Below are 243793 nucleotides of genomic sequence, written 5' to 3'. Positions count from 1 at the left end.
TGGCATGTGAGTTACATAAAGCTGTTAAGAAAAAGAGAAAGTCATGTGACTAATTATTTCAATTACCAAGAGATGAAAGGCCCAAATGTTATTCGGAACCCCTGTGGCCAGCAAATTGGCAGAGATTACGGGCCGGCTTCCGTCTTCAAGCGTAAAGTAGCGAAAAGGAGCTGCGGGGTGGCTGGTGAAGCGGCGGACGTTTGGGGCCTAAGGAGCGACCCTAGGCCGGCCTCTGGGTCCCGGGCACCCGGCGGCTGAGCTCGGGGCGCCTCGGGTGACTGCGCGCCCCTCCTCCGGCCTGAGTCACGGCGCCCCGAGTCCCCACGCCGAGAGGATGCGGCGGTGAGCGCTGCCGGACGCCGGGCGCAGCGTGGGCTCCGGGCCGCCAGCGCCGCCGCTCGGGACGCCAGGCCGCAGGCGCGCTCTCCCGGCCGGGCCTCGCAGGCCTGCTGCCGGGCCCGCCTCCGCGGCTCCCCGACCTCCTCGGCTGGCGGCGCAGCGGAGCGGCGGAGGAGTCCGAGCCGGAGCCGGAGCCGGAGCCGCGCGCCCCGCCCGCCCGCGCCGCCCTTCCTCCCTCCCTCCATGGCGTTTATCCGGAAGAAGCCGCGCGAGCAGCAGCTGCAGCTCTACTCCAAGGAGAGGTGAGCGCCCGGCCCCGGTGAAGGGCCGAGCCGCGGGCAGAGGCCAGGTCCGCTGGGGGCCCGAGGCCGCGGGGGCAGGAGCGGGAGCCGGACCGGGGCCCACTCCGCGGCGGAGCCGAGCGCAGGCGGAGCCCGGCCGGCCACGCGGGTCCCGCCGTCGCGGTGCGGCTCACCCGGAAGGGGCCGCGCGCGGGTTGGGGGGGGCGTGGGGTGTAAGTGGGCTCGGCGGACCCCCGACGCCCACCCCCAGACCCCCGGCGCCGGGTCCCAGCGCTCGGCCCCATGCCGCCGGCTTGTACTCTCGGGCGGCACCGCGCGGCTCGGGGACGCCCCGCCTGCGGGGTAGACGCAGGTGCCCCCCATCACCGCGCCTTGTTACCGCCGACTTCAGCCCTCAAGCAAATGCCTGGGCAGATCCCTGCCCTCCTAGGCTGGGAGAGAGCCTCTGCGGGAGGCCTGATTCTGAGAAAAGCCCAGGTCCAACCCGCCAGAGGTTGTCGCCGAGCAGTGGACCTTATTGTAAGTGCATGTGAAGGCTCTGAGCTCCTGAGCGCTGAGGCACGACAGTCATGATCACCGGCATCCCGGTGAGGATTTGGGTCCCACGAGCAAAGGCTGAAATGGCCTCGAAGCAGTTATGGTTCAAGAGTTTCTGATCCTCAGCCTCCAAGGGAAGTCCCTTATGAGAAAGCTCACTTTTCCAAGTAGACGTCCAGTGCATTTCTAGTGAAACAGCTTGCTGGTCCTTGGGTCTGTGGTCCCAGGTGCCAAAAGGAGCTGGGAATGAGTCATTTTACAGAGAATTTTGGATGTGGGAGCCAGTTTCTCGGAATGCTGCTAGCCCGTCCTGATGTTGTGTGATCAGTGGGGACCAACGAAGCAGATTATACATGAGATACAAGGGCAGACTTTAAAGCTTGTGCGATCTTGCAGCGCCCACACTTCTTTGTATGGGGATTGACTGGACCCCGGTGCAAACATTCATACCTTTTTCTCATCACTAATGTTGGCCTCTGCCAGGATATCCATAGCCTGAAAATTTTCATTTTCCACTGTAGAGAAGAAGATATACCAAAAAAACGTATCTTGGATAGGGCTTCCAAGAACGATTTTGGTAGCGTGATTAGGCTTTATCCACAGACAGGCTTGTTTATTGAGTAATGATAACTGGATCCTGAATAAAGTAACTCACTCTTGTAAGAGGCTGTTGGGACTTCATTTGTAACGCTTGTTTCATGTGGAAAGAGCATGAATAGTTTCTTTGTTCAGTACCAACAACATTAAGACTTGGTGTTCTGTATTAAATAGATGAATGTTCAAATTTACATTGTAAGAACTTTGAAACACTTGAATTGCCATCATGTTCTATGATCTAAGAGTCATTTGTAACAATTCTATGGCTTTTTGATATACAGGGAATCCTGCTTTCTTTAGACCTGCCAGTTATTTCTACGACAGTAATTTGTGTTTAATTTGGTTAGCTTGTATAGCTCTGCAGCGTCACACAGATCTTAAAGTCTGCACTGGCATTTCTGTGTATAAGCTGCTTTGTTGGTATCCATTGATCGGGCAGTGTGACAGGCTAGCAGCACTCAGGGATGACTGTAGCTCTCACAACAGAATAATTATTCATCAGTCAGGAGGCAGCAACTGTTCTTAAGCATCGGTAATCTGAAAAAGTCAGTGCCACATATTTTTATTTGAATCCTACTTCCTGACTAACCAAATTCTCTAATGCCTTGCCCCGTGGCTTTGCAACCTTGGGTTGATGGTTACACTAACCAGGATGGTGTCCCTAGAATAGCAGTTTAAATGACAGGAATATGTCTCACAATCAAGCAGTCTCTTTCTAAATCTTAGAATTCTTTCTGAAAGACAAGAGTATTTTATTTTTTTTAATATTTATTTGGTTTTTTTTTTTTGGCTGCATTGGGTCTTAGTTGCAGCACATGGGATCTTTCGTTGCAGTGGGCTATTTGTTGCAGCACGCGGGCTTCTCTCTAGTTGTGGCGCGTGGGCTCCGGAGCGCGTGAGCTCTGTAGTTAAGGCGCATGGGCTCTCTTGTGGTGCAAGGGCTCAGTAGCGCCGCAGCATGTGGGATCTTAGTTTCCTGACCAGGGATCGAACCCGCGTCCCCTGCATTGCAAGACGGATTCTTAACCGCTGGACCACCAGGGAAGTCCCAAGATAAGAGTATTTTAAACCAACTTTATTGAGCCCCAAGTTTACCATGGCTGCACAGGTTTTTTTCCCCTAGCTTATCTCTTTGTGGCAATAAACACCATTTAGCAAAATGATGGACAGAGGTCATTGACTCCGGCATACCCAAGAGAACTGTTACTTTCCTTGGAACTGTTTCAGAGGTCACCATGAGAGCCTCACTTCTTCGGAGTTGCAGTTTCATTGGTCCCTCTCAACGCTGCTTTAGAGATTTGAGATTTCTACTGCTACCCAATAATGACCCAGAAAGGAGAAACTTGAAGTTAGCACCAACTTCATACTAAGAGAAATAAATGCTGATATATTTAGAATAAGTGATATTTCTACAAAAGTAGAAGCAGAGAGGCTGTTGGGAGATTCTTAGATTGGTGGCTTAGACCAAGGTGGTGGCAGAAGAAATGGAGAAAAATGGATGGATTTTATTTTTTATTTGTTTATTTATTTATTTTTGGCTGTGTTGGGTCTTCGTTGCTGCACGCGGGCTTTCTCTAGTTGCAGCGAGCGGGGGCTACTCTTCGTTGTGGTGTGCGGGCTTCTCACCGTGGTGGCTTCTCTTGTTGCGGAGCACAGGCTGTAGGCGCGCAGGCTTCAGTAGTTGTGGCATGCAGGCTCAGTAGTTGTGGCTTGCGGGCTCTAGAGCGCAGGCTCAGTAGTTGTGGCACACGGGCTTAGTTGCTCCGTGGCACGTGGGATCTTCCTGGACCAGGGCTCGAACCCGTGTCCCCTGCATTGGCAGGCGGATTCTTAACTACTGCGCCACCAGGGAAGCCCATGTGGATGGATTTTAGATGTTTTTAGGAAGTAGCATTGATAGGTCTTGGCCGAGTGGGCTGCATGTAGAAGGTAATAGAGGAAGAATCCCAGCTTGGAGTTCTCAGATAAAATACAGGATGCCCAGTTAAACTTGAATTTCAGATGAACAGTGAGTAACCTCTTATATAAGTATGTCCCGTGTGATATTTGGTACGTACTTATACTAAAAAAATGTTTGTAATTTATCTGAAATTCCAATTTAACTAGGTGTCCTGTATTTTTACTTGCTAAACATAGCAGTTCCACTCTCAGGTTTCTGATTTAAACAACTATACAGTGGTATCATTTATTGGTGATGCTATAAAGAAATGCTTTGGGTAGTTTTCAGTATTAGAAAACAAGAGGTACTTGGCTATTCAGATTAAGTACACTGTTATCCTGCTTAAGACTTAGATGGAAGGAACCATATTGATCTTACTGGTGTTCTAAAATGTCCATTGCAGGTGTAAAGATAAATCCAAAAAAATCTAAAAAGACAATTCATACAGCTTCCCTTGGAATTGTTGGGAATGGCAGATGTGTACAGTGGGCTAGCATATGAGGATATTCTACAAACAGCTGCTATTTAAGATATTTCTATTTCAAGATTTAGGAGTAAGCTAATTGTTGTATATTTTTTTACCTTCACATCTAGGAGTGGTGTGGTGGAACCACAGCTGTTTTCTTTTTGGATGATCTAGAAATTGAGATAGTTGAGGCATGTCCCCACTGGAAGAGAGTCAGTTTTCTCTCTACAGTGTCACAGAACAAATTACTTAGCTGTGGCTTGTAAGCTGTCATTCCAGGATAAAACATGATGATTATGAGTTCTGTGTTGGGCTCACATATTACATTAATCGTTTTACAGGCATTCCTTAGACTTCAACTTTGCTTCAAACATTCCATGTGTGGATAATTCTCTTGCTTATGCTGATATTAAATTTCTTGGCTGATATTAAATCTTTTACTTAATAGGTTTATTTTGTCAATTGATTCTGTATTTGTTACACTGAAAATACTTGCTGAGATGGCAAAGTGATTTGTTAGACTCTGGTTTAATCTTTCGTTTCTAAGACTGGTCATCCTATTCCTTTAATACCTCTCTGGGATTTGCCAGGTGTCGAAAATGGAGATAAACTGCAGAATCAGCGCTCAGTTAGTCAGGACTGCTGATGGGCTGAGAGAAATCAACATAAATCCTACTTCTTTACATCATAGTTATTTTTCTTACATAACAGAAAAACAGTGAAAGTGGAAATAAATGTTGCTAATTTTTTGATTGACTTAGCATTTATACTGGCTTTACCCAAAATCCGTTACTAGCCTATCACCTTATTCCCTTATTACTGTCTCAAATTAGCGTCTTCCAAAATGGCTACCATTTAAGAAGACACCGGAATCTCCCATAAATGGATTTTGAGTGTGTTTGCTGTATGGTTTTTCAAATGTGATATAAAATGGGAATGGGCATTTAAGGAATTCATCGCTTGGTTTTTTCCTAAATGCCACTGTGATTTCATCTTTTACTCATCAGATATTTAACATTTCCAACTCATAGATTTTTGAAAATTATCTTTTTGTTTTTTTTAAATTTTTTAACGTGTGTTCAGTGAATGGGGTCTGTATAATACTAATACTTTGAAATTTTGTATTATGACTTAGTATGTAGTCTTCACAAATGTTTGATGTGAGGTGGAAAATAGATATATAGTAATATTGGTACAGGATTCTGTATATATATCTATTATGTTAAGCTTGTTGGTTGTTTAGATCTTGAATGAAATTTTTCTGATTGAGAGAGGGTTCATGGTGCTAACTTCACCTTGTATTTCTAGCAATTTCTGCTGTAACTATTTTCAGGGGATGTTATTAAGTCTATTTAAGCTTAGAATTGATGTCTTCTTAGCAGATTGAATCTTTCACCCATGGATAATGACCTCCTTATTCCTAGTAATGATTTTTTTTCCATTTTGTCTGATATTAATATAACTATATTAGTTTTATTTTGGTCATTTGCATTATATATAATTTTTCATTCTTTTACTTCCACCTTTTCTTGTCCTTAGATTTTAGGCTTATTTCTTATAAATAGTTTGTAGTTGGACTTTTTATTAATTTGTTCTGATATTTCTTGTCTTGACAGATTAGTCCATTTACATTTGTTAATATTACCAATTTATTTGGAATCATTTTTACTTTTTTATTTTGTCCTTTAATTTTGTCTTATTTTTCCTTTGTTTGGATTAACTAAGATCCCCTTGTTCCCTTTCATTTTTCCTGAAGAGTGTGGAAGTTATATATTGTTTCTGTTTTTCTAGTGCTTACCCTCGAAATTTTAACATTTATATTTAACTTAAGGTCTGAGGCTACTCATTCTCCTTACTGTCCTTCCTAACAATATTGGGACCTTGGAACACTTAATTCCTGTAGGCCCATCTTAAATTATAGTCTGTTATTGTCCAGTATTTTCAATATATTTTAAGCCTACAAATTAGACATTATTTAGTTAACGCTTGTATAGTTTACATGCATATTTACCATTGTCTTGGCAATCCTTCTTGCATATACTATCTTCCCTACAGAATTTTCTCTTTCCTGAAGAATGTCCTTTAGAAGTTCCCCTGATGAGGGTCTGATAATAGTAAACTATGTTTGTTTTTGTCTGTCTGAACATGTCCCTATATTGCCCTTGTTTTGAAAATCGGTTTTGCTGCATGTATACTTCTCTCAGCCTTTTGAAGATTCTGCAAACGAAGGCAAATGGCCAGGAATATGCATCAGGCTTTTGCTGGAGCAACAGTGGTGGGGGAGACTCAACACAGGAGAGAGAGAGGTCAGTAACAGATGTGCTGTGCCCTCCTGGTGTGGCTCTTAGCTCCCTGGCAGGGTCAGGCTGCAGACTCCAGGAGAAGCCTGGACCCCATGGGGTGACCCAGGACTGGGACACAGCGGAGTTATGCTGTGATGGAACCTTGCTCACCAGGCCCAGTGCAACATTTGTGGCTGTGGGTTGACCTGCTCCCTTCCCTGGCTTGATTGGGGGCTGTCTAAGCGTTGCACTTGAGTCTGCATAATATGGCCGGGTAGGTTCACGTGTCTGTGTTCATGGTTAGGGAGCTGCCAACACTTCCTCTGGCATGATTAAGGTACTGGGGTCCAACCTTGTTTTTTTGTTTTGTTTTTTAATATTTATGTATTTATTTATTTATTTGGTTGCGCTGGGTCTTAGCTGCAGCAGGCGGGCTCCTTAGTTGCGGCAAGTGGGCTCCTTAGTTGTGGCATGTGAACTCTTAGTTGTGGCATGCATGTGGGATCTAGTTCCCTGACCAAGGATCGAACCCGGGCCCCCTGCACTGGGAGCACGGAGTCTTATCCACTGCGCCACCAGGGAAGTCCCAGGGGTTCAATCTTGTTGACCCAGACTGTTACCTTTAACACAGGTCAGGGCAGGTCTCTGGAGCTTTGTGGACGGCCACCTTCCGTTCTGAGAGACCAGCCTGCAACAAACCCCCGTCATTCATCTCATTGCTATTTGTAAGGAATCTGCCTTTTCTCTGGCTGCTTTTTAAGATCTCTTCTTTGTAGTGTTTTGCTGTTTGTCTACATAGACATTTCCTTCTATTCATCTCTCCTGGATGGGGTTCCTAAAGCTGGAATAGTTTTGGAAAATTTGTAGCCAAGCCTTTAGCTCTTGGAATATTGCTTCTCCCCATTCTTTTAATATCTCAAAATGACTGTTTAATACTTATCTTGATTTTTTCTGTGCTGCATTGTGGCTTATTTAAATCCATCTTACAGTTTACTAATTTTTTTCTTCTAGTTGCCTTTAAACTTATCCTTGTAATGATCAGATACAGAAAATAATTATCTGTAGCCTTTATAGGTTTCATTGAGTAGTTTGCTACTTGTACTGACCTCCATTCAGTAATCTTACTTCCTCACTTGATTTATTATTTTGGATTGTGGCCTTTTGTTCCTTGGGTTATTTTCGGGAATTCTTGGAGATCTGGGTTTGAAGTGTATTTTTCCAGAAAGTGTTTGCATGTATATCTGCCTGGGGTTGGGGGAGAGACCACAGTGGTTTGTTTTGAGTTTTATTGGGCTAAAAAGGTAGTGTGAATTCTAGCCCCAAATGTGTGTCAAGGCAGGCTTGTGGTTTCAGACTCTAAAGGAAACTTCTTTTGTCCCCAGCCCAGAGCCAAGGTCCTACCATATCCCTCTGGGGAAGGTAGGGTGGGTGGTTTTTTATTTCTACCCTCAAAGGGTGTTACTTTAGGGATCCTAGCTTTTTCTACTCCCTCCCCCTCCCCCCATGACTGTCCCCTCCTGAATTCAGGCTCTGTTACTCAGAGCTGGGAAAAGACTGCTCCAGTGCCTGCTGACTTTTGTTTCTCTTTTCTAAGACTTTCCCTTACTTTTCCATCACCTCAGCCAAGCATTTGAAATCTTTAGCAATTTATCCAGCAGTTTTAGAGGATCTGTATCGAGATTGTTTCTTTGGACATCTAGTCTGCCATGATGCCTGAAATGGAATTCCTGCTGATTTCTTTAAGCCCAAGTTTATTTAATTTATAAACCCATTGGTTAAGAAAGGACTTTTGAGGTAATCTAATCTATAGCTCCCTCCCCTCGCTTTATAGCTGGAGGCCTGAGTAAGCAAAGTGGTTTGACTAAAAGTCCAAAAGCCAAGATATGGCTGCACTAAGCCTAGAGCAAATGTCCTCTGATCCAGTCCAGCCCCTTTTCTGCCACAGCATGCTGCTTCTGTTTTAAATCCTAGGCCAGTGCTTATTTTTATGGTATCTCTGAAACTTAGAATGATTCAGGAATGCTCCACGCCTGGTTTATGGCGACATTAGTACCTTGTTACTAAGTGTGGTCCATGGGCCATCCCATCAGCTCTACCTGGGAACTTGTTAGAAAATACAGAATTTCAGGCTCCACTCAGATATTCTGCATCAGAATCTGCTTTTTTTTTGTCTTCTTTTTTAATTTGATTTTTTTCTTTTATTTTGGCTGCACCACACAGCACGTGGGATCTTAGTTCACCGACCAGGGATCGAATCCACGCCCCCTGCATTGGGAGCACAGAGTCTTACCCACTGGGCCACCAGGGAAGTCCCTCAGAATCTGCATTTTAACAAGATCCCCAGATGCTTAAAGCTCGAGAAGCACTGTTGTAGATTACAGTAATTAAGCATTCATCTAGATTTCTTGTTGTCTGTTCCTTCAAACTGTCTTCCACCTTTATCTTCTTGATAGTGTAGAGAAGGCTCATGGAAGCATCCTTCCTGGGGCTGTGACCCTTGGTGAAGAAATTGAAAGACTTTGAGAGCATAGGTGATACTTTGGCCATTTGTTCTCACAGGTTGTTGAGACTTGAAAATAGAAACGACTGGCTTTATGGATGGTGTCAGTGAAAGGGATTTCGATATCTGAACCATCTTGGCCCGGAAGTAACTGCATCTCACATAGTCAAAGGAGAATGTAATTTCCTAGGGTCTGATAGAATTTTAAACTTACTCCCAAGGGAAGGGATCAGAAGGCCAGATGAAATAGTGAAATTGGTTACACTGGGGGACAGCGGGCACGAAATGCTACTCCGGGGGGGAAGGGCCAGTAATTTACATGAGGAAACAATTGGTTCAGGGACTAGAAATAATATTTTATCACTCAGATGTCTCTTTGCAAAAATGCATAGAACATGGATAATAACATGAGTCAAGTTTTATTACAAAAGGGGATTAATATGTGTTTAGGTGTCACTGAAGCTTGATGGGATGGGACTCAAGATCAGAATCGAGCGCTAAAAAGCTGTAGACCTATTCAGAAAGGGGAGACCCATTAGGAGGTGAGGCAGTGGGCTCTGAAGGCCAAGAAGATCTGCGTCTGCAGGGGGAGTCCATGAACCACACGGAAAAACCCAGAGGACTTACTGGAAAGAGGAACAGAGATAACATAGTTGTGTTCATTTGTTACAGGCCACCTAAGTGGGTGGAAAAAAATGGTGGATGTGTACCTGATGGAGATTGAAAACAGGAAGTGGCAACACAGAAAATGAGAGCCCTTACCTAGCCACAGCTTGATGAGATCTAATTCCCGTTCCTTGCCTTCCCTTGTTGAAGTTTTAAATTATTTTAAGGCAGAGAACTTGAGAACTTTTCAAAATTCTGAATATTAAAGAGTAATTAACCACGTAGCAATGACAGAAACCGTCAGAAAAGGCAGTCGTATCAAGTTATTTATTGTTGAAGCCCAGGGGGATTAAGAAGGATTCTGACATGCATAGAAACTAAATTTTTCAGAAGGTAGATATTGTAAGTTTCAAGGAAGGGGAAAAAAACAGGATCATTACTGGACAGTTCTGAAAAGGATATTGACCTAGGAAGTTTGTCAAACTGTCAGAAATATAATTCAGAACGTCCAATCCAAATGGTCTTTGGTGAAGAGTTACAAAAAATCAGACAAGCAAATAAACATAGAATGGTGGTACACGTAGTGTTCCTCCGAGCTTACAATTTTTTTAAAAAAATATATAAAGCAAGAAGGGCAACAACCAAGGACAGATTAAGAGGATGTCACAGTCCTATAAATTAGCATCAAGAAAGTTAAAGCCCCAGAGGAGTGCTGGCTTTAAACGATGCTACAGATTAAAATATATATATATATATTTTTTAAGTCTCCTGAAGTTGTGTGTAAAACTAGGCTCCTGCCTAGGCCCAGCCCAGCAGTGTAAAATATTACTCATGACAGAGGAAGTGGCTCTTATTTTGTATTCTATTAATAATACCATCAGGCTGAAAGTGACAGGCTAGACTTTCAGAAGATGGGTAAAGATGCAGAGGGCACCCATGTGCCTAGGTCTCCTGGTGTAAACCCCTGGGAGAGTTTGAGTTTGGAACCACAGCATGTTTCCATGATGTAGGAACTTGGAAAGGTGCAGAAAGAGCATATGTGCATAAGTAGGTTTAGTGCTAATTCTAGATCAGACAGATTTTTATAAACGGCTAGAAGAGGAAGTTGTCATCCGTCTCCAGCATGAATTCAGTATGAAGGCATCTCATGCTAATCTGATCTTTTTTGACAGAGTTCTGACTGGTAGGTCAGGAAAATGCAGTAGATTTAGTTCAGCTGAACTCTGGCAGAGAATAAGGTTTGGTTTTGTGATGTCTTACTAGCAGAATTGAGAAAGGAGAAATTGATGTTCGTATAGTTAGGTAAGGTTTGTTTGACTATTCAGAGGTTGCTGTCAAATGTATTCTTGGGGGCACATTTCTAACAGTGGGTCACAGGACAGTGTTCTTGTCTCTTAAACGTTTTCTTAATTCATTCCTTGTTTCAGAGGCCATTTTAAGAAGCTTACCAAAAATGCCCAGTTTAGTTCAACCAGCTCTCTAGGTAGTGGGGACCCTACAGTCTAGCTTAATCCAAGGATAGTGGGGTGTTCAGAGGAGAGATGCAGATACAGGCCACTCGGGCCCTTTCTGCCGCCGTGCACATGTCACTAAGGTGTCCTGGCACTTCCTGTGGTCTCACAATCCTCCTCAGCACAGTGAAGCTACATCTGTGCTTTTACATCTCCAACTGGAGAAATGATTGACTAGCAAAATCTTCTGGCTCCATTATAAATACTGTTTATCAACAGGCTGTTGAGTAATTGTTGGGTAGCCGTGAATGCAGGGTTAACTCTGAGGGCTGCCTGGAGTGAACTCGTTTTACGTTGTTGGTTAAGTGTTGAACAGTATGCTTTGCAATTTAGGTGACGTGAGGATGGGACAGCATCTTTTTCAGGAAAGTTAAATTGCGGAATGAGTCAGTTTATCTAAAGAAAAGGTCACTACACCTCTGTAAAGATGGAGTAAACTAAGAAATACCCAGGAGCAGGGCCCCGAATCTCCTAAAGAGATAATTTACAGTCTGATACACCACTAATGAGGGAGATCATAAAATTATAAAAGTGTTTTTATTTTTATTTGTTTTTAAAGCTTGGAACCTTTTTACTCCATGGAATGCACTTTGAAAATCATTGTTCAGAACACCATGACACTTTACTGTAATGCCTTTTACATACAAAAATTTTCAAGCAGGTATAACTGAATACTTAAGTAAAAAGAAAAAAATAAACTCAGAAAAGTTTCTTAATCCTTTGGCTTTGAATAATATGATTTGGTTATATCCCTTTATCATGTGTTTTACATTACTTACAAAATAGGCATATTGGTAAATTACGGGGGATATAATTCATTTACCAAAATAATGACTTTGGTCGTACAATAGCTGATGTGATTATATTTTTATTGGCATAAAAAACACATAAGATACTTAAATAAAATTTTTAAAAATCCAAAAAGAAACTTAAAAACACACACACCTAAGATTTACTATTTTAGCCATTTTTAAGTCACAGTACAGTAGTGTTACGTATGTTCACATTGTTGTGCGACAGACAGATCTCTAGAACCTTTTCATCTTGCAAAACTGAACCTCTGTCCCCACTGAACAACTCGCCTTTCTGCCTCCCCCCAGCTCCTGGCAACCACCATTCTCTTTTCTCTTAGTAAGAGTTTAACTACTTTAGATACTTCATGTAAGTGGAATGATGTGGTGTTTGTCTTTTTGTGACTGACCTACTTCACCTAGAGTAATGCCTTCAAGGTTCATGTGTGTTGTAGCATGTGACAGGTTTTCCTTCTTTTTTTAAGGCTCATATTCCATTCTGTGTATATGCCACATTTTCTTTATCCATCTATCCATCAGCGCACATTGAAGTTGCTTCTACCTCTTGGCTACTGTGAATGATGCTGCCGTGAACATGGATATGCAAACATCTCTTTGATAGTATGTTTTCAGTTCTTTTGGATATATATTTGTAAGTGGGACTTTTGGGTCACATGGTAGTTCTACTTTTATTTATTTATTTATTTCTAAAAATATTTATTTATTTGGCTGCACTGGGTCTTCGTTGTGGCATGCAGGATCTTTAGTTGTGGCATGCGGGATCTAGTTCCCTGACAAGGGATCGAACCCGGCCCCCCTGCATTTGGAAAGCGGAGTTTTAACTACCGGATCACCAGGGAAGTGCCTTCTATTTTTATTTTATTTTCAAAATTTTGTTGGAGTATAGTTGATTTACAATGTTGTATTAGTTTCAGGTGTACAGCTAAGTGATTCAGTTATACATAAAGATATATTCATTCCTTTTCAGATTCTTTTCCCATATAGGTTATTACGGAATATTGAGTAGAGTTCCCTGTGCTGTATAGTAGTTGCTTGTTGGTTATCTATTTTCTGTATAGTAGTGTGTATATGTTAATCCCAAGCTCCTGATTTATCCCTCCCCCACAACCTTTTCCCCTTTGGTAAGGTTGTTTTCAAAATCTGTGAGTCTGTTTATGTTTTGTAAATAAATTCATTTATATCATTTTTTAAAATTAGATTCCACATATGAGTGATATATGATATGTCTTTCTCTGACTTACTTCACTGAGTATGATAATCTCTGGGTCCATCCATGTTGCTGCAAATGACATTATTTCATTCTTTTTTATGGCCGAGTAACATTCCATTGTACATATGTACCTCATCATATTTATCCATTCCTCTGTCGATGGACATTTAGATTGCTTCCATGTCTTGGCTATTGTAAATAGTGCTGCAGTGAACATTGGGGTTGTATGTATCTTTTCAAATTATGGTTTTTGGGACTTCCCTGGTGGTGCAGCAGTTAAGAATCCACCTGCCAATGCAGGGGACACAGGTTTGATGCCTGGTCCGGGAAGATCCCACATGCCGCGGAGCAACTAAGCCCGTGTGCCACAACTACTGAGCCCGTGCTCTAGAGCCCACGAGCCACAACTACTGAGCCCACGTGCCACAACTACTGAAGCCCGTGAGCCTAGAGCCCTTGCTCTGCAACAAGAGAAGCCACCGCAGTAAGCCTGCGTGCCGCAATGAAGAGTAGCCCCCGCTCGCCGCAACTAGAGAAAGCCCGTGCACAACAACAAAGACCCAGTGCAGCCAAAAATAAATAAATAAATAAATAAATTTATTTATTTAAAAAAAAAGAAAAACAACAAATTATGGTTTTATCCGGATATATGCCCAGGAGTGGGATTGCTGGATCATATGGTAGTTCTATTTTTAGTTTTTTTAGGGAACCTCCATACTGTTTTCCATAGTGGCTATACCAGTTTACATTCTCACCAACAGTGTAGGAGGGTTCCCTTTTCTCTACACCCTCTTCCAGTATTTATTGTTTGTGGACTTCATGATGATGGCCACTCTGACTGGTGTGAGGTGATACCTCATTGTAGTTTTGATTCTGGCTCTAGGCATGGAGCATTGGAAGCCAAGCCTTTTAATGAACAAGAGTCAATAAAAATGTCCTGGTTGCTGGAGCAATTAGGTGACTTGAAAGGGCTAAAAAGAATAGCTAAAGAAGCAGGTAATGAGAGATATGTGAATCCATGAGGCTATGATGGAGGATAGAGGTCATAGGCCTACCGGAGGGAACCTGAATATGGTAGTTCTATTCTTAATTTTTTGAGGCACCTCTGTACTGTTTTCCATAGCAGCTGCATCATTTTACAGTTCCACCTGCAATTTCTTCACATCCTCGCCAATGTTTGTTATTTTTTTAATAGTGTATGAGGTTTTGATTTGCATTTTCCTGATGATTAGTGATGTTCAGTGTCTTTTTCATACACTTTCTGGCCATGTGCATGTCTTCTTCTCTGGAGAAGTGCCTATTCAAGTCATTTGCCCATTTTTTAATTGGGTTAATTTTTGTTGTTTTTGAGTAGTTGTAGGAGTCCTTTATATATTCTAGATATTAAATCCTTATCAGATATGGTTTGCAAATATTTTCTTCAGTTTTATAGGTTGCCTTCTCAGTTTGTTGACTGTTTTCTTTGCTGCATAGAAGTTTTTAAATCTGATGTAGTCACATTTATCTATTTTTGCTTTTGTTGCCTGTGCTTTTGGTGTCGTATCCAAGAAATCATTGCCAAATCCAGTGACATGAAGCTTTCACCTTATGTTTTCTTCTGGGAGTTTTATAGTTTCTGGTCTTAAAATTAGGTCTTTAGTCCATTGTGAGTTAATTTTTATATATAGTATGAAGGGTTCAGCATCATTCTTTTGCATGTGAATATCCAGATTTCCTAACATCATTTGTTGAAGAGACTGTCCTTTCCCCATTGTGTGGCTTTGAATCTCTTGTCAAAAAGATCCAGAGTTATGAGAGTTTAGTTCTGAGCTCTCCATTCTGTTCCTTTGGTCTATATGTCTGTCTTTATGCCAGTACCACACTGTTTTAATACTGTAGCTTTGTAATATCTTTTGATATAGGAACTGTGAGGCTTCCAGCTTTGTTTTTCATTCTTGATTGTTTTGACTTTCTGATTCTGTATGAATTTTAGGATTTTTTTTTTTTCTATTTCTGCAGTAAATGCCGTTGAGATTTTGGTAGGGATTACATTGGATCTGTAGATGGCTTTGGCTGGTATGGACATTTTAACAGTATTAAAAATAGGATTATATCTTAAAAATTATATGGAAGAGCTGGTTGTCTATGAAGGCTATTTTTATAGCAACAAAATTATGCCATTGTCTTATTGACGAATACTTATTTTACCCTCTCTCTAAGAGGAGGAGTGGGGAGAGGAAGAAGGAGGAGAGAGGGTTGCATAGCTCCAGCCCAAGCAAAAGGTTTCAACTTATTAATATACAAGCTAAAAGTAAGGGCCAAGGTACTTAGTATCTCTCTGATTTATACCTTCTTGGAAATTATCTCGGGCATCAAAGGACGCTCCTACCAATCTGAACTTTTGTGGTTGCACTGAAATTCAGAATAAGTATTAATAGTGAGCATTTTACACTGAGCTCTGGCAGTTTAGCCTATGATTAATTCTTGTTCATGGATTTTAAAATGTAGAACAGGCCAATAAAAATTGCCTGTTTTGATGGTAAAGCTAGTTCCCGCTGTCATCATTTTTAATTTATGAGTTATTTTTCTGTTGGTTCAGTTTGTTTTAAAGCAAGCAGTATCTTGTTTCATGGATATAATTTCTTCTTTGTAAGGATATTAATTATAGTCTTTTGACCTTTTCTTCTGTTCATTGTCTCTAGTCTTTCAAGCTGTGTTCTTCTGCTTGTTTGGTCTAGTTCTTTCACATTAGAGGCTGGTGATCTTGGGGTGTCCATTCATATTTAAGGGTGAAGCATGTAATTCTGTGTCACTGTGGGTAGGCCTTTTCTGTTGGGCTTCAGTGTGGGATGATGTTGTAGAAGGTTCTTTGAAATGTTAGTATCCATAGGTCTTTTCTCTAGGGCTATTTAGTTTTTTCCAAAAATAACCCACAGTCTGCTGCTTGGAGTGTTATATGTCTTCCTGCTTTCTGTTTAATCACTATCTTTTCATGCAGTAGTGCTGCTCTCCACTGTGCTTGATGCCTAGTTTGGAGTCTCTTGTTTAATTTTGGTATTGAAAAACCATGTGTAGGGAGAACCATCAGGGGAGGAATCTTGGCTGCTGGCCTCATTTGGACTTTCAGCCATCCCCCTAGGCTTCATCCCTACCTTCTTGGTACCTGATACCTGCAGTTGTAGAACTTTTGGTTTTCTCCTGGTTGGTACCTTTTCTGGAGGCATCTGCTCTTCTGGCTTCTGATCACTGCTGATTCCTCCCATCTGCTTTCTGTGTCTCACAAATTTATTGGTATCTCTCATCTGCTTTTATGTCTCTCCAATTTCCTTTAGTCTGTGGGTTTTACTATTTTTTTGGGGGGGGGTTACTATTTAAAAAATATTTTTGTTCATATTGTAATGTTTTTCCAGAGGGAGCAGAAATAAACATTTATGTTTATTCTGCTGTATTTAATCTAGATGTCTTCCTCTAAGACACCGGAACTTGAAGACGCATCTCAAGTACCACATTTTTCATGAAAACTTCTCCCCGTAACTCTGGATGCCTTTGATGTTTCCTGGTCCTTACCACAAAACAAACAAAACAGTTGTTTTCAGTTCTTTGCCATATATTTGTTTCTGTGGCCATGCAACTAAATTAATACTTTTTCTGTTACTTTATTTTGTTTTTAAAAGTTTAAAGTACTTAAAGCTTTAAAAAGAACTGATTTTCATTCCCATTTGGTTCAGCTTACTTGTTTTATCTATTAAATACCTGTTGTGTACAAAGCCTTAGATTGGTTATAACAGGAATATCTAAAGATCTGCCTCTCAGAGGCACTGGTTTTGTGGGAGTAGCAAGAGAAACTCACCCACCCACGAGCCATGACAGTGGAGAATGGTGTGTGGTGGGGAAGAGGGGGTGGGGAAGCCTCGTGTGTAGTCATGGGGAACAAAGGATGAACACTCTGTAGGTGGGAAAGCTCCGAGCTCTGTTCGGGCAACAGTAAGTTTTGTTGTTGTTGTTGTTTTATTGGAGTATAATTGCTTTACAATGGTGTGTTAGTTTCTGCTGTACAGTGAAGTGAATCAGCTGTGTGTATACATACATCCCCTCCCTCTTGGACCTCCCTCCCACCCACCCCCATCCCACCCATCTAGGTCATCACAGAGCAGGTTCCCACCAGCTATCTGTTTTACACATGGTTTTATTTCATGAAATTTGGAGTTTCTGTAAAGGAATAATAAATCCACCTGGTAAACAATTTTATTTATTTTATTTTTGGCATAGCTGGGCAGGTCTGTCTTGATAGAGAAGAGGGCCTGGCATATAATATACACTTAATAAGTGTTTGTTGATGTAATGGATGGAAAAGCACTTTGGGAACACATGCTTGAAATATTCTGCTTTCTTATACTTAAAGAAAAAAATAAAATAAACATGCGGGTTTTTTTTCTTTTTCCCAAATTTAGATTTTCCTTGCTCCTGCTTAACTTGGAGGAGTACTACTTTGAACAGCATACAGCTAATCATATTCAGCACAAGGGCAGTCAGAATGAAAGGTAAGGAAGATTTTTGGATCTCTGAAAAGGCCTAGTTAGAACACAGTAGCAGTGAGCTACTCTGAATGCTACTGTCCACTAAAAGGAACGAGGGCTCTTTGGAGAAGTGTCTGAGTCTAAATCAGGGGAGGAAATGTGGGAGGTGAGCCTGGACCATCTTGTCAGACTGGAAAGTAAGGAAGGTATCAAAAATGACTGCATGTGAATTAAAAGGGCACAAGGCCACCCTGAAGAGCTGGGCAAAAAATGGGACAGATTGAACACCAAAAAAGAATACTGAGGGCAGTGGATTGAAATGTATCAGAAGGGCTCAAATCCATGAGTTCATAATGACGTATATGTAATATAAATATATTATTTCATATATGTGTGTGTGTATATATATGTATATCAGTTACCTCTGAAGAATACTAGGACACCAACTCATTTTTCTAAAACTTGATACAGGTAAAGAATCAAGCATTTTTCCTGCTTTCCTTGTACAAATTGTACTTTAGGGTAACCAAATCACAGATAATTAAAGCTGTTCTTTGTTGATGAATTCTAGATAATAACACAGAGGGAATGTTAAAAATTTCAACCCCTAGTGAATAATGGATCTATATCAGGGGTCGACAGACTGTGGTCAGATCTGGCCTGCTACTTGTTTTTGTAAATAAAGTTTTATTGGAACACCCACTTGTTTACATATTGTGTGTGGTTGCTTTCCTGCAACACGGAAGTAGAACTGAATGGTGACAGAGACCAAATGGCCTGCAAAGTCGAAAATATTTACTATCTGGCTCTTTATAGAAGAAGTTTGCCAACCCCCCGATGTAGACAGAATCTTCAGTGGCTGCTAAACCAGCAGATGAAAAGCTGCTGAGAAACTTTTTAATGCACGTATCAAGATAGGCATTACCTGAACCCACTGCGGCCTCCTAATATGAGGGAAGTACATGTGCACTGCCTCTGACGAACCCTTACCAGAAAATCAAACCCCAGCTGGTCAAGTCTTTTAATCTTACCAATTATATAAAGGAAATGGGATAGAGGAAAACCACAGAGATGCGTTTAGCAAAGTTCGTAATGCGGGAAAATGAAAGTTGCCTTAGATTAAGAGATATTAAGAGACATGTCAACTAAATGTAATATGGACTTTGTGTTCCAATTTGAACAAACTAACTATAAGAACACACTTATGAAATAGAAAAATTTGAATCCTGGCTGTATCCTTGATGACATTAAGGAAGTATTAATTTTTTTAGGTGCGACAATGATAGGTCATGTATTGAAAGAGCTTATCGTCAGAGATTCATGTTAAAGTATATATAAATGAAGTATAGGATGTCTGGGAATTTATCTAAAATCCAGCAGGGTTCTGGGGTGTTGTACACAAAACAAGAATGACTGCATGTTAACAAGTACAGAAACTAGGTGATTGATACTTGGGAATTTTCTATTCTATTTGTATTTGTTTAGCAATTACCATAAAAGTACTTTTCTTAAGTTATTATTAGGGAATTTAGGGTGTTAGGAAAGTAAATGCAGATAACAGCATGGAAAGAAATGATACAAAATCAAAATTTAAAAGAGCTTTTGAGGAAGAAGAATTGCAGGCTAAATCATGACCTTCAGCATGAAGAGCCTTCTTGTTCACTGGGTACATATTATCTACGTACACAGAGGTAGGCCTTTCTCAGATTGTGATGGGACTTTATCCTGTGGGTTAGAACGCCATTGGCGTATTTGTAAGCCAGGAAGGATGGGAGATTTCTTTGATAGAAGAAGAATTGACTTGGCCGAGGGGGGCGTGGGGGTGGGGGGTGGGTACAGAAGCAGGAAGAGCAGGTTGGTCTTTCTAGAGTATAAGTAAAATAATTGCTTCAGTTAAGAGACCCTGGAATGGCCAGAGTAAGAAGCGTTCACTAGGACACTGAGGAATGACCGGAGAAAAAGTCCAGATGTCATACAAGTGATTTTAAAAAACATAAGATCCTTAGAGCTTCACTTGTAGATGAAATGCACTCTTGGAAACTAATCTTAAGGTGATTTTTTTTATAAGATGATGTTCCAGCATTTCTTAACCTGTGTTTTGATTACATAATAAGTTATTGCCTTGGTTTGATCAATTGATAAAAGTCATCTAGTCAATAAAAGACAATCAAGTGTGTAGATTTTTATTGGCTTCAGGCAAGTGAGGCACATTGGCCTCTAACATGCTCAGGCAGGCTTTTTCCCAAAATTCATTGTCCCAAGAAATAAATGTCCCAAGAAAGGAAGAAAATGGTGAAGCCAATAACTGATTTATTTGATATTATAGTAGTAGGCAGATAGTCTTTAAAATTGCTTATTATCATAGAACCAGTTTTTCGCAGAATTCCTATGTACCCCAGAATCACCAGTAAAAGCATTTTGTGTTCTAAATTCAAACTCTTGTTATTCTTGCATGATTATAAATAAGAAAAAAAAAAATCCCCTACCTAATCAACGTTAGATACTTAGTATTGCTTTCTGAATAGTTCTTTAAGATATAGGAAATTTAAAAGTCAAAAGAATTTACCACAGACAGGATGGAATCAGCGTTTCTTAAGGATCAGAATACTGTTTCCCTTTCACAGTAGCTGTGAGGACCAGATGAAGTAATGTGAATAAAATACATGCGACAGCGCTCAGCCAGTGAGACCGTGTTACAACACATGCAGATTCTTTAACTTCTAGGGAGTGGGAGATGAAGAAAATATTTTTCCTATATTTTCCACCCTTTCATACTCTTCTCTTTGTTGATCTTTTATTAGTTGGTACTTTAGTCATCTACATTCTAGTTAAAATGTATTATGATTCTTTTGTGACTTTTGTTACGTTCATTAATAATAACCTTTTGTACTTTCATCTCTAGGAAAATCAGAGGCTCCTTAAAAATATGTTCAAAATCAGTTATTTTTGAACCGGATGCAATATCCCAGCCCATCATTAAGGTAAATGCATTTTAAATGTGAACAGAAACAGTCCTATTTTTGGTATATATTTTACCTTGGCTTCTTTTTATAATATTTCTCTCAATTTTATCCAGATTCCTTTGAGAGATTGTATAAAAATAGGAAAACATGGAGAAAATGGAGCCAATAGACACTTCGCAAAGTACGTCATTGTCACAACTGTGTAATTTTACTTCTACCAAAAAATTACATATATTTAATAACTTTTATCTGCATTTTAGGGCAATATCCAGGGGGATCTCACTCATTTTCAGTCAGGTAAGAAGCACCTAGTAAACATTTTTTCCTAACCTGAATGAACATTTAAATGAATAAATACATGTGTGTGTGTGTATATATATACATATATATATACACTTTTTTTTTTTTTAAGCACAACGAAATTATTTGTAGAAATCTCAAATGAAGACCACAGGAAATGATGTTTAAATTCTTTTAAATTTAGTCATTGAGAACTATATGTTTTAAAAGATGTGATCCCTGATGAGCTCCTTAATGTTCATTAAGCGTGTGGTGCTTGCAGGCTGTGTGGGTTGAGATAAAGGACTGCAGCTGGAAGGTGGGAGGCCGGCGCCCCCCGCTTCAGTGAGCTCAGAGGGACTCATGGTGACAACCAAGGCCACAGCTCAGGACGTATAGCCTTGTCTAATTATAGTATAATGCTTGGGGTCATGACCTTTTCTTCATTTCACATTTACTCAGTATAGATTTGTGCACCCAGTACTGTGTGAACACTGGCAATACGGAGATAAGTTACACGTTTTTTCTCCTGTCATACACAACTGACCCTTGAACAAAGTGGGAGTTTGGGGCACTGACCCCCGCGCCCACACACACACAGGTGGAAATATATATATAACTTTTGACTCCCCCCAAACTTACTACGAATAGCCTACTGTTGCCTTACTGATGACATAGACAGTTGATAACACATATTTTGTATATGTATTATATACTGTATTCTTACAATACAATAAGTTAGAGAGAAGAAAATGTTATTAAGAAAATCATAAGGAAGAGAAAATGCATTTGCAGTTTGTACTGTAGTTATCCATACTGTAAGTTTGTCATCTGTTTATAAGATGAATCATGTCTGTCAGTACCTACATCAATATTGTCTTAATGTGATACAAAACACTGTAGATGTTAGATGCGTTACTAACATTAGACATCAAAAATGAAAAGATAATGTGAAAAAGAAATGTGTTATTCACAAGTATGATTCATGCACTGATAATGAAGAAGCAGCAAGATGATTGCTTTATCGTAGCCTGTGTCATCAATACGATTGCTTCCCAGTAGCCCAGCCTGTACACTATTGAGTGAATCATTATAAAAGTGTTATGGCATACAGTGTTGTATCAGATTCATAATTCAGTATGGGAAACGTGGTTACATTTTATTTTTCAAATTTTTTAAAAAAATTTATTTTATTTATTTATTTTTGGCTGTGTTGGGTCTTTGTTGCTGCGCGCGGGCTTTCTCTAGTTGCGGTGAGCGGGGGCTACTCTTCATTGAGGTGTGTGGGCTTCTCGTTGCGGTGGCTTCTCTTGTTGCAGAGCATGGGCTCTAGGCGCGCGGGCTTCAGTAATTGTGGCTCACGGGCTCAGTAGTTGTGGCTCGCGGGCTTTAGAACACAGGCTCAGTAGTTGTGGCGCACGGGCTTAGTTGCTCTGCGGCACGTGGGATCTTCCCAGACCAGGGCTCGAACCCGTGTCCCCTGCATTGGCAGGCGGATTCTTAACCACTGCGCCACCAGGGAAGCGCCAAACATGGTTACATTTTTTTTTTTAAAAACCCGTGATGATAGAGATGATAGAGAAAGAGACATCTGAACAGTAATGTAATTCTTTGAAAGCAAAGTTATGAAACCAGAAAACTAACACATGATTAATCTTATATTAAAATCACTCCCCTTATGCCTATGCAAGGATAGGCTGTCCACTTCAGTACAAGTCTCGCACACGATGTTCTACACTGTGAATACTTAGGTGGTGATGACAGTGATGAACACAGAAATGTATCCTATGCTTCTTCCATGTGGTTATTAGATGCTCACATGAAGACACACACACACACACAACAGGTGAGTTTATTAACTGCACAGCAGGATGACTGTTTACTAGTCATTAGTGGAAGTGGAGCCTCACAGAGGTCTTCATTCCTGTCGTCTGTCTTCACGTTGAGCAGGACGAGGAGGGGGGGGTTGGTCTTGCTGTCTCAGGTGGCAGAGAGGGAGGGGGGACGGGGGCGGGGCAGGAGAGGCAGACACATTCAGTTTAACTTTATGGAAATACATCATGATTTCCGGTTGACTTTTCTGCTTTTTTATTTCTCTAAAAATGTTGCTATATGGTACCGATCCTTCTTCCACCGTTTGCTTTAGTTTCAGTGCCTGTGTCATAGAAGGGTCCATGTCATAAAAGAAGTCAAAAAGCAGTCTCAAAAATCAGAGACTTCTGCTAGGTGGTCTCGTGTCAGTTTGTTTCCTGGCACTGCTTCTTCTACATCTTCTTCCTCATCATCTGGAGCTGGTTTGGAAGCTCTCATCTCCATCTGGTCGTCTTCTGTTAATTCCTCGGGTGTGGGGTCCATTAGTTCTTGAATTTCTCCAAGATCCATATCTTGAAACGTTTCAACCCCCTACCTTTTTTTGCCATATCCATAATCTGATTCATGATTTCCTTGATAGGCTCTCTTGTAAATCCTGTAAAGTCATGCACAGCACCTGGACACAGTTCTCTCCAGCAGGAATGTATTGTTTTTGGCTTGATGGCTTTCATGGCTTTTTCTATAACAACCATGGCATCTTCAATGGTGTAATCCTTCCAGACTCTCATGATGTTCTCTTCCACAGCGTTGACAGTCCTTTGCACAGAGTACCATACGTAATAAGCCTTAAAGGTTCTTAGGACCCCGATCTAGAGGCTGAGTTAGAGATGCTGGGTTTGGGGGCAAGTAGACCACTTTGACACCTTTGGTGTTGAACTCATGGGGCTCTAGGTGGCCAGGGGTATTGTCCAGTTAAAAGAACGTTAAAGGGCAGTCCCGTACTGGCAGAATACTTCCTGACTTCAGGGACAAAGCATCGATGGGACCAATCCAGAAAAAGGGTTCTTGTTGTCCAGACCTTCTTGTTGTCCAACCAGAAGACTGGCAGCCGGGGTTCCCTCTTCCCTTGAAGGCTGGGGGTCAGCAGCTTTACAGATCAGGGCGGTCCTAGTCACCGACCCCATTGCATTTGCACAAAACAGCAGAATTAGCCTATCCCTTCCTGCCTTAGATCCTGGTCCTCTCGTCTCTTCCTTAGTAATGAACGTCCTTTGTGGATTTTTTTTCTTTTTTTCCCAGAAGAGGGCACTTTCGTCTGCGTTCAGACCTGATCAGGCAGATATCCTTTCTCCTCAGTGATTTTCTTAATGGTGTCTGGGAGCTCGTCTGCTGCCTCCTGGTTGGCAGAAGCTGCTTCTCCTGTTATCTTGACATTTTCAAAGCGAAATCTCTTTCCAAAATTACCAAACCATCCTTTGCTGACATTAAGTTTTCCAGCTTTAGATCCTTCACCTTCCTTTTGCTTTAAGTTGTCATATGATGACTTCATGTTAGTCATCACGCAGCCACCCTGCACCCACATAAAAGCTGCATTTTCAATACGTGATAAAAAGGCAGTTCACGAAAAGTGCCAGGTTCTCCCGCCTGCTGGGTAGCTGCCTGATGGCTTCATGAATTTCCTTTTCCTTTTTACAATGGTGTTTACACTGGATTCATTTATCTTGAAATGTTGGCAACCGCAGCTGCTGACCTCACCTCAATCAGTGGTACACATGTCAAGTAATTCAACTTTTTCTCGTAACGTCATGACTTTGCTTCTCGGGAGCACTGCCAGCATCACTAGTGGCACTTCGTGTGGGTCGCATGGTGTTATTCCAGGTTGACGATCTTATACTAAACATGATGAAAAATGCACAGGAACCAGGAGGGATCACTTTTTACTGCGATGCCCAATTCACCGCTGCTTACGTGGAGATGAATAGCATCCCGCAGCCTTCTGAGGTTACTCTCAACACTTGACCTCAGCGCAGTATCACGGGAGGCGGCAATGAAGTTATGACCGTGGTACAGTGTGAACTACGGTGAACGTATGCAGCTGTGATTTCATACTGCATCTTTACAGTTATTTACATTTCTCTCGACTAAGATTGGTGCCATCCATGTACGGTCTGTTAGCGTGTGCATAAGTTTTGATAAGTTTTAACTTTTTATAATAGATTTCTGTGTGTTTTATGGTTGTAAATGATATGATAGACTAGTATCTACATATATCTTATGCACTCATGACATAACAATTTCTTAATTTTTCTGATATTTCTAGGCTACACAGTTCATCTTCTTTCAAATCGTCCCAAATCTCCACAAACTTTTCCAATATATTTACTGAAAACAATCCACATGTAAGTGGACCCATGCAGTTCAAACCCATGTTGTTCAAGGGTTAGCTGTACTTAATTCATCTGTAGATCTTTAGAAACTTACAGATGAGAGAGGAGTAGAGCTCATTACCACTGCCTCTTTGCTGTGAATCTCACCTTCCTCACCTTGAAAATGAAAGGGTAGAGGAGGTCAGCGCTGGCTCCACTCTCTGCGGAGCCCCAGCTCCTTGAAGTGTTCAAAGAAAAGGATCATTCTGTGATCGAGCAAGCATGGGAGAAGCTGTGGGAAACAAAGATGCAGAGATTTCTTTACGCTAGGACTGGACGCGAAGCGTTGAGATTCTCAAGGGGTGAATGGTCGGGAGCAGAGAGCCTCTGGTGGTTTTTGGGTCACTCAGCCCTCTTGTTCATGGCTCTTTTTAATGCATATTGAAAATTATTTTATGAAGCCTGGGAGATGTCAGATTAGGTGATTTTCTAAGTCTGCCTTCCATGATTCTAATAATTTTAGGGAAGAAAACAATTCAGAGGCTGTCTTTGACCTCATGTTGTTGTGACTGGCAGATATGAAAGCAGTTATGGCCATCTGTCTGGGGAAGGAACCCCACTATTGACGATTCTGGTCCACGCCTGTGTTCTCATTATTTCTAGAGTATCGTTCTACACTGTCGCTTTATTCTAGAAAGTCCATATCTTGAAAGGAGTAGGTACTTTTTCAGTTGAAAGTATGGTTTCCATTATAAAAACATACATTTTAGTATAATTTTAATAAACTTAGGAATAAAGCCCCCAAATCCTTCCACCTCCTTTCAATAGTTTGTATAAGAGGTCTCGTATCAAATAAACTCAAAATCAGCTTTACATCAAGGCGTGACTAGATATAAGCTACTCTTTCAAGTATTAAGCTTCCTGGGTTAAGCACACAACCAAATAAACACAAGTTTTGTGTTTTTTGATTACTTACCAGGTCACAGTGTTTCAGAAATATGTTATGGTTCTTTAGGCTTTTAGAGTTTTGCTTCCAAATATTCTTTTGCTGATAGAATAAAGAGGAGTGAGTGTGTGTGTGTGTGTGTGTGTGTGTGTGTGTGTGTGTGTCTGTCTGTCTAGAGAAGAGAGTTTTCTTTATGTTGATGAATGGATTTCATACCACAGTGACTTTGTTTTACTCATTTCTTAGAAAATCAGCCTTAGATTAGCTTCCTTCACTTGTCTGGTTACTGGGTACAAGTGATGACATTCATAAGACATCTTAGACATTGTATTTATCCAGCAGTGGTTGCTACCTTGTTGCCTTGATGAATCTGTTTTTAATTTAATGTTTGTTATTTTAACATCAGAACTTTAAAGCCATACTAATATTAATGCAAGTGCTTTTGGAAACAGATTATGTAACAATGATTTAAATTTGATTCATAACATCCTAATTAACAGTAACTCATTACTATGATAGTGTTTAATTATTTTACAAGTATTGATTTGTCTTTCTCAGGTATATTTCATTAAAGAACACAACATTGTTGCACCATATAAAATAGAAAGGGTAAGTAAAGCTTTTCATTTATCCCCAGCAATTTACATAGTGATTTTGAGCAATAAGATTCTGTGTCTCTGTTAACTTCTTTTTTTTTTTTTTAATTTTATTTTTATTTATTTATTTATTTACTTATGGCTGTGTTGGGTCTTCGTTTCTGTGCGAGGGCTTCCTCCAGTTGCGGCAAGCGGGGGCCATTCCTCATCGCGGTGCGCGGGCCTGTCACTATCGCAGCCTCTCTTGTTGCGGAGCACAGGCTCCAGACGCGCAGGCTCAGTAATTGTGGCTCACGGGCCCAGCTGCTCCGTGGCATGTGGGATCTTCCCGGACCAGGGCTCGAACCCGTGTCCCCTGCATTGGCAGGCAGACTCTCAACCGCTGCGTCACCAGGGAAGCCCTCTGTTAACTTCTTTAACGCAATATAATGGGTATTTGAAAGCTTGTTACCTAGCGGTTATAACAGAATTACCCAAGGGAATGACAGACTTTAGTCCAAGAGATTTCTTAACTTTTTAACTTCAAAATAGGTGTGTCTATTAGGGGAAAAACTTAAATTATTAGGTTAAAAGTTGAAATCAGAATATGCATCATTTAAAAGATTATTTACTGGATATCACTGAGAACTTCTTTTAAATGGTTGAGAAATACTTATAGGCTATAAAATTACCCTTATTTAAGAGCTCAGTAATAATTTATAAATGCTGCTGATTGGGTAGAAGCTCTGAGGGGCCGTGAACACAGGACTTGTAACTAGACGTTACATCCAACCACTCTGTGCTTTAATTAATGCTTTATGCTGCAGCTTAGTGTGCAGTAAAGCGATAACTCCTAGCAGGAGAGTTTTTACGAGACCTAGAGATGGGACTAGTGCTCTAAACGACACCTCTGAATTAGGAAGAGCCACCCTCTCTGAGCAGACGTCCGACAGGCTGCATGGCGGTTCCGGCCACAGGCCAGCCTGCGGGTTCTCAGCAGCAGCTTGGGGGGGACGCGCCAGCCACGTGCAGCCCCCTCTGAGTTTTATGTACAAGAAACATCTGCATGCGCCAGTCACTCAGAAACGGAGAATACGGAGATCTCGTCACTCACAGGCGGTGCTATTGGCACCTTGGGAAGGACGGTTCTTCATTGTGAGGGGCTGTCCCTTATATGACAGGCTGTTCCCACCCACAGAGTGCCCCCTCTGCACTGCCCCCCTTTGTTGTGTGGCACCACACACTGCCAAGTGCCCCGCAGGGGTGGTGGAACGCCCCCCGCCCCCCGAGTTGAGAACCGCTGCCTGGTGTGCTCTCCCTGCAGAGGCTCTCCGGACACCCGCCTGAAGTGCAAAGCTGCTGAAAAGTTACACAAAAGGAAATGAGTAAGGTTTTCTGAAGCAAAGAAAAGCTCTTGTGAATTAGGACACCAAAGGATTCTCAGGTTTAAAGGGGCGGGGTTGTGACTTCGACAATGATGATGAGACTTGGTAGACTAGGAAGCCCCAGACCCTTGTTCCTCTTACAGAGAGACTGACTCAGTTCCCTTTGTGAGAAATCCAGAAACCAGTTAAGGGTGCCCTGCGCCCCAGGTGAGCATGAAATGAGCCACACTGAAGCTGTGGGAACATTGTAGCATCCTTTCACCATAGTCCCTCCCCCGGCACTGTGCCACGTGATTGGAGGGGACTCCCAGCTCCCATCTTCTCCCTGGGGAGGGAAAGACAAGACGGGACCGTAGGTCCAATGTTCTGGCTTTTGGGGGCAGCTGCCTGAGGGTCTGGCTTCTGTCTCACCTGTCCTGGACCTCTGACAGGACCCCTAATGCTCTAGGTGCCTGGGGACCCCTGAAAACAGGAAAGAGCTGGGCATTGTGCAGCTGCTCCGGGGGACCCTGCACCAGCGACACAGGCAGATACAGCCCAGCAGACTCACCCTCGGGAGAGAGAAGAGTGCAGCTTGTGACACATAAAATTAACCGTCACAGCACTTGCACACCCAGCCTCAGAGCACCTGAGTGTGTGAAGCCAGCACTGACAGGACTGAAAGGAGAGACTGACGGCAGCACAGGACAGAGGAAACTTCCATCCGTGCCCCACCTTCAGTAACGGGTAGATGATGCAGACAGAAGGTCACTCAGGAAACGGAGGACTCGACCAGCCCTCTAACCAGATGGCCCTCACAGACACATACACAACATCCTGCCCAACAGTGGCAGGACACACACTCTTCTCACGTGCACACGGGACCTTCTCCAGGACAGGTCGCGTGTCAGGTCACGAAACAAGTCAGCAAATCTAAGATTACAACCACCGAGGAGTGAAACCAGAAATCCATAGCAGCAGGAAAACGCACATGGATGTGGAAATTAACACTCTTGAACAGCCAATGGCTCAAAGAAATAAAAAGGAGAAATTAGACTCAAGAGGGAGGGGATAGAGGTATACATGTAGCTGATTCACCTTGTTGTACAGTCGAAACTAACACAACATTGTAAAGCAATTATAATCCAATAAAGAAGTAAAAGAACAAAACCCAAAAAACCTCAAGATGATCAAAACGAAAACAGAACATACCAAAACTGAAAAGATGCAGCAAAAGCGGTCCTAGGAGGGAAGTTTAGTGTTAAACGCTTACCTTAAAGATCTCAAATTAAAAAACCTAACTATACACCTCAAGGAACCAGAAAAAGACGAGCAAACTGAGCCCAAGATTAGCAGAAGGAAGGAAATAGTAAATATAGCAGTAAACCTAACAGACTGCTCCCCCGGGGCCCTCATTCCGTGCGGGCTGCGGGAGGACACGCCAGGCAGGTCCCTGCACAGGTCAGCAGGGGGCTGCAAATGTCTTAAAGTGATGGGTCCTGACGTGCTTGGTCTCCCTCTTTTCCAGGGCACAATGGAATATGTCTTCGAGTTGGATGTTTCAGGGAAGGTGGAAGATGTCGTGGAGACATTGCTTCAGGTAAGCCAGGGCTTTTCTCAGACATTCACTGGCAAACTGAGGCATAAATTTTATTTTACAGAATTTCATACTCATGTGTCTTACCAAAACCATAACCTTTTTTTATAAATCTGAAACAGATTTACTTGAATATGTTGAACTTGAAAACTATACATTAGGAAGAAGCCATAGATATATCAGAGTCATTCTTACCCGTTACTAAGTAACAGAATGGTGGTTGTGTTTGTTTCTAAGGAAGTATCTTCAAAGCATCTGAGAGAAAAAATAAATTCATGTATATTTATATAATCGTAGCTTCACAGAGCATCCTGTCTGGACAAACTTGGGGACCAAACCGCTATGGTAAGAGTTTCTAAAGATCTGTGTCTTTATCGTGAATGAACGTGTATTGATATGTCACTTATAAATCCTTATATCCGTACTTTTTAAATGATTCTGTTTTAAAGATTACAGCCATTTTGCAGTCCCGTTTGGCTAGGACATCATTTGACAAAAACAGGTAAGTTTTCAATGATTTTGTTTCCTGATGACGAAGGCAGTGGCATCGTCACCTCGTGCCTCATTCAGTGTGTCCAGAACCGATAGTGGGTGTTACCACCTGCCTCACCCCAAGCCTGCTTGTTCGGGGGAATGGCCCCGGCATCAGTGCCAGAGCAGCGCCAGGGGCCTCCTTGCCGCTTCTCCCAGCTGACACCTGTCCGTCAGAAAGGCCTGGTGCCAGACGCTCTCCACCATCTTCCCGGTCTACGAGCTTCTGTCTTTTCACATGTTAGTGCCTCCGTTCAGGCCGCCAGCCCCTGCCACTAAGATCACAGTGACAGCGTTTAGCTTGTCCCTAACTCCAGCCTTCCCTGCTCCAATCCCGTTTTCCTCACTGTGTCGAATGTACTTTTAAAATACATTCTTTCTAAAGAACTTATTTCTTTACATCACTTGTCTGTTTGAAACTCTTCCAGACTTCCATTGCCTTCAGGGTAAAGTCTTAACCTCACCTGCACACGGGGCGCTCTGGTTTAGCCTTTGTTAACTGGTCCGGCCGCCGGTGGCTCTTGAGTGCTCTGCTCTGGATCTCTGCGTTCTGTGCGATTCCCGAGGTGCCTTACGGCCTCCTGCCTCTGAGCCTCTGCTCAGAACACTCAGCCTCCTGCCTCTTCTGCACCTGCCCAACTCTTCCTTACCCTTCTCATTTCAGCTGAGCTGGCAGTTGTTCTGGAAAGTCTTTCCCGTCCCGTCAGGCTGTGTTAGGTACCTTCCTAAGGTGTCCTGCAGGGACCTAGAGACCGCATTCTGACTGATCTAATGGAGTTTTGTTTCGGTTTTTGGTTTTGGTGTGTGTTGGGTTTTTTGTTTGTTTGTTTTGGGGCTTTTTTGGCTTTTCTAAGTATCCAATATATTTTCTGCAAGTAAGTATACTTTTATATTAACCTGTTCTCTTATTTGTTTCTTGCCTTATTTTAAGTAGATTTCCTTCTATTAAGTAGATTTGGGCTATTTGTCTGTATCTCCATCTGCAGTACCACTGTATGAATTACTGTAGCTTTAGAACAACTCTTAATATCAGGCAGTGCAGGGTCCTGCACCATATTTCCCTTCTTAACTTATGTCTTCACTGTTCTTGGTCTTACGCACTTCTGTATAAATTTAGAATCAGCTTGTCAAGTTTCATAAAGGAAAAGCCTGCTGGGATTTTGACTGTGATTGCAGTGAATCTTTCCATTTATTTAAGTCTTCTTTATGATGTCTCTTTATAAACTTCTTTCTTCTCTTGTGCTAGATTTATTCCAAGTACTTCGTATTTTTGATGGTGTTGTAAATGATATCCTAAAATGTTTCATTTTATTGTTGATACTTAGAATGTAGTAGATTTTTGTGTATTCGTTTTGTCTTCAGCAACCCTGCTAAACATTGTGATCCATTCCATTAACTTTACATATAGATTCTCTAATATGTACAAAATCTTATGTAGCGATTGTTTCAGTCTCTAGTCACTAGATATCATTTTTATTTTAATATTTATTTTTAGATTTTTGTATTTGGAATCCTCAGGCCTAGGACAAAGTAGAAAGTATTGGTTGAATAGATTCATTTATGGATTATTATGTGCTAGGCTTTTGCTAGAAGTTTGTGTATAAATGAGATTCGTTTGTAATATTCTGTTTTATTGCTACATTTGTGAGATTTGTGACCCTTACACTACATTTTAAAATGTTAAAGAATTTGCCAGAAAAGCCATCTGGCCAATAACGTGTTTTCTGTGTTTATGTTTGTTTACTTCTTTTTCTGTTTCACCTATATAGCATTAATTTTCTTTTCATTTTTGTACTTGTAGGATATATTAGTTAAATGTTGGGAGGAAAGAATAGCTTCCATCTTAGGAAGGAAAAGGAGTAATAACAATTAGTTTCTTTTGACCTACTTAGAATGCGTAATTTTTCTAAGTAGCAATTTAGACTTTAATCCTGGGCTTCAGCATGACATTAATTTTAAAAATGGTTCACTGTGAAACTTTTGATTTATCCAGTCTCCAAAGCGTTAGGCTGAAGAATTTGAGGAAGACTTTTTTGCAGCGTGAAGTGAGATATTTCAGGATTGTATACTTCCTCTAAAAGAAAGAAGGTAAATTTTTGCTGAGATAAATTTTCATCATACTTCCAAGGAAATGCTTTTTTATTGAAACTATATTTATTCTTCCCTATTGTTCATTCTGAAAAAGTTCAAGTCCTCACAAGTTGAAAGATAATATAGTGAACACAGATACCCTATGAGTCACCAAGCGTTAATTTGTCAACATTTTGCTGAATTTGCTTCGGTTCTTACATGCTCATGGTCCTGCTTGCTGTGTGTGTGTGTGTGTGTGTGTGTTTGTGTGTGTGTGTGTGTGTACATGTTTAAATAATGCATATATGTCTATATATATGTTATATGTATGTATACATGTATAGCTGATGTGCATATGTATGTACGTTTGTGTGATACATATAAAATATATGCATACAACTTTTCCCTGAACCATTTGAAATGACACTGCAAGACTTCCTGACACTTCCCCCGTAACTACTTCAACATGTATCTCTCACAAGAAAGTTCTCTGACTTTCCTCCATACTGTTATAACACTCAAGTAGCAATATTCTGTATGCCGGGTAATTTATAGCTCCATATTCAGGTTTCCCCATTTGTACCCCAAAATGTCCTCGTTAAAATACTTTGGACTAATTTAGATTTAAAGAAAAGATGTAAAGACAGTGCAAAGAGTTCTTTTCCCCTCATCCAGTTCCCCCGTTATTATATGTTTAGTGGGTGTGGATGCTGTAATCCTAGATTTGTTGGCTGTAATCCTAGATTTTTTATTTTTTTGATGCTATTGAAATTTTATTTTCCAATTATTTGTTACTGGTATATAGAAGTAGTTTTTTGTTGTTGTTTTTTATTTTTTTGTTTTTTTAGAAACAATGACCTTGTATCCTGTGACTTTTCCAAATTCAGAATTTACTCATTAGTCCTAGCAGATTGTTTTGTAGATTTCCATAGAGTTTTCTATATCCGTAATTATTTAATCTGTGAATAATGACAGTTTCACAGAAATACTTGTGGCTTTTATTTCTACTTCTTGCCTCACTGCACAGTTTGATTAATAGACGCAGTGGGAGCAGACATTCTTGCCTTGTTCTTGATCTTACAGGAAAAGGGTTTAATGTTTCACCATTAAAGAATGATGCCAGCTTGTAGGTTTTTCATAGATGCCCTTTATCAGAGTGAGGAAGTTTCTTTTTATTGCTGGTTTGCTGAGAGTATTTTCAAAAATAGGTTTAGAATTTTGTTAAGTACTTTTTGTGCATTTATTGAGATGATCTTTTTTTTCTTTAATTCTGTTAATATTGTGAATTATGTTGTTTTTTCAGTGTTAAAACAACCTTGTATTCATGGGATAAATCCAACTTGCTTATGATGTATTGTTCTTTTTACATATTGCTGGATTTGCTTTGCTAGTATTTTGTAAAGGATTTTTGCATCTCTGTTTATGGATATTGCTCTGTAAATCCTAGTGTATTTGTGAGGTTTTGCCGTCAGGGTTATGCTAGCCACATAACATGAGTTTAGAAACGTCCCTTTATCTTCTGTTTCCCGAAAGAGTTTGTGTAGGATTGTATTTCTTGCTTAAATTTTTAAACACATTTACTGGTGAAGCCATGTAGGCCTGAAGTGTTCTTACTTGGTCAATCTATTTGCTTGACACATAGGACTAGTTAGGTTGTCTGTTTCTTCTTGTGTCTATTTTGGCAAGCTGCATTTTTCAAAACCTTTGTCCAGTTCATCCAAGTTGTCAGATGCTGGCATCAAGTTGTTAATGTCCTCTGAACGTCAGTAGGATCTGCAGTTATGGTCCCTCTTTTGTTCCTTACGTTGATGCTTTATGTTTTTTCTTTATCAGTATTGCCAGAGGTTTGCCAATTTTATTAACCTTTTTAAAGATCCAACTTTTGACTTTATTGATTTTTCTCTATTTTTATATAAAAATCATTTTATATAAAATTGAGTTCCACGCTTATGATTTCCTTCCTTCAGCTTACTTTGGGTTTAACTTGTTCTCTTTCCAGCTTCCTACAAAGTTTAGATCACTGATTTTAGACCTTCTTTTATAAGTAGGACTAGAACATAAATTTACCTCTAAGCACTGCTCAGCTGCATCCCTCAGATTTTGATATGTTTTTATTATCATTCTTATGAAATAATTTCATAATTTCCTTTGTCATTTCTTCTTTGACCCATTGGGTTTTTTCTTTGGGTTATTTAGAAGTATGTTGTTTATCTTCTGTGTATTTGGGGATCTTGTTACTGTTGTATTGTTACTGATTTCTAATCTAATACTCTCTTGGTTCAGAGAGTATATGGCTCAGTCTTTTTTTTTATTTTATTTATTTATTTTTGGCTGCGTTGGGTGTTCGTTGCTGCACACAGGCTTTCTCTAGTTGCGGCGAGCGGGGTCTACTCTTTGTTGCGGTGCGCGGGCTTCTCATTGTGGTGGCTTCTCTTGTCACAGAGCACGGGCTCTAGGTGCACGGGCTTCAGTAGTTGTGGCTCGCGGGCTCTAGAGCACAGGCTCAGTAGTTGTGGCTCACAGGCTCTAGAGCACAGGCTCAGTAGTTGTGGCGCACGGGCAGAGTTGCTCTGTGGCATGTGGGATCTTCCCGGACCAGGGCTCGAACCCGTGTCCCCTGCATTGGCAGGCGGATTCTTAACCACTGCGCCACTAGGGAAGTCCTGGTTCAGTCTTCGGAAGTTTGTTGAGATCTGTTGTATGGCTTTGCGTACAGTCTGTCCTGACAGAGGTTTCCCAGGCCTGTGAAAGGAACGTGTGCTCTGAAGTTGTGGAGTATAGTGCTCTGTACACGTCATTTAGGGCCAGTTGGCTGATGGTTGTTCAGATCATCTGTACTTTACTGACTTTTTGTTGACTTGCTCTGTCAGTTACTGAGAGAAGGGTGTTAAAATTACCAGTGATGATTGTGGAATTGTTTATTTTCCCCTGTATTTCTGTCAATTTATGCCTTGTGTACTGGCAGACTCTGTTATTAGGTTTGCATACATTTATAAGACACCAGTTTTCTTACATGTTGTGATTGCATGCTGTATCTTTTTCTATCCTTTTTACTTTTAACTTGTCTGTGTCTTATTCCGTTTCCGAAAAACACACTTTATATAGTTGAGTCTTTTTATACAGTCCAAAAGTCTCTGCTTGTTAATTGGATTGTTTAATTCACTTATAATTATGTAATTCTGGATAAAGTTGGTTTTTAAACCCACTGTCTTAGTATTTGTTTCCTAGCATTTCATTTGTTCTTTGTTTCTCTGATCCTCCTTTCTTGCCTTCTTTTCAGTAAATCTGGTATTTTTAAGTATTCTACTTTTTAGCTGTAGTGCTTGGTGTCATTCTTAGTGGTCACTCCGGAGCTCACGATATGCACCTTGTACATAGTGTACCTTCAGGTAAGAGTATATTACACTCCTTTACGGGTCGTTCAAGAGCCTTAGAGCAGTGTGTTTCCACATAACCCCTCCTGCCCTTTGTGATCTGTGGTTTTATATTAAATTTCTACATATACTATAAAACCCATGATATGGTGTTCTTATTTTAGGTTTTTAAAGAATTTTTTTTTACTTTTATTTTTTTTTACAGTAGGTTCTTGTTGGTTATCTCTTTTAAATGTAGCAGTGTGTACATGTCAGTCCCAAACTCCCAATCCCGAGAATTGAGATACATGCACTTATAGGTACATAAATTAAAATACTGAGAAATAATTCTTTTCTATTTACTTGGATATTTGAATACTTATGTTTCCTGATGTTTGTCTTTCCTTCCTGCAGAACCGGTGTTGCATCTGGTGTCATTTCTCTTAAGCCCAAAGAACTTCCTATAGCATTTCTTACGGTGCATATCTGGTCAGGACGGATTCTCCCAGCTTTGTCTGAAAATACCTCTATCTTACCCTCATTTTTGAAGGGTGTTTTTGTTGGAGATAAAATACTAGGTTCACAGGGTTTTCTTTCACTACTTGAAAGGTTTTCGTTCCGTTGTATGTTGCTGTCCATTGTTTCCTGTGAAAAGTCACATCATTTGTCCTGTTGTTACTGTGCATTAAGGTGTAGTCTCTCTGCGCCTGTCCTGCTGGGGGTTTCTGGGTAACGGAGTCTGTGAACTGGTGTCTTATATGAGACATTTTCCACCACTCTCCATTCAGTGTTTCTTCAGCCCCGTCTCCTGTCTCTTCTCCTGTGACTTGAGTTACACTCATGTTAGTATGTTTTATAGTTTCGCTTAGATCTCAGACACTCTGTTCTGTGTTTTTTAAAATTATTATTATTATTCTCCTTTTGCCTTGTTTCAGTTAGGACTTTTTTTAGCGGCCTTGTTTTCAGCCGCGTTGGACTTTTCCTCTGCCGTGCCCAGTCTGTTAAATTAGTTTAAGTCATTCTTCTTTTCCTCTCGCCCAGATTTTCATTTCTAGCATTTCCTTTCAGTTCTTTTTCGTAGTTTCTACTTCTCGGATGAAGTTTTCCTTCGCTTCACATGTGTTTTCCGTCTTTTCTTCTAGATCTTTTAGCACATTTATTACAATTATCTTAAGGTCTCCCTCTGATGGATCCGACGGCTGGGTCCTCTTCCACGGAATCTTCTCTCTCATGAGTGTGGGTCATATTTACTCACTTCTTTGTGTTTCTTGGAATTTTTTGTGTGCTGGGAAGTTTGTTTTAAAGGAACTGTAGAGACTGACCTAAGGAATATTTGCCTCCGGAGGTGGTCATGCCCACCCCGATCCTGCCCGCTGCTTGCCCTGGGGGCTCTGCCAGTGTAATGAGTGGAGCTGGGTTAAATCCAGGTCCCCATGCCCAGGTCCACGGCGGGAGTGAGCAGGACGGTGCTCAGCGGGGCTTGGGGTCGGGGCCCTGGAAGGGTTTCAAGATACCCCTGTGCTTTACAGCTGAGCCTCCAGCTCTCCACCACGGAGCATCTCTGCCCTCCAGGCCTGACTCCCGCTCTCTGGCGTCTCCCTTCGTCCTGCAGCCCTTACCCCCTATGAAAGATTGCTCCTCCTCCTGCCACTCAACTTCCCTTCATTTGGGTTTCTCTGCATCTGAGCTCTCTGATGGGTCTCTAAACATAGCAAGGATTGTGTAGCTCATCTGGCAGGTTTTGTGGTTGGGATGAGAGCTGTGAGGTCTCCTTCACGTCCAAACTGGAAGAGGAAGCCTGCTCCTGTGTGATTTTGTGTTTGTTTTTTTAAATAAGTTTATTTATTTTATTTATTTATTTTCGGCTGCGTTGGGTCTTCGCTGCTGTGCACAGGCTTTCTCTGGTTGCGGCGAGCGGGGGCTACTCTTCGTTTTGGTGGTGGGCTTCTCACTGCGGTGGCTTCTCTTGTTGCGGAGCACAGGCTCTAGGCGCACGGGCTTCAGTAGTTGTGGCTCACGGGCTCTAGAGTGCAGCCTCAGTAGTTGTGGCGCACGGGCTTAGTTGCTCCACGGCATGTGGGATCTTCCCGGACCAGGGCTCGAACCCGTGTCCCCTGCATTGGCAGGCGGATTCTTAACCACTGTGCCACCAGGGAAGCCCTGCTTTTGTTCTACTACTTATAGAGGAGACTTTTTTTTTTTTTTTTTTTGGCCGCGTTGGGTCTTCGTTGCTACGCGCGGGCTTTCTCTAGTTGCGGCAAGCGGGGGCTACTCTTCGTTGCGGTGCGCGGGCTTCTCATTGCGGTGGCTTCTCTTGTTGTGGAGCACGAGCTCTAGGCATGTGGGCTTCAGTAGTTGTGGTGCACAGGCTCAGTAGTTGTGGCTCACGGGCTCTAGAGCACAGGCTCAGTAGTCGTGGCACATGGGCTTAGTTGCTCCACGGCATGTGGGATCTTCCTGGACCAGGGATCGAACCCGTGTCCCCTGCATTGGCAGGCGGTTTCCCAACCACTGCGCCACCAGGGAAGTCCCAGAGGAGACTTATTTTTAGCTCAGTTATTTAACTAAGTAATTGCCTTAAACTCTTGATGATTTGGTTGTTTCCCTTCTATTTTTTTTTTTTTTAAATTAGTAAAGCAGAACGAAAATGGACTTTTTTGATGAGTTAGCATAATTTAGGAGGGAGTGGTGATCACCTTTGACTGGTTTTACTGCAGTAGATCCACAAAAGACTATACGTTGGAACGGACGTGCAAGTAATTGTAATTATGTACTCATAGCCTTATAGAATGTGGTGTGAAGTAAGTGCTACCCATGCCAAAACAGTTTCTATGACAATAAAATAGGTCCTAATGACACAAAAATAGAAAATTATGTTAATGTAGGAATAGTTTCAAGGCCGACTTATTTGGGGAGGAGTGAAGAGTACCAATAACAGGGTTGTTTGGTATTGTTTACTTGTCTGTCTTCTCTTCTTTGATACATAACCTCATCTGCTTTTAAAAAAAATCAAGTATTCATTATACCATTGAAAAGAAAGTCAGTTTTATTTAGGCGACTGATTTATATCACCAGTTTTCTTGTATCAGATGCAGTGTTTAGACACCTGTTCTGCAGAGTCACTTTGTAGCTCCCTCAGATAAAGTTAAATCTAGGAAGTAGATCGATTTCTGATCATTCTTGCTTTTGCTGGAAAAAACATATTCTCAGATTCCAAAGCGTTTCTGAAAAGCTGCACATGGAATGCAAAGCGGAAATGGTGACACCTCTGGTGACGAATCCCGGCCACGCGTGCATCACTGACACCACCCTGTATTTCCAGCCTCTCAATGGGTACCCGGTAAGTAGTCTGCAGGCCAGCGGAGGGCTCCTTGGGTATTCCCGTTTGCGTCTGCAAGCTCTCTTTCCTGTGAACTTGACTTGACAGTTAGAGTGTTCTCACATTTTGGGGAGGGTCAGAATTACCCCCCGTCCCCACCCAGCATCTGGTATTTAACAGGCTCCCCGTGTAATCCTGATGCACCCTCACCCGTGTTTGAGCTCTTCTGACTTACTTTCTGTTACTTCGGGGGAAAAGAAACCCCGCCCCTTCCGATTTTAGTAAAGGGTCTTGAGAGGTTTATACTTTTCTACTCGGAAGCACTTCTGCAAGAGAGCAATGAAATATACTAAGGTTAAGAAGAGATGGATGTTTTCTGTGTACTTGCTTATATGTACACCTAAGTTGTATTTCTCGTTTTCCCTTAATTACAAACCAAATCAGTAGGTCTGCATCTGTCCCAGAGGAGCAGTAAGAAGTGGCCTCTCCAGCCAGTGCAGAGCTGCATGTGGCACTGCTGTCAGTGGGCAGCTGCAGTCCTGCTGCTGTGGCGCTGGAAACATCTCCTCTTGCACGATGGCTTTAGACTCACGAGGCCAGACAGTAAAGATGAATTCAGATTTCTGCACTAAAACTTGTAAACACTGGCGGCTTTATCTAGATACGGACCCTTTTCAGAGTGGTTCATTGAAGGAACAGAAACCCTAGTGCCGTGCTGGTGCAGTTGGACCGTTTGGCAGGTAGCTTCAAGAACAGGAGTGTTTTCTGCCATGGAAGAAATTCTCCAGGCTGGTCCGTCATTACGTGTCACTGAAACGTGAACACTTTCCTTAGTGAAAGGTGATGCTATAACAATTCTGTCCACCAGGTGGTGGGGCACACGCGCCGGGGCCTCCAGTGGACACAGTACACGTTGCTGATGGCATTCTTTGTGGTGTCATCAATTGGCTGGACCAACGCTGTTGCTGTGGCTTGGGTCAATACTTGAGCAACAATATCTGAGTATAAGCCACAGCTTCAGGGTCCCGGGTCTGGGCTGGGGGCCTTGGCCAGTCTTCAGGCAGCTTCCACGGCTACACACCCTGCGTCTGCAGGCTCTCCCTCCCTCTTACTTGGGGGGAGGAGGGTGGACCTGTCGCCTTTTAGCCAGTCTCAGTACTTTTTACAACCTTGTTCCTCTCTCACTAGCATTTTAAGGCTCCAGAGAAGCGAGAAAATGTTCCTCCTTATAAAGTTTAGAGGCCCTGCTTTATACTACAGCTGTTTATGAGCCTTATTACACTGTAGTTTAAGGAGCTAAAAGACAGGATTGTAAAAAAAAAAAAAAAAGCTGTATGTCAATTCTGAGCAAACCGTAGGTCTATAAAAATATGAAAATTCCTGAGAGGAGGTCTACACCAACCCTTTAATATTTCTTACCACTCAGCAACCCTGCAGAAACCTGAAAGCCAGACGCCTGCATTATCATCCTGGGGGGTACCGGCGGGGGGGGCGGTCCACGGTCACAAAGCTAGTGAAAAGGGCAGACCGGCGTGTAAAGTGAGGCATGCCCTGTTCTCAGAGCTCACTTTCCAGGTGTTCAGGTGTGACCTGTCAGGAAGTTAAGGTGGGGCGGCTGAAGGGCAGCTTCTAATTGTGTCAGAATCTTGACGTTTGAGATTGTCTTTCTATTTTTAAAGAAACCCATGGTCCAGATAACACTCCACGACGTCCGCCGCATTTACAAGAGGAGACACGGTCTCATGCCTCTGGTGAGTTCGAGGGGAGCACCCCCTCTAGAGGATGACTGTCTTATCTTCGGTTTGGCCAGTGGTTTACTGGCCTGCACCCACCTCGGGCTCGTCTGAAAGGTGCAGGTGTTTGTGTGTGAGCAGAGGGGCCCTGAGGCCCGCCGCCCCTTCTTTTGGCTGCGCTGGAAGTTTATGAAGGAGTGACTCTTTCTGTAGGGGGAGGGCTGTTGGGAAAAAGGCTTTGGCTCCAAGAGCAGGCGGGCTCAAGTGCCCTTGAGTTTCTCCCTCCCGAGTTCTCGGGGTCCTCCTGGGTTTGTGTGGGGATAATGGACGCAGAACTGGTCCAGTGATCCTTGCTGTCACCCAGTTACAGCAGCAAGGTCTCCGAGCAAAGTCTGGAAGCTGCGACAACAGCTCTCAGTGGAACTGTAGTATCCTCACGGTTAACTTGCATGAATTCAGCCTTCAGGCTTGCTGAGAGGGAGAAATGGATAAAATAACCATTTCAGTCACCTGGGCGGTCCTCCCGCCATTCTCCTGAATAAGCCTGTGTCCACACTTCTGCGAGTCTCACACGCTTACTGTAGAAACCAGTCGCCACGGAAGGTGTGACTCCAAGGGATTTTAGCTTGATATCGATATAAATCTATTTGTCCTCCTTCAAAGATTAACCAGTAAGTTGGTGGCAGTACAAGAGCATTGTGGATATTTAAGCATCTCATTTTGGTGTTTTGTATTTATGAAGTTTAACTGTTTTCCTGCCTATTTTATGTAAAAGGCGATTCTCCATTTCCAGTGCCAACAGAGGATTAGAGAAACAGATTCTATTAAAAATCTCCTCCTCCTTTGGGGTATAGAGATGCAGTCAGAAAAAGAAGAAATTGGCATTGATTAAGTACCTTCTGCCTACTGGGCAATTTATGTACAATATTCGTTTGTCAGCGCAATCCCTGTGAGGTAGCTGATACCCCGTTTTACACAGGAATTGAGACTCCAGGAGTTCACTCCCTCGGTTCCCTCACTAGCAACGCTGGAAGCCTGTATCGGAACCTAGGACAGCGCTGCGCTTTCACCCTTTCTCTGTCTATTCCTGTCCCGTCTCGGCTTCACCCTCACAACATTCACGCAGCTCATAGTTCTCTTAAAATAACTGCATCCTACTAATTAAATGAGTTATTCAATTATCAGTTTGTTAAGTTGACATAATTATGATTTAATTTGTAAAAGAAAGCTAAACCTTTGTCTCTGAAGAAGATAGGTGAAGACACGTATCAGCCAATTTTGAATTTCGACATAATAAACTCACAAATGCTGTGATCAGAAAAGATCCTCAAGGCCAAAAGGGATTTTGTAAAGTTTAGCTGAGACACACGTCTTGTCCTTATAAATCACATTTATTGCTGGGGAATATGCATACAAGACCTACAAATAAAAAATGCCAAGTGTTTAGTTGAAAGGCTTTTGTACCTGCGTCACTCACATTGAGATGCCATTTGTTTTATTCTTCTCCTTCTGGATTTGTAGGGCTTGGAAGTGTTTTGCACAGAAGATGATCTGTGTTCCGACGTCTACCTGAAGTTCTATGAACGTCAAGACCGAGATGACCTCTATTTTTACATTGCTACTTACCTAGGTTTGGTGCTCACTCTTCATTATATGTGTTCATGTGAAGGTAGTTCAACTCCCGCGTAACTGGGATGGGAAGTAAGAGGAGAACAGTGCTGTATCTAGAATCGCCTCTCTGTGGTTCTGCTTATTTCTTCTCACCAGTAACTAGAGTTAGCAGAATGGCATATTGAAAATCAAGGGAAATATAAATGAAATTTGCTAATAGTTCACTCCAATCCTGTGTTTTAAAAACTTTTGATAAATATATTTAAATGTTTTTTTGTATCTTAACAACCCCCAAGTTGAATGGATTATATAAGAATCCACCTAATTATTTTTATGTCCAGTCCTGTCTTATGTTAGTTCATGAAAACCAGGACTCAGTTTCTTCATGTGAGACAGTGAGTTACCCAGTCATGTGTCTGTGATCATTAATCGTGGTCTTAATCACAAAGCTGGAAAACGGTACAAAAGGAACACGTGAACCTTCTATGCTCAGTATGGTACCGTGGGACTCAGTTTGCTTATAACTAATATTTCCTCAGTCTTCCATGGGAAATGTGAATTTTCCCACTTTTATCAGAGAGAACACCTGTATTTTTCTTTTCAAGCATAAACATATTAAGTTGTATGGTTGAATTAAATTATTCTTGTTTTCAAAATGGCCAGATGACTAGAATGGAATGATTTTTAAAAATCAATGTTGGGATTTTATTAATACCATCTTAGTTTGCTGTTCCCGTGTGCAGTGAAACCATTTATGAGACATATAGTGAGTTACTCCCTTAGAAAAGAAGTTTTCTCTCCAGGAGGAATAGTTTATTTTCAATAAAGAACATATTTTACAGTAGGTTTAGAGTTCATTTTTTTTTTCTTCTCTCACTAAGTTATTCAGTTTAACTTAATGCTTAAGTGTAGCTTTGGTATAAGTTTACTGTTATCTCCTGCCTCCTGCTTTAATTTTTTTCATTTAATTTTTCTAACTATAACAAGATGACAACAAAAAACTCAGCTTTCATGGTGAGTCCTAAAATCTCAAGTCAAAAAACTTGCCATGGCCTAAAAGGTCTGATTCTGTGAAGCGTCTGTTCTCTCTGAGTTTATTCCTGAGATTGTTCAGACTTTTCTCTGAGACGTTCTGAGAGTGGAAAATCAGAGGATAATTGTTTTGAGTTTTTAAGCCCCTTCCTGGTAGCTGATTAGAGAAGAAACTTGGCAAAGTATATAAGAATAAATATTGAATCCACAAATGAGTTAGATAAGCTTGATGCAGCCAGTACAAAGCTGAAAGCAGGATTTTCTAAACAAAATAGAGCAGTTGACTCATTTGACAGGAACGTTATCATTGGTGCCACACCATCTGTGGTTCCTTCTTTCCTGAGGTTATTTCTGGGGGGTCCTTCTGGTCCTTCTAGTTTGAGAAATCTGACAGATACCTGTTTTCTCCTTCAGCAGTTTCTATTCTTTTCCTTATTCCTCACTTGCATAAATAATACGTAGTCAGTGACAAATTAGCCATAGTACCCCGCTTCCAGATCTGAAAGAAAAGTAAAAGATTGTTTCGTTTTACTTTTCATAAGACATGGAGGAAGTGAGCTTTTACAAATGGTCATGGCTTCTTAAAGGCATTAAAACTCGAGCACGTTTGGAAGGATTCTTTGTTAGTACATATCGTAGACTATATATAAATATAGTACATGTTACATATATTACCATGTCATATTTATGTATTTGCTCCATACTTTCATATTTGTTTTATATCATACATTTCATAGATGTGATATGTTTTATATCATATATTTAGTAGATATGAGATGTTTTATATCATACGTTTAATAATTTCCCTCCTGGATCTTGGAGATGCTCATTCATACTTGACAGAACAACTCTTTGGTGAAAACAAACTGTAGCCTACTTTTCTTTTTTTAAAATGTACTTTCCAAAGATGGGTTGAAGGGTCTACGCTGAAAGCCTCTGTAGCGCCTTCACATGCTGAGTGACCGTTGCCCGCACACGTGGAGCTCAGTGTGACCCGGGCCTGTCCTCACCTGTCCCCCCAGAGCACCACGTGGCGGAGCGCACGGCCGAGGGCTACACGCTGCAGTGGCAGCGCGGGCTCCTGTCCAACTACCAGTACCTGCTGCACCTCAACACGCTGGCCGACCGCAGCTGCAACGACCTCTCCCAGTACCCCGTGTTCCCCTGGATCGTCTCCGACTACAGCAGCTCCGAGCTGGGTGCGTGCCACAGAGCCGGGCTTTCCGATCAAAGAACACGTTCCCTCCTAGAACCACGCTGTGATTCGTGAGCAGAGGAGAACCCGTTTGACTTCATTACTCAGGATGGCCCGTCTCCATGCCACGATACGGGATGGGTGGCCTGGGAATTACGTGTGTTCTATATGTTTTCTCTACTGTCTCTGAATTTTTTTTAATTCTAAAAAAAAACTACTCACATACTTCTTGAAAGCCACTCCCAGAAGACATGCATGGAATCTTCAGCCAGTGTTACCACTGCTACCAATAAGCACTATGTTTTCAAATACTTAAGTTTTCACTTTGAAAATTGTGCCTCAGGTTACCATATTATTTTTCAATTCACGTTAAAAAATGTGATTACCAAACGTAACAGCTGTTCATTAAAGAACACTTAGAAAGTACTGAAATACTCAAAGAAGGAAATAAGACTCATCAATAATTACATTACCGAGAGAGAACCATTTTAACTTTGTGGTATGTATACTTCTTTCTCTCTCTCAAATTATTTTACCAAAAATGTGATTGTACTGTAATTTCATTTTATTTTTTTTAAATTTTTATTTATTATGTTTATTTTTGGCTGTGTTGGGTCTTCGTTTCTGTGTGAGGGCTTTCTCCAGTTGCGGCGAGTGGGGGCCACTCTTCATCGCGGTGCGCGGGCCTGTCACTATCGCGGCCTCTCTTGCTGCGGAGCAGAGGCTCCAGACGCTCAGGCTCAGTAGTTGTGGCTCACGGGCCCAGTTGCTCCGCGGCATGTGGGATCTTCCCAGACCAGGGCTCGAACCCGTGTCCCCTGCATTGGCAGGCAGATTCTCAACCACTGCGCCACCAGGGAAGCCCTGTAATTTTATTTTGTAATATCTTAAAATTAGATATTGTGAACACTAAATTACTTTTGACAGTTCACTTATTGCACCCTTGTAGTTGAAAGAGGTAACAGATTTTCTAGGAATATAATTTATTTATCTGATGATATTCAGGTCCCCAGTTCTCAAATTATGCTATTATCACAGAATAATAATACTCACTATAATTCAAACTTAAAAAGTAAATTTTGGTAGAATAATGGCTTTTGAAATTTGTTTACTTTTCGTTGTTGTTTTACTTGGAATATAGTTTTTTTTGTCATTAGGTCTTCAGATTCTAACCTTTACAGCTATATTAATAATCATCGGAAATATTAATTCTAATGGATCTGTCTCAATTTTTAAAAAGCTATTTATTGTTTGGAAATAAATGTGCATGTGAATTCGTTCAGGGAGATAATGTTATTAAGTGTAAGCTTGTTTGCTTTATTTATTTTAAGTAATTTTTAAAAATTTCTTTTATAGATCTGTCAAATCCAGGAACCTTCCGGGATCTCAGTAAGCCAGTAGGAGCCCTCAACAAGGAACGTCTGGAGAGGCTGCTGGTACGTGGACTCAGATTCCTGGTGTCTAAGCAACCCGGGAGCCTTGGCATATGTTTTGTTTGTTTGATTGTTTTTGTTGCTTTTTAAAAATTTATTTATTTACTTTGTGGCCACATCACACAGCATGTGGGATCTTAGTTCCCTGACCAGGGATTGAACCCCCTTCCCCTGTGTTTTTATAGTGCCTGAAACTCGTTTCTTCAAGACTTAGGGGAAGTATACCTGGAGAGACCGAAGTTTCTGAGCGTATTCTCTCTCCCTCTGCTCTCTGCCCGCTGCCCGCTGCCTTCCTTCCCCTGTGAATTTAGCTGCTCACCATCTGCATTTTTGCTTACAATTCAGGAGGTAGGAAGCTGAGCCGATCACAGGTTTACCCATTTATTTTCACAAAGGTGCTCTCTGGTGAACTGCACAGGAGATGTATAAAATTTCTTCTTTTCAGTCCTGCCCCGGCAGACATTGTTACCATGAGGCCAAGAAAACCAAGATACTTGTCGCAAGAATGCTGTGTTTACTCAGATTTTCCCCCCTCTTTTTTATCTTCTCCTTTTCCTCTTTAGGAGAGAAATTAGGGGCTAGAATGTGTCCAGGCCATGATTTCCTTAGGCTTTTACTACTGGAGTCGGTTATTGTCTTCACAGCCAGCACTCAGCAGGACTTTTTCTCCCTGTGTTGTAGACACGCTACCAGGAGATGCCGGAGCCCAAGTTCATGTACGGCAGCCACTACTCCTCCCCGGGCTACGTGCTGTTTTATCTGGTCAGGATTGGTAAGACTCCTCACCGTCACTCCCAGGGAAATGTTACTTCACGTGGACTCTTTAGTGGTTCTGTGATCTTGCTTAACTCTGATTTTTTTCCCCTCTAGCACCAGAGTATATGCTGTGTCTGCAGAACGGAAGGTTCGACAACGCAGACAGAATGTTCAACAGGTTTGGCATAAATGCCTCACTTACCACTTTTTAAACTTTCTCATTATGCATGTACAATGCATTTATTTTAAAAAAAACCAGATATAAACAAAAATGGAAGGAAATGAAAAAAAAACACTACAGTAATTGTTGTATCTATTCCTCTCAGGCTTTGTGTAGTCGTGTGTGTGTGTAAATGTGAGAACATATTTTATTTTATTTTTTAACATCTTTTTTTTCTTTTTGATATTCAATTGTGAATTATATATATATATTTTTAACATCTTTATTGGAGTATAATTGCTTTACAATGGTGTGTTAGTTGCTGCTGTATAACAAAGTGAATCAGCTATACATATACATATATCCCCATATCTCCTCCCTCTTGCGTCTCCCTCCCACCCTCCCTATCCCACCCCTCTAGGTGGTCACAAAGCACGGAGCTGATCTCCCTGTGCTATGCGGCTGCTTCCCACTAGCTATCTATTTGACATTTGGTAGTGTATATATGTCCATGCTACTCTCTCACTTCGTCCCAGCGCACCCTTCCCCCTGCCCATGTCCTCAAGTGCGTTCTCTACGTCTGCGTCTTTATTCCTGTCTTGCCCCTAGGTTCTTCAGAGTGATTTTTTTTTTTTTTAGATTCCATATATATGTGTTAGCATTCGGTATTTGTTTTTCTCATTCTGACTGACTTCACTCTGTATGACAGACTCTAGGTCCATCTACCTCAATACAAATAACTCAATTTCATTTCTTTTTATGGCTGAGTAATATTCCATTGTACATATGTGCCACATCTTTATTCATCTGTCGATGGACACTTAGGTTGCTTCCATGTCCTGGCTATTGTAAATAGAGCTGCAATGAACATTGTGGTACATGACTCTTTTTGAATTATGGTTTTCTCAGGGTATATGCCCAGTAGTGGGATTGCTGGGTTGTTTGGTAGTTCTCTTTTTAGTTTTTTAAGGAACCTCCATACTGTCCTCCATAGTGGCTGTATCAATTTACATTCCCACCAACAGTGCAAGAGCGTTCCCTTTTCTCCTACCCTCTCCAGCATTTATTGTTTATAGATATTTTGATGATGGCCATTCTGACTGGTGTGAGGTGATACCTCATTGTAGTTTTGATTTGCATTTCTCTAATGATTAGTGATGGAGAGCATATTTTAAATACAGTTTTTTTGTCCTGCCTTTTGTATTTTATAGCCTTTTGTTAGATCTTGAAGTTTTCCCCATATTATTGGATGTTCTTCAAAACGGTGATTTTTTTTTTTAAATTAATGTATCACATCCTAACATATGCCATAATTTATTTTAACTATTTTAACTGTTTCTCTATGGTTGGACACCTAGGCTGTTTCCAACATTTCATTATTCTAAATAATCTTGCTATGAATTGAATACAATCCCTTTGAGTGTTTAAATATTTTTTTTTTATTATAAAGGTAATCTTTTCTTACCCCCAAAAATCAGAATATGAAGAAGAAAATAAATTTCATGTGGCACCTGACCACACTGAGATAACACTCATTGTTCATCTTTTGGTCTGTGTCTTTCCAATCTTTTTCTAAGCTCTACACATGTCTGTTTATAATCCCTTTTCGAAATGAGCCCTTAAAATAACTGCTGATTTTTCATGTTTAAGCACCTGCCCCGAGTGGCCCTTCGATGAGGCCATGTACGGGGGAGGTCCCCGGCCTGGACTTGGGGCCATCCCCCCGGGTCCATATCCCGACTCCTTGCTCACTCCCTATGTAGGCCCAGAGTTTCCTCTTCTGTGAATCCACAATATTCACATGAGGTTCTCTGGTGGGGTAGCTCATGTGAATATTGGAGATTATGAATTAATGAGAGAGATGATGTAATTTAGGTAAAGTGTAGAATAGCACCCAGGAGCCTAGAAAGTGCTGCTGTTGCTGTTTCCATACCCTAGATTTAAAATCAGTTGAATTTTTTTTTCATATTTAGTATTGCAGAAACTTGGAAAAACTGTTTGGATGGTGCAACTGATTTTAAAGAGGTAAGCAGTTACCAAGCCGATGATTCACTGGGCTTGTGGTTTGTAACTGCTTTAAAATATGTTTGTTACTGTTCTTTTTTTTTTTCTTCCCCTGAAACTTTTAGCTGATTCCGGAATTCTATGGTGATGATGTCAGCTTTTTAGTCAATAGTCTAAAGCTGGATTTGGGAAAGAGACAAGGAGGGCAGATGGTTGATGACGTAGAACTCCCCCCTTGGGCACGGAGTGAGTACCACCTTGGAAGTATTGAATTATAGAAATTCTCTACTTAGTCGTGCAATTGCAGTATTATTATTTAGTTGCTTAGATTTTTCAAAATAACAGTATATTCCTCTATCTAAATGAGATGGTAAAGTCTTATTCCAAATTGTAAGTATTCTATGAGTCTGTGATGTAAAACCATTATTATGCATTCGAGAGAGCTAAGTGTCGTAAAAATGGTTTTTGCCTCTCCGCCCACCCTCAAAATTTATATTTTATATGATTGGGGGGAGACTCATTAAGAAATATGTCCCTCCTGCCTGTCCCAGAAGCTCTGTCTGCATATGGATAGATGAAAGGAATGGGAGAAAGTAAAGTGGCGACTTGGGGTGTGTTTTGATCGAGTCTAACCTGCTAGGTCCCGAGGACTTTCTCCAGAAGAGCAGAGACGCCCTGGAAAGCGATTACGTGTCAGAGCACCTTCATGAGTGGATCGACCTCGTGTTTGGCTACAAGCAGAAGGGGAGGGATGCTGTTGGAGCCCACAATGGTGTGTAACAGTCACTGAAACTCCATTTAGCGTTTGATGGAAACAAAAGCAACCCCCAAACTGAGCTCAGAGCAGCTTATTTCCTTAGCAGAAGCATCTTGTCTCAGCAGACGGCCTCCTGGCTCAGCGACCCCAGATTAGATACTGAATAAAAGGCGGGGGAGAAAGTGCTTTTGTCTAAAAACACCCGCTTCGCCATGGTCCCAAGAGGTCTTTTGCTAGAGCCTTCTAATTTTAGCATGTATTCTCCATCCCATTCCATCACTTTTACTAAAGTAGTAAAGTCGGAGTAGGATGGAACAGTGGCCTTGGTTCCCACGAAGGCCCCAGAGTGTCTCTGTGGCTGAGGGGAGAGAAGCCCGCGGTAGCCCTCTCCTCTCCGGGGCCTGTTCTTCCTCCGCCGGGCTTGTCGGCGCTGGCGACGGGATTGCGTGTGGGCCTGACCGCTCACACGCCGCACAGGGTGCTCTGTGCTCCCCGGGCAGAGGCACGCTGACCGGGAGGTACTGAGGTGGCAGACCGTCTCACCGCCGGTCACATCGCTGCTCAGAACAGATGATAGTTCAGCTTGATGTTGACCCAAGCTGGATATTATTAGACTGTTTCGCAAAGTGAAAATCAGTTTCTTTGAATAAACGTTTAAAGTTGTTGAGTTTTTTAAATAAACAGAGTGTATATTATAACAAAACAGTACATCTTTCAATAGTGTTTTACATTTCTTTTTTTCAGTGTTTCATCCCCTGACCTACGAAGGAGGCGTCGACTTGAACAGGTATTTATATGTCAGTAAGGAGTTTCTACTTGAGTACAAATGACCTCTTTGTCTAAATGATTAGTGCAGTTATTTGATGATATTAAGGTATGGAAATGTTACGGTGAATTACAGCTTGCTTTCACCACTATGTAAATTACTGAGCCTCAGAAATAAAAGATGTGTGTTATGGTCTAGACAGTCCCAGCCGTAGTGTCTGTTGCTGTTTGAGGGTTAATCTCTCTCCCGTTGAATGCACAAATTTCAAGTGATACAGATCAAGGAGCTTGCGCCTGGAGGTCACCACATGGTTTGTACTCTGTCCTAAAGCATTGAGGATCCTGACGAGAAGGTAGCCATGCTCACTCAGATCCTGGAGTTCGGGCAGACACCAAAGCAGCTCTTTGTGACACCGCATCCTCGAAGGATCACCCCAAAGTTTAAACGCTTGTTCCAGCCCTCCAGTTATAATGCTTCCACGGCAGATTCTCCAGGTAAATTTTGAAAAGAGAATAAACCGTGTGAGCACCTTCTGTTTCTCTTTTCTGATTAAGACGTTTCTGAGGATTCTGGAGAGAAGACCAATCATGAACCCTGGGCAGCTTAGAGAGGATCTGTTTTACTGTCTCACTGCATTTCTCCTGCAAACAAGCTAAATCTTTTCTGGTTTTTGGTTTGTTGTTTTGTTGTTTTTTTGTTGTTTTGTTTAACTTTTGACCTTAACGGAAATCAAATCACTTTTACCTTCTGGCAATTTAATGAGACTTGGCAGTGTTTCTCATTGTTGTTGTTATGTTCTTTCTTTTCTGAGGTTTGCCCAGCTGGTGTTTGGTTCTTAGCCATTCTTGTGTTCTTGTTGATCCGCCCTGGCCGTGACTGCTGTAGCCCTGCTCGTTCCTGCTCTTTCCCAGGAATGACTTCCAGCGTCCTGGCTCTCCTCTTCCACCCCGACACACACATCTTGAATTCGGGGTGCTCTGTTTTCTTCGTCAGTCATTTGACAGACATTTACAGAGTGTCTATGCCAGGTGCTAAAAATGAACTTGACTCTGTTCTCACGTCTGGTACTTGGAAAGGGAGGAGAAGATGCTGCCTTCATCCAGTTGCCCACGTTTTACACGTCACGTAAGACAGCCTCAGACCCCCAGGCTCCCAGGAGTCTGACACAGTACGGAACCTCGGGAGCAGAGTCGCTTGGTTTCGCATGTTCTCCCGTCCTGCGCTCTGTCCCAGGAGCGTCCAGGCTTCTCGGGCCACACAGCGGGGCTCCTCACAGTCAGGCGGCCCAGGGCTGGCGGCGGCGCTTCTCTGGAGATAAAGCCCCGCAGGTTAAGTCATGAAGACTGTAGATTACCTCGTGATGCCCTTAAACCCGTGCTCTGCTTAGTCACCCGGCCCATCCACGAGGATTATCTTAAAAGGGAGATCGTTCCAGCCTTTCTTAAAACAGAAGTGGAGGGACTGCTTAGCTAGTCCTGTCCAGGAGCGCGATAGTAACTGGTTTCGTCTCTTCTTTCTTTGTCTGGAAACCAGAAGCAAACGGCAGTGCTCTTAGGGAGCTGTCAGGTTTTTACAAAGATTGCTGACAAGGAAATGGTTACTCAGTGTCATATTTCCTGAAGTTCCCAATTTAGGGGCGGAGTGAAAACTCTGCAAACGTTGATAAAAGTATACAAAGACCTGCAGTATTCAAAGATACTTTTTAATCTTTCTCCAAATGATTGTTATTTTATTTCGATCGTGCACCTCATTCTTCCCCTTGACTGACATGGAGCTATCTAACAAGTACCTTTCAAAGCAGTTCTGTTTCAGTGGGCGTTTTGCTTTCTTGGTTATTTGCTTTTAATAGAAAATCTTGTGCCTCTGACGCTTGTCGTCTCCGACACTGGTTAGAAATTTAGCTGACTGACTGAGCCGCAATTTAACGTAGTCTCTCCAGGTGAAGAGTCTTTTGAAGACCTGACGGAAGAAAGCAGAACGCTGGCCTGGAGTAACATCACGCGACTGCAGCTCCACGAGCAGCACAAAATCCACAAAGAGTAAGAGCGTCTCGGCCGCGGCTGCGCACATGCCGGGGTCTTGGCCTGGGGGTCTTGATTGGTTTTTATCCCCCTAAACCGTCCATAGTAGTGATCAGCCACCAGGGGTCAGTGTGGCACGGGAAAGCTTGGCACAAAATGGATGTGTGTCATTTCTGCTGTCGGTCACTCTAGAGCACGGGATGGGGTCTGCAGACAGCAGGCAGCTGTGTGCCTCTCAGAGAAGTACACGGCCGGCCCCTCCAGTCCTTGATGGTGGGAACGTTCGGGAGGAACAGGATATGTCTTACCCACGTGTTGCATTTACTGATATTGTCAGGGAAAATGTATCTTTTTTAAAACATGGTAACAAATGTGTGTGTATACACACACAGAGAGAACATTGCAAAGTTCATCGCAGCACTGTTTACAATAGCCGGGACATGGAAGCAACCTAAGTGTCCATCGACAGATGAATGGATAAAGAAGATGTGGCACATGTATACAATGGAATATTACTCAGCCATAAAAAGAAATGAAATGGAGGTATTTGTAGTGAGGTGGATGGACCTAGACTCTGTCATACAGAGTGAAGTAAGTCAGAAAGAGAAAAACAAATACCGTATGCTAACACATATATATGGAATCTAAAAAAAAGGTCCTGATGAACCTAGTTGCAGGGCAGGAATAAAGACACAGACGTAGAGAATGGACTTGAGGACATGGGGGTGGGAGGGCGAAGCTGGGGTGAAGTGAGAGTAGCATCTATGTATATACACTACCGAATGTAAAATAGTTGGCTGGTGGGAAGCAGCCGCATAGCACAGGGAGATCAGCTCAGTGCTTTGTGATGACCTAGAGGGGTGGGATAGGGAGGGTGGGAGGGAGACGTAAGAGGGAGGGGATGTGGGGATATATGTATATATATGGCTGATTCGCTTTGTTGTGCAACAGAAACTAACACAGTATTGTGAAGCAATTATACTCTAATAAAGATCTATGAAAAAAACAAACTAACAAACCTTTTCTTCCCCAAAATCAGGCTTGCTGTTGGCCCTAGGGGGGTCATGAGTGTCCCTGGTCCCCTGTCTGCAGGGATGGTGATGGACTTTGGTGGGAAGGCTGGGGAAGCACTGACCTTGCTGACCCATCCTGTTCCAGAAAAGAAAACTCAGGGCCAGGGACGAGGCCCACTGTTCTGCTGCAGGGCCACCGACGTCCTGTCTGACGTTTGATATTACGTACACTTGACCATGGGTGGAACGGAACGGGCCGGTCCCCTTCCGATCGATGGCTCCAAATCAGAGCACAGCCTCCTGCAAAGCAACCCACAGTCCCACCTTATTCGTTATAACAACAGCTTTCCTTTGTCACCTTCTCTAAACGGCACGTAGAAAGGGGCCTTGTCACCCGAGGCAGTGAAGACATGAGTGAACCTTTAAGAGGACATGCCGGGACTGATACCAGTCAGGGTCCTTGGCCTCCTTAATCATTAGAAATTGATAAGAGGCCAGACAGGAGATTCAGGCAAGGCTTCACTGGGGCTCCTGCTGCCGCGGCGGGGAGGGGAGTGAGAACAAACAGCAGGTTCCCTTGCTGGGCCCACGAGGCAGTGGCGAGCTGGGTCCCTCTTTGGGGTGAGGGTGGGGTGTGTCCAGGGGTCGGCCGGAGGTGGGGCTTAGGTGGCGTGCCCACCCCTTGGGTGGTGCTGAGTGCAGGGGGCACGGGCAGTGCTCTTCAGAAGTGGCAGTTGGGTGTTTTGGTCTTTTTGTATCTTGCTGCCCATAATTTGCCCCAGCTCCACATGCACGCAGTTATTTTCAGTCCCTTATAGTTTCACGGTTTCTCTGTATCTGTTGCTGGAGGAGACGTTTGTCCAGGTGCAGGCACTGTGGCAAAGGGTCCCCGGTCTCAGCCTGTCTCAGGACCAGACGGTGACATCGTCATTGGCCAGATGCTAAGTCATGAAGCGAGTGCAGTGACTGCTCGGGGGCGTCAGTGGTTTGGGGGGTGGTCACCTAGCGTTACTGGTTATCCAGGGGGCAGACGTGGGGCGGCCTTCGCGCAGGGCGGCCTGGGAGCTAAGGGTCGGGGTGTTTTCTGGCCGCAGGCGTTGCCAGGACAGAATTAGGAGTTGCCGAGCCATGACTTGCTAACGCCTGGTGGAAGGTGGGACAGGTCCAGCAGAACGAGCTGTGACAAAAACGATGACAGAAACTTGGGCTGAATTAAATTAAATCAAGGCCTTGAAGGAGACCGGTGTCCTAGCACGTGGTAATTTATGAAACCTTGTTTTCCAACAGGGCAGTCACTGGAATAGCAGTCTCTCGCAGTGGGTCGTCTGTCTTCACAACCTCACAAGGTAGGTTTTCCTACCTGAAAGGGGGGTTACCTGGAATCATAAATGTCCAAGTTTCCTGACTCGGTGCAGGACTGTACCTTCATGTGCCGCCTCCACGTGAAATAAATTTTGAGCAGTTAGTTCGTGGTGTATTGCGTAACATTCCACTGTGATTCGCCAAAAACAATAATGAAAAATGCCTCTCTGTTGCTGATAAGGTTTCCCAGAATTTGGGGCGGCAAGAGCGTGTGCTGGGACCTTTCCCGCCCCGAGGGCCGAGCCACCCACGGGGCGTCGCCGGCACAGGGCACACGTGCTGTCAGCTTTTCACGTTCGTCACTCGGTGTGTGCTTCTGGGTGTTGACTGGAGGATTTAGCTCGAAATCTAATTCACACATTGTTAATGTCTTATACGTTTTATACGTTATCAAAATCACGCAGAAGCCCTGCAGTGGCTGGTTGATAGGACTTGTAACTATAGCTTGATGACACGCTGGAACTTCACTGTTTTGATCCTACGAAAGGGCTAAGCGTCAAGCCTCTGCTGGCAGCCACAGCGCTGCCTTTCCTGGCCGTCTACACCGTAAGTCATTGTTTATCTCGTCCCCGTCCTGTTTGAAGCGTGCTGACAGGCGCGCTGGGGGCAGCGGAGATGAGAAGTGAGTAGCTTAGCTGCCCTGCTTGGGCTTTACGACACCTGGTTTGGACAGAGTTCGTACCTGGCTGTGAGCGGCTGGCTACTGGCGCTTTGGTCGTCATCATAGGAAATTCTCTTTCATCCATTAAGTTAAGGAAAGGTGCTGTCCAACTACACAGCTCCGGGTAAATCAGAGTTACTGCTCTCAGATTCTGGGATCGTGGCTTCACATCCATAGCGTCCTTCCTTTCTCTTTCAAATATGATCTCAGATTTCGTAGAACAAGAGTTTTCCACAAAGCACAGAAAATGATCCCACTGTGGACCAAAGTAGGTTCGCGTGCAGCGTACACACGGGGCCACTCCAGGGTCCCCAAGACGATGATGCTGTGACGTGAGGGAGCGGTCGCGCTTTGCCAGGGTTCCCACCAGCGTTACCGCCCGAGACGAGACCCTGACCTTTTAGCAAAGCCGGCATTCTTGGCTGGATTTGTCTGTCACGGTTTGTTAAATCCCTCAGTTCCCTGTACTGGTCTGACCTTGTAAACCGTGAGTTTTACGAGCATCAGGGCTTTAACTAACCCTCTGAGGCTTATTAAGCGTAGCACTTCTTTGTGAACTTGCCAAATAAGGGGGCATGGGGGGGGTTCTTTTCAGTCAAAAGCTTTTGGGTTTTTTTTCTGTTTGTTTCTTCACTGTTAGTAACTCATGTTACTGATCTATATGCATTTTTATCTACACCTGCATCACTGACTTACGTACACCCTGCTGATCACCCCATAGTACAGTTCTTTCTCAGAGGTGCAGTGTGTGTCCAGGCTTATGGGCGACCCCACGGGTGACCCCATCACCTGGGGGACCAGCTCTCAGCAGCCTCTGACGTGATTACCTCTAGTACGAGAGGGAACCTCTGATTTTGAGAAAAGCAGCTTTACACACCAGGCTGGCTGACCGTTTTCTGTAGGACGCCCCAGTGCACGTCTGCGTGTTGGTGTTGGCAAAAATTAGGTGGAAATATTAGATTTTACTATACAGAAGACATTATTTAAAGCTCATCTGACCTTTTATTTATCATGCTGTATGTTTTCAAATTAGGAAATGTAATGTTACATAATGCAAATATGGGATGTTTGGAGCACACTGTAATTTGCAGTCTTGTCGTTTAAGAGGTTTACCTTGATGCACTTCTAAAAGCTTCTGTTAGGCAAGGAAATTAAGAGCTTGGACACTGTAATCCCTAGTTTATTATTATTGAGAAAGTTAATGCTTCTCTTCCGTAAATGGTCATGCATCACAAGGATATCACACCATAATTGGGCTATGTGAAAAAGAAAAACTTACATTGCCCAAATCTTTTTTTCTTTAATATTAAAATTGCTCTTTTCTTCCTCTTTAGCTTGTGTCAGTAATTAGGCTTAATTCTGCCTTCAGCCATGGCTCTAAGTTGACCGCCTTGTTGTGGAGCCGCAGATCATAGAATTCCACAGACCGTAGCGTCCTCGTTGGGGACATGGCCCTCGGTCACCTCGCCTGTTACCTCTGCGTGTGCTGGTCATCTGTAAGGGTCAGGAAATCCTTCTTATATGTTTGCTTTGTCATTATTAAATTAGATTCCACCTTGAAAATGTTTTCCAAAGAATCCAAGATGCTACAAAGAAGTATATCATTTTCAAATATGGTGAGTTCATTTTAATTTTACATCAGTGTTATGGTGGCATTTCATGTAGCAGTTTGTCTTATATACACGCATATATGACAGTTTGTTTCTTCCCAAACAATCCGGTTTATTTCTGTTCAGAATGCCTTAGATAGATTCCTTCTAAATTAAATTAGAAATTTTTTCAGGTTGCCTCTTTCTCACGTTATTGTGGTTTTATTTGTAACCGAAAAAGTAGAATTCTCCTTAGTAAATCTTGCCTTTTTTGGAACTGTCAGACTAAATGTCTATGTGCTGCTTACATAACTTAATGCATTTCTGAGTTGATAGGATACCTAATACTAGAAAATCAGTTCTTCTGAAAAAATAATACATTTTGTTGTTAATGTAAAGCATCTGAAAGATTTTGGAATTCCCTAAAGACTTTTGGAAGCTTTCCTTCCCCACCTGAGTCTGTAACCCAGAGCCAGTGTTTGGATTCTTGAGGACAGTCCCCACCTGCACCCCTCACGACTCATTCTGATGTAAGTAGGGGTCCCTCAGCCCAGGGCAGTGAGGACCGTCAGGCTAGGTCCTCATGCACTCGACACCCTTTGCCTTTCCTACATTTGGGAAGAAACCAGGCATCTGGAATTAGCCAGATGAAAAGAAACTTCATGAATATGAGGAAGGCCAACATAAATGGAATTTGAGCATTAATTTTGGGGGGAACTTGTAAGACAGTTTTACCCCATTAAGGATTCACTAATTTTTGTAAATTATTAACGTCAGATCATTTGTATTTCAGGCTTTATCATCGTGTTTACTTTTACCAGGAGATGCCACCGTCGTAAGCTCTTCGTGGGATAACAACGTGTATGTATCTGTGCGGGCCCCTTCGTGGTTCCACACGCAGTGCAGCTCCCTGTGTGCACGTGAAGCAGGAGAGGGCGGATCTCCCGTTGTTTTCAAAAGGGACAGATGAGGACAGCTGGATTTGGATGTGATCATCTGAATCTACTAATTTCTCCAGTCGGACTCTGTTTTTCTCTAAAGTTTTTAAATTGAGGTGAAAACACAGATGAGCCAGACCTGGAAATTTCTAGTTTTAAATTCACATTTTGAGTATTTGGTAACAAGTAATTTGTAATTCCAGTGAGCCTTAATAAGTATAGAATTAAATGATCTAAAGTTTCTTGAAAATGTATTTCAGAGTCTTAACATTAAGCTGGAATGCTGTCTTAATAGTTCTCATTATCTTTTATGTTAGCTATTTTTATTCCATTGCATTTGGAAGACGCCAGGACACATTAATGGGACACGATGATGCCGTTAGTAAGATCTGTTGGCATGACAACAGGCTGTATTCTGCGTCGTGGGATTCTACTGTAAAGGTTTATATACAATTTCTAAATTAAAATGTTTGGATAATACAAATATTATAAGCCATTCAGCTCCCTGCTGTTGGTGTGTTCGGTCACTTTTTCACAAAGTGTGAGTGACATAAAAGGATGTGGAAGGTTATTGCCTCTGTTTGTTTAGTGTGTACACGTCTTAATATAAGAGGACGTCTTCCTGAGTTTGTCCTGTGTGTCCCACTGGGGGTTGGGTGGTGCATTAGACAGCGGACTTGGAGGGAAACGCACAGCAGCCCCCCTCTCACCTCACGCAGCTGCGGAACTAGCAGTTGATCAGTAAATATCAAGTTAAAGTGGAGAATCACTGAAAGGCAAGACACTGTATTTAAAGTCAGACACAGAAACACACATTCCTTCGCCGTTATTGACGTAGGACCATACTTGGCCTTTTCTTCGGAATGCTGCACAACTTTATTGCATAAACCACAGCAGTATTCATCATCTCTGGTTTCCAATTTGCATTTATATAAACAGAAAGCAAGAACCTAAAACCATTAGAATTCCTTCAAGAGGTTTTCATCATTTCTGTGCCCCCGCCCCTGAGGGGGGCATCCTTGTAGGTTAAGTTTTCTTGCCTACGCGTGATTTCAGTAAATTTTTTTGGTGCCTTGCCTTTTTGAGTCTTCTCACAACCTTAATAGACACAACACTTCCGCACTCTGATTTCTTTAGTTCACACAATACTTAAGTCACAGCAGCAAGTGCCAAGAGATGGAAGCAGACACGGGTACAGCGGACTCTCGGGAAGCACGTGGTGGCGGGAATAAAAGCTCAGGCATGTGGCAGAGGGACCGGGCCTCACGACACTTCATTTTGTTGGCAGCTGGGGAGTTGGTCAGTCAGGAGAGTTTTTCCTGCACGTGTTAGAAATGCTTTTATAGTTAAGTGTTTGCAACTACCTTCTGCAATGTGTCCCGTCCTAGGTGTGGTCCGGGGTTCCTGCAGAGATGCCAGGCTCCAGGAGACACCAGTTTGACCTGCTGGCCGAGCTGGAGCACGACGTCAGCGTGAGTACCGGCAACAGAGCTGCACGGGAGCCCAGCTGAACCGTCCAGGGTGGTGGATGTTCTTGGCTTCACCTGTGTGTTCATGATCTTTTGCTTTGCTTATTTTGCTCATCGGAGGAGAGCACAGGCAAACTCAGCTCTTTTCTTGGAGCTGACTCTTTGGGCTTCCCAGTCTTCTTTTTTCCTCCAGTTTGCTGTTTCTTTGAGAATTAGCTACCGTCCAGCTAGACTTCCAAAAGACCAGTGTCTGAGCACGACGTTGAATACCTGGGTATCCTCACACTATCTGGGCAACTAGAGATGTTTTCTGACACCAGGGGTGGAAAGGGGGCCCTCTGTCTAGGGTGAGGACACCGACCTGTCTGCATGGTGTGTGCAGCGGGCGCAGGCCAAGGCTGGCACCGCGTCCTCTTCCCTCGCTCCGTCTCCACGAGGTCACGGCTGCATCTCCTGCCCTGGCCTGCGGTACTGCCTTTCCTCTGAGGGTGTGAACTGGTGCCTAATCCGCACGGTCAGCAGACTGACTGGGGTTGAGACCTGTTATTTACTATGTGGTTCAAGAAGGGCACGCGAGCATAACCCTGAGAGATGCCCACCTCCCCCAGATGGTCGTGGAGCCGCTGTGCTTCGGGCAGTCTGGCACCCTGCTACCGCTTATTACTCATGGAGTTATCATTCTGAGACTGTCAATTTTAGGCTCTTTTTAAAGCAGTGTTACATTTACCCCAGCAATACTTCATTGTATTCGCTGGCATGTGAAGAATTTCACTTTTAAATGAAGTATCACTCAGTAGGTGGTGTTGGAAGAATGGGCTGGGGAAACACAGCTGAACGACCATGATTCTAAATGGAGTACCGTCTGTTTTCTTCTCTAGGTCGATACAATCAGTTTAAGCGCTGCAAGCACACTGCTGGTTTCAGGCACCAAAGAAGGCACAGTGACTATCTGGGACCTCACTGCAGCTACCATATTGCACCAGATTCCATGTCACTCAGGGACTGTATGTGACACTGCTTTCAGCCCAGGTACTATTAGCCTTTTCAATACGGATAACACCAGGGGAACTGGAATTATTATTTTGAAATATATAATAAGCATATAAAAAGAAAACCACTGTTTGCTGATAAAAGAGGTTTTGCCTATGGGTGGTAAGGCTGCTTCGTGGTAAAATACGGTGTATGTGGTACTTGTATCTATTAGAAAAGCAGTATCAGGTACTGTTCTTAATTCCTCACCTCACTGGAGAAATTAATTTATAAGGTGTAAATGAATTCACACCAAAGGGTCATCAGCCCAGTGTCTTAAAAACAGAAGCATCTCAGGGAGAGGCTAGTCATCATTGGTTCAATACAACAAGTAGCTGTAGCTCAAGCGAACATTTGGCCCCTGGATTCAGAAGTAAAATCTCAGATTAATCTAAACCACACTTCTGCAGCTGTAACCCGTATCCACGTTCTGTATTGTGTTACAGACAGTCGCCACGTCCTCAGCGCAGGAGAAGACGGCTGTTTGAATGTCGTCGATGTGCAGACGGGAACGCTCATCTCTTCTCTGACTTCGGACGAGCCCCAGAGGTGCACTTTCTCGAGTTACTCGTGGTGAAGTCATTTATGGACAGGCTCACGATCACGGCGCAGGGCCTGCTTTGGCCCTTCCTTCATGACCAACGATGAAAGGATGATTTCTGAATCCTTCTTGCAGGTGCTTTCTCTGGGACGGAAATTCTGTTTTATCCGGGAGTCAGTCCGGTGAGCTGCTTGTCTGGGACCTCCTCGGGGGGAAGATCAGGGAGAGAATCCAGGGCCACACAGGTAAGCTGTCTGCCGCTGACCTGCCTCCACCAAACCTGCTTTTCCCACCAGCGGACGTGCCCTTCTCAAGCAGAAAACTCCCCGTGTGTGCCCTGTGCCGGGGACGTTCCCCTCCAGATCCTGGCTGGCCAGGCCATCTGCATCTCTTGGGTTGAGAGACATTCGACTCCAGAATGGAAGTTTTTAACTTCCACATGGAGAATTAAAAGCCAAGTAAAAGCTGTATGTGCTTTTAATACATGCACACGGTAGAAAGAAACAATACAAAAGTAATGGAAACAGTACAAAAGTAATGAATTACAGTGGACACGAAGCCTTCCTCCCCCAGACCCCCCTCCCGGCCTCCTCCTGGGAGGGCTCTGCAGCTGGGTTTCTGGAGGTGTCTCATGTTACTGAAGGGTGCGCTGCTGCATGCGTCCTCGCTGTGCCCGTTGGTTTCTCACTCTGCTCACATTTGCACGTCTTCCTCTCCTCTCGAGCACTTGGAGGATTGTGGTTAATTCTTGTAATGGCTATGGTTCTAAGTATCTACTGACTGCCCACCTTCACTCTCTTCCCTCTGTCACTGTTGTGTGTGGTTATTTCTTCGTAACATTATACATTAAAGTGACTTGTCTGTGCCTTTCTTCCCCAGCTCACGAGCTTTAAATAACACTTTGACTCCTGATAGAAATGGAAGTAAACTGGCAAACTCACGCCAATTCCCTGCTTCCTCATCTGCTGCCTGACTTTTGTCACAGGTGTATATAATATTTGTATTCTGTTCTGCAATTTCCAGTTGCTTTAGCTTTACCTTCAAATAGTTTCTTATTCCTCCCTAGTTCCCTGTACTGAGTAGTTATTCTGAGTTCCTGCAAAGATTGTGTTACAGGACGAGACCACGTGGTACCTCCTGGTCCGCTCACCCCCTAAGCACACCTCTCTTCCCGCAGGTGCTGTGACGTGTATGTGGATGAACGAACAGTGCAGCCGTGTCATCACGGGAGGGGAAGACAGACAGATTATGTTCTGGAAATTGCAGTGTTAAGTGCCTTTCCCTCGAATATTATTGAACTCTGTGTAATGCATTTTTAAACCAAACTTTTAAATGAACTGGTGAATGTGCAATTATAGTAATTAGAAGTCTTACCACATGAGAAATTTGGGTTTTAAACTTTCTAAATCATGGTGACTTCACTGAAAGCCATTAGTTGTCATCCTCTAAGGCAGATGAAGATGTGGCAGTACTTGGGGAGAAGAACGTTAACATTTGTAAGGCAGGCGGTCATCCCAGGATGACGATGGTCAGAAGACAAGTTTGGGTGGCAAAGAGCGCAGCTAAGAGATACTAAACCAGCTGGGGAAACTTCCCAAAAGCACCGAACAATTTAAGGACTTTCCAAGAAAATGTGAGTATTCTCTGCTGCCGAGTCACTCTATCATGTCTTCCTCATCGACACCACTGCTGCCCACTGGGTTTTGGGATGTGTGTCTCCATGGAGTGGTTGCTTTCTATAACCGACTGGCCCCAGATTCTAAGAACCTGGGCAAGGATTAGCAGTTCTTGTAACAACAGTTTACTGTGTATGGGAACGGTTCATTTTGTTATAGCTATTAAATGCTCATCTTTTCTAAGACATTAAAAATATTTTTCTGTAATGAAAGCAGTTTCCATTTTCTCATTTAAATGATTTATTAACAAAGTACTGGGTCCTTGGAGTACTGATCCTTCATAGAAAACCATACCGAGCATCGTGACCATCATCCTGTGCTTCTGGAACTGTCTTCAGACCGAAGTCCAGAGAATGAGGGAGAGTCAAACTGAGAAACGTGCCTTGCGTGGCTTTTCTGAATTTCACAGGAGGTAAGTTAAGCTGTGAAGCAGCAGCACTGACGACCTCTGAACCACAGAAAGGATGCGATGTAAGATCTTCTACACTGTTGAAAAACCCTGGTGTATCGTGAATGTTAATGTGACTCGGCCTGGGTGCCTCCGGGGAATCAATAGGCTTGGTGAGGTCTTGCGGCTCAGCCTTAGTGTCTGGGCTTCCCAGCTGGAAGCGCTTCTCCCGACACTCAGGCCCCCCGGGTGTCGGCTGCTCTGGGAGATGACTCTCTCCCACAGGCCTCATGTTTCCAATGATGCAATAACAGACAGACAGACTAAAATCTAACTTTATTTATACGTTTTTAATTAAAATAGAATAGGCATAAACCAAAGAGAAGGAAAAACAAATCAGGATGACGTGTCACTGTCATTCTGTTTGCAGGGAGGGGTCAGGAAATGGAACAAATTAACAGGATAGCATTCTAAGACGTCCCAAAGCAGCTAGGTTACGTGTAAGTGCCAAAACCAGGTATTATCCCACTTAATCTACACATGAAAGAGAAGTCAAAGTTTATCCTATTTAGTACAAGAATTTTTACATTAAATATATAATGATTCATTTCTCAGAAAGTGATACCAGTAACTTTTAGAGGAAAAGTTTCCATTACACAAGGACTAGATAGAAAATCTCAAATGCAACTAAGCAGCTGTATGTACCGTTACACTGCTCTGGCTAGTGTCCGTTTCAATTTAACAGAGAACTGCATTTGGGGTTTTAGAAAGGCAGCAATAGGTTGGCTTTTATTCTAGATGCTTAACATTGTTTGTTAAGGCGACAGTCCAAGCATATTAAGTAAAGGTAGTTAAAATGTAATGATAGTCAATACAGTCAGTCCCTTGCAGCCTACATACACTGTATAATAATGCTTACATGGAATGAAACCAGTGTTACTTAATCGGTGTTTTATACAAACAGAACTGAAAGAAAAAAGTAATCATTCTAAATGTACTATGGTAACAGTAAAAATGCACATATACCATAGAACTAAAGTGATATGAACAGCACTACCTGATACCCAGGACTGAAGGTGACTGGCTCCAACAAAGCGGAGCCTCTATCAGTCATCCTAATGACACGGGCTGTAAAAGCATCTGGTTTCCAGTAAAGACATTAGTCTATGAAAGTAAGTCTTTCAACTGTAAAATCAGGATAAGGCTACAACTATCTTGAAGTCTGAACAAGATATCAGATCAAACAGTAAGATTCCCAGCCCTACTGTAAGACAGGAAGGTCCTCATGCAGCATATGCTTGCTGGCTCCTAGAAAGCTTCATGTGCATAATATAAAGGTAAGTTGCCGGAGACGTAAACGGGAGAACTTCCGTGAAGTTTCCACTGTGCCGTGACTTCTAAACCTCAGGAATGGTGTGATCCATCAAGCTTTTCATAATGCTTGGTGCCATCCTACAAGAGAGTCACTTTTATTAAATACTGAGGTTTGGGTTCCCAGAAAACTCCAATCCAAACTCGGCACCGTTAGCATCAAGTGGGGAATGCGGGGGAAGGTATTTTTTTTTTTTTTTTTTAATGAGTTCAGATCTAAGGGTCTCAGGTAATCTAGTTGTTTGTTTGCAAAATACCCAGTGTGAAAAGCTATCTGCATCCTGGCTAGTAAAGTTAGATAAGATACAGAAAAGTCCTTGTACCTTTGTATATTAAAGCTGGATGGTTAAAAAGAAAGACAGAAAACGACAATGCCACTATTGTGGGCGGGAGCTATTACTGATTTAAGAAAAGTGAGCTCTTGCAGGGTCAGTCCTGACAACTCTCCCCGCCAAGACCCCAAGAGCGGCTAGCTGCATTCTACCCAGAAGCTGAAACCAACTTCGTTACAGGTGGTATGTTTTTAGTATTTTAAATTCTATTTCCACATGCAAGGTAGATTCTGAAAGAAGAATTCTACGCTGGCTTAGCCAAGCCAGGGTGTAAAAGCTGCTGGGCAGACAGCCCTGGCCGCCCCCTCTGTTCTCCCTCCTCAGCTGTCCAGTCCCCGTTCCTGAGGACGGACAGCACACCCCACACGCTCTGCCGCCTCCTGAGATGCTCCCGGGAATCAAGACTGTTCCCCCAGGGCTGCCCTGGTGGTGCAGGGACATGGGTTTGAGCCCTGGTCCGGGAAGATCCCACATGCTGCCGAGCAACTAAGGCCGTGTGCCACAACTACTGAGCCCGTGAGCCACAACTACTGAAGCCCATGCTCCGCGACAAGAGAAGCCACCGCAATGAGAAGCCCACGCACCACAATGAAGCATAGCCCCCGCTCGCCGCAACTAGAGAAAGCCCGCATGCAGCAACAAAGACCCAACACAGCCAAAAAAAAAACAACACCCCACATGCAAGAATTCTTCGTGAACCGCAAGTAGGTGTCTACTGAGCAGAGGAGCTGCAGGCAGACCACAACTACGATTTCACTGAAAACTGAGATGAGAGCCTGCCCACCTCTGCTGTGTACCTTTTTCTACTAGGAAACATCAAAATTTAGGAAGTGGATTTTATTCCATACTTGGGAATTTGTGAGGGGTCATCCTTACCAACCAACTCCTCTGATTTAAATAATTTACTTCAAATTTCTAGATAATGCCAATGTCATGTTAGGTAAAAAAAAAAAAAACCAAAGGTTTGAGAATTACAAGAAGCATAGTGCTTCTATGAAGTCACATGAACATAGCATCAGGTTGAAGAATTTGTCTACTTACCGTTTAATAATATGTTCAAATATAAAAGCAGGCATGATTGTAATAGTAACTACATTCCCAGCTGTTGACAGTATGTCTGCGATTTGAGAGTCCTGTTGAAAACACACAATGAAAATTAATTCTACTGAGGCTTTATTAAATACATATAAAACTAAGTTATTCTTGATAAAAAAAATATATATATATGTCCTTTCAGGTTTTGCTAATTAATGTCTCTAAAATCCTGACCCTTGGTATTTATAGTTTTTATAGTTTCTTTACCAAGTTTTAATTCAACAGAATCACAATTTCATCAGTGGTAACAAAACTGTTAAGTAAACTGAGTTGAAAATATTAGCCAACAAATCATTCTTTTCATTACTTACGATTAAATCATTGTCCCCATACACAATATTACCACAGCCCCTCGGCTAACTGTGTATTCTTAACCCAGGTTAATGAAACGAGCAGGTCTTAATGAAAACCTTTAGACCTCAAAATAGTTCTATTTAGGAATATGTGGAGGGAATAAACCATAAGAATGAAGTACTAATCTGAACATCAGCTATCACTCATTTCCTACAACTCCTGGATTGAAAAAAGCAATCATTCATCCAGAGTGTCCTCAAAATCTTCAATGCTCAGGTCTCCACAGTTCTAGTCGAGGGACTTCAGAGATCTAGCCTAGCCTCCCTGCTACAGAAGCCACAATTCCAGGTGGGAGCCCCAGCCTGAGAGCACGGCCAGCACAGAGCACAGCCAGAGCCCAGGACCCCACTGAATTTCTACATTTTGGTCAATAACAGCACCAGTGAAATAGACAAATGAAAAAGATGCTGTTTGCTAAAATAAAACTGCAGCAGAGTGAGTCCGAAGTTCTGCTCCTGACCTTCAGTCCAATGACATTCTGTCCGTTGACCTCACAGATGCTGTGTTCCGTGAGAAGACCGTTTCTAGCTGCAGAACTGTCTTTCACTATGGATGTGATTTTCCCATTTTTAAAGACAAAGCCAACGTGTCCAGTACTGTCCTTATGCATGGTAATTGTCCGTTCAAAGGGCCTGTAAACATAATGGCTTCAATTAAAATTTTAATTCCAAAGTAAGCATTTTCATGGATTTCCATTCTGACATGCTGGATACTTTGTTACAATAAACTCACTGTTTCCGATAAGAGCTACTTAGTATGTATGGCACGGATTTTGTACATCTTAGTGCAAAAGATGACTTTTTAAGAAATTCTCTCCATCATGGTTTGCCTAACTTACCATTTCCTTCTTATAAGCATCAAAGACTTAACGCTTCATGCAGTTTATCAATATGCTCTTTCCTTGAAATTACAGTCCTCACTGTAATTTAACATGAAGATAGGTTTGAACAAAAATCTTAAAAATGAATTTTTATCTTTTTTAACTTCTTAGTATTTCCTGGAGCTTAATTTTTCTTAGGAAATACTTATTTTATTTAGAACCTTTAAAATATTTCTCACATCTTGATTTTGAAAACTTTATAGAAGATACTTTTGCTCTGTTTTAGAGGAACCACAGAAGCAGTGAGACGGAAGCTCCCCAGCCCCCTAGAAGAAAAGGAGCTTCAGAAAGGCAGCCGTCGGCTTGCGTGCGCCGCCCGCCAGCTGCACCTGCCCACTCTGCGACTCTGCTGCCACGTGACTGCACAGGTTTCATGACAAAATACGAACTGCATGTTATAAACTTCACAACAGTCATGTCTTCGTGTTAGTCCAAGTTACTTTTTGAAATTTTCCTTAGATGTAAAACAAAAGTGGCATTCGTCTACAACGCGTTTACTCAACACCTACCATGTGTGAGAAATGGAAACACACAGGTAGATAAAACAAGTTTAAGTAAGACGAATAAAAACCCCAAAGCTAACAATGGGATACAGGTCCGCCCTCAACACCCATGTGGCCCGGAAGGAGGCCCGCAGTACATGTGCTGAATGTTTCCATTATCAATAAACAAGCTAAAGAGAGCGTTCCATCCTCCCACCTGACAACTACAGCCTCACCCACCCAGAAGGCCAGGCTGGGTTTTCTGAAGCCGCAGGCCCCGCGGAGCGCTGCAGGGCCCGCGCCACGCGTCGACCCTGAGCAGGAGACCGGAAAGCAAGGCTGAGACGCCTGCTGCTTAGTTTCCTTTCCAGCCTTCTCTATTTTCCAGAGAAACAGATTAAGAAAGGAAAGTAACTTCTTAGAGGACCAATTTCTATAAGCTCTGAAATAAGGTGTATGCTAAACCAGAATGCCATTTTTAAAAAGTCAAACTATGTAAGAAAAATCTGCACCGCACAACTGCAAGAGTATAAGGCTAATCAGTAACACTTGATCATTTTCTGCAACAAAATATTACATTCACAGAATCTTAAAAGCCCAAGAAAAGGAAAACTCGTCTTGAGTTTCCCCGTGAACCGTTTGGTCAGCTCACCTGTCACGAATGGTCATAGTAATCTTCTCTCCAAAAGCCTGTTTGAGCACCTTATGTGCTCGGTCGGAGCTCCAGCCGGCACAGTTCTCCCCGTTGATCTGGAGCACCTGGTCCCCGAATCGCAGGCCGACCAACGAGGATGGAGAATTTGCCTGGACCAGCTGAACAAATACACCCTAGAGAACAAGAAAATCACCGTCATTCACCGCCGTCACATGTTCAAAAATGCTGGAAAATTGGGAACCAACTGGTTAGGAATCTACCCTATTAAAAAAAACCAAAAGTTACATGAGAATGTGTCACCATCCCCAAGAAAGAAATCGAAAATTTTGTCACGGCAGTACCCTAAGAAATAGGTAAGAAAGTGAGATCTCAGTGGTAATTTCTACCTCAAATAATGACCCCCGACCAACCTCCATCACCCCCCCCCTCCATCTTGGAATAAAAAGACTAAGGAAAAGAAAGTCAGATTACTATAATAAATGTAAGCATCTATGAGTTTGATAGAATACCAAACAGGTATTAGCACCTGATCATTATTTAGGGGGAAAGCGAGTAAAGTGTTAGAAGTTGTGTGATTTCTCTTACAGTTTAAAAAATGATAGTCTAAGGTCAGAACTCTACCTTTTGAGCTGAAGAACTCCTTTACCCACTTGCTAAATTATGCATAATCACTACGATTAGATTTAACAGCCTAAAAAGGTGGGCACATTCAATACCATTCCAGTTCTTAAAAGAATCTACTATGAAGTAAATACAGAAAACTCAAGTACGATTAACTGAGAACTAAACCCACAGGGATATTTTTACTTATGTAAACGCTCAATCTCAGATGTTGAGCACAACATAAATAAGTAAGCATAAAGGAAAAGGAAGCATGGTAAAATATCAATACGAAAGCATTTATAAGGCTAGATCCTTTCTCCCATCTTAAGCTGGGTCAGACATGATGTCGCATGTCTTAGACTTTAGGGCAGTGCCTGAAAACTAGGCGGCACCCAGCAAAGTGGCTGGACCAGCGAGCTTCAGCCAAGTGGACAAGCCCACTGCAAGAGTAAGTGCTGTGCGGGACGGGCTGTGACGAGTGTGGGCTCCTCCTCAGGACAGAGGAAGGGCCAGCACTGTACTCGATTCACCGCACAGGAAGGGAGAGCAGAGAAGTCCGAGCTTCCCAGAGCAGCACGCTCATGTGTCTTGCACAAGCCACGAGTGTGCAAAGACAAGACACAATGCCCTCAGCCACCTTCCACCATGGGCCACACCATCCTTTTCTATGTGCAAAGGTGGTCACACTGAGCTAACAAGACCGAAGACTGAAAAGGAATCCAATAAATAATGCATAAACCCACAAATCGGGGTAAAGACTCAGCACACATCCTCAACATTCCTAAATGCTTCCTCAGAGTAACCGGGTTTAATTTCTTCAATCTGGTAAGGTGAGAGGCAAAAGTAGCTCTAAAGTACTTTTGAAAGTCACTGTTGCCTAGAAAATGCCTCATTAAACCCAAACTGAAGGATGGAAATAACAAACCTGTAAAACCACATTACAACAAGTTATATGATCTTCATTTAGTTTAAAAACACACATCATAAGACCACTGATTCTCACTGGTCAGTCTTCCCTTAACTTCCACATGTGTTGCCCTATTTCAATGCCAGAATTCTACTTGTATAAACTATGTTATGTTTACACACAGACTAGTAAACTTTATCTAAGAAAAGGACTCAAAAAAGAAAAAAAAATTTCATTCAAGGTAATGGCTGGAAGTCCCAACTCCGCCTCTTCAGAGCAGGGCGGCATCTCCAAGTGGAAAGTCAGATTTCAAATATTCTCGATCACAGAGCACCATTAAAATTAATTAAAGCATCTACATTTTAAATTATTCTAACGTTGATCACTTAATAGCTATTTAGACAAATTCAAATAAATAGTAAAAAAATACTTACATTATCTATGGATTTAAGCCTGAGCCCAATTTTTCCATCTTGATCCTTACACAAAATGACTTCGCGAATCCCTTGCTTAATTTCTGCTCTGCGGATTCCAGTATCATTACCAGTTACAGGAGCCACCATATAGTTCATACTGGAAGCTCTTGCTACCAACTGCTGGCAGAAACATACACAACCTGTCAATATTTAGAAACAGTCTCCCTGAAAAAATCTAAAATGATAATTTACTTGAATATATTCAGTTGTGGTTTCCCAAAATATAATCTGAAAATTACTTCCTTCAGATAAAATTTGATTTTTTGCAAAAATGACATTTTTTTTTTTTAAACTAATTCTTCAAGTAACTTATTCCCGCATATATGTCTCCAAGAGACTCTGTCTGCTGCCTCATGCATTCACTGGCATTTATTTCATGTGTACTCTGGCTTGTCTTCAACTCAAACATATTATCCTTGAACGTTATAAAGGCCATATCATACTTTTGAAATTCACTCAGCATTTTCCAGAGGGTTCTTTTATATGGCCTGATCTTCAACAATCTACTTATGCTGTCAGAGTTTCTATAAAAGGGGAGAACTTACAGCTCCACTGGGAGGATTAAAAGTGCATGTTATACAAGTGCTGACACACACAAGACAGTCAAATGGTATTTCTCGTCCCCAGTGATAAACATCTATGGATTAACCAACTGTACAGACACACCAAACTGCCCTAGAATAGCTATAACTAGGGACTCTGTCAGGTACCATTGTTTCAAGTTCCTCATTTTTTTCAAGTTTTCTTGACCAAAATCGGTTTATTGTTTTAAGTGGACCCTTTCCTCTACCAGAGACAGTGAGGGAAGAGCTTATTTATTCCCAAGGCTTCTTAACTGGAATCTGTCATAAAAAGCTCTGATCTACCTAATAATTGAGATGCTCAGAGCAGCAACGACAGGGAAAGAGGAACCTCAGTTACACACATACCACAGACTGCAAATTCTTTCGTTCAGAATTCACGGTAATTACGATCCCATATTCTAAAGTTGATGGTCTATCGGAGTAACACACACACAGAGCTATACTACAAATTAGAACACAATACCAGAAAACATAACTTTTGAAGAATTACAAAAAGTCAATGATTACAGCTATAAGAGCACAGGAAACTTAGGTAACAGGATAGAAAAAGAAAAACTTAAGCAAATGAATTATTTAGTTTAGCTGGAATATAGGACAAAAAAAGGAGCAGCTTTACTTTTGGAAAAGAAACCTTCATTCTTTCCAGCAAGTTTTGTTAAGCACTTGCTTAGTGTTCTTACTAAGACCGCATGATCAACAAACACGTGACCTCTGCCCCCTCCTGCCGAGGGCAGCTACAAGAACCTTCCAGATAGTCTCCCTGCTTCCATCTTGCCCTCTATTCATTCGCCACACAGCAAGCACAGAAACCTTTTTTAAATAAATCAGATTATGTCACTCCCACAATCCCTTACCATGGTCTACGAGGCTGCAGACCACCTGGCCCTGACTACCCCTCCAATGCCATCTGCTACCATGTTCTGCCTTGTCTGCCCATCACCTAGGCCTTGTCTCTCAGGTCTGCCAAGTTCACTTCTACCTGAAGGCCTTCGAGTTCTCTGTCTGTACTGACATATGTGGCTAGCAAAGCCTAAAACACTTACCATGGTTCCCTTAATAGAAAATATTTGCTGAACCTCAATCTTAGGAAGAACTGCATCTTTTAAGGGGAAACTATAAGGAAGTGTGTGGATATAGTGAATGGTCAGAGGAGCGGGCAGCACCAGGTATAAGCTACTGTCAGCTCCACACCCACCCGAGCTGGTGAGGCTGGGGCCTGACCGCGCAAATGATACTCCTCTGTCAGGGGTTTCTGGTTAGCACCCAGCACACGTGCAAGAAGGCAAATGTCTCATCCCTCCTGCCTGCCCCTGCTCCTGGCAGCACTGCCTGGGTCTAGCCGCCCTTAACGCTGCTGACAGCAGTTGATTCCATTCTCCAGATTTTACTGACACTCACTCCCAGGACCAGCCTCCCTGGTACAACCCCTCAGAGGCACCAGTACCCACAGCCAGGGTCCGAGGCCCAGGTCACAGGGCTCTTCCACCATGCTTGTCAGCTCTGATAAGTCCAACCTCCACCCTGTGTAGCCCCAGGCCTAGGAGAAGCAGCTACTTTCTGCAATTACATCTGTGTTCCACTTTTGCTTTTTTAAATTCTTCAACCTGTCTGATTTCTTAAGTTATCTCTGTTGAAAAATCTAGTGTGGTTTCTATTGTCTCAACTGTCCTGACTGATGTAAGTAAGTTTTTAATAAATATTTGGTGAATAAATAAAAGCCAGGTACTGTGTTAAGCACTGGGGTCATGGCAACAACACAGACATGGACCCCATCTTCACGAAGTTAAGCATTTACCTATAATTATGACAAGTGCTATAAAGTACTATGGTCTTATCGCAATAATCTTACCAAAGACTGAGATACACTGTATTTAAGCTGAGAATTTGGTGTCTAATTACAAGGAGCTTTAGACTTAATGTTAGAAGATTATGAGCAAAAAGAAGGTATGACAGACCTATACTTCAGAATGATGAGTCTAGCAGCAGCCTAGTACTGTTTGATATAAGAAGTTACTAGAGGAAAAGTCAGAGACTACTATAATAATCTAGGTTACAAGTATAGAAACCCTGAATAGGGTTATACCAGGACTGGAATGGATTACATGAATAGAAGAAACACAGTAGAAACAGAATCACTAGGTCTTTAACTGACCAAATGCAGAAGATGAAGGAGAATGGACCAGTCAGAGGCACCTGAGTCTTTAACTCCTAATAAATTAGAAAAGCGGTCACAGCACATAAGTAGACTACATAAAAAGTGATACCCAGAAGGCAATCTAAAATTCCTGAGAAGACGTCAATGCTAAAGTTATAAATCTGTGAGTTAGCCACAAAGACGAGTTAGCTTATATCTATGTGTAAAGTATGATTTTATATAATTCAAAATCACACTATACATACCCCCTGACTTGGTGCTCCAGGGACCATGGCCATATTTGCACGTATTTCTTCTTCATTTAAACTCAGGCCCATGTACTGAGAGAGCTCCGGATACAGTTTAGGATAGAGATCTAATATAAACGAATAAATGAATAAAGAAAAAACATTGGTAGAATATTCAAAAACTGTTATTATGGACTTTTACTTGTGTTAAAAAATTACATTTAACTTATAAAATCTAAGATGGATTTAAATTAGCAATTTGGAAAATCACACTCTCTCTGTAATGACAATTAGAAATGGAAAGTACAGAAAAAGTTAAAGATGAAAGTAAAATAAGACATTTGAACTGAAACCTCAGATTTCACAATACTCAAGAGTAGAAATAATTTTTCCAAATTGCCTTGCCTTTCCTTTTTCTTAAACCTATTTGATTAGGAATTTTGTAAACATACCACTGATTCTCCACTTACGAACAACTGACCAAAATGTACACTGTCCAGTCAGCTACTTTTTAAATTCATTCAGTAAACACAGCTATGAAATGATTCTTCTGAACTACAAAAAAACAAACTGAAAGCTTGTAAATTTATTTAGTGTCATATTTTAAGAATGTTAACCACATACCAATGAAATCTTGGAAACAGTACATTTAAATACTAACAGTATTTAACTGAGTAGTAAAGTCAGGTACTATTTCCAAAAGCTCTTTTTGACATGCTTTGTGACTTAAAATGAATTTTCTAAAAGAAACAATGTTATAAGATGACAGGCCATAAAAACCCATTTAACACTCCTTTTGTATCTTAAGTCATGTTATTTAAGGGTTCTGTCGTAAATCACTATAAACTTAGAAGGAAAAGGGACCAGGAAGAAGGATATGGAACCTGGGGAGAGATTCCAGGATTTGGGAAGTTCCCTCAAAAGGAGGTGGCTGGAAATTTCAACTCTACCAACCCCCGAGCCCCGCAAAGACAGGAGAGTTCAGCCAGCGAGTTCCATTTAACTTAATTTTCAATTAAGTCATAAAACACACCTTCATATTCACAGTTCAGTTTCTTGATTAAAGGGTTATTTTTTGAAATGAACATTTTTTTTCTTCTTACTATTAGAGCTTTAACCACCATTTCATGCTGTATATGTTAAAAAAAAAAAAAAAAAATCTTGGATTCCCTATTTCAGCAAAAGAAGGCTTAACAAGTATCTCTGTTCAAGGAGAATGACCCCAAAGTATAAACCTACTTCCATCTTGAGAGATGGGAGCAGAAGCTTCAGATAGAATTGCTGGGTTGGCAGGGTTTGCAGAAAAGGCAGTTTGAGCCTGAAAAAGAAAAGAAAATTCTAACAACAATGCTATACAGATACTTAAACTTCTTATATAATTTATAAGTTAAATCCAGTAATTCCAAAAAGAAACTAAAACACTTTAGTTTTATTCAAGAAATTTTAATTTCAAACACTTTCAGCAATATATTTTTCAAAGAAAATCCACAAATCAAAAGTGTATTTCATATTATAAATATTTAACACTATCATATAAAACTTGACTTAGCACCATTCTACATATAATATAATCAATATTTCAGTGCTACTGCAAATTAATATTTTCTAAATGCATTATAAAATGAAGGTTACACATGTTACATTTTCATTATTCTTTTGCTAATTAGTCTAAGTATCTTATTTACATATGAAAAAAGCTTAACCGTATTTATATAAAACATCATATATCAGAAAAACACCTAAAATTTAAATATTTATTAAGTTACTTATATTTATTTTGCCATTTTAGCATATCCCACTAAAACAATCTTTATCTACATTCTAGCAAGTATGAGAGGGGATTATGTTATACTAAATACATAAATATGACAAAGTATGCAAAACACATACTGTATTTATCACTGACATAAAAATGACGGTAAAGTAATGTAATTTATAACTGTCAAACTTGCGGAAACTTTGACAGTGCGTACACTTATCAGTACGACTCATGTGCAAGCACGCCAGGAACTCCTCCCAGGGCTGCCTTTGCAGCCTGTGTCGTTTTAAGTATTCCACTGAAGGAACTCCTTTTTCCTTTACAGATACATGTGACTTTCTAAAATAGACACATGTCATTGGTTGGCAGTAAGCTGTAAGATCCATCTCTAATATCATTTTTTACTTAGTCAGAGATATGTCGATTAAGTAATGAAGTTTATACCTACATATCAACCTAGCCCTGAAATCAATGCTAAGAGTAGTCCCAAAGATGCTTGGAGAGATGGAAGCTTAATTAAATAAGGAAAGTCTACAAAACCACTGAAGGTACTTCACTCTCTGGATTGTAAATGTTCTGATATGCTTGTTATTGAGTCATTCTTTAATATTTATTGTTTCATAATTTGTCACAATCTAAACTGAAATAAAATACAGCATGAAAGTTTTTATAATTTTAAATATATCCACAGACTCAAAGTATGCTGAATTATGAAAATTCTTTCACCAACTATCAGCTAAAAGGAGCTAGTGGCCAGTGGATTGCTTCTGGGCTAATCTCTAAGAAAAAAAATACTGTTCAGCACTAAAAAGAAATGAGCTTGCCGTGAAAAGACATGGAGGAATCTTAAATGCACATACGTCACTAAGCAAAAGACACCACTCTGAAAAGACTCCATACTGTATGATTCCAACTACAGGACATTCTGGAAAAGGAGGGGGGAATGGACAGAGCACAGAGGACTAAGGGCAGTGAAAATATTCTACATGACACTACAATAGTGGCCATATGTCACCACACATCTGTCCAAACCAACAGAGTGAACAACCTCAAGAGTGAACGTCAAGTGTAACTCTGGACTTGGGGTGGCAATACTGTGTCAGGGCAGGTTAATCAACTGTAACAAATACACCGTTGTGGTGAGGATGCTGGCAGTGGGGAAGGCGGGCACTGTATGTGCTGTGTAGGTGGAGTCGGGGGGAGGTGCATAGGGAGGGGTCACTGGCATGGAAACTACCTTCCATTCAATTTTGCTGTGAACCTAAAACTGCTCTGAAAAAATAGAATTTACTAATTTTAAAAAGTTGATCCTTGTTTACACTGATCTATTATTTTCTATTCTTTCATTCACTGCTATTGTTCTCATCCAAGGAATACTGAAGTAAGAACATATATAAAAAGCTCTCTGCAAGCAAAGTTATATATTTACTGACTATATATTCTGTAGTAAAAACAAAAGAAAGATGGTACAATAAGGGCTTAAGGACTGTAAGCCATTAAATGTAGCACATCATTTCACACATTCTTGAAATCTCAAACTATTTTTAAAAAAAAGGGTGGGAGGGGGATGGTGTCTGGAGGCAGGGGGTGTCCCACGGAGCGCACAGTCACGCCAGGGCGTGTTGTTTCTGCCGTTACAGAAAGCATGTGGGGCCACCACGCTCGTGGAGCCACCCGTGTCAATCTCTGCTCACTGTGACAGGAAACGGATGAAATCACGGTTTCTGACCAGCTTGTTTTGCACAGGTGTGGCAACCACAGGCTCCCGTTAAAGACTCAGAGCAGACAGGGAGGTTCAGGGACACTGAACACAATGACACTGACACGTATGACACTGAAAGCCACAAGCCCGATGGTTACTGTAAAACAGTTTACAAAATACGAACCGCCAGTTCCCTGCTGCAATTTAGTTTTGCTGTGGTATAAAAGGCCAGAAGATGAGAAAATGAACACTACCTTCACAGAGGCATCTCAAAAACAAAAACCCAAGTATCACCTACCATAGAAAATGAAGAAAAAAATAAGACAAAAACAGCCCCCAGACTGTAGTGGCTGGGTTAGGAATCTTTTTAAATCCAGTGAGAATTTAAAAACCGTGTGTCCCCCTCCTTACTTGCTGTTACATCTCCAGGCAGCTAGCTTTCTGCTCAGGACATAAAAAGTCTTCTAATGGAAATACCCATATAATTTGCTTCTCCTTAAAGAGGTCAGCCTGATGTAGATTGTAGCCCTCTTTATTTTCCAATCCAACATTTGCCAGTATCAACTGTTTCCTTCTCTTTCTGCTGCTTTCAAAATAAGAAACCTCTGCTCAAAGTCTACTATGGTTAATTTAAAGTTCAATTCCATAAAAACTAACAAAAAAGGACGTAAAGGAAATTAGTCATTTTCTCAGACCCATCTGCAAATCCTATCACTTAGTGCTCTGATATCATATTAATGGCTTAACTGTTATTCTTGAAGGGTAAATATTTCAAATAAAAGCTTTTTAAAAAGAAAGTGCCTGTTCAGATGAACTTTGTGGAAATAAAAACCATGAGAAAAACAATGACAAAATACCAAAGAAAAAAACAGAGATTTCAGATGACTGAACAGTCCACTTAAAACAGTCCGGCATCAAAGCCTTTGCAGCTGAACAGATGTCAGAGATTTTACAAACCACCCATCCATAGGGGAGCTATGATGGAAAACATGTGCTCATGATCTCCACCCCCCCCCCCATTTTTATCCAATCACTGCTACACGGCTAACAATTTCAGCTACACATTTGTTACTATTTTTGCTGGGGTTTTTTTCACCCTAAAAGGGCCAACATTTTGCCTAAAAAACACTTGTATTCTTGTATTCGTCTCACAAGTTTCTAATAAACGTTTTATGCTCATTAAATAATTGTTAAGAAGTAAATCTCATTTAGAGTAAACTGAGGTCAAGACCTCAAGTAAAATGATCTTTAGGGGAAGAAGCTCTGAAGTACTAAACAACTCAAAATGAAAGAATTTCATCACATTTATCATATCAAAAAGATTTTAGGAATAAAGAAGTATAACAGGGAGTTCAATTTATCTTGTCAAATTAGAAGAACAAATAACAGCTGAAAAAATTCTGACTTTGAGAGAACAAGTTGAAAGTAAACTGGAAACACGATGGGTTCATTAAATACCATTATCTCTAGTTAAAAAGAAAAATAAAAATTTACAAAACAGCAAGAATTGATCCCAATCACAAACTTTCTTCTTAAGCAGAAGCATCTATCTTCAAAGCTAATACTTACATAAAGGAATACAAAAATTTCTGACTTAATGAAATTAGAAAAACTGTACTAATACAGTCACTTAGAGCAGGAACAAGTAAACTGCTGCTTACACTTAAAAAGAAACAAATCACTACACTTTCATTGTGCATTTACACTACTACTCTTCCTAAAGCAGCATGTACCTCCTTATTTCTATGATTTTTAACTTCAGAGAAGACAATTATGTTAAAGACTGGTCATACCTGAAAACCCAAAAGAACAACGTATGAATTTTAAACAAGACAATGAACGTCTAAGAAGTTGGAGTATATTTTACCAACTTAAAAATGTATTTAATTTAAACCTTAGTTATAAAACCAAGCTATCTTTGAAGAGTTTAAGTCCCGTTTCAAAGAAATAATAACCTGTATGCATTAATCCACAGTGAAATGAAGAATCTCTAGCTTTTCTAACTTTTTAGTTAGAAAAACTTTAGAAAAAATTGAAAAGTTTATAAAGTGTAAAAACGGACAAATACATCTACTATTTAAGTTTCTTGCTTCCCTTCACCTATAACCAGAACGTATGGCAGAGTACATGGAAAAAAAAAAGTACTTAAATTAAAGGACTTAAACATACCTGAATCACCTTGTCTACCTTCAGGTCTTCAAGAGATGGGTACAGAGACATTTTTGCAGGATTTTCCTTAAAAAAAAAAAAAAATTTCCATGATTCAGATCTTATTGAAATTTAAACAGTACATGCAGCCAGCAACATACACATAAACGTGTATAAATGTTTAACACAAGAGACATTTAATTTGCAAAACACATGGAAAAATATGAGCGTGTAGCTATACTAAAAACTGCTGGCTGATGAACGGCTGCCAAACTACCTCTCCCTCCCTTCTGTGATCAAATTATATCCATTACGGATCCTAAACTTCCCTTAGTCAAAGTCCCTTCATTTCTGAAGTTTAGAAAGTCAAAGAGAACGATTATGTGACTCACCTAGCTTGCACAAGGGCTTGGCAACTGAGCAAGTATTATTACATCCTTCTAACAAAAATCTACAGCAGCTCATACGTGTCATCTATGTAAAAAACCTCTATTATTAGGAAAATATATATATACACATATTACATAAATATGTATATGTAAAAAACAATATACACCAACTGTTAACAATAGTTCTATCTTTAAGAGAAATGAATGAAATAGATGGTAAAGGACTGAGGGATAAGAGGGACATTTTTATATTTTAAACATTCTTATATTGTTCAATGATTTTTAGTGACCATGAATTGCTTTTTGTAGTAATTTAAAACAAAATTCTCTAAAAGAATTACAGGGATATACACTCCAAAATTTTGTTTAGCTGTTTTGAGATGAACACTTCCTTTAAACCCAACAAAACAGAATGTATTCTAAATTGGTACAGGGTTTGACATATCAATTTATTACCTCCCAATCAAAATCCACCCATAATTGGCTGCTCTGTGAAAATGGAGGTGGGCCCTCTAATTATCTGCTCTTCTGCCAAGTGGTAAGATGCTGAGCTCTGTCAGCAGAGGAAGCTGGAGGTACACTGCAGGAGAAAGGGTTTTTTCTTCTAAGTTCCAGTGTACGGCTCCAGCCGGGCGCCAGCTCCGAGCAGCCTAAGCAGCACCCAGCTCCCGCAGTGCACGGCAGCCAACCGTCCCCAATACTCTGTCGAGCACGTTCCCAGCATGGTGTCACCAGCAAGGCATCCCTCACGAGTAGCTTTCCCTAGCACCCCTTCCTGTGGCTTGCAGCGAGTTCCAAGGTGCAGCACCCAAAAGGGAGACTTATCCAGTAAGTTTGGTATCTCAGCAACTTCACCGTCCTTTGAGTGACGGCTGCACTCTCTCCAACAAAGCCCGGATCCCGACACAGGAAGAGGACAGCTGATCCTGGGGCACTCTATCTGAGCCCTGGGGTCAGCAGACACTTATTAAATGTGCTCTTCCTGTATTCTTTAAAGTTCTCTTTACTTCTGACTGGCCAATCCCTGTTTCTTCAATCATGGTATTGTTAAAAATTCTGTACACTAAACTTTCACTGTTCAAATTACTATATGGTTTCTGTTTCCTAGTTGGATGCTAAATGACAGTTTTTTTAAATTGATACACTTCACATGCCACAAAATTCACTCTTCTAAAGTATACAATTCGACAGTTTTTAGTACATTCTGAGTTGTGCAACCGTCCCTATCATCTAATATTATAACATTTCCATCACCCCAGAGAGAAACCCCATGCCCACCCATTCTCCCGTCCCTCCAGCTCCCAGTAAGTATGAATCTACTTTCTGCCTCTCGATTTGCCTGTTCTGGACATTTAACTTGGAATCACAGGACATGTGGCCTTTTGTGTCTAGTTTCTTTCACTTAGTATATAATGCTTCCAAAGTTCATTCATGCTGTAGCAGGTACCAGTACTTCACTCCTTTTTAATGGCTGAATAATGTTCCACTGTATGGATATGGCACTTCTGGGTATCAGTTGATGACATTTTGGGTGGCTTTACACTTTCTGACTTATGAACAATGCTGCTAATAATGCTAATGAGCGTTTATGTCCAAATCTGTGTGTAAACATATAATGCTTCATTGTCTTGGTATACAGCTAAGAGGAAAACCGCCAGGTTATATGGGCATACTCTTTAACTTTCTGAGGAACTGAACTGGTTTCTGAAGTGACTGCACCGCTTTACATTCCCACCAGCGCATGAGAGGGTTCCAGTTTCTCTCTATCTTGGCCAGTGCGGTTGTCCCTCGGCCTCTGCAGGGCACTGGTTCTAAGAGCTCCGCTCCCCCGCCCCGCAGACACTAAAATCTGTGAAGGCTCAAGGCCCTTACATAAAACGGCATAGGTACATACTCGCTATCGTCTGTTTTTTTTTATTACAGCAACCCTAGTGCATGTGAAGCAGTGTCTCATTGTAGTTTTGAGCTGTATTTCCCTAATGACTAATAATGTTGAGCGTCTTTCATGTGCCTATTGGCTACTTGGATATCTTCTTTGGAGAAATGTCTATTTAAATCCTCTGCCCATGTTGTTTCTTTTTCTTGCCTAATTGCCCTGGGGTAGAACCTCCAATAAAATGCTGAATAGCAGTAGCCTGATAAAGTTTTGAAGAGGAAAACAGAGCCTAGGTTTGTGAATAAAATGCAAATTCTTGAGAAAGCACAATCAAACACGGCTTAACTCTATTAATCCAGGGAAACAAAATGAAGTACCTTTTGTGTCTCAAAAGATCACTTCCCTAGAAGCTTTCTCCTTAAACACATTTTATGTAAACTTTCAACCATTTTATCGACATCATAAACACAATCATTTTAAATTCACTGTAACTAATGTTGACCAGTAATCCAGGTGCTATTTCTATTTTTGGTTCTGCCACTGGTCACCTACAAGATCCCATTTTTCCTCATGAAAAATGAACTGGAGGAGTGGCTCATTTCAAAACTCACTGAGTAGTTTTCTCAATTTTTTTCCCCATAGAAGCTTTTCTTCAAACTAATATTAACTGAAGTTGTCTCAACAACTCTGAGGTCACTCATACCCACACACTCAGGCCAAGAAAAGAAATGGGCTTTCCAAAATTTAAAAAAACATAATATCACCCCAGCTTATACTTTTTTAAAAATGTAGTTTGTTCATTTTAAGTATGTTGACCTTAATTAAATCTCACCATTCTTCTAAAATACAAAGGATTCCTCAATGTTTTTACTTCAAACTATTTCTTGCTCTCATTTCATCCAGTTTCTTCCCAAACATTACAACGTTCCAGCCACAAATGATTTGCCATTTCCTACCCAGGTCAAGTGTCTTGGTGTCTCCACATCTTTATAAAAGCTTTGTCTTCCTCCTGGAATATTCTCCCAGGACCTTTCTATCAAAATCTTAGTCAAGGTGACTTCTGTGAGGTCACCTTTGATGACTTCAGTCTGACATTATTTGCTTCTCTCAGTTTAGCAGTTTCACTCTGCCTTTCATTACAGCTAGTTTATGTTTTAACTCTGCTACCTGAGATCAAGGCCCACATTTAATTTTTTATTTATCTAACACAATACCTTATCCTGATAGGAAACAAATGTTTATTAAATATTTTAGCCAACAGTATCAAAATTACAGTAAACAAGACATGGTTAAAACTTTTATTGTAAAGTTCTGATTGTCTCACCTTGCAAGTCTACTACTTTGTTGGGTTTGTGTTTTTTGTTTGTTTTTTGGGGTTTTTTGTTTTGTTTTGTTTTTGCCATGTCGAGCAGCTTATGGGATCTCAGTTCCCAGAAAAGGGATTAAATCCAGGCCAGGGCCATGAAAGCCTGGAATCCTAACCACTAAGCCACCAGGGAACTCCCAACAAATCTACTACTTTGAACAACACTGTTAAAAAGCGTTCCAGGAAAACAATAAATTTTTGTATTATTTTCCTTGAAGGACTCCATTAACTCACTTGTATAGTATATTTAAACCTTTGACCTAAAGCTAAGTGTCAAAAATACTTAGCCCTGGGGACTTCCCTGGTGGCGCAGTGGATAAGACTCCGTGCTCCCAGTGCAGGGGGCCCGGGTTCAATCCCTGGTCGGGGAACTAGATCCCACATGCATGCCGCAACTAAGAGTTCACATGCCACAACTGGGAAGACCGCATGCCGCAGCTAAGGAGCCCATGAGCCGCAACTGGGGAGCCTGCCTGCCACAACTAAGACCCAGTGCAACCAAATAAATAAATAAATATTAAAAAAAAAATACTTAGCCCTTTTTGAAGAACCACAAAGCTACTCTCAAAATCCTTTCAATTATGTTTGGAATTTCAGAATGATCAATAATGAGATTTAAGAGAACTCTGAAAATAATTCCATCACATCAGTGTGAGAATTCCCATTTTACTCTCACTTAAAACTCTATCAAACACTATGACTGTACCAGCTAAAGACAAAATTCTCTTTGCAGGCCTTCCCTTCACCTGATGAGCAATCAGTGAGAAGGGAGAGCTTACAGCTCTCGCTGGTCCTGAGATCAGTAGACACAACACCTTTGCCATCTACTCTAACGGTCTGCTCACAACATTCCTGACAAAGTAACAACTTTGTTTCCTTGGTCTAATTCCTGGAAAGAACTGGCGCTCTTCACTGACCCCTAAACCCAGGCTTGGCCCACTCTATGCTTCCGGCAACCTCCTTGCATCTCATGCCTCACTAAACGCCTCTGCACGCCGTGGTGCAGGCCTTTAGAAAATAACCCCCCAAATCAATTACTACTAAGAGAGTTCTCAGTGCTTAGAACAGTTTCAGGGTTCTTCCAGAACTAAAGACAAAAAAAATTTGACTATTCTGCCTCAGTATTAAGTTTTCTATCTGACCCTCTACCTCCTCAGGGCAATGTTAAGGTAACTTCCTCAGTCTTTAAATATGTGCACAGACCAAAAAACTCTGAAATTCAAATATTGTATGTGATATTTTGGAACACCTAGTTAATCTGCTTTCTAGCAGCAATGCTCTGATTAACAAAGTAGAAAACATGCTAGTAAAGTTATCCAGTTAATATCACCTAAAATGGCAGTACTCATCATTTTCTGAGTGACTGACTCATTCCTTCTCTCAAACCACCCACTACAACTGGTCTCACTTTTTAAAAATGGTGTGATCGTTCAAGTTAAAATAATGTTTGTCAGCTTGTTTAGTCTTGAGTTGTTTTTAAAAAATCTTGAGATGATGAAAAGTCAGGACTGCAGAACCACTGACCTTAAAAAAAAAGAAAATAAGAGTGCAACACATCTGGTGCTCCGGTTTTTGTAGCTGCCGCCCAGGGGACAACCCCTTGATCGTCTGGCTCTGGCTGCCAGCAGGGCGTACGTTCACAGGCCCCACAGGGCTACAGCGCTCCTGCTGACGAGGAGAGGGAGGAGGTCAAGACGGCTGCGTGGAAGGGGCTGGACCTGTATGATACGCTCACCCCAAAGGTAGCTTCAGGTATGAGGAAGACCCTACCTGAGTCCCCTCCACCACCAACAAGCCAACAGTGCACTGCATCTGTGCAGAGGACAACGGCACCATCATCTGGCTCTGTCTGCACAAAGGTGCGGCCCAGTGATGGTCTAACTGTGGAGCCCATACAAGTTGGTGCCCCACCAGCTAGCCTACGGAGATAACAGTTCTTAACAGGTTCTCCTCCAGGGCACAGTGTAAAGACAGCAGACTGAAATGCACCCCACCCCAGACTCCCTATAAAAGAGGTCGATTACCTTATCTTCAAAGCTGGGGCCTGAAGAGCAAGCAGGCTTGTAATTAAACACACACCCAGGGGCTATAATTCTCTCCAGAAACTGGGAGGGCCAGCAGGTACCATCTGTGCACTCTCCATCTGTCCCATCCGAGGCAGCCAGCGTCTCTGAGGAAGGACCTAGTGCCAGTGTACACGTCTGCGGCCCACAGGGGACATCCCTGGCTAGCCTGGCCCTGGTGGCCAGCGGGGCTTGTACTCACCAGTTCAACAGGACTGTAGCAAACAAAGCCACAGTTAACTGGCAGTCTTACCAGGGCTCAGTGCAGAGGCAGCAGACAGAAATGCCTATTTCCCAATCTTCCCCTGAAACAGGTAAATTCGCGTACTTTTAAAACTGCTGCCTGAGAGTGTGGCTTCCCAACGGCCTGAATCTAGGTGCTGATCGCGATCCTCCCCTTCGGGCCAGTGACAGACCTTGACAACCCTCAGCTATTGGGAGCCAAAAGCAACAAAGGAGGCTGCTTGGAAAGCTGAAAGGTTATGAGATACAACCAAGAGCTAGTGCAGGGTCGAACGAGAAGGCTCATCTGTATGAGGCCAGTCCTTTAAGGTTGGGAGAGGTGGCTGTTTTATCTAAACAGAGAGAGCCAAGGAAAATGAAGAACCAGAAGAATATGATCCAAACGAAAGCCCAAGATAAAAGCTCAGTAAAAAAGACCTTAATATAAGTGATTTACCTGATAAAGAGTTTTAAATAACAGTCATAAAGATGCTCACCAGGCTCAGAAGAACAAGGGATAGACAAAGTAAGAATTTCAGAAGATAACGAAAATATAAGGAGGCACCAAGTAGAAATCATAAGGCTAAAAAATCCAACAACTTAACTAAAAAACACAATAGAGGAGTTCAACAGCAAACCAGACGAAGCAGAATAAAGGAAGAAACGAACCTGAAGAAAGGAAGAAACAAACCAGAAGACAGGGCAGTGTAACTCATCTGATCAGAGCAGCAAAAAGAAAAAAGAATGAAGGTAGCTTAAGAGACTTATGAGACAACATGCTAACCAACATTTGCATCAGAAGGTTCTCTGAAGGAAAGGAGAGAAAGAGGCAGAAAACTTACATGAAGAAAGTTTCCTTCACATAAAAAAGAAGAAACAATGACTGAAAATTTCCCTAATTTTGGGAAGGAAACAGACATCCAGATCCAGGAAGTTCAGGGAGTTCCAAAAAAGAGATGAAGATATCCACACCAATATGTATTATAATTAAAATATCACGACGAAGAGAGAATCTTAAAAAGTGACAGGAGAAAAACAACTTGTTATGTACAAGAGAACTCCCAAGAGACTATGAGCAGATTTTTCAGCAGAAACCGCAGGCCAGAAGGGAGTGGCATGATATAACTCAAAGCGCTGAAAGAAAAAAACTGCCGCCAAGAATGCTCCACTCAGGGGACTTCCCTGGTGGCGCGGTGGTTAAGAATCCGCTTGCCAATGCAGGGAACATGGGTTTGAGCCCCGGTCCGGGAAGGTTCCACATCCCGCGGAGCAACTAAGCCCGTGCACCACAACTAGTGAGCCTGCGCTCTAGAGCTTGCAAGCCACAACTACTGAGCCCACGTGCCACAACTACTGAAGCCCACGCGCCTAGAGCCCATGTTCCACAACAAGAGAAGCCACTGCAAGGAGAAGCCCGCGTACCGCAACAAAGACCCAACGCAGCCAAAAATAAAATCTTTAAAAAAAAAAAAATACTCCACTCAGAAAAGTTGTCCTTCAGATTTGAAGGCAAGGTAAAGAGTTTCTCAGACAAGCAAAAGCTAACAGAGTTCACCACTAGACCAGCCTTATAAGAAATTTTATAGAGATTTAAGTTGAAACAAAAAGGTGCTATAATTAGTAACAGGAAAACATAAAGTATAAATCCCAATGGTAAAAGTAAATATATAAAAAAAATTCAGAATAACCTAAAGCTGTAAACGTGGTGGATTAATCACAAAGCTAGAATAAAGGTTAAAAAACAAAAGTTAAAAAACAAACAAACAAACAAACAACTAACTACAACCATTTCATTTGTTAAGGGAAACACAGATAAAAGGATGTAAGCTGTGACATCAAAAGTATAAACAGGGGTGGGGGATGTAAAAATGTAGTGACAAGGATGCCCACCTTGTCACTTTTATTCAACATACTCTTGGAAGTCCCAGCCAGAGCAACTAGGCAGAAAAAGAAAGAAAGGCACCCAAATTGGAAAAGAATAAGTAAAATTGTCAGTATTTGCAGATAAAATGTTACTAATATGTAGAAAAGCTGAAAGAATCACCAAAAAACTGTTAGAACTAATAAATTCAGTAAACCTGGAAGATAGAAAACCAATACACAAAAATCTGCTGCCTTTCTATACACTAACAATTAACTACCAGAAACAGAAATCAAGAAAACAATTCCATTTACAATTGCATCAGAGAAAAATTTAAATAAGGAGGTGAAAGACCTGTACACTGAAACTATAGCACACTGATGAAAGAAATGAAAGACAACACAAATAAATGGAAAGATATTCCATGCTCCTGGACTGGAGGAATTAATATTGTTAAAATGTCCATACTATCCAAAGTAATCTAAAGATTTAATGCAATCTCTGTCAAAGTTCCAATGGCATTTTTAAAAGAAAGAAAATAAACGACCCTAAAATTTGTATGCAATCATAGAAAACCCCAAATAGTCAAAGCAAACTTGAGGGAAAAAACAAAGCTAGAAGCATCACACTTTCACTTTGAACTATATTACAGAGCTATAGTAATCGAAACAGTATGATACTGCATAAAAACACACACATAGACCAACAGAAGAGAATAGAGCCCCAAAACAAACCCATGCATGTATGGTCAATTAATTTGTGACAAAGGTGCCAAAAATATACAATGGGAAAAGTACATTCTCTTCAATAAATGGGAAAACTGGACAACCACATGGAAAAGAATGAAATCGGACCCCTATCTCACACCATACACAAATATCAACTCAAAATGTATTAAAACTTGAACATAAGACCTGAAACCATAAAATTTCTAGAAGGAAACGTTGGCAATAAGCCACTTGACATTAGTCTTGGTGATGACTATCTGGATTTAACACCAAAAGCAAAGGCAACAGAAGAAAAATAAACAAGTGGTACTACATCAAACTAAAAAGGTTCTGTACAGCAAAGGAAACAATAAATTGAAAAGGCAACCTATGAAATGGTAGAAAATATTTGTAAATCACGTATCTGATAAGGGTTAACAGCCAAGCTAAAAAAAGAACTCATATAACTCCACAATGAAAAAGTGAAATAAAAAATCCAATTTAAAAAAGGGCAGAGGAGCTGAACAGACATCTTCCCAAAGAAGACATACAGATGGTCAACAGATACATGAAATGGTGTTCAATATCATCAGCGAAATGCAAATTAAAACCACAGTGAGATATCACCTCACAGCACAGGAAACAATTGAAATGCTCTATCAGAGAAGTAACCTAAAGTACTTCCATATGGTAGTAAAGTAAAAACCTTCTTAAGGTCCTAAAACATTGTGTCTTCAAGTCCATAAGGATAACCTGAAAATCTTGCTAATAACACAGATTCTTGAGTCCTAGCCCCAGAAACTAAAAGAGTAAGTCTGGAGTAGAGTCCAGAAATCTGCCCTTTAACCCTTTGTATACCATCAGCGTCCAATGGACACAATTTAAAATTTTGACTTTCTTTTTTCAGAAGTTCTATTTCATGACTTTTATTCTTTCTTAGATAAAAGAAAGGGAGAGAGGGATGAACTGGAAAAAAAAAATCTTTAAATAGAGTAAAATCACTCTACCCTACAAATATTACAAGGGTTCAACTGGACTCCTTTATAAATCTAAGATCTGTTATGGAATCTTAGTGAACTTATTTTTCCCATATCTTGAAAGTTTTGCTACTTTATCTAGGAATTACTTAATCATTATTCATCCATTATTCCCAAGTACGTTGAAGAAAAAACTAAAATGACAATAGGAACAAAAAGTAGAATCATTCTTATTCATTCTAGGAATACATTATGTCATCCTTCAGTATGTGTTGCCCAAAGTACTGCATCCTCTTCCAAAAATGTATAAAGTCTGGAGCCTTTGTATAAAGTCTTTGTAGCCTTTTTTCTAAACTGTATTCTTTGAACACAGTAGAAAATGTGGGATTTTTCATTTTTCACCCATGATGGCACAGAGAATAAACTGGAAGAAAACATTTATTAAACAAATCAGAGATGAATACAAAGAAACATATAGCTGTACTCTAGACTTTTATGATAATGAGGGAATTGATCATAAGCAAACCTCAGACTATGACTTTTCAGATGAAGATATCCTAATTGAAATTCCTCAAACTTAAAGATCAATGAGTAAACAATATGCCTGTACTTACTAAAAAAAATATGATTTTTCAGTTAGTCATTCCGAAGGAAGCACTTTATCATGCAATATTTTGAAACAAGTCCCTAGATCCTGTTTAAAAGGATATTTACCATCTTCTTTCCTCTTTTATATCTATACAGCAAAACTTACTTGATTTGGTTTGTAAGTAGCCAAATGAAGGCAGGTATTTAAACAAAGGTGACTAGATGAAAACAGCAATGTAGAGAAATTTTTAAAAATCTGTTGCACTGACTATTCTAATTGGTATTTATAAAAGTATAAATGAAAATTCTTTGCAAATGTAAGTTAGATGGTCATCCCTGCAAAATCATGAACCATGAAAGTTTGCAAAAATACTGCATTTTGACAACGCAAGTACAAAAATTACCAAACAGTAAAGTTAGAAAATATTAGAGATGGATATGAAATTTTAAAATTGTGTTTTGACAACCAAGTGCATGAAGAAAAACACAGTAATTATAAGCTAACATATATATTAGAGATGTAATTGAAATCTGGAACAATATTTATAAAAAGGATATCTCCCAACTGTATGGATGACAGTTGATGAGCAATTAGTTATACTCAAAGATGTTGCCCGTTTCAGCTATATGTACCTTCAAAACCAGGAAAACTTAGAATAAAATTTTTGGTTTCTTATGTTCAAGTTGTTATTAAAATTCTGTTTCTAGTAAAACCGTGTTTCCCTATGCCTTTATTTTCACTTCTGTAAGTCATTCATAAAATGACCTAAATTATAAAAAATAAAAATAAAAAATATCCACTGGACCCAGAAGATAAATAGTAATGATCATGTTTTCTAGTACACTGTGGATTCATAAGCATTCCAGACGATTCATATATGGTGTCAAGCAACACACTCTGATAAAGTCCTAACAGTCTTCATGGCAGTGTTTCTCAAACTTGGCTCACCACCAGATCAGAATTATTTGGGCACTAGTTAAAAATACTTTACCAAGCTGACACAGATTTCATGGAAGGACGTAGGAATTATTCTTTTAATAAATATCCCAGGAGACTATGATGATAAGCAATTGAGAAATATGGTCATATGAACTCTACTCTAAGTATAACTTCGTTTTACCCATAAGATTCCATTTCCCACCTATTGAACTGGCAAAAATCCAAAGCTGGACAACACTCTCTGATAATGAGGCTTTGAGAAACACTCATACGTTACTGGTAAAACTGTAAAGTAGTATAATTTCCACAAAGAGTGAGTTTGCAATATCTACCAAAATTGTAAATGCAGATACCCTCCAACCCAGCAATACCACTTCAGGTTTTAGTCTATAAATATACCTACATACAAAAAGCAACAAATGTAAAATTTTATTCACTGAAGCACCAACTGTAATAGGAAAATTCTTTAAACAAAGGAGGAAGTACTAGATACACAAAATAGTGAATGAGGTCCAAAATATTATCATTAACTGGAAAAAACAAAGCATTATTTCGTGCAGTATATGAAGTATGCTCAAATTTGTGTTAAAAGGAAGGGGGAACTTAAGGAACCAGAAAAAGAAACACAAACTAAACCCAAAGCTAGCAGAAGTAAGGAAGTAACAGAGATTAGAACAGAGATAAATAAAATAGAGAATAGAAAAAATAAAGAAAAATCAATGAAAACTAAATTTGGTTCTTTAAAAAGATCAACAAAATTGACAAACCTTTAGCTAAATGGACTAAGAAATAAAAAGAGAAAACTCAACATGTTAAATGAAAGTGGGAATACTATCAGTTTCTACAAAAATAAAACATTAAGCCTCTCTACAAGAGAGCACTATAATCAACTGTACACTAAAAAATTGGATAAACTAGATGAAATGGACACATTCCTAGAAACACAAAACCTATCAAGACTAACTCAGAAAGAAATCGAAAATCTAAATAGACCCATAACTAGTAAAGAGACTGAATCAGAATCAAAAATCTCTCAACAAGGAAAAGCCCTGAACCTGATAGCTTCACTGGTGAACTCTACTAAACATTTAAAGAATACCAATCCTTCTCAAAATTTTGCAAAAAAATTGAAAAGGGGACTCTTTCATTCTATGAGGACAGCATTACCCTGATACCAAAGCCAGACAAAGACACAAGAAAGAAAACTATAGACCAACACCCCCTTATGAACATTGATGTAATCCTCAACAAAATACTAACAAACAGAATTCAACAGCATGTTAAAAGGATTAGACACCTTTTAACAAATGGGATTTATTTCTGGAATACAAAGATGGTTCAACATATGAAAATTGTTCAAAGTAATACATATCAACAAAATGAAGTGAAAAAAACACAAGATCATCTGAATTGATGTAGGAAAAGCATTTGACAAAATTCAACACCGCTTTATGATAAAAACACACAACAGAATAGGAGTAGAAGAAAACAACTTCCACATAATAAAAGCCATATATGCAAAACCCACAGCAAACATCATACTCAATGGTGAAAGACTGAATATTTTTCCACTAAGGTCAGGAACAAGACAAGCATGCCCACTTTCAACACTATTCTTCAACACAGTACTGGAAGTTCTAGCCAGAGCAAGAAAAAGAAAAGGCATACAAACTGGAAAAGAAGTAAAATTATCTCTGTTTTCAGATATGACCTTTTATGTTTAGGGTTTAGAAAACCTTAAAGACTCCACAAAAAAGCATTAAAACTAAAAAACAAATTCAGCAATGTAACAGGATACAGTTAATGCACAAAAATCAGTTGCATTTTTATACGTAAATAACAAGCAATCTAAAAAGGAAAACACAAAACCAAATCCATTTACAATAGCATCAAAAAGAATATACTACTTAACGAATCTAATCAAGAAGGTAAAAAACTTGTACAATGAAAACCACAAAACACTGCTGAAAGAAATTGAAAACAATCTTAGAAACAAAACTGGAGAACTCACACTTCCTGATTCCAAAATTTACTATAAAGCTAGAGTATTCAAAATGGTAACTACTGAATGAAGCCCGCATGCCTAGAGCCCGTGCTCCGCAACGAGAAGTCACCGCAATGAGAAGCCCGCGCACCGCAACGAAGAGTAGCCCCCGCTCGCTGCAACTAGAGAAAGCCCACGTGCAGCAACAAAGACCCAGCGCAGCCAAAAATTTAAAAAACCAATCAAAATGATATAGTATTAGCATAAAGACAAACATAGACCAATGGAATAGAACAGACAGCCTAAAATAAACCCTCGTATACATGGTCAAATGATTTTTGACAAGGGTGCCAAGACCATTCAATGGAAAAGACAGTCTTTTCAACAAATGGCGCTGGGAAAACTGGATATCCACATGCAAAAGAATGAAGGTGGACCCTTACCTAACACAATATATACAAAAGTTAACTCAAAATAGATCCAGGATCTAAAGGTAAGACCTAAAACTATAAAACTCTTAGAAGAAAACATAGGACAAAACATTCCTGACATTGGATTTGGCAACGGTTTCTTCGATATGACACCAAAGGCCCAGGTCACAAAAGAAAAAATACATATTGGACTTAATGAAAATTTTTAAAAATTTGTGCATCAAAGGACACTATCAATAGCGTAAAAAGGCAACCCACTGCGAGAAAATATTTGCAAATCATATCTGATAAGGAATTAATATCCAGAATATTTAGAGAACTCCTAAAACAAAAAAACCAAAATTGGCAAAGAACATGAATAGACATTTCTCCAAAGAATATAGAGGAACAGCCAATAAGCACATGAAAGGATGCTCAACATCACTAACCATTACGGAAACGCAAGTCAAAACTATGAGATACCACCTCACACCCACTAGAGTGACAACTATCAAAAAAAGGAAAACAAGTGTTGGCGAGGATGTGGAGAAATTAGAACCCTTATTCACTGTTGGCGGGAATGGAAAACGGTACAGGTGCTATAACACACAGTATGGCAGTTACCCCCATAATTAAAAATAGAATTCTGTATGATCCAGCAATTCCATTACTGAGTATACACCCAAAAGAATCGAAATCTGGATCTGAAGAGGTATTTGTATACCTACATTCACAGCAGCATTATTCGCAACACCTCAAACGCGGAAGCAACCCAAGTGTCTATCGACAGATGAATGGATAAACAAAATGTCAACACATATATATGCGCACACGCACGCGCACACACAATGGAACTTTATCCTGCCTTAAACATGGAAGGAAACTCTGCAATGTACTATTGATACAACATGGATGAACCTTGAGGACATCATGCAAAGCGAAATAAGCCAAACACAAGCAAGACAAATACTGTGATCCCACTGGCATGAGGTACTTGCAGTATCAAAATCATAAAGACACAAAGTACAGCGATGGTTGCCAGAGGCTGGTGGGAGGAGAGAATGGGGCGTTACTGTTTAACGCGCAGAGATTTCAGTCTTACAAGATGAAAAGACTCAAAGGGATGGACGGTGGTGATGGCTGCACACCAATGTCAGTGTATTTAACATCTCTGAACTGTACACTTAACAATGGTTAAGACAGTAAAATTTACGTGTACTTTACCACAATTAAAAAAAAGAGAAAAACAACAGAAGGGGGGAAAATATATTTATATGTTTGTACAGGTATAAAATATCCCCGGAACGATACCTAAGAAATGCCGAACAGCTGGCTCCTACAGGAAGAGAATATGGTTGGCTAGAGGACCTTGGAGGAAGGAAGCTTTACACTGTATACCCTTTTTTGGCTTAAATGTTGAGACCTGTAACTGCTTACCTCCTCAAAAACTAAATAAATGTGCAAAAAATCTTGGCAGCACTTGGAAAAAAAATGAATAAATGTGAATATAACTACGACTAGATGTAACAGTTGTTATTTTGGGGGGGGGGGGGAATCTTTCTTTTTAGAAACTTAATGGCATTTACTACCTAAAGAAGTACCTAAATCCCACAAAAACAGTAAAGAAAAAATAGTTGAGTCATGCTCAATTTAAGGAACTGTTTACTGAATAGTACACTCAACCGCCAACTGTTAGTAAATGCTTCCTCTTTTAGTCACGATTTTCATATCCTTTCTTATAATGACCAAACGTAACTAAAATTTAATGGTGTCAAAATTAAATGTGGATTATAATAGAATGACTCTTTCCTGAACCTATTAAAAGACATTCTATTTCCTTATTTTTATTCTGCAGCACAAACTATCTGATCTATAATATTTACACACCGTTTAAAGAACAGAAGTTTTGTAGAACGAAGTTGGTAACAGAGAAAATGGAAAAAACCCACATTTTCACCGTTTGCCCTCAACCTCAAAGAGAAAAAGTTAAAAGAATGGACACATTTTATTTAATCATTTGTATATACTGGCGATAAAGCTAACCAGGCTGCGGCTGGGTTCCCCTGTAACTTTCCTTTTTAATCAACTGTTTCTTCTTCTTTGAAACAACTGGATGTTGTGAGTTTCGTAAACCAAACGTACTTCCTAAGAGAGGTACGTTAACATTAAAAATAACCGTGAACGGCTGTGCAGATAATATACACACACCAGATAAACCTAGAAATCTCCCGATAAAAACTGGCACCTTAGGAGTCTCCCTGCTTAAATGAATCCATTTTGGTAAAAAGGGAAAACTTCATCCATATCCACATGCCTCCGCCTGCCCCTCGTTACAAGCGAATCCTGAAACGAAAGCTCAGAATCGCGACCCTCGAGGAAGCGTTCCTGCTGAGCGCACCCTGCCCGGGGCGTTTCTCCCTTTCCTCCAACTTCTCCAGAAGCCAGCGCCCCGCGAACACCTCTCCCCCTCCCCCTCCCGAAAGGCAAGGCTTCGCCCGCCCAACGAACACCTCCTTCCTCCGTCCACGTCCCGACGTTCCGAAGCGGCCACCGAGGAAGGCGACTCAGCCCAGCCCGGGGACGCGGCACCGGGACGGCCCGCAGCCGGCGACTCTCCCCTCACCGGCCCCGGGGAGCTCACCCGACACGAACAAAAAGGGTCGAGGCGGACGGGGACTGGGGACGGCGGGCGTCGCCCCCGGCCGGGCCCCAGGCTCGCCCTCCACCCCCGGACGGGACCCCGAAACCCGCAGGGTCGTGGGCGCTCGGAGGGCGCCGCTCGCTCAAACTTTCGCCCCGGGGTGGGCCGGGCGCCGGGAAGGGCGCGGAGCAGAGCCCACGGAGGGGAAGACGGCATCAAGACGCCCTCCGCCCAGCGGCCCGGGGCCCCACGCCCGCGCCCGAGACGCCGCGTGAGCGTCCCCCGTTCCCCCCAGGGCTGCTCACCGAGGCCGCAGGGACCCACGCGCTGCAGCCGCCACCGGTCACGGTCACTGGCTCAGACTTCCGAGACCCAGAGAGAAGAGGACGGGGCGCGCCTGAGAACCCCCCGCGCCGCGCGTCCCCGCCTTCCGCCCGCGCCTTCCGCCCACGCCTTCCGTCTCCGCGCTCGGTCAGGTGACCCGCTCCCCATGGTAACAGGGCGGGGGCGGGGCGAGGCGTGCGCCTGCTCCGCCGCTCCCGCCGCTCCCGCCCACCTGCTCCGCTCTCCAGACAGTTCCCTGCCTAACGGCCGGGTGCCTCCAGCTCAGTGCTGTTCACCCGCACTCACGGTCACTTAGTCCCCATCACCTCCGACACATCGAGAGTCCTGAGAACCTACCGTTCGCCCATTTCCCAGCCAGCCCTAAACTTCCACCACACCCACGGGCTCTGCAACATTCCTCCCACTAACCCTTCTCGACTCCTGCCTTCTTTGCGTTACAACTTTTTTCTTTGGCATTTATTACTCTTTGTTCGTCTGAGCTGAAGTTTGCTGGTTGTTGAAGGTTATGTGTGGTAGTGCACAAAAGTAATAGCTTTATCCTAATACAAAAACTGAAAAACTATTTCTTAAGGGCTACGTTCCAAGCACTGTCCTAAGAACTTGATGTATAGAGCAGTCTTATTTGGTCCTTACATCAAAGACATACAACATCTTCTTTAACATGCAAAGACACTGAGGCACAGTTTGCCTAAGTTTTCTGTACTTACCATGGAGTAACAGAGTACTTGACAAAACAGCATTAACTTAGAAGCATCTTATTTCTAGCTAAGTTATTTAGTGCCATAATAATTTAATCTATGGTAAAATAAAAATCTGAGCATAAAAGAGATGACGATAAGATGAAAACTTTGCCCTCAGAGAGTCTGTGGTCTGATAGACATTTAAAAATAATTGCAATGGAAAAAAAAATAATTGCAATGGGAAGGAAGAAACAAAACTGGTTTTCTGGTTTTGTTCACAGGTGACATGGTTATGTAGAAAGTCCCAAAGAATTGACCAAAAAAAAAAAAAAACCCTAAAACTAATAAGCAATTATAGCAAGGTTGCAGGATTCAAGGTTAACATACAAAAGCCAACCACTTTCCTATATAACAGCAATAAACAATTGGAATTTGAGATTAAGGACACAATATCACTGATACTAGCACAAAAAAATGAAACAATGCTTAGGTATAACTCTAACAAAATATGTACAAAATTTATATGAGAAAAACTATAAGATTCTGATGAAAGAAATCAAAGAAGATACAAATAAATGCAAAGATAGTCCATGTTCGTGAATAGGAAGACTTGTTATTGTCAAGATGTCAGTTTTTCCCAACCTGACAGATTTGACACAATCTCAGTCAAAATCCCAGCAAGTTATATTTTGGATATCAACAAACTGATTTGAAAGTTTGTATGGAAAGACAAAAGTCCCAGAAGAGCCAACCCAAATTGGAAGAAGAACAAAGTCACGGGCCTGTGTGTGCCCAACATCCAAACTTACTATAAGGCTGCAGTAGGGACTTCCCTGGTGGCGCAGTAGTTAAGAATCCGCCTGCCAATGCAGGGGACATGGGTTTGAGCCCTGGTCTGGGAAGATCCCACATGCTGCAGAGCCCGTGTGCCACAACTACTGTGCCTGCGCCCTAGAGCCACAACTACTGAGCCCGTGAGCCACAACTACTGAAGCCCACGCACCTAGAGCCCATGCTCTGCAACAAGAGAAGCCACCGCAATGAGAAGCCCGCGCACCGCAACGAAGAGTAGACCCCGCTCACCACAACTAGAGAAAGCCCGCGCACCGTAACAAAGACCCAACGCAGCCAAAAATAAAGAAAAAAAAAAAAAAGGCTGCAGTAATCAAGACTGTGGGGTATCAGCAAAAGACGAGAAAAATTGATCAATGGAACAGAATACAGAGCCCAGAAATAGACTCTCACAAATACAGTCAATGGATCTTTGACAAAGGAGCAAACGTATTCAATAGACAAAGGGTAGTCTTTTCAACAAATGGTACTCCCCATGCAAAAGAAAAAAAATTTAAAAAAAAAGAATCTAGACACAGAACTTACCACTTTCACAAAAATTAACTTGAAATAGATCATAGGCCTAAATTTATAACTCAAAACAATAAAATTTCTGGAAGGTAACATAGGAGGAAATCTAGGTGACCTCTGGTTTGATGATAACTTTTTAGATACAACATCAAAAGCACAATCCATGACAGAAAAAATTGACAAGTTAGACTTCATTAAAATTTAAAAATTCTTCTTTATGAAAGACACTGTTTAGAGAACGAAAAGACTAGCCACAAAACTGGGAGAAAATATTTGCAAAATACATATCTGCTCAAAGACTTGCATCCAAAATATTCAAAGAACATCTAAACCTCAACAATAAGAACCCAATTTAAAACTGGGCAAAAGAGCTGAACAGACATCTCACCAAAGAAGATATATAGCTGGCAAATGAGTGCATGAAAAGAGGCTCAACAGCATGACATTAGGGAACTGCAAAGTAAAACAACAATTTGAAATATACCACTACACACCTTTTAGAAGACCTAAAATCCAAACACTGACAATGCCAAATGCCAAATGCCAACGAGGATATGGAGCGAAAGGAACTCTCATTCATTGCTGATGGGAACACAAAATGGTACAACCACTTTGGAAGGCAATTTGGAAATTACAAAGCTCAACATAGTCTTGACATATGAACCAATTATCATGCTCATGGATATTTGCTCAAATGAGCTTAAAACTTATGTCCACATAAAACCCTGCACAGGAATATTCATAGCAGCTTTATTCATAATTGCCCAAAATTAGAAGCAAGCATGATATCCCTTCAATAGGTAAATGGATAAATAAACCATGGTATATCCATAAATGGAATATTATTCAGCAATAAAATGAAATGAACTACCAAGCCATGGAGGACATGGAGGAACCTTAAATGCATATTGTGTGTGAAAGAAACCAGTTGAAAAGACTACCTCCTATATGATTCCAACCATGTGATGTTCTGGAAAAAAGCAAAATGATAGCAGCAGCAAAAAAGATCAGTGGTTGCCAGGGGTTTGGAAAATACGGGGAAGGATAAGGTCGGTGAAGCCCAGGGGATTTTTTTTTGGAGGGTGAAGCTATTCTGTATGATACTATAATGGTAGATACATGACATTACGGACAATACGTGGTATAATTATATATGTATATATATATTTAGTCTTTCAGAAACCCTTGGAGTTTCATGAGTGCCAGTGTGTCCTTGTTATGCTAAGGAGGTGGCTCATGGCTGAAATGTGGGTGGGGGAATAGGGGCCCTAGAAAGCTTCATGATGGAGGCTGGTCACCAGAAAGACCAAGCACAAGATTACAGGGTTGGTACTTTCAGCCCCACTCCCCAACCTTCAGGAAGGGGAGGGTGCTGAAGAGTGAGTTCATCTTTGGGCCAGTAATTTACTCAATCACGCCTATGTCATGAAACCCCAAATAAAAAGTCTGAACACCAGTGCTCGAGGGAGCTTCCTGATTAGTGAACATATCAACGTACCAGGAGAGAGATGCACCTCCAACTCAAGAGACCAAGGCTCCTGCGCTTGGGACTCTTCCAGACCTTGCCCTGTGTATCTCTTCCTCTGGCCATTGTGTGCTTTATAATAAAACCGTAATCCAAAGCATAGTGCTTCCAGTGGGTCACTCTAAGCACCAAATTTGAAGGTGCATTGTGGGAATCACCGAATATATAGCCAAGTTGGACAGAAGTGCTGACATCATGAGGACGCCATCTGTGGCTCCTGTGTGATGTGGGTGCAGTCTTGTTAGAGACCTTGTCCTTAACCTGTGGGAACTGACACTCACTCTGGGTAGCTAGGGCCAGATTGAATGAAATTGTAGGACACCCAGGCGGTGTCAAAGAATTGTTGACGGAATGGAACACACTGTACAATGCCAAGGGTGAACCCTGATGTGCAACAATGTATCAACATGGGTTCATCATTTGTAACAGATGTACAACACTAATACAAGAGATTAAGGGTGAACTGTGGCGAGATGGGAGTACTTGAGAACTCTGTACTATTTGTTCAATTTTTCTGAGAACCTAAAACTGTTCTAAGAAAGTCTATTAATTTAAAATATAATAATTACACAAATAGAGTTGTGATGGGTGTTTAAGAAAAAGCTCAAGGGCATATAGAGAATGGATAAACAACAAGGTCCTACTGTATAGCACAGGGAATTATATTCAATATCCTGTGATAAAGGAAAAGAATATGAAAAATAATAGATATATGTATAACTGAATCACTTTGCTGGACAGTAGAAATGAACATTATAAATCAACTGTACTTCAGTAAAATAAATTAAAAAACAAAAAAGGTCAAGGGACTATGGAAAGATACAAGGGAACAAAAATTAAGAGTTCAAGGAAGGCAAATTTGAAGATGTGACATTTTAAACATTAAAGAGAAGATCCTAAAAGTTCCCAGGTAGAAGAAACAGGCCATATACCCATGACTGCAAATCAGAATAGATTGGACTTCTCAGCAGAAATGCCTGAAGCTAGAAAGCAAGGGAGCAATGCCTTCAAAATTATGAGGGAAAGTGATGTCTAACCTGGAAGTCTATACTGGGCTAAACTATGTCATTCCAGTTTGATAGAGTGAAGACACTTTGATATCAACAAGGAATCAACAAGCTTCTCTCTCATGTTCCCTCTGTCAAGAAGTAAATGACAAAGGAAATGTACACTTTGCTGCACTTAGTAAGAACACTACAAGAAAGGAAAGTGGGATGAGAAGGTTGCCAGAGCACTGGAGAGAGGCCTAAAGAGTTAAAGGACGATGTTGAAGGGAGATTCTAGGATGATGGCTGTGCAGTCCCACATGAGACTGGGTGATAGAAGGCTCTAGGAGGAATGTCTCCAGAAAAACTAATAACTTGTTTTCGTTTTGTTTTTTTTGGCCATGCCACACAGCTTGCAGGATTTTAGTTCCCTGACCAGGGATGGAACCCGCGCCCTCAGCAGTGAAAGCACGAAGTCTTAACCACTGAACCACCAGGGAATTCCCCAAAGAGTAATAATTTGAACATGGAGAGGGATTCTTGCTTCTGGGAGTGGGGAGGTGAATTAATGATAAGAAATTAGAGTACAAAGCAGTGAAAAAAAGTGAGGAAAATTGACCAAGAAATGTAATCATATCACTCTACATGACTCATCTTTGAATAATATTTATGTAGACATAGTAAGATCAAAATATTATTGGTTTAGAGTCAAACCGTGATCATAAATATATTAGCTACAGCTCAAATGTAGTTATTTCCCAGAACGTTACTTTCTTTAGGACTTTCAGTGGTCTGATACAAAAATAGACCCACAAATATGAATATACGCTAACAATTACCATGGTAGGGTATGACTACCCAAAGATATTACTGCACATTAAAAATCTCTTTAATATTCCATGTACAGTGGAAACCTAAAGTACAGTGCTTTTACTTAAAAGGATGCCTCTTAGATATCTTTCTGGTTGATAATGCTGCTTATGGGAAGGAGTAAAGAGGCGAATGCACTTGTATTCAATTTTCAGAACTGAGGATTTTGTCTTTTTAAGGTTCCTGAAATATGAACACTATCTTAATTAGTAGTGTTGTTATCTCTGAAGATTTAACTTCACCATCAAGACCAAAAATAGTCAAACCCTTGCAGACCACTTGATCTACTGAATTATGTAACTTCCTCTTCCTTTTAAAAATCTCAGCCACATGACAAACCAGACTGCCCTAAACTCCTCATGACGTTAGCCTTTGTTCCGGAATACATTTCCCTCCTCAGGGTTTTATATCAACAAGGTTATGAACAATGCTTTGTTCAGAAGTAAAACTGCCACTCAAAACACTCCTCAGCTGACTTTCCTGGAACAAATTTGTTTATGTACCTTCTAGAGAATCTCACTTAAAAGGGAATATGTTCCTGAAAAAAAAACGTAAATGATATTTTGTCAACTCGATCACTTTTTAAATGCACAAGGGCTGCTCGCTGTTTAAAAAGAACATTGAAGCAAATCATTTTGTACAGCCTAGACATTTGTGAAAGGCAAGTAATTATTCCTTAGTAAATATTACTTTTTAAGTTTGGATTGAGTGTAGCTGGTTATTTGATAATAGAAACATTCCTCTGTAAACGATAATAGTCTCTCGTCCTAAATTACCATTTCCCCAGGTATTTACCATTTTTACAAAGCTATTTGTAAAGTTCTTTCATCAGAGATTATTTTGCCCCTAGTGAAGTGATCATCTGTACTAAAGATTCCATGACAGTCATGAGCCATGTCTCTGACATTTGATACAAATATGGTTGGTTGACATACCATTAAGTTCAAACATAACTTGCAAATATAAGTTAAATTAACTTACCGTATGGCATTTGTCTCCCCTTTCAAAGGTGTATGTTGAATTCTGCTTTCTTAAAAAATTAAAACAAATTTTATGATATTTAGAAGTTTCTTTCCACCACAAAATATTTCGTGGGGCTACTGAAAAACTTTAAAGCAAAGGTAAAATAACATGTGACTTTAAAAACAAGGAGCTTTGGGCTTCCCTGGTGGCGCAGTGGTTGAGAATCTGCCTGCCAATGCAGGGGACATGGGTTCGAGCACTGGACTGGGAAGATCCCACATGCCGCGGAGCAACTAAGCCCGTGCGCCACAACTACTGAGCCTGTGCGTCTGGAGCCTGTGCTCCGCAACGAGAGGCCGCGATAGTGAGAGGCCCGCGCACCGTGATGAAGAGTGGCCCCCACTTGTCACAACTAGAGAAAGCCCTCGCACAGGAACGAAGACCCAACACAGCCATAAATAAATAAATAAATAAAAATTTTAAAAAAACAAAAAAAAAACAAAAAAGAAAACCAAGGAGCTTCAATTGTCAATTGGGTCATTTTCAAGGTTCTATTTTCTACCTTCTTGCATTGGCCATGATGGATAATTATTAGAAGGCAAGAAATTGAAATATATCTTACCTCCCTTGGTACAGGATTTCTATAACAAGAAATATTAAAAAGGAATTAATAATACATAAAATTTTACTAGTGTAGGTCTGAAACAGCCATGTTGGTAAAAGGAGGCAGCTCTTTGTACATCAGTGTTCAAAACAATTATTATAGCAACACTACAGAATTCTGTGGCCACTTCTTATTCCGTTTAATTTTTAATAGTATCTGGAATACTTAAGAGCATCTGGGTTCCATTAAGAATTTAAAATCACTGAAGTCTCTGAATACATCCACATTCCACAGGACATGTGCCACATGGACATTTGTGTTGCCCTGGGTTCCATCTTTTATTGGCTGGTGTTTCTCTATCACACAGGATAGTAACTCTTTCAGTATGTTAAAAACTGTATTTGCTTTTAACTGTGGAATTCTAGTTGAGATTCCTTCCCAAGTTGTGAATACACACACCCTTAGAAAGGATGCCAAATGTTCTGTTCCAAGTTACACGTGGCCAAAAGTGTTCCAGATGTTCAGAATCAACCATATTAGCTGTGTTTACACAGCCAGGAAAATGCATAACTCCTGAACCCTATTCATGTGGAAAATTACAGTAGTTTCTTTCATTCATTTAGTTCCGTGTGTGTGGATAAGAGGGCAATTGTATTAATTTGACCTTTGGACCTCACCCTTGTCCTTCAGCTCTTGTTATAGCCCTTACCATATTTTACATGTGATCAGCAGTGGTCTTTGCTTTTCTCCCCTGTGGTTTCTTCTGTATTAATCATTACTTCATCTTACAGAAACTTCCTGAGGGCTGGGGCTATGCTTTAAAAGGTCTTTGACGCCTGGCACAATTCCCAAGAAACAAAAAAGTTTTCTAGAATTCTGGAATTACCGTATTTTCCTGGTTCTATGAGCCACATTTTTAACAACTCAGAACTTAAGATTTCTGTAATAATCAATGTCAGTAGAATATTTCAGCTGCCGGGAAAAGAGAAGTTGAGACAGTTTTCTTTGCCAGCTCAGTGTTCCCTTCAGCTCCACGGCAACCCTGAGAACAGTCACCTAGTTGCATTATTAGCAACTCCAACTGTTACATTTTTAACTTAAATTTGGATTCCTTGCTGTCACTGAAAATGCCTTCAAAAAGATTACCAATGAAGAAACTCAAAACCACTAGGGACGAAGCAGATGGCTTGTGCAATTAAAGGCAACAAAGCAAGGCCAGAAAGAATGTAAAGGCCAGAATTCCCTTCCATCACCCTGGGCAGTTTTTAGGGGGTCTCATTTCCTCCAATTAGCCTCTTCTCCAGAGACTGACCCTAAGAAGGCCCACCCTCTGCAAGGGGGCATATGTGACCGTAAACCTAATATCTGTAAAAGAGGCGGATCAAATGAGCAGGGGACACTTTGAGGTGGCAGATCTAGGCTGGACTTGGGAAATTGGGCGACAGAGGTGCACCGCTGTTATCTGAAGCCAAAGGTCTGGATAAGGATACTCAGGAAGAGCACAGGAACGATCAGAATTTTACGCCCGTGGGAAGGCGCAGAGATGGGGCCCTCCAACCAGGATCCTGGGAGGCGGAGCCGCACTCTGTGCCTGGCCACTAGCACAGCAGCAGGAAGTATTCCACGTGCGCAGTACAAGTAAATCTCCTATTTGAAGAACAGGGTTGTTACTGGAACTCTTGAGCAGTAACAAGATGACATGGCTTTTTTCGTTCTTAAATCCTAAGAGCCGACGCAGGATGGGTGACCCGCTCTACACAGTGGGAGGCGCAAGTACCGTCCTATCTCTTGTTTCTAAATCAAGTTAGAACTGGCTCCGAGTGGTCTTCCAGCTAACTCTTCCTGGTTTCCCCAATCGAGCTGCAACAGACCTTACAGCGTTACTTTTCCATCTGCACAGCCTCTCCATTTCCCCTGGGACCTCCCTTCCCAAGCTCCATCTGAGTAATTTACTCCTCTGTCAGCCTCAGAGCTGTTTTCTGGGGCCTCTCCATCACCAACATCCTGGTCCTTACACCCCTGGTCTCCTGCATCCCGGACTCCTGCACCCCCCCCCCACCCCGCCACTTCCTTCACACACCCTCCTGGCTTTGGAAGAGCTACATCCTCTAGTAGCTTCCTGAGAAAAGGAGCGTGAAAGGTAAAGTGTTTAAGGCTTTGCATTTTTCAAGATTTTATTCTCGATGACAAAAGAAAAGAAAATCATGGAAAGTGGCAGTTTGGAAAGCCAACCTTGACTGAAGAATTAGCGTTAAGATGTGAAAGAGGAGTCTTTTTTTGGTTATACTTTGCTCTGATGATACTCCTACTGTTTCTTTTGAACAGCCAGTTCTTTATAAAGTCATACGTGCATTCATTTAAAGCTTTGCATTCTCCAAAAGCATACACTAAAAATAACAGGGCATATGGGATAAACAGGGTTGGGGCAGACCGCACCGCCCAACTTTATAACAGGAGCACCAACAAAAACAACAAACAATTATTAAAAAAAAAAAAAAAAGCTCAGTCAATCTCCACTAGAGCCTGCCCTATGCAGCCTTTGAACTTGGGGGCTTGCATTTTCCTCTTTGAGATATAGGGGCATTTGTTTCTAAGAGACCAGATTTCTCAAAATTAGAAATCTGATTTAGGAGCCTTCATCTTTTTTTTTTTTTTTTTTTAACACCAAGAAAAATACTTCTGCAACTTCCTTCTTTGTCTTCATGGCTTTACCAGATAGCTTAATGTTGGGAAATGCATAGCAGTTCCTGAAACCACTAACCCAGCCCCTGCTTTCACTAAAGGAAGGTACCTCTGTAGGATTTCTTTCTTAACGTGTTTGCATATTGCTATGGCTTGCTTTTTAATTGTGAAGAAAGTTTGCTCCTGGTCTTTTGGAAATCCCATATCAGCATCATTACACTGATATCACCCCGCATTTATCAATTGTGTATGAGCTAATTCCCATTCCCAAAACACATGTGATAGCAGAACAAACCGTACATTTTGTCCTTTGAAAGACTTTAGGGCAAACACCACCCCTAGAATCTTAACACTGTTTTGGTTTGTTTTTTGCATCCTGTTTCCTCAGTCCTCTCTCCATGTTTCTTTTCTTTTTTGCTCTACAAGCCAAAAAAAAAAAAAAAAGAAAAAAGGCTTGATTTAGTAGTATTGTGTTCAGCTGTAAACAGAAACCTAAAATAAAGTAGCTTAAATAAGATAGACATTAACTTTTTCTCACATATAAGAAATTCAGAACTAAGATCATCTCATAATACAAAATTCCTGCTGTGCTCCAGCCATCACATCCACATCCACATCCCAGACAGAAAGAAGAGGAAGAGCAGATGGGCCTAAAAGCCCCCCTCCTTTTATGAAGTGTTGGGGAATGGGAAATTTCCCCCTCTGCCCCTCTCGAGTTCTTGTGGCTGGACTCAGTAAAACTGGCACAAGACAGATTAACAGGAGAAAAAGAAAAATTTTCATCGTGTGCACAGAGGCCTCATAGAAATGGGACCTAAGAAGTGGCCAAAGAAGGCAGCTTTTATACTTTTTAGACAAATAAACAATACATTTGTGAGGAAATGACAGGACAAATAAGCTTAGATTTGGGGTGCCCAATTAGTGAAGAATGTAAACTCAGTTTGGGCTTGGGGTCGTCAATTACAGAAGTAATGAGGTTTATTTACAGAGGCTTCTCCGCCCTGAGATCCAGATCTTTGGTGGTAAGGGTGTCCTTCCACCTTCATATGCAGAGAGAGCACCTTTCACATGAGAGTATATTTCCTGCTTTCGGGGAGACAAAAGGGAGGGTCAGAGTATTCCTCCTGTGTTGGCCATTTCCTAAGTAACTTTAATTCAAAATAATCAATATGCCATGTGAGGCACACTTACCCAACAGAAGCCTTCTGAGAAGCTTCAGAGACCACTTAAATTATATCTCACTGGCCACACCCAGTTGCAGAAGGGTCTAAGAAATAGCGTCTTGTAGCCAAGCACATTTCCTGGGGTTTTGATATTAAGGAAGAAGGGAGAATGGATCTTGACAGGCAATTAGCATTCTTTGCCACAGTATTATTTCAAAATATTTAATGTGTATTGAGCATTTTTAATACGCCAGAAACTGTCAAAGGTAAGTAAAACTTGATTTCTGTCAGTAGAGATAATATGATGTGCAAAGTTAGTCATAAAAATCCATGGTAAGTCACATAACGGGGATTCAAGCCCAGTCACGGGTGCACCGCCAAAAACCACATTTATTTAACTTTTCTCTTTATATAGAGAGATTGCCACTTGATTTCCAGTCACAGCCAGGGGCAGAAAAATCATCTTGAAGCAGATTTTTCTTACACAGGAGGAGGAAGAACCAGTTCAAGTTCAGTTAAAGAAGTCAGAGACTTCTTGGAGGAGAGGCAGTTATACTCTAATCCTCTAAGATTTGAAGTTATGGAGTCTTCTAGAATCAAAATGATGACTTAGATAAAATTTCAGGGCTAGGTATAGAAAATGGGGCCCCCCAAATAGAGTTACTGTAAAGTTAGAGGGGGGACCAGCTCTGATACTGAGTCAGAGAGAGAAGTGGAGAAGGGATGGTACATCTGGGGCCCTGTGAGGTCGGGTCCTGGGATGGGCCCAGTCTCCAGAAGGTACCTTGTGCTTGGGAAGCACCCACCCATCTGAAAGAGCCTGTTGTTTCTAGATGTAGGAGCTGGGGTGCAGAAGTGTAAGGACGTAATCCTAGAGATTTCCTTCCCCTGTAGACGCACGGCCAAGAGTCCCCGGGGGACCAGCCAGAGCAGAGGAAGGAGCCAGGAGGACCAGGCCTTCCTCCCAGCTCTCAGGCATGGTTCCCTCAGGGCAGAGGGCCCTTCTTTGCTTGCTTCGTTTCCCCCACCTTTCTGAACAATATTTCATCTTTCACCAGCCCCAGTTCCATGCCTGGGCCATTCTGCATTTCCAGCAGCCAATAAGACGCAACAGCACTGTTCCACAGAAGCGCACGCAAACCTCCACGCTGCCCCATCTGTGCGGTGACCAGCACCTGTCCGTTCTCGATTCTAGGGCAGGGAAGGAGGAAGCAGGTCTACCTGAAGAGCTTTGGCCGGTTTGGCTGGGACCACCTTTCACTGAAGATGGCATGGAGAATAGGTAACCCACACCCAGAGATCACTACTGCTGGAGAAAGATGCCACCTGCCTTAGTTTCCTGTTGCTGCTGTAGCAAAGTATGACAAACTTAGTGACTTAAGACAGCACAGATTTATTATCTTGCTGTGCTGGAGGTCAGAAGTCAGAAATGGGTTTTATGGGCTGAACTCAAGGTGTTGGCAGAGTTGTATCCCTTCTGGAGGCTCTGGGGGAGAAGTCATTTCCTTCCCCTTCGGGAGGATGCCCGCATTCCTTGGCTCAGGGGCCCTTCCTTCATCTTCACCATGCATCCCTCCAAACTCTGCTTCTGTGACCACACCTACCTTTCCCCTCCCTCTTATAAGGACCCTGGGATTACGCAATAGTCTTTCCACCTCACGATCATTCACTTAACAGCACCTGCAAAATCCCTTTCCAATGTTAGCAGTGCTCTCTTGCTTCTTGTATTTACTTATTTGGGATTGGAGGTGCTGTGAAATGTGCTTGGCTTCAAATCAGCTGTTCTGCCTATGTTTTGGGCTAACATTTCCTTCAGGCATTTTTTTTTCTGGTGGGGCAAAAAGCAGCTCGGCATCTGTGCACGTTGCCTGTGCACATTGGCTACTACACCGCCCTAGCACGTGTGGCCTCTATGAAAACAGAGATTGTTTAGCTTCCTGCCTTGGACACTGCTCCCCACGGCCACCTGTGACTCAACCGGCAGGCTGTCTGCTGCTGCTGGGAATTCACCAAGGCAGGTCCTAGTGGAACGGAACCCTCCTCTGGGACACTCAGAAGCACCTAGGCAACGTGCACAGGTGCCGAGCCGCTTTTTGCCCCACCAGAAAAAAGGCCTGAAGGAAATGTTAGCCCAAAACATAGGCAGAACAGCTGATTTGGAGGCAAGCACATTTCACAGCAACTCCAAGCCCAAATAAGTAAATACAAGAAGAGAGCACTGCTAACATTGAAACATTAATTCCTAATAGCTAATATATAAATACACAGATATATATTTTAGCTGTTAAAAGTAAGCGAACATCTGAAAGAGCAGGTTGCTTGTAGGTGTAAGGATTGGAGTACAGAACTACTAGGACATAATCCTGGAGGTGTGCTTCTGTGCATATATTCTCATATATAATTTCAACTATATATACATTATTTCAAATAGACATAATTTCAAATACATATATGTGCATATATACATATATATCTTCTATGCCACAAGAGAATGAAAATTAAATATAGAGGGGGGGAAAAAACCCTCAAGCCAACAAAAGTAGGAAGGGGATAAGAAATAAAGTGATAACTGGGAAATAAAAAGTAGGATGGACAAATAAAAAGTAGAATGGACAGATATGAGAAACCAAAATAAACATGAAAAGGATAGTTTCATTCTATTAAAAGACAGAAGCTCTCATTCATACTGTGATAAAAAACAAATTTCAGCTCTTTGGTCTTTAAAAACCACACATTAAAAAATTTTAAATTGTAAGAATGGAAAAGATATTCAAGGCAAACACTGATATAAAGAAGATAGGTTAACAACATAAATATAAAACTAATTAGACTATACGGCAAAAAGCTTTTATTAATGAGATAGTCATTCCTTAATCATGAACCTATTCATTTGTCCCTGGGTATCCACTGGGGACAGGTTCAAGGACCCCTCATGGATACCAAAATCCGCAGATGCTCAAGTCTCATATAAAATGGCACAGTATTTGCATATAATCTACATACATCCTCCCATATACTTTAAATCATCTCCAGATTACTTGTAATACCTGATACAATATAAATGCTATGTAAATAGTTATAAATACAATGTAAATGCTACGGCAGTGTGCAAATTCAAGTTTTGCTTTTGGAACTTTCTGGAATTTTTATTTCAAATATTTTCGATCCAGGCTAGTTGATTCCACAGTTGCAAAACCCATGGATACTGAGGGCTAGTTGTATATACCTATCAACACAGCTTCAAATATACAGTGACCAAAAATTGACAGAAGGAGGAGGAGAAATTGACAAATCCTCAACCACAGTAGGAAAGTTTATTATAACTCAGAAATCAAAATATCAAAGTAAGGATATAAAAAAATTTAGTATAATTAATAATTCTTATTAAAAGAGATATAGAACCTACTCTTTTTTCTTTTTTTCTAAAAAAAAACATATGTGATTTTACTAAAATTGAGAAACTCCACTAAGTTGTTAGCACTAGTTATAATATAGCTTTTAAAAAATCAGCACATCTCATGAAAATGCTTCCCACCATTAAAATGTCTTATAGCCATTTTCAGGGACCTTAAAGACTTCAATGTCTATGAGGCTCGTAACATGGCTTTCCAATTGCCAGCATTTTCTAAATTTCTGCAGAAACACATTCAGGTAAGCAGATTCATTGGCTGGCTAGAACCTACTCTTAACATGTAAAAATATATAGTACTTTATTGTGAAATCCACATGGAGTACTCACCAAACTGATGTATTAGGCCACACTGAAAAATTTTAAACAGAGCCCTAAAAGCAGAATTCATAAAAGATCACATTTTCTGACCACAGTGCAGAAAATGTGGACATTCACAACAATAATAAATCAAAATAAACACACTGTTTCCTTTTGAAGATTTACAATCATCCTTTTAAACAGTTAACCCTTGAGCAATGCGGTGCTTAGCGGTGCTGACCCCCAACTCAGTCAAAAGTCTACGTGTAACTTTTGACACCCCCAAAACGTAACTACTAAGAGCCTCCTATTGACCAGGAGCCTTACCGATAACATAAACAGTAGATTAATACATATTTTGTATATGTATTATATAGTGTATTCTTACAATAAAGCTAGAGACAAGAAAGTGTTAAGAAAATCATAAGAGAAAACACATTTACAGTGCTGTACTGTATTTATGGATACAGTAAGTTTACGTCCTCTGTTTACAAAATGAATCATCTGTCAGTACCTATATCAATAGTCTTGGATGAGACATATAACATGCAGTGTTTTGTATTATGACAAAAAAACTCATATTTACAAGTATAATGATTCATGCACTGAAAACGAAGAAGCAGCAATATGACTGCTCTATTGTAGCCTCGTGTAATCAGTACGATTGCTTCACAGTAGCTCAGCCTGTACACTAATGAATGAATCTTTATCAAAATTTCATGGCACACAGAATTACAGTCATATTCATAATACAGTATTGGAAATACTGTTACACTTTAAAAAAGAACACTTACTTGTGATGGTAGGCTGACATGCAGTTCTTCCAATTATGACAGAGAGGCATACTGTACTGTCATTCTTTGAAAGCAAAGTTATAAAACAGTAAGAAAATATTAAATATCACTTACCTTATGCCTATGTAAGGATAAGGCTATCCACTTCAATACAAGTCTTGCACACTTTGTTCTCCATGTATATTTTTGTATATTTATTGAAAAGAATCTGCGTATAGGTGAACCCACACGGTTCAAACCCTTGTTGTTCAAGGGTCAACTGTAACTCTTGGGTAAAGAAAAAATAGAAACAAGGGTTTTAAATTAACTTACTTAGTGTATTATTTTTCTATATCAATTGAACATAAAAACAAAACACATACCAAACACTGGTAGTTACTAACCATTTTTAACAAAGTTGATGGACTTGATTTTTATCATTCATTATTCAGATCAGAATCAAACTTTACTTGCTTAGTCTTACACATTTTTGTTTACATAAACCAGGGAAACAATTTGATAGCAATCTACCGAATAAACTGGCATAAGAATTCACAACTTATTATGTGCCAAAAAGATATAGGTAAAAAGGGAAACTTCGCTTTGTCCAAATGAACTATCTAGGAACTAAGCCACAAAGTGCAAAATTAATGGTCAAGTAATACCGAACATGCAAGATGAAAGAATGTATGGTAAACATAACTTGAGATCTGGCAACCTTTTAAGTTGATCCTTTATTTTCCTTTTCCAGTATGTTTTCCTGATCCTCTTGTTCTTGATAATAGCAACTACTCTTCAAGGCTGGACTTCCATGTATCATATCTAGAAGAGACTCTTCCCTCTCCGAGAGGGGGCATGACTTTTAACTATCTGATAAACCCTTATATTTAGGAAAGACTGAGCGTGTACCAGCCTCCCCTTATTCGGTGGCCTCTATGTGGAGAAGCAGCCAAGGCCTCTACTTATGTATTAAAAATGCCCAGTAATACGTTTAGGAGGTACCTGTGGGAAGAGGCTGAGCTGTATGGGAGCAAACCCACCTACAAAGAAGTGATCAAACTTTTCTTCGAAGTAACTGATAAGAGGAATCAATGCGCTGAAACAAATAATGTTGGTAATTGGTGTCTACACATTCAACTTTAAAGCAATATCTAGGATGACTGGCAACGTGAACAGAGTGAGAAGGTATACCAGAATATATCCAACAATATTTGAGTATAAACTTTTTTTTTTAATTGGAGTATAGTTGCTTTACAATGTCGTGTTAGTTTCTGCTCTACAGCAAAGTGAATCGGCCACACGTACACAGTATAACCCCTCTTCCTTGGATCTCCTTCCCATCCAGGTCACCACAGTGCCCTGAGTAGAGTTCCCTGTGCCACACAGTAGGTTCTCATCGGTCATCCATTTCATACATAGTAGTGTATATACGTCAATCCCAATCTCCCACTCCATCCCACCCCCTCTTCCCCCTTGGCATCCGTACGTTTGTTCTCTACATCTGTGTCTCCATTTCTGCTCTGCAAACAAGTTCAGTTATACCATTTTTCTAGATTCCACATATATGCGTTAATGAGTATAAATAAATTTCTACCAGCAAGGCAAACTATTCGCTGAGTGAAGAAATTCTTTTTCAACTTTGTATTTGTGGGTATATAACAGGGATGCCATGTGGAGACGTTTCATTGCAGCCAATCCTTAAAAATTCTGTGGACTAGAGAAACAGGCAAACCCGGAATAAGAATGCATAGAAAGGAATAAACCCTGACCTGGCTGTAGGAGTGGATGGGCTGGGACTGAGGTCGGATGGAGGGTGGAGTGTGGGTGAGGAGAGGCGCGGTGGGCAGGGACTGCGGGAATCTCTGGGCAGGGGTGCAGCTGTGCCCAGCTCACGGTGCAATGTGTCCGAGTTTCCAGTATTTAGCTATCCTTGTGGGTTAAGTTATCCAGCGTAACACCTGTGCCCAATCAATAGCTGTAGAGGACCAGGTACAGACAACCTGTGGAATGATGAAACATGGTCAGATAGACTGGAAAGTAGTGTTTCACAATGAGTCATGGTATGTTAAATACGTATGTCACACAGGAAGCAGAGTTGATAACAGCCAGATAATGAATAAGAGATGAAAGCTATGCCTCAGTTCTAGGGTATGATGTCAGAGTCCCATGGTATGTGAAGATCTGAAATCTGCCCAGGAAGTTTCCACATCCTCAGAAGTATCAGTTCTCTGTTTTTTCTTCTAACCAGAGGTCTTCGATTTTTAACTTATGCTGGTGATTGATGGTTTCCCTTTCTACATGGCTAATCCTACAGGAGATTTTACTGGCTCGGTTTGGGAACCCTGGCATTTCTGTCACCACATCGTCTGAAAAATATCTGCCTTGCTCTAAGCTTCAGGGACAGTGGGGGCCATACTGTACCACTACTGCTTGGGAAAATGCTGGGCAGTTCTTACATTGATCCAAAGAATGATGAATGATGATTTAATGAAAGCGATTAATGTCATTATCAATTATCAATATTGCTTTGAAGGCCACAGCCTGAGAGGCTATGGGAAATATCTCCTGATCGCCTGAAGGAAAATCAAACACCTCAAAAGGAGAATTTGATGTTTGGATCAAAACTATTAGAGCCAGAAATAACATCACTGGGCTCACCAGCTTAAAATTTATATCATCTTTATCACTTTAAACCAAAATAAAATAATGTTATCTACTGCTGTATAAAAAGTCAATATGATATAGAGAGGCCATAAAGTTATTCATTAAACAAACCTAAAAACACGGTGGACACATTGCCTAATTAGTAACCAGTTTAGAACTCATAGATGGTGATCCCTAAGCAGCAGGGTAAAGCCACCCATGCATGACAGCCCTGCCTTTGCATGTCATTATTTCACTGTTGCAGCTGAACTAGATAACAGCTATTTTCTTGCACTTCGTCTTGGCTAATGGCCAAATACAAGGATTCATTATGCCCTAAATACATCCATCAATTTCCAATCAATAAATGCTGAAAAGTAGACTAGGCTAAGGAATCTTTAGAAATTGTGTCTCGCCAGCTAAGGTTTCTAGGCAATTTGCCATGTCACAATACTTCCTTCATTTGGAAAAAAAAAAAGGGTAGACCAAATAAATTGTCACTTAGGAGAGCAGAGTTCCACACAATTTGAGGCCACGCCCTTCTCAAGAGGAAGTTTAAATAAATTATAGCAAAAGGAGGGAAAAAATGAGATGTGTTGCTGAATCATTATAGCTTGCTCTAAGTCAGGGAAATTCACTCTTGCTTGCTGATTTGGACCACATCTTTTAGAAAACTGAAGAAATCTGTCTTTCGGTACTCCTAGAGAAAAATTGAAAAGTTATGAAGTTAAACATTATCACTGCCAATTATTTCCGGATTCAATGACCAGGCTCTTTCACAGAGTTGGTCTGTGAAGATCTCTCTTCTGTTTGTGTCTCTCCCAAGACATAAAAAGGGGAGTTTCTTCACTGTACACAACTCTGAAACGATGTTGGAGAAGTCTAAATATAAGATGGTTGGGAAATCACAGCAGAGAATATTAAATTTCTTAATGATCTTAAGTGAAAAATAAATGGGACTGTCTTGAAAAACTATTTCATCTGAAGCCTGTCTCTTGGCATTCTGAATCTCACTGCCTTATGAAAAAAAATTTACTTGAATACTGTAAAAGGAAAAGGGTGTTTCTGCAATCTTTGGTTAAGAATTTAAAAGCAGTGTTAAAATAGTATTCAATGAAAATATAGCCTTAAAAACAGACATTAAAAAACTAGAAAGATTGAAAACAAACTAGGCATATAATTCAGGAAGACAGGCAAAGTATATCAAATAACCCCCCAAAAAACAGAAGGAATCAATATAAAAGCAGAAATGAAACAGGAAACAAAAACATAGATTTGACCAATATCATCAGTTTGTTATTTGAAAAACGCACTAAAATAGATAAATCTGATCAAGAAGAAAGTTACCTATAAACAACAGTAGAAACAAGAAAGAGATGTAAGTACAGGCATAGAGATTTTTAATGTTATAAAAAAAAAACCCACTAGGTACATCTCTATTAACACACTTGGAAATTTAGATTAAATGATTACCCAGGGAAATGTACTGAACTGGCTTATTGAAGCAGCTCTGTTTATTAGGGATGATATAGTTTAAAATAGCTCAGTTTTTCCCTGAATAGCCGAGGGTTGCAGGCAGATCCCACAGTTCCTCTTGTTTTAGGCGCAGATTATTTTCAAAGTTTGCTTTCTTTAGGTGCAGTTTAAGCCTCTCCCCTCCACCTGATAATGTCTGACTTGAGCTTGGAAACCTGCAGGAGAAAGGGAGGGGCTTCGCACGTCTTCTGTCTCCTCCTTGACCACCCCCCACACTGGAGGTCTGAGGTTTACTACAGCCTCTGCCCCCGCCCGCCCTCCAGGCAGGGAGAGTTGTGGGTGGAGCTTAGAAGCTGGAGCGGTTGTCATCTGGCCTCCAACATCTATTTCGGTGCTTTCTCCGATGGTCCGCTGGGTATAGTCTTAGCGCCCCTGTCCTTGGGGGACCTCCTACCAGCAAGCCCTTTTTTGTAAGCCGCCCTCAGCTCCTGCTTTCTGAAGTTTCATCCCACGTGCACCCTTCTTACTGGAGCCATCTCCCTCGTCTCCCCCGAACCATCCTTTTGGGTGTGTCCTTTTCAAGATGACTAAACTAGAGACTCTCTTTGTCCAATTCTGGCGGTAGAGGCTACTTCCTACGAAGCTCTCTCTCCTCTCACTCTCGTGGCTCCAGCAAGTCTATTAGCTGTGTCGTCCAAATGCCAGGGGGCACATGACAAGCTCCCGGAGTAGTTCTCTGAAACCCCCTGATTTGGTTTCAGGTGAGGGAAGAAAACCCTTCATCCTTCCATCATCTGGGGAGCACACAGCACATCAACAATTATCAGAGAAACTTCACTGCTAACCTCTTGAAGAATTCCTCCTTTCCACTAAAACTCCTAAAATACTAGACAAAAAAAATTTTTTTTGTTTAAATGTCTAAGCGATTTTTTTCTTGTTAACTCTTTGTCTTAGGATGCAGCCTTCCAAGGGTCCTGGCTATATGTGCCCTGGTTGCATGCTCCAGCTTGCACAAATCACAGAAATTCCAGTTTCCCCTCACGATTCTGACTTTCCATTTTCTGCCTCAGTCATATATTCAACCAGAGTCAGCTCTTGACCAGAAACATTCAAGCCTTCCTATTGAACCACAGTCCCCAGTATAGATTCTCTCACGATGAGTTTTTATTTCCTGCTATCTAACATCGATGAACTTAAATCTCATCATAGATGGATTCTACAAAAAGTAAGAAAAATCAAACCATCTTCAAGAAATAAAGCATTCAACAGATCCAGACTCAGAGATGACCATGATGTTAGAACTGACAGGGAATTTAAAATAACGATGATTAAAATGTTAAAAGATCTAGTGGAATAAATGGACAGTGGGCATTAACAGACGGGGAATTTCATTAGAAAGATGGAAACCATGAAACAGTCAAGTGGAAATGCTAGAAACAAACATGGGATCAGAGATGAAGAATTTCTTAAATAAGCTTACTAGCAGCCTGGAAACTACAGAAGAATCAATGAACTTGAAAATAAGTCGGTAGGAATCACACAAACACAAAGAGAAAAAAAATAAAGAGTAACTGTGGGATAACAAACTAACATACATGTAATTGGAGTCCCAGAAAAAGAGAAAGGGGCAGAAGAATCCTTGAAGATATAACAGGCAAGAATTTTCTAAAATCAATGAAAGAACACAAGCCAGAGATTCAAGAAGGACAAAACCCCCGAAAAACATCACTGCCAAACTGCTGAGAACCAAAGTTAAGGGAAAAATCTTGAAGACAGTCACAGGGGAAGCACATTACATAGAGATCCAGCACCACCGCCTGGCAAAACAACCGTGTGGTCAGCATGAGTCAAGCAGCAGCTGTGACTGGCAACCTGACCCACTGCTGGGTTCCTCATCTTTGTCCACATGCTACAAAAAAAGAAAAGCTCACGTGGACTGGTCCTGGTGTCTCTGGGTTTGGAGCTTCTCCAGGGTCTTGCACCTTCCTGGGCTTGCCACCTTGTTTTTTTTTGTTTTTTCTGTTTTGTTTTGTTTTTTTAAATAAATTTATTTACTTATTTATTTTTGGCTGTGTTGGGTCTTTGTTTCTGTGCGAGGGCTTTCTCTAGTTGTGGCGAGCGGAGGCCACTCCTCATCGCGGTGCGCGGGCCTCTCACTGTCGCGGCCTCTCTTGTTGCGGAGCACAGGCTCCAGACGCGCAGGCTCAGCAGGTGTGGCTCACGGGCCTAGTTGCTCCGCGGCATGTGGGATCTTCCCAGACCAGGGCTCGAACCCGTGTCCCCTGCATTGGCAGGCAGATTCTCTGCCACTGCGCCACCAGGGAAGCCCGCCACCTTGTTTTGAGAACACCAGTGCCTTGGCTTACAACAACGGAATGGAGGCTCCACAAGCCTAGGTTTCGGTGGCTCCAAAGTGTGGGGTGCAAGAGTGGGCTCTGTTTCTATGCGTTGGGTTTATACAGAGCTTTCTAGGATTCTAGTTCATGGTTCCATCAGTAAGAGTTACTGTGGGTTGCTCCTGGTTTCTGTAACTAGAGGAAGTGTCAGTGTACATGGCTGTCCACTAGAGGGAGATATAAGCATGAAGTTTTTAAAACATGACGCAGAATCACATTTCTAGCACAAATGTACATTAGCGAAAAAAGTAATAAATGAACTCGAAAACAACAAAAATTTAACTTCATATTACCTTCTGGTTTGTGTTATGGTTGGAACATGTTTAATATTTCCTAAAATACACATGAATAGGAGAAAAATCAAGCACATGTAAGATAAAATGTCTCTAGCAATAATGTTTAAGATGATAAAAGGGTTAATCCATCAAGAAATAACAATTATAGGTATATATTCACTTAACAACAGAGCCCCAAGACACATGAAGCAAAACTGACGGAACTGGAGAGAGAAACAGGTATTAAAGCCTCTATTTTTGTTGAATTGCCTAACTTTCAATAACAGAACAACTAGATAGGAGGCCAACAGGGATAGAAGACTTGAACAACAGTATAAGCAAACTAGACTTGATGTGTCTAACATATAGGACATGTCACACAACAACAGCTGAATACAACATCCTCTCAAGTCTATGTGGAACATTCTCTGGGACAGATACATGTTAGGTGAGAAAACAAGTCTTAATAAATTTAAAGGTTTGAAATCATACAAAGTATGTTCTCTAATCATGATGGGATGAAATTAGAATTCAGTAACAAAGAGATTTGGGAAATTCACAAATATGTGGAAGTTAAACAACACACTCTTAACTAATGGATCAAGAAGAAAACACAAAGGAAAGTAGAAAATATTGATACTTTGAGATGAATGAAATAAAAAAAATACCAAAATTAATGTGGCAAAAGCAGTGCTTACAGAGAAACTTATAATTGCATATATTAAAAAGATTTCAAACTAATAACCTTTCATCTTAAGAACCTAGAAAAATAAGAGCAAGATAAACCCAAATCAAGCAGCAAGAAGGAAATAAATATCAGAGCAGAAATAAATGAAATTGAGAATAGAAAAACAGATACAGTCAACAAAACCAAAAGTTGGTTCTTTTGAAAAGGAAAAAACGGAAAAATCTTTAGCTAGACTGACAGAGAGAGAGAGAGAAAGGAGACTCAATTTACTAAATTGAAGAACAGAAGAGGAGACATTACTACCAACATTACAGAAATAAAAAAAAAAATAATGGAATGATAAGAGCAATTGTATGCAAGCAAATTAGATAACCCAAATGAAATACACATTCCAGAAAGACACAAACTATCTAAATTGATGCAGGAAGAAATACAAATTTGAATAGAACTTTAACAAGAAAAATATTGAAGTTGAAATTAAAAAATTCATGGAAAGAAATGCCCAGAACCAGAGAGCTTCATTGCTGGAGTTCTACCAAACATTTAAATAAGAAATAACACCAATTCTTCACAAATTAGGAGAGATCACTTTCTCATTCTGATACCAAAATCAGATAAAGTTATTACAAGTAAAATTAACTACAGACCAATATTCCTTACGAAGAGAGATGTAAAAACTCTCAACAAAATACTAGCAAACTGCATATAGCAACATATGAAAAGCATTATACACCATTACTAAGTGTGATTTATCCCAGGAATGCACAAGTGGTCCAACGTACAAAAAATCAATTAATGACATACATCATATTAATACAGTAAGGACAGAAACCTCATGATTATCTCAATAGATGCAGAAAAAGTATGCATATAAAAGAGGATGAGTCCCAAGACCAACGCCCTTTCATGATAAAAAAAAAAAACACACTAAAAAAGCTAGAAATAGAAGGGCACTTCCTTGACATGATAAAGGGTATCTATGAAAAATCCACAGCCAACATCATACTTAATGGTGGAAGACTAAAAGCTTCTCCCCTTAGATCAGGAACAAGACAAGTGCATCTGCTCTTACCATTTCAACTCAACACTGTACTGGAAGTTATATCCAGGGCAGCAGGGCAAGAAAAAGAAATGACATACATATTTGAAAGGAAAACTCTATTTTCAGAAAACATTATCTTGTACATTGAAAAGCCTAAAGAACCCACCAAAAAAACCTCTTAGAGCTAATAAGTTCAGAAAATGCAAAATCAACACCCCCAAATCAGCTTATTTCTATACACTAGCAATGAACAATCTGTAAATGAAACTGAGAAAAAATTCCTTGTCAATAGCTTCAATAAGAATAAAATAACTTAGGAATCAATTTAACAAAAAGAGTGCAAGATTTGTAAACTGAAAACTACAAAACATCATTGAAAGAAATTTAAAGAAGACCGAAATAAATGGAAACCATCCCATTTTAATGGGTCAGAAGACTTAATATTGGTAAGATGATAATACTCTCCAAATTGATCAGAGTGAATGCAATCCCTATCAAAATCCCAGTATGTTTTTTTTGCAGAAATTTACAACTTAGTTCTAAAATTCATATGCAAATGTAAGAGATACAGGATATCCAAAACATCTTCAAAAAGAACAAAGCGGGAGGACACACATTTCCTGATTTCCAAACTGACTACAAGCCTACAGTAAAAGACTGGGCTGCTGGCATAGGGATAGACCTACAGATCAATGGGAAAAAAAGAGGTTAGAAATAAACCCTTACCTGTATGGTCAATTGGTTTTTCAAAAAGGGTGCCAAGAGATTTCAGTGGAACATTCATTTCCACAAACAGTGCTGGACAACTGAATATCCACATACAAAACAGTGAAGTTGGACCCCCAACCTCATACCATATACAAAAGTTAACACAAAATGGATCAAATACCTAAATATAAGAGCTAAAACTATAAAACTCTTTAGGAGAGAACATAAATGTTATGTGTTCATGACCTTGGATTTCGCAATGCTCCTTAGACAAAGTAAACAATAAAAAGACAGGTAGGGCTTCCCTGGTGGCACAGTGGTTGAGAATCTGCCTGCCAATGCAGGGGACACGGGTTCGAGCCCTGGTCTGGGAAGATCCCACATGCCGCGGAGCAACTGGGCCCGTGAGCCACACCTGCTGAGCCTGCGCGTCTGGAGCCTGTGCTCCGCAACAAGAAAGGCCGCGTCAATGAGAGGCCCGCGCACCGCGTTGAAGAGTGGCCCCCACTCGCCACAACTAGAGAAAGCCCTCGCACAGAAACAAAGACCCAACACAGCCAAAAATAAATAAATGAATAATAAATAAATAAATAATAAATAAATAATTTTTTTAAAAAAAGGTAAATGAGACTTCAACAAAACTGAAAACCTTTGTGCATCCAAAGATATGAGCAAGAAAGTGAAAAAGACAACCAGCAGAACAGGAGTAGATATTTGAAAATCATATCTGATAAGGGTATAGCATCCAGAATATGGTAAGAACTCTTACAACTGAACAACAAAAAGACAAATACTGAGTTAAAGAATGAGCAAAGGATTCGAATAGACATCCTCCAAAGATTTACAAAGGGCCAACAATCACATAAAAAGATGCTTAACATTTTTGGTCATTAGGGAAATACAAATCAAACCCATAATGAGATATTATTTCACACCAACTATGATGGCTGTCACTAAAAACATAAAGACAAAAGTAACTGTTGACAAGGGTATGGAGAAACTGGAACCCTCTTACCTTGCTGGTAGGAATGTAAAATGGTGCAGCCACTTCGGGAAACAGTCTGTCCGAAAAAATTAAAACCTAGTGTCACGGAACCAGGTTCATTCGCCCATAGCACAGCAAGCCAAACGCCCAGACACCGAGGTCTGCAGCAGAGAAAAGGCTTATTCACGAGACAGCCAAACCTCAACTCCACCTACCCCAAAGCCGCCAAGGCTTGGGCTATTTATGGAATGAGCTGAGGCGTGGGGAGCGAGCGTGGAGGCGTGGGGCAAGGTGATTGGGGGATAAGGAAAAGGGGAGTTAATCCTCGTTCTGAGCAGGTGCAACTAAGCTACGTGCTTCTCCATGGGATGCCTCTTCTGGGAGTGGAGAGTTGGGCCCTCTGAGGTCAAAAGGGCACTGATCAGACACTTGAGCACGCGCAGTTGGAGGGTCGGGGGTCTTGACCAGTCTCAGCTGGCTCAAGCTCAGACCGGACACAGCTGAGTCCGAGTTCCTGAAAAACAACTCGGGCAAGCAACTTGTTTAGGCTACGTGACTCTTGGAAGACAATTAAATCAAGCTTGATCAGGGAAGGCACATTACGGTTCATTATTTCTTAAGCAAGTTACGGTTTAGTGGATCCCACTGACGACTACCCTCGCTTTCATTAGAGTCACCATATGACCCAGCAAACCCACTCTTAGCTCTACACTCAGGACATGTGAAACGTATGTTCGCATGAAAACTTGAGCGTGAATGTTGGTAGCAGCACAATTTATAACCAGTAAAGAGTGGATAAAGGCTCAGCAGCCCCCTCCTGCCCCCCCAACTGGCGGCTTCATTCTTTCTCTCTCTCCCTGAGGTCTCTCACCCTCCTGGGGAGCTTGGCTGGGCCCAGGGGGTCCAAGGACCACTGTCCTCATATCTTTTCTCTGTCCAGTTGAGCTTCCTGGATAAGCTCCAGAAGGTTCAGATTAAGGTGAGCCTTAACGGCAAAGCCACCATTAGCCTTTGAGTCTAGCCCCCAGGCCTGCTTTACCTTGGGGACAGGCAGTCCCCCGTGGTATGGCATGGCAGGGGCTTGGAGCCAGAACTTCACAGCATGAAGCCACCCGTAAGGGGAGGCAACTGTGTGTGTGCATCTCCTAGTGCCACCGTGTGGGTTACATGAGCAAGCATGTGAAGATCTTGGCACAAACACTGATGCATTGCCTGACCTTTTCTGATAATATAAATGATGCTTTCTTTATCAGAAATTAAATAGTGGATTTGTTCTCCTATTGATTGGCTGTGTCCCCTTGAGTCTGCCTGTCTTATCTACCTCTGTATCTCCAGCACCTAAAAAGTGCTTTATGTCAAGTGGGTGCTGTTAACATGAATGAATGAATGAATAAATGAATGAAATATTTGCTGAATGATCTATCCATCTCCCCCTCATTCCCTAACAGCGCCTTTCACATGCTTGGTGTTCAGAACATGTTTGACGGATCAACTTTATATTTGAACATATAGATGGTGTGCTTACTCTTTCCTAAATCTGTAGTCAGGTGCCTGTTGGTTCCACTGAACTTCTTGTGGGGTTCTGAGCTGTAACGGAGGGACCCTGAGCTTCAAATATGGGGTTGTGTCCTGGATTTGCCACTTACGAATGACAAAGAACATTTTTGACCATAGATTGTGCCAAGCCCTCGGGGAAACATTTTATACCATGGCCTTATTGCATCTCAACATCTATATTATGTCATGCACTGTGGTCATCCCCATTTTACAGATAACAAGGCAAAGACTTGGGGAGGACAGCCTCTTGTGCTAAGCTGTATACTTAGTGGCAGGGCCAAGATGCAAACCCTGGTTTAATCCCAGCTTCCACTCCCTTGACCACCTGAACCATGTCAAGCTATGTGACATTAGCCACTAAACCTTCATGCCTCTATTTCCTCTCTAAAATAGCTAAAATACCTTTCCTGCCTAACTGAGTTGGTTATTTTATTCAAGTAGGAAATATATGTCAGAAGCTTTAAAAAGTGAAAACCTCAAAACTAATGTAAAAATTATGATTCTCTGAAATAGAACTTATCAACACCTTCTTATTCTCTAGTCCTGTGAAATTGTATTTGTTCAATGGACACATTTAGATACACTAGGCATTTACAACCTTGACACCATGTGTTTAAGATTCAAAACAATATTTGAGAATAAGATATTCTGTATATGCCATAAAAAAACTTTTTTCATAAAAAATAGTTGAAGACATGTGAATAGACACAGTTCCTAAGAGCTTATTATGAAAGCTTCAAATTAATCATAACAAGACCTCCCCCCCAGCCCTTTCCACTTGGTTCTCCCACTGACCTGCCCTGATCCACGGGATCCATGGGAGGAGCCTTGGTCCACGGGAGCCCCATGATGCTCCTGGAAAGCACAAAGATTTGCATTAATTGAGGTGATCTACGTTCCACCGCTGAGTTGGTTTGACTTGTGAATTCAAGAAAACAACTGGTTGACTCAATTGTTTGACCATATTCACAGCTCATTTTATTTAGAGCAATCACACACACGTGAACTATGTTTACTGCATTTCTGAATAGAAACCACCTGTGTGCCATCAGGTTCCGTAAGCAGATAGCTTGAGCAGTTCTTTCTACTTTCTGTTCCTCTAGTTTGAGTTCCCATGTTTTGTATGTATCTGTTCATGGGGATGGTGAGTTGGACTCGGGCCCTATTTTCTCTGAGGCCCAGAACTTCTTCCTCTGCACATCAGTGTGGACCCTTCACTACTCTACAAATACAGAGGAAATTGACAGACTACGGAGGGATTAGTGTTTAAATAAACTCGGTTCATGCCAGGCCTTCTGGCAACTAAAACATACTCCTTGTGTATCAGGGCACATACTTTTTCCCCTGCTGCTGTGGAAACCCCACAGGTCAGAGCTCACAGCTTTCTTGTTTCCTACTGTGTTCCCAGTGTTGACGCAGTGCTTGATACACGTAGTAGGTGCACAGCATGTGTGTGTGTAATAAAACGTCACAGTTTGAAACATAGGAGAGAATAAAAAAGCAAGCAAATGACTTTCCAACTCAGCTGGCATTTGTTTATTTCCTGACATTTCACCAATCACTGTGCTAAACACATTGAGATGTTGTAGAATCCAAGCGCGAAACTCTATGCACGTGACTCATCAGGAGACCTTGCAGGTATTTCCTTGCAGGCTATTAATAGTTGTGACAACTGTAACCAGCATCCGAATCCCCACTCATCAGCTTAGAGGCTGCACGTTAGGGGTGTGACAGAAGCCATGTGTGGACGTGGGACAGTAACGAGAAGTGACATCCCTAGAAGGAAGACGTAAACCGTACGTAAACAAGAAAAATATGAATATGGATATTCATGCCTCTGCTTTTCCTCATCCCACTAAAGAAAACTGGGTGTGTGTGCATCCTGGGCTTTTGCTGTCTGGAAGAGGGATAGTGAGGGAAGGAGTAGAAAGAATACATGAGGGTAAGGGGAATCCAGGCTATATTCGAAAGGCGTTTGTGGTGTTCTGAGAGGGGGTGGGGAAGACAAGGCTTAAGGACATTTTCTTGGAGTTGTGAATGTACTTCTCCTTTACCATTCTGAAAATCTTTTAATTTTGGCAAAATTATAGATGCACGGGAGGTTGCAGGTAATTCCTAGAGGTCCCATGTACCCTTTTTTTCACTTGTTTGTTTCCATTTGTTTGCTTGAGAGGTGACTCCAAAGGGTTAAACTGTCTGGCTCTTGGATTGGTGTTTTCTCTGACTGTGGTGTCCTGCTGTGACAGGCCACCTAAAGGTTCTGCTTTTAATGAGTCATATAGAACTCAGACATAGTAATTCAAAAAAGCACATCAGCCTAAGTATATTTAGTGGGCACAATGCCCTAAAAATATCTAAATGGATTGAGAAGTCTACCTACTGACACACAATGATTGATATTCATAATTATGATTACAAATCACCCATGAAAAAATATTTGTGGTCTCTGTTTAAGGAGACAAAAAAGGATGAAATGAACCTATGGATTCTGTAGCCAAAAACCAGAAACAAACCAAATGCTCACCAGTAGGGAATCAGTTAACTAAATTATAGTACATTTAGTCAGTGGAAGACTATACACACAGAAAAAAATGAAGAGATCTATACAGATACATATATAATCCATACATATGTATTGTCACGGGAAACATCCACAGTATGATAGACATTTTTTTAGTGCTATAAAAAAGTCTTTAATAGAACCCCATCTTTGCATGTGTTTATGTGTGACTCACCAACTATCTCCATGTTGTCAAATCCAGAGGTCATTTCTTTGTCATCTTCCTTGACCTCAGAGTAGCATGTGATGCAGAAAATGTCTCATCTTTCTTCAAGTACATCCTCCTCTTGCCTCCTGTGACACTGTATTCTCTCGGTTTTCTTCCTGGTCCTTCCTTACCCGTCTCCTCTTCACCGGCTCTCTGACTAACCTCGAGAAATGGGCTGCTCTGGGGTCTGGTGTTAAATTCTATTCTTTTCTTGGGCTTTATTTTCTCCCTAGGTGATCTAATAAGGTCTTTGGTCTCTAAATGCCATCCAAATGCTGATGACTTGAGATACCTATTTCCACCCCTGACTTTTCTCCCCAGCTTCTGGCTCAAGTTCAATTGTTAACCTGACAACACAGCAATCTGTATAGCTGAAGATAGTGTTTTGATCTGCTGCCCTCCAAAATCTCTCTCCCTACTCTCAGGTGTCCCTATATATGACCCAGCTCTTGCCTGTTTTCTGGTCTTATATCTTAACCAAGTTTCCCCTCATTTATTCTGCTCTGACCAATCCTACCTCCCTTCTGGTTCTTAGATAGAACAAGTTCATCCTTAACTCAGGACTTTTGCATTTGGTAATCTCTCTTCCTTCTGGTTTTGAGTTGGCCAATCCCCTCCTGTCATTCAGATCTCAGAGGAGCACATCAGCATACCTACAGTTGCTCTTATCCCCTGATAGCTCTCTATACCTTGTTTTATTTTATTCATAAGTCTTAAATTTTATTATCTGTCTCTCTACTGCAATAGTGTCTTCATTAGAGCAGGGAATAAATCCATCTTATTAAAACCTGTAGCCAGAATACCTTTGAAGAGTTCTTGGCACAGAATAGGTGCTCAATTACTATATAAGTGTGTATAGAAATAAAGTTTGGAAGGATATATACCAAACAGTTAACAGTTGTTACCTCTGAGTGGGCAGTCATTGAGGAGATAAATTATGAATTGACTTTCTACCAAGATATGTTTCAGTTAGTCTTAAATTATTTGAAATGAAGTTGTATTCCTTTAACAATGAGAAAAATTAGTAAACATATTTTCAATTAGAATAAAATGGTTAATAAAATTTTGATGTTTTAAAATAAACTATGTTTAATTGGAAGATGCATTTACGTGGGATACTTTCTTGAGGATGTTAGGTAAGTAACATGTTACTATATATAGTAAAATACCTATGATTTTGTAAAAGCGCTGAAACATGAAGCAGCAGAAACATTTCACCCAGTTCTCTTTCCTTTGAACTTGACTGCTGTATTTCTCATGAATCATTTAAATTGATTTCTTCTTAAATGTAACAAGATCAAATCACTAGCTTAATGCTAACTTACGCTTATTTTTCTTTAAATTATTATATTTTACCTCTTTATTTCGTATGTTCATCCTGAACAGGTTTACTTGTTCTTTTTATAAGCATACTAAATTTGTAATATTAGCGGTCATTCCCAGGTCTGAATGTTAAGTCAACATATGTTTGAGAGACCTTCAACTTATCAAGTATTGCAGGTTTCTGATTGTTTTGGAACCTCTTCTGATACCCGTGGACTTAGTTCAAGGCCAGTTATTTTTTTTTTCCTAATAGGATGGTTAATTGTTTGCTTTGATCACTCAAGTGAAGCATCTTACCATATATAAAAGTCTAGCTGGAGTCTGTGTTGTGACACCCTTACCTTTCTCATCACAGACTCTCCTCCTCAGAAGTTTTGCATTAGATTTGCAAAATGATGAGCACCTCTTTGATCTGGGGGATTGTTATAGCAGCGTGCTGTTGTTTGTGGCTTCTCCTTGGAATGAGGAGAAGGTAAGGAAAGCTTTACTTTTAAATTGCATTTTTGTTCATTCATTTAATGTTCTTTTACCTTCATTGTTATACCATAAAGTTGGTTTTCCGTACTTACATACGCTAGCATTTTCTTCCTTAATTTTTTTAAAGTAAAACATTTTAATTTAAAATTTTGAAAGTATCTTTTTTATTATATCTCACAAAAGATATAATGGCAAAGTTTCCTTTTTAGTATTGACATATACTAGTGGTAATGTAAAAATGGACAAACTTGTTAAACATCACTGACAGAAATTTTATGAGATCTCTGTGTGTGTTTATGTGTGCATATAAAGAGAAAGTCTGTATTAGTAAGGATATAAGTGGTAAGTGGATCTGCAATTCCTATCATGTGGATTAAATAGATGCTCTGACTAAATAAATGTTCTTTTTTCAGCTAGTTCTTGTGCATTGTATACACTCAGTCTAAGCTGGGAAAGAGTATAGAGCCTGCATTGATCATTCTATTACTATTTTCTTATTAATGATAATCAACCATGGCGAACTGGGAAACTGTTAAATGTATGAGACATCACTTTTATTTGTATGTATCATTTATAACTGGTTCAAGAAATACAAATAGAATCAGATACATAGCCACAGTTTATTTAACTTCTGATTGCCTCAAAGAGTATTGGGGGGGAGGTATGTAAATATTCTCTGCTTTGTCAATCTCCCAAAGACAGAATTACCCACAGCATATCTTCAACTGTGTACATTGCTGTGCTGTCTACCTTTTACAGGTTTTTTTTTTGTTTTGCCCTTTATGGTATTTTAATATTAACTACCAGGACTGGTAGTTTCTAGTTTTAATTAAACCACTTATCTGCAAACTATGAAAATAAAAAGAATTATTTTATGCTATGTTATTCTACCAAGAGGGATAGTGGTTTATGTTGGAAATTAAATGTTTATATTCTTAAATAAAAACATTTAAAATAGCAACAAAGAGCATTGAATTATAATCAATAACCATGTTAATACTTACCTTACTCAATTTCACTTTATAATGTGCTAATTTCTCAAAGATTCCCCTCTGCAACTATCATTACAGAACAATAATATATTTAAACTTTGAAGATTTTGAAAACTTCAATTCTGCAATCCTTTTTGTCATTCAGGATTCTATATCTTTAGAGAAAACAATCAGATGAAACATTTTGAGATACTTAGGCAAACGATGCTTAGAAAAAATATAAACACTAGAATGTAGTTTCATCTCTACACTGATAGGGAAAATCTTGTTGGCCTGGTTGATCCTTTTATCCTTATCATTGGGAAGAGTGAGGAGCACATATTAGACACTCAGTGTTTGCCGAATGTATGCATGGATGGATGTATGGATTTAGCTATCATTTTCACCAATGTATCATGTTACTAGGTTAATATAATTCATTCTTTTAGTAAAGGAGCAGGGCCCCACCAACCAAAAAAGTATCAATAAACTATAGAGTTTTGAAGTTTGAAGTCAGGGGTAAAAAATGTAATGTAAATAAATATAAATAAAGAACAATGTGCAATTTTCCATATTTACCATCTCTTTGTGTCTTACAGGCAAATGGGTGAACCACCTCTGGAGAATGGGTTGATTCCGTATCTGGGTTGTGCTCTGCAGTTTGGTGCCAATCCTCTTGAGTTCCTCAGAGCAAATCAAAGGAAACATGGTCATGTTTTCACCTGCAAACTAATGGGAAACTATGTCCACTTCATCACCAATCCCTTGTCATACCATAAAGTGCTGTATCATGGAAAATACTTTGACTGGAAAAAATTTCACTTCACTGCTTCTGCAAAGGTAACCAGGTTTGCATTTATATAGCATTCGGCTTTTTTATTTTCTACCTTTTTCTATGTCAATCTATTTAATCATTTTGACATACTCAGATGTAAAGACGGAGATGCTGAAGAGAGTTACCCTTACATGGAGATTCTTAGAAACACAATAAACCAAATTAGACATAATCTCTTGGTATTAATCATTTAAAAAGTCAAAATCGGTATAGCTTTGTCATTTCTTAATCAGCTTATGAGGGTGAAATAAAAATTAAACGTTTTACTGAACCGGATGGCATGGTATGAATAAGACAGGTACAAACTCACTCATGTCAACAATTTCTACACAAGACCCAGAGTGCAAGTTGGAAACTTAACGTTCAACAATTGTTTTACCACACTCATGCCACACAATTGTTTAATTTTGTTAAGGAATTGACCAGATATTTTGGCATCACTTAGATGAAATCTAAGAGGCTCTTTTATAGAGAAAAAATTAATCAATATTAAGTGAGTCTCTGCAAAGAAATATTAGAACTGGTCTCTGCTACTAAGTAGCTTAAAGTCTGGTTAAGATGCATCTACAAAGAATATAAAAGGGAACTAATGATTAAAAACATTCTTGATTAGTACCAAATTGTGTGCAAATAAATGCAGAAGCATAAGAAAAATAAGAAATAGAAGACCAGAGTGGTTGTGAGGGAAGTGTCACTGATAATCTGGGACTCAAACTTGGCCTTGAAGGAAGGGCGTGATTTGGCCGTTTGTAAAGTGCTATGAAATTGCATGTGGGAAGGCCGGTTTTCCTTTTTTTTTTTTTAACAAGTAGAGAATCATGAAAGCATCTAATCTGTGTTTCAGACATTTACTAGTCCTAGGTCAGGTTTAATTTCTTTTTTCACACATTTCATTTACGGTCAGGCATTTGGACACAGGAGTATTGACCCCAGTGATGGAAATACCACCGACAACATAAGTAAAACTATCATCAAGACTCTGCAGGGCGATGCCTTGAATTCCCTCACAGAAGCCATGATGGAAAACCTCCAACTTGTCCTGAGATCCCAGGTGGTTCCCAAGCCCAAGACGCCCGCCTGGATGTCAGAGGGGATGTATGCCTTTTGCTACCGAGTGATGTTTGAAGCTGGGTATTTCACGCTCTTTGGCAAAGATCTCACAGGGCAAGATGCACAAAAAGCACTCATTCTAAATCACCTGGACCACTTCAAGCAATTTGACAAAATCTTTCCGGCCCTGGTAGCAGGCTTCCCCATTCACGTGTTCAAGACGGGCCACTATGCCCGGGAGAAACTGGCGGAGGGCTTGCGGCTCCAGAAACTCAGAAAGAGAGACCACATCTCGGAACTGGTCAGGTTTCTGAATGACACGCTCTCCACCTTGGACGACACGGAGAAAGCCAAGTCACTCCTCGCTGTCCTCTGGGCCTCGCAAGCAAACACCATTCCAGCGACTTTCTGGAGCTTATTTCAGATGATTAGGTAATTAGCAAATTATCCATTTATTTCTTCATTTTAGGTGAAAGCAGAAATTCAACCATATTAACAACAACAACAACAACAAAAAAGACGTGGTACCTTCTCATGCTGTCAATCAAGAATGTGGTATTTAACCTTGTAAAAGTTTAACATGTATCAGTTCATCCAACCCTCCAAAAACAGCTGTGACTGGTAAACACATCTTGTAGAAGCAGAGACCGTCCCAGGGAAAGGAACGTGCTGGTACAGGGTCAATGTAGGCTGTCTGCACCAGAGCCCTTGCTCCTAACTCCAAGCTGTTCTTCATGACACCTCCTAAAGTCCATGAATTTGGTCTTTATAATCATAAAAATATCCTTGTGTGATTGCTGACGTATTGTCAGTGAAAAGAACAGTGCCTGTATCTTATTCGTCTGTGCATTAACTGTTTTTTCACTGTTAGTGATTGCTGTCATACTATTCGACCAACTCTGATAGCTATGAATAAGAATCATAATATATTATTATTGATGGGATTTAGCTAGAGTTTGCCTTTTAAAACTGTATATTAAAAAAAAACCTGTATGTAACATATATTTTGCATAATGTGATGTCTTCCCAGAGGGATAGTCTTTTGGGAATTTGACATTCAAATGGTTTATTGAACTATTCCAGTTCAATTGGATGTTGAGTGTCCCATAGACACAAAATTGTGTCACATAGACACAAAATTATTATTCCATAGGATTGGGAATGCCAAAGTTCCATTGAAGGCTGATAATTTTATGTCTTTAATATAAAAAATTTTTTAAAACAATTTCAGATATAAAAAACCATTACTAATCTTTCTCAAAGTTTAAATGCCTTCTGAAGTTTTTACTTGAGAAAGCTCTTTCTGGAATAAATTCACATATTTACAGTGAGGTTACAACGTCAGTTTTCTATCCTATAGGTAATAGTAGCCATTTCACGATAAGCACGCAAAGACTTACCAGTCAAACATTTCTGAGACTCAGTTTACTGTGATCATGTTATATGGCTCCATTACCATGGCACTGAGGATCCAGTAAACGTCAATGCACTAAAGTGAAGTAGCATTCATTTCACCAGTCAAAGTGTTAGAACAATAAATTATTATATAAATGGAAAAGCTGTTCTACGTGGAATCACATGCATGTTAAGAGTAAATTTAAATTTCCTTTGGCATTTTAGCCAGTACTTTAGAATTGTTATCTTGGATGCAATTTTCTTTCTCAATTGCCATGCATATGACTAATTTAACCATTTAATCCTTATTAGAAACATTTATTTATAAAAGTCTGGTCAAAGTTTTACTTCTATGTAGCAGGACCCTTTTATTTTTTATAAATTTATTTATTTTATTTATTTATTTTTGGCTGCATTGGGTCTTCATTGCTGCGCGCAGGCTTTCTCTAGTTGCGGCGAGCGGGGGCTACTCTTCGTTGCGGTGCACAGGCTTCTCATTGCCGTGGCTTCCCTTGCTGCAGAGCATGGGCTCTAGGCACGCAGGCTTCAGTAGTTGCAGCATGAGGGCTCAGTAGTTGTGGCTCGCAGGCTTAGTTCCTCTGCGGCATGTGGGATCTTCCCGGACCAGGGCTCGGACAGGTGTCCTCTGCATTGGCAGGCGGATTCTCAACCACTGCGCCACCAGGGAAGCCCATGGGACACTTTTAAGGCAACAGTTCTTGCTAACATCCAAGGACTTAAAACACAACTATAAAATAGAGTAAAAAATAAATGGGAATGTCCCTTTCCCACCTTCTCTGTATCTTGACCACCTGGTTAAAAGAAGGGGAAACGCCTATTTGTTTGCAGACCTTTTGGTAGAGAAAAAACTGTTCTGTACATCTTTTCTTTTCTCTTAACCTTTCATAGGAACACGGAGGCAATGAAAGCGGCCACTGAAGAAGTGAATAAAATGCTAGAGAACGCTGGTCAAAAAATTAGCTTTGAAGACAATCCAATTTATTTGAACCGGATACAACTGGATGACATGCCCGTGCTAGGTGTGTTTGCTGTGTTGTTACATGTCATTTACTGCATCCTCCTAACAGGAATTGTCAGTACACATGACTCACTTACTTGTTGCATACTTACTTACTTGTTCGGAAAAACCCGAACTTTTTTGGCCAACTCAATATTTGTATATAACAAGTGAGGAAATGGGCACTTAGAGGTTACGTCACTGCCCGGGATTGGATGGTGGAACCAATGACAGCGATAATGTGGACCTCTTGACTCTGCACTTTCAATCTCTTCTCTGTGCTGCCCTGCTCTGCCTCATTTGTTACTGCTCTGACCAGTCATCTTATAGTTAATGGGCTACTCATTTTCATGAAATGAAAGGGGGAAAAGTACCATCATGAAACCACAATTAGCTGCATGGGTTGGGTGGTGGGGCGGAAGGTTATTTCATTGAAAAAATGTTGGCTTCTCTGGATTTTATAGAAATACAAAAGTACCATATTTTTAGAGTAAGAAAGGGTTTTCTCTTTGTTTTTGTTATGTTTCTCTAGAGGAAATAAAGCAGTGTATGCTTTCAGGGGCCGTGTGTCTCAGCGGAAGGGACTAGGACGGCAAGGAGCACAGGCTCCACGTGGGACTCCGCCTGCCGTAGAAACCACGGATGTGTCATTTCACTTTTGGGGGTCTTATTTTCTCACTTGCGAAATAAATTGCTAACATGCTATGATTTTATGCACAGTCATGTGACGAGCACTTAAAGCATGAGAATTAAAAGGACAGAGACCGGAAGGTCAGGCGAGACTTTCTCATCCTATATTTCAGCATATCCTCCGCGTGTTCTTTGTGTCCCTTTACGTCCTTACCAGAATGCAGGGCATAATCACACAACATCAGATAGCGTAACGATAAAATTGGGTTCTTGTAAACACTGAAGTGAAGCTGCATTAAACATCTGGAAAACTATTTCTATGTAAAAGTGTTAGTATATTAAATCTCAAAAGTGATAAACTTTGAATAATTCACATGAAAGTGATTTACTGATTTTTTCCAATTGCATTAGATGTCTAGTGTCTTGTAGAAATAAGATTATTTTTCCATAAAATTATGAAAGTCTAGTTCCCATTGATGACCAAGAAGATCGTATCTTTACCAAAAGATTATTAACTCAGATTATCAGATTAAAAATACATTCAGACACAACTGAATCATTGATCACAGCACAGAAAAAGTTTGAGAAATTTTTATCTGGCCAGCTTCCCACAGTCTCTTTAGGTTTGTGTTATAGGCTGCTAGAAGTATTTCAGACTCTACATTACGTGGCCTTTATAAATACTTTGTTCTTCCTTCTCCCTTTCCTCTCCTCGTTTCTTCCTTTTAAAATCTTTAGACAGTATCATCAAGGAGTCTCTGAGGCTTTCCAGTGCTTCCCTCAACATCCGGACTGCTAAAGAGGATTTCACTTTGCACCTCCAGGATGGTTCCTATAATATCCGCAAAGATGACATCATAGCTCTTTATCCGCAGTTAATGCATTTAGATCCAGAAATCTACCCAGACCCTTTGGTAAGTGACTGTTCATCAAAGTTCAGAATCCAGAAAAAAAAAAAAAAAAATTTCAGTATCCAGGTGATGTCTACCCAGATTGAAATAAAGAAGAAATTTACCATTGCAGAATTCATTTGATCATTGAAACCACAGGGACTGTCTCTTTTATGAATGTCAAATATTTATCTAATTTGGAGAATTTGGATGACAGCTTGAAATTTTAATTTTTATTCCTGGTATTGGTCATCACATAATCTCTACTAGATTATATCTGCAGTTGTGATAATAAAGCTGCTGCCCTTCTTCTTCTTTAAAAAGTGCCTGCTCCCAAATCCAGGAAATTAGGGGCTAATATACTGACTCCTCTAGCTCCTGATTTGAATCCTTCTTTCTAGTTCTGCCTAACGGAGGGAGGAACTAGTTGCCCAGGCAGGACAGGAGGTATAAAGGTTTCTCTTTCCCACCAGTTCTCCTTAAGTTCCAGCTTCTTATTACTTTCTGATTCAAGGTGGGGTATTTGCTAAATTACTCATAGATTGGATTAAAAAAGAAAATTACTCTTTGGAACTTCCAGGTTAAGAAAAAGATAAAGTCCTTTTAAACCAGCTTATACATTTGTTTTCTTTGTATCTTTATTGCAGACATTTAAATATGATCGCTATCTTGATGAAAATGGGAAGACAAAGACCGCCTTCTATAGTAATGGACTCAAGTTAAAGTATCACTACATGCCCTTTGGGTCAGGGGCAACTATATGTCCTGGAAGATTATTTGCTGTCCAGGAAATCAAGCAGTTTTTGATTCTGATGCTTTCCTATTTTGAACTGGAGCTTGTGGAGAGCTGTGTTCAATGTCCCCCTTTGGACCAGTCCCGTGCAGGCCTGGGCATTTTACCACCATTAAATGATATTGAGTTTAGATATAAATTCAAACATGTGTGAACATACGCTTGGAAAAGAGGACCCCTGATGCTGTTACAAGACTGCAGAGCACCATCATTTACCAGTCCCTTTGGACAGACATGCTTAGTGGTGGTAGAATGGAGGCAGCAGGTCCAGTTCTGTTCACCAGCGCTTGCTTGTGAATCTTAACATCTTGTTGATGGTTTGAAGAGGCTATTTCAGACCCTGCAAGTGAAAAAAAAACTAGTTCCTAGAAGCACAATTATTTGTTTTCATTTCAATATGTCAGTGAATGTTCATATAGCCACGGACTGAACTTCATTATTTTCAGAGGAAAAAGTCTTTTTTTTTTTTTTTTCCAGAATGAAGATATTCCAATTGGCAAAATTTCTTTTTTTTCCTAAGGAAACTGCTTTATTTTTATAAAAACCACCCAACAGTTATGCAAAACATACACATTCACGTTTTAGTGAAACTGCATGACTTTTTGACCAGATATGGGGCCGTACAGGTGTAGATGTATATTATAAAGGATATTTTAAAGGATTATATCATGCCTTCTAATAAAAAGAAAATGTTTTCAGCTTTCCTTATCTCCAGTATTCATGGCTTTTAAAATGACGATCTTGATGTCCTGAGAACATTAAAGATGGTTTTAATATATTCTCTTTAGGGTTTAATTTATTTTTGCTGGAAACTCTAATGTCTGTGTCAGGTTTCAGTGATCTTGTCTATCATTAGATTTCATATTAATTGGAAGTTTTTTTTCAGAAAAGGCAGTTTTTTTCTGATATTACTAAATATACATCTATGAAAAGAATAATTTCTTTTAAAATATTTTAAGTGCTGGAGTTATCAGCTATAATATTTTTATTGATATTTCTCTATGTATTTATATGTAAATTATATTTAACTTTTTCCTTGTACTACAAATACTAAGAACATATTATAACATTTGATAATGTTGAAATGATTCACCTTTCAGAAATAAAAGTGTGAATTTGTATGTTTTAAATTTTTAAATATTCCGAATGTTTAAAGCATTTACCTACTGATAAGCTTCAACAATTTTGTTCATTATTCATTTCTTAGAAAAAGCAAAATAATTATTCACTCAAAAATCTGCACACTTCATAAAATTCATTAAAGATTTTTAATCTTGCTATTTATTAAATTTATTAATAACTAAATTTATTAATAATATTATCATGGAATTATCTCCTACATAGGTTATTTTTCATACCAAGAAAACTAAACTTATTTAGATGTGGCTCAAGATGAACAAAATTCTTTTACAGAAAATTTGTTTTAAGCTAAATTTCTAACGTGGTTTCCTTTACTAATATGTTTTATATAGGCACCTCTTGGAGATATTGCAGGTTTGGTTCCAGATCTCCCCTATAAAGCAAGTCACATGAATTTTTTGGTTTCCCAGTGCAAATAAAAGTTATGTTTTTACACTATATTTTAGTCTATTAAGTGTGCAATAGCATTATATCTAAAAAAAAAATGTACGTACCTTAATTAAAAAATACTTTATTGCTAAAAAGTGCTAATCATCTGATGGTTTCAACTTCTTTGAAAATTGGAGTCAGTCCTCTCAAATCCTGCCACTGCTATATCAACTAAGTGTATATATTCTAAATTCTTTGTTGTCACTTCAATAACCTTCACAGTATCTTCACCAGGAGTAGATTCCATCCCAAGATACCACTTTCTTTGCTCATCCATAAGAAGAACTCATCATCCTAACAGAAGAGGGTCAGCCTGTCCTTCGAAGCTTTGAAGCCAGGCATTGACTTCTCCTCTCTAGCTAGGAAACTCCTAGATGGCATCTTCTTCCAATATAGGGCTGTTTCTTCTACATTGAAAATCTGTTGTTTAGTGTAGCCACCATCATGAATATCTTAGCCAGATCTTCTGGATAACTTGCTGTAGCTTCTACATCAGCACTTGCTGCTTCACTTTGCACTTTGATGTTATGAAGATGGTTTCTTTCCTTAAACCTCATGAACCAACCTCTGCTGGCTCCAAACTTTTCTTCTGCAGCTTCCTTACCTCTCTCAACCTTCATAGTATTGAAGAGAGTTAGGGCCTTGCTCTGGATTAGGCTTTAGCTTAAGGGAATGTTGTGGCTGGTTTGATCTTCTGTCCAGACCCCTGAGACTTTCTCCATATCAACAATAAGGCTGTTTCACTCTCTTACTGCTCCTGTGTTCACGGGAGTAGCACTTTATTTATTTATTTATTTTTGGCCGCGTGGGGTCTTCATTGCTGCACGTGGGCTAGTTGTGTCTCGCGGGCTCTAGAGCACAGGCCCTGTAGTTGTGGCTCACGGGCTTAGATGCTCCGCGGCATGTGGGATCTTCCCGGACCAGGGCTCGAACTCATGTCGCCTGCATTAGCAGGCGGATTCTTAACCACTGGGCCACCAGGGAAGTCCCAGGGAGTAGCAGTTTTAATTTCCTTCAAGAACTTTTCCTTTGCATTTACATCTTGGCTAACTGGTACCAGAGGCCTGGCTTTCAGCGTATCTCAACTTGGACATGCCTTCCTCACTAAGCTTCATCATTTCTAGCTTTTGATTTAAAATGAGAGACGTGGGACTCCTCCTTTCACTTGAACACTTAGAGTCCATTGTAGGGTTATTAATTGGCCTAATTTCAATACTGTTTTGTCTCGGGAATAGGGAGGCCCGAGGACAGGGAGAGAGGAGAACAGCCTGTAGGTGGAGCAGTCAGAACACACACATTTACTAACTTTGCCGTCTTATATGGGCATGGTTCATGATGCTCTAAAACGATTACAATAGCAACATCCAAGATCACAGATCGACCATAGCAAATATAATAATAACGAAAAAATTTGAAAAGTGCAAGAATTACCAAAATGTTACACAGAGACACAAAGTGAGAAAATGCTGTTGGAAAAATCATGCTGTTACACTTGTTCGATGCAGGGTTGACACAAACCTTCAATCTGTAAAAAAAATGCAACATCTGTGAAGCAGAATAAAGGGAAGTGCCTGTCACTTGCTGAATGTGTCCACACATCTTTCCACATCTTTATTCTTGTACAGCAGGGGTTACTAGTCCATAGCACTGTGGGCCAAAGGTGTCCTGTTTTTGTATAGATTGAAAGCTAAGAGAGGCTTTTACATTGTTTATTGGTTGGAAAAGAATCAAAAGAAGAATAATCTTTCATGACATATAGAAATCACACGAAGCTCAGATTTCCATGTCCATAAGTGAAGTTTTCTTGAGACACAGCGTGCCCCTTTATTGAGCTCTTGCCCAGGGCTGCTCTTACAATGCAGTTGCAGGGCTGAGTAGTTGCAACAAAGACCACGTGGTTGCAAAGCCAACAATATTTACTATCTGGGCCTTTACAGAAAATGTTTGCCAACTCCTGTCATAGAGCAATCCCACAGGCTATTTTTTTCTATAATTTTATTAACTTTTAAAAAATGCACTAGTATATGAAATTTTTTTTTCACTTTAAAAAAGAAAGCATGTGAGCGGACTACATCAAAACAAAACCCAGATATAATTTTTTTTTGTAAACAACCTTAATTTAGAACTTTCTTGAAGGCTAAATCATCCCATTTAGGCAAGATCTTTATTTGAAACCGGGGCCTAAAATTAAAAAAAAAAAATTATAGTAACCAGTTGTAAGGTCAAATAAGCCTAGGAGAGACCTTCAAGATGGCGGAGGAGTGAGACATGGAGATCACCTTCCTCCCCACAAATACATCAGAAATACATCTACATGTGGAACACCTCCTACAGAACACCTACTGAATGCTGGCAGAAGACCTCAGACCTCCCAAAAGGCAAGACACTCTCCACTTACCTGGGTAGGGCAAAAGAAAAAAGAAAAAACAGAGACTAAAGAATAGGGACGGGACCTGCACTTCGGGGAGGGAGCTGTGAAGGAGGAAAGGTTTCCACACACTAGGAGCCCCTTCGCGGGCGGAGACTGCGGGGGGCGGAGGCGGGGAGCTTCGGAGCCACGGAGGAGAGCGCAGCCACAGGGGTGCAGAGGGCAAAGCGGAGAGATTCCCGCACAGAGGCTCGGCGCCGACCAGCACTCACCAGCCCGAGAGGCTTGTCTGCTCACCTGCCGGGGTGGGCGGGGCTGGGAGCTGAGGCTCGGGCTTCGGTCGGATCCAGGGAGAGAACTGGGGTTGGCGGCGTGAACACAGCCTGAAGGGGCTAGTGCGCCACAGCGAGCCGGGAGGGAGTCCAGGAAAAAGTCTGAACCTGCCGAACAGGCAAGAGACTTTTTCTTGCCTCTTTGTTTCCTGGTGCACGAGGAGAGGGGATTCAGAGCGCCACCTAAACGAGCTCCAGAGACGGGCGCGAGCCGCGGCTATCAGCACGGGCCCCAGAGACGGGCATGAGACGCTAAGGCTGCTGCTGCCGCCACCAAGAAGCCTGTGTGCGAGCCCAGGTCACTCTCCACACCGCCCCTCCCGGGAGCTGGTGCAGCCTGCCACTGCCAGGGTCCTGTGATCCGGAGACAACTTCCCCGGGAGAACGCACGGCGCGCCTCGGGCTGGTGCAACGTCACGACGCCTCTGCCGCCACAGGGTCGCCCCGCCTCCTCCGTACCCCTCCCTCCCCCCGGCCTGAGTGAGCCAGAGCCCCCGAAGCAGCTGCTCCTTTAACCCCGTCCTGTCTGGGCGGGGAACAGATGCCCTCAGGCGACCTACACGCAGAGGCGGGTCCACATCCAAAGCTGAACCCCGGGAGCTGTGCAAACAAAGAAGAGAAAGGGAAATCCCTCCCAGCAGCCTCAGAAGCAGCGGATTAAAGCTCCACAATCAACTTGATGTACCCTGCATCTCTGGAATACCTGAATAGACAACGAATCATCCCAAAATTGAGGCGGTGGACTTTGGGAGCAACTGTAGACTTGGGGTTTGCTTTCTGCAACTAATTTGTTTCTGGTTTTATGTTTATCTTAGTTTAGTATTTAGAGTTTATTATCATTGGTAGATTTGTTTATTGATTTGGTTGCTCTCTTCCTTTTTTTTTTAATATATAGATATATATATATTTTCCATTTTCTCTTTTTGTGAGTGTGTATGTATATGCTTATTTGTGTGATTTCTTCTGTATAGCTTTGCTTTTACTATTTGTCCTATGGTTCTGTCTGTCCTTTTTTTTTTTTTTAGTATAGTTTTTAACTGCTTGTTATCATTGGTGGATTTATTTTTTGGTTTGGCTGCTTTCTTCCTTCTTTCTTTTTTTAACACCTTTATTGGAGTATAATTGCATTACAATGATGTGTTAGTTTCTGCCGTATAACAAAGTGAATCAGCTATACATATACAAATATCCCCATATCTCCTCCCTCTTGCATCTCCCTTCCACCCTCCCTATCCCACCAATCTAGGTGGACACAAAGCACTGAGCTGATCTCCCTGTGCTATGTGGCTGCTTCCCACTAGCTATCTATTTGACATTTGGTAGTGTATATATGTCCATGCCTCTCTCTCACTTGGTCCCAGCTTACCCTTCCCCCTCCCCGTGTTCTCAAGTCCATTCTCTACATCTGCATCTTTGTTCCAGTCTTGCCCCTAGGGTCCTCAGAACGTTTTTTTTTATTTTACTTTTAAATTTTTTAAATTTTTAATAATTTTTTATTTTAAATTTATTTTATTTTATTTTTTCTTTCTTTCTTTTTTTTTTTTCTCCCTTTTCTTCTGAGCCGTGTGGCTGACAGGGTCTTGGTGCCCCAGCCGGGTGTCAGGCCTGTGCCTCTGAGGTGGGAGAGCTGAGATCAGGACATTGGTCCACCAGAGACCTCCCAGCTCCACGTAATATCAAATGGCAGTAGCTCTCCCAGAGACCTCCATCTCAACGCTAAGACCCAACTCCACTCAACGACCAGCAGGTTGAAGTGCTGGACACCCTATGCCAAACAACTAGCAAGACAGGAACACAACACCACCCATCAGCAGAGAGGCTGCCTAAAATCATAATAAGGTCACAGACACCCGAAAACACACCACCGGACATGGTCCTGCCCACCAGAAAGACAAGATCCAGCCTCATCCACCAGAACACAGGCACCCGTCCCCTCCACCAGGAAGCCTACACAACCCACTGAACAAACCTCAGCCACTGGGGGTAGACACCAAAAACAACAGGAACTACAAACCTGCATCCTGCGAAAAGGAGACCCCAAACACAGTAAGTTCAGCAAATTGAGAAGACAGAGAAACACACAGCAGTTGAAGGAGCAACGTAAAATGCCACCAGACGAAACAAATGAAGAGGAAATAGGCAGTCTACCTGAAAAAGAATTCAGAGTAATGATAGTAAAGATGATCCAAAATCTTGGAAATAGAATGGAGAAAATACAAGAAACGTTTAACAAGGCCCTAGAAGAACTAAAGAGCAAACAAACAATGATGAACAACACAATAAGTGAAATTAAAAATTCTCTAGAAGGAATCAACAGCAGAATAACTGAGGCAGAAGAACGGATAAGTGACCTGGAACATAAAATAGTGGAAATAACTACCACAGAGCAGAATAAAGAAAAAGAATGAAGAGAATTGAGGACAGTCTCAGAGACCTCTGGGACAACATTAAACGTACGAACATTCAAATTATAGGGGTCCCAGAAGGAGAAGAGAAAAAGAAAGGGACTGGGAAAATATTTGAAGAGATTATAGTTGAAAACTTCCCTAATATGGGAAAGGAAATAGTCAATAAAATCCAGGAAGCACATAGAGTTCCATACAGGATAAATCCAAGGAGAAACATGCCAAGACACATATTAATCAAACTATCAAAAATTAAATACAAAGAAAAAATATTAAAAGCAGCAAGGGAAAAGCAACAAATAATATACAATGGAACTCCCATAAAGTTAACAGCTGATCTTTCAGCAGAAACGCTGCAAGCCAGAAGAGAGTGGCAGGACATATTTAAAGTGATGAAAGGGAAAAATCTACAACCAAGATTACTCTACCCAGCAAGGATCTCATTCAGATTTGACAGAGAAATCAAAACCTTTACAGACAAGCAAAAGTTAAGAGAATTCAGCACAACCAAACCAACTTTACAACAAATGCTAAAGGAACTTCTCTAGGCAGGAAGCACAAGAGAAGGAGAAGATCTACAATAACAAACCCAAAACAATTAAGAAAATGGTAATAGGAGCACACATATAGATAATTACCTTAAATGTAAATGGATAAAATCTATGTCTTTTGGCTCCAACCAAAAGACATAGACTGGCTGAATGGATACAAAAACAAGACCCATATATATGCTGTCTACAAGAGACCCACTTCAGACTTAGGGACACATCCAGACTGAAAGTGAGGGGATGCAAAAAGATATTCCATGCAAATGGAAATCAAAAGAAAGCTGGAGTAGCAATTCTCATATCAGACCAAATAGACTTTAAATAAAGACTATTACAAAAGACAAAGAAGGACACTACATAATGATCAAGGGATCAATCCAAGACGAAGATATAACAATTGTAAATATTTATGCACCCAACATAGGAGCACCTCAATACATAAGGCAAATGCTAACAGCCATAAAAGGGGAAATTGACAGTAACACAATCATAGTAGGGGACTTTAACACCCCACTTTCACCAATGGACAGATCATCCAAAATGAAAATAAATAAGGAGACACAAGCCTTAAACGATACATTAAACAAGATGGACTTAATTGATATTTATAGGACATTCCATCCAAAAACAACAGAATACACTTTCTTCTCAAGTGCTCATGGAACATTCTCCAGGACAGATTGTATCTTGGGTCACAAATCAAGTCTCGGTAAATTTAAGAAAACTGAACTCGTATCAAGTATCTTTTCTGACCACAATGCTATCAGACTAGATATCAATAACAGGAAAAAAAAAACTGTAAAAAATACAAACACATGGAGGCTAAACAATATGCTACTAAATAACCAAGAGATCACTGAAGAAATCAAAGAGGAAATCAAAAAATACTTAGAAACAAATGACAATGAAAACACAACGAGGCAAAACCTATGGGATGCAGCAAAAGCATTTCTAAGAGGGAAGTTTATAGCAATACTATCCTACCTCAAGAAACAAGAAACATCTCAAATAAACAACCTAACCTTACATCTAAAGCAATTAGAGAAAGAAGAACAAAAAAACCCCTAAAGTTAGCAGAAGGAAAGAAATCATAAAGATCAGATCAGAAAAAAATGAAAAAGAAATGAAGGAAACAATAGCAAAGATCAATAAAACTAAAAGCTGGTTCTTTGAGAAGATAAACAAAATTGATAAACCATTAGCCAGACTCATCAAGAGAAAAAGGGAGTAGTCTCAAATCAAGAGAATTAGAAATGAAAAAGGAGAAGTAACAACTGACACTGCAGAAATACAAAGGAGCATGAGAGATTACTACAAGCAACTATATGCCAATCAAATGGACAACCTGGAAGAAATGGGCAAATTCTTAGAAAAGCACAACCTTCTGAGACTGAACCAGGAAGAAATAGAAAATATAAGCAGACCAATCACAAGCACTGAAATTGAGACTGTGATTAAAAATCTTCCAACAAACAAAAGCCCAGGACCAGATAGCTTCACAGGCAAATTCTATGAAACATTTAGACAAGAGCTAACACCTGTCCTTCTCAAACTCTTCCAAAATATAGCAGAGGGAAGAACACTCCCAAACTCATTCTGTGAGGCCACTATCACCCTGATACCAAAACCAGACAAAGATGTCACAAAGAAAGAAAACTACAGGCTAATATCACTGATGAACACAGATGCAAAAATCCTCAACAAAATACTAGCAAACAGAATCCAAGAGCACATTAAAAGAATCAGACACCATGATCAAGTGGGGTTTATCCCAGGAATGCAAGGATTCATCAATATACACAAATCAATCAATGTGATACACCATATTAACAAATTGAAGGATAAAAACCATATGATCATCTCAATAGATGCAGAAAAAGCTTTCGACAAGATTCAACACCCACCTATGATAAAAACTCGCTAGAAAGTAGGCATAGAGGGAACTTACCTCAACATAATAAAGGCCATATATGACAAACCCACAGCCAACATCGTTCTCAATGGTGAAAAACTGAAACCATTTCCTCTAAGATCAGGAACAAGACAAGGTTGTCCACTCTCACCACTATTATTCAACATAGTTTTGGAAGTTTTAGCCACAGCAATCAGAGAAGAAAAAGAAATAAAAGGAATCCAAATCGGAAAAGAAGAAGTAAAGTTGTCACTATTTGCAGATGACATGATACTATACATAGAGAATCCGAAAGATGCTACCAGAAAACTACTGGAGCTTATCAATGAATTTGGTAAAGTTGCAGGATACAAAATTAATGCACAGAAATCTCTTGCATTCCTATACACTAATGATGAAAATCTGAAAGAGAAATTCAGGAAACACTCCCATTTACCATTGCAACAAAAAGAATAAAATACCTAGGAATAAACCTACCTAAGGAGACAAAAGACCTGTATGCAGAAAACTATAAGACACTGATGATATAATTAAAGATGATACAAATAGATGGAGAGATACACCATGTCCTTGGATTGGAAGAATCAACATTGTGAAAAATGACTATAATACCAAAAGCAATCTACAGATTCAATGCAATCCGTATCAAACTACCAATGGAATTTTTCACAGAAGTAGAACAAAAAATCTCACAATTTGTATGGAAACACAAAAGACACCGAATAGCCAAAGGAATCTTGAGAAAGAAAAATGGAACTGGAGGAATCAGGCTCCTGGACTTCAGACTATACTACAAAGCTACAGTATCAAGAAAGTATGGTACTGGCACAAAAACAGAAATATAGATCAATGGAACAGGATAGAAAGCCCAGAGATAAACCCACACACATACGGTCACCTTATCTTTGATAAAGGAGGCAAGAATACACAGTGGAGAAAAGATAGCCTCTTCAATAAGTGCTGCTGGGAAAACTGGACAGCTACATGTAAAAGAATGAAATTAGAACACTCCCTAACAGCATACACAAAAATGAACTCCCAATGGATTAAAGACCTAAATGTAAGGCCAGACACTATAAAACTCTTAGAGGAAAACATAGGCAGACCACTCTATGACATAAATCACAGAAAGATCCTTTTTGACTCAGCTCCTAGAGAAATGGAAATAAAAACAAAAATAAACCAATGAGACCTACTGAATCTTAAAAGCTTTTGCACAGCCAAGGAAACCATAAACAACACGAAAAGATAACCCTCAGAATGGGAGAAAATATTTGCAAATGAAGCAACTGACAAAGGATTAATCTCCAAAATTTGCAAGCAGCTCATGTAGCTCAATATCAAAAACAAAAAACAAAAAAACCCAATCCAAAAATGGGCAGAAGACCTAAATAGACATTTCTCCAAAGAAGATATACAGATTGCCAACAAACACATGAAAGGATGCTCAACATCACTAATCATTAGAGAAATGCAAATCAAAGCTACAATGAGGTATCACCTCACACCAGTCAGAATGGCCATCATCAAAAAATGTACAAACAATAAATGCTGCAGAGGGTGTGGAGAAAAGGGAACCCTCTTGCACTGTTGGTAAGAAAGTAAATTGATACAGCCACTATGGAGAACAGTATGCAGGTTCCTTAAAAAACTAAAAAGAGAACTATAAGACCCAGCAGTCCCACTATTGGGCATATACCCTGAGAAAACCATAATTCAAAAAGAGTCATGTACCACAATGTTCATTGCAGCTCTATTTACAACAGCCAGAACATGGAAGCAAGGTAAGTGTCCATCGACAGATGAATGGATAAAGAAGATGTGACACATATATACAATGGAATATTACTCAGCCATAAAAAGAAATGAAATTGAGTTATTTGTAGTGTGGTAGATGGACCTAGAGTCTGTCATACAGAGTGAAGCAAGTCAGAAAGAGAAAAACATATGCCATATGCTAACACGTATATATGGAATCTAAAAAAAAAAGTTTCTGAAGAACCGAGGGGCAGGCCTGGAATAAAGACACAGACGTAGAGAATGGACTTGAGGACAAGGGGAGGGGGAAGGGTAAGCTGGGATGAAGTGAGAGAGTGGCATGGACATATATACACTACCAAATGTCAAATAGATAGCTAGTGGGAAGCAGCCGCATAGCACAGGGAGATCAGCTCGGTGCCTTGTGGACCACCTAGAGGGGTGGGATAGGGAGGGTGGGAGGGAGACGCAAGAGGGAGGAGATATGAGGATATATGTATAGCTGATTCACTTTGTTATAAAGCAGGAACTAACACATCATTGTAAAGCAATTATACTCCAATAAAGATGTTAAAATAAATAAATAAATAAAAATAAAAAATAAAAAGATCAAATAAGCCTAACAGAGATATTAATGGCTAAATTTATTCAGGGTCACTGTGGTCCAGGTCCAGCCTCACACACTTCACACGTGAAATGTCATTTGATCCTCATAAGAGTCCTGTGAGGTGCCTGGTACTCTTGCTCCTATATTACAGGGGAGAAAGGGAACTCCAGGCAGGGTTAAGTCCTGACCCAGGGTGACAGGGCTGGGAAGTGTCAGAGTAGCAGAGTACTGGGATTTGAAAGTCCTGTGGCACCTTGAAAACCCCAGATGGCATCTTCTTCCAATACAAGGCTGTTTGGTCCCCACTGTGGAGCTGGCATTCTCCACGCTGCCCAAGTCCCAGTGGCAGACTGTCGTGACTCAGGTCACTGAAGATAGGTCATGTGAACAACGATGTCATTTCTGTCCTAAAATCTCCATGGGTTGGAGCATCATCTGGCCAGAGGGTGAGGACACTGCAGCTGCCATGCTCAACTGGTCCAGGGTTGCCAGGATGCTGAGTGCCAGCCCCCTACACACACACCTTGCAACAGACTCTAACCACGATCCAGTACAGTATCGCAGTGTTAAACTCTGCTCCCCTTTGCACAGGAAGGTCTTCCTCCCACTCAACAACATCTTGGACTTGTTAACTGTGGAATCTCACGTTGTTCCTCTCAGGATCAGTGTGAGACATTTTCAAGGCGGTTGGGATTAAGGCCTTAGTCTCATTAATAGAGGATGAAATGCCAACACCATACTCACCAGCCCCTTCTCCATCCACCTTAGTTGATACCAAGTCAGAGGCTCAAACCTAGAAAGTGACATCAAAACCGCGGCACTGATGCTTCATAGAGCACTGTAGCCGATACAAAGTCACCAGTTTAAGCTCTCATTTTAGTTAGAAATTGACATCTGGTGAAGGAGAAGTGATTTTGTGAAGAAGGCTGCACAGCAAGTTACAGGGCAGGCTTGGGTCTGAAACCTCCTGTTTGCACAGCAAATACAGCATCCACTAAATTAACCCATTTACATTTACTATTAAGGAACCCGCCATCCAAACCAGAGACAGCGGAGTCAGTGACTTCTGCGGGTCAGTTCAGCCGATGCATTTCATACTTACGTCCTTACTCTGTACTAAGCACGTCTCCAGTATCTAATCTCATTGAATGTACAGCCGGCTTGTCAAATTCTTGCCCCAACTTCACACAGAGCCCAGTGCTCCAAACTGACCTAATTGACGTCCATGTTGGCAATCTCACCATTATTTCTGACTGCTTCTTTAACTCATTCTCTCCATAATTAGTAATAAAATTAGGAAGGACCATGGCAATAACTTAACTTCATCCTTTTGCCTTACAGACCAACAGCAGTTCTAGAGGCTCTGACACTCCCAAGGTCATTGACATCGATTGTTAAGTGATGGCAGAGCCATGACTAGATCTGCTCTCTCCTTTCCCCAAACTGGGCAAATTCAAGATGACTGTCATTAGCTCAAAGCATGAACCTGGAAAATAAACTCACATAACACTCAATTATCACTTTATCAGTTTTCTAATAAATGGTTTCCATAGTTTAAACACTATATATACATATATGGAAATATGTACGGGAGACTATTTTTCTTCAGAGTTTGTCTTAGAGTGTCGCTGAGAATGTGATTAGGGAGGAGGTCCAGGGAGCTTGGTGACAGCATCCCCTTGAGTATCCAGTGCTCCAGGTAACACAGCCTGTCATCAAGGGCTGTCCCTGGGAGTGAGGGACCTGAGTATGTTGCTGACGAGTGAGGGCAGGTGCTCCTGGGAGTGCTTTGGCCATGGAAACTTGACCATCAAGCAGAGTCAGCAGTTTCTCAGAAATTTGGCCATAAGTACCTTTGCTTCATCACTTTTTGGGAGTGATTCCAGGGAATGCCAGCCCCACATGGAGAGTAGTTCTATTTTGCTCAACTGTACAGCTCACAGAAGCTCCTAGCCAGCGTCTCACACATAGTAGGAGCACACACGTTTGAAGATGGTGACGAAGGGAAGGAATGAGTTGTGTGGAGGTGGTGTGTACTCCAGTGTCTCTGTTTTTCTGAGCCCAGGCACCAACAAGCTGCAAATGCTTTATTTGGCTGCTTTGAGAGCAGACCTTTCTGCTTCTATCTATTGATCTCCCGTCTATTAAAATATTGGGAAAGAGTTACGCACAGAACTGAGAACACAGCTGGCCTGTGCTCAGGCCCACGCTGTGTGATAAGGCAGTTTGCTTTTTGCTGAAATCCAGTGGAGGTGTCAGAGGGGCAGGGGGGCCCCGCCAGCAGCATCAGAGACAGAAGTGGAGCAGAGGCCAGGTGGGAATGGGACAGAACTTTTTGTCCTCCGTTTCAGTCATTAGTTTACTGAATGCGCCATATTAATACTCTATTTTGTTATTCAGTGAAGTTTCAGAGGTGTTCAGCCTGCTGAGGGGCTAGGCCTATTTTGGGTTATAATCAGGCCTTTGCTCGTGGCCTGGTGAGGTAACTCACACGTTGTACAGTTTTCTAGGCGGGAGGAAGAAGCCGTAATGCCAGCCACCTCTTAGATTTCTACTCTTATCATAATTAGGTCAAGCTGCTTGTCTCATAATGATAAAAGCTTATTGCCAAAAAATAAGTCAAGATTTATGACTTCTTTCGTTCAACTATGTTTAGACAGTCCCAGTTTATAAGCAGTATGTTCCAAATATGCACTTGTGAATAGAATGTTTGGAAGTCTGAACATATTTTATTGAAGAAAATATGTTAGAAGTGGGACTTAAATTCCCAGAGAAATGCACAAAAGCTAATTTAATCCATCACATCACATGAGTCATTCTGCTTTGCATAATTTTTCAATGCAAGAGAAAAGAGGGGGAAATGCTGTTGAAAGATGAATATTTCAAATCAACTAAGAAATGGTATTAATTTACCTTGAAAACAGATGTCTCAGAAGAGGATGGGAGATGGAACACGACGATTCTGAGGGGGTCATCTCAGTGCTTTCGAAGGAGGTGCTTTTACAGGAGGTGGTGCCGAATCACGGCGTCTCCAAGTTATGGATACTCACTCAGCTCGTAGCTGAGGAAAGCAAGAGGCAGGAGGGTATTTCTAATTTTACCTCAAAGCTTATCCATTTTCTTTTCTTTTCGTTTAGCTGTGTCACTGATGGTGGGGAGGTGGAGGGGAGAAGGCGGACGGGACGTAAAGAAGAATTTGAGAAATGGGACAGACCAGGGTATTCATTTTCTAGACCTGCCGCAACAAAATAATAACAGACTGGGTGGCTTAACCTCTTGGAGGCTGGACGTCCGAGATCCAGGCGTGGGCAGCTCTGGTTTCCCCTCAGGCCTCTCCTTGGCCTGCAGACGGCCATCTTCTCTGTGTCCTCATGTGGCCTTTCCTCTGTGTGGTCACATCCTGTGTCTATAAGGAACCAGTCATACTGGGTTAGGTTCCCCCCCCCATGACCTCATTTAACCCTATTCACCTCTTTAAAATCTCCATTTCCAAATACAGTCACAACCTGAGGTACTGGGGGTTAGGGCTTCAACGTGTGAATTTTGAGAGGACGTGGTTCAGCTCACACAAGCAGAGAAAGGAGAAGAAGCAAGAAGAAAGTTAGAGAGGCCCTAGTGCTGCCCATGGCCAGATGGACCGGGGTGGGGGGGCCCACGGAGCCCTGGCTGGGATGGACAGAGCTGGGGGCTTTCACCCGGAGGGGGAGAGGGGCAGGGCTCCCGGGTCAGCCTCAACCACCCTTCCTTGTGTGTGTGTGTGTGTGTGTGTGTGTGTGGATTAGGGGGTGACTTAGGGGCCTCGATTCTCATCCCCATGAATTTTACTGTTGCCTTTGGGGCCCTAAATGCCGACGCCATCACACACAGGCTCCATCAGGGGCACTTTCATCCCACCTTCAAGGTCGTGAACAGGACGCTGGCTGAGATGGCTGTGCAGGCCCCAAGGAGGACTCCCCTCCCGGCGCCCATTTCAGGCACGGTGAGCGGAGAACCATGGCCAAGGGATCCCTCTTAAACAGCGTGACCCAGGACGAGCCAAGGACCGCCTCACCCTGTGCTGGAAGGTCTTCACTGCGTCTCACGGGGGAGTTTCCGGATGTCCCCAGAGCAGTGACCGCTGTCTGTGTCCCACCACCCTTCCCCATGCTGAACGGGAGCGTTTCCTTGCCCTTGCCCTGCCCCTTCCCCGCCCTGGTCCCTCAGCCAAGTGCATGGCTCTTTCGTTCATGGGTCTCCAGATCAAGAGGACGCACCTCTGACTTGATGGGCTCTCTGCCAGAGACTGATGGCTCTGTCGGGCGGGGGGGAATCCTTCGGGAAGGGGCTGAAAATACTCCATGGAGGAGAAGAAGGGAATTGTTCGGAGGTGACCAGAAGGGCGGATTGCTGCAGAGACAAGGATATGGGTTCATCCAATTCCATCTCATCATCCTCTTCCTATCAAGTCCTGCTTCTCTTGCAGTTAGGTTGGGGCCACACGTCTGGGTTCTGGCCAGCAGGACAAGGCCACAGTGCTGTAGGACACTCCCAGCCTGGCCTTTAAAAACCTTCTTCAGAATCCACGGTGCTCTTTCCTCTTGCCATGGTGACCTCAGGTGGTGCGTTAGAGACAAGCACATGATGGAGAAAAGCCACCTAGAGGTTGCCTCCGTGAGCAAGAAGTCGGCATCATGCTAAGTCACTGAAACGCTGGCACAGCCCAGCCTTTCTAACACTGACGTTGCCTCACTATTTTTACTTTTCTTTCCTGGTTTACTTCCCTTCAGATCTTCCTTGATATTTACTTTCGTAAAGATTTTGTATTTGAAATTCCAGCCCGTCCCGTGTGCTAACTCACCCCTCACAGTCCCCTCCACAGCTTGCTCGTCAAAAGCCTGGACCACTTCTCAAGCAGCTGATCCGAGGTTTTGCTTCCTAGACCTCAGCCTGCTCTCCCGTGTTGTGTGCAGCTGCATCAGAATCAAAGTCAGACTAGGGGTGGCTTGGCTGAGCTCTGCCCTGGGAGCCAGCCCTTGAGGGTTGCAATGCAATTGAGGGAGGAAAGTCGTATTTACCAGAACTTCTCTCAGGAATGCTCTGACAGGCTGTTCGTGATGCAGGTACGAGGAGGGCACATTCCGGAAGCGGCTGGCGCCTGCTCAACTGCTTCCTGAGGAAAGAGGCTTACAGCGCTGAGACCCAGCTGGTCTGCTTGGGGTGAGAAAGCAGAGGCTGAGAACCACTGGTAACAGCCCTTTCTCGCGCTTGGAGCTTAGCTCTCCTGTGAGAACATGGATTTGGTCTGATCCCGGTCCTTGTTGCTGTGTGGTCAACTTACCCCTTCATTCACTCCAGCCCAAGACTGAGAAACAGAGCATAAGCACCTATACACATGCAGGCCCCTCCCCACTCCCGTTTCCACTGGGTAAGCAGGTGATTGCAGGACTAAAGGGACCACAGACCAAGCCTCAGCCTCCCCTGGTACCTTGTATTTACATGCAGGTGGTGGGACCCTTAGGTGCTAACAGATAACAAACATTGTAACTACCCAGAGCCTAAAGCATTCATGCAACCAGAATGACCCCTATTGAACTGCTGGACTAACCCAACATTATTCGAGTCTGACACTTGAAAACAAGGCAAAGCAAAATTATGAAGTGAGCGTATCTTTGGTGGCCCCTTCCTCATCTCACAGTATCCATCTTTCATGCATGAAAGAGTTAAGGGCTGCTGGGCTCAGCCTGCGCCACCCACGGCATCAGGAATGGTGATTTACAGAGATGAAAAGGCTCAGTTCCTGCCCGCAAGGAGTTCGGAGTCTAGTCCAATCATGTCAGAAACCCTGATGGATCTAATTCGAACACCACACATACCTAAGGGTGGATTTAAAATAACATGGTACTTTTTTTTGGGGGTGGGGAGATATTTAAAGTGTCACCTCTACTCGCAGAAGGAACAGACTCCAGCCTATGTTAGAGGATGAAGTGGCAGACGGGTGGCCACTGTCCCAGAAGGGTGAAGGTGTCTTCCCTAAATCATGCCGTCAGGCCTGGAGACAACGCTCTTTGGCCCTGGCCCTGTTTCAGGGACAACATGGTTGCCTCTTCTATCTGACTGCTCACTTACAAAACACTAAGGGGTTGGTTTCTGGGAAGCTGTTTGCTTTATTCATCAAAATTCTTTTGCCCTTATCAACCCTTGTGTGCCATTATAAATCCTGCAAAACAACCTTGGGGCTCAGTGCTCCAAACTAAAAACTCTCATTGGGTCTCTTCCAATGCTGTCTCATGGTGTTTGAAACTTTGGCAGGGGACCTACGGTCAATAGTTGTTTGCAAAGTATTCACCTTGGTTACCTCTGGTGAAATGATGTAAACATCGCTGTATCTTTGGTACGTCAGGTAGCCTTTGAATCTAAAGTCGTTTAAGGGCAGTGGCAAGGCTGATTGGTAAGCGTAGAAAACCGAACTCTTGCCCAAATAGGGCCTGGTTAAAATGCGTGCGCGCGCGCACACACACACACACACACACACACACACACACACACACACACAGAGTTAAGTAATACTTTGCATTTATATAAAATAAGGGCAGGGAAAAAGTATTTTTAAATCATGAAGTAACTCGAAACCAGATGGCAAACTAAAAATGATGCAAGCCAAGGAGCTCTGAGAAGAAACAAAATAAAAACAAACAGATTAAGCGGCCTCTCGGCACTTAGAGATGTATTTTTAAGAGCACCTAAATTTACAGATACCACTGTAACATATAACTCCTCCATAAAATACGCCTGCCACAAAGAAGTAAGTTAAGATGCTGATGTTGGGATGACGATCAGGTGTCTACTCACGAGGTGAGAGTCTCAATCCTGTGCACAAACATCACGTGGCAAAACCCACAAATTAGTAAATGATCTGGACCTTCCTGAATGTCCCAAACTGTGATGGCTCTTCAAAGGAGGATTCTAAGGAACCCTCTCATGATGATAGGGCCAAGGCTTGAGGAAGAAAGGGTGCTGACTCACAGATCAAATACATGCTTGGCCTCTATTTTTATTGACCAATTTGTTAAAGAGGTTCTTATGCTCAAATTTATTCATAAAATGTACAAGTTGGGTGTAGTTCCTCAGTATTACTAAGCTAAACTGAAAAATATTGGAAAAAAAATACTGAACCCGGATGAAAATAATTTTATAATTTTGTGGGAATCTAAGAAAACAGTTTCTGATCAGAATGTGTATTTGTGCCAGATGAGAAGATTGCAAGTGGGTTTTCTATATGCAGGCACACACAGACACACTCACACACAGATGAAGAAGGAAGGAAGGGAGGGAGGAAGGAAGGAAGGAAGGAAGGAAAGAAGGGAGAATCTATGACAAAGGAGGCAAGAATATAAAATGGGAAAAGAGTCTCTTCAATAAGTGGTGCTGGGAAAACGGGAAAGCTACATGTAAAAGAATGAAATTAGAACATTTTCTCATACCATATACAAAAGTAAACTCAAAATGGGTTAAATACCTAAAGGTAAGACCAGAAACCATAAAACTCATAGAAGAAAACATAGGCAGAACAGTCTTTGACATAAATTGTAGCAATATTTTTTTGGATCTGTCTCCTAAAGCAAAGGAAATAAAAGCAAAAATAAACAAATGAGACCTAATTAGACTTAAAGCTTTTGCATAGCAAAGGAAACCATCAACAAAGAGAAAAGACAACCTACTGAATGGGAGAAAACATTTACTAATGATATGACTGATAAGGAGTTAATATCCAAAATATATAAACAGTCCATACAACTCAACATCAAAACCCAAACAACTCAATTAAAAAATGGGCAGAAGACTTCAATAGGCTTTTTTCCAAAGAAGACATACAGATGGCCAACAGGCACCTGAAAAGATGCTCAACATCGTTAATCATCAGAGAAATGCAAATTAAAACCACAATGAGATATCATCTCACACCTGTCATAATAGCCATTATCAGAAAGACCACAAATAACAAATGCTGGGGAGGATGTGGAGTAAAGGGAACCTTGTACACTGTTGGTGGGAATGTAAATTGATGCAGCCACTGTGGAAAACACTGTGGAGGTATCTCAAAAAAGTAAAAATAAAACTACCATATGACCCAGCAATTCCACTCCTGGGTATATATCCATAAAAACCCCCAAAACACTGACTCAAAATGATACATGCACCCCAATGTTCATAGCAGCGTTATTTACAATTGCCAAGGTATGGAAGCAACCTAAGTGTCTGTCAACAGATGAATGGATAAAGAAGATGTAGCATATATATATATATATATATATATATATATATATATATACACACACACACACCCACACACACAATGGAATACTACTCAGCCATAAAAAAGAATGAAAACTTTGCCATTTGCAGCAACATAGATAGACTTGGAGGGTATTATGCTAAGTGAAATAAGTCAGATAGAAAGAGCTCTATGAAATCACTTATATGTGGAATCTAAAAAATACAACAAACTAGTGAATATAACAAAAAGGAAACAGACTCACAGGTACAGAGAACAAACTAGTGGCTACCAATGGGGAGAGGGAAAGGGGGAGGGGCGAGATAGGGGTAGAGGATTAAGAGATACAAACTATTATGTATAAAATAAATAAGCTACAAGGATGTATTTTACAGCACAGGGAATATAGCCAATATTTTAGAGTAACTATAAATCGGGTATAACCTTTAAAAATTGGGAATCGCTATGTTGTACACATGTAACTTATATAATATTGTACATCACCTATATCTGAATTAAAAAAAAATTTCAGCCCACACACAAGGACATGAATACCAGAAGGCAGGGCTCCTTGGGCCCATCTTAGAGGCTGCCTACCGCAGATGCCAGGAGCCTGGATTCTGGAACCAGGATGCCGCATTCACTTCTCCGCTCTTCTACTTACTTGCCTTATAATCTTGATCTCTCTGTGCCTCAATTTCCTTATCTTTAAAAAGGTGATAATAAAGCGCCAACCTTATAGAGCTGCTATGAGGAGTAAATGAGTGTCTAAAACACTGCATAGCCCTAAGGAAGCCTTACAGAAGTTTTAGTTATGATTACAAGGGTTTGCTTAATGCCCTTGGTTTCAGAGTGTTCTGGGGATAAAAATGAGAACTTTCTGTGTTAGTTTACATAGTAGGCAATATATTTAAGTGCATTATCCACAGAGAGATGGTACTGAAGGAAAAATAAGATGGTTCAACATCAAGAATGGCAGAGCACAGACTCCGCCTCTCACGGGAAGGGCCTCAGATGAGAGGCAGTGCTGGACTGGATGGAAAAAGCCAACATCTCACCGCGAAGAGTCCTGGAAGACAAAATTCTCAGAACCCGAACAGCAGCAGCTTTAGCCCTTCCTACACCTTAGATTCTCTTTAGATTCCGTGAGTTTCCGGCTGAGTCCTGGCAACCAAGAGCCCTCACTCATACAGTCGTGTGATGAATCCAAGCATCAGAGGTATTCCACTCAATGTCACACACAAGTGCTTTGGCCCAGACTAGAGTTCTAATCGTTTTTGCCCCATTTTGGGTACATAACATTCAAGGCAAATAGATCAAATGTTGTGGCTGAGTTTTGAGCGGATGCATTTAATTTGTAGGCATAGTAAATGAAAGTGGATCATAATGAACGCCTTCTAGATACCCTGATTTTGTTCCAGAAGGTCAAGTAAGTTTGTATCAATGATAAAAACATCCAGAACCATCAATGGGTTAAACAAAATGTGGTAGCTGCACCCAATGGGATATTATTCAGTCTTGAAAAGGAAGGAAACTCTGACACCTGCTACAACACACATGCACCTTCAGGACATTAAGCTAAGTGAATAAGCCAGTCACAAAAAGACAAATGCCGTATGATTCCACTTACATGAGGTACTTAGTCTAATTTGTACAGATGGAAAGGAGAACGGTGGTTGCCAGGGACTTGGAGCAGGGGGATTGGGAAATTGTTGTTGTTTAAGGGGTACAGAATTTCAGTTTTGTCACATGAAAGGAGTTCTGGAGATTGGCTGCACAGCAGTGTGAATGTCCTTAATACTACTGAACTGTGCACTTAAAAATGGTTAGGATGGTAGATTTTATGTGTATTTACCACCACAAGAAAAAAATCAGCTGGTAAAATCAATGCTGTGAAACCTTGCTGTTGTTAGATAAATTAGTCTAGATGTTAGACTAGATGACCTTCCACCCCAAATACTTGAAAATTTGTATTTATTATCCATTATTTTTCTCCCACCATGGACACATGGAAAATCATTCTATTTTGGCACACGGGGGTAACTGGAGGGCCTGCTTGAAGCCGGGGGTCGTTGGTCTAGGGATTCCAATGGTCCCAGGACCCAACCAACTCACCAGGTGCTGGCCCTCTCTGCCCTCCAGTCATCTGTTCATGCACACCTACTGGGAAGCTCCCATCCACTGGGTCTGTTCATGTGATATCGTTACCTCAGTCAATGGCTTGATTCCAAAGCTGACAAAGCAAGTGGCGTAACCTATAGTCTGAAAAGGTGGAGCAGTTTTGCTCAGGTTGTTGTTTTGTAGCTGAGTTTATCTGCAAAGCCTTGAATACCACAGGCGATGTGTACTCACTAGCAGCTGATTAGCTGCTATTAGCTGGTCCTCAGATGTTAATTGAGAGATACTGGATTGAAAATAAGAACAAGTGTTACTTGTTTATTAAGGTAGATAAAGCACAACTACAAGACCCTGAGACATTATTTTTAGGGTTCAGTATTACCTTTGAATACGAATATTAATATTAATTGTTTTTGGAAGAATGATTTCTTCTCCCTATCCAACCAGCCACAAATTCTATTGAAATAACTTATCCTAGCCTGGAGTGGGTATTTTCTGAAGCCATATAACAAGGAAAATATCAATAAATCCCCCAGATAGGTCATTGGCATTGTGCTATATCATTACACATTACATTACATGTGGGTATACTTATTTCCAAAACAAACAAAGAAAAAGTTCTCTGTATCTTAGGTCAAATATTGCCTCTGTCACTCTTAGAATCCATCTTGGCCTTTTGAAAATGACACTTTAGGTAAAAATGTTTGAGATGGATGTTTCTGGAAAATGAAATATGGCAGACTAAAAGTGATATTCCAGTCTTTGCGAAGTAGGGTTGATTTTCCCTCCCTTTGGTCTGGGTGGGCTCCGGGATTTGTCTGATTAGAAGCGATGCTCATTAAAAAATGCTGGGTTAGAAGAAGTTGTGCTCTCATAGAAATCCTGCTTTCTGCGTACAACCAGTTAAGTCCATCTGTGAGCTTGGATATGCATAAACCAAACCGACTTCTGGAGAATTTTGTCTAGAGTTCAAAACTAAAACAGGAAAAAAAAAAATCCAGACTTTTCTGACAAAGCTAGCAAAATGGGGAGAAAAGCATGGATGGAGTTAACCTAAGCTAAATGTAAGTTAGTTCATCCAAAGAAAGTTTAAATAATACTTAACTAAGGGCATAAATGACTAATATGTTACATCTATATTTTATCTCTTTCCATTATGGTCACAATCCTCAAGAAATCTTGAAAGCATTTGAAAGCTGAAATAATCTTCCAAGAACTGATCAACACTGATTTCCTGTTTTGGGAGAAATAAGCAGGCTTCTGAGTCATCTTGTGATTATTATGATCATATGTTGAGAGGAGTTTGGGGGATGACAATAAGATCATGACAGCTACCAAGAGTGTGACTTTATTTTTCATCAAATTCCAGATTATTTAAAAAGTACAGAGCCCTTATGACATAAACACATGTTAGAACAACTAAAAGGTATAATCCCTACTTTACAGGTAGTAATGAGCAAAGCAAGGAAGCCTTAAATCAATAGATGGTAGATGCAACGTAAATTTATTATGTTGTATAACATTTTGCAGGAGGGAAGTGATTCGTCTAAGGTCTCACTGATGGTAAGTGGGGAATAAAGACTAGAATTCAGGTTATAGTCACTTTCTCTCCTCTAAGCCATGCTGCCTCTGTACACCACCCAGCTCCTGTGGAAACACATAGGAGACACAGACATTTGAGAAATACACAAATTCAAACATGTAATCCGGTGAGTCCATTGCCATGATGTTAATCTATGAAAACTTAATTGGAAAGCTGGTTCAAGCACCTGAATGAAATCAGGGGAGATGCTGTTTTTGTTTGCTGCTTAACCGAAGCGCAAAGAAAGAAAGAACTTTCTCCACGCGCCAGCCTCCGGTTCACACCGGGTTCATCTTAGATGGGCCACACACTAGGTGCTACAAGTGTTTAAAAATACCTATCTCGGGCTTCCCTGGTGGCGCAGTGGTTGAGAATCTGCCTGCTAATGCAGGGGACACGGGTTCGAGCCCTGGTCTGGGAGGATCCCACATGCCGTGGAGCAGCTGGGCCCGTGAGCCACAATTACTGAGCCTGCGCGTCTGGAGCCTGTGCTCCGCAACAGGAGAGGCCACGACAGTGAGAGGCCCGCGCACCGCGATGAAGAGTGGCCCCCGCTTGCCACAACTGGAGAAAGCCCTCGCACAGAAACGAAGACCCAACACAGCCAAAAATAAATAAATAAATAAATTAAAAAAAATTAAAAAAAAAAACCTATCTCAAATAAAGCAGGAGGATGCAAAGTTGGTTCTATTGAGATGTGTTCATTAATTTAGAATTATTTTCTTCTCTTTGTTTTGGTTCACCTTGACATGGCACACTTTTCAAAGCTTATAAATAATAGGTTGACACAAAGAGGTAAACTCATAACTATATCTATGAAGGGCAGAGAAATCACAGTAGAGGTGGAGCGTGCATTTGTGTGTAGGTTAGAAAGCTCAGAGATGGCAAGCGTTGGCCCTGAACTGTAAAACCTCCAAAATCAACAGGAGTCGGGACGTTATAGATGGAGACTGCTCAACTCTGAACCCAATAGCCAAGATCAAGGCCATTTACTGATAACAGGAGACCTTGAACAGTATTTAGTAAGGCCTTTTTTTTTAAGCACTACAGCTCTTTGGGAACACCGAACCCAAACTGCACTTGCACGTAGCCTTGACCATTTATGGTCAAGCCTTGACTTCTTACGTTTATGCTGAGGTAGCTCTCTATTCTTAGCTCTATGAACTCTAGGTAAATGGCATTAAAAAATAAATAAATAAACTGAGATACTATAGCCACACTTTCATGAGAACCCAAACCATTATGTAATGATGGGGAGCATGCTGTTCACAACTTCTAAGGAAGTCAAATCCGACTGAATAAGCTGCCCACCGTTTCCTGCAGAGGACCTCCACAGGTCCAGCTGAGGGGCTAAGCTTAGGATGAGAGAGAAGAGGTAACTGGCTCCACTTACTGGAGAGCGAATTTAGAGTTCCAGGGAGCACTGACCTCCAAACAGGGAGCACGTAGCTGGCCTGATGGCCTAAGCCTGGGGGTGCAGCATGGAACAAGGTGGCCAAAGAAAAAACCCCTAGGGATGACGGGGAAAGGAGTTTCGAAGATAGAATTGTTGAGTGTTCGACTGAAGTTGCTTGTGTTGCTGTAATATTTCATTCTCCTTTCCCTGCGATCTCCTTTTATTAGTGTCAGCTGCCGAGAAAAGAAGGCCTTGTGTGGGGAACTCTGTTTTTGCTGAGCTTTGCTTTTTGGGAGGTTTGGGTGGGTGAGGAAACCACTGTCTAATTTGACATCGGTGTCAATGTAGTACAGGACAGGAACCTCACGTGAGGGGCAGTCGGGTGACTGTTCATAAATCCAACTAGTTAAATGGAAGCCAGGAGCTTGGGGCAAGGGATTCTGACTTCACGGACACAGAATGGAAGTTAGAGCCAATTTCCTCCAGAACCCAGAAGGAAGGGAAACCATAGCTACTACTGGGAGAAGTACTTCTTTGCCTGTATTTCTCTCTCTCTCTTTGGGAAGCGGGTAGTTAACAAATAGGTAGGAATCTTGACACAACTTTTAATTTTCTCACCTTTGGGAGATGTTAAGATTAAACCGTGCATTTAATTGTATAGATGAAGACGTGAGAGCTCTGAGTCACTTTTCCAGGGCCACTCAGGGATTAAACTGAGCTCTGGCTCCAGGGCAATGTTTGTTCCACCAGGCTACACGAAGGTGACAAGGACCCCTGGAACTGCTGGGAAGCATACTTACTTACCCTGGGGGTGGGGAGGACCTCTGCTGACTTCTGCTCTAAAAAGCTCGTTGTCTGTGTATTAGTGACTCTGTTTATTGATCCGTATATTCAGATCCCTAAGGAGACAGGCAGGAGATTTAAAAGGAACAAATGACCTTTGCCCTATTGTCATTTTCATTTTATCTTTCAACATTGGTTCTTCAACAGAGTCAGTCTTCTTGGGTGAATTTGCTCCAGAAAATAGAATGTTTCTGTCCTTTTTTACAGAAATTGTAGGAATTGGAAAGTACATATGATGAAAACATGGGAAAGAATTCATTATGTGCAAGTAAGGGACAAGTAGGCTGCAATTAAATGTGAGAGTTCAATCAATTACTGGAAAAGTAAGAAAGCCGGTTAAATGTAAGTAGTTACAGGTGAGATCAGATGCTAAGCACGAGCAGCTGAAACATTTGAGCATTAAACAATCACAATGAGGATTCTGGATTTAGTTTAGAAGGAGGAGGTTAAGGAAGACCTTAGCACAGCTGTTTCTGACAAGTGAGGGTGACAGAGGTCAGAGCGGGAACTGGAGAATTGGAGGGTGGGCACGGAAGCAGCTCAGGGGTCAGCAGAGCACGTCAGGGGCAACCTTGGCTCAGACTCCACCGAAGAGCGAGATACAGGAGACGTGGAGACATCCAAAGTGCAGGAACATGCAGGGGGAAAAGGCGTTCTCCCTGTTATCTCTAACGAGAGAGAGAGAGAGAGAGAGAGAGAGGGGGAGGGAGAGGCAAAGCGGGAGAGAGTAGGAGGGAAGGAAGGAAGGAAGGAAGGGAAGGAGGAAGGGAGGGAGGGAAGGAGGAAGGGAGGGAGGGAAGGAGGGAGGGAGGGAGGAAAGGAGGGAGGGAGGGAGGAAAGGAGGGAGGGAGGGAGGGAAGGAGGAAGAAGGAAGGAAGGAAGGGAGGGAGGGAGGGAGGGAAGGAGGAAGGGAGGGAGGAAGGGAGGGAGGGAAGGAGGGAGGGAGGGAGGAAAGGAGGGAGGGAGGGAGGAAAGGAGGGAGGGAGGGAGGGAAGGAGGAAGAAGGAAGGAAGGAAGGGAGGGAGGGAGGGAGGGAAGGAGGAAGGGAGGGAGGGAAGGAGTGTTATTTTAGGAAATAAACACTGAAGCAGATTATGAAGAGCCAAGAAAAACAGATATTGTCCTAAGTGAAGACTGAGTCACAAAGTGACAACATGGCACAGATTGTTGAATTTTTTAGTGACCAAAGACCTAAGAGAAGTGGATAATTATGTAATCAAAGTACTCAACAGCACAGAGATAACAAGGGATAATTTCACACTGAGTGCTCCTAGTATACAGAGAGATCGAAAGAATCATGAGTGGAAATAATGAAATCAAGCAAAAGCTTAAAACAGCGAGGAACAAAGAAGAGAGTTTTAAAAATGTAGAATAGAAGACAAACAGGTCAAGCATCAGGAGGTTAATGGGAAAAGTACAGTAGTTAGTTGTTAAACTGTGCATTATCTCATATAATTCCCGTTACCTATCAAAGGTAGGTATAGCATAAGAGGTAACTAAGGCACAGAGTTTCAATGCCTTTGACCAGCTGGTAAACGAAGTCAGGGGTCAAACCCAGGCCTGTCTCCAAGCCAACACTTCACCACGATTGATTTTTTCTTTTTTGTATTAATGAGCATGAACATTTTTGGAAGATTTTACTTTAGCACACATTAAATATTTCCTTCTATATGGCTAAAAACGTTATCCCCTTTCACAAAATTAATTACAATTTTCAATATACCTAGTGCACATTTCACAAGTTGTCCTCAAAATATGATGGTCTGGTCTATCCAAATCAGGATCCAGTCCCAGTTATGGCAGCCTAGTTGTATTCCTTACCCCTCCTTTAATCTAGAAGAGTCTTTTTTTTCATGACACTGATCTGTCCTGTAAAATGTTTCATCATCTGGGTTTGTCTGATTACTTCTCTGTGGCAGCTTTTAACTTATTCTTCTATGTACTTTCCTGTAAACTGAAAGTTACATCTGAAGGCTTGACAGATTCAAGTTAAATGCTTTAGTCGAGAATACATCCCTGGTGATGTGTAGACAGGTAGGCAGTCCACTTGGGGACACACAGTACCTGGCTTTTCCACCATTAGAGCTGCCAAGCTTGGTCACTGAATTAGTGCGAAGATGGCCTTATTCTTCATATTGTACAATTTTAGCCTCCCTCCTCCTCCGTCGTACAGTTAAGATCTCGCCCTTGTCGTGAGTGTGATCTTTTTTGATGTTATTCGGGCAAAGCATGTACAAAATTCACTTCCCCATCCATCCCTCATCTAACAATTTTAATACCAACTGATAATCCTTGTCTGAGTCAGCGATTTCACTGGGGACTGCAAAATGATGATTTTACATTTCTGTTTGTCACCGTCTACCTCTACTAGCCGGTATTCTTAAGTCAGCTTTCCCTTATCAACGAGGGCTACTGGTTTCGAGAAATAAAGGTCTTCCTGGAAAGGCAGAATAAAGGCATAAAGTTTTCAAAGTAAGGGGTTGGTTTAATGGCTAACTCCATTGGTGACAAAGTGGTTTTAGTGACTCATCTGATAATCACGAATGACTTATGGATTTTCATGGACCCAGTGAATTTCAGTTAACTACGAGCTTGATAATTTGGCTCAAATGGTGTCAAATTAGGCCGGTCAGAACTACATCAATCTGGCTTTTGGGCCCTTTTGACATGACCCCATTGGTCTTTGAAAGCTTCTTTACTTTTAGTCCCCAGATAACCTGGGCTCACCTTGTATTTCCCTTTCCCTAACCTGGAGTCAACCATTTCTTCAAGGGGCTCTGGCTATTTTTAGTCGGGAATAATACGAGAGACCAAAATTTGGGCTAGAAACGGTAAGCAGTGCCCCCCCTCCACCCCTCAACTACACTGTAATCCCGTGGCAAATCTTTTCTAACAGCTTTTTTCTTATCGTAAATTTTTTCACATCATTATTTTACTAGACATTTTTCAAAAGACTGAATAGTGTCCTATGAAGGAACCATAATTTTTGTTGAACAGGTCTATGCCGTTAGATTCTAACAATTTTTTTTTAAAGGCTATTAAGCATTAGGCCCAGGAAAATTGTATTGGCCGGCAAAACTTTCACTGTCTTTAACCTGTTGCTTAATGCTTCCACAGATATTATTAGACTAAAATGTTTCTAATAAGAATTCTCAAATTCTCTTACCAGTAGACAGTCCCAGAAAAGCAATCCAAAAGGAAGAGAATAAACAACACGTTATATTTTCTCTGGATTTACTTGTTGGTTTCCGTTTTTGGCATCATTTGTCCATCTTCACTTCCATCGTAACATCTGTAGGCATGTTATGTTGGTCAGTGCTTAATTTTGTGGAAAAGAATCAGAATTAAGAACTGAAGGATGGTGTTCTGATCTCCTGGTTCTGGAGATGAGAAAATTGGGACTCACAGAGTTGGCGGTGGAGGCGTGATGAGGAATTTAGGACGCCCACCTTTATGCCAATTCTCTCCATTTTCACTTACGATTCTGCTACTCACGTCTCTGCTAGTGGCCTTGCGGATTGTGAACGTGCACGCACAGTTTTGTAAGAGGGAAAGGCAAAGATCAAAATAGAATTTACCGTGGTGAGAGCTGGTGACTGCGGATAAAAAAGAATGAAGAATTGAAATCAGAGTAATCAGAATTTAGCTGATATTTAGGGATATGGCATGGGTAAAAAAAACACAAAAAAACAAAACAAAAAACCCCCGAAAAAACCAAAAAAAAAAAAAAAAATTAACACAGGAAAAGAGTTAAGAAGTCAGTTTATGGCAGTGCATTAAAACAGAGAGTGTCTTATCAAGAGTTGAGACCTTAGCGGGGCATTTTAAATGCTTTCCAGGGAGAACGGTCAGTGGGTAAGATACCAGTGATGGACATCTGGGCCACGTGTAATGGGCAATCTTGCACTGAAAAACCCAAGGCCCAATACATTGACACGAGCAATATTTTTACGATTCAACACTGTTACATTTCTAAAGATGCTAATTATATTTAGCCAAGTATTCCTTATCTATACTGCAAAAGGTCAGAAAAAAACAGTGCTAAATGATACTGATGTTGGCATAATTCCTAGTTTTTATTTTAACAACTAACTTTCATCCTCTCTTTATTTTATTAAAATATCAAATCACTATGTTGTACACCTGAAACTAATACAATATTTTAAGGCAACTATACGTCAGTAAATAAACCAACAGACCAACCAGCTGAGGGAAAGATAATGATGAGATTCTTTTACAGGGCCCGCACGCCGTCTGGTGGAGGAATAAGTAGCCAACATCTCGCACACGGATGTCCTAATGTTACCTTCTCAAAGGCAACTAAAAGGTTCTGTTTTACTATCAGTAACACCTTGATCTTTGTAAAGGTTAACAGGGCCTGTGGCCTTAGACGTTTACTGCCAGATGATGACATATGAAAAATTTTTTTTCTTCACTCACTCTTTGACCCCATGTGGCTCCTCTCCATACATATGTACTGGTGGGAAGAAATACAGTTCTTTCTCCTCTGACATCCTGGGCTGTTAATTTTAAGATTGGAGTCACCTCGTGAAAGAAGTTAAACTGTAATCAACAACAGCATTTTTGATATCGTTAAATGCTGCCAGGCAATGATACCTGCTGTAGCAAACGTTGTCTCTCTGCCCCCACTCCCCCATGTTTTAATACGTTAGATTTTTGAAAGGCTGCATTACGAACTTTTCGGAGTTCTAAGTTTATTAGTCTTTTTGGCTTTCTTTCAAGATATTCTGGCTTATAGTTGTATAAGAATACTAGATTCTTGTACTAGATCAATGCAAGAAAGAATTTGATATTTATATCTCCAGTTTAAAATAAAGACATAATATTCTTTTAGAAAGTGTCAGACCCTTTCAAATAGTCTGCTTTTTCTGTTACATCAGTCTTGATGTAATAAAATTGCTAGGAAGATGGCAAACATTGAGGAAAAATATAACAAAACATTGAACTGCATTAGAGTACTCCACACAAGAGTTAAATGGAACCAAAATTACCAAATCATCATAAATTAACATTTCACCTGAGGATGTTTCTGGTGGTGAAACTAAGAGTTACCACATTAGCTGAATATCCTTTAGAATATTACTTAATATGCTGAAAATTACTTGAAGTGCTGAATACTCACACTTTTGCATACACTTAAATGCAATTATTTAGGTAAAATCTTAGCCTCGATTGGACAACCATCCATTTAAAAGTGGAGTTAGGGGACCAATTTGTAGGTATAAAACAAAAACTTGTCATAAAATATAAAAGCCTCTAGAAATGCAAACATCTCTTACAATTTTATTTTCATTAATAGATTAAGGGAGATCCTCTTATTTTAAAAAATAATTTAGAGGAAGAAAAAATACAGTTTGTGAATCGCCCCATGGTCCTTTGCACCTGGGGAGATGAGATCAGATGAATTGGGTGCCGCACACTCACCGAGGCACGGGTGTGACTTGGAATCAAATCTAGCCTTTTTGCTGTTTTCATTACATCTAAAACCAAAGGTTTAAGATGCCTATGGATACCATTCCTTGTTAAAAGTCATTTCTTATTTCCAGGACTGCACATAGAGAACCTACTTCACTTACCATTATAAGCTTTAGTGCCATTTCTCATGTCAAATATAAATACTTAAGATTTTGTACTTATGTTAAAAAAGAGAAACATGCAAATTAAATAAGTACTGGTTGAGTATTTTAACCTACCTAAAAGTGTGCTATTCAGGAGTATCAAAATTAAGAGAATTTTATAAAATCATTCTTTCTGTGAAATAATTTCAAGAAGAACATTGAAACTCATACATGTTTGCAGAGATCATCCTTTTCTGTTTATAAAGGTTATTTGGAAATCTGTAACTCCAGGTCATTTCTGCCTTCTTTGCTTGCGTGGAAGATTGGGTAATGGGGTTAATCTGGAGAACAAGAACAATATATAATGACTAGTGAGTTTTCTTTATAAGTTCAGCCAAATGAGAGCGTAGCCAAAGTCAACAGCTCCACAAACTAGTCTGATTTCAAAGGCACGAGCCATGTGTGGTTATGGCCTTTAGTGTCATCTGAGTTTCTGCAGCTTTTCAGTTAACCAGAGTGTTGCCATATATTTTAGCACACTCCCAACTTATTGTGATTAAATTTCATTAAATCAACTTTCACATTTTGGGGTATCAGTATTAAAGTAACAAATGAGGATGGGGTATTACATTCAAAAATAAAATATCAAGGGCTAAACATTTTAAATAAATTATGTGCTATTAATAAATTAAATAGCTATTATAAGACTAGCAATATTTTAACTCTGACATGAAGATCAAATCTATAAGAACAACCGTACTTAGAGTAAGCAAATAGAACAGAGCCCACTGAGATTGGGATTGACATATAGACACAAATATATATAAAATGGATAACTAAGAAGAACCTGCTGTATACAAAAATAAATAAAATAAAATTCAAAAGAAAAAATATTGGCGATGTGGCCACAAGGCCATCTTTGTTCCTTTGACTTGCCCCGAGCAACAGCTAGTAGTGGCCTTCCATGGTCCCATGTTATTTTTTTCTAGGAAAAACTCACCTTCAAGAACATTTAAAAGGATTGTTTATATTTATATTCTCCTTCCTGAAAAAGTTGCAAAACGTCTTTAACCTTAGTCAGTTTCATTTTAAGGGGGGTTATTTTCTCCATTCCTTTGTAACTCAGAATGCCAAAATGTTAAGTCCTTTCATTGCTAATTATTAAAATATAAATATGAATTGATTAAAAATATAGTGGTGATAGTGGACATCTTTCCAGTATATGTCCTTAAAAAATGCTGGCTTTTGGGTTGAAATACATTTTATCATATTAAAGAAGTAACCATCAAAAAAAAAAAAAAAAAAAAAAAAGAACTGAGCCCACTGAGGGGTTTCTACCACGTCTTTATAGAGCAGTGTTCTTCCTTATCTCTAAACTAGAATCACAGCCCCTGCTACTGGCTTTCAGACAGTCCCAGGCATCTCACCTCCTGCAGGCTTCTCCAGAGCACATTCTTCAGCCCTCTTCGCCCCAGTTCTACCTGGGGAAATGCCCGGACCACCCGCTCACAGATACAGGTGCTTCCACTCTTGGGATGAGTCGAGGCCACCACTTCTAGATCACTTTTCTCCTTCTCCTTCCTTTAAACCCAAACAAAATATACAAATGTTTTCTGTCACCAGTATCGACTCTATTGGCGCTATTCGGAATCTCCTTTTTAAAACATGAATGCATATATTCTTCCAACGTTCAGAGGGTCCTAATCTTAATTCACTGATTTGTTACTTATGGAGCGCTTACTGAGTGACTCCTATGTCCAGGTTATTGTTTTAGGCTCTAAGGACACAGCAGTAGGTTAAAAACAACCCTGCTCTCACAAACTCACATTCTGAGAATCTGGGGTGATAAAGTTAATTCGTTTAGGGAGACCCACGTAATAATGGAGGCCGTCCCAGGGGCTTGCCCATGCCACAGATCTAAACCTCATCCAGCCTGCATTTCTGGGAAACACCTGACAAGGAATCCTAACACCCACCAATCACAATCCTCCAATTCAGCTTTAGTGAGCTCACCTCACCCTAGAAAATGGGCCCTGCCAGCTTCGTAAGGAAACCCCCCGCCTCCTAGCCAGTCAGGCCCTGTTTCCAGGTTGCCTCTTCTGAGCTCTGTGAACTCACTCTTGCCCCCAAACCTCCCTCACTGCTTGTAGGGCCCTGTACTCCCCACTCCGTGGATGGTTCTCTCTTGGATAAAGGACATCAAACTCATCACCAAATTGTTTTAGTTTTATAATTGTCAGGGGGAACAGGAAAGAGTGCCTGAACATTAGGAGGTAGGGATAAAATCAAATAAATGGACAAGGAAATGTTGGTATTGCGAACACTGTAGTAAACAGGGTAGTGGGACTGAGAGTTGTGGACAAGGGAGGATGTTAGACCAAAGCATGAGTGGGGCTGGGGGGCGGGGTGCTCTCCGGAGAAATCACATCCAGGCTGGGGTCGGAGTGACACTGACCGCAAGTGACATGCCGCCCGCCAAACACAGGATTCTGCTCTGAGTGAGCCCTCGATAAACGCTGAACCCAAGCAGCGATCGCCAACATATGTATCTTTATCGCAAATGAACCACACACATGCTTCCTGTTAAAGAATGGAAAGTCAGATTAGTTTGAATAGCTAGAGGTAGAACAAAGGTAGAACACCTTTGTACACAGTGTTTCAAACAGTAACATTTGGGACCTCCCTGGTGGCGCAGTGGTTAAGACTCCGCCTGCCAATGCAGGGGACACGGGTTCAAGCCCTGGTCCGGGAAGATCCCACATGCCGCGGAGCAACTAAGCCCATGTGCCACAACTACTGAGCCTGTGCTCTAGAGCCCGTGAGCCACAACTACTGAGCCCACGTGCCACAACTACTGAAGCCCACGCGCCTAGAGCCCGTGCTCCGCCAACAAGAGAAGCCACCACAGTGAGAAGCCCGCCCACCACAACGAAGAGTAGCCCCCGCTCGCCGCAACTAGAGAAAGCCTGTGTGCAGCAACGAAGACCCAACACAGCCAAAAATAAATAAATAAATAAATAAATTTTAAAAACCCTCAAAAAACAGTAACATTTACTTCCATTACAAACATTTATAATAGGTTTTCAAGGGAAACAAAACCCACCTCTCAGCCTTGGTGTTATTATCATGTATTTGTAACATGCATATATGAAACTTTTTTTTTTTTTTTAATTTTTTTAAAATTTTATTTATTTATTTATGGCTGCGTTGGGTCTTCGTTTCTGTGCGAGGGCTTTCTCCAGTTGCGGCGAGCGGGGGCCACTCTTCATCGCGGTGCGCGGGCCTCTCACTATCGCGGCCTCTCTTGTTGCGGAGCACTGGCTCCAGACGCGCAGGCTCAGTAGTTGTGGCTCACGGGCCCAGCTGCTCCGCGGCATGTGGGATCTTCCCAGACCAGGGCTCGAACCCGTGTCCCCTGCATTGGCAGGCAGACTCTCAACCACTGCGCCACCAGGGAAGCCCTATGAAACTTTTATTTGCATATAAGTTCACTACATTCATAAGAGTGATCTCTTCAGCTCAGGGGACGTTAAATCTGACATTGATCTGTAGGAAGGATGAACGTTTCTTTCTAGAAGATGTTACTTCATCCTATGCCCTCCTGTGCTCAAAAGCCCAGACCCAGTTAAAAATCCCAGGCTGGGGGCAGGACCGCCCACTTGTATCAGCTATGTTCGTGCTTTCACTTCCAAGCCTACTGATGTTCTGAGTATTTGTAGTATTTACTGTTGCTACTTCCTAATCAACATAGATTCTGATAGAAAACTAAAACTTATACTTTCTACCATTCTTGATCCTATGATTAAAAATGATAAAATCTGTTGACAACAGAAGAAACAAGCCTTTCCCACAGGGACAAAAATGAAAAACAAAGCGGGAAAAATGTTAACTACAGAAACTACCATGTCGGACCTTTTATAATTAACAATGTTCTATAAAGGACACTGAAAGGTGCCCTATGCAGACAAGGAAAATACAAACCAAAAAGCAGACACAGAGGCATAAAATCAAAGGACATCCACTCATTTTAAATACTCTTCTATCCCCAGGGTTAGAGCAAGGAAAGTCACTGTTGTACATACGTCTGTGTTGACATCTACACAAATAAACAGCAGTGCTAAGAGAGTTTACACTCAAGAAGGTAAAGGGCAGAAGAGAATTTTTGGAGGAAAAAAGGCAGTTGCCTTTAATCTCATGGACCTCTTTTGCTGGTGCCTAATTAACACACATAACTTCATTCAAGAGAAGTGCCAACTAAAACTTGTCGCTCGCCACCTGGCTCTACAAGGATGAAGTCAGTAGCCAGCGCAGCCACTGACCTTCAACGCCCCCTGAAAGGAGTTCAGGGTGGAGATCAGGAGTGAGACATCTGTGCTCTGGGAAAAACTGGCAGAACAGGGCTTCAGATAGTTAGATATCTTCAAGAGAAGATTTTATGAGCTCAAATTCTTGCATCTCCTCCTATCTAGAAGAGCACTAAAATCACTAACGGTGACATCTGTTCCTCGTGACTACCAGCAAGCCTCTGGCAACACGTGTGCTGGACTGCACGTCCGCCCTTCACTAAAATCCTATACAGCACTGACCTTCCCCCATCTCCTTGGAGCAGTTCCTCAGAGCTGAGACGCTGTCTCCAGGGCTATAGTCCTCATTTTGCCCCAAATAAAACTTAACTCGTAACTCTCATGTTGTGCATTTTTTTTTCAGTCCACAGGAGCCAATTGAAAAACGATTGTATTGCTGATTGTATGACGTCTCTAAGTCCATGCTAATAAGTTGGTAATTATCTCCAAAAAAAGCAAGAAATGTTGCGATATACTCAACAGAATGGACTTATTTCCACCTTTCCTACTGTAGCTTTCCTCTGAGCAGCCTAAGAAGCCATCTGAGATCACCTAGTCAGGACTCAGGAAGTTGTAAGGCCGCAGCTCCCCAGAATGATTCTGAAAGTCTCTTGCTTCATAGTGTGAAAAAACAAAAAATTCAAATGAATAAATTTTAAACATCTTGCTGAATTTATTGAACAATTCACGAATGGGCAGCAGCCAGTCTAGCAAATAGAAACGCGCTCCCAGTAGCTGTTCAAGCTGAGACTTTTTTAGGCAGAAGAGGGTGGGAACAGGAAGATACACTGGCAGAAAAGCAGGTTGGTTATGGCAAAGGTCACTTTCCTTTAGGGGGTGGCAAGGGTTTATCAGACAGATGACCTAACTAGTGCTGATCAGACTATCGATTGACTGGTTTAAGATTCCATTTCTGGGAGAGCCCACACTGTAATTAAGTCAAGTCAGGGTTTGGTGACGTGGGCCTTGGCATTTAGGGGCTCCATTTTGGGCTACAGTCTTGTTTTTAACCATATAGAAACATTTATCTAAAAGAAAATAAATCATCAAGTTCAAACTTTCTAAAAAAAACTCCCTGCCCTCCTATTTTTTCAGAAACTTAGGTCATAGCTCTAAACTCTAAAGAGGCCAAATTGTTAAGTATAAGCTAAGTAGACTACATAGCTAGTTGTTAGTTCTGGGCCACATGAGTAATTTATATGTGCTGTACAAACACCACGCACACTGTTATACATATGCAATGGGGCTCCTTTTACAAAACATTTACTTGGAGTTAAAAGATACTTTAAAATTAGATAGGGCTTCCCTGGTGGCGCAGTGGTTGAGAGTCTGCCTGCCAATGCAGGGGACACGGGTTCGAGCCCTGGTCTGGGAAGATCCCACATGCCGCGGAGCAGCTGGGCCCGTGAGCCACAATTGCTGAGCCTGCGCGTCTGGAGCCTGTGCTCCGCAACAGGAGAGGCCGTGCTAGTGAGAGGCCCGCACACCGCGATGAAGGGTGGCCCCCGCTTGCCACGACTAGAGAAAGCCCTCGCACAGAAACGAAGACCCAGCACAGCCATAAATAAATAATTAAACGAATACTTAAAAAGACAAAAAAACAAAACTGACAGGGCATATTCTTATTTAAAAAAAATTAGATAGAGGATTATAGAAAGTGTTTCTTAGCCTTTATGACAACACTGGACACATATGTATCTATGTGCATTGCTGATCAGGGACAAAAACTCTTAATGGAAAACATGAGGCACTTTATCAACAACACATGTCGTGACAAGGTTTTCAAGAGATCCAGTGTGGCCGAAGTGAAGAAAAATTTGCCCCTTTATGTTGGTGGAATAAAAACAGAACCAGTAATGGAAACAGATCACATCGCTACAGCTCAGATCCCTCTGCCCGTCAGAAAGACGTACCACGGGAAATGCTACCCTTACAACACTCCACTAGGCCACTCAAATAAAACTGCAAATCAGAGGACATTCTGAAAAGGATTTTCAATGACTTTCAGTGAAAACATTCTTTATTGGTAAGTGAAAACGTCCTTACACACACGTCATGCAAAACAATTGACGTCACACAATCTCTTCTGAGAGGATTATAAATTTTAAAAGTTACAGCGACTGCAACAGTACAAAGAATTCAGGAAAACTCTAAATGAAGCAAAACACTTTGTAGAACACACGAAAGTACTGTTCATCCCTCTGGATGTTTGATCCGCCCTCCAGGTGTGAATCTATTTTGGAACCATTATATACAGAAATGGCAGTCGTTTTTGTATGTGTGTCTACAGGCACTCCATCTAATTGACTAAAAAGAAACTGCAAGAATAACGTTTCAAATAATTTTCCAGGGTCTGGTTAATTGTTTGCTCCATTTTGTTAATCCAAAACAGGGCAATGCCCTTTTATTTAAAATGTTAATTTGTTTCAATAGATTATTTCTGCAGGAATACGATTTTGCTCCTTGAAAATGTAGTTTATCCCTGGTAACCTTTCTGAACAGAGGCTGACTTTTTGAATTGTCATTTATATATTCTCCAGGTTGTTTTCAGTTAGTGGAAAGGAACAGAGCTTCCCATGCTGAGGAGAAGACTTAGGACTACGCTTCTTCTTCTGGATTACGACACTGAGAACGAGTTTTCTCTGTGGTGGTGAGATCAACACTTGCGCGGAGGGCGGGTCTGGCAGCCCTCCCACCATCCGCCCCTCACACGGGTTAAGTTCAGCTCCTGGAAGCGATGGGAGCCCCAGAGAAAGGTCACGTCCAAAGCTCCTACTGGCACATTCCAGTCAAGTGGCAGTGAGGAGGCACAGTGGGCTTTTCTAGACACCCTGAAGTGAGCGCTGCTGTAACAAAGACCTACAAGTGCGGAGGTGGCTCTGCGCCTGGGCAGCGAGTAGAGGCTGGGAGAGGTTTTGGGAGCGCGACGGAGAGAGCCGAGGCTGCCTTGAGCCCTGGGGCAGACACGTGGATGCGGACGGCAGCCAGGGCTCCAAGGAGGCAAGGGGTGCGTGCGGCTGCTGCGAGGACACGCCTACTAGCGACAGGGACCTGACAGGCGCTGCCAGGGAGGGCTCAGGAGGGAATGCGGAGCGCGCTGCGGGAAGCGGAAGGAAACGAGATGCCGGGGACATGGTGGCAGGAGGCTTGGCTGCAGCCGCGTGGAAAGCAAGAGGCGTGAGGGAGACTCGGGACACCGAGCTGAAAAGACTTCCAAGCAAGGCGGGGAAGGCGCAGCCTGCTTCCTCCCTGCTGATGACGGTAAAACGTGAGAGGAAGCAGATAAACTGAGGGAAGGAATGGTAAAAGAGAAGGAAGCAGGACTTGATGACTTGGAAATTCTTAGTTTACCCGAGCGAACGGCAAAGACATTAAGAGATTCACTGTCAGGAAAGATGGCGCTAAGGAAAGAGATGAGATCGTGGCCTATAACTTTTTGCTAATACCCGAGAAAGATAAAAAAAAAAAAAAAAAAAAAGGTCACATCGAAGGCTGTTTAAAGAGATTAAGAGTGTGACTCACAGAGCCCCTCAGCCATCTCAGAAAAGGCCAAAAAGAGAGCTGGATTATCTCGGAAAGCTCTGGGGAGGAGCCTCTGGTCTAATGGAGCAACTGCTGTAACATGCACAGGAGACCCACAGACACTGCCGTCTTAAACTAAAACGGACAGAGACAGAATGAAATGAAAAAAGACGGCTGAACCTCCCACGATTCCACAGGCAAGAAACAAGCTGATAGTTTAAACTACTCAGCTGCAGACACCTGCTACCTCTCATGTAGAAGGAAAGACCCTGAGGGAAAGTCACACGTCTATGGGACGCTGCTGTGAGCCACAGGAGATTATTCCCAGGCCCCGAAACCTAACGGAGCGTGCCTGGCTGAACTTCTAAATTGCTTGGCACTGCTGGCTCCTTTTTCCCTTCCAGTTTCTATTTTTTTGAAGAGGAATGTTTGTTAACGATTATTCTATGCCTGTCTTACCCTTATATCTGGGAGCAGATACCTGGGTTTCTAGGTTCACAGATGGAGAGAAACTGTGTCCCAGGACGCACACCCAGATGCTCACTTACTTTAGATGAGGAGATTATCCTGGATTATCTGCGTGAACCAAATGTAAGCACTAGGGTGCTTGTAAGAAGAAAGCAGGAGAATCAAAGTTGGAAGTAAATGATGTAAGGACAGAAGCAGAGACGTGGAGGGATACAGCCATAAGGGAAGGGATGCCATCCGCCTCTACACGTTGGAAGAGGCAAAGAAGAGACCACCCCTGGTGCCTGCAGAAGGAACCTGTGATATGTCACCTTACATGACAAAAGGGATTTCAAGGATTTGGTTAAGGTTACTGTGGACCTTATGATGGGGAGGTCATCCTGGATTATCTGGCAGACCAATCTAATCACACGGGTCCTTAGAAGCAGAGACTCTTTCCCGGCTGTTCTCAAAGAGATGTGATGACACTGGAGCCAGAGACATACAGTATTGCTGGTTGTGAAGATGGAAGAGGGCCACAGGCCAAGGAATGCAGGTGGCCTCTCGAAGCTGGAAAGGCAAGGAAACATTTCTCCCCCTAGAGCCTCCCCAGGGAATGCTGCCTTGTTGACACCTGACTTTAGCCCAGTCAGACCCACGTGAGACATCTCACCTATAGAAGAAACCTAGACTGTTTTAAGCCACTAAATTTGTAGTAATTTGTTACAGCAGCAATAAAAGACTACAATAAAAGACTAACCAGGAGGGGTGACCAAAGATGAAATGGTGTCTGGGAAGAAGGAAAAGCTTTTCTCCCATCCTGCTGTAGCCTCCCTTACTCAGGAAATACCTGGCGTCAGGAGAAACGCAGACATTTACGCTGGTAACTCTTCAGATCCAGTCTGGCTGACAGAATTTACATTCCTGTATTTCTACACTCATTTTGTCTTGCAGTAGACTACATTCTGGGTCGAACACTTAGAACAGTGTTTAGTATATGTAGTGGGTCCTCTGGAACAACGTATTGAATGAATAAATGAATGTGATCACGGCAGGCTCTGCGAGGGACTGGAGTTAGCTAAAGTGCTGGTGGACACATCTCAGGAACTGCTGACCTTTGTCTTTGTTTCTAGTTTAGGATGGTCAGAGTCCTGTAACATACAAGGCTAAACTGTATTTTCTAACATGAGTAAACAGCTAAATCAGCAAGGAAAAAGGATGTGTAAAATCTTAATAGGAGAAATAATTATCGTATGATCAAAGTATTTCAAAATCAGATACAGATACTTTTCAGTATACACTACAGAAAAATGTTCAAAGTATTTGATCAGAAGATTTCTTAATGGCTGTTGATCAATGCAGCATCAAGAAACTTTAGTGCAGATTTTACCAAATGCATTTATCAAAATGGGGTTTTGTTCACTTTCTCTGAAAACAAATGTTGTTGCATTAACGCTGATCATGTATCAAATTGGTTTGCCTGAATATTTAAAAGCTATCAACAGAAGCCAGCCCTTGCAGCTAACACCTCAAACATATTTCTCAAGATCTATTCCTAGTCCAAATTTGTCTAGACTAACGCTGGAAGACAGAATAAGAATAAAACCAAAATTTATCTGTATAAATAATAAAAATAACTTTTTACAGTCTAAGTGTTTTCCTCACTAATATGGCACATTATCGTTCCTACATGCTACTGCATGGGTAGGAGGAATATCATTTTAGTTGCTGGAGTATCACAGTGTTAAGAATATCTGCTTCTTGTAGTGTCAGGCTTTCATCTGTTAGCTCTTTGTTTGGAAATGAAGTCACAAGAATAAAGTCAAGAGTTGCAAATTCAGGACGGGACTGTACAATAAAGTCCCGAACATCCAGGATCCTGAAGAAATGAGATAAAAATAATTTGTGATACAAAAGTTTTATTGTCAATTAAGCTTTTAGCTAAAACTAGATAATAAAAAAAAAAAATCACACAATTCTTATCCTTATTTAAATGTGTTGTAACCTTCTTTAATTTAATTTCAATGGATGGATTTACCTTGGCTTTACGGTAAAATGTGAGGATTAACTTTGGAGCGCACCTGACATTTACTCTCACTGTAAACAGACACAATCTTTAGGTGAGTTATGCATCAAAGAAATGTCAACAGTGTTACTACACTACAGGGCCTATTTTTTCAGAGTATAAAATATCTTAGCAGCACATGACCCAGAAAAAGGTACCTCAGATGACCCTGTGTCAGTGTGAGTCTATAACTATGAAAAGTGTAAGTTATAAAAATAATGAAAAAAATTATGCTCACATATATACAGTAGCTCAACTAAGATCATAAATGTATCTCTTAGTGGGATACAATGAACAAATAAAAATAATATCTCATTAGCACAACAAATGTACAATGAATGTTAAAATGATATTTAAAACTGTTTATTTGAAGTGCTTGATAAGAGCACAATTAACCTTTATTTACACTATAAATTTATGTTATAAAGAATTTGCTACGTAGAAAGTTAATCCTAATCAGGGTTATCATAAATTTTTAAAGGAGTAAAGTCCAAATCAGGTTTTACTAAAGCAAATCAAATCTGATTCAACTTCTCATGGTTTTAGCAACGGTGCAAAACCACAGCTTTTAACAATTTTCTTTACTTTTGAGTGGTATCTGCATTTGCACTAGTATTGGGACAGTTTACAGAGGATGTTTAAGTACTAAATGTTTCACTTCTCACACACAGCTATTATTCTTTTAAAGTTTTTGTTTTCTGTCAAAAACTTACTTCAAAAGTAAATGTAAAGAATTTCGTATTCTTCATGACTCAAGCTGCATCCAGTTTTACAAAGATAAGTCACCCCAAGCTTACCTGTGTGTACTATTGAATCTTTGTATCAAACGGCTCCCGTCTGCTAACCTGATCTGAATTTTGGTCGTTGGCACGGAATCATCAATAAGAACAACTGCATTAAGTAGTGACTTCTCCTCTTCTTCTGGGGAGGAAGGCGTACTGACTATTTCAGGTGTGAGGCTAAGAAAGAAGAACTAAAGAATCAGAATGTAAATCTGAATACGTAAGATGCACGACAACCTGAAGACAGTAGAACAACCACTTAGACTTTCACCTGACCTCCAGTCATCCCGCCATGGCTTCTGCCCCAGTGAGAACACGGCTTCCTTGGGGTCTCCTATTCTTCCAACTTCTTTCATTATATTAAAATTACTTTGGGTCCTATGATTCTGATTTAGTTTATCCAGCCTCTTTTGAAAGCCTAACTCTGTATTCCTTCCTCCCCAATCCCTTTGAAATTTCACGAGACTGTTCAGCACAATGGTCTTCAGTCAGAAACCTGAGCAACTTGGAGTTAACGTCCAGGACTGACCATGAGCACAGACAGACTTGGTTTCAGATCCCAGCTTTGTCAAATTGTGTGAACTCGAGTACCTAAATTAGTCTCTCTGAATCCCAGTTCTATCATTTATAAAATGGGGGGGAAATAATAATATGTCATGTAGGTCTGTTATAGTAAGTCCTTCATATAGTGCTTGGAACAGTGTTTCAAGAGATATCAGCAGCCGTATTTGTACATATCATAAGCACTAAGCTATTAACGTAAACTTCGTTGATATTACTTTAAAAATCTGCTTTAAGTAGTTACTGCTTTACAAAGGAGTAGTTCCTAAGTGTGAGTGAGAAATGAAATTTAATATATGGTGATGAATTTATAATGAACCTTGTGTGATACAATCTCTTACCACTGGACCTTGGTTACTAGTGACCACGGTGCCTTCTAACGCTAGCAGGATGACCCATCATTGTAAGCCGAAAGCGAATCTCAAAAATAGAGTGCTCTTTTGATTAAGCAATTAAAACAAAGGAAATTTAGAAATTCTTCATAGACATCAAATCTTAATCCTCTTTCAGTCATCCTGCGGGATTCTTTGATAGTCTTGATGTTTATTCTCTCAAATACTGGGACTTAGATGGCTCCCTATAAATGACCTTCTTTTGAAAAAAATAAAATAAATACATATTTATTAGTATAAAAGTCCTATGAGCGTTTGTGCTTTAGTCTAGTGTAAACCTAGCTCATCATGACTCCAATTCCCACCCCAAAACTTTCTCAGCATATCTGGCAAAGTGGGAAAATTAACTGGTACTTACTGCTAACACTTCGCCTTTCCTTAGCTACTTCCTGACACATATTTTAGAACTAATTTCAGAATGTGTATGATAAAGAGATGGAAGAGGAGAAAATGATGATCTGCAGTCACTGCTCAGGTAGTATTAAGGGATTTCCTTTCAAGTTTGGAACTGAGGACTGAAACAGCTGCACCGCCAAGGTGGGTTACTCCGCAACAGTCCAGTGTCCCTCACACAGGGAGGGGGACGAAACCCAAAGAGGGGACGGGAGTCAGTGAGCACAGAGGGCCTCTTCCCTCTCCCTCTGCACCCTTATAACCAGGTCCACACACTGTCATCACCACCACCAGCACAGCCTCGGCAGCATTTGCTATTTCATTTAGATCCTGGAGCGAGGGAGGCACTGTTGCTTAGTGGGCAACAGCGCGGATGCAGGGGCCCGACTCCGGGACCGACTCTGCCACTTATTAGACGTGTGACTCTGGCCAAGTCACTTAACCTCTTTGTGCCCAAGGAAAGGCGAAGTGTTGGCAGTAAGTGCCAGTTAATTTTCCCACTTTGCCAGATATGCTGAGGAAGTTTGTGGGTGGGAATTGGAGTCATGATGAGCTAGGTTTACACTAGACTAAAGCACAAACGCTCATAGGACTTTTATACTAATAAATATATATTTATTTTATTTTTTTCAAAAGAAGGTCATTTATAGGGAGCCATCTAAGTCTCAGTATTTGAGAGAATCAACATCAAAGACTATCAAAGAATCCCTTAGGATGACTGAGAGAGGATTAAGATTTGATGTCTATTTGTAAAACAGAGACAACAGCAGCACTGTTTCAATTAATTAGACATATAAGCACGTCAAACAGTGCTTTTACATGGTTGGCACTATCTCCAAGTTAGCTATTAGCATTGTAACTATTACCCTAACGACAACTAGGGGAGGAAAAGTTACCCCTATTACCCCACCGACAGATGAGAAAGCTCGGTTCCTCCCAGGTTCTTCCCACGACATCAAGTTGCCTCGTATTGCTGCTTCTGTACTTTAATGCTTTCTATAGATTCTGACCAGGTAAGCTACTTCTTTACTTCTTCCTTTTTTTTTTCTGTTGGCTGGGCCGAGTGGCTTGCAGGATCTCAGTTCCCTGACCAGGGATTGAACTCGGGCCACGTCAGTGAAAGGCCGGAATCCTAACCATTAGACCACTGGGGAACTCCCAGGTAAGCTACTTCTTAAAACATAAAGTACAGGGCAGGGGCTATAGGGAAGAAAAGCTTTCATGCATTTCTTTGTAGGATGTGTGTGTGTCAACGTGAAATTACATGGAATAATAGTTGAGGGCTGGAATGGCCTTTCGAGATAATTAAGGCCAACCACACCATTTTACAGGAAAGGAAAACTGAGTCACAGAGACTGAAAGATACCCTCAGAGTGACAGAGACAGGCAGTGAACAAGCTGGTCAGTGTGTTGACAAAAGCTAGGAAGGAAGAAAGACCATTCTATAGCTGTTAGATCTGCCTCTCAGGAAAAAGTACTTAACCTGTTCTTTTTGTCCCTGGCTTTCCTCGGTTTGTGAGATCACTCCATTTTTTTAAATATAATTTTATTTCTTTCAATGAATTTGAAATAAAAAAAATTTGGAATAATGAAAAAAAAACAAGTCATATTAACTTTAACATTTAGCTCTCAAAGTCACGGCTGCATGTTATTTCAAACTTTCTCCTCATCATTCAATTTATCAAGCCATAGTGACATTTTTAATACATTGTATGTATGCTTCAAGAATTTACATTAAAAAGAAAAATTTTTTGAAAAGGAAAAGAAGAAAGTTAATTGATGAAACAAGCTTTCTAGGCAAACTGGAGGAAAGGATGTAGCTTGTAAGCGGAGTGATTCCCTCAGACCCATCTTCTTCGGACTTAAAAGAGGGTGGTGAGGATGGATGTAACAAACTCAGAGGCTAAGAGGAATGTATTAAGAAAGCTGATTCTTGTCAGGCTCTGTTTTGCCAGCAGAGCTGCTGCGAGTGAGGGGCAGGGGTAGAACGGGCGCTGTGGGAAAGCCGGGAACGTCCGGGCTCGGCCGTCCGGGGGCGGGAGAGGGGCGGCCCGCCTGCCCAGCACGGGCGCGCGGGCGTCCCCGGCAGCACTGGCTGTGCAGTCGTCAGGCAAGGGGCTGCAGAACCGCTGGTCAGAGAATGAAGCAGAGGCAGGAAGGAAGGGGCTGTGAGACGTCAGAGGAGAGGGCCCTCCAGGGTCCAGGGACCAAGGCGAAGGCACACCTCAGGTGCAGTGGCCGGACTCGGGCCAAACGGCAAACGGAAGCTTTTGGACGCACAGTGTGCCAGACAGGCAGCGACTGTCCTGGCGCAGAGAGAGATTTACTTCAAGTCACGATCTGTATCATCATCCACGCCAGCTCAAAAGCCTGCCGTGAATGTCTGTCAGAAATGCTAGCCCTGCCCGTCAAAAATGATTCTGAGGTTTTCTAGCTCTACCTGGCTCACCAAGCTCATTTTTATTAAATAATTGTATTGTTCTACTACCAAAAATTTGTAGTTTTACATCTACGGTTTGCTTGCTCCTATAACATTACGTGAAGGTACTGGGTAATATTTCTATCGCATTTAGGTTTACCCCATTTTATTGTGGTCTACAAATAATTAAGTCAATTTCCATCTATGTAAAGTTCTGTTTGCAATTAGACTGCCAACTATGGAAGACAATGGAATCATTTCTCATTCTGTTTCGTTTGCTTCTTTTTAATTACTTCTCTGTTCAGTAAATAGTTGTCTGGAACTCTTGGGAAATAAGCCATTTTAGAAAGTTACTTTCTGAATAGAAAAAGGCTGACTGTTAGAACTTTTATGTTTTAATATATTTCTTGACCTGAAGCCCTCTAAAATGCTCTATGCAACCCTTCACCTTCTTAGAATATACATAGCCAACGATTCCGCACCTGGATCCATGTACATCGTACAGGCTCACACCACCACGCTGATCTCCTGTGTAAATTTCCCATGTATCAGAAGCTGGAAATTCTGAAGACTACATTTCTCAGACTCCCTTGTAGCTAGGATTTTGTAGGATTTCACCCTTCCATCAAGCAAAAAAATACATACTTGTACGGTGAAAGTTAAGACCATGGCGTGGAGATGATGCAGCTCTTCTGGTCCCCAGGGTCCTGGAGGCATCTGACTCTGCCAGTGCAGTCACGATGGGGTGTCCTAGCTCTGGGCCCCAGCTCCAAAGGCTCTGAGCAACCGATGGGGCACAGGAGGTGTTTTCTCTAGAAAGTTCTGTTTGCTTCTCCCATCTAAGGAAAGCTTGGTTTGCTATCTCTTCCAGAAATTCTATAAATTATTCAAGACTCTGTAAGAAAACCCTTACTATTTAATCTAGCAAATGGATTCTGTTTTCTATAATCAAAAACCCTGACCAATACGGCTAACGATTAACACAGCATTATCACCACTTATCTTTGCCATTCTTCCTTCATCGTTTTCTCCTTTTTTAAATGTCATTTTCTCTAGTTATTTCCCTTATAAGTAAAAAGGCTGGCCTTTGTAAGATACTATAATCAATCAGATAATAAATCGTTATTTTCATGAGTTCAAACTGCCAATTATAATCACTGGGTCTTCTTAGCTATCTTCCCTTTAGGCAACCTTCTTCAATTTCAATTCTAGGTTTACTATACAACTGACCCTTGAAAAACACGGGTTTGAACTGGGCAGGTCCACTTACGCGTGGATTTTCTTCAACAGCAAACACTATTACATGACCTATAATATAGAGTACTACACGATCCGAGGATGGGGAATTGTGGATACAGAGAGCCAATTATGAGAGGAGTTTTGACCGCTTGGAGGGGTGGCGCCCCGAACCCCCGTGTTGTTCAAGGGTCAACTGTACTTCTACTAACAAAGATATGCATTCTAACTTTAATTCTTGGTCATACACTTAAATAATAGAAAAAGAAAGTGTATGAAACAAAGAGATGACTGGGCATTTAACCTGTGTTTTAATTAAAAATCATAATCTCAATAAATATTAAGTAAAAAATGAGAAGTGCTAGAAAATATTAAAAAAATATCTGGGGGTCGTAGTTATAAAAAAAAAAGGAGGGAAGAAATAGGACAATTCAGGAGAAGCCTGACTGTGTTGAAAGTCAAGAGAGATGAGGGAGAAAATTTCCAAGTAGACCTGTCCTTAAAAAAGCCAGGTCAACACGTGTTCCTGTATTCTCTACGTGTCTCAGAAATCAGCCTCTAATCGGAGAAAAGGATGCAGAAAGGGAGACTTGAGAAATGAAAGACGGGTGCAGAGAGCTGATACTGAATTCTTTCCTATGTTGAGAAATGAGAGGGGAAGAGAGAACCGGTGTGCACAAGGCAACTGAAAAGAACTCGGAAGGGAAGGAATCACGTGAAAAGGAACAAAGGGTGCACAAAAGGGTATCTTGGAAACATGGCTAAGACCGCAATTCAACATGCCACCTGCAGTAACGTGTGGACAAATGGAGGGTCATGTTTACCAGCACACGTAACAAGCTTTATGAAGAGGCAAGCCGTAGCTACTGTAAAGGTGTCCACTCGTACATTACACCATGCACACTGGTTTCTAAATTGTGCTCGGCAAAGTCTTAGGGTTCTTTGGAAATGTCTGAGACGATTCCCTCTTCCTGCAATAAGAGGAGGTCTCTATGTGTTTCCATAACTTGAAGAAAGAGTTTGGCTGCTTAAGACATATCGAAAATAACCAACTTAAGCACATTGCTTTGGCTTCAAGAGCTTAACAATTACCTACGGCAGACAGGGATGCTTACAGCTGTGATCTAAGATACCTACTGTTTTATCTAATCAACAATTCCCCCTGTGAACCCACGTAATCGTAATCAGAAAGAGGCAGGATGGCACAGCGGTAAAAAGCACAGACTCAGGGGCCAGAGTGCCCGGTTTGAAGCTCACATGCTAACCACTTCCTCGCTCAATCACCCTCGGCAAACTGCTGCATCTGCAAACGGAGCGATTGACAGGATCTACGTCAAGGGGCAGTTGTAAAGATGACATGAGGTAATGACTGTAAAAGCGCTTTGAGGGCCAGCAATGTGGTAACTGCTATCTAAGCATCACCTACTAATAGTATCACCAGATTGGCACATCTAATTCCATCAGCAAGGTCTTCATGGTTTATAGTTTAGTTTCTACTTTCCAGGTTAATTTGCTTTTCTTGTTCTCAAAGAGAATTCATGTTGAACAAGGACAAGCACTTTTCGCATTTTAGGGTTTTTACCTGCCAAGTTTCTGTCCTTCTCCACTAAAAGCCTTGAACCTCAGTCTAGGTCTCACGTATTCTTGGTCCTGATGATCCTCCATATCCAGGTTCACGTGGCCTCTGTGAACCAGGTGCCGAAGCTCCGGGGGAACCTCTCTTCAAAGAAGAAAAACCACAGTGAGCTACCACCTCGCACCTGTCAGAATGGCATCAAGCAAAAGGAACACAAATAACGAACGTCGGCGAGGATGTGAAGAAAAGGGAACCCTCCTACGCTGTTGGTGGGAATGTGAACTGGTGCAGCCACTGTGGAGAACAGCGTGGAGGTTTCTCAAAAAACTGAAAATAGAGCTGCCAAATGACCCAGCAGTTCCACTCCTGGGTATATATCCAAAAAAACACAAAAGCACTGATTCCAAAAGACGCATCCACCCCAAGGTTCACAGCAGCGTTATTTACAGTTGCCAAGATATGGAAGCAACCTCAGTGTCCATCAACAGACGAATGGATAAAGAAGATGTGGTATATATCTACAGTGGAATACTACTCAGCCATAAAAAAGAATACAATTTTGCCATTTGCAGCAATACGCATGGACTTAGAGGGCATTATGCTAAATGAAATAAGTCAGAGAAAGACAAATACTGTAGGATATCACCTACATGTGTAATCTAAAAAAATACAACAATCTAGTGAATATAACAACAAAAAAAGAAGCAGACTCACAGATATAGAGAACAAACTAGTAGTTACCAGTGGGGTGGGGGGGAATATTGGGCTAGGGGAGTGGGAGGTACAAACTATTAGATGTAAGACAGGCTACAAGGATGTACTGTACAACACAGGGAATATAGGCAATATTTTGGAGTAACTGTGAATGGAAGGTAACCTTTAAAAATTGTATAAAAATAAAATAAAAATTTTAAAAAAGGAAAAATGTTTTAGTAAACTTTTCGAAAAATGAGTCTACACTGTTGAGATTGTGATAGTTAACTTGTGAACTTGAAAACAGCAATTTTTGCTTAATTTATAATTTAAAAATTTCCGTGATGATTGACTAGTTCTCGTAGATATTTCTTTCTTAAAGGCGCATCACGTTATTCCTTAGTGATTCTCAACATAGGGATTTTGTTGTCACAGGGAGGCTGGAGTGCTTCTGACAGAAGGCCAGATTGTAGGGCAGCAATTTACACCTAAGTCGGCATTAGAAAATCCCGATGAGGACATAACAGTTAATGTGGATATTTATTTCTAAACACCCTGGAGGAAGTTTGGAAATTTGATGGATGATTTTGATTGTCATGTGATTCATGCATGCTGCCCTCCTTTAGGGTCAGGATCGGGGCAGGAGATGCTCTGTCTCGGGGTCTCAACTTACACAATGAAGACTTGTCGGGGGTTCCACAGAACCACTGAGGGTCCCACCAGGGGATCACATGGATGACAAGGCTGTTTATAACACCTGAGCCTAAAACCGAAGGCTTAGGCTCTATCTTACATATAAGCAAAAAAAAAAAAATTTTTTTTTTTTTTTTGGTATTGTATAAATATGCTTTGAACTTTTCAGGAACTCATCTGCCATATAAACAGAAGGGACATCGCACTTTGTTTTGTTTGGAACTGTACCAAGTGCCTGACTGCAATGCCACTTATAGTAATTAAGTTGCCAAAGTCACACACCTCATTATTCTGTTTTTTGTGTGTCGCATCTACATGAAAAGTGCTAGACTGCACACAGGTGCAGTCTAGGTCAGTCTATCTGTCTACTCTGTTATGTCCTCTGGTGTAATCATACCTAGGCATTAGACGTTGAAATATGTTTAGTTTTATGATAAATTACCTTCCTTTACTTCTTCACGATATTTAAGATAAATTTTATATGAATGTTTTTAGAAATAATATGCATAGATTGATTATGTTATCTATAAATTCTTCTTTGAGGATAGAGAAGACAGTGTTACAAAATATCTGTTACAAAAAAGGGACAACGATGATGCAGCTGACAACCACTATCTGACAATCATTTTTGTCAAGGAGTCTTTTCTAAAATTGTTCTTGATCATAATCTGTACTTGAGGATATGGTGTAGCTCAAATTAAAAAATCCTCTTAGTATACCATGACTGACCACTAGCCTACAACGTCCGTCGAGTATTTTCATTTAATAATAAATTAGTTTTGATCTATATTATAGCACATTCATCATCATGTTCTTTTCTTCTTCCATCTGGAAGCAAGCGTCATTTCAGCAGTCATGTTGACCTTTACTCAGCAGACGAGCACTTCCCCCACCCAGTGGCTCCCAAGCTCTGCCCAGTGACTCTGCAGGTTTCCAAGTCCACAGCACTGACTTCAACTCTTAACCCTTCTGTTTACCACCAGCACACACTGCCTACCGGGTCAGCTTCCCACCTTTCTCCATGACCTCCCTCCCGCTTACAGCACTTCTTGCTTTTCTTTGGTATTCTGACATTACCTTCGTAGAATTCAAATACAAAATCCATGCTCATTAGTTCTAAAATGCCTTTCCTTTAGAGTTCCTTGACCACCTCAACTCCGATGAGTTCCCATCTCCACTCCACTTCAGCCACTCTCCTTGGACAGATTTCATCACTTGGAAAAGCCCCACCTTCAATTCCTGGATGGAGTGTAACCTCCTGCTCCAGCCCCTTCATTGCTACTTACACCTCCCAGTTCATGACCAGCCTGATGCCTTTCTTCAGTTGTATTTCTACTTAGGGATGATCACACTGTCAGCTAGTGAAAGCACAATGCAGAAAAGCTTTACATAATCGTAGCAAAATCACTTGATCCCTCATGCTTTAGCCAGAAGGCCTGGTGAGTTATGATGTTCTTTAGATGGGTCGGAGCACTGTAAATCTGGTTTACTTTCACAAAGTGTAACTTCAAACTAACCTTCTGAAATCTTCCGCCAGCAGTAATGCCACTTTAAAAGCTTTCTAATGTAAGTTGCTGAAATTCAGGCATACATGCAATGAGTCACCCTGTCAACAGTAAGCAGGACAGTGGCTTAGTGGATGAGCAGCTACCTGCTAATCAATTCACTGATTTATTACATTACGATACCTCTGCTCAGAATTGGGACCATAGCTTCATTGGATTTTGAAAGGGACCAATGACCACTGCTCCCCCCCACCAAGTTAAGAACCACTGGCTTACAGATAGCAACATGTCCTTTATATACTTAAAAATACCCTTCCCCCCAGCAACCACTTACAGAATATATTCCAGTATCTCACTCTTAAAAACCAGTAGAGCACTACTGAACGGCGTTCTGTTTACAAGAAAAAGAAGTTCCACCCTCAGTAACAAATAGAATCCAAGTAACACATCTTACCCTCTCTTAACGGACTCCAGAAACTGAGCATTTGTTGGGTCACTGTAAGGTCTCAATTCTCCATCGTCTAAGCTGAAACCATTGCTCCACAGTTTAAGCAAGATCTGAACCTTTTGGGCGTAGGAAAAAAATACAAGAACGCGTCTGCATTAAACAATTTTAACTTTCAAATGTGGTTATTTATGATTTACTTTATTTGTACTATTCTTTATTCAGCTGAAATAAAGATATAAACGAAGCCACGTGTGAGATCTATACTTAGCTTAATGAACTGACAATGGCTGAAATAGCGAAGGTCCCATCGCTGGACCCTGGCCTTGAAGTACAATTATTTCCGGTTCAGTGAGAAGACCAAAGTCCTGAGAGCATCCAGCTGCCCCTCCACACCCACCCTTCCCCATCATCTCTACCTTCTTTTCTTTTTAACATGTTTATTGGGTATAATTGCTTTACAATGGTGTTAGTTTCTGCTGTATAACAAAGTGAATCAGTTATACGTATACATATATCCCCGTATCCCCTCCCTCTTGTGTCTCCCTCCCACCCTCCCTATCCTACCCCTCTAGGTGGTCACAGAGCACAGAGCTGATCTCCCTGTGCCATGCGGCTGCTTCCCACTAGCTATCTGTTTTACGTTTGGTAGTGTATATATGTCCATGCCACTCTCTCACTTCATCCCAGCTTACCCTTCCCCCTCCCCGTGTCCTCAAGTCCATTCTCTACGTCTGCGTCTTTATTCCTGTCCTGCCCCTAGGTTCTTCAGAACCATTTTTTTCCCTTAGATTCCATATATATGTGTTAGCATTCAGTATTTGTTTTTCTCTTTCTGACTGACTTCACTCTGTATGACAGACTCTAGGTCCATCTACCGCACTACAAATAACTCAATTTCGTTTCTTTTTATGGCTGAGTAATATTCCATTGTATATGTGTGCCACATCTTCTTTATCCATTCATGTGTTGATGGACACTTAGGTTGCTTCCATGTCCTGGCTATTGTAAATAGAGCTGCAATGAACATTGTGGTACATGACTCTTTTTGAATTATGGTTTTCTCAGGGTATATGCCCAGTAGTGGATTGCTGGTCTACCCGTCTTCTTCTCTGCCACAGAGCTAAACTATTTATGCCAGGGGGCCAGACAGAACCTCCAGAGACCCTCTAAGGCTAAACTATACATGTTTAAAATGAAACATAACTCCAAAATTTCAAAAGGTGAAAACAAAGAATGACTTTAGGCATTTCTATGTTTATAACTCAGCTAATTCTATATCATGATGGTATGTCATTTATAATAATTATTATAACATATATGTAAGCTCATTTTGACAGTGAGTCATACATTCTTTCAACAAATAGTTACGTATCTCTAAGTGCAAGGCACAACTGAGATATAAAATACAAAATTTAAGTATGAAAACTTACATATAATTGTAAGCCCTCTTAATCCATGCTTCAAAAAATAACAGAACAAAAAGAGATTATATTATCAATTTTTAATTTTATAACAGACGGTAGTAACTAGAGGCAAAAATCTACAATTTTTCATTTTCTTTCTGTACGTACATCTTGCAACTGAGTTTCTCCATAGATGTATTCAGACCGCTTACAAAAGGAATTACCCAATCTGTACCCTCCACCTGTAAAAGACTAAAACACACACATAGCAAATGAGCTAAAAATTCACTGAGGCTTATCAAGCAAAATGGTATGATAATGTGTGATAATATATTTTAAAACTATATCAATTATAATTAGCCAAACTGGTTTATATTTTCCAGGAAATTTTTATATTAAAATAAAGGTCTTATATTACAGAGAGGTATACTCTAGTAAGAAATTATGTTTCTTCCCACAAAAACATTAGTGACTCAGAAGCTGAAATAACTTAGGCCAACCTTAAACTAAGAAATGCATTTATACACTGAAATAATATTTTCAAGTAGAAACAGACTTTAAAAACCCACCTTTAATATTTTATGACAAGTCTTATAATAATTATAATTCTTGAATATTTCACAAAGTAAATAAGAGTTTCATAGAGAAAGGAAGAATTTTATAAATGAGTATAAATCACCCTGAAGAAAAGCTCCATACTTACAAGCTGCTTTGATTCAACTGTAACAAATCAACTAGACTGTACTTTTTGTTTTGTTATACTAATTACAAGCTCTTCTATTCTTCAGGTAAGATAGCTTATGAGGTAAAACTGCTGTTTCTTTTAATCATCATTCATATCATAAATGAGCTATTAATCATCACATTGCTTTCCTTTCTATAGACTAAATTGTATCAATCCTATATTTTTCTTACAGAATTGGAGAACTTGCAAGAACCAAAATTACCTGAGACTTAACTGAAAGAGAATTTCAAACTGTGGGTAAAGAACGAAATGAAAACTAAAAGTTAAGTTTCGTTTAACAAAAGCGGTTCTGAGCAGTGAATGACTCTCACAATTACCAGACAGGCCCCCTAGGCACACTGGACACCTACTGAGCCATAATCCCTGAGGCCACATGCTGGTTTAGAAAACCTCCCAAATGATTCTGATGAGGGAACTCAGGTTGGGAAATGATAATTATAAGAATATATGACAATTATACACAAAAAGATACTTGAAGTCTTCTTTGATATACCAGTACTCTGCCAGCTGACATAGTTATAAAAGCTGTATAAAAGTTTTATAGGAATTTAAGGCACAAAAAGAACTTAGTGGAGAAAGGAGAGCCTTTCAACACACAACGGTGAAGCACTTGGACCTCCACAAGGAGAATAATGAACCTCGATGTAAACCTTATAGAAAATTAACTCAAAATGAATCATAAGTTTAAACGTAAAAAGAAAAACGATAAAAAATGTTCTAGATAACATGAAAGAAAATCTTCGGGACCTACAGTTAGATGAAGGGTTCTTAGACAAGATATCAAATACATAAAAGGAAAAAAAAAGGATAAACTGGACTTTATCAAAATGAAAACTTTTGCCCCGTGACAAATCCTGGTAAGAGGATGAAAAGACAAGCTACACTCCAGGAGAAACTATCCGCAGACCATATATCTGACCAAGGACTCATACCTATTAAAATATATACAGAACTCTCAAAAGTCAACAGTAACAGAACAAACAATCCAATTAGAAAATGGGCACAAGTCAGTTTACTGAAGAGGATAATAAAGATAATGGCAAATAAGCACATGAAAAGATGTTCACTATCACTAGCCATTAGGAAAATGCAACTGAACACGATTGATTAGCCATTAAGAAAACGCAAATCTAAACCACAGTGAGTTATCACTACACACCTATCAAAATGGCTAAAATTATCAACAGTGATATTACCAAATGCTGGCAAGGACGCGGAGAAACCAGATCCCTCATACACGGTGGAAAACGGTTTGGCAGCTTCTTAAAAACCTAAACATATACATACCCTTCGACCAGGCAGCTGCACTCCTGGGCATTTATCCTAAAGAAATAAAAACTAATTTACATACAAGAACACAACTGCTCACAGTAGCTATATGTCTTCCTTCCTGTTCTCTCTCTCTCTCTCTCTCTCTCTTTCTTTCTGTTCATTTCGTTGGTTGTGCCGGGTCTCAGTTGTGGCAGGTGGGCTCCTTAGTTGCGGCTCGCCAGCTCCTTAGTTGAGGCATGTGATCTCTTAGTTGCGGCATGCATGTGGGATCTAGTTCCTAGCCAGGGACTGAACCCGGGCCCCCTGCATTGGGAGCACGGAGTCCTAACCACCGCGCCACCAGGGAAGTCCCAGTAGCTATATTTCTAATGGCCCAAAACTAGAAACACCTAAAATCTCCCTCAGTAAGTGAAGAGTTAACAAACGGTGGTACATCCACACCATGAGCGCTACTCAGGAATAAAGAAGAAGGATCTACAGATACACTCGATAACTGATCGATCTCAAGGGCTTAAGCAGAGTGCAAAAAAGCTAGGAATAAAAAAGAAGGATCTACTGATACACTCAATAACTGATGGATCTCAAGGGCTTAAGCAGAGTGAAAAAAAGCTACTCCTAAAAGGTCACATACTGTACGATTCCATTTGTATGACATTCTCGATATTACAAAATTACAGAGATGGAGAACAGATTAGTGGTGGCCAGAGGTCTACTGAGGGCGGGGGCGGTGGCAGTGACTCTAAAGGGGGCCACCAAGAGGAGACTGTCGTGATGATGGACAGCATCCAGATGGAGGAGGTCACCACGCAAATCTGCACCTGTGATAAAATGGCACAGACCTACACACAAACCCTGCACCAAGGTCAAATTCCTCCTTTGCCACTGAACTATAATTATGTAACAACTGCTGGGGGAAACTGGGTGAAAAGTGCGTAAGACCTCTCTGCATTCTTTGGCAAATTACTGTGACTCTATAATTATTTCAAGATAAAAAGGTAAACAGAGAAGTTTCACAGAAATGTTAAGAAACTGCCTCAACTTTCGACCATTTGTAGAAAGATTACATAGACTTATAAAAATAAAGCAAATATTTGAAACAAATATACAGTTAGGAAAACAATGTTTGCAACTAATATAAAAATCTTTAGGAGCTCAAATATATAAACAGCAAATTTAGGTTTTTTTTTAAACTTTAATGTTACATTGCTTTTATCTTTTACTATTTATTTATTTTATTGCTTGGCAACGCTGGGTGGCATGTGGGAACTTAGTTCCCTGACCCCTGCAGTGGACGCTTGGAGTCAACCACTGGACCACAAGGGAAGTCCCAATAGCATATTTAGTTTTAAAAATTCAGCCCTTACCTTAGATTTGTCATCACCCGAAGCTCTTGTGGCTTCATTCAGAGGGACAGCCCCATGTTCCCTTGCCTCTTTGAAAAGTTCATTCACAATTTTCCCAGTTGAAGGTCGAACTATATGTAATCCACTGCATTCATGTTCACTTGAATAGAACCTTTAAACATTACAGTTCATGAATAAAAACAGAATACAAACATAAACTACTTTAAGGCAAAAAGCTACACAGTCTTAGGAAATGACTTTTATTTAAAGAGAGCCATTTCTAAGGCCTTTGTGGAAATATTTAATTTTAAAAAACGGGATTAAGGAATTAAGTAGTATCAGTAGTTTGCAGAGATTCTGGTAGCAAGTTCAGCATCCCGCCTGAGAACTAACTAGTTTGTTTCTTCCTCACTTACCCTCTGTAACTGCTTATCTATCACACGAATCTCTTTGACAGCTGACAACCAGAAGCTAAGCCTCTTCCCCCGAGGAATCCACATTCAGTAGGACGTGGTCAGTGAAGAGACTTCTATATTTAGATGCTGTAAATATCTACATCTAGACCACAGGGCTACACATACAGTTTACTCCTCAGAGAGTTCTGATTGAAAAATTATAACCTCCCTGTGTTAAAGGTAAATAACTTAGACCACAAACAATTTTCTCAGTGTTAACTATGCAGTGAATAATTTCTCCTTTCTTTTCTATTTCATAGTGGTCCTAGGGAATATAAACATTTCCTTCGCATAAATTAGTACCCTATTTTATCTTTCAAGATTTTTTACAATCAAGAATATCAGAAAATATAACCAATGAAATATCAACATGGAGACTTCCAGAATAAGGTGACAATCAAAGCTCATATCCTTGACTACCCATACCCTCCAATTCAGTTCCCAATTTGCACTGAACTGACTCACAAAACAAAGGGGGAAAATTATATTAGCACTGGAGTCTAGGAATAGAAGTCACCTTCGGGACTTTCCCGAAATTAGTATATGCAAAACTAAGCAGGAAAGGGAAGGGCAGCCCAGCTCTCAAGTCACTGTAAGTGGAAGAAAGATCTACACGGAGAACAGTGGACATCAGCATTACGCCACTAACAAGGCCAGCTCACAGCTACTGAGGGGGGCGTGGGGTGGGCTCCAAGCTGCTAGTGCTCTGGTCAAGTACACTGAGGACTAAGTCACCCAGAGCAGGGGCCTACGGAAGCCTTCCTGCCCAGCTGATGCTCAGAGGGCCCGGTACAGACAAGCAAGGCCGAACGCTGCCACGGCGGGCTCTTACGACAGGGGTCAGGGGTCAGTGTTAGAAGGCGCTTGATAGCAGATGCCTTAAATGGCAGCACTGAGAAAGGAAGGGAAGGGAAGGGAGGGAAGGGGAGCGGGGAAGGGGAAAGGGAAGCAAAGCTTCCTGCTGCAGCTACTCCTGTTGTAGCCCCTTCCCTCCTGTCTCCTGTCCCTAATCTGGCAAAGTACAACGACAGAGTTCCTTTTTCTCAGCCTTGGTGAGAAAGACCGTACAGGAAGAATCTGACTTAGGAAAAGATTTACTAACTTCTTTACGGTCACTGATTTTTTATTACCGGTATAAGAAATCTTTGCCTACCTCAGGGTCTATTTTCTTCTAGAAGTTTTATTGTTTTCCACAACCCATCCTTCTCCTCTTTTATAAGTATACCTACATACTTGACTCTCCTTCTCTATTTAAATTCATCTGATCATCAACGTTTGTCCACTCCCATAGATAGCAACCTCCTCTATACAGAGGACTCTCAAATACATGTCTTTAGACCTTCTTACTTAACGGCCCGGTGCTGAACTGAAAAGCACCTACTTGAATCCAGTTCATCTCTTCCCATTAACGATCACATTTTCCCTGGATACCAGATTAAGAAGCTTTCAGTCTTCCCTCTTTCCCGTTCACTCACTCTCTATATTCCACGTCATCACGTTTCTACAATAAATTCTTTGAAAGTATCCCACACCAATTTCACCCCTTTCTGCTCCATTCCACTGACACCATCCTAACCTCAAATTTTATGACCACATTCTTTGGATTACTGCAGTTGTCTTCTTCTTGATTTGTCTCCTTATCTTGTTCTTCCCATTACAATTTACCTTATATGGTACTGCCAGACCTACTTTCCCAAAAGTATAATAATAATAACTAACATTTATCAACTGCTCATTTAATCCTCATAACAATGGCATTATCCCCACTTTCCAAATAAGAAAACTGAAGCTTAGGGAATTAAAAAAACGTGTCCACGGGCAAAACCTTATCAGAACAGAGAGAAAAAAAAGATAGAAAACTGAGGAGTGTCTCTGTCTAGAATCAAAGCTTTATCGCTCTACTATAGTTTTTACGGTAAAAGCTACAGTGAAAAACATACACTGCCTTCCCCCTGCCTTGCGCACAAGAGCAGCCCTCCCTGGCCAGCAAGGCTGGCCGTGATGTGGCTGCATCAGGGCTGGATGCACAACGTGTGGGCCGGCGGCAAAATGAAGTAGGAGTCTCCTTGCTCAGAGTGTATTGAGAATTTCAAGACAGTCATACAAAGCGTCAAACCAAGCTCGCGGCCCTTCCCGGAGAGGGGCTCTGAGTGAACGCTGAGGCCCCCCCCCCCCCCCCCCCCCCCCCCCGTCCACGAAGCGCACACGGCAGCACCCCGCCCGCCCAGCCTCACCTGCCACGAGTCTACTCAAGCTCTGCTGCTCCTTTCTGGCTCGCTCTTGGCATTTTTATTATTTTTTCTTCTGGGCCTATTTCGTTCCTTGTCTTCTGTGCTCATCCACATCCTAATAATCTTTTAAGGCCCAGCTAGGTACCAACACTGTGCTAGACATCTTATACACTTATTGAATTCTCAAAACCATACTAGTGTCTCATGACTTGTAGGGGACATGTTTTTTAAGTTCTTACATTTTTGAACTAGAAGACTCACATTTTTAAAGTTCTATTTGTGACAGAGAAGCTTTTGTGGATGAATATGTAAAAGCAGGTGTCAGGCTAACTTCTGTGAGTTTTTCTGTAGATCCTGCCCCTCCTCTTGTAAATTAAAAATAGATCACACGACGTCTAGAGTACTTAAGTTTCACGTTATGTACACAGCGAAAATATACTGGCTTAAAATGACAATGAACAGATGAATGTTTTGATATCTAACGTTGTCCAAGAAGGTGGACCATTAATTAAGACTGTCTTCTGTACCAGGCAAAGCGGTAGACATGCAATGAAACCCGGCAGATGTCAATGCTGAATATGTAGTCAAGAGAACTGCATACTTAGTATTCGAAAATATCACACTTCGCAAGAAGAAAACATTGCCAATAATTTGCTTCACATTGTATTTTAAGCAGATTAAACATAGTAAAAGCATCAACCAATATATTTAAGGCAGCTCCTCTTTTTGGATATGTAAATAATTCTAGAAATCAAATCTGAGGCACAAAGTCCTTAAAAATTGCATTATCAAATTATAACTGTTAACGGCAACATTGTTTCAGATAGCATAAAAGAGAAAAAAACACTCATTTAAGTATCTTAAGGATTATATTCGAATAGCAAGGAAAATATTAATACATTAATCTTGTTTTAAGAAGTCAAATATTTTGATTTGTTATACCAACAAATTAAGTCATTCAAAATCTGTTCAAACCGGGGAACAGTGGCCAAATAGTTAATGAGTAAAACTTTGGTACATTATTATTTTGAGCGCTTTCAAAATTTCAGAGACTGTATAGATTAAGGAAGCAGTTAAAATATATAATATTTTCTATATATATTATATATATATGTCTATGTATGTGTATATAGGCATACACACATACACAGACATACATATTAAATAAGAATTAAATGAAAGGGAAGGATATTCAAACAGTGCCAAGATACCAACCTGCAGATTATAAAGGAAAAACTGTACCTTCCGACGGAGTGGTGTGGTGGTCAGCACCTTAACCAAGTGAACATAGCACCAATAGTGGGAAAACCTGAAACCATATGGCTCCTGATGTGATATAATACATAGCAGAAAACATCGCTAACTAGTGTTCTTAACAAATACGTTTCACAAGAATCTAATCGTGAGGAAACAATGACCTTGAATGTGGGACATTTTAAAAGACATCTGGCCCCGGCTCTTCAAAGTCAATGTAATAAGCTTTAGATTATATAGATGAGCTAAAAGCAGACAACAGAAAGGTTGGGAAAAATGCTCTGGATTCAGATACCAAACAGGCATCATCAGTGGAATGCAAGGTCCTTGGCTGGATCCTAAAGCCGAAAGGCTCTAAGAGTATCTGACTATAGACTACGGCTTAAATGATTGATGCAATTAGTGTTCATTTTCTAAGGTGTGATGTGTTATCAAGGTTATAAAGGAGTGTGGGCTTCTTCTTAGGGGGTGCAGGCTGAAGCCGCTAGGGATGAAGTGCTATGATGGCTGCAATTTACTTCCAGGTGGTTGAGTAAAAGACAGCGTGTGCACCAATGTACTGCTGTATATAACATGTTAACAACTGGTGAATACCGGAGCAGACACAGCATATGTTCATTGTCCTTATCTTTGATTATCTGTGGATTTTAAAATTTGTAAAATAAAAAGTTGGGGTGAAAATTATAAATATTATTCTTTCTTTCCATTCAGGTCCAGAAAGGGATGTCATTTTACCTCCCCTACAGAAAGAAAGAAGGCAGACTAGTGACAAACAAAAAAGAAAGAATAACTGCCAGTGAATTTTTCAACTTTTGGTAAAAGAACAGACTTTCTGAAAATGAGATATAATGGGAAAATTCACGTTTCTCCCCAGTAATGAGATTTGCAGTACTAAAAGGACATTAAGGAAAACATTCCTGGAAACAAGAAAACTCATGACAATAAAATATACCTGGTTCTCATCTCTTAAAACTTCACTGTTGGTGGTTTTTATAGTTCAGGGATTTTAACAATAGCAAAAACCACCTAGAAGATCCCTATTAGATGCGTCGTCCCCCAACAGAAGGAAAGACAGATTCCTGAAGTTATAGATTCTTAAGTGAAGGACAGAAGACACAGAGGGGCTCCACGGATGGGCTTTAAGAAACACAAAAACCCTTAAAAACGACTGACGGAATGGTACATAAGTCTTGTTCTGGGGGAGAGGGGGTATAGCTTTCATCAGATCCTCAATGAGTCCAATGACTCAAAAAAGAACCACGGTGCCCAAGAAAAATACTATTCAGTATATTATGCTATGTGATGTCTATCAAAATATTAAGTATTTAATAGAATTTCCCCATAAGTTTCTTCTGGCTTTCTGACTATTAAAGTTTCAGAAATAGTATCTAAAAAACATTTATTTTAAGAAGTTATAGTTAAAAATAAATTCCCAGGGCCATTTAAAATAATGTGGGATTAGTGAACTAAAAAGGGATACAAGTTTAAAAAACAAAACAAAACTTACCTTTGAGGTGGTGTTCGTGGGCTTTTAAAGGCTGTAGCGTGAGGTCTATCAGATTTGGAAGCTTTGCATTTCACTTCATCTTCATATAATTCTGCCAAGGCCAACTACAGAATAACAGATTTGTTATAAAGTATAAAAACACTAGAAATAAACCCTTCTACACAATGACAAGTTATGAGTAGAAAATTAACTTGTAATTGAGTAAGTAGTAAAGATGTCTAACGAAAAATGAAGGCTGCCGCTTCAGAAGATGACTCCCTTCCAAAATAAAACCACTGCATCTCTCATTTATAAAACGAACCAAAATGCCACATATAGTAGAATAAATTAAAGTTACCATAATTGTTTAATTACTTTCAATGAACTATTCAACAGTTTCAAAAACTATTTGGTAACAGATCATTTTCATAGTTGGACCTACAATTCTTTTAAAAATACTTGAAGATGTTTCACGCTAATGTCAGTTTGCTCCCACCAGATCCCATAAAAATATTTCACTTAGCTGTTCAAGTTTTCAAAATCTGAGTACATAAAACAATTCCAAAATTATTCTACTTAAAAGTTTACCAGACATATAAATTTCATCAAGTTTAGGAAAAGGAGCTTCTTTTCAATGAATGATATATACAGTTTATAAAACTTTTAGAAAGCAATATTACCAAATTATGCTTTATAGATATATGGCTGGACATCTTCAAAATGAAATAAAGCATGGTTTTTGAAACTGGAATTTTAAGAAGTTATCAAAATATTTCATTATCATATAAGTAATTTTGTTCCCACTTCTGACTTCCTTGGACAACTCAAAAACTTTCCTTTATGCCCCTTGTGGCTATTTATAATTGGCATGACCATAATCTTTGGAAAATTAAAAAAAAAAAGACAAAAAAAATCCCCAAATTCCCCCAAAACCCAGATGAAGTGCCCCTTCTAGAAACATGAGAAATATGAAAACTATCTCCAGGGATTCCTTCCTCAGTAGGAAAAAAAAAATAGGGAACTGGGGCAAAGTTAATTCTCTGAAGATTCCATTAATCAACCTTTAAAATATGCACACAAGAAAACAAAAATGAAAGTCTTTATTTTTCCCACCTAATTTTTTACTTCCACCCCATACACATATGTCAACTTTCATATTTTTAACATGGAAATTTTGCAGGAAATCCTAATTATAAAAGTGCTGTGTAGCCTAAAAGACTTATTAAAATCCTAACTTAGGCTCTTACTGTGTGAGCTTGGGCAAATTATTTAACTTCTCTGAGCCTTAGTTCCCTCATCTTTTAATGCCTATTAAAAAAATCCCTTAGAGGTATTATATAATGTATGTGAAGCACAAGGCAAATGCTCCATTACCAGAAGATATTATTAAGAAATGCTCAGCAATGATTGTGTCAGTGTTTCATTTCCCCCAAGGTTTCTTTTCTTCCTGCAGTGTTATCTATATATCTTCTACGGTCTTTTCCTACTTATCCTCTCCAAAAGGAGAAAACAAAACAAAAAACCCACCACAAAACAAACGAGAGAGACAGAGACAGAGACAGACAGACACTCTGACTACTTGGGCCCAAAGTTTTCAGAAATTTTTACCTCCCTGAAATTTCTTCAAAACCGTATTCCTTTATGGATTTCCTCATGAGCTGATAATATTGCTCTATGAATTACTTTTATGCTATTCCTATTCCCATCAATGAAAATGTTATCTGTATGTCAGAGGCCCATTTCAGGCATCCTTCATGAAGCCTTTTCTAATTTTCTTAATTAAAGTGGTATTTCTTTTCCAAATCCTTACAGCACATTTATATTAAACATTACATTGTCATCACTTGTGTACTTTTCTTACTATTTCATCCCCCCTACTATAATTTAGGTTTCCCAAATTGTTTCTAACATAGCACATGATAGGCACCCAACAAATTCTTGTTGAATTACGTAGACTACAACTCAAAATGAATCATAAACAGACACAGATAATGTTATAGATTTAAAAACTGAGATTATATTTGCTATAGTTTTGTACCTTGTTTTTTGCTTTAAGAAGGTTTGAATAAACCCTGTCAATCAAGTAATCTTCTTATATAAAATAAATGAATAATGTAAACAATGCCTTTTGACTCCATGGAATGTGGAATATATATTAACAATATAGGAATATGGAGAAAATTACATTACAGCAGGGGGTCCACCTAGCTGAAAGGTCCAAGTTATCACCAGTACATCATTAACTCAGAGGAAAATGAATGATATTTAGAGGGAATTAATGCCAGGATCCATGATGTATCTGAAGCATCATATGGCATAAGTTCATAAGCAAATATTTTAAACAAAGTTAATGTATATTATTTGACATAGCAAATGACACCACAGCAGAAGAGGACATTAACTGATGCCCTGGTTAAAACCAGTAGAAAACAACGACAAAATCTCCGTCAAATAAAGAGATAAAAATGTGTGCATTGTGAAGTAAAGATGCACGGTGAATTATCAGGACAGACTTCCATGAGCTAAGCAACTAGATTATGAAGATATTTCAATTACACAGAGAGAATAAAGTATGTAAGCCCTGATAATCTTTCCTCTAGAATTTGAAATGTGAAGAATGTGAGAAAAGAACCTGAAATTGTGGGTGAGAACATCAAATACATAGCAAAGGATGAAAAGTAGTGGAATTCCCAGTCTTAGAGGGACAACTGCCAGGAGGAATAACACAGATGTTTCAATCTAGAATAGCAACATCAGCACCACCTGGGGACCCTTGAAAACGGCAGATGCTCAAACCCCAACCTAGACCAAGTGACTTAGAAACTCAGGGCTGGGGTCCGGTGTCCGTGCTTAAACAAGCCTTCCAGGTGACTCTGATGTATGTTAAAACTGAGAACCAACGATACGGGACACTGACATCAACAGGACGAGGGTACCTGTGACAAGTGCAACACAGTGCCAGACATCTGTACACTTTTCTTACTGACGGAACTCCCCTCTTTGCCCCATCCAAAGCCCACTCGGAACCCTAGGAAGTACTGAAGTTATTAGCCCCAGTTCTCCTCAACTCCAACCTATATGGAAACAAAGAAAGAAAAACAGAAATCTTTTTCTTTTGGTATCATTCTGGAGGAAACCTGGGACAGAAGCATAGGATCAGATGCCTTAACTGTTAACCCCGTCGTGTGGATGGACTGAGGGGCGTGAGAAGAGACAAAGGGCTCTGAAAATGTTCACAAACACTGATGAACACTGAGGTTTTGGGGGTGAGTACTGTCACTAACCATCCTATCCCAAACTTTCCCACTGAATGTTCCCAATTCTGGAGGAGGAGAGGACCTAAGATCTACTGTCAGTGTGAGATCCACGGGAGATTTCTGAATTTGTGAGTCAGAGGCTCACGGGTCTGGGAGGCTTTCTCGGAGACGACGATCCACCTTTCCTCTTGCGGGGAAGGAGGAACTCTCTCCTAACGTAGATGCCGGCAGACCCTACGCTGCACGGCAGCTAAGAAATAGGCACTTAGTGGTACTTTTGCTATTTCCAATTATACTGCGAAAGGCTCTTAGAGCGAGTTGTCAGGAAAGTTAAGGAGTATCTACTGAGAACTGAACCAAATGGGTAACTCTTAAAATAAGCGTGGCTAGATTAAACAATAAAATAATCCCCCAAATAATCAATTACCAATAATCAATCAATAATCAATAACCAAGAAACCAGCTGGGGAGACAACATTATCCAGTTCTTTTAAATCTTTGATACACACTCTGTTTCTTCATATGCCATCACTTGGTTGTTTTCAGGTTTCTTTGCAAATCCTTCACATTCTTATTAAATTCTAAGGGAAACGCTATGGATACTTAGTGTATTTGATATTCCAAATCACATTCATAAGAAATCAGTTATCTACTTGAACCTACCTACCAGAAGGTAGACAGGGGATGGAAAGAAAAAAACAAACCCCAAAAAACCCTATTTTCTAATTGATGGTGGAAAGGAAGGAATTCTCACAATTGGCGACATCTACCACAATATCTCCAACAATTGATCATATCTTAATCCAGTGGATGAAGTATAAATTTGTCAAGTATCAGGTGATCATTAACCAAGCTGTTCTCATTTTTCACATAAAAAGAAGAAACAGATTTAAATTAGAGAAAGGATATTAAGTCACATAGTTTTAAGTTTAATAGCATTAGCATGGACTAACCAGTGAAAGTTATAGTATTTTTCTCCTTTAAGGGAAAAAGAACCAAATATTTACCAGGCAAGTCTGATCCAGGATAATATGGGACTGAACAGACACTTTATAGACATTTCTTTATTTCATCCTTGACACCACCATCACCTCCAGTTTACAGATAAAGACACTGAGGATCAGAGAGGTTAAGACATTTTTCCGATATTCACATAACTACTGAGTGTCAGGGTCAAGATGCAAACCGAAGTTGTTCTGACCAGAAACTCTCATTTTTTCCTGACAGTCCATGCTGCCTCTTAGCGATACCGGTCTTCAACAGAAAATACGAGGTGGATGAGACCTTCCTGCCCCTTGATTCTGTTTACTGCTACTGAACTGACTTATGAACACTGGAACTCTTCTACATTGAGGTCATCTCCTAACCTGACACCCATCTCTCCATTCTCCAAATTTGTCATTTTATGCACTGCTTATTTTGGCACTAATTCATACTCCATCTCAAAATGTTCTGTTAAATATATGCGTATCTTATTTCTGCAAAAAATAGGTAGAAATGTCTTTTATACTTCTATGCCCTTCAACAGTGTCCAGCACCAACTGTGGATTTGAGGTCCTATTTATCTCTGCATTCCTGAGCTTAGCAGTATGTTACATGGCAGGTGGTCAATATATGTTTGTTCAAAGAAACAGAATTAAGGTGTAACAATGAAGTAATAGAACTTTTCTATCAAGGCTTGTGGATTGAGTGTCATTTATTTTTAATTATAGCTCCCTACAGATGTTTACTTTTTGAATTTTATCAATGATGTTACAAAGAGAGTTAAAAAAAAAAAAAAACCCCTCTAAAATGAGTAGTGTGAAGCATCTGACGGAGCAAGATTTGGTGCGCTGGTATTTAGCTAACTAATGTCAATGTCCTGTAACACTACGAAGTTTTATTTCTCTGTTTCTTATGTGCAATGTTTTCTAGACTGTAAGCTGTTACAACTAGGCTGCGCAAGCCGTAGGATGAAATACTTTTTAGTTCACCCCTTTAAAAGGGAAAAGTTATCTGATAAAAAGGAACCCGTTTTACACGTTAAGTAATCGAGCCACAAACAGCATGCAAGACAAACAAGATCAAACCAGCCCACGTTGTGACTCGATTTCCCCACGGCCACCGCAGAGCTTTCTTCTGCAGTGAGTCTGACCGGAGCATCAACCGGCGAAGCACTCAACTGACCCCTAACCTCCCAAACGCCATTCGACATCAGCAGCTGCTTCTTAAACTGCAAGTGGGGAGGAGGGGAAACGAGGCAGGGGCACCACTGACAGCCGGGCTCGGACACTCGTTTCCACCGACGCCGCTGCCCGGCGTGCCGCCTGGGGCGGACCCGCGGCGCCGGAATCACGGTTCGGTCCCCGGGCCGGTCTGGGGAAGCTCGGCCGCGGCCAGGGCGGTTCCACACGCCCCCGGCCGCGCCGTCCCCGACGCCGCGCCCCCGCCCCGCCGCTCGCCGCACCTGCAAGTCCCGCGCGCTCGGGGGCCGCGGCCCCGCCGCCCTCGGCCCCTCCTCTCCCGCCTCGCTGCCGCCGCCGCCCTCCGCCATCTTTCACCCGCTCCCGGCACCGCTGCCGCCGCCGAAGCGTCTCCCGCGACTTCCGGGGCCGGTTGCCTGGCAACCGCGGGGCGGGGCGGTCCCTGCAAGCCCCCGCCTCCCCCGGCCCCGGCGCGCCCTTCTTCCGGCGCCCGCCTACCTGTGCGGTCCCGCTTCTTTCCTTAAAGGAAGTTGGCTCAGAATTTCCCCGCCAAGAAGCCTCTGCGTAAACCCGGAGGCTGCTGGGCGCCGCCCCGGAGGGCAGCTCGGACTTGCGTGTTCTTTTAACCCCACAGTGAAAACGTCCTCTGGATGTTTCATCTGATGAAAAGTGCCACCGTCCTTTTCCAGTCTCGGTCACATTCTCTCATTTCCCTGCCAAGGACTGGGGGGTACGTCGCCCCCAAAGCGTGAATTGATGTTGAGGAGGAAGAACCCTGTAAACTTTCTTTGCGATCAGAACTAGAGACTTCTAAATTCATCTGAGATTTATTCAAACTCCTGTCTTATCCCAAGCATTTTTATGCCCCCGGATGCAAAGGTAAAAAGAAGTAGTCCTGGTCATTATAAAACTCACAATCTATTGGGAGAGGGAGAGGTATAAGGAGTCTTTTTTTTTTTAATTGATTGATTGCTATGTTGGGTCTTCGTTTCTGTGCGAGGGCTTTCTCTAGTTGCGGCAAGCTGGGGCCACTCTTCATCGCGGTGCGCGGGCCTCTCACTATCGTGGCCTCTCGTTGCGGAGCACAGGCTCCAGACGCGCAGGCTCAGCAGTTGTGGCTCACGGGCCCAGCCGCTCCGCGGCATGTGGGATCTTCCCAGACCAGGGCTCGAACCCGTGTCCCCTGCATTGGCAGGCAGATTCTCAACCACTGCGCCACCAGGGAAACCCGAAAGAGAGGTATAAACAGATAATAAAGTGCCATTTGCAGTAGAGCTTTGCAGGAAACGTTATGCGTGGAATGTGGGGTGTGAAGGGGAGTATTCTGCTGGCACCTGCTATGTGCGCCATGCCAGGTGCGTTCGATTGTGTGTGTAATCTCTGCCAGGTAAGTATGGTTATTACCGTGTTATACCTGAGGAAAGCAGATGACAAATAACGACTAAACTCACCCTGTTGTAAATGGTGGTACCAGATCCTAAGCCTCGCATTTGTTGGTTGTCCAGATATTCTTTTGAGTACAACATTCTGCCCTAGAAATCCCTGGCTCTTCTTTATAACCCATAAAGCCAAAGGCATTTTGGCGGAATCTTGAAGGATAAGTACCCCTGGTAAACTTTGGACCAAAAGGGACCACAGGGAATGACAAGGATTTGAAATACCATGTTTATCCTGATAAAGTACTGCATGGCTGAACCTTAGGAGAAATGACAAAAGATGGTTGGGGGTTGGAGAGTGTGGGTGCGGATCTAGACTGGAGATGTAGGCTTAGGACAGATGCTGAACGGTCTTGCCTTAGTGAAGAGATTGAATATTACGCTCCAGGCCAGTGATTCTCAAGGCTGATGCACATTAGAACTCCCCTCCCATCCTCTCACTGCAGGAACTCAGACTTAATTAGTATGGGGTTGCACTCAAGCATCATGTTTTTATAAGCCGCTCCCCACGTGGACTTTGCTTCTGGCCATGACAGTGTACCTGGTACTGGATTTGCCCTTCCACTCCCAACAATGAAAAAACTAGACAAAATATGTGAAACGATTATTTTCAGACATTGAACTACAGGCAGTACAGATCTGTGCTATGCCAGAGAAGGGAAACAAGCAAAATGAACTATGTTTGTCCTGGCTTTCTGCCTGGAACTCTCCTACAATGCTGGTGGGAATGGAGAATGGTACAGCTACTTTGGAAAGTAGACAGTTTCTTCTAAAGTTAAATATTCAGTTATAATAAGATCCAGCAATAACACTCCTAAATACTGACCCAAGAGGAATGAAAACATATGTTTACAAAAATATTTGTACCCAAATGTTCATAGAAGCTTTATTCATAATAGCCCCAAACTGGAAACAATCCAAATATCCATCAACAAATGAATGGATAACATTTCGAGAAATTCATACCACAGAATACTACTCAACAGTAAAAAGGAAGAAATTACTGATTCACACACCATGGCTGAATCTCAAAGACATTATCTTGAGTAAAAGAAGCCAGATGTCAAAGAGTAAATATTGTCTGATTCAGTTTATATGAGATTCTAGAGCAGGCAAAACTTATCTTTACTGACAGCGGTTGCTTAGAGTCAACTCTTTGGGGGAAGGATAAGCTTGGGGAATTTGAAAAAGGATATGTGGGAACTTTTTGAAGTGATGAAAATGTTGTATATCGTTATTGATGGTGATAATTACACACTTTGTGTGTGTATGTATGTGTTAAAAACACATTGAGCTATATACTTAAAATGGGTGTACTTTATTATATGTAAATCATACATTTATAAAATTAGTTGAAAAAAACCCTCCCCAGGTAATTCTGTTGTGCAGCCATGGTTGAGAACCACTGGTCTAAGGCAATTGGGAGCCATTAAGTGATTTGTGATTTAGAAAGATAACAGAGGCATTAGTGTGTAAGATGAATCAGAGTTACAAAATTAGAAGGTTATTACAACAATGTGGGGTGATTAGGATTAAAGTTTTTTTTTTTTCGCCTTTGCTGTGCAGCTTGCGGAACCTTAGTTCCCCAGAAAGGGATTGAACCTAGGCCCATGGCAGTGAAAGCACCAAGTCCTAACCAGTGGACCGCCAGGGAATTCCCAGGAATAAAGTTTTATCAGTGACAGTGGGTAAAGAGAGAAGCAATAATTGGTAGAGATATTAGGACCAGAGCCAATTGGTGCTGAAGTCTTACATGGGGAATATATGAAAGAAGGAGGAATAAAGAATGACATTCAGGGTTTTGGTTAGGTGATTTGGCAAATGGTGCCTCCTATAAATTATTGAGTTGAAAGGGAGAAGCAGACTTGAAAAGACAGAAATGAGTTTGTTGTGGACATTCTGTGGTTTCGTTTAGCTTTATTTCCTTCCCGTTTTATTGAGCTATAACTGACATACAGCACTATATAAGTTTAAGGGGTACAGCATAATGATTTGACTTACATACATCATGAAACGTTTACCCCAGTAGGTTTAGCGAACATCCATCAAATGGTATAGATACAAAATATAATAAAAGAGGTCATTTAGGAGATCATCAACTTGAAATAATCCTGTGTATTTATAGGTTGCTGTATATAAACCTCATGGGAACCAACACTCTGCAATAGATAAACACGCACACACAAAGAGAAAGGACTCCAAACGTAACACTAAGTATAGTCATCCAATCACAAGGGAAGAGAGTGTTATGACATTTTGAATTTGAAATTTATGTGGGGCACTAGATGGAAAATACATCACAGAGCAATTGCAAATGTGGGTCTAGATATTAGGAGGTGAGAGAATCTTGGTTTGGAGATATAGGTTTGGTGATGACTGCCCATGAGCGGTAGCAGGGTAGATGGGGCTTCCTGGGGCAGTGTGAGATGTGATAAGATGTGAGGACCGAGAATACTCAGAAAAACCAACACTGAAGGGCTCAGTGGGGAAAGGAGAACATTCAGACTAGACCTAGGGAATAGTCAGAGAGGGAGGGTGAAGGCAAGAGACTGGACAAACCAGCGACATGGTGGTTTCAAGCAGGAGACCAACAGTGTCGTTTCCTATGGATAATCAAGGTTAGGATTCCCTGGTGGGCTAGTGGTTAGGATTCAGTGTTTTCACTGCCGTGGGCCTGGGTTCAACCCCTGGTTGGGGAACTAAGATCCCACAAGCCCCGCGTATGGCAAAAAAAAAAAAAAAAAATTAGGACTGGAATGTGTCCACTGGATTAAGAGAAGAGATTGCTGTACCAAGTTTACTAGGAATTTCATAGAGAGGAAAATCCACATTTTAGCAGTTTGAGAATGACAGCTAGGACAGTAAAGCTGTGCTTTCAATGTACTTAAAGTCAGAGGTGTGCAGGAGGTGGCTTATCCTGGCTCGGGAGAGCCTGTGGTTAAATATTCAGGAATTTTACAGGTAGTTGTTAAACACAGCCATTATTAAAAATTGAGGGGAAGGGGGGAGGGATAAATTAGGAGTATGGGATTAACAGATACACACTACCATATACATAAGCAACAGGAATTTACTGTATAGCATAGGGAACTATATTCACTATCTTGTAATAACCTACAGTGGAAAAGAATTTTTAAAAAAAGGATATAGCTATATACATACGTATATGTATGACCGAATCACTTTGCTGTACACCTGAAACTAACACAATATTGTAAATCAACTATACTTCAATAAAAAAGTAAAAAAAAGAAAAAAATTAAGTTACATAAGCTTGCAATGAAATCATATTAAAAACCAATGTAATAAATACTAAAAATCATTTCCAAATTATTTAAATACATTTTATATGCCATACATTTTATTATCTATTACCTATTCTAAATATATTTTATTATTATCTATACATCTATTGTATCTACATGGAGGAAATACCATGTAATGGCATGCTATGGTACACCTCTTCCCAACTCCACATTCAGTGACAACATGTTGGTAGCTTGAAATTCACCATGGTGGGAGTATTCACAACTCAGAAATTGGCAAATGCCACACTTAAGACCTCGATTTATTGTTTTGTTCATTGCCTACTCTGAATTTAAGAATGTGGTGGAGAAAATGTTTACAAGGCAATTAAGACTTAAAAGTGTGCTGTGTCTGTAGCTGCTGTATTGGGAATAGCAAAAGGGAAGAAAAAGGGGCATTCTTTCAGTATTTGAAAATGAATGACTGATACAGGAAAGAAGTAGTTGCTCGTGTCATGTCATTGAGTTACTATGTATATTGTGTTGTTTCATTCACATCTTAACTTGAATGAAAGTATCAGCCGACATTGGTGACATTCATGACAGGCAGTCCCTCTCTTTTTAGCTTGTGATGGAAGCTATAGTACCTCTTCCCATTCTTCTCCAAAGAAATGATCACAAGTACCTCACTTCCCCTGCATTTCTTACTATTTTATATTCTCAGAATGGTTGAGGGGGTTCGAGAATCATGGAACTTATTCATTCTATAGTTTCTTACCATTCTTACAAATCAGTCTTTTTTATTTATTAATTTATTTATTTTTGGCTGCGTTGGGTCTTTGTTGCTGCGCACGGGCTTTCTCTAGTTGCGGCGAGTGGGGGCTACTCTTCGTTGCGGTGCGCGGGCTTCTCATTGCGGTGGCTTCTCTTGTTGCGGAGCACGGGCTCTAGGCGTGCGGGCTTCAGTAGTTGTGGCACACGGGCTCAGTAGTTGTGACTCACGGGCTCTAGAGCGCAGGCTCAGTAATTGTGGCGCACAGGCTTAGTTGCTCCGTGGCTTGTGGGATTCTCCTGGACCAGGGCTCGAACCCGTGTCCCCTGCATTGGCAGGTGGATTCTTAACCGCTGTGCCACCAGGGAAGTCCCCAGAGTCATTTTTAATTCCTCTTTTTCCTTTAACCTCACAGTTTATTGTTTACCAAATCTTTTGATTTCTCCTCCAAAATATCTCTTCTTCACCCTCATTGCACTGACGTGGTACAAATTCTTTTTCTTTTAATTGAAATAAAATTGTAATAGATTTAAGGTGTACAGTGTGAGGATTTGATGTATGTGAACCTTGTGAAAGGATCCCCCCATCTGGTTACTTAACATACCCATCACCTCGCATATTTCCTTTTTTTTTGGTGAGAACAGTTAACTTCTACTCTCTTAGAGTAGAACTTCAAGTCTCAAATTTCAATTATGCAACACAGTCAACTACAGTCATCATATTTTACATTAGATCCTCAGACCTTATCTTATAATTGAAAGTCTGCAAGTAGACCTCCTTCCGGGAAAAGCCTGGGAGATGGGCATTTCTGTCTGCTCCCTCTGCACTGAGCCCTGGGGTGACAGCCAGTTAGGAGCTGTTTCTGTGTTTCCTACGGTCTGATAGGTCGTACAAATGCAAGCCCCACTGGCCACCAGAGCCAGGCGATCAAGGGGTGCATCTCCTGGGTTGCATCCGCAAAAGCCGGGCATCAGATGTGCGTACAGGCTCCTTCCAGGGAGAAAACTGACTTGGAGGCAGACATAGGGAGTTGGTGGAGATGGCTCCTACCAGACTCCCCAGTCTCCATGGGGGGCAGCAGGTGGCCCCTAGGCATGTGCTAAATTAGGGGCCTGCCCCTCAGGCTGCAGATTTTAAGGAATGCAAATAGACCTCTTTTAGGTAAAAACTAGGAGGTGGGCATTTCTGTCTGCTGCTTCCGCACTTAGCACTGGGGGGCAGCCATGGAGTCCTCACAAGCCCATTAACAACTTTTTCTTTCTTTGCTTTAGCTTTGTAGGTTTCACGGACCCTAAGCCCTGTTGGCTTTTAGAGCTAGGTGTTTTGGGGGCCCATCCCTTAGGTGGACGTTTTAAAAGCTAGGGCACTAGATGTTGGGTCAAAACCCCTTGCTCCTCAGGGAGAAGCTGGGAGTTGAGTTCCCTCCTGACTGTATGTCACTGCACCGGAGGTGGGGTTTATGATGGAAGTTTCAACCTTTCCTACCCGTTTTGATGTGGATTTTTTTCTCATTTGCCTGATGTGGAGGAGTTGTCCAGCTAGTTTTTGCATTTCTTTCAGAGGGAATTGTTCTGTGTGGAGCTGCAGATTCAAGGTGTCCATGGGAGGAGGTGAATTCAGGAACCTCCTATGTTGCCATCTTGGACCAGAACTCTCCATCGCTTTACTTGTAGAATGTCCATTTCTCTCTGAAATTCCAAACCTCTTCACCCATTAGATCTCTCTTTTCCTATAGATTCTTTAACATATTTCTTTTATTTATTTAAGAATCCCTGACTGCTGATTCTAGCATCTGGTCGTTGCAGGGCCTGCTTTTTAACTTTTTAGAAATTTCGGGTCACATTTTCTTGCTTCTTTGTATAGCTAATATTTTTAATTTGTATATTGAGTATTGTAAAGTATACATTATAGGGGCTCTGAATTCTTTCATCTTTCTCTGAAAAGTGTTGTTTTTTTGTTGTAGGCAGTAAGCCCTAAGACATAGCCATTAGTTTTAAATGAGGCCCTTTATCGTATGGTGACTCTTCTGGTACTCAGTGGAAAACCCAAAGTATTTACCAATTCCCTCTCATTTGGCATGACTTGAACTCCAAACGCTGCCTCTCAAGAAGAGAAAGATGCTGAAATCTCTGCCCAGCTCGTTTAGGCTCTACCTTCTGCTGCTTTCTGCTCTGTTTCTTGGACTCTCACCTTAGGTCTGCACAGTTAGGGAGCTAGTCAAGGATTTGAGAGGAGTTTTGCACAGATTTGGGGACCCCTTCCTTTGGCTACCTCTTTGCTAGGATTCCTCCTCTTAATTCCCAGCCCCGAACTCTGACCTCTGAATCCTTGGCCCGATGAACCTGTCCCTTTCTACTTGAGCTCCATTTCCTGCGTGCAACACAGGTAGTGAAGCCGTTAGGTGAGTAGTCAGTAAATTTAGATCAACCCAGCCCGCTTCCCCTCTTTTAAGGCTGAGATCGCCTGTGACATCCGCCTGTGTTTGGTCATGCTTGTGTCCAGAAATTCTAACTATTATTAGGAGGAGATCAGTCTGATACAACCTATTCTGTCACTGCTGGAAATGGAACCTCAATTTGCTAATATTGTTTGGAATTTTGCATTTATGTTCATGAATGATATTAGCCTATAATTTCTTTCTTGTAATGTCCTTGTTAAGTTTGGGGATCAAATTTATTCTGACCTCACTGAGTGTATGGAGAAGTATTCCCACTTTTTAAAATTCCATGGAGGAGTTTCTCCTACGCTGGTGGTTTTTTCTTCTTTAAATTTGAGTAGAACTTATTAGTTAAGGCATTTGGGGTTAGACTTTTCTTTATGGAAAGTTTTCAAATTACAGATCACAGAGCTGTCTCCCCAGTCCTGGGCCTCACTTTCCCTTGCTGTGTAGACAGGTACCATGAGATCCTCCGGACTTGTCTCTCTGGATCTCTCACCATCTACAGAGTTGTAAATTCACTTTCCAGACTTACTCTTAGCCCAGGATCCAATCTTTTCAACTAAATGTATTTAGGAAGCCTTCAACTCTGTAGAAACATAAAAAGATTTTTTCTAAACGCCACAATGACTTTATGCAAAGCAGATGCTGCCGGCCTCTTTGACTTAACCTCACCCTCCCGTCTCCTCAAGAATGTCAGGAAGGTGCACATCGAAGCTCTAAGTGTATGTCTGTTACATTTCCTTCGGTTTATTGTAAAGGCCTCTATTTTTCTGTTGTTCGATTTGCTTCTCTTTTCTGTTCCCAAAGTTGAGCATCTTCTAAAAAGTATCTCCAAAAAGCATGACTGGACATTTATATATTCTGGAATCTAAATATTTGTGGTTGACATAAAAGAATACGGAAGTAAAGTCACCTCTACGGGTTTTGCTGATGGGAGGTTTTGGGTTCAGATGGTCCAGGAGCAGCACGTTGACATCACTGATCACCTTGGAGACGACTGTGGTAGATGGGGCTGGTGGCCCTCTGATAATAACTCCTGATCATATCATTGCTTCTCCTCTGCTTTTTATGTTTATATGTATAATTGATGCTTGAACAACATGGGGGCTGGGGCGCCGACCCTCCGCATAGTCGAAAACCTGCCAGAAGTTTACAGTCAGCTCTCTGTATCTGTGGTTCTGAATCTGAGCACCAACCATAGATTGTGTAGTACTGTAGTACATATTTACTGAAAAAAATGCACGTCTAAGTTCAGTCCTGGGCAGTTCAAGCTGTGTTGTTCAAGGGTCAACTGTATTCTCTTTATCTACCAGCTGTTTCTTTCCCCCTCCCCCCAGCTGTTCCTTTTAAAGACAAATATTAGATCTACCTATAGAAGTAACAACCTTTTATTTTTCTCTAGTTGCGGCGAGCGGGGGCCACTCTTCATCGCGGTGTTACTATAGAAGTAACAACCTTTTATTTTATTGTAATCTTGAGTATTAGATAATCTAAGTTCTTATGACTATGTGTAAGATAAAATACCCATTGATATGGGGGTTCTTCTTTTTTTTTTTTTTTTAATTTTATTTATTCATTTATTTATTTATGGCTGTGTTGGGTCTTCGTTTTTGTGCGAGGGCTTTCTCTAGTTGCGGCAAGTGGGGGCCACTGTTCATCACGGTGCGCGGGCCTCTCATTATCGCGGCCTCTCTTGTTGCGGAGCACAGGCTCCAGACGCGCAGGCTCAGCAGTTGTGGCTCACGGGCCTAGTTGCTCCGCAGCATGTGGGATCTTCCCAGACCAGGGCTCGAACCCGTGTCCCCTGCATTAGCAGGCAGATTCTCAACCACTGCGCCACCAGGGAAGCCCGGGGGTTCTTCTATATGTACAATTAGCGTGTGTGTACGCATCAGTCAGGAAAGGCACTGCTCTGGTGACAAAGTGTCCACACGTCTCAGTGATGCTTACAGACCACGGGGTGACAATGAGTCAATGGGGACGGTCTCTGTCTCATGTTAGCTTCGCTCAGAGACCCAGACTGATGCCACCTCCACCCTCTGGGACAACCTCTGCTGTCACACAGGGGGAAGGACATTTGGCAAATCATGCTCAGGTCTTAAAGCTTTTGACTGGACCTGGCACGTGATGCCCCCATTCATGCGTCCTTGGCCAAAGCAAATCCGGAGGCCCTGCCTGACTGTCCAGGACTTGGGGGATGCAGGAGAGCTGGAGATGTGATCACACGAATGACTATTTCAGTGTGATTCACAAGTTAAGAGCGGGGGAGCATTCAAGGCTTTCCTGCACTGGTTCTAAAGCACTGGTCCTGGGAGTAAACAGTCCCTTTCACTTCATTCTGAAATTGTAACAGATACAGTACAGTGGACTCAGAAGTGTAACTAAGAAAATGCAGTAGTGTAATAATCACTATACGATTCCCCCAAAGCTGTTCTTTTTATGTCTAAAGCCACCGAGGTCTTCCCTGTGTCATCGCAGTAAGAGAAGTTAGACCTGTTCTCAGACGGTGGCTTCAGAAGTGTGTGAACAGAGCATCACTCATACACGGGCTCTGCCCTTCACAGGCATTTCCCCCTTCCTGCTTCCTTCCTGGTTCTCAGCTCTGTAATGTGTTACTGTCTTTGTTTGTTAGTGAAGTATTTAGACAGGGAAACATCACCAGGTAGAGCAAGGATAAAAATAAAGAGTAACAGCCACCAAAATGGCAGCAGTAAAGTTCTGTTCACCTGCGCCTAAAAATAGAACAGTTGAGCAAATGCACAGAATTTAGCAGCTCTGCGGAGGCTAGCCAGGGAGCGTTCAATAGAGGCCTAGATTCCAGTATGACCTGACGACACAGGAGGACCAGAGAGATCAATTTTAGCTGCCGTGGAGGACCAGGTGCAGGCCTGAGACCTTGGCCTTGTCTAGGGGTGGTTGGCACTCCTGTTGACCAGCCTTGGGCACTTCCTCAGCCCATATGCAGCCTACCTACAGCAGGGCCTCCTCCGCGGGCCCTCGGGAGGCCACACAGGTGTTGAGGTACTGACACCTCTGAACTCCTGGGAAACAACACAAGCTCTGGGGTGGCCAGAGGCCCTGCACCTCTGTCAGCCAGCTACACACATGTCGCTACTTCCTGTGCTTACCTTGCTGGGAAACACTGACCTGTAGCTCTGCTTTTGTCTCTCTCTTTTTTTTTTTAGTATATATGTTTACCTACTTTTCTTTTTTATTAATTAATTAATTAATTAATTAATTAATTAATTTATGGCTGTGTTGGGTCTTCGTTTCTGTGCGAGGGCTTTCTCTAGTTGCGGCAAGTGGGGGCCCCTCTTCATCGCGGTGCGAGGGCCTCTCACTGTCGCGGGCTCTCTTGTTGCGGAGCACAGGCTCCAGACACGCAGGCTCAGTAGTTGTGGCTCACGGGCCCAGTTGCTCCGTGGCATGTGGGATCTTCCCAGACCAGGGCTCGAACCCGTGTCCCCTGCATCGGTAGGCAGATTCTCAACCACTGCGCTACCAGGGAAGCCCTGCTTTTGTCTCTTTTCAACCACTGCTGTAGTGTTGACTCGGAGATGTTTGAGCTTTATGAATTTACGCAGCCCTCCAGTGAAGGACCACGGTGTGCTTCTCCTGGAACACTGGGTTTCTACATTCAGCTGTCCCTTCAGACCCTGGGTCTGTGTCTCGCAGGCTCCTGCCCCCCTCCGCCCCCCAAATCACCCAGGACATAGAATTCAGCTTCTTTACTGTTTTCCGCGAGAGACCGACCAGTCTTCTGTGCTGAAGATTTGGAGGGTCCGGGTCGGGGCTCAGCATCTTAGATTGCTCAAAGCGAACTCTCCTTACTTCGCGTGTATTTTCTGTGGCCTCTGGTCTACCATGCTACCCTGTCCCCAGGGTGAGGGTGCAATTTCTCCCTCCAATTCCCAAATACAAACTCCCCATCCTTTATCAATCAGAACAAACATTTTAAAAAACAATTATTGCTGATCAGTACCTTGCAGTTTATCTGCTACTCCAAGTTATTATCAAGCCACCTCTGTTAAACAAGTTCCCTGATAAGAACTCTGGTGAACACAGTCAGCTAAATAAGATTCGTGTGTTTTGGATCATTCAGGGATCATTTGAGGTCACTTCCTGATTGTTCTTGGCTTTACGAGGTGTTTCTTGGCCTGCAAATGAAGTGCTCCTGCGTTAAAAAAAAAAAACAGCACAAAAAACACCCCCAAACAAAAAAGCACGTGTAATGTGAAAAATGTCCATCAGAGGGAGCACCAGCCCACAGACTTGAGCTGTAACTTGAGATTCCGGCTCCAGCTTCCTCTCAATCTTTGTTGAACAAAAGAAGGTGGAATTCTCAGGGATACAAGTGTTACATAAAATATACAGTAAGAGAAGGTTAAATACATTATTGTGGTTATTTTTTATGTGGAATATAAAGTTGAGTTTAGTAAAAGAAGGAGAGAGAATTGCTGATGTGACATTTGCAGCAGTTGTTTCCAAAGGGCCTGATGCAGGATGTGCAGAGCAGGGGTGGGTGGGCAGGCGAAGGCTTTTGGCTCATGCTGTGGCCCCCAATTTTGTCTCCATGTATATTATTATTATTACTGCTACTACTACTACTACAGTTTTGGGCAGAGGAGTTTAATTACCTGCTAGACCATCCAGATGGAAAAACGCAGTGAAGGAATGGAAACAAGGGTCGTAAACTTAGAAGCAAGGCAGACACTTGTGGACCAGTTTAGGTTTAGACATTCACCAGATTGGACTATTTTTTAACGTTTAACATAAAACTTTTTACCACAAGAACAAAGCAGTGTATTAAAACTGACTTCCAGTATTGTCCAAATTATTTTTTAAACACATAATTTCCCCTACATTTCTTTAACTGTCAATTTGGGGAGAGGGCAAGTTTACCCCAGATACCAAAATTTCATTTTAGAACTTAGTTTATACTTATATTACAGAGTGCCCTAAATCAATACCCTTCTCTAGGTTTATATCTTCCCTTTAAAATGTGTAAGTATCTTTTAATTAAACTGTCATTCTCAAAGATCTTCTGGAGAGACAATTATGAATTAAACACCTATAACTTCATCTTCCTTTCTGTTATGATGTAGCATTTATCATCTAACCCACAGGGGTCTATCAAGTGAGTAAGGCTGAGTCTCTTGTTTCCTCAGAATACCCGACTGCAACACCTGAGGTACCAGCTGCTCTACTTCTTCACTGATTACTCCTTGTTTGGGAAGATTCTCACACAAAATCATTTTGGAGCCCACGGTCTGACCAGTTTCAAGTGACTGAGGTTGTCATGCACTGCTACTCTTGAAGGTATTTTTCAAATATATCCTTTCTTCACATTCACTGTGTGTTTAACATTTTCTTGAAATTCACACACTTTTCTCTGTTGAAGATGCTGGTGTCTCTGAAAAGGTCTGATTGCTTTCTTCATTCTTGAGTGTGAGATGTTTTACTGGCACCGTAACAGGAGTGTGAAGGGAGGACCTTGTTTTCCTCGGTGGTCCTCCAAGTGTTCACTCGCAGGGTGTTTTCTTTCTTTCTTTTTTTTCCCTTTGTTTCTTATTTATTTATTTAAAAAATTGGAGTAGAACTGATTTACAGTGCTGTGACAGGGCGCTTTCTGAACTGCTGCTGGGGGCGTAGGTCGATTGGCTCAGGCCTGGGCGGTGCTGAGTCACAGCTGAGTCCCATGGACTTTCCATCTTGAAACTGCAATCTTGGTTCACCTCGAGGGAAGGGAGTTTCCTCCTCCACAGCCCCAGCTCCCGGGGGGAAGTCCAGCTCTCAGTCATCCAGGCTGCTTTTCTCAGCATCCCATCCTCCCTGGAGCACAGAGAGCTGGGGAGCAGCCTGGCCAGGCGCCGTCCCATCCCAGTGGGGGGCACTCGGTGGGCACCCGTGTACATCAGTGTCGCAGGACTGCCATGACAAATTACTGCAAATTGAGTGGCTCACGATCACAGAAATGTATTCTCATGGTTCTGGAGCCCAGAAATCAAGGTGTCCCCAGGGTTGTTCCTTCCGGCGGCCCTGAGGGAGAATCCACTCCCCGCCTCTCTCCCAGCTTCCGACAGTGGCCCTCTGTCCCCTCTGTCCCTTGCCTTGTAGATGCATCACTCCAATCCCTGCCTTTGTACTCACATCACCTTCTTCTCTGTGTCCCTGTGTCCTCTCCTTTTCTGTCTCTTCTAAGGATACTCTCACTGGATTGTGGGACCACCTAATCCAGGATGATCTTATCTTGAACCTCACATTAATTACATCTGCAAAGAGCCTTATTCCAAATAAAGTCACATTCTGAGGTTCAGGGTGGACATGAATTTTGGGGGGACATTATTCAACCCAGTACACCACATATATAATTCTGCCTACCTGGGGCTGACATGCCCTCTTAGGGGCACCCAAACCACTTTGAGGATGATTGCTCTAACAAGGCCCACACTTTTTTGCAAACTTGAGATTATTCAGATTGTGAAATACTTGTTATGGAAATGTTTAAGTTGGAAATCCATTCATGTCACCAAAGAAATTCTGTCATTACACTTATCAATGAAAGAAAAGAAAAAGACATTAAAATTGAAAACAGACTTTCATTTATGTTAAAATTTGTGCATAGTTGTAAAGCAATACAAATTTTATTGTATATTAGTGCAAATATGTTTTTTATCAATGGTGGTCATCAAGAATTAGCTTCAATCATTTTTAAAGGTCTTAATCAGGGATTGCATGTAGGCATTTCAAGTATGAAGTCATGTATTAAAAAATTGTATTAGCAAGAAAAAACTTAGAAATACATTAAATATTTGAAAATACTTTTTGAAGCTTAAATTTAGTATTTAATGTTATTCCAAATACTGTATAGATTTTATAATAATTTTGTACTATAAAGAAGACATCATGATTTTTTTTTTTTACCAACTTCCACATAGATGCTTCTAAATCCTCTCTAGTTTGTCTCAGAGTATAGGACAATTTTTTTGCTATGTGAGTCATAACGTGAAAAAGATGTAATACATCGCCTTGAGAACTTTCTATGCATAAGCAAATGCATGTATTTGTTCATGTGTATACATATATAACATACATTTAGCATATATATTTGTAAAATTATATTTATGTAAAACCATACATTAATATATTTTGTATTGTAAACATTTATAAAAGTCTACATGTTTACACAAGTGGAATGATAGTACACATATAATGCAAAAACGGGCCCTTTTTCTTTAAACAGAAAATTTAGTTATCTTTTCTTTTTTTTTTAATTTATTTTTTATACAGCAGGTTCTTATTAGTCATCCATTTTATACACGTCAGTGTATACATGTCAATCCCAATCTCCCAATTTATCCCACCACCACCACCCCCGCCACTTCACCCCTTGGTGTCCATACGTTTGTTCTCTACGTCTGTGTCTCAATTTCTGCCCTGCAAACCGGTTCATCTGTACCATTTTCTACATTCCACATATATGCATTAATATACGATGTTTTTTTTTCTCTTTCTGCCTTACTTCACTCTGTATGACAGTCTCTAGATGCATCCACGTCTCTACAAATGACCCAATTGCGTTCCTTTTTATGACTGAGTAATATATTCCATTGTATATATGTACCACATCTTCTTTATCCATTCGTCTGTCGATGGGCATTTAGGTTGCTTCCATGACCTGGATATTGTAAATACTGCTGCAGTGGACATTGGGGTGCATGTCTCTTTTTGAATTATGGTTTTCTCTGGGTATATGCCCAGTAGTGGGATTGCTGGATCATATGGTAATTCTATGTTTAGTTTTTTAAGGAACCTCCATACTGTTCTCCATAGTGGCTGTATCAATTTACATTCCCACCAACAGTGCAAGAGGGTTCCCTTTTCTCCACACCCTCTCCAGCATTTGTTGTTTGTAGATTTTCTGATGATGCCCATTCTAACTGGTGTGAGGTGATACCTCATTGTAGTTTTGATTTGCATTTCTCTAATAATTAGTGATGTTGAGCAGCTTTTCATGTGCTTCTTGGCCATCTGTATGTCTTCTTTGGAGAAATGTCTATTTAGGTCTTTTGCCCATTTTTGGATTGGGTTGTTTGTTTTTTTAATATTGAGCTGCATGAGCTGTTTATATATTTTGGAGATTAATCCTTTGTCTGCTGATTCATTTGCAAATATTTTCTCCCATTCTGAGGGTTGTCTTTTCGTCTTGTTTATGGTTTCCTTTGCTGTGCAAAAGCTTTGAAATTTCATTAGGTCCCATTTGTTTATTTTTGTTTTTGTTTCTATTACTCTAGGAGGTGGATCAAAAAATATCTTGCTGTGATTTATGTCAAAGAGTATTCTTCCTATGTTTTCCTCTAAGAGTTTTATAGTGCCCGGTCTTACATTTAGGTCTCTAATCCATTTGGAGTTTATTTTTGTGTATGGTGTTAGGGAGTGTTCTAATTTCATTCCTTCACATGTAGCTGTCCAGTTTTCCCAGCACCACTTATTCAAGAGACTGTCTTTTCTCCATTGTATATCCTTGCCTCCTTGGTCATAGATTAGTTGACCATAGGTGCGTGGGTTTATCTCTGGGCTTTCTATCTTGTTCCATTGATCTATATTTCTGTTTTTGTGCCAGTACCATATTGTCTTGATGACTGTAGCTTTGTAGTATAGTCTGAAGTCAGGGAGTCTGATTCCTCCAGCTCCATTTTTTCCCCTCAAGACTGCTTTGGCTATTTGGGGTCTTTTTTGTCTCCACACAAATTTTAAGATTTTTTGTTCTAGTTCTGTAAAAAATGCCATTGGTAATTTGATAGGGACTGCATTTGAATCTGTTGATTGCTTTGGGTAGTATAGTCATTTTCACAATATTGATTCTTCCAAGCCAAGAACATGGTATATCTCTCCATCTGTTGGTATCATCTTTAATTTCTTTCATCAGTGTCTTATAGTTTTCTGCATACAGGTCTTTTGTCTCCCTAGGTAGGTTTATGCCTAGGTATTTTATTCTTTTCGTTGCCATGGTAAATGGGAGTGTTTCCTTAATTTCTCTTTCAGATTTTTCATCATTAGTGTATAGGAATGCAAGAGATTTCTGAGCATTAATTTTTTATCCTGCAACTTTACCAAATTCACTGATTAGCTCTAGTAATTTTCTGGTGGCATCTTTAGGATTCTCTATGTATAGTATCGTGTCATCCGCAAACAGTGACAGTTTTACTTCTTCTTTTCCAATTTGTATTCCTTTTATTTCTTTTTCTTCTCTGATTGCTGTGGCTAGGACTTCCAAAACTATGTTGAATAATAGTGGTGAGAGTGGACATCCTTGTCTTGTTCCTGATCTTAGAGGAAATGCTTTCAGTTTTTCACCATTGAGAATGATGTTTACTGTGGGTTTGTTGTATATGGCCTTTATTATGTTGAGGTAGGTTCCCTCTATGCCCACTTCCTGGAGAGTTTTTATCATAAATGGGTGTTGAATTTTGTCAAAAGCTTTTTCTGCATCTGTTGAGATGATCGTATGGTTTTTATTCTTCAATTTGTTAATATGGTGTATCACGTTGATTGATTTGCGTATTGAAGAATCCTTGCATCTCTGGGATAAATCCCACTTGATCATGGTGTATGATCCTTTTAATGTGCTGTTGGATTCTGTTTGCTAATATTTTGTTGAGGATTTTTGCATCTATATTCATCAGTGATATTGGTCTGTAATTTTCTTTTTCATAGTATCTTTGTCTGGTTTTGGTATCAGGGTGATGGTGGCCTCATAGAATGAGTTTGGGAGTTTTCCTTCCTCTGCAGTTTTTTGGAAGAGTTTGAGAAGGATGGGTGTTAGCTCTTCTCTAAATGTTTGATAGAATTCACCTGTGAAGCCATCTGGTCCTGGACTTTTGTTTGTTGGAAGATTTTTAATCACAGTTTCAATTTCATTACTTGTGATTGGTCTGTTCATATTTTCTATTTCTTCCTGGTTCAGTTTTGGAAGGTTATACCTTTCTAAGAATTTGTCCATTTCTTCCAGGTTGTCCATTTTATTGGCATATAGTTGCTTGTAGTAATCTCTCATGATCCTTTGTATTTCTGCAGTGTCAGTTGTTACTTCTCCTTTTTCATTTCTAATTCTATTGATTTGAGTCTCTTCCATTTTTTTTTTGATGAGTCTGGCTAGTGGTTTATTGATTTTGTTTATCTTCTCAAAGAACCAGCTTTTAGTTTTATTGATCTTTGCTACAGTTTCCTTCATTTCTTTTTCATTTTTTTCTGATCTGATCTTTATGATTTCTTTCCTTCTGCTAACTTTGGGTTCTGTTTGTTCTTCTTTCTCTAGTTCCTTTAGGTGTAACGTTAGATTGTTTATTTAAGATTTTTTTTTTCTTGAGGTAGGCTTGTATAGCTATAAACTTCCCTCTTAGAATTGCTTTTGCTGCATCCCATAGGTTTTGGATTGTTGTGTTTTCATTGTCATTTGTCTCTAGATATTTTTTATTTCCTCTTTGATTTCTTCAGTGATCTCTTGGTTATTTAGTAACGTATTGCTTAGCCTCCATGTGTTTGTGCTTTTTACCTTTTTTTCCCTGTAATTGATTTCTAATCTCATAGCGTTGTGGTCAGAAAAGATGCTTGATATGATTTCAGTTTTCTTAAATTTACTGAGGCCTGATTTGTGACCCAAGATGTGATCTATCCTGGAGAATGTTCCATGCGCACTTGAGAAGAAAGTGTAATCTGCGGTTTTTGGATGGAATGTCCTATAAATGTCTAAATCTATCTGGTCTATTGTGTCATTTAAAGCTTGTGTTTCCTTATTAATTTTCTGTTTAGATGATCTGTCCATTGGTGTAAGTGAGGTGTTGAAGTCCCCCACTATTATTGTGTTACTGTCAGTTTCCTCTTTTAGAGCTGTTAGCAGTTGCCTTATGTATTGAGGTGCTCCTATGATAGGTGCATATATATTTATAATTGTTATATCTTCTTCTTGGATTGATCCCTTGATCATTATGTAGTGTCCTTCCTTGTCTCTTGTAACATTCTTTATTTTAAAGTCTATTTTATCTGATATGAGTATTGCTACTCCAGCTTTCTTTTGATTACCATTTGCATGAAATATCTTTTTCCATCCCCTCACTTTCAGTCTGTATGTGTCCCTAGGTCTGAAGCGAGTCTCTTGTAGACAGCAAATACATGGGTCTTGTTTCTGTATCCATTCAGCAAGCCTGTGTCTTTTGGTTGGAGCATTTAATCCATTCACGTTTAAGGTAATTTTCAATATGTATGTTCCTATGACCATTTTCTTAATTGTTTTGGGTTTGTTTTTGTAGGTCCTGTTCTCTTCTTGTGTTTCCCACTTAGAGAAGTTCCTTTAGCATTTGCTGTAGAGCTTGTTTGGTGGTGCTGAGTTCTCTTAGCTTTTGCTTGTCTGTAAAGCTTTTGATTTCTCCATCGAATCTGAATGAGATCCTTGCCGGGTAGAGTAATCTTGGTTGTAGGTTCATCCCTTTCATCACTTTAAGTATATCATGCCACTCCCTTCTGACTTGTAGAGTTTCTGCTGAGAAATCAGCTGTTAACCTTATGGGAGTTCCCTTGTATGTTATTTGTCGTTTTTCCCTTGCTGCTTTCAGTAATTTTTCTTTGTCTTTAATTTTTGCCGGTTTGATTGCTATGTGTCTCGGCATGTTTCTCCTTTGGTTTATCCTGTATGGGACTCTCTGCGCTTCCTGGACTTGGGTGGCTATTTCCTTTCCGATGTTAGGGAAGTTTTCAACTATAATCTCCTCAAATATTTTCTCGGGTCCTTTCTCTCTCTCTTCTCCTTCTGGGACCCCTATAATGTGAATGTTGTTGCATTTAATGTTGTCCCAGAGGTCTCTTAGTCTGTGTTAATTTCTTTTCATTCTTTTTTCTTTATTCTGTTCCACAGCAGTGAATTCCACCATTCTGTCTTCCAGGTCACTTTTCCATTCTTCTGCTTCAGTTATTCTGTTATTGATTCCCTCTAGTGTATTTTTCATTTCAGTTATTGTATTGGTCATCTCTGTTTGTTTGTTCTTTAATTCTTCTAGATCTTTGTTAAACATTTCTTGCATCTTCTTGATCTTTGCCTCCATTCTTTTTCCGAGGTCCCGGATCATCTTCACTATCACTATTCTGAATTCTTTTTCTGGAAGGTTGCCTATCTCCACTTCATTTAGTTGTTTTTCTGGGGTTTTATCTTGTTGCTTCATCTGGTACATAGCCCTCTGCCTTTTCATCTTGTCTATCTTTCTGTGAATGTGGTTTTTGTTCCACAGGCTTCAGGACTGTAGTTCTTGCTTCTGCTGTCTGCCCTCTGGTGGATGAGGCTATCTAAGAGGCTTGTGGAAGTTTCCTGATGGGAGGGACTGGTGGTGGGTAGAGCTGGCTGTGGCTCTAGTGGGCAGAGCTCAGTAAAACTTTAGTCCACTTGTCCGCTGATGGCTGGGGCTGGGTTCCCTCCCTGTTGGTTGTTTGGCCTGAGGCGACCCAGCACTGGAGCCTACCTGGGCTCTTTGGTGGGGCTAATGGCAGACTGTGGGAGGGCTCATGCCAAGGAGTACTTCCCAGAACTTCTGCTGCCAGTGTCCTTGTCCTCATGGTGAGGCACAGCTACTTCCTGCCTCTGCAGGAGACCCTCCAACACTAGCAGGTAGGTCTGGTTCAGTCTCCTATGGGGTCACTGCTCCTTTCCCTGGACCAATGCGCACACTACTTTGTGTGTGCCCTCCAAGAGTAGAGTCTCTGTTTCCCCCAGTCCTGTTGAAGTCCTGCAATCAAATCCCACTAGCCTTCAAAGTCTGATTATCTAGGAATTCCTCCTGCCGTTGCCGGACCTCCAGGTTCGGAAGCCTGACGTGGGGCTCAGAACTTTCAGTCCAGTGGGTGGACTTCTGTGGTATAAGTGTTCTCCAGTCTGTGAGTCACCCACCCAGCAGTTATGGTATTTGATTTTTTTGTGATTGTGCCCCTCCTACCGTCTCATTGTGGCTTCTCCTTTGTCTTTGCATGTGGGGTATCTTTTGTTGAGTTCCTCTGTCTTCCAGTCAATGATCGTTCAGCAGTTAGTTGTGATTCCGGTGTTCTCGAAAGAGGGAGTGAGAACATGTCCTTCTACTCCGCCATCTTGAACCAATCTCTAGTTATCTTTTCTTATAAGTATGCATAGAACTATGTTATTTTAAAAACTGGCTGCACAATGTTCCATATGGTATAGCTGTATCAATGCCCTATAATTTATTTTGTCAGTCTCCTATTAATAACATATAGGTTGTTTCCAAATTTATTTCATTTTTGCTATCACCAGTAATGCTGCAATGATTATTTGTGTAGAAATATCATTATAAATCCCTAGGAGTGGAATTATGTCATCAAAAACTATGTGATTTAAATTTTTGATGGATGCAGTAGTCTCCCCTTACCCACAGGGGATACATTCCAAGACCCTCAGAGGATGTCTGAAACCACAGATAGTACCAAACCCCATATACAGTGTGCTTTATCTTATACATACATACTGATGATGAAGTTTAGTTTATAAATTAGGCAGAGTAAAGAATTAACAATAACAATGTAAAATTATTTTATAACTAATAATAAAATAGAACAATTACAACAATGCACTGTAATACAAGTTATGCGAATATGGTCTTTCGCTCTCAAAATATCTTATCGTCCTGTATTCACCCCTCTTCTTGTGATGATGTGAGGTGATAAAATGCCTACATGATGAGATGAAGTGAAGTGAGTGACCGTAGGCATAGTGACGTAGTGTTGGGCTACTACCAACGTTCTGCCAGTACATCAGAAGGAGAATCATTGAGCTGTGATGCTGTTGGTGGTTGGATGTCAGGTGTAGACGATGTTGACTGTTGGGGCTCCTGCATAAGACGGAGCAGCGTGAGATTTCATAATGTTAATCAAAACGGCTTTCAATTTAAAACTGATGAATAGTTTATTTAGTATTTTTGGATTGCAGTTGACCCGGAAAGTGAAGGCACGCATGAGGGGGGATGGGTGAGCTTTGAAATTACCAGCAAACGTTGGCACCAATTTACACTCTCACAGTTTAAGGGGGAGTCTGTTTTCCCACCTGGTTTCCAACAGTCTTTTTAAATTGTTGATCTGAGAGATGGAAAGTGCTGTTTCCTTTCTTTCTTTAATTATAGGTGAGAAAATAAAAGGGAGAAATGAGAAATTAGATTGCTCATACTAAATAATTCAGTCAACAGTCACCTGTAGGAGATAACATAAGAACTTCAGAGAGATTTAGCTCTTAATTGTTCTATGAGTCAGTAAAAAAAAAAGGAAATTATGATAAATACGTTTGATAGGAAAACCAACTTTGCTTTCACTTCAAGAGTGTTTTAGCCATTATTGTAATGGACGCTGACAATGAACGTGGTGCCTGTCATGCTGGAAGACCAAGTTATAGAACTCAGATCACGGGACTGAGAACTAGGAGACCTGGAGAATAGTTATATATATGTAATTTGTCTCATATCATCATCTTTTGTATAATTAGTAGCGTGATTGGGGCAAATCATTGAACCGTTTAGCCCTTCTGTGTCTGTTTCCTCATGTGTGTAAAGAATAGGGTTAGGATCTTGAGACCTTAAAAAATGTGAATTTAGGAATGTCTAAATTGAATAAATAATGCTATTGATGAGGATTTCCAAAATGAGAAATTTTCCTATCCTATTTCTCCAGTAGGTGGTGATATTATAACATTCAAAATAGTTACTGATCTAGTAACTAACTGCAATTCTCCCCTTCGGATTCATTTTAGAAATATTCTTTGCCACTGTAGTAAAATTTTAATGTTATATACAAAGAGTACATTTATAAAATTTATTATGTTACATTTAATATATTTACTTAGGGTATCAATCGATTGTTAATTTGTTCTTTTAATGTCTATAAAATCAGACTCCAAATCTAATTACCTCAGACATGACTTCCAATCTGTTACAGTTTATTTAATTCAGTTAGTTTTATAAATAGTTTCAGTTTTAATTAATTCATTTAATTAGAAATCTAAGAGTGAATATAGATTGAACTTTTTATTTTACTGAAACTGTAAAAATACTGTATAAGAAGTTATTTGAAGGAGAGCTTCAAATAAGGTCTCTGGATATCTGTTTAAAAGGTCAACATTTACTAATTGTATAATTATACAGAAAATCAAGGACATCAAACCAAAAACTGAAATTTCACCAGAGTTGCAAGATTTTAGCATAATTTAAAAAAAATCAATTTCATACATACATTAATGACATAGAGTTAGACAGAAAATAAAATGCCAATATGTTATGTAATAACAGCAACAAAAGCTTTGCATAAATGGATAGTGATTTATCTTTTTAACAAAAATATATATTAAAGAAATACAATAAAACCTTATTGGGAAAAATAAAGGAAGACACATAATTACAGAGATTAAATATAGTAAACATGAAAATACTATTCTAAGTTAAACATAGATTAAACATAAATATTTGTTAAGAGCCTGTATGGAACATTTCATACAACTTGACAAGTTAATAGTGAAATCTTTTGGAAAAATCAGCAAGCAAGTACATAAAATATTTTTTTTAAGATCATAATAATAGACCTACTCTGTAAAATTTTTAAACACTTTACGAAACTTTTGTCAAAATTAAATAGTAACTGGAGAATAATGTTAAAAGTGATCATGGAAATAAAAAAAGATTTAGAAATGATTACGATAAAGCTGTTTTATTCCCCAAATGTAGCACGCTTACAGATCCTTATATCATATAAAAATATCTATGTTAATACAAAACACTTATACAAGAATTGACCCTGCTGAATGCCACTGATAAATAACCAACACTGGTTCTTAATATGTAGGTTAGAAGACCTAGAGTCATTGTGTGCTACTTAGAAGAAAATCTTTGAAATTTTTTTTTTTTTAAACATCTTTATTGGAGTATAATTGCTTTACAATGGTGTGTTAGTTTCTGCTTTATAACAAAGTGAATCAGTTATACATATACATATGTTCCCATATCTCTTCCCTCTTGCATCTCCCTCCCTCCCACCCTCCCTATCCCACCCCTCTAGGTGGTCACAAAGCACCGAGCTGATCTCCCTGTGCTATGCAGTTGCTTCCCACTAGCTATCTATTTTACATTTGGTAGTGTATATATGTCCATGCCACTCTCTCACCCTGTCACATCTCACCCCTCCCCCTCCCCATATCCTCAAGTCCATTCTCTAGTCGGTCTGTGTCTTTATTCCCGTCTTGCCACTAGGTTCTTCATGACCTTTTTTTTTTTTTTTCCTTAGATTCCATATATATGTGTTAGCATACTGTATTTGTTTTTCTCTTTCTGACTTACTTCACTCTGTATGACAGACTCTAGGTCCATCTACCTCACTACAAATAACTCAATTTCATTTCTTTTTATGGCTGAGTAATATTCCATTGTATATATGTGCCACATCTTCTTTATCCATTCATCCGATGATGGACACTTAGGTTGCGTCCATGTCCTGGCTATTGTAAATAGAGCTGCAATGAACATTTTGGTACATGACTCTTTTTGCTTTATCGTTAAAAAAAAAGATTTAGGTTAAGAATGAGGAATCACAGAAAGAATTGTTACACACTGTTTCTTTAGCAAAACGTATAATCTTACTGTAAAATTTTAAAGTAGGATGGCAATACTGAGTTGATTTAGGAGGTATTACCTGAAATGAAGGATGGGGATGAGATAGAGACTGTAAATTTCAATTTTCTTCTCTTACAGAATGAATAAATCCTAACTCTCAAAACCCTTCCTGTCTGAACACCGGAACCCAATAGACTTGGGTAAGTGTATCTGAACTCTCATAATCTGGACCCAGGAACTAAATAGGTAAAGATAATAAGGGATACTTACATATTATCACAGATTTGAGCAAAACGGAAAGGAGAAAGGAGCCTAAGAAAACCATAGTCTAATTTTGTTAAGTGCAGAGAGGTCTGTGCAGGCACAAAAGCGTTCCTCTGTGTCCTGGGCACACAGCTGGACCACTTCTCCCAGCCTGCCCTCAGGTGGGTGTGGCCACGTGGGTGGGAGTCTGTTCAGCCTTTCAAGCCAGCCAGTCAAAACCTCCTGTGTGGCCCCTCGCACTCTTCCCCTTCTTCCCCGCCAAGTGCAGAGGAAGGAATTGGCCAAGGGCTCCATGGCCTGGGGGATGTGTAGAACCACACATGGAAGGAGGCTGGTCCCTTAGCTGATGCTTCCCTGGCATATTTATATTCAACTTTGCATGAATGAAAAATCTCACAGTGAAAAAGAGATTTGGGGATTTGTTTTATGGCAACAAGTGCTACTTTTTCTAACTAATACATGTTACTGGATTTTTATTTATTTTTATTTTAATTTTACTAAATTACATTTTTTCTTAGTTGAAATTAATGTACGATTGATATTTTGAATGCTACTTTCTTTGCTTAACATTTCCATGAACTTCTTTTCGTATGTAAAGAATGTTGACATGCTAACCATCTTTAACACCATATTCATATTTCATATTGGTAATATTCTCTTGTATCTACTTATCAAATCTCAACTCTTTGGCGTTAAGTTTCCAATTTTTCACCATAAGTTATGCTTCTTAGTACCTCTGTACCAATTATTTTGGGGGCTTTATTCAAAATGAATTATGTGGTCAAATAAATGAACGGTTGAAAAGGATAAACGTGGTCACTGGCTATCACGCACTCTGTGAATTCCTAAAAATCACTGCGTTGTGCAAAACTGTGTGATAAAGAACATGACCCACTAAAGAAAAAAATGGTAAGTTGGACTTTACTAAAATTAAAAACTTCTGCTCTGTGAAAGACACTGCTGAGATAATGAAAAGACAAGCCAGATTTTGCAAAAATATACAAAGAATTCTTAAAACTCAACAATAAGAAAAGAAGCAACCCAGTTAAAAAATGGGCAAAAGATCTGAACAGACACCTCACCAAAGAAGATATACAGATAGCAAATAAGCATATGAAAAGATGCTCAACATCATATGTTATTAGGGAATTGGAATTAAAACAACAAAATACTACTACATGCCAATGAGAATGCCTAAAATCCAAAACACTGACAGCATCCAATGCTGGCGAGGGTGTGGAGCAACAGGAACTCTCATTTACTTCTGAGGGGAATGCAAAGTGGTATAGCCACTTTGGAAGACAGTCTGGCCGTTTCTTACAAAATTAAACGTGCTCTTACCATGTGATACAGCAATAGTGCTCCTTGAGTTGAAAAGTGAATTGCACTCAGATGAACTGAAAATTTATGTCCACCCACAAAGAAAACCTGCATACAAATATTTATAGCAGCTTTATTCATAATTACCCAAACTTGCAAGCTACCAAGATGTCCTTCAGTAGGTGAATGGATAAACAAACTGTGGTACATTCATGCCGTGGAGTATCATTCAGCAGTAAAATGAAATGAGCTATCAAGTCACAGAAATACATGGCAGAATCTTAAATGCTAAGTGAAAGAGTATAATCCGAAAAAGCTACACACTGTATGAATCCAACTATATGGCATTCTGTAAATGGCAAAACTCTGGAGACAGTAAAGAGATTAGTGGTTGCTAGGGGCTCGGGGGAGGCAGGAATGAATACGTGGAGCTCAGGGGATTTTTAGAGCAATGAAACTATTCTGTATGACACTGTAATGGGGGATACATGTCATTATACATCTGTCAAAACCCACAGAATATACAACACAAAGAGTGAACTATGGACTTAAGTTAATAATAATGTACCAATGCTGGCTCATCAAATGTGACAAGCATACCACACTTACATTAGATGCTAATAATAGGGCAGTTGTGTGTTTGGGACTCTGTGCTTTTTGCTCAGTTTTTCTGTAAACGTAAAATTGCTCTAAAAAATAAAGTCTATTAATTAAAAACCAAGCAAACAAAGCAACAAATAAACACCACAGGGCAAAAATGGGATTAGGGACGTGACACTCAAATACTTCGTGAATGATATGCATGAATTTGACAGATAATAATTTAGAAATAATATTTTTAAAACATTAAGCACAGTTTTAAAAAACACTAAAATTGTCAATGTTGGTGTGACAAAGAAGAAACAGTTGGACGTATTTATTGCTGCTCATCTTCATGAGTAATGTGTGTACATAACTAGGGATGTGGATGTGTGTGTCTTGTTTACCTGGTACATGGAGTTAGCTGGTACATAACTGACGGGAGTGTATGTGTTTCGTGTTTTCCTACCCAGTTTAGCTGGGTGCAGTATTTCTAGTGCTTCTTACAGACAAAAATCACACATAAGGAAATGGGAAATTTGCATTATGCTCAAATTGTTCTCAAATTAAATAACTAATTACTTGTGCTAGAAAAAATTTGATTCTCAAAGCAAGCATTGTAACAAAAGGGAGTGTAGTATTAAAAGGCTTATAGAGGGACTTCCCTGGTAGTGCAGTGGTTAAGAATCCGCCTGCCAATGCAGGGGACACGGGTTCGAGCCCTGGTCTGGGAAGATCCCACATGCCACGGAGCAACTAAGCCCGTGCGCCACAACTACTGAGCCCACGTGCCACAACTCCTGAAGCCCGCATGCCTAGAGCCCGTGCTCTGCAGCAAGAGAAGCCACCACAATGAGAAGCCCGCGCACCGCAACAAAGAGTAGCCCCCGCTCACCGCAACTAGAGAAAGCCCGCGCAGCAACGAAGACCCAATGCAGCCAAAAATAAATAAATAAATGAACAAATTTATTAAAAAAAAAAAAAAAAAAGGAAGGCTTATAGAAAACAGCAGTCTTCTGTTCTACTATTTCTACTCCAGAAGTTTGGCCAACAGAGCTGTGACTTTCCACACTTTTTGTCTGTTTCTTCAGGTAATTAGGTCCATATTATTTTTTTTAAAAAATGCTTAAATTGCTATTTCTTTAGTAGTAATTTTAAAAATTAACTACTGCACAGACTTAGGTTTTGTACACCCCTCACCCCCATGTTCCCCCGTGCTCGTGTCAGTAGACGCTGTGTGTTATGACTTTGTAAATATTGCTTGACATTAAGTCAAGTGGTTTACTGTGAATATCTTTCCTTTCCTGCAGAGTTTTTGTCTTTAACATTGACTCCTATTATTTGTATTTATTATGGTTGGTCTCACAGCTGTGTCGTGGTAACTGAAATTTATTTGATTTATATTTCTTTCCTGCCTCCAGTGAAATGTGAGCACTGGCATTATTTGTACCAGTTCTGTATATATTCAGAATATGAAACTTTTATTAGTTATGTTGTCAGTTTGGGAATTTCATTGCTTTCTTTTTAAAACATTTACCCGTGTCATTTTACACATCTTTCTATTTTTTTCTGACATATATAGTTTTAGTGTGTGTTTTATACTTTAACTCATTTAGAATGTATTACGGTGTATGATGTGACATTTGGACCTAATTTATTCCTTCTTTGTACTGACATCCAGTACTCCAGACATTTCATTGACAGTGATTTTTCCCTCATTGGCCTTGCTTTATTTGTTTGTTTTTAGAATTATGTCTAGCTAATTGTTCATGTCATTTGTTCTCTCAAAACCTGCACTATTCTCATAGAATTGATGGTTTGTTAATAATGTCTCTACTGGGATTTTCTTTCTATGCAGTTGAACTTTATTTCCTTGAGTATGGTTTTAGTGCTGCTGACTCTGTTTCCCCTAGTATCTCTATTATTTGGTGGCTAGATTACCCCATTCCCCTCCCCCCATCATCTGCTTGTGTCCTCAGCTGGCAGTTGACTTGGTTGTGCTTGGGTGTCATCTTTTTTTTTTTTTTTTAATATTTATTTATTTATTTGGCTGCATCAGGTCTCAGTTGCAGCATGGGGGATCCTCATAGTGGCATGTGGGATCCTTCGTTGTGGTGCACGGGCTCTTCGTTGTGGCACGTGGGCTTCTCTCTAGCTGTGGCTCGTGGGCTCTAGAGTGCTTGCGCTCAGTAGTCGAGGCACACGGACTTAGTTGCTCCAGAGCATGTGGGATCTTACTTCCCCGATCAGGGATCGAACCAGCGTCCCCTGCATTGGAAGGCGGATTCTTAACCACTAGACCACCAGGGAAGTCCTGCTCAGGTGTATCTTAAGCACTACAGTTGAACCCCCTTATCTGCAGTTTCGTTTTCTGTAGTTTCAGTTGCACATGATCAACCGTGATCCAAAAATATTAAATGGAAAACTCCAGATATAAACAATTCATAAGTTTGAAATTACATGCCATTCTCAGTAGCCTGATGAAATATCGTGCTGCTGGGGATGTGTGTCATCCCTTTGTCGGGTGTATCCCACCTGCAAGTCACTTAGAGGCTGTCTGGGTTATCAGATCGGCAGTCGTGGTATCTCAGTGCTTGTGTTCAAGTGACCCTGATTTTACTTAATAATGGCCCCAAAATGCAAGAGCAGTGATGCTGGCAGTTCAAATATGGCAAAGAGAAGCCGTAAAGGGCTTCCTTTAAGTGAAAAGATGAAAGCTCTTGAATTAATAACAAAAGGAAAAAAATTGTATGCTGAGGTGGTTAAGATCTATAATAAGAATGAATCTTCTATCCATGAAATTGTGAAGAAGGAAAAAGAAATTTGCACTAGTTTTGCTGTTATGCCTCAAACTGCAAAAGGTACGACCACAATGTGGGATAAGTGCTTAGTTAAGATGGAAAAAGCATTAAATTAGTATGATAAGATATTTTTGAGAGAAAGAGAGAGACAGAGGGAGAGAGATCACATTCACATAACTTTTTAATAGTATATTGTTATAGTTGTTCTATTTCATTATTAGTTACTGTTATTAATTTCTTACTGTGCCTAATTATAAATTAAACTTTATCCTAGTTATGTATGTATAGGAAAAAACATGGTATATATACAGTTTGGTACTATCTGTGGTTTCAGGCATCCACTGGGGGTCTTGGAACGTATCCCTCGCGGATGAGTGGTGACAACTGTATTCTACTAATGAGAGTATCTTCACTTATTTCCTGATTTTTTGCTCTTTACCTCAGGAGGGAAACATTTGAATGGAATCTTGGTTGGTTTATTATTTTGAAAAAGTAGTCATGGTTGTTAAAACAGTCAAACTTTGTTGCTTTTCTTGTATTTGTTGTTGGATTAGCTCAGAATAGGCACTATGATTATTATTTCAACATCTTTTCAGAAGTATCAATACTGTGTTTTATTGAATGAGATTTTCACTTGGCCCCTGCAAAAGGAAGAGGGAGACATTGAAGACATGTGAAATGAGCAGCCTATTAATTGATTAAAAAAAAAAATCATATTCATGAGCAAGGACTTTACCCAAGGGTACATACTAGAATGCAAAAGCATTAGCTTCTGACGGACAAGGCCCAGGGTCACTTGTCACTCCCTCTTCTTGGAATATTTACTGACCTCCTTGGCCCAAAGTGATCCTCTGATGCACAGCACTTATCGCCTCTGCCACTTCTTGGTCATTTATATTCTGCCTCTTAGAGCTGTCATCTTCCTATGTGTTGGTCTTTTTGGCCCAACTGAGTGATAAGCTCCTTGAAGGTGGGTCTCAGTAAATTCCTTCTCTTGTATGTCTTATGGTGTGTAGATCAATTTTTCATGTAAAGTAAGAGCTCAAAAAATATTAACTGATTGAAACTTAGTAACTTTTGGTCATCGAATCCCCTAGTGTAAAATTTTACCAATAGGCTGTAGTTTCTTTTATTATGTTCACACACACACACACACACACACACATCTTTTTTGCGTTCTTGTCAGGTATCTTTGCTGACACATTAGATTTTGTGACTTCCAATTTTGCCAGATCAAGTGTGACACAATATTGCTAACTTCTACCTAAAAGGGAGTCTTGGAGGGTCATGTACACCATGTGTATCACCAGCTCTCTTGTCCTGTTCTTTTTTGAAGAATTGTACTTTTAGGGATGTTTTTCTTCTCATAGCAAGACACACAGGAAGTTCAAAAATACATCTATAAATGTACTTCTCAGAAAATGTTTAGGTGTGCAGGATTACTGATTAGAAGCAGGCTCTCTCCTAACTGCAAGAATATCCTGATGGCATTATTTCCTTTGTGGCTTAAATAGCCATCTATTAATCTGAATTTGAAACCATGGGTTTCAACCTCTTTTTAAGTTGTTAGAAATTGCTAACCACTAGCTTAACAGCAAGGGTAAAGCGAAATTCGTCATTTGTTTTTTGAGGTTGCAGAATAAATGAAACTTCAGGAACAAAAGATAAATTCGGCCTTTGTTGCACTGACTGACGTAAATTGCTCAGCCCAGCGATAGCAGCTAAAATACACAGTAAAGATGATAAACCAACGTTATGATTGAACAGGTAACTTCACAATGGAGAAAAACTTTACAGGCTGAGAATACAGCCCCATAAGCATTCAGAGTAGGGTTATGTTTATAGTGAGTCTCTGTCCACTGTTATTTAAAGATGAAGATCTGTTTGCTTTAAAAAAATATATTTATTTAGCAAGGTTTTTGACAATCTGAAAGAACTTATCACAGTATCACAAAGAAATAGATTCTTCTAAGACCATATTTGTAAGGCGACTTTATAACTTCATTGAAATAGACAGCCTGCACTTAGTGTGAAGTGTGTATTTTATTAGGTTAAATCATTAAAAGTTAGATCGATAAGTTTTAAGGTCTAGTGCTATGCCTTCAAACAGCTGTTCCATTTGACCCAAAAGATGGCAATGCTATTGTGAAGTGGTTCATATGTTTTAAATGAAGCAGGATTGTCTATTGTTTCATAATTTATTCTTTTGATGGTGATCAAAAAAGAGAAAGTGCTGCCTGCCTCATTGCTTGAGAAGCCTCAGGAAGCACCAAGGACCTTATTGGGCCTCGGGTCTGGGATATCGCCAAATCAGGGGGTCGGCTGTATAAAGCTTGAAATGTGAGCACTAAAAATGTTCTAGTGGGAAGCATTATAATGATCCCACTTTCATAAAATGCTCCTTCCTCTCCATCCTCCAACAATGGATCAACCCCTTCAGGCTTTCTCGTGCTAAGCTCTCACTGGCACCAGTGAAAATCTTGCACAAAAGAGGCAGAAGGACTGCACTTCATTGAAATGGAGTCACTTTGTACATATGTAAAAATTGCATCCATTAATTTTGTCACTGAGATGGCTGGTTAGTGAAATAGTTGAGCTAGAAGTGGGAATAGTGTAAGACTGAATCTTGGCGCTTACATATGAATCAGCGTCTGTCTGGACCATACAAGTGGCTTATCTTGGTGGGAATTATCCATGGAGTTTAGCGGGGAAAGCTTTCTTGGGGATGGACAGAAACAAAGGAAAACTCTAACCACTAAGAAGGACTTAGAGTTTTTATATAATGAGAGTGGCCTAGGAGTAAATAGAAGTAAATCGTACACAGTTAGTGAGTTGGTTCAACACACGTCTCTTGAGTGTCTATTGGAGACAGCACTGTACTTGGCTCTGGGGTATAAAGACCCATTAAGCAGACCTCCCCTCATAAGGAGCAGGGGACAAATGCAGTCAGAATGCTATCTTCCAGTTGTATATATAATACTTTCTTCAAATCCATAATTACATAGCACCTTTTATATGTATAGGGAACACAATTCCCTATATATATTTCTGACATTTTCTACGCATTTGCATTTATTTTTCTATTTAAAACTGAATACGTAAATGGCCAGTTTAAGACACATGAGCATCCAATTTAGGTTTTCTGTATTTTAATTTCAGCATGATAGAAATTTCACGCTTGTCACAATTATCTTTTCCATAGTTTCATCACTTTTATTGTCTTCATTTCCATCCATTCTTATAAACTTCAAAGCAATATTCCGGAAATTGCATCTCAGCCTGCTGACTGATCAAGGTAGTAATCTTGCAAAAGTGCAAATGTTTTCTGAGAGATTCTGTCCTGCACGGTGGCTTGAACTGTGTGTTAAGGAGCTGGTGTACGAAAACCCAAATTGGTGCCAAAAAAAAAGTGTTCTAGGCACAACAATGTCCAATCACAAAAATTCTGGTGGTAAGAAAGACTAGTAATTTGAAGGGCTACCTGTAGATCAGATCATTTTAGTTTAGTGCAACGTGGTAAGCTGGGCATTAGAAGTGTGCATTGCCTAACTCATGGGAATGGGGAAATGTTATTAGAAAAAGAATAAAACCCCTAATCCCAAGAAATTTAACATTTGAATAACTTATTTGGTTGATGATGGAATAAAAACAGCTGTGCAAATAGAAGGTACCAATAGGTTAAAATCACCTGATTGTGAACTTCTCCGTGTCCCAGCTTGGCATGAACTTGAAATTTTTGGCTCCAGGTAAACATATGGAAGTCCATCTTTCCTATTGCCCATCATGTAGTTTTCTGGTTGCCAAACTTTTGAGAATGAAGACTCCCCAGTTGCTAGTGATAATACTAGTATTAACTCTGCAGTCTATAGACACGACTTAGTATGGAACTTCTAGGTTTGAGGGTTTTGGGTACTCGTTCTATGCTCCTCCACATGGGCCGTAGCTGTCAGCGGAGGGGCCTCTGGGGAATGAAATAGCAGCGGCTGGAGGGCCAGTATGTTCTCCCATTCTGCTTTTCAACTGTAAATTTGAATTGGATTTCCGATGAATCCCAGGATTAGGTAGAAAACAAACATGATTCAGGGAGAGACAGTTTATGGTCTAAGAATTACACAGACATTATCTGGAATGAGCACTGGAATAAAGGCAGTGCTCATTATTATGTATAAGATAAAACATCTCAAGGCCTGGATACCAAGTGCCCTTGCTTGTCTTGGAAGTTATCAATTTTTAAAGCTTCCATAAGGCTTGACATAAATATGACAAGGGAATAAGGAATTTCCATTTTAATAGGTTGTAAGTATAGTTAATAGTAATTTATCCCTCTAGCTCTTCCTTCATCTCTCTCCCCCTTGAGTTTCTTAGCGGGATCACTTATAAAAATGAATACTAATTCCTCTCTCCCTCTCCCCCTGTCTTCTTTCTGTAAACATTTGTTGAGCACCTACTGGCTCCAGGAATTTTGGCTAGGTGCTCAGGATAAAGGGAAGAAAAAAAGCAGAGTCAAATGTATAGGTGACCTAAACAAAAAATTCTAAAAGTACAAGAAGAAAATAGAGTAGTCTGTCTCCCCCCTTCTTGGATTTGGGAAAGATTTCTTCAACAAACAACTGTAAAGGAAAACAAACTGTATGAAAACCAAGAACTTCCATAGAATAATGTAATGATGATAATAGTAATAATAACAGCAAGAATAAGAACAACAATAATAATAATAATTGCTATGTACTGACCTATGTATGTGACCTATGACCTCAACCAATAAGATGGGTTAACCAATTATAGTTTAAGTTTTACAGATAAAAAATATAAGATATATAAGTGTATGTAACTGTCTCAAGGTCACATAGCTAGTACATGGCAAACACCATAAGCAAGGTTAAAAGACAAGCAATAGATTGACAAAAGATATTTGCAAATTGTGTAACAGGCAAAGATTAATTTTCCAGACTAATGTAAAGAACTCCTATAAGTCAATAAGAAAAAGGCTGGCCAATTTAAAAATGGGCAAAGCAATTAAAAGGCAAGGAAATCCAAATGTTCACTATGTATATAAAAATATACTCAACTTCACTGGCTAGTGAGAAAATGCAGATGAAGCCAGTAATGGGAGGCCAATTTTTATTTATCATGTAGGCACAAATAACATACCTGGCAATGTCAAGCCTTGGTAAAGATATTTTAGAAGCAATACTTTCATATACTGTCTGGTGGAAGTAGATGGTGGCACAGAATCTTTGGTTGCATCCAGAAAAAATGGAAACAAGCACTCTAGAATATTTGGCAATTCCACCTCAGAAAGTATACATCCAGTGCTGTGCTGGCAGACTGTCTTTCCGGTTGGGGAGGGAGTTGTGAGTTTGATTTGTAGGTTTGCCATTTCCCATAATGTAAATTCTCATATTTAAGCTACTGACATTACATCACTGAAGGCAGAGTAGGAAAGATGTGCACCATCGGCTCTCATGGTCATCAGAGGCGGGTCCAGCACACTTGGTACACGAGCTCAAGAGACACGAATATGTTCACGGAAGATGGTTGGTAGCAGTTAAAATTTAAAGCAGAGTAAATCTCCATCAGTCGGGGAACGAATATATAAACTCTGATAAGTTGTGATAAGGTCATATTGAAGTTAAAAGCAGTGAACTATTTCTACATATATGACTACAGAACTGTATCTACACATATTGGATAGTTCTCAAAACATAGTGTGGAGTGATACAGACAAATTACACAGCAGTATTATTATATCATTCTATAAAAAACAATATAATAACAGATATTTTAAATTTCATATATATATACAAAAATGGAAAAATGGAATAGAAGGTTAAATATCAAAGTTATACTTGCCTTTGGAGTGAGGAGATAATGGTATAAGTGTGTGTGTGTGAGCGCATGCGCGTGTGTGTAAGATGATTAAAGGCTAAATTAATACCGATAATATTACTTCTTTTCTGACAGTATCACCTCTTAGCCTCTTCGAATTTTATTAGAAAAACTCTAAAAAGTTTTCTTTTTATTTACTCTACAAATTCAGTTAAAGATGCATCATTCTTAACAGCAGCTTTTCTGGAATCAAAGGAACATTATCACATTAAAGATGAATATCAATTGTAAGACTTAACTCCTAATGTTCAGAAACATTAAAATGTTTATCAGGTGTGCTCAAAATGAAGGAATATGATAATTCAGCTGACTGGGATGGTTTCGCAGCTGTTAGGCATAAAATTTCAGTACTTTTTGATAATAGATATCTGATTTAAAAAATAGTACAATAGTTCTAGGGATTTCCCTGGCAGTCCAGTGGTTAAGACTTCGCCTTCCAATGCAGGGGGTGTGGGTTCGATCCCTAGTCGGGGAGTTAAGATCCCACCTGCCTTGCAGCCAAAAAACCAAAACATAAAACAGAAGCAATATTGTAACAAATTCAATAAAGACTTTAAAAATGGTCCACATCAAAAAAAAATTCTTAAAAAAATAATACAATAGTTTTGTTTTTTTTTTTAAAGATTTATTTATTGATTGATTGACGGATTGCTATGTTGGGTCTTCGTTTCTGTGCTAGGGCTTTCTCTAGTTGCGGCAAGCGGGGGCCACTCTTCATCGCGGTGCGCGGGCCTCTCACTCTCGTGGCCTCTCTTGTTGCGGAGCACAGGCTCCAGACGCGCAGGCTCAGTAGTTGCGGCTCACGGGCCTAGGTGCTCCGCGGCATGTGGGATCTTCCCAGACCAGGGCTCGAACCCGTGTCCCCTGCATTAGCAGGCAGACTCTCAACCACTGTGCCACCAGGGAAGCCCCATACAATAGTTCTTAATGTATTGGGAGGTATAGTAAACATTCAACACTTGAAATAAATATCTACGATTGTTAAATATATTGTATGTACACAGGACTTGTGAATGACATGAAGGTATATAATAGAGCCCTACAGAAACTGACAATCTCAACCCCTTGGAATATAGGCAGCAATACAGAAGTAAGGAAAAATGCCTCTGGATGGCAAATCCCTCATGCTTTGTCATAAGATATGTGCCTTTTGTGGTAAAATTGCTTGTGAAGTAAGGGAGAAGGTGTGAAACAGCATGGCCTGAGGTCTGGATGAGAAATGCCAGCAGGCCGGCAGGCAGCTGGGGCCACTTAGGACAAGGCAGACCATCCTCCTTGTTGTAATGGCCCTGGGAGCTCTCAAAAGTATAAACATTTTTCGTGCATTTGTTTCTTGTTTGCTTGTTCGGTGGGACAGAGCTCAATAACCAATATTGTTAACGTTGCCCTAGAATCATCAAGAAAATGCAAGACATTTTTTTCAGTATGCTCAGAGATGTGAGATTCAGACATAGTTTTCTAAAGTCTTGGCTTCACGTGGAACACTCTCTGAAAACGCCAGGGAAATGAGACATTGATTTATTTTAAAAGAGTTTATATTTATACATTTTCTATGCCATGCTAAGTCCTTCTGAGAAGCAGGCATCTTCTAAGCAAGTGATGTTACCGTTTTTCAAGCTTTTACTTTTTTTCAAAGAATTTTCATCTTAGTCTTGTAATATCCTTTTTAGTTAGGCAATCTATCTGGAACTACCCGTCCCCAGATGTTGAAATGCCTGGGGCCACAAAAATCTTGAAATGTCTTGCTTGATGTCTCTACAGAGAGTCATTGTGAGAGCCAGGAGTGAAGTCCAGGTTTCCTGAAGACTAGCAGCTGCCTCTTATTCTTCCTACAGTTTTATGTCAAAAGACACAAGTCCATGCAGACTTCTTTTGGGGCAGGAAGTCTATTTGATCTAGTGTGAGAAACAGTGTCAACAGGGTTTGTCTTTACGCCAATATTTGGGAAACTGCAGCTACTATCCTGAGCCCATGGGAAGACGATGCTGACCAGTGAGTGGCCCCTTTTCTTTCTGGAAAATCTGGGAAGTCATCATGACATAAATTAAAAAAAAATTCCCAATGTAGTCAGTCATTCAGTCCTGAGACAGGTAAAATGTGACAGGAGTACCATAAAAAGAAAGAAAAGGAACTCTAGGAAGGTTACAATCAATTTGAAAGTTCCTTCTTGGAAAGTGTGGATTGAAATTACCCTGCTATGGGGGTAGAATTGCCAGAAGAAAATATAGGACTCCCAAATAGAACAGTTGGGACATAGATTTAAGAACGGTTATCTAAAATGCAAATATATCCAAGCTTCTTGTGCTGTTATTTGCTAAATCTGGCAACATTATGTTAGGGACCTACCTCCCCTGCCCATCAACAGTAACACTGGGCTAATTGGTGAAACAAAGAGGCTTGCAAGACAAATCCCCTTGCTCCCCTGATGAAAGATGGGAGGGAGGAGGAACCATCGGTGTCTTCCTCTTCATTCCTTGATGGAGAAGGTTATTATGTCACCCAAGTCCTAGGAAACATTGGCTTTTGCTTGATCTATGCTCCTCCCCTGCCTTCTCTGCAAACCATCCTATCTAACAAAATAAACTGTCCTTTTTTGGATGCTTGAGAGACTGCCGCAGCCTTGTCAAACAGCGGAAGGTTTGAAAAATGAGGTTGCCGTTTGCTTTTTCCAGCAGAACAATTGCTTCATTTTCTCTTCCATTATATGTGTATATATTTGCATTTTTATACAGAGTGGTATATATATTTACATATTCATATATTCTTTACTTGGAATTATGATTTCAATACAAATTAGTAAACTGTTAATCTTGGGGCATAAATTTGCTCAGCATGGACTATGTGCCCAGCGTTGGAGAGGTTTTGGGGTATGGAGATAGGACAGGTGTGCTCTGTCATCACAGAATTTATAGTGTCAATTACAAACTTTGCTGTGATGTGTGATGAATAATATGATGCAGGAGTACAGGATGTGTTTTTGGTTAGAAAACCATTCGGACTTTCTATGTGATTAAAGTACCTTTTTTTAGGATTTATTTTGACTAGCATTGAATGAGCTTTTAAACATTCATCCTTCATGCCTCCAGGAAAAAATTCTCTAATGGGAGATATGGGGATCCTATGGGGATCCTATCTGAGTGCTTTTGTTTGAACTGAAACTCATCTATTAGATTACTAATAAAATTATCTTAGGAATTAAGACAAATATGGGAGCAAAATACTTTCTTCTTGGTAATCTAGCAAAAGGAAAACAAATCCAGGAATAAAAAGCCAGTTAGGATTTTGAAGAAAGAGGTTTAAAGAAAAAGCCCAAGTTAAGCTATGGGGGCCCCGGTGGTAAAGGGTATCAGTGCAAGTGTGCTGTTGTGAGATAAAGAGATGCCTGAGGATTATAGGTATGGATGTTATTTACTCTGCTTCCTAGACTTGCTCTTTCTTGGGGATCGTCCTCTTTGACAGCACAGGGATCCCTTGGAATGGAGAGAGAAATAAGATTCATGAAATCGTGTCTTGGCATTTCATGAATCGTTAAGCAAATCTGTAACCAGAGTTCTGAATGGCATTTGGTAGATGCATGCTGGTTATACGTGGAGCCATTTGTTGGAGTCTGGCTCCATGTATAACTTTGAATCACTCTTACCAAGAATCCCTTTTCTTTTCATCAAGAAAACAAGAGTTTGAGTGTGATTGCTGAAAGATTGCATCAGATTCTTGAGCACACCTCCAAAACCCCTCCCACTCGATCTCTGCTGCAAAGAAACCAGAGGTCTGCACAAACGAACCAGCTCCAGGAAGGGGAAATCAGGGCTGCAACTTAGTTTTCGTCTGGCCTTGTTAGGCTGAAACCACTGTAGGTCATTTCTAATTATTTTAAAGAGTTAGCGTTATCATTTCTGTATTGGAACCATGTAAAATATGAAAATATCATTACAAAGTGGATTTATTTTTTGATTCCCTTACCCAAACACACCAGTCCAAAACCAGAGCCATATTATCTATGTTACCAACAATGTTATCTATGTTAACAACAATGTTGTCTATGTTACTATGTTACCAGAGCAATATTATCAATATTATCTATGGCAGCTTTTAAATGCCAGAGTTAAGGAAGATCTGATTAACCTGGGAAATTTTTTTTAATACTTGAAACTAGTAAAATCCTTTTATAAACACAGACACATTGTTTAATTAAAATAAAAGCTTATTACAAGGAAATCACATTCTGCAGGGATGGAAAAGATCTTTTTCCCGAGTGTGCGTTTATTGGAAAGTGTTCCATGGGGGCAGGGATTTTTGTGTCTGTTTCGATCACTGCTGTATCTTCAGCATGTAAAACAGTGACTAGCACATAAAGGGCACTCAGGAAGTATTGGTTGAATGACTTAAGTAGAAAAAATGAAAAGATATACTTGGGAAAAGCAAGTGGAGGGTAAGTGTCCCCTCCTTCATTCCCTCCCTTTCTCTCTTCATTTGTGTATTTGACAAATATTAAGTGAGTGACTCTATCAGTTCGAATCCTGGGCTCTAGAGCTATAGCGGTGAAGTAGACAAGCATCATCTCTGGCCTCTGGAACACTGACTGGTTTAAATCACTTTGTGTGTTAGATGGTGATGTGTCTACAAGATGTGGGTAAGTGGCATGCTGGCGATAAGAAAGTTGATGCCTCATAAATACATCCTAGTGCCTGCGTAGAGCTTCCCTGGATTTGGCGCCATTTAATGGGCACTGCCAGTGACTACCGTGTGGGCAAGAAGCAGAGAAGTGTGTAGGATTACCCAGGATTATTCACTAAATACGGTTTGTTGCCATCAGTGAACATAAGAGTGTTCTGATGTTTGCAAAGATATGAAAATGATTTTGTAACATGGAACTTTTTATTTTTCTCAATGGTATCCATCATCCTGAACTGGTAATTGTTTCCCTGTTGTATTCAAGTCAGTTTTCCTTTTGACCCCAATCCATCTTGGCCAAATCTTCTCTCCCTCTCCTCAAGCTACAGGCACTGCAACTCCAGAAGGTGCTGTTACTTGGTCCCTGAATATATCTTGCTGAATCATCTTAAGTTTTATTGTGTAACATTTGCATGCAAAAGAGTATATATAACACAGGTATGTGTGTTTTGAAGCATAGCAATAGAATGAACACTGTGATTTTCCTCCTGTCCCTCGACTTTGGGCCAGGACATGACTGTTGTCTCCACCGGTGTGTTGCTTTTTCATTCTTGCTTCTCAGCTTTTCCTCATGCTGTCTGTCCCTGCCTGGAATGCCTCCTTCTGCTTCTCCGTACTTAAACCTTCATTCTTCAAAGCTCTGGTCAGGTCCTATCTCCTGCGTGAAGCTTTTCTTCATGCAGCCTGTAATTTTCCCCTTTCCTGAGTTCTTGCAGCACCTGTGGGTCATACTGCTCTTTGGTCTTTTCAGTATATGCTCCCCTTGTCATACAGGGCTTCCCTGTGCTCTGTCTACTGGAAGGCGAGAGCTCCACAGTCAAGAACTCTCCTTTCTTCCACATGTCCTTGCAGGACTCCTAGTAGATTCTCGAGAGTTGCCACTACCCTAGATAGAAAATTCTATTATCAAGATAAACAGTGTAGTGGATCGAACAAAGAATGGGATCTCAAAACCCATCTTTAATTCCAGGTCTCTGACCCCTATGACATGTGACCTTGGGCAGTATGATTAACTTTTCTGATAATTTCCTGATTGTACACACACATACACACACACACACACACTCATTTCATAGAGTTGAGAAAATTAAATGAAATAATATGTCTGAAAATTCTGTGTATATTGGTTTTTAGTGTTTGCTTATCTGACTTATGTATGGTATATCCAAGGAAGTCAAATATATTATTACTTAGCAGTGTACTCGAGATTGTGTTAGTGACATAAAGGCTTGCTCGGCTTGTGGAAGAGCCTTGAGCTCCTAAGCCAGCATCTTTCATCCAATCATATCTTTATAATTTTTGAATTATGGATTAGGGCTTATATTCTCTTAATCACTTTGGGACACTAGGGATCTCCATTTTAGTTTAATGGAACCACGTAATTTAAATAATTAATAAGTTGAGTAAAATTGAATAGGCAATCTGGTTCAGACCTTTGCATTTTCCGATCAGGCAACCAAAAACAACATGGACAGAATTTCAAGGAAAGAATTGAGATTAAGCACCAATTATGAGAAAGAGG

At 40.8% G+C, this 243793-nt stretch overlaps 5 protein-coding genes and 1 non-coding gene across 11 annotated transcripts; 2 read left to right on the top strand and 4 right to left on the bottom strand.

Annotated features, from left to right (window-relative positions):
• Positions 1 to 465: 465 nt before the first annotated feature.
• On the top strand, positions 466 to 62730 carry NSMAF (neutral sphingomyelinase activation associated factor). 4 transcript variants are annotated; one of them, XM_068525402.1, is made up of 31 exons: positions 468 to 641; positions 17532 to 17621; positions 20500 to 20578; positions 20674 to 20741; positions 20821 to 20857; positions 26522 to 26572; positions 29431 to 29502; positions 29797 to 29844; positions 29949 to 30001; positions 38664 to 38793; positions 40452 to 40523; positions 42027 to 42135; positions 44171 to 44347; positions 45700 to 45779; positions 46458 to 46548; positions 46647 to 46710; positions 48666 to 48717; positions 48822 to 48942; positions 49337 to 49468; positions 50198 to 50240; positions 50550 to 50713; positions 52159 to 52258; positions 54541 to 54599; positions 56825 to 56892; positions 57659 to 57726; positions 58121 to 58244; positions 59192 to 59275; positions 60151 to 60301; positions 60748 to 60850; positions 60978 to 61087; positions 62020 to 62730. In XM_068525402.1, exons 1-31 carry the CDS (start codon positions 583 to 585, stop codon positions 62112 to 62114), a joined length of 2754 nt encoding a protein of 917 aa, XP_068381503.1. In that variant the 5' UTR covers positions 468 to 582; the 3' UTR covers positions 62115 to 62730. The 4 variants fall into 4 exon arrangements, with proteins under 4 accessions (XP_068381501.1, XP_068381503.1, XP_068381502.1 ...); XM_068525401.1 differs by having other exon boundaries at positions 469 to 641; positions 52150 to 52258; XM_068525400.1 differs by lacking the exon at positions 62020 to 62730 and having other exon boundaries at positions 466 to 641; positions 52150 to 52258; positions 60978 to 61257.
• Positions 62731 to 63237: 507 nt separating this feature from the next.
• SDCBP (syndecan binding protein) lies at positions 63238 to 95122 on the bottom strand. Of its 2 annotated transcripts, none has more exons than XM_068525511.1 (9): positions 94966 to 95122; positions 78658 to 78723; positions 74267 to 74345; positions 73046 to 73155; positions 70020 to 70181; positions 68073 to 68248; positions 66519 to 66690; positions 65651 to 65742; positions 63238 to 64358 (listed from the first exon to the last, which is right to left on the bottom strand). In XM_068525511.1, the coding sequence occupies exons 2-9, from the start codon at positions 78706 to 78708 to the stop codon at positions 64304 to 64306; spliced, it is 897 nt and encodes a 298-aa protein (XP_068381612.1). In that variant the 5' UTR covers positions 78709 to 78723; positions 94966 to 95122; the 3' UTR covers positions 63238 to 64303. The 2 variants fall into 2 exon arrangements, with proteins under 2 accessions (XP_068381612.1, XP_068381613.1); XM_068525512.1 differs by having other exon boundaries at positions 70020 to 70178.
• A 14263-nt stretch (positions 95123 to 109385) lies between these two features.
• On the bottom strand, positions 109386 to 109515 carry LOC137751676 (small nucleolar RNA SNORA33). Its single transcript, XR_011070921.1, has one exon. It is a non-coding gene; the product is annotated as a small nucleolar RNA SNORA33 (small nucleolar RNA).
• Positions 109516 to 126527: 17012 nt separating this feature from the next.
• On the top strand, positions 126528 to 135271 carry CYP7A1 (cytochrome P450 family 7 subfamily A member 1). Its single transcript, XM_068525605.1, has 6 exons — positions 126528 to 126655; positions 128231 to 128471; positions 129371 to 129948; positions 131821 to 131951; positions 133298 to 133473; positions 134097 to 135271. The coding sequence occupies exons 1-6, from the start codon at positions 126576 to 126578 to the stop codon at positions 134394 to 134396; spliced, it is 1506 nt and encodes a 501-aa protein (XP_068381706.1). The 5' UTR covers positions 126528 to 126575; the 3' UTR covers positions 134397 to 135271.
• A 22326-nt stretch (positions 135272 to 157597) lies between these two features.
• Positions 157598 to 174764, bottom strand: LOC137751013 (uncharacterized). Its single transcript, XM_068525476.1, has 10 exons — positions 174743 to 174764; positions 174583 to 174656; positions 167966 to 168090; positions 166938 to 167091; positions 165742 to 165851; positions 164372 to 164451; positions 163338 to 163527; positions 163098 to 163223; positions 159893 to 159987; positions 157598 to 157757 (listed from the first exon to the last, which is right to left on the bottom strand). The coding sequence occupies exons 1-8, from the start codon at positions 174762 to 174764 to the stop codon at positions 163166 to 163168; spliced, it is 813 nt and encodes a 270-aa protein (XP_068381577.1). The 3' UTR covers positions 157598 to 157757; positions 159893 to 159987; positions 163098 to 163165.
• On the bottom strand, positions 171856 to 202581 carry UBXN2B (UBX domain protein 2B). Of its 2 annotated transcripts, XM_068525667.1 has the most exons (9): positions 202478 to 202581; positions 196796 to 196899; positions 191370 to 191520; positions 190021 to 190056; positions 188157 to 188240; positions 186592 to 186701; positions 183253 to 183390; positions 176685 to 176846; positions 171856 to 175701 (listed from the first exon to the last, which is right to left on the bottom strand). In XM_068525667.1, the coding sequence occupies exons 1-9, from the start codon at positions 202562 to 202564 to the stop codon at positions 175539 to 175541; spliced, it is 1035 nt and encodes a 344-aa protein (XP_068381768.1). In that variant the 5' UTR covers positions 202565 to 202581; the 3' UTR covers positions 171856 to 175538. The 2 variants fall into 2 exon arrangements, with proteins under 2 accessions (XP_068381768.1, XP_068381769.1); XM_068525668.1 differs by lacking the exon at positions 190021 to 190056.
• Positions 202582 to 243793: the final 41212 nt, after the last annotated feature.

Source organism: Eschrichtius robustus, chromosome 17, assembly GCF_028021215.1.
Source record: "Eschrichtius robustus isolate mEscRob2 chromosome 17, mEscRob2.pri, whole genome shotgun sequence".
Classification (NCBI taxonomy): domain Eukaryota; kingdom Metazoa; phylum Chordata; class Mammalia; order Artiodactyla; family Eschrichtiidae; genus Eschrichtius; species Eschrichtius robustus.
This window is presented reverse-complemented; position numbering and strand designations above follow the sequence as displayed.

Excerpts from the sequence above, each read along its gene's own strand:
- NSMAF (XM_068525400.1), top strand. The coding sequence starts at position 583 with ATGGCGTTTATCCGGAAGAAGCCGCGCGAGCAGCAGCTGCAGCTCTAC. Across the intron at positions 26,573-29,430 it reads CACCATATAAAATAGAAAGG|GGCACAATGGAATATGTCTT; the intron begins GTAAGTAAAGCT and ends CCTCTTTTCCAG. Across the intron at positions 50,241-50,549 it reads GGAGGCGTCGACTTGAACAG|CATTGAGGATCCTGACGAGA; the intron begins GTATTTATATGT and ends TCTGTCCTAAAG.
- SDCBP (XM_068525511.1), bottom strand. The coding sequence starts at position 78,708 with ATGTCTCTGTACCCATCTCTTGAAGACCTGAAGGTAGACAAGGTGATT. Across the intron at positions 70,182-73,045 it reads CTGGAGCACCAAGTCAGGGG|CAGTTGGTAGCAAGAGCTTC; the intron begins GTATGTATAGTG and ends TGTTTCTGCCAG. Across the intron at positions 68,249-70,019 it reads GGCTTAAATCCATAGATAAT|GGTGTATTTGTTCAGCTGGT; the intron begins GTAAGTATTTTT and ends CTTGTTCTCTAG.
- LOC137751013 (XM_068525476.1), bottom strand. The coding sequence starts at position 174,764 with ATGAGTGTAGAAATACAGGAAT. Across the intron at positions 174,657-174,742 it reads GAGTGTAGAAATACAGGAAT|GGAGGCTACAGCAGGATGGG; the intron begins GTAAATTCTGTC and ends TTCCTGAGTAAG. Across the intron at positions 163,224-163,337 it reads ACGCCTCCACCGCCAACTCT|ATGTTACGATGGAAGTGAAG; the intron begins GTGAGTCCCAAT and ends ACATGCCTACAG.
- UBXN2B (XM_068525667.1), bottom strand. The coding sequence starts at position 202,564 with ATGGCGGAGGGCGGCGGCGGCAGCGAGGCGGGAGAGGAGGGGCCGAGG. Across the intron at positions 186,702-188,156 it reads GAGAAACTCAGTTGCAAGAT|GTTCAGATCTTGCTTAAACT; the intron begins GTACGTACAGAA and ends TACGCCCAAAAG. Across the intron at positions 175,702-176,684 it reads AGATTCAATAGTACACACAG|GATCCTGGATGTTCGGGACT; the intron begins GTAAGCTTGGGG and ends TCATTTCTTCAG.
- CYP7A1 (XM_068525605.1), top strand. The coding sequence starts at position 126,576 with ATGATGAGCACCTCTTTGATCTGGGGGATTGTTATAGCAGCGTGCTGT. Across the intron at positions 126,656-128,230 it reads CTCCTTGGAATGAGGAGAAG|GCAAATGGGTGAACCACCTC; the intron begins GTAAGGAAAGCT and ends TGTGTCTTACAG. Across the intron at positions 128,472-129,370 it reads ACTTCACTGCTTCTGCAAAG|GCATTTGGACACAGGAGTAT; the intron begins GTAACCAGGTTT and ends ATTTACGGTCAG.